The sequence below is a fragment of the Passer domesticus genome, chromosome 6 (assembly GCF_036417665.1).
Source record: "Passer domesticus isolate bPasDom1 chromosome 6, bPasDom1.hap1, whole genome shotgun sequence".
NCBI lineage: Eukaryota > Metazoa > Chordata > Aves > Passeriformes > Passeridae > Passer > Passer domesticus.
Genome location: NC_087479.1, coordinates 6,752,349 through 7,013,284, shown reverse-complemented (window position 1 = coordinate 7,013,284; position 260,936 = coordinate 6,752,349). Strand labels below are relative to the sequence as shown.

General features: G+C 44.9%; 5 protein-coding genes and 1 long non-coding RNA gene across 16 annotated transcripts; 3 read left to right on the top strand and 3 right to left on the bottom strand.

Moving 5' to 3' along the window:
- Positions 1 to 16,446: 16,446 nt before the first annotated feature.
- EXOC5 (exocyst complex component 5) lies at positions 16,447 to 42,889 on the bottom strand. Of its 2 annotated transcripts, XM_064423025.1 has the most exons (19): positions 42,732 to 42,889; positions 38,182 to 38,273; positions 35,756 to 35,903; positions 35,202 to 35,396; positions 31,033 to 31,097; positions 30,564 to 30,592; positions 30,308 to 30,417; positions 29,783 to 29,827; positions 29,534 to 29,674; positions 28,365 to 28,447; positions 27,707 to 27,916; positions 27,423 to 27,458; positions 26,393 to 26,540; positions 24,150 to 24,258; positions 23,353 to 23,473; positions 22,870 to 22,956; positions 20,639 to 20,747; positions 19,526 to 19,741; positions 16,447 to 18,823 (listed from the first exon to the last, which is right to left on the bottom strand). In XM_064423025.1, exons 1-19 carry the CDS (start codon positions 42,756 to 42,758, stop codon positions 18,635 to 18,637), a joined length of 2,160 nt encoding a protein of 719 aa, XP_064279095.1. In that variant the 5' UTR covers positions 42,759 to 42,889; the 3' UTR covers positions 16,447 to 18,634. The 2 variants fall into 2 exon arrangements, with proteins under 2 accessions (XP_064279095.1, XP_064279096.1); XM_064423026.1 differs by lacking the exon at positions 27,423 to 27,458.
- Positions 42,860 to 52,002, top strand: AP5M1 (adaptor related protein complex 5 subunit mu 1). Its single transcript, XM_064423027.1, is given in 13 exon segments — positions 42,860 to 43,057; positions 46,685 to 46,708; positions 46,710 to 46,842; positions 46,844 to 46,916; positions 46,919 to 47,331; positions 48,638 to 48,865; positions 49,335 to 49,411; positions 49,413 to 49,463; positions 50,174 to 50,259; positions 50,361 to 50,418; positions 50,420 to 50,474; positions 50,718 to 50,814; positions 51,832 to 52,002. Coding segments are annotated over 13 exon segments (1,446 nt in total). The 5' UTR covers positions 42,860 to 42,989; the 3' UTR covers positions 51,915 to 52,002.
- A 38,085-nt stretch (positions 52,003 to 90,087) lies between these two features.
- Positions 90,088 to 111,283, top strand: NAA30 (N-alpha-acetyltransferase 30, NatC catalytic subunit). The gene is made up of 5 exons (XM_064423024.1): positions 90,088 to 90,178; positions 90,475 to 91,407; positions 98,726 to 98,849; positions 100,858 to 100,913; positions 107,817 to 111,283. Exons 2-5 carry the CDS (start codon positions 90,478 to 90,480, stop codon positions 107,952 to 107,954), a joined length of 1,248 nt encoding a protein of 415 aa, XP_064279094.1. The 5' UTR covers positions 90,088 to 90,178; positions 90,475 to 90,477; the 3' UTR covers positions 107,955 to 111,283.
- A 15,901-nt stretch (positions 111,284 to 127,184) lies between these two features.
- CCDC198 (coiled-coil domain containing 198) lies at positions 127,185 to 136,952 on the bottom strand. Its single transcript, XM_064423022.1, has 6 exons — positions 136,775 to 136,952; positions 133,850 to 133,926; positions 130,341 to 130,427; positions 129,216 to 129,314; positions 128,667 to 128,832; positions 127,185 to 128,008 (listed from the first exon to the last, which is right to left on the bottom strand). Exons 1-6 carry the CDS (start codon positions 136,950 to 136,952, stop codon positions 127,776 to 127,778), a joined length of 840 nt encoding a protein of 279 aa, XP_064279092.1. The 3' UTR covers positions 127,185 to 127,775.
- A 5,847-nt stretch (positions 136,953 to 142,799) lies between these two features.
- SLC35F4 (solute carrier family 35 member F4) lies at positions 142,800 to 258,098 on the bottom strand. 9 transcript variants are annotated; one of them, XM_064423013.1, is made up of 8 exons: positions 257,644 to 258,098; positions 166,915 to 167,103; positions 162,128 to 162,425; positions 154,298 to 154,517; positions 147,409 to 147,534; positions 145,704 to 145,896; positions 144,272 to 144,361; positions 142,800 to 143,253 (listed from the first exon to the last, which is right to left on the bottom strand). In XM_064423013.1, the coding sequence occupies exons 1-8, from the start codon at positions 257,744 to 257,746 to the stop codon at positions 143,012 to 143,014; spliced, it is 1,461 nt and encodes a 486-aa protein (XP_064279083.1). In that variant the 5' UTR covers positions 257,747 to 258,098; the 3' UTR covers positions 142,800 to 143,011. The 9 variants fall into 9 exon arrangements, with proteins under 9 accessions (XP_064279083.1, XP_064279085.1, XP_064279084.1 ...); XM_064423015.1 differs by lacking the exon at positions 257,644 to 258,098 and adding an exon at positions 222,306 to 222,494; XM_064423014.1 differs by lacking the exon at positions 257,644 to 258,098 and adding an exon at positions 178,108 to 178,414.
- LOC135302044 (uncharacterized) lies at positions 225,766 to 230,142 on the top strand. 2 transcript variants are annotated; one of them, XR_010363728.1, is made up of 4 exons: positions 225,766 to 225,842; positions 227,714 to 227,823; positions 227,918 to 228,081; positions 229,935 to 230,142. It is a non-coding gene; the product is annotated as an uncharacterized LOC135302044 (long non-coding RNA). The 2 variants fall into 2 exon arrangements; XR_010363727.1 differs by lacking the exon at positions 229,935 to 230,142 and adding an exon at positions 228,526 to 228,654.
- Positions 258,099 to 260,936: the final 2,838 nt, after the last annotated feature.

Genomic DNA, 260,936 nt, shown 5'->3' with positions numbered 1-260,936 from the left:
GAGCAGCAGCACAGCACTAATAGAGTATCAGACACCAGATTATCATTTCAGGATGCAGCAGCCTGCTCTGAGCTTCCTATTCAATGTAGAAAACTATCAGGGAGGTGATCTTAGCATAAGAATGATTGGATGCCAGAAGACAACCTGTTTCATCACAGAGTGCCCTGTGCTGGCCCAAATCTGACACCACTAGCAGCTCTGTGAAAATAAAAGAAAAACAATTCTCAAAATCAGCAAAACCAATAAAAAAATGACAATATAGATAGGTTCCTCAAGGGTCCCAGACAATCAGGATCCCAGCCCTGTCCTCTTTGCTCGGACAAAACTACTGAAGGGAGGAATTTGCTCTGTGACAGAGTGTGCTGGAAGCATGCCCAGGCCCACCATGGCTCCATCCCAGTAGTTCAGCGTGGAGCCCCCGGTGCAATTCACGATCAAGAGAGTGAATTCTATAGCCCCCTGCTTCCCCCTGCCCCTCTGGCAGCCAAATTCCTACACTGGCCTTATGCAAATCCAGCCCAGCCCCCCCTGCTCCCCACTCCTGAGCCCTGTGCAATATTTTATTGAGCTATTGTTTCTCCAGGACAGTACAGAAAACATCACGTATTTTTCTCTGCTGACAGTCTCAGACCACAAAGGAAAATATCCCTGCCCTCACAGAGGAGGTCTGCAAGCACACAGCACGTGCAGCTCATGCTGTGCCAAGGGAAATACAGGCTGGATATTAGGAAGCAGTTTTTTACAGAAAGGGTGATAAAGTTCTGGAATTGTCTGCCCGGGGAGGTGGGGGAGTCACCATCCTTGGGTGTGTTTAACAAAGCCTGGATGTGCCAGGGTTTAGTTGAGGTGCTATGGGTTGGACTCGATGATCTTGAAGGTCTCTTCCAGCCCAGTGATTCTGTGAATTCTGTGAATTCTGAGGCCCCATTCCTGGTGCCACAGTCCCACAAGGTCTGGCACACCAGTCACCATCCAAGGCAGCCTGTTTACCCAGCTGGTGCTACCCCAGGCATTGTCCCAACAGGAGGATCCCCTTCCCAGCTGGCTATCGGCTTCTCCAGCACCCAAAGGACAAAACTTTTCACCCAGCCCCATCCAGCCATGGGCCTGTCATGGTTTCCAGGCAGCTGTGCTCTCTGCAGAGGGGTCCTGTCCCTGGGGTTCAGACAGTTCACGTGGGAAGGCTCTGCAGAGGGATCTGCACAGGCTGGACCCATGGGCTGAGCCCAGTGGTGTGAGGTTCAACAAGGCCCAGGGCTGGGTCCTGCCCATGGGTCACAACAACCCCTGCAGCTCCAGGCTGGGGGAAGAGTGGCTGAAAACTGCCCAGAGAGAAAGACCCTGTGGGTGCTGGTGACTGCAGCTGCTGTGCAGTGAGCCCAGCTGTGGCCAGATGGCCAAGAGGCCAATGGCATCTGGCCTGGACCAGGAACAGAGTGTCCAGCAGGACCAGGGCAGTGACCATTCCCTGTGCTGGGCACTGGCAAGGCCACACCTCCAATCCTGGGGTCAGTTTTTTGCTTCTCACAAGAAGAAAGATGCTGAGGAGATGTAGCTGTCCAGAGAAGGGAATGGAGCTGGGGAAGGGGCTGGAGCTGTGGGGGCTCAGCCTGGAGCAAAGGAGGCTCAGGGGGGACCTTGTGGCTCTGCACAGCTCCTGACAGGAGGGGACAGCTGGGGGTGGGTACTGGGCTCTGCTCCCAGGGAACAGGGACAGGACAAGATGAAATAGCTTCAAGTTGGACCAGAGGAGGTTTACATTCAATGGTAGGAAAAATTTCTTCACCAAAAGAGTTGTGCAGCCCTGGACAGGCTGCACAACATGGGGTCCCCATCCCTGGAGGGACTTCAAAACTTTGTAGGTGTGGCACCTGGGGACATGGGTTAGTGGTGGCTTGGCAGTGCTGGGCTAACAGTTGGATTCAATGACCCCAAAGGCCTTTTCCAATCTAAACGAATAAATGATTTCATGGCATCAGGCCCTTCTGGGATCTTCTGTCAACTCCAGGAGCTGGCAAGTGTGGCCAAAGCCACCTCAGAGCTGTGCCTGCCGAGGCAGTTCACTGGTCTAGCAACATTTTCTTTTCTCCCACATGGCAAAATAAAATGCAGGAGAGAATTATTCGCCAGCTCAATCCCTGTGTTAATCTAGTTGCAAGTATAATGTGATTTCCCTCCTGCCCCACTAGTAGGTATTGCAACACCTTACATATGGATCATTTTAATCTAATATAATCTGGCTGGCTAGAAAGAAGGTTTCCCTCCACCACAGCTGCTTTTGATTAATACTAAACATACATGCAAAGCTTCAATCAGCAAGAGTGTGCATCTTAGCTGCTCTGCATTTGGTAAATCAACAGTAAACCCTAGAAAATGCAGAAGATGTTGCAAAGCTTTACATGCTTAAGTTATATCCAGCTTTCCCCCACCCAGATGTTTCCTCTCTTTGCCATTTCTAATGTATCATTATTTATTACTACTTTTCTCTAAGCAAAATTGATTTAAAAGCTGCTGATCACAGGAGATAGGAAGTGTCAGCTCACTTTTACAAAAAAAAAAACCCTGGGCAAACACTCATTAACTGTTTTGTCCTCTTCATTTTACATTCACTTGCTGCAAACTTCAGCAAGAGGAGAAGCATTTCTGCTGGAGCTGAGATCAGGCACATATGTTACAATAAAAACACAAAGCCAATAAACGATAGCTTTTTTATCACTATTAAATACAAACATGTATTCTTATTTTACTATAATTATCAAACTAGGATTAATATAATCTTGTATATTGCTTCCCTTCACGGTGAATTAAATTATGTAAAAAGTCTCCCACCAGTATTCTTACCCAGCAAGAAACATTTTAATTGTAAATTTGCCTTTTGGAGTCTTTAAATGACACACACACACGCATTAAAAAGGGCCACGACTATGGAAGCTGTGTATCCACTAATCTGTAAATAGACTCCCAGTCCAGGACTCATCTCTGAAATGTGGCATCAATTGCACAGGCTCCCATTTAGTTTTAGTTGAATAAAGCCATACTAGATACGCAAATAACATCAAACTTGCCGGATTAGAAAGGGGCACCTCATACTCTAAATCATGATTGTCAATCATCACCCAGGATTAAGGGATATAGTTTAAAAACCTAAAAGCAAGCACTTCCTTTTAACTTCTGCCTACTGTGCATTTTGGATTATCGCCCAGAAGCAGCGTTACTTGAAACAAGGCTGCCTCCCTTCTGCCACCTCCGGGAAGTGCATCCCTGCCACCTCCTCACCTCTGCTTGGGGAAAAAAACCTCTCGGCAAAGCATGCAATTTAGATTTGAGATCTACTGCTGACTGTGATTATATTTATAACTCGCTTTTCACAGAAGAATGGGGGGTTATTTTTGGCTTAATAAGTGCTTTCTGAACACAGTCCCCATTCTTACCACAAAGATGTAAGGCAGTTAAAAACCAGAGCAGCTGCTCTGTTCTTCCACGGAGCTGGCAGCCTCCCTGAACCACCGACTTCCTGGTGAAGGGTTTTGAGGGAATTACCTGGAATGCATTTCATGGTGCTCCTGAAAGCAGAGCAGCATCCCTTAGGTAACTCACCTGTCCTGCTGCACTCAGCCTTCAGGCTCTGTCCCCCACCTCTCCCTCCAGCACTTTCCCCACCTTCCCCTGGTTGAGCTACAAGTTGTGCAAAGTGAGAGTTGCCCCTTGGGAAGTCTCTCCTTGGCTGTCAGAAATGGGGTAGGACAGGGAGATTTGGTCAATAAACATTAACACTGAGTGTGTATGTGAGCTCAGTGAGCTGAGCTCAGGATTGGGACATAAACCAGGAATAATTTGTGGGAGTAGTTAAGAGAAGTGGCTGCTGTTTAGGCCCCGACTCATAATTGATTACCTGATGTTCCAGGCTTGTGGTTTTCCTTATCTGATGTAAATTCAGGTCATTTTTGGGCGTTTGGTTGTTTCTGCCCAACAAGTGTGGTGCCAACTGATGTACCTGGACATGCAGGTTCTGTTGGAGAGCTGGACATGGATGAAGAAGAGAAAGCACACAAGGAATGGGGCAGAGAGGGAACCTGCCTGCACAAACAAGGATTTGTTTGCTCTATTTGAAGGCATTCCCAGCCAGCATTCTGTGTTTCCATTCCTTTGGCTGCTACCAGAGACAACACACATCCCATCCTGTTCCATAAAAATAGGATTAAGTCATCTTGCACAGCTAATAGAAGCCTTTTTCAAAACCAGTATTTTTGGAACACCTTTGAAACTGAGATGGTCACCAGAACCTGAGGACAAGGGCAACATCCTCACTGATGGAAATTCACAGCTGCACTGACTCCAACTTCACTTCCAAAACCTAAAGGAGTCAAAGATCTTGCCCCTAAGGTGCAGTTTATGGCTGCACACTGATTAAAGAAAATATACACTGGTTCTTTAAGCAAGAAGGGGAAAAAACTCAGCTAAGGCTAATCTTATCAACATATAACCTTTTAATCAGATTATTGAAACAACATGTTAATTTATGAAAAGTTCAGCATTCTATTAAATTGCAAACAACCTAGTGAATTGCAACCCAACAGGCTGCTTCATTGAATTCATGCAGCCACTCCTGGCAAAGGCATTCCAAATTTGAACTTAATTAATATTCCTACTCCTGGTTTCCATAGTTTCTTTTTAAACATGAGTACCAGCAGAAACTGGCAGTAACTTTACCCATATTCTCAATAATAACCCCCCTCTGGCTGTCAATATGTATGAAAGGAAAAATTTTTTGCATACCCCAAACAGCCTGTCATTTTCCTGTCTTTTGTCAAAAATATGTTGGCAACTTTTTTCCCCTCTTTTTTTTGCTTACACAGCTTAAGATGCTTAACTGTTTCTCTGCTTGGGTTGTGAGTGAGGCACCTTCCCTCCTTGGAGCACTGACCTCAAATGACAGCCACATTGCAAAACAAACACCCAAATTTCACAGAGGTATGTGGGGGTAAAAGCTTTCCTTGGAGAATCAAGACTGTCAGTGCTAAACTGCCTGGGGAAGTATTTAACATTTTCCATCCTTGCTTAGGAAGTTAAAGAATTACTTGTCTCCATCATGGAATGAGAACTCATTACTCTAAATGTGATTTAAAGCTATTTTTCTATTCCTATACAAGCTGAATGTCAGAGACACAAACCAAGAAAGCCTCACTCACCTTGTGGACAGAAAGCAGGAGAGAAGCAGAGCACTGAATCCCACCTGGGCATGGAAAAGGAGGGAGGAGACGCTCCCAGCAGTGCCCTGCTTCCACAGGATTCTTTCCAGAGGACAAAGCCCCTCTGCAGCTCCACAACACCTCCCTTTCTGCATGATGTGGTCCCCAAAACCATCTTCCACTGTTCAACAAAGGAACCCCTCGTTCATGGTTCCTGTGACTTTTAGGGAGTATTCTTTGTGTTTTGTGTTGGTACAAGAAGAACATAAATATCATTTGGGAGGGTACCCAGAGAGCAGAGGGCTCCCATGAAGAATTTCAGGCAAAAATCTGCACAGCAAATCCACCCTGAGCTCTGTGCTGCTGCAGGACACTGTAATAAAGATTAATCCCTCAAGCTTTGGGACCAGTGACTTCAGATTTATGCCTTTGGATTTCTGCACAGGAATAACCCTGGATTACTTTCCATGGGGAGATCAGTGTCTCTGTTTCATCTGGCCAAGAAAACCCCAAGTATCTCAGACAGTGTCTGACTCTCTTAGAAGCAGAGTTGTCCAGCTGAGCTTTAAACCAGGTGAGATGTCAGTGATGGCAGGTAGAAAGTTTTCAGACAGTTCCCTAAATTAGGGACTAAATCTAAGGCTTTTTCCTAAACTGAAACCAGTAGTGAGCTCAGGATCTTGCCATGGATATATCCAAACTGATTCTTCTCTCTAATTTACTAGGAGGGTGGTGAGGCCCTGGCACAGGTTGCTCAGGGAGGTTGTGGCTGCCCCAACTCTGGAAGAGTTCCAGACCAGGTTGGAATGAGGTTTGGAGCAGCCTGGGATGGTGGAAGGTGTCCCTGCCCATAGCAGGGGGCTGGGATGAGATGGTCCTCAAGGTCCCTTCCAACCCAAACCATTCTAGGTTTCTATTAATTTCTCAGGTTGGCACATTAGTTCCATTTTAAACAAAAGTGGCCAAGGCATAGATTAAAAAAAAAAAAATTGTCCAATAAATTTTGTGCAGAAAGTTCAATGCAAAGATCAGAAATCCAAATCAGTGCATCACCAAAAGCAGGCTGCAGAGTGAGCTCAGCAGCAGTTTGTTGTTTATCCCATCTGTTGACCAGCTGAAGTGTGTGAACTGGTGTCCAGTTAGAACATATGTTAATATACAGGAGATGTGCCAGATGCTGTGTGTCTCACAAGGATCCACAGCACACACAGCCACTCATCCACCTGTGGGACAGCACAGAGGGATTTAAAGGAGAGGGATTTTAAAGGAGAGCATCCAGAAGAGGGCAACGAGGCTGATGAGGGGCTTGGAACACAAACCCTGTGAGGAATGACTGAGGGAGCTGGGGGTGCTCACCTGGAGAAAAGGAGACTCAGGGGTGCCCTCCTCACTCTGCACAGCTCCTGAAAGGTGCCTGTGCTCAGCTGGGGCTGGGCTCTTTCTCCAGGCAGCACTGACACAACCAGAGCACACAGCCTCCAGCTGCACCAAGGGAAATACAGGTTGGATATCAGGAAAAAGTTTTTCACACAAAAGGTGATGAAGTTCTGGAATTGTCTGCCCAGGGAGGTGGTGGAGTCAGCATCCCTGAGTGTGTTTAACAAAGCCTGGATGTGACACTGGGGGCCAGGGTTTATTTGAGGTGTTTGGGCTGGGTTGGACTTGATGATCCTGAAGGTCACAACCTGGTGATTCTGTGATTCTGTGAGTTCAGCATCACAGAGTCATTTAGGGTGGCAAAGACCTCTTAGATCACTGAGCAGAGTAATGATGTTGGGCATCATTCCCCAGGAAACCAGGCTTGGTTTACTCCAGTGTTAAATACAATAAAAGTAATTAACACCTTCCCTGAAAATACAAGCTTTTGTAGATCAACAAAAAACAAGCCAGTGGATCAGGTTCTGCACCTCTTTTTAGGGTGTTGAATGTAGTGTTCTTCATGACCTGAATTTACTGCTGATCCTGCTCGAAAAGTGGAGGTGGGAGCACCAGGTGACTTCCTGAGGTGCCTTTCAACCTGATTTATCCCATGTCCATCCTACATCTGGGAACACAAGCAGCTCACTTCAGCCATAGGTGAATTTTCCACCTGCAAAGGCTACACGAAAGAAAAATCCACATGGGCAAAGATTAAACTCCCAGATTCCAAACTGACACAGTGGGTCTACATCACACCCTCAACAGGTACAGGAGCAGGCAGTGATGCCAAAACCCAACTAATCAAACACTGAATGCAACAAGGCAACCTTGGGCTGGTCGTGACACCTATTTCATTCCATCAAGGCTGATGTCAACCACAATTTCCAGGATTCTGCAGGATAAGAAGCTTGCCTTCAGGGTACCACAGTGCAAAACGGTGATCTCTCATGCTGTCATTCCAAATTCTGCTGTTACATTGAGTTCAGTCATCCAGGCTCTGCTAGCTGTTGCATCCTGTGTTGCCAGACGGGGAAACTCAAAGCCACCTGCAAATCAGGAGGGGACAAGATGACAAGCAACTGTTTGACTGGTGAAGGGCCTATTCTTGGAATAGTTCCTGCCTATCCTGCCAAAAATGCCTTGGCTGAGGAGTGTGTGGTGGCTTGGGAGGAGGGATGAAGAGAGGGGAGGGAGCACTGAGGATCAGGAGTGCCTCCAGGTAAGGTAGACCCAAGGCAGAGTTGAAAGAGAATGGCAGGTCAGATGGAAGCACCCTGGAGGAGATGGGCATCCAGGAGGATGTCCAGCCAAACCCAGGATTTTCTTCAGAAGGAGACAAATAATTTCTCCTTGATGTTCGTGCTGGCCTTCAGCTTTAGAGACTCTCCAACCCAGGGAACTGGTTTAAAAAAAAATAAACAGATCAGGAAGCCCAAGTGATCCTTTGATGGGGCAAAAAGATGTTTTGTGGTTCACAGCTCACATCACAGAGAAGGGCAAATAGGATGGCTGGAAATAACCTTCCATGGTGCACAGGGGAAAAAAAAAATCTCTTAATTCTTCAGCTGCACTGGGAAGGGCAACAGACATTATTTCTGTTATGGCCTGATAAGCCTTAGCTAGAAATGGATCCTGGAAAACAAAAGGGTGAAAGCAGTGAGGACATATGAGGGCAGGTCATAAGCAGAGCCCTGCAGGAAAGCAGGCAGGCATGAGGTGCACCCCAACATTCTGCCTGAGCAGCTCTGAAACACCAAAAATCCTGAGAAACCACTCAGACCCAGCATTGCAAAACTCCACCTGAAGGGAAGTTCACCGTGGAAAAAGAATCAGGATAGAGACTTGCAAGGAGAACAGGAGGAAGGCCATTGCTCCCAGCAGCCAGGGATGGAACAGATGGATGGCATCTGTAGATGGTCTGAGCTGCAGCACAGCTGAGGGAGCATCAGAGCAAACGGTCAGACAGCAGCTGTCTCCCAGGCAGGCAGGGCTGGGATGGGGGGGCACAGGGACAGGGCCCTGATCTGCTCTGCCAAGGACCAGCAGGTGTGCAGGCAGAGAGATGCCAAGCAGAAGGGGACCAAGCTAGAAGAAAACTCGTTTTGTTTGAAGTTAGCCAGTGTCAGATTAAAGAAATCAAAGGCTTGGTTAGAGTAAAGCAAGGAGAAATAAAGGAAGTGGTTTTCAGATTTCAGTCCAAGCCTTTTGTCCAGTTTAACCTCTTTTCTCTTACTCTTCCATTTGCTTGTTTTCTTCATCAGTCACAACGGAGGGGCTCCTCCAGAAGAGGCTCATCCCTTGGCTTTGTGATCACCAAAGAGACCAAGATCAAAGCAATTCAGGAAGCAGTTTTCATGCCTGCATCCCCCTAACGTGCTCCTTCACACAGCCCTGCCATGGGAGATAAACCCCTGAGCAGTGCCACAGCAGCCAGAGGGGCTCTGCAGTTTTCCTAAGGACAGCTCCTGCACACAGAAAGGAAGCATTTGCCTGCTAGCAAATTCTCTGCTCTCCAGGCTACCACCAGACTTAGCAGGGAAGCAAAGTCATCTCGAAGTTCTTCCTGTTAACAGGGAACGTGAAATCCAGTGAGCCACACGAGCTGAATTCATTACAGATAGTTTCCAGGGGTCAAATTAACAAGTAGCCATGGCTTTCTTGGCCTCTGCAAGTAGGTGAGGTTATCTTAGGCACTCATTTTACTCATTTACTCATTAGGCACCTCATTTTAGCTGGTTTAAACGAGTGGCTTGCATCCCCTCAGAAGTGATGAAGCAACTGAGACTCTTCTAGGAAGCAAATCATCTGTCCTATTTTAGTTCCATGCCAGGATGAATCAGACTTTGAAACAGATCCCTTCTCTCTCAGTCCATGACACAGAGAGCCTGCACAATGAGCACAGTGCCCATTTAAACCCACAGCATGGGAATTCGCTGATGTCCCCCACCATGCCTGGGGAACTGCTCCATTTTTGCTTCTTTTGGCTCCAGTTCTGTCTTGCATGGCCCTGCAGAGTAGCTGTGTTGTCTTCTTGTTCCATCACAGAACTGGCTCTGTTCCATTTCCCCTTGGAATCCACATGGTTCAAGATCCAAAAAATAACTACCCACTGAATTAAAACAAAAACTTTTAAAATGTTGTCACTCTCCCATAGCTTCCTCAGCACATCTAGTTCTTTCTGGGTCTATTTTGTACAGGGAATGCTCAAGAAAGAGAGCTATTCCTTGTCTTCTTTGGCATGAAGCAATTTTCTGGCACTGACAATTAAAAGCAAGTACACTCCAACTCAAAGCTGGAGACAAGTGTAAGAGTGTGTGTGACAGCACAATTGACACTCATGCCAATTTTTTAAAAAATCAAGTTGACAGACTCTTAGGAATTTCTAAGAGCACACATTTCCTGAGCCTGATTAGGACCTTAGTGACTCCTGGAAATAAAACCCCAGGATGAGCTCTCTTCTTTAGCTGACATTCCTGTTGATTTCTGCCCTCGCCACGTGACTGAACGCTCAGCGCTACCATTGAATCATTATTTCCTGCCTTCTCCTTTTCAGCTTGGCCCCTCGCGTTGCTAAATGTGCCATTTTTCCATGAAACAAAGCAGAAAACTGCCCACCTTCCTGTTTCTCACCTCACATGGTGGGTCTGAATGGAAAACACCAACATGGAGAGAATTACACGTTGCACAAAGAACGGCTCCGGCTTTCTCGACGGAAACAAACCCAGCTTTGGATCACAGCACTGCTGCACAAGCAATTGCCCCTCCAGTGGCCTGATCTGAAGGTCCCTTCTGGAATAATGTCCTAGAGGGAAGCTGACAGCTCTTTCTTGCCCTCTCTCTCCTCCCTTCACAGCATTATTTTTACAGGATTGCTGTTTGTAAAGACCAAATAAAGCCATTTCCTTTAAAGCAAAGCGCCTTCACAGTGTAAAGGCTTCAAAGAAATCTTTGCCCATCATTGCAGGGACTACTACAACCTTGAACCTATGTGGTTCTGTTTCCCCAAAGTCACTTTAACTTATCTTTCAATTTGCAGAAAAGAAGAGTCTTTTCTTGCTACCAAAAGCACCACCTTAGCACCCCTGTCACCAAGAAATTAAGTGCTATTAGCTAAAGACACTCTACTGTCTGCTCTGAGTTATACACCAGTCATGGTAGGTTTTAATTTGATTAGTGATTGGGCTAAAAGCAGCTAAATAAAAATTATAATGCCCAAGAGCCACTTAGACTTGTTCAGACTCCTTAAATACCAAATCCCTTCAGCAACATAACATTATCTTTACAGACAAAACTGAGTTTAAAAGTACAAATCTAATTGATCTCAAGTGCATTGGAATTACTATATTTAGGCATTGGATTATGTACTACAGAAAGCCTCATGCTATGCAGGCAACAAAACTAATTGTGGGAAGACAAAGGTATGTGTCTAACGTGCTTATGGACTTTTAAAAATTCATATTTCCATTGAAGCTGGCAAAATTACAGCTGCTCACACCAGCAGTGAATTTGGCACTATGCCCTATATGTTGGGCAAACACAAGTCAGCTATTTCTGGTCTCCTTCAGAAGACCTGGACTTCAAGCTCTGCCTCAAAATTACTATTAAAGGCTTTCACTGTTGCAGGAAGAAAAAAGTAAATAAAAAAGCAGCAAGTTGACTCTCAACAGCTAAGCAAGACTTTTTTTCTCTTTGGTCTCAACTGGGGGCGCAGTTCACACAGACATTTATGGCAGATGCTCTGACACTGAAGAAAGATGTCTTTCCACATTTAAAGAAGCTTTTCAAATGTAAGATGCTATTTCAGAATAAAGGAGTTGCCTAGACAAGAGGAAGGAGCAATCCATCCCAACAGCCACTTCTGAGATTGATATATATCAGCATATATACAAAAAACACCCCCACACATAAAAAACAAAGGGTACACAAATGGAAAGAATCACTAGCCCAGTTGAACTTGTGTCTGGCTGGTCAGGAACATTCTTTTAAAGTCTTCAGATGGATGCAGGGATTCTGGCTGCTTTGAACTGCTGCTGCTTGCAATTTAGTTGCCTCCCTGCAGACAGATTTCCCCAGGAGGAAAAAAAGCAGAAAAATCCATTTTTTTTCCCCCCATATACAACCCCAGACTGCATGTCAGAACAAAACAATTGTCAAGAAACACTGGCAGACAACACAATCCAAGATTACAGAATTATTTTAGTAGGGAGAGACTTTAAATATCATCTCATTTCACCCTCTGCCATAGCAGGGACACCTTCCACTGTCCCAGGTTGCTCCAAGCCCTGCCCAACCTGGCCTGGAACACTACCAGGGATCCAGGGGCAGCCACAACTTCTCTGGGCACCCTGTGCCAGGGCCTCTCCACCCTCGCAGGGGTGAATTTCTTCCTAATATTGAACGCAACCGTGCCCTCTGACAGTTTAAGATATTCCTCTAAATCTTAGTGGCTCATCACCGTGCAGAATTTCCTGCTTATCCCAGAACGTCTCCTCTTGATCCTCCTCTATAAAAGGAGATGCATTCACTGGTTAAACACACTAACTTTACCCTCAGAGGCTTCCAAAAATGCATTAAGAAGGGAAAACAACAAGCAGTATAGCAGAAGACAAAATAAGTCTTAAAAATAGGAAAAAAAATCCAAAACACCTGAGCTTCATACAATTCAGAAAAATCTACTGAAGGAATCCTCCTATTACGAGGGGCTGGGTCTTGGAGATCTTATTTCATGGAAAGGATTTGGAAAAGAAATTCCATGGAAGAGCAAGAGTCTTTCTAGGCTGAAAGGTATTTTGTTTTTTGGGGTTATTTTTCTTAATGAGAAATTAAAACCCCACATGCTGGGAAACAAAGTTAAGTTAAATCTAGCCCAGCTTTACACATTTTAACAATTCACTCTGCTGTCTGTAGAACACAGCAATATAAATATTGCTATCTCTGTTAAAATGAATTATTGACAATTTTAATACATGTTGCACAGTACATATTAATATAGAAAAATACATGTTATCAGCAGTGCAATGTTGACCATGTACTAATCCATTCCACCTGCTCAAATATTAGTGCAAATAATTATATATTTGTAATGCATCATTGCTGTCTAGTTTGAATCTCTGCCTCCAGAATAAATGTCTCTTCTCTGAAGTTGTTTGCTATTATGAGTAAAATGTTATATATTCATACTCAAATTGACTTTGGGTGGATAAGTAAAATGAGCAACCTTCAAAAATCCACTTGCCTAAGACTTAGCAAGTCATTTTAATGAATTGTTTACAGTAAAATGGATGTTACAAAAATGTTTCAAATGCAAGCTTGTGTTCACTGGCTTCTCCACAATGCTCAAACCTCAGTTAAATATCAGTGCAGGGCTCACAATGACCATGTGGAACCCAGGTGAACCTGAACTGTTTATCCTAACACCTGGAGCTTGGAATTAGTTCTGGACACATCTTCTCTCTGCAGTCTCTTCGGAAGCAGAGAGGGGCCCTTGATGAGGCTGAACCCCTGACAGAAGAACAGCTCCTGTGTCCCACAGAGTGATGGCCACCATGGAAAAGCAGCTGCACATCCAAGAACTGCCAGGGCTCCTTTGTGCCAGGATAAACCCTTGGGGTGGGACTGATCTGTCCCCTGAGGACAGATCAGCTGGGGTTCAGGTGAATCATTTCAAGGGAAGCCTCCTTGGGGAGGAGAAACAGCCCCAAAACTGACAGAGCCCCACTGTGCACACAAAGGGGACAAATGGAAAGGGCCAACACCTCTCAGTCTGTTCTCTCCTCTGTCCTTGCTAAATCCAGGTCTGAGAATAACAAAACACAGCGTGAGGGGCTTTCAGCAGCACCACTGCTGCAGTGCTGGGATCCTGAGCCAGCACTTCTCCCTTCACACTCTGGACTCAGCAGCCTTGCAGATCATTTTGGGGTTCAGTGAGAGAGAGGAGGTTTAACACTTCAAGAAGAAAAGTTTTAAAATTTCAAAGAATGCTGTGCATTGGAAGATCAGCAGAACGAGGCAGCACTGACAGCTGTGGCTCTCTCCAGATGCTCACACATGATCTAAAATTAAATCAGTGGGGTGGAACAACTCTGACCCACAGGGAGATTGGATGTGAGGAAAAAGTTTTTCACTGGAGGGATGACTGGTCAGAGAATATGGGGGCTGGCCCCTCCCAGCAGGGATGAGGACAGGTAAGGCATGGCAAGGGTGGGAATTGCCACAGCCTCAGCTCCAAGGTCTCCTCAATCCACAGAGGAAAAACAGCAGTGCAGATGAGCAGGATTTGGGGCTGCTACAAGCAAGCCTCAGATTTAGTTTCATCCCATATCAGGATGAACTGAAGTTACAAATAAATAAATTACTAAGAAAACTTCAATCAAGTACGGAAACAAGTCATTTTGATTTCAGCTGATACTCTTCAGAAATGGCTCAACTTTGCATTTCATGTTACTTTCCTGGCACATTAACTAAAGATTAAAGCTGAGTTTTCCCTCCATGGCCGGCCACTTACATGAAGTTTCAATATAATGTAGAGGTCAGGGGAAAAGAGATGGAAACAGAGACCTGCAGAGATGAGAGAATGTGGGGAAGGTAGGGGGATGAAGGGGAAGGGAGCTACACTTCTCTCACCAGGCTGCACATGGATGAAGAAGAACCAGATAATATGTAAAGGTCTCCAAGAAGCCACACTGCAAAGTTAAAGATTTTTCCCTCTGTGGCAAAGTGGAACAGAGGGGAAGGGATAGTGCAGTCCTGAGATCTGAAAGGAAAACAGGGCACAGGGACATAAAGCTAAGAGAATAAAAGTAGAAACCAAGGTTTCCACACACACTGAGGGCTGTATTGACACAGGACTGTGCCCCACACAAGAGAAAAGACGAGAGGCAAACACAGCTGCTTCCCCACTGCAAGATAAGTAGAAGATGTGGTAGAGAAATCTCCCACCACCAAAAGAAATTAGAATGGAGGAGAAAAAAGACAAGCAAAGCACTGAATGTAACTGGGCAGGAGATCTGCCTCCCTCCCCTCCTTAAAACAGGTGTAGAAACACCACGAAAGAAAAAAAATAAAAGCCTACAACATGCCAGACTTGATGCAGAAGCAAAACAGAAATCTGTCTCCATTTACAGCTACTACAGAGGAGGTGGTGGGGAGGAAAGAATGCCCAGAAGCCAAAATCCAGCAGAACACGAGGACAAGAAAGGTGCTCCTACCTTTCTGTTGTCCTCTAGAAGAGAGCTGGTGGCTGGCTTGTCCTCCCCGCTGCTCCTGGGACAAGAAGGGCAAAGGGTAAGGGCTGCTACCTGCATTTAAAGTTAGACAAGCAATTGTTCAGAGATCTGCTTCTTTTGTACAGGAAAAAAAAAATGATAGCCTCAAACAATGAGTGGCTCAACTCAAGTGCTAATCTGAATTAAGATAGTTACTGCTATGAAAACTTAATCCAAAGAGCCACCTCCTGCTCTGGAGTTTGTCATGGCATCCAGAACTGAGAATGTTTCATGCCATGCGGCTGCTGGACTGAGAAACCTGGAACTTTGTGGTTGGAAGGACAGGACAAGGGGTACCCAGCCCAGGAAGGGACCCAAGGGGCCTCACCATCACAAAGTACTTTGCAAGACACAAAATCTCCCACAGAAACAGAGCAGTCAATGCAGGCAACAGTCCATCATAACACCAATGAATTAAAATGACTTGGTGAACAGGAAAATAAAACCAAACCCCATACCCAACCCAAGTCCTCTCACCATAGCCAGGATAGCCTGAATTTCCCTCTGTCTACTCTTGCCACCCTCAAACCCAGCACTCACTCACCTTCCTCCAGCTCACTGTGGTCCTCAAAGAGAACACCAAGCTCAGCTCTGTGGTTCTGGACACAAAAGAAGACAAATTCTCCTGCCCTCCACAGAGGCTGCACCTTGCTGATGCATTTCCACTCCTTGCAGACTCCCACATCACCACCTGCCCTTCAGAGCAGACACACACTGGCTTTGGATTCTGCTCCTGTTGAATCCATCTCTCCAGATGAATGAACAGCTCCACAGCCAAGTCTTTCAGCCAGCCCCTCTCCTCTGGAGGCTGATTTCATTCCAGGGTGGGACACGCTGTGGAAATTCAATGCCAATCTTGCTTTTTCTCCCAGGTTGATGTGTGTGTCAGGTTTCCATAATTTCTATTTTAACCTCCTCCTTTATGTGCTTCTTCATTTAAAGCTGCTCCTTCTCCATATCCTTTTTTAGTTCACATCTTCTTCACTTCTTACCCTCTATCTTATATTTCCCAGCACTGCTGTTTCCCCATTTTTTGCATTATTTGTGAAGGATTGTTACAGAATTCCTTCCTGCCCTCTGTGCACACACAAACAGAACAAAATAGCAAGTGACCTTGATAAATTACAGGACTTGAAAAAAACCCACAGCTTCTTTTCCAGCCTACAACAGTTTACTGCAAAGCCATTTTCACCAATTGTAGACAACATAATTACACACACACACACTCTCCCCTCCCAGGTTTGGCTGCCAGCCTGATAAATAAATGCCTATGTTGTAGGAGGGAACATTACACAGGCAATACTTTAACTCATTATATGAACATTAAAAGGCATATTTATATTTTAGATAGTATTTTATTGCATTCATAAGCCACTGGAAATATTTTTCTAAATTATATGCTGTAAGAACTCTAAACTTAAAAATGTGTGAAAATTATAGTTCCCCCACCCCACCCCAATCCAACTTGTATTATAAAACAAACTTACTGACAATGCAGCCTTCTCCAGAAATAGAAACTTCCAGTGTGTGCATGGGGAGGTTTTTTAAAGGAAGGAGAAAGCTCACACCAGTGATAAATTTGGTCAGTAAAATTACTTTTATTCTTTTTTTTTTTCTTTTAAATAGAAGGGCTTATACAATTGAGTATAAATATCTTCGAGGAACATGGAAATGAAATGAAAAAAGTATCCAGAAGGAATTCTTTTTATTGAGGAAAAGTTTACATATCTAAGTGTTCACCTACTTTTTGCTGCCTCCTGTTAACAGGCATAATGGAAATATTGCACTGAGCATATGCATGGAAAACACAGCTAATAAAGCAAGGAATATGGTAAATACATTTCATACAACCTTAAAAAAATTCAAACAGTCATACAACAAATTCTGAAGCACTTCTGTGATCTGCAATCTCAAGATGATGTTCACTGTTCTGAAGTGTTAGCAAATTGACACTTTTTTTTTTTTGTAGAAAGATTTTGTATTGGTTCATAAAACCACAGCCTTAAAATTGTTGGCTTTCAGTTACAGAGGTAACAGAGAGGTATCATCTGAATTCACATCAGAGCTTTTGGAACAAAAATGGCAGCAGTACAAGCAGGTGCCTCCTCCAGTGTGCAAACCCCTCTGTGGCTTTGCCATGGCCAAGGAACAGAGCAGAGCAGCCCAGCAGAGCAGCCAGACTCCCTGGATGCTGTGAGCCAGGCTGGCATCCATTCCCTTGTTTACTGACAGAATGCTCCCCTAAATCCAAAATGAAGCAGGAGAACCCCAGCTAAGCAAGAGAAGTTCCAAGGAGTCTTGTCAATATTGACCCCACCTGGGAATTCTTTAACAGAAGAGGAAAATACAACTCTCTGACCAACCCATAAAGTGAATGGATAGAAATGCTGCTCTGGAGATGGGAGATAAAGAAGTTTCCATAATGTGCTGAGCCCACAGTAGAAAGAACGTGTTACAAAGGATTTGCTCCACTGTAGTTCCAACCTGGTTTCCACAAGAGCCCACTCTGAAAAAAAGGTCTATTTACAACAATTTCCAGCTGCTTGTGGAAAAGCCACCCCAGAGGTTTCAAACACCACTGCTGCTTCAGCTCACTGTGTGCACACTGCGGGTCCATGTCAGGAACTCCTGAATAAACCCTGGAGCACAACAGACACAGAGTGACCTCTGTCCAATATCAGTTTTGATCAGGGGAAGAGCAGCTTTCACACACTTCAACATTTTATATTGCTCAGGCACTGAGGATCAATTCTCTTCAGCACGAGAATTTGCCACTCTAGGTTTTTGCTGGAGCCATTCCTGCCATATAGCAAAAACTGGGCTACATTTTACCCTTTCACTTTGTTAGAATTTGAATTTATTTACATACAAAATAAGACAGGAGAAAAAGTTCTTTTATAGTAACCCAACAATGGGCACCTTCCCTTGTAGTAAGGATGCCTTAGGCAAGGCAGCTGCATTTACTTCAGGAGCATATATAAAATTCAGTGTGCTGGTATCAAACAGAAACAATAATGTCAGATCATACAATGCCAGTACATTCCAGTGGGCCCTTGACTACTAGGTAAAAAAAAACAAACAAACAAAACAAAGCCAAAGAACCAAAAATAAAATTAAAAAAAAAAAATCCAAAACTTTTCACCACTTTAGTTCTGTTTAGAATGCCACACAATGAATAAATTATGTCTTTCTGGGATAGTGTTTTACTCCTACATCTCAAAGAAATTCCAAGCTAATTAATTAGAGCAAGAAATTACATTGAGCAGGATAATGTTTTAAATGAAAGAAATGACTTAGAAACACCAATCAAAGATAATTTGATTATGATTAGCTGTGCTGAAGTCTAAGTCATTAAAATTGATGAAGAATGTTTTTACACTGGTCTATTCTATGTAATCCATTACCTACGCTATGCTCTGTAGTTCAAGTCTAACAAATGGTATCTGATAATTCAATATTGAAGACTAAAATACTTTCAATGCACCATTTGCTCTTCTACACCAACATGTTTCCAATTAAAAAAAAAAAATCAGTAGCAAGTAGATTTGTGAAATTCTTCACTGGGAGAACTTGAGCTAACATGAAACATCATCCAGATTTTTACCTGCTCGCCTTCCACATGGCCAGGTTTAAATATGGCTGCTGCTTTATCCTGAACAGTCACTGTCCCACAAAAGTTACACCCACGGTTGGTAAGAAATAATTCCCTGTGCTTTCTAAGAACTGAGGCTGCCCAAAGGTGCAAGGTTTCCTGCTATGCTCTCAGCTGAAGTGGCGAGCCAGACGAGCAGACCTGTAGTCGACACGCAGCTGGACAAAGGAGTGAAGGATGTTCTTGTCTAGGTTAGCAAGCTGCTCTCCTGAGCAAACCTGCTTCAAATTATCTGGGGCTACAACCAGAAGGTTGCAAAGTGCATGCAGAGTATCAAAGAGCTGTAAGACCAGCGCAATCTGTGGGCAAGAGGAAACAAAGGACAAAAACAGAAATTATTAAGAGTTGCTTGGAGTCTTATAACAGAACATCCATCCACATCTGTCACCGGCCGGGGGCTGTGTACAAATCACAAACAGGAACGTGTGTTGAGCTGTGTGTTTTCCAGCATCACTCTCATTACATGGTTTTGACAATGGGAAGATGCCAGCAGCTCACATCTCGGGCAGCAGATCAAGAACTTAATGTTACAATTTACTTTGTAAGTTTTTTGACCAATCACACAAAGCAAAAGCAAATTGACACTAGTTCCATCCAAGCACTATAAGCACACGTTCCTACATGTAAAACAATGTTGCTTATTTGGAGTACAATACCTGTTTGCAAGCCTTAAAACACAATGCACAGAGCTCCGTTATCAAGCTTAGAACTTCCCAATATCTCGCTAGATATACTTTTCTGCAGCTTAGGGAGTTATTCTAGACAAGCACTAATACACAGACCATTGTTCTATTTGTCCTTACTTTTCTACTTCTTACATAATTTTTCTGCTGACCAATCTTATGGCTACTGCTTAGCTCCAATCACAGTTCTGCTGTCTCTGAGGCCTGCCTTTTGCAGCTTTCCCAAAACCCTCTGATTTTAAGGATTCCAGCAATATCTTCAAAAGATGAGGAGAGAGAGGATTTACACCATCACTCCCTCCTGCTGGACAGGCTCACCTTGAAGTCTTTGGCACACTTCCTGTACTCAGCCACGTCACAAATGGCCAGCATTCCCCCCATGCAGCTGTAGGAATATTGCTGTAGGTGTTCATAGATGAGGCGATGGAAACGAACCCCGAGCTCCATCAAAACTGTGTCCACATTCTTGCCATCCATGGAGTTCCTGATCTTTTCCACCTGTTTCCTAACATACCCACACACTTTAACACAAGCCTAGATTCAAAAATAAAAAGAGATAAGTAAGAATTAGATAATCTACTTTCGTAAATTGAACATCAATTACTAACTCTGATTAATCTCAGTGAAGTGTTGTAAAAGTTTATTCTTCAATTAATTTTTCACATTTCTTTTTATTTGCCACACAAAGATGTAAAAATGCAAGTAGAAAAATGGATGCAAAAGTTATAGCTCATATCAGTTCAGAATAGAACATTTTAATCTGGAAGTGATCCACCAAAGGGGTGTGTGATTAAAAACCTCTTGTGAGTCACAATCATAAATCCAAATTAAGAGCCATACAGAGATTCCCACCTTCCCATACTCTATTACCTACTGCTGCACTTCTCCCATTCCCACCTGGCTGCAGGCACTCAGAAAATGCTCTCACTTCTTCCCACTGAGTTTTTTCCCTACTCCTCCCTGCCTCTTTCCCTATGTGAGCCACCCCAGCAGCCCCTAGGCTGGGATTCAGACACGCTCACTGGAGAGAAAACTGCAGTAAAATGTTCATGCTGTACCTGTGATGCTTTGCCATGTTCCTGCCATTCTGAAAGAAAAAAGCACCCAGCAACTGGAGAGTACCTGGTAATTGATTTTCTGAAACTGATAGCTTAAAGCTAATTATCAGCTGAAAGCTTTGTTCCAAATTTGGGCCTCTTGGGAGGGGAAAGAATGTTCCAGTTCTTCCAGCACCCATTGATTTGTGTCTGACACTAGATAAAAACTACTCTTGTTCCTTTTCAGCTTGAGAAGATAGTCCCCAACAGAGTTTGGAGGTGCTTGGTGCAAGATGGAAGTAAATTAAGTAAATACATATGTTTTCTAATGGGAGTTTGGTACGGAGCATCTTGTACCTGATAACACTCATGGGCTGAGACTTTGGTTACTTACATTTGTATATTGAATCAAAACATTGTTTTCATCTTCTGGTTTGAAATCTGTCTTCTTTTGCTCTGCAGCCAAGATGTGCTTCATCTGTCCAATCATACAATTCAGTGTCCTTTAAAGTTACAAATACAGATTGGGTTTTGAAGGGAACCTTTTCATTTCATTGACTTTTATATTTATATATATTGACATGATTCTGGACAAAACTAAGCAGCATGAAGCAATGAGGGAAAAAATCCAGCATCTAACATTTTTCTATAGAAAAGATTTAATGAAAGCAGTTAGAAAAAGGAGCATCAGCCAAAAAAAAGACTCTAAAAACTCTTTCCTCCAAGTTCAGTGTCTTGAAGCAGAGCATGCAGCCTGCTGCTTTTAAAAGGGACACATGAATTGTGAGGTAATCCATTCTCTTCAGAGAAACTGGACAGCATCCTTCAGAGAGAATCAGGAGGAAGCATTCCAAGGAGTTTAGCAGAATTAGATCACATTGCATATTAGTCAAAAGCAAGCCTCAGAAAACACTTGGAAAATGAAGGAAGGGTGAGGGGGGAAGAAGAAAATTCTTCCTTTGCCAGAGCTTGGTATTTCTCTTGCTCCCAGAAATCTAATAGAGTTTTACAGCATCAATTATTTCTCCTTTGTAGGATTTATCTGTTCAGAACATTATCTAAGGTCAAGGCTCTGCTTTCCTTCAAGGCCAAAGCAAAGGCCAAACAGCAAAGCAGGCGACAGAGGCTGCAAACCTGCCCCAGTAGCCACCTTGGCCAGGAACATCCCCTGGCTCTCTTCTCTTCCCCTCCTCCCTCCTTCACCCCCTCATCCCCCCAACCTTCCCAAACAAAACTGTCATTTTTTTCCTATGCATAGAGCTCAGGCTTGTATTTCAGATTTACTTTGTTCCAAGTCCACATAACAACAGAAATTTAAAGAAATAATATCTTGCATTGTCCTCAATTTCCATTTGGAATAAATACTCCCAGAAGGCTGTTTACACAAAATACATAATGAGAGAAAACCAGTTGAACTAATTCTGTTTGGCTGATAAATCACTTTTACTGAGATAGATAATTGCTGTGAATGGTTTTCAAGAAGCTGCACTTGGACCTTTCCATATTTGATAAAGCTGAAATCATCAACGTTTCAAAAATTTCCTTTATTTTTTAAACTCATTCCTTTAAGCAGGACAATCAATTCTCAACAGCATCAGTGGCACCACAAAGCAGCCCCACAAACACATTTGACATGTAATGTTCATCTCAAAACTAATCTCTCTTTTTCATGTGCTGAAGCACAATTTTTTTTCAATTCTTTATCCACACACATTTGAATGTTTTCTGACAAGAACTTTTCCTCCTAAGTCTTTAAGAAATTAATTACTTAACACAAACAGATACAAATCACTGTAATACTGATGACTGACCTGTATCTATCTACACCTGAGCTTATGGCCTCAGTGCTTCAAGTGCTTCCAGCTTCATGTTTAAACCTCTAAGGTCACCTGCAGCAGGAGCAGCTAAAATCTCAATTGCCACCTTACATCCCCTATTTCCACCTTCTCCTTGCACTTGCAGAAAATAAAACACCAAATCAGAAGCAGGGCATCACACAACAGCTCCATTTCCTAATATTAAGCTCGTTAGTTTATTATTTTCCTCTGCTGCAAAACAGCTGTGATTTTAATTTGCAATTTTTATAGCTATCCCCTCATTTTTATTCTGAGAAATAGAAAAAAGATTAAATTAGTCACAACCTCAAAGCAAGTCAATGTCAGAATCAAAATTATTCCAGGTCTCCAGACTTCCACGACTCGGTCTAATCCATAGCACTGCACAGATCCCAGCAAATCATTTAACCTATTTTTGTCAAACCTTGCTCCTAATGGAAATCCTGCAAGTGCTTAACCTATTTCAATCATCAGTTCTCCCTCTTTCAAAGTAGAAAAAGACCAGTTTGAGACAATCAGGTAACAGTGAATTATTGCACTCTTTCAACATAAGCAAAATCCTTTAACATCCTTCCAGAAGCATTTTTGGGTCAGAATCTGCCATGGCAAACATGACCCTCTAACCACACAAAATCTAAATTTCCTATGCACAATAATGGATGTTTATCTGTTTTTTAAAATATCAATTAAAATATCAATTTTGAGTTGAGGAATAATTCATGCTTAAAAGGCCAGTTAACATATATCACAAAGGTGTGGTTTAAAATATCAAGTTTTAATTTCTACTTGCCTATCAATGCCCATATCCAGCTTCACTTCCATTTGTTCTATGATATCCTTTTTCTTCTGAAGGCATTCAGATAATTTAGGAGAAGAACTGCAACAGTAAAGAAGATATGTGAAGTATTAAAACATAAAAATTAATTTGTCTCCTGGGTTTTCTGCTTCCAACAGGATCTAGTGAAGATTTCCCACCCCAGCAGGAAAAGAGCACAGCCACAAACCCCCTTGAGTCCCACCTGGAATGCAGCAGCAAAATCTCCATGGAGCAAGCTGTCTTTCCTTCCTATCAGTATTCCTGGAGCTCACCCTCTCCCATTTGTTTCCAAAGGAACCAATTTGTTTAAACTTCCCTTCTTCCCCCTCCCACAACATCAAGTTGAACTACTCCAAGCATAAACTCCTCTTGAAAGAGATGAGAAATGAACAAAAATTGCTTTCTTCACCAAAAAAAAAAAAAGACCAGAGGAAACGTTAATCAAAACAAAGGTACCTGATCAGTGGCATCAGATGATCATTGAACTGCTTGTCAAATAAATGGAAAATAGTATTGGCCTGGTGGACAACATCCAAGAAATAAAGATTTGCGTTCTTTGAATCAGAAGAGGGAATGCCTGAAGCAAAGGAGGTTTCATTAGACTTGTAACCATATACAGTTCTTATAATTAGCATGATGACTTTTTAAATATGCAGATTTTTTCCATGAATGCTTAAATCACAGGCTTAAAAAATTTACCACGGTGCCATATATAGAATTCTTCTCCTAGCTATATTGGTAACAAGTATAAGCACAGAAATACCCAACTGGTAATATTTCTGATGGCAAAACAGAGCAGTCCATTTAAAAACTCCTTCAGAATGTGAGTTTGATGTTGTCTTACAAGACAGACAGGTTCTCATTGTCAAGACTTTAACTGCTTTAGACAAACAGTTTTCTTATTCACTGTCACTCTAAGCACACAAATACACAAACAAGCATGGAATTCCTGTAAACATTAAGATTTAATACAAAAATATTCTGTTATGACACAGAACACAGAAGTAGGGAATGCTGATGTCCCAATTTCTATGATAAAAACGTTTCTAAAGACAGAAGCACGTTTTCATCTGTGCATCAATCCCCCGAATGAAAGTTACACTTTAGAAGCCATTAAATGTCAACCCCCAAACACACAAAACAGATTTAATTTAACCAAGACATCCTGAACAAGGCCAATCAATAAGGCACAGCAAAGATCATCTGCACAGAAAGGCCAGGGAGATGAAATGCTCAGGAAATACTGTACTCACCAGCAAGGCCTGTTTCTAATGCATAATCGATGTGCTCAGTACATAAGAACTCTACAAGCATAGAAAAAATTCTGAAAGCATTCTTGGGTAAGTCAGAGGGATCAGAGAGCTTTAAAGAAAAAGAAAAAAAAATGTCCTAAAGGTCAGTTCTACATAGATTTGAAAGTTTATTGGATATTGCATAGGGGATAAGCTTAAAATGTAACAAGTATTCCAGAATAATTGGAATTTTACTCAAAATTAAAAGTATCTATACAGAGAATTATTCAGGAACAGCCTATAATATCAACAAACCCTTCAGCATTTACAAGTAAACTCAAGCTGCCACAGGATGCTACAATAATAATAATGGTAAGACTGATAATAACTGTAAGAGTAATAATAAAAGAAGATATTAATTAATAGTCCTCACAACAGTTTTCCAGATGCAGTCTCAGGAACTGCCTAACCTGCACACCACTGGATACTGGGAAAATGCACTCAGAAGAGATTACTCTATGCAGGCCCTTTATTTTTATTCTTTTAACACTCTCCTGGCACTGGCCACAGTGAGAAGCAGGACACTGGGTTAGCTGGAGCTCCAGTTTGTGTTCTTTTAGCACTGCAGCAAAAATAATGCAGCTGAAGCTGGGCTACATTTAGCACAGTTCAGCTGGAGTCAATGGAGCATGAACACTTTTATTAAGTGCAGCAATGGCCACATTTACACTCAGCATCTGGACTTTGATGAGCTGTAAGCAACATGGGATTTTGGACAGCAACCTGTCAGTAAATCCCTTTTCTAAAGAAAAACGTGACAGGGCTTTTGTACCTAGGAAAAACAGCTTTGGTTCCTAAGGAATTAGGTGAAGACTTTCATAAAGCTTCAAGGAAGAAAGATTACTACTGCAACTGCAGGTAATTTACACAACACTCAAAATGTTCTGCTGTATTTCCCCCCAAAAAACTCAAAAACCCAACAACAGAAATTTCCAAACAGTGAAATGTTCAATATATGACTACATCAAAATTACCAATTTATTTTTCCTAAAGCAGTCACAGCTGGCAGAACCCTGCACACATCTGCTATGTGACATAAATACCACAATTAGTTAGCCAGAGACTAACTTATCTTTTGCACAGTGAGTTGCTTTGACCACAAACCCCTAAATTATAAAATCCTAATTCTGGAAATCTCCTTATGTGCCAAGATCCATTGGGGTTTCCACTCAAATACAGTTCTTCTAAAATAATTTATATTAAATCTGATCCAAACAGAAAGGCAGAATCAAAAGGTTGTGCACATGTGGAATAAAACCAGTTTATATCATGAATTTAACAACTGCTTCTAGCAACTATGATATTGAGAAAAATAATGATCCACCTGCTTGCCTTACAGGCACTGATTCTCACCCTGAGGAAGGTCGTGATCCCAAGGGTGTGCAGGTAAAAGTCCTGTGTCTTTATCCTGCTCTTTGGCCCCACTCAGTTTATAAAATATGAAAACATCTAAATATCTCAAGTTTTTCTGCCATAAGCTTATTGAGACTGTTAAAGGAATTAAAATTTCCTAGAAATCAGTGTGTTTAGCTAATAAAAAAAAATCACATTTAAGTCTGCAATTAGATTTCAAGGGTTTACATTTACACCAAAGACCAGGCAAATATGATTGATAGGCAGTAAAACCAGCAATTTAATCAGAAGTAAAATACCTTTTTCATGTTAGACTGAAGCATTTAAAAAACTGTAGAGGGTTACCAAGGTAAATAATGTTTTAAGACTATTCCTCTCAGCATTTTATTGGTGATCATTCACTAATGTAAGAAGAAATTACACTTGAGGCAGGAAAGCAACTGAACAGTGTATTTTTAAAGCAGGGAAAGAAAGCCACACTAAAGGTTTTTCAAGTTTTGGATCTAATTTAATAAGAAAAGCAATGCATCCAGTGGGTTTAACCATCCCCACTTCTTCCAAAAACAGCCAGCATTAATACTCACAAATTACAACTAGATCCACATGGAAAAACAAACCCTCAGCCTCCACTGTGGCTCCATTTCCATGAAAAACACAAGAGATAATTTGAAATGTCCTTTCCTTTCCAAATTTACAACAACCAAAAAATTACAATTTTTTACAAATTTATAAATTTTCCTTTCCAAATTTACAGCAACCTTCCTATCACACCTCAACAAAAACTTCAGCTCAAGACTTAATCTCACACACAAAATGATACCACTAAGGGAGGTCACAGGAAGCAAACTTACCCTGTGACATCTTTCAAAAGCTTGCTTGGTTTCTTGCAAAAGGTTAACCACCACTTCTTGTGACAGGAAAGTTTCCCCATGTGTGTCAATGCTTGGCCCCAGGGGTAAGTTTGTTCGTTGCCTTAGTCTCTCTTTGAGGTCTTGAATACTGGAACAAAGACAGACCCCAAAAAGATTTCAGCAGGTGGAAATTTTGGTACTCAACAACAATTTAGCATCTTTTAGTTGTTAACTCAAAACACAGGACCCAAGACTCAGTTTAGGATGTGCAAGCATTAAGACAAGTCTTGCAAGCTTTAAAAACAAAAATTGGCAGTAGATGCAAAACTACCACCTCTGATTCCATGGTCAGCTGTGTTCTGGAATGGCACATTCACACACAGGAGCAGCTATTCATTCCCCTTTGGGATGAGTGATCCTGGAATCCTGCAGCACTTCTGCTCTCTGGACAGATTCAGCCTCCATCCTCTCTGCCACACTGCTCTTTCCAAACACTAATGAGAGCTTCCTATCTCATCCACACCCACAAATCCTCTCATCCTCATCCATTATCTCAGCAGTTCTTTATTTAGTCAAGCATGCTTCAACACATTTCCATGCATAAAACAACCCATACAGTTACACACCACAATAAATTTAATTTTCCCCAAGAAAATTAAATTTTCATCTTTGCTTTTTTTAAAATTATTTCACTGCTGTTTTTTTTCCATATCATTCCTCATTCCTGACTCACTGAACCCAGCAGCTCTTTGAAAGGTGCAGTAGCCTTAGCACCTCTGCTTCACACAAGTTTTAGTACTTCCTATCCCACTTCTCAGTACTCCTTCATTACTTTTTCTACCCTGAGGATAATGAAGTCTTGTTTTACCTTTCTCTAAGTCCATTGCATCTTCTGGGCTCACTAAGAGCTTTCTCACTGACATTGCTATGGTCTTTTCCCCTTCCTAGGTCTTGGGAGGGGACCACAAGACCTGGGCAGGTGAAAAAAAATGTATGCTTTTAGATACACACATATACATGCTTTAGGTACCTTAGTTTTGCTTCAGTCCTTTTGTGGATCTGGATCCTAAGTTGAAACATAGGTTTAACTGGTATTTTTCATTTCCAGTATGTACAAATACCATGCACTGAGTACATGTCACATGTACTTAGAGCAACACACTTTTGAGCAGAACATAAAGTGAAAGAAAATTATCAAAAGCTGTAGGTCTTGGACAGTTCATCACTGTGCATCTGACATGGCAAATTCAGCCTTTCTCCCCTCACCACCTCCCTTCCACTTCAAAATTATCAAACTTCCCAAAAGGAACTTACCCTCCAGTGCCAATGGACCTCTTCTGGTGGTTTTTGGAATCATAATAGCGCTGCAGAATCATGGCACTCCTACTTTTCAAATAGCCAATTTCCACCTCAATGTAATTCTCCAAGTAGGAAATGAAAATGGCCTTGATAAGCTTAGACAAGAAAGTCTGCTTATCAGTACCCAAGTTAAATTCCATCAATTTGCTTGACAGATTAGTGGTTCTTTATGCAAAAGAAACAAAGAAGGGAAGGGGAGGAAAAGGTTGAATGTGGATGAATTACAGCATTACATGTTTGTAAAGTACACAGCACAACAGAACCCTGATGGTGATTAAGACTTGGAGCAGTTTCACACTTAAGCAAAGAATTTCACATAATTCATGTTTAATTACACACAGCACCACTGCAATCAAGTTGCCAGTGAGATGGGGAGGACTTGCTTTTGCACAGTTTTAAAATTACTCTTGAAGATCACAATAATACCCATTGAAAATAATAATGGCCATTTTAAATTTTCCTTAGGAAACCCATCATTGTAAAGGTTAATAGACAAAAAAAAATTTACAGCTTTTATGAGAAGTTTACATTTTTGGCTTCTTTTTCTTGACAATAAATCTGTTTATTTTCCAACAGCTTCAATCCAGTAATTTAATCATTGATATATACATACCTTGTATATAGATCATAGAGGTTTTTAAGATACTGTTCTGCATCTGATTTCCTGTGTTCTTCCAGCTGGTCCTTAACATAACTCTGCAAAATTTGGTACATCTGTTAGAAGATCAACTGACAACCACAGGTCACTCTCACTACTTCCTAGATTATAAGGAATTTCCTGCAAAGTGTAGATCTTACTTAAAGGAAATTCATCTCTCTTTTGGTTTTACATCTTTCATTTACACTTCCTGCATTATCCACAGAGGGGGTTAAACACACTTGTAGAAGAAAGTTATTTAATAACACAAAATAGTAATGTGTGAAGCAAAGACAAAAGACAGATGGTTTTGAAAATATGTCTGACCAACTAACACAAAGTCCCTTCACTTTAAGAATCAAAAGCATCAGAGGCCTCAGAGCATTTCTGCAGCTGACAAGGAAAAAAGATGGTTACATACTTGTTTATCATAAGACATACACAAAGCAGATACAAGCTTAGAGCCTTCTTATCATTGAATATTTGGACAAAAATATCATTTACCATAAAATACTAATTCAAAACTGACACAAAAAACTGGGGCTGAAACACAAGCTCAATCTCTACACTATGAGAACAACATCTACAGGGAAATTGCTTTTTGCAAGGAAAGTCATGCTGTTGATTTAAGAACTTAAGTGGGTATATTTGCAGGATGAAAAACTTAGTATTTTCAATCACTTTAGATTTTCATAAATATTGCATTAGTTGCAAGACAGTAATCACAACATAAATGATTTTCACTTATTCAATGCTAACCTCACACATGACACCCAAATCCAAGAATGAGCAAATTAAAGATATGAAATGTGGAAGTTCTTTTCCTGACATATTCTTGGTAGGGGGCATAGAGAAGAAATCAAACTCGTGTATGACATCTCATGAATTACCCAACGAACACAGCAATCCCCTAATAATTTTACATATTGAATTTGAGTATTTGTTCTGTATTCAGAGCACAAGGAGATTTATTTGCTGTGGGATTGATTATCTGTCCTAATTGTTACAGAGCAATGAGTTGATTCTACACCCTTACACAAAGATTACAAATACTGTAAATTCTCATTAATTGCTATTCCTAGATAAAATATTTTTTTTATTAAGAGGTTCGTCAATGAACTTCAACATGTTAAAATTTGTAATACCTGAAGTTTAACTTCAAAGATATTTTGAATGAGTTTGGCTAGCACAGTCTCTGGATTGCTAAAGATTTCTCCAACTTGCTTATTCACTCTCTGGCAGAGAATGGCTGCATCTTCAAACACATCATTCCTCAGGAATGCACCCTAGGGATTGAGAAACACATTTTAGAATATATTTCAAACAATCTATAGGACTAATTAAATCAACAGTGCAATGTAAATAAAGAAATTATGTAAAACAAACTGCATTACCTCTTGACACTGTTTTATGTACACATCAACACAGTGGGAATAGCCCTGTGGAAGGAGCAAAACAACTCCGTGTTAGAGCAGGGTGTTCATGTTTTCAGTACAAAACTAAATCAAGGAAATACAAAACTTGTAAAAAAAAAGTTAATTAAAAAAAACCAAAAAAAACAGAATTCATTCAAAGCACAGACTTTTCCAAACTCATTTTTGTTACATATCTACTTACCACCACTCTACAAGGATCTATACCTCAAGTTTCAACATTCTTTCTCAAGCATGAAAGTCAGGTCACACCCATGCAAGAAGAGATTATCTCAGAAAGTTCTCCACTGACGCTGCCCCCAATCCCCCTCATCTGCCTCCTTTATTCCCTTGCACTTGATTTCAGATTGAACCCCTCAGTCCTGAAGTTCCACATTATCTGACACCAGGGCTGTGCCCACACAAATACATTAACTCAAAACAGACACTGATTGTACTGTGGGCTGGTTTTATTCACATATTTAAATTAAGCCCCTTAGTTTTTACCTTAAAGTGAAGCAAAACTGCTGCTACTTCTCTCATCCTGGAGATTTCTCCTCTGCGCTGAGCACTGGTAAACTCTTGAATTAACTGGCACTCTAAATCGTGGTACTTACCTGGAGAGGAAAGGGGATAACAACAAAAACCCATCAGGCTACATAATTCAGGCAAAAACTGTAATACTGACAGTATTGCTTACTTCTTTAATCATCTTTAACAATTCAAATACAGCAATATGGATTGAACTGGATAGATAACTTACTTGCTATCTTTGATTTTACTTCAGAAAACCTGTTAACAACAAAAAAATAGCATGATTAAATTCAAATCCACATCACATGAGAAATCACAGGCATCCTGGATCATGAACAGCAGGCACTCTGCTTAAAAATGAAAACATGCAGCACAAAGACGACAGAAAAGTTCCCCGCTTTATATCCCCAAAAACCTACAAGCATCTAATTCAAATCTAGCATTAAGTCAGCAAAGCAAAATTATCCCATTAAAAGTCTGTTAAGCAGTTTAGGATGTGTATGTAAAGATGATCCTACAACATGAGCGCGTGAACACAAATTTGAGAATAGAGGAGAGAGAAATAAGCACACAATCCAGCTCAAAAGCTCCACGAATCCCTAAGCACAGCACCAAAAGGGGAGACAAGGGAAGCATCAGAAAAATCATAGCTGTGCGAAGATTTACTTTCTTAAAAAGATGTTCAGATAGATTTTTACCTGTCAAAAGGCAGTTCCTGTGCAATCAAATGCAGTTTCTGAATAATATCAGCTGCCTCTTTAATCTGGCGAGAAGAAAACATGACAGAATCATTAAAGAAGGTCTGATTTTGGGCTGTTCCTTTCCTCCCCCTGCACTGTCCAATTTTCATACACAAAGTTCCTATCTCTAAAGCTGGTTGAGTTGACATACCCATGGAAGAGATCAGCCCTTCCAAGTTCCCATATGTACTTTTAAGATGCTTAAGGTATTTTTCTTTAACATAGAGTAATATAGGTCAAAATATGATGAAAAGTCACATCACATGTTCCCATTGGGGATGTCTGTGGAGGTGTGGAACTGTCTGGACAAAGCTCATACCAAAAAAAAAGCCATAACCCTGCTTGGCACAGAGAGGGGAGAAAGGAGAAAAAAGGGATCAAAGCAGAACATTCTCCCAAAGAAAAAGAAATGGAAGATGTATTAGAAATTATAAACTCTGAGGTCCAAAGCAAAAATCAAGATGGAAGTCAGGTAATTACAGAGCTACAAAATAAGAATAGCTGCATGAATACAAAAGTTAATAAACAGGTAACACAGCATGCAAATCTCTGCTGTGGGCAGCAGAACCTTTTATCAATTATTCTTCCCCATCAGTCAACACAGGAAGTGCATCTCAGTGGTGCTGATGACTGCTTCATTATGCTGAATAAAATGATAGAAAACACAAATTTCAATGTGTGGGAAGGCAGCTGGTTGCAACTGAACTTGTGTGGATTTAAGCAGTGCTGACTGGGCCAAACCTGACAGAGCTGGAGCACATCTGATGAGGAGCTGGGGGGGCTCAGGAGGGACCTTTTCACTCTCCACAGCTCCCTGACAGGAGGGGACAGCCAGGGGGATTTGGCTCTGCTCCCAAAGAACAGGGACAGGACAAGAGGAAAAATACTCAACTTGTGCCATGGGAGGTTTAAATTCACAAGAAAAAAAATTCTTCATGGAAGGGGCTGTCACTGGCACAGCTGCCCAGGGCAGTGGTGGAGTGCCCATCCCTGGGGGATTTCAAAGCCATGTGGATGTGGCACTTGGGGACATGAGGCCTTGGCAGTGCTGGGGGAAAGGCTGAGCTCGAGGGTCTCAGAGGTCTTTTGCAACCTGAATTATTTGATGACTAAAAGCTTTATAAGCTGGCACAATGGGGAACATGCAGAATTTGCAGTTTATCTTGTTCTTCCAATTAGTGATGATCCAGGGAACTGAAGTGAGAGGGAAGGAAGTAATGAAATCCTATTCTGCCACCACTTAGAGCAGGCTGGATTAAAACTTTTCAAGAATAGAAGCAGACACACAGGTAAGAATAGAGAGCACAGGCATCACACCAGGCTGGTTGTTCAGCAAAAATAGGGGCACTCAAAGTGTATCCATTCTGACTATTAAGAGCAGCTTATGTTTTGAACTGTCAGCTTACAATAGCCTCTTAAGGCAGAAGCTGCTACACTCCTCAAATAAATCCAATGAAAGAGCAGTTATTTCTATTAGCTTGCAGCAACATTAATACCTAACAACTGGGATCTATACAATTGTCTATATATTAGCAGTTATTCACCAAAGCTGCAAAATCAAAACAAACAAGAAAACCAACCAAGAAATCCCACAAACACAACATTTTCTTTGTTTCCTCTTCACACAATAGTTGTTAACTAACTTAGATTTTATTGAATTCAGGACTTCTTCTATGCACAAGAGAAGCCATGACAAATCAATTCTCCACAGTTTCTGCTTAAACCCGGACATCTTTAATTTTTAGTTGAATCAGGCTTCTGTAAACCATTAAAACCAAAATAAATATTGATTTTGTAAAATACAACTTAAGGGCTATAATGTATCTGGGAAAAAGCAACTGAAAAATCATGGAGAAATAATGGCAAGGGAGAATTTTAACAGAAAACAGGCACAAGTGAAAAGGCACAATGAAATTAAGTACAGAACATAAACAGAGAAATGGACATGAGAATAACAGTAAACATATTAAGCAGGATGATTTTATTGCATGATAAACAAGTGATCTGCTGATCATTTTAATAGTTTAATTGTGTTGGAGTGATTTGCTCACTTCAAGAATCTTCAGTGCAGGAGAAAGATTGGTTAGCTAGCAGCACAAGGGAAATTATAAGGATGCAGAGGGTGAAGACACAATGCACAGAAAGGGACAAACCAGCAAGGAAAATCTTCACAGAGGTAAGTCAGAAATTGCTCAGTATGGCTGGGAGAAAGTGGGAAGCAACAAATGGAGTGTAGGGAAAGAAAAGAATCCAACAGATTTTAAGAACAGACACTACTGAGAAAAGTATCAATTAGAACATAACTGTACTATACTCTTTTTTTGTGCCTCTCACAGTGTCCCCTCAATGTCTCAAAGAAAAGTCCACATTTGTGAGGGCTGGCAGAGCACAAAACATCGTAACATGCTCTAAAACATTATCTAAAACCCCCACCAGATTGAAGATCAGAAGACACTGCAAAGCACTAAGGTTTCACATTTAAGAATATTTGTTACCATCTCATACTTTAGAAGTATTTTTAGTACAAAGATGCATTAAGATGTAACAGCTCCTGTCTGGGCAGGCTCTTTTACAAACACTTCTTCAAGTTATTGTTAAAATCGGGAGGGAAAAAGTTCAAGACTCCACCTGGCTGAAATTAGCCTCAGTAAGATAACTTGTATCCAGAAATGCTTGTTTGTGTTGCCACACCCTTCTCCTGCAGACTGGCACAGGAGTTAAGGCCTTTACATTTGTCTTCCTCCAGATTTGATGAGTATCTTACTATTCTTTGGGGTGTACAGAGATTAATTTGTTTACAAATTTCCAGGTTCACCCTATTTATCTACCAAATTTTTCTGGTTCTCCAACAGGATGTATCATGAAACTTTAATTTACAAATAAAGTGAAAGTTGAATTCTTTGAGCCTCTTGAGCAGACAACAATTCTCTAACTTATGTTTTGTTATTCATCATGCTGCTATTACATATTTGTAAAATGCATGTTTTATTACTCCTTAGGAAAAACGAAAATATTTATGCAGCTCTGGGAAAGGCTGTCATAGAAGAACTTCCCTTATGCTGAAACCTTTCTGTTTCCCCTGGAAATCGGGGAAGTTTTTCCTCTGGTCTCTCTGAATTAAGGCAAGCTATCAACTAGTAATTACCATATATCCACAGACCATGAATCAAAAGGCACTGTGCAAGTGACTCCTTGGGAATACAACTATATAAAATGATTAGCTTTTCATTTCCCCGAGAGACACCTCCAGCTCAGTGGGGAGGGGGTGACTATTAACCTGTTCTCAGGTCTTCCCTGAGCTGCATTTCAAGCACATATTTTTTTGCTGAATGTGCAAATCAAGTGTTTGCTGTTTCCACATATTATCATTTTTTTCCTGACTACAACCATACCATTGCACAGAATTTAAGAAGGGAAGGAAGATTCTTCAGGATACATCACATTAAAAAAAATCCCAACAAACCCAAACTAACAACTTTACTTAAACTGCATTGGGAAATCCAACGTGTCCTTTTGATTAGAGCTGGATTATTTTCCTTCAGTTTATTTCTGTTTGTCACACCACTCAGATTGTATTTGCTTCATGAACATACTCTTGAAGCACAAGAAAAACAAAATGCTTGAACATTTCTTTGAAGTTTTCCTGCCTGGTTCCTCTAAATTCCAAGGGTGGAGACATAACCACAGGACTACACAAAGCCCAAAGGCATGCTGTGACAAAAAGGTATCCAAGGCCAGTGGACTGACCCAACAGAGCAAAGTTGCACAAAGAAGTTGCATTCAGAAACGTTCTGCTTTACAGGATGGATCTGAGGCAAGGGGTTCAAAGGAAACAGGCAGATATTGTATTGCACTCCAAAGTTGCCCTCCCAGCGTTTCCCAAATCTCCGATAATTTCATAAAATGAAAAATGCCAACATTGCCACACTAAGCATCGCTGAATACAAATGCTTTATCAGCAATCTGCAGCCCAGTGTTGTTAATTTACATTTCAGAACAATGAAACTTTAACAAGTCAGTCACTCAGTGGTTTGAAGTCTGACCATGGTAAGTCATGGTAGCAGCTTGTAATTAGGGCAGTCCCGCTTATTGCTTTGAACTGCTTTCATCCCGCTGACAGCTCTTACCTTTTCAGAGTTTGTAAAAACATCAGACTTCAGCTCTCCATCCAGAAACTCATTAAAGTATTTCATCAGCTTCTGAGCCTCCACAGCCCGTTGCCGTGGCGTGTTTACCCCCTCCAGCTGGTCGCCAAGGTGACAGACCTTAGTTGCTACATAGCTGATGTGCTCATCCAGTTCTTGGAAATGTTGGAAGGCAACCTGGAGAACACAGACACTAAACTCATGATTTCCATTTCATGCACTTCAGGAAACACAAGATTTCCTTCAGGAAGAAGCCCAGTGAATGTAGGTGCTGCATCTCAGAACTGCTAATTAATTAATTACACACAACCCAAATAAAGTTTAGTGCATTCCTTAAATTATTGTGAAGACTCCCCACTTTCAGCATTGCTAACACTCCCTAATGGAACATGCAGATAAGCCTCCTCTGACAGGGTCACCAAACCCTCTTTATTCTTATCTCAGACAGCAACACCCTGTACCAAGAAAAGCTGAAGGAGCACAGGATGCTCTGAAAACTTGCACAGCTTCCCACTGACTCCAGCCCTTGGATTTACCTGGTTGCTTTTCTGCAGCTCTTGCACTTTCTTGGCAAATTCCTTTGCTTCCTTCTGGCACTGTTGTTCTAGTTTCTCCACCTTCCTCTGAATCCTTTCATCCATTACCTGTAATTCTTGGATATGATTTACAAATTCTTCCAGTAATCTGATTTAGAATAAAATACAGGAAAACAGACTTTAGTTTAAAAGACAGTGTCTTCTAAAGAGTTTAAAACACCTCAAAAAAAAGAAAAGCAACTTGCATACAAGATTGATCTAACCACATCCAATTTAGAAATATTTCTAGATTGAAGGTTTAAATAAATAAATTTAAATCGTAAATTTAAATATTTTATATATTATTATTATTTAATATTAAATATTTTAGAAAAATTCTGTTTCTCAAATTTTGATTTAAACTGCATCACCCTGGTTGTGTGTCATTCTATGACAACAGAAAAACTCTGTGCATGGTGGGCCAAAGGAGAGAGGAACACCAAAATATTAATCCCTCAAGAATGTGGCTCTGCCACAGATACAGAAATCCCTATATTCCCATCTTCCCTAAATAAGTCTCATATGGCAAATGAAAGCTTAGGCCACTACATTCCTTCAGTGTAAGGGATACAACAGAAGAATATTCTCTACTCTACATGTTACTGTAAAGTTGGCAATCAGCATTACAATGAGTAATTATTAATAAGGAACTGATACAGCCATAATTTCATAATGTTGTTCTCACTTCACTTCCTATACCCATTTTAGAGGTTTTTCCTGCCCTTTTCCATCATTAACCTTACTTTTAGACTCACATTTTACTCCTCCCAATCACAGTACATCTGAACGCATTCTTGAATTCCCTCTGCTCTTTTCATTCTGTTCTCAACATCTCTCTTTCTCATTCCTGTTTTTATTCATTCTGTCCTATTTCAGTCATATTTTCAGCTCTTTCTTTTCTAAATATCCCAGTCACTGGTCAAGGGATGGATTACTCCCAGATTCTCCACAGCCACAAAACTCATGCTAAGAACTGAAAATATCTGAAACATTTCAGAACTTTGCTATCCATGTTTAATGCCAGAAGAGGCTTTCAGTCCAGTCAGTTACTTGAGGGCACAACTTCTCAAAGAAAGCTGGACTGAGGCAGATGTTGGTGATTCCTCTCCTTCACTCCCTGCTTGCCAGAAGCCCAAGAGCAATCTGCACATTGCAGCAGATTTCACAGAAAACCAGAAGGAACACATCTAAGTTCACAGAAGTATATTGAAAATCAAATTTAAACAACAGTGACACAAAGCATTCTTTCAAACAAAAGCCAAAAGAAATTCAGCAATCACTATTGATTTTAACAAACGGATTCAGACTGAGATTTGTTTTTCAAACAGGTCTTGTGTCAACTCTGCACTCATTCAGCAGCACTGCTCAATATACTGAGAAAGGAAAAAAGTAGAAGAGGCAGCTGCTAGTCAGGTTTACAGATAAGAAATTCAGACTCCAATACTCTTTCTAGCAGAAAACAGAAAAGAAAAAAATAGACACCAAAAGATGTTTCTTTTTCAATATTAATTTTGGCTCCCTGCCCAATACTAGAAGATGCCACAAGAAAAATATTTATTGTTGCAGGTTTTGCCTGCTTGTCCTGAAAAATATGGAAGTGCCTCCCAGTTCACAGAAGCAAACCAGCAGAAATGCAGAAAATCTGTGAAACTAAGTAGGAATTTGTACAAATCATGAGCTACCCTAATGTATATACTGGGCACAAGCACACAGAAAGAGTTCCAGGGAACAATGTTGTGTATTTCCAGGCTTCTTCCTGCTTCAATCACACCTAAAGCTCTGCCTAGGATACAGGCCTCAGACTGAATGTCAAGAGTTCAGCATCTTGCTAGAAATTCCACAATATCCTTTCTCTTCTCAGATGCCTCCAAAGAGCCAGGTGCTGCAGAATTAACATCCTTTGACTGGGTCAGGTTAATTTTCTGACATTTTTAGTAAGTCAGATTAGTTTATCACGAGATCTCATCCCCAGAGCTGCCTCTCTTGCTGTTCTACCTTTTAATTGCAAACTGCTGTGTCTTAAAACAAGGCAGCTCAGGAAACTAAAGTAAGAAACTCATTAAATTGGCTTAGCTATCATAGCAGTGAAGCCTCATATTATGCTTGAATCCAGCAACTGTCTGACAAGCACAAACAATATCAATTCTCCTTCATTCAAAAGGTCTCAATCAGAAAGTGACTTTCCCTACTCATTACTGAATAATTAGCTCTGAATCATTGTCTCATGGTCACAAATGTTAGCAATTCTGCCACATGAAAACCTCCTTGAACACACAGCACCACTACACACAGGCTTGTGTGGAATAAATATACTGAATATATGTGGAATAAAACAGTACAATTAGAGATACATCCACTTTGACTACTGTGCAATTTGATTTTTTTACCTTTTGGGATCGAAAGCTTCTCCACCTCTGGAACCTCCCCCAGGTGTTCTCCATGCCAGTCGTTCAATGTATTCATCTGCCACAAAAGGCTCCTGGCCACAGAAGAAAAACCCTTTACAATGTGCCCCAGCAGGCTGTTCCTCCAGCAGGTGCTCACATCTCATTTTGAAAGTGTTTAGAAGCTTTGCTATAATCAAAAGTACAGTGTTGGCAATTGCTCCATCACCTCTTGGGCTTATACATTTATTGTTGAGAACACTGCTTTTAATGTGATGAGTTGGAACATCAAGTTTAGATATTATCAGACTGCTTGCAAAGAATGTGCTGCAGGTCTGTGAAGAGCTGGCTCTAAATGACATGATTTGCAGCTGAGTTTGTGGCTTGTCATTCCAAAGTGCCTGAGCCCTGCAGCTGATTTGAGAGGTTACCCCACCCAAGCCAGCCATCAGCAAAACACATCAGAGAATTCATCTGCCTACAAATATGATGTGGCAAAATAAGGGTTTTTACAGTTGTTCAACTCTCTGTCACACCATGGCATCACACACACAGAAGTGACCAAAAAACCCAGCCCAAAAAAACCCAGCATGAGACACCACTCGATGCAACCCAAGTGGAACTGCAGAAACAGAGCAGATAAAAATGAGGAAAAAAGGCATAAAAACAGAGGATGAATTTGATTTCCACAAGTAGAAAAAGCAGGGCATGAGTGATACTAAAACTCAAAGTTACACAAGTTTCTTCCATAATATTTGCTGGTTCTTCCATAAAAACCACTCAAGGGTAAAGAGCTAAGATTATTTCTCCACCCAACAATATTTTCTGAAGGCAGAGGCCACATTTATAAACCAAACACCTCCAATTTTAGCTGGCCACTACTTACAGCTCAAACATTTCATCACGTAGTTAATAACAAATTACTCCAAACACAGTCCAATTTCTATCATTAATAAAAACAGTATTTATCACTTCAGCAGCAGTGATTAGGTGCTAACATCAGCAAGAAAAGTATTTTCACAACCACCAGGATTTTATAGAAAGCTTTTGAATTATAAGCAGCAACAGTTCTAAAAGTGTGAAACAACCCAAAACAAGCTGGGAGTGGCTCTGGCTAATAGGGGCATTTGATGAAACAACTGAATATGCCACCAGTGCTTTTGATAAAACTTGGTTGGAAAAAAATGAAAATAGTAAAAAATAAGCAGATCTCAACAGGTATTACATTAGTTACTGTATCAATATGCCTGAAACTTTGTCACAAGGAATAAGGAGGGGAAAACCAGCATCACAGAGTTAGTTTTGAAAGCAAAACCAAGGGTTGAAAAGCAAATACTGCCTGTTCAAGGTCTGTTTCCTCAGAAACAAATTGTGCCCTATCCAGTCAGGCCCAGCCACTAACCAGGAAGATAAAAGGTTTTAAAATATACTTTGTTACATGCTGAATCCTGACAGACACGGCAGAAATTTTATCACTCAGCAACTCCTCATGCACAGACTGACTGAGTAACCATGTTGTGCTCAGCCCCCTTGGCTAAACTTCAAAAATAACTGGTTGATACCACACAAAAACAATTTCCCTACAAGTCACTCATCTCTTTAACCAAGTCCTTCCTGATACACAACGTGAAGTTTCCTTAACAAGAATCCTTTTCATCAAAAGCCACAATGCCACGTTTCCATGCCAAGTGTAAATTCCCTCCTTATGCCACCCTGGTATCTAAAAGTTTGGAACACTTTTGCAATTTAATTATAGGTGAAATGAGTCATTCAGGGCAGTAACATTCCCTTCAGGGGAGGCCTCCAGCTTCCCAATTACCTCAGAGCTCTTTGCAGGACTCCTCCTTTATATGAAAATCCACAATTTTTCCTCTGAAGATCCTGTAATTCAGCTGAGGCCCCACTCTGGTTACAAGGATACTAAAGCCAAGTATGGAAGAACCCTGAATAAAGGGTTTACTGACACTCTGTGTGTGCAGACAACATTTTCTACATTTCTCCCTTCTAAAAGATAATTCAGCTACACACATATAGTGGCTTTGAATATTTTTTCATTTTTGTCAAACAACATTTACAAAGTTTTTCTGCAAACCTCTTCTCCTAAGGAAATCTGATATGGATGCCTCAGAACCCCAAAAAATATTATAATGCCAATCTTTCTCCACCCATCACGCCTCTATAAACCTCTAAATATTCCTTGGGTGCACATGTACACAGACCACCTGCAGCTCCCTTCCTGGTAAATACCTGCTCTTCCAAGAACATTTACATTCAGTTTTTAAATCATATAAGTACTGTTCTATATTATTGAAGAAATATTAAGTGGAGTGGATATTATGTGCAGGATATTGATCAACAGAGAAATAAAATGAGCTTTTTCTTCCAATTTTCCACAGAGGATGTGCTAAAAATAATCTACTTGATTTATATGGAATAAATGAAGTTCAACAGTGTCTTTCTAACACATGATCTTCCAGGTTCCACTGCTGGGATCCAAAAGTTTTTACTTCAGTTTGTACCTTGCAAACACATTTCCTTTTTTAAATGCTATCTTGATAACAGGGTTACTCATAGCTGACAGCCTAGCTCCTATTTTAAGTCCCCTATCCTGTTCTGCAGAAATTGCTGAAAATCAGCTATTACAAATGTCATTTGCAAGTCCTTTGCCTGTTATCAGATGAGCCCCAACAGTCAATTTCTTCAGCTTTGAACTTCCCTCTGGCTCCAGATGAATTAACCTGATCCCACCCATTCAGCCAATACTCCTGATTTAATAAGAGATATGCCTGAAGTGGGTCATAACCTGGTTTGATCTGGTGTTTACAAATGAAACTACACTGGACACAGCCAGATTAAAAACCAGTTTAGAAGTATCCACTGTTAAATTATGCTTTAGGTTATGTGAGGGAGAATTCAGTCCACGTTGTGCACATTTTCAGCACAGATCCTGCTACACACTTTCCCATATCTGTACTGAAATTTACTTAAAACACACACTCATGAAAATATGGTAATCAAATTCCACCCTCAGCAGACAGCTAAGGGCTACTCCCATAACAAGCACATTTTTGTGTTCTTATATAAGGCAGAAATTTAAAACTCACCAAGCAGGCAACATTAAATTAGTGGACATGAACAAAAACTCTCTTGCCTTTGGAGTGAAAGAGAAGTGAAAGCAGGAGACACAGAAATACTGGATTCCGTGTTGGAAAAATATCATTTCTAGCCCCAAACTTCAGACAAAAGTCTCACCAAACTTGCAATTTCATCTTTATTGCTATTGCAAAATGGAAAAAGTTGTTGCACGACCCAAAGCAGCCAAAACACACAGTTTTCTTTCCATATTCAAATTACCTGACGCTCAACACCCCACAAAGAACAGAATGGCACTGTCATCATGTTGAGAAATCAAGGGGCTCCTAGAGTGGAGTAGGGAGGGTACAAAACCTGGCACCCAGCTACAGGAACACAGTATTTTAGTCTTGCTATTTTTTAAAGCTACACAAAGCAAAAGACGTGAGTCATAACACTCATGTGCCATCACAATGATTCATAAATTCAAATGCACACAATGCATTCACATAAACCCCAGATATAGGCTCTTCCAGAGAAACAGGAAGACCCTTTCCTGAGGGCTGGACAAAGTCCCAGTGATAACCCACCAGAAGAACAAGCAGCTCTTGAGTGGCTTGGGGAGCAAATATAGGACACCTGGGGATGTCACCATGTCCCTGTGAAGAGGAAGTGGGGATGCCACACACGTTCTGTTTGCCACAGGTCACATCACGAGAGATCATGGTCCAGGCCAGAAGCTGAAGCCACAGAACCACAGAAGGGTTTGGTTGGAAGAGACTTCAAAGATCATCTCATTCCAACACCTTCCACCATCCCAGGGTGCTCCAAGCCCCATCCCTGGCCTTGGACCCTGCCAGGGACGGGGCAGCCACAGCTGCTCTGTGCCAGGGCCTCATCGCCCTCACAGTCGAGAGGGTGATATCATCCTTCCTCGTGTCTAACCTAAACCTGCTCTCTGTCAGTTTGAAGCCATTCCCCCTGTCCTGTCACTACATTCCTGTAAATAGTCCCCTCTCCATCTGTCTTGCAAGCTCCCTTCAGGAGGGAGATGATCCTCCCCTTCCAACTTAGGGCATTCTGTAATGCCACGGGAAGAATCTGACAGACTCCTGCTATTCCTGCCCTGCTCCTGGCGTGGCTTTGGCCGAGCTGTTCTCCTTCCGTGCCTCGCCTCCACTGCGGGTACAGGGAGGGCAAAGTCATTTCTTTATTCCACCCCAGCCCCAGTGACACCAGCGGGGTCAGACGAGGGGGTGCGGGGCCGGGCCTGGCGTGGCCCCGTCACCGGGAGCCGGCCGGGAGGGAGGCCCTGCAGCGGGGCAAGGCGGGCACCGCACCCCGCGGGGCGGCACCGGGGCTCCGCCGCCTCCCCAGCCGCACGCACCGCCCGCCCTTCCCCGGCGAGAGGCCGCCGCATCCCCTCGGCGAGCCGGCCCGGCCGGCGCCGCCCGCACCCGGCCCGCGGGGCCCGCACCCACCTCGAAGAGCTCGGCCGTGGTGGCCATGGCCGCAGGGAGGGAGGGAAGGAGGGCGGCGGCCCCTCAGCGCCCCTTCGCCGCCGCCGCCCCGCCGCTGCCGCCCATTGTGTCCCCCGCCCCGGCAGCAGCAGCGGCGGCCGCGGCGCCGCCTCCGCCCGCCGGAAATGGGGCTGCGCCGGGCGGCCACGGCGCGGCCGCGGCTCCTCCCCGGCCGCCATCGGCACCGGCGGCATCTCCGCCGCCATCGCCGCCGTCGGCATGGCCCTGCGGGCGCTGTGGCTCCTCAGGCACGACCCCGCGGCCGGCGGCGCCGTGCTCTTCTCCAGGTAGCGACGGTACCGGGGAGGGGCGCGGGCACGGCGGGCTGGGCAGGTCCGAGCGTCCGGCTGGGTGCCCTGGGGGGTCCCGGTGATCTAGGGGGGATCCAGTGCTCTGAGGGATCCGAGTGCCCTGGAGGGACCGGGTGTTCTTGGCGGCAGCGGATGCTCTTGGGGGTCCGGGTGCTGTGGAGGGAACCGGGCGCCCTGCGGAGAGCGGATGCCCTCAGGGGGAGCGGCTGCTCTGGGGGTCTGAGTGATCTGGAGGAAATCCTCGTGCCCCGGGGAATTCGGATGCTCTGGGGGCCCGGAAGCCCTGAAGGAAATCCTGGTGACCTGGGGGGATCGGGGGTTCTGGGGGTCTGGATGTCCTGAAAGAAATCCTGATGCTCTGGGGGGATCGGGGGTTCTGGGTGTCCTGAAGGAAATCCTGGTGCCCTGGGGGGATCGGGGGGTCTGGGTGTCCTGGGGGCACACTGCTGCCCTGTGGGGCAGATGCAAAAACACCAAAACCATCTGATACTGAATAAATGCCTCGTCTCATCCCGGTGCTGCTGGATGCTGTGTGTTTCTGACTCCGATTTTCCAAAGTTCAGAATCAGAGTCACGTAATGTGCTTTTAACTAAATACGGGAGCTTTTTCACAGCTTCTGCATTTTGCACGTGAGTTTCCATGCTCTGTTCCTCTTTCTTGTTTGTCACTGTTAACATTTTGCCCAGCTCTTCCCCTTCCTAACATGGTATAAAGGAAGACTTTGGGCTAGGCAGGTTACTTTTGTTGGGCTGGCAAGATTTGTTGCTCTTTTTTTTTTTTTTTTCCTTCTGTGACTTCAGAGAAATCCAAATAATGAGAAGAAAAATAACTGGGGCTAGGGAAAGTTTGTGGAGAAAAAAAAAAGACCTGGATAAAGTGACCTATGGTTGCAGTCTGAATTCAGTAAAACCAAAGAGAGAATCTATGAGTAAAAAAAAAAATGACAACCAAGAAAAGAGTAAGTAGACTATCTTCCATCTTCAGGTGCAGACAGATCTCTCCATTGGACACTCCTGTGATTGTTTTAGGATTAGTATTATGGTCCTTGTATTACCTACAGGACTAGAGATGAGGCCTCCCCTCTACAAACACAGATAAAGAGAAAGCCTTGTCCCCAAAACCTCGGAGAGTGTAATCACCACGGAGCAGGGGGGGCTGGTGACAGGGCTGTCTGAAGTGACTTGTCACACAGGGAGCGGCAGAGACAAGGAGTAGCACTCCTTTGAAAAGGGCAAACTATCCTCGGTGCTTCAAGTGATTTCCAGACTTAGATCTTTCAAGTTCCCAGAGGAAATAATAGGGCTGTGGAAGCCCCAAGTTTATCCTCCTAACTGACCTTAAATTCAACAAAGCACGCAGACAATATAAAGAATGCCCGGATCACATGGAAACTGTTGGTTTCAGGACTTAGGCACTCAGCTGGAGATACGTGAGCCCTGATCTTTGACCTCAGGGAAGACATCGGGGACATCAAAGCATTCCCCCCCTCTTTTTTTTTTTTTTTTGAGCTGATCATAACTTAATTCAGGCAATGAGGATGGTCTCTCTCTTGAGTCACCAAAGTTCATTCATCCCTGGAAACTTTCATCTTTTTTTTTTGTTGTTGTTGTTGAGTTTGCATCACTTTTAGAAGGGAATACTGAAAAACTGGGATCTGAAGGGCTAACTAATGATCTAATGACTCAGGTGGTAAAATTCAGTGGGAGCAGGAAGAGGCTGCTGTGGTGTGGGGACAGCTTCAGCAAATGGAACAGAGAGACTGGGACTTGACTAAGACAAAACCAGACTGAAATATCTCCTCTTCCCTTGTTTTGGAAATGTTGGCCAAAAATAAGAGCTGCTCGCCAAGGTTACACATAGCTTCTTATCAACACCCTGGCTCTGCAAAGCCTCATAAATTTTAGAGCTGTAAACCCACTTTGTTTCTTTGCTCTTCAGAGTAAAATGTGAGACCACAGGGAGGTATTTTGTTCTCATCTGTATCCTGTTTACAAATTTTGTAGCTCTGGCTTTGCTCTATGTTTGCTTTTCCCTTACCAAAAAAAAAAAAAACAAACCAACCCCAAAAGCCCTTGATGCTTGATTTGGAATCAAAGAAAAAAAAAAAAAAAAGCACAGTCACTGAAAATAAGCCTGAGGAAATGTAGCTGCCTGCAGCTACTCAGTTAAGAGAAGATGATGTAGGTGGGACTTAGAGGCAACAGGATAAGATCCATGAAGTGCTCAGGAGCAGGAGGGAAGTGCTGCAGATGGAGGTCACAGATACAACAAAGTCCCATGTTGCTGAGGTTGCAAATTCCATGGCAATTTAGGAAGCAGACTGTCAATGTGTCCTTAAAAAGGTGGTAGAAAAGGACACCAGAAGAGGGCTTGGGAGGTTCTGCCCCTGGAAGCTCTGGTTTGGGGTGATATTTTGGGTGGCACAAAGGCACGTTAAGGGTTTTGTCCCTCTTGTTGGGTCCCACAGGGGGCTCCTCTGATGGGGGAACCCTCCTGTAACAATTCTGTGCCAGGGTAGAGAGATTAATGGGACTTTTTCGGTCTTCAGCTTGTTGTTTATTGTTATCTTACCAAAATTTCTGGCATGCCATCTACACCAGACTTAGCAGACAGGAAAGCACTGCAAAATGGCTACAGATGTACAGTGTCAAGGTCTTTTAAAGTTGTTTCGTCCAATTAACTCTTAAAACATACTTTATTTCCTCCTTTCTACCAATAACTCATCCTTTTTCTGTCCACATAACCTCTGCACTGTGGCTTTTCTCACCCAATTATTTTGCTGCCACCAACACTGCAGCAAACGGAGTAGATGAAGAAGCCCAAAATCCTCCATCTTGCTTCCTATCTACTTCCATACTATAAAACCCCAAAACCTAAATTTCTCACCCTGTGACAAACTACACTATTCTCTATTATCTTTCACACTCTGATAGACTACTTTATCCCAAAGTCTTGGAAGCCCTTTCCATGGGCAAAGGTGCTTCTCATGGGCAGTGTGCTTCTCTGGGAGTCAGGACCCCTCCTCAGAGCAGACACAGAAATATTCCCTGTGCCCTGGATTCCTGCATGTGGCACTGAGTAGCAGTGCTTCTCTGGGAGTCAGCATCCCTCAGAGCAGACACAGAAATACTCCCTGTGCCCTGGATTCCCACATGTGGCACTGAGAAGCAGTGCTTCTCTGGGAGTCGGGATCCCTCAGAGCACACAGAAATATTCCCTGTGCCCTGGATTCCCACATGTGGCACTGAGTAGCAGTGTTTCTCTGGGAGTCAGCACCCCTCAGAGCAGACACAGAAATACTCCCTGTGCCCTGGATTCCCACATGTGGCACTGAGAAGCAGTGCTTCTCTGGGAGTCGGGATCCCTCAGAGCACACAGAAATATTCCCTGTGCCCTGGATTCCCACATGTGGCACTGAGAAGCAGTGCTTCTCTGGGAGTCAGGATCGCTCAGAGCAGACACAGAAATACTCCCAGTGCCCTGGGTTCCTGCATGTGGCACTGAGAAGCAGGGAGTCAGGATCCCTCAGAGCACAGAGGAATATTCCCAGTGCCCTGGTTCCCCCAGCACGTGGCACGCAGCGCTCCCTTCCCTCCCTGCAGGCGCTACCCCACGGTCGGTGCTCGCCGAGACCTCCAATGGCTCCACGCACGTCCCCATCCCCTCGGACAGCGCCTTCCTCAAGGCCCTGCTCTTGGAGCTGAGGCTGGTGGACGAGCACGTTTTCGTGGAGCAGCGGGACACCTGCACCAGGATCAACCCACTCGTGCGTGCATTCCGTGAGCAGCGCCGCGGGGGAGCTGTGGCCCGTGCTGGCATTCCGCAAGAGCGGCCTCATTACGCCCGTGTGCCGCTGGTGGAGGGCAGCCTGGAGCCGCGGCCGCCCCTCCTCGCCGTCCGCGGGCTCTCGCAGGGCCTGGCTCTCTTGCTGGGCATCATGGACTACTACATCTCTCCCAGCCGCAAAAACCAGGCTGAGCTGAGCGCCAAGGTGGGGCAGCTCCGGAGTCTGCTGATCCAGGCCTGTCCCCTGGGCATCCCCCTGAACACCAACATCCGCAGCCTGAACAGCTCCTTCCAGGACATCCAGGAGATGCCTGCGGATAAGGAGCAGCCAGCCTGGAGATCCAGCAGCTACAAGGGCAGACCCCAGGTTTGCATCTGCATCACTGAGAAGGTCAAGTGTATGCAGTACGACCAGAGGGATGTGGTGGACACGTGGCAGGTTTATGGAGCTGTGAACTGCAAGGTGAGAGTGTTTGATGTGCAAAGTGAATACTTATTTGATGTCAAATGATATATTGAGTTTAAAATTTTCCTGATTTTTGTTGTCTGAGTCACATTCAGGAGTTACTGGTACCTTTGACTTGTTGGCTGCACTGTCCTTACTTTAAATGAACCACTAAAATGACTGAATTAGACAAAATATATCCAGGCTGAGGTATTTAAATGCCTTCTACAAGTGTCTTTACATGAGCATTTTAATTATTTTTCCTGCCAAATGAAAGTTTAATCTGTCCTTCCTTATACTACTACTACAACATTTTGATCCCACAAATGCTGGTGTTTCATAACATAAGAACAGTTGATAAGGAACCTGGTGAAAGAAACTGGTTGTATAATTATTCTGGATGGTTTGTATGTGACTGGTTTTCATTGTAGAATACCAGAATGGTCTGGGTTGGAAGGGACTTTAAAGAGCATCCAATTCCAATCCCCTGGCATGGGCAGGGATGCCTTCCACTCGACCAGGTTGCTCCAAATCCTGTCTAACCAGGTCTTGAACACTTCCAGGGATGGGCTTCCCTGAGCATTGTTTAATATTAAAATATCTCATTGTTTAATATTGCAAATTGGGGACTATTGACTAAATACATCCATAATAGTTATCAAATGTATTAAAATTTGTAACTATAATTCATACTATAATTCATTATTTGTTCTGAATTGTGCTTAGGAAGCACACAATATCATCTTGGCACACTGCATTTATAACTTCCAGTGTTTTACAAGGAGAGAGACCTGCTAATAAAGTGCTAATTAAATTATTTGCATGCAGTGGGAATCTCATCTCCAGAGGAGGCTGACCTAAATGCTGCACTTCCAAAGCTTGGGTCATTTCCCACCTGCCATGCTGGTAGGGATTGTGTGGGTGAGCAGCCTCCTGCTCCCACAGGGACAAATCCCAGGTCATTTTGCAGGGTGGGTGGATGGCCTTACACAAGAAGAAAGCCCAGGTATGATCATGGCCTGCTGGGGATGAGACAAGGGACACTCTGCAGTGATAGAGCTGGCATGGAACCAACAGAGGCCATCCAGAACATGCTGGAATCCATTAAGTGGATGTTGTGAAAACAACCTAATTAATTAAATTGTCAGCAAGGGTGTGAGACTGATGTCTTAGTTCCGGTGGTTAGTACTAATGATCCAAGCCAACTGAAAATTGGTAGGGATTTTATTTATTTTTAATGCTGAAAATGTGCTTTATTTTTGAACATCTCGTTGTGGCTTGATTCAGGTATTTTAGAATCATGTCTTGACTCCCTTTTGCCCAGTGTGACATAGAGGGATCTGCACCAAACGTGACCCTCAGCCTGACGCTCCCGACGAACGCGCCCCCGCTGCAGGACATCATGCTCCATCACTGTGTGACCTCCGTGGACCCTGCCATGCTCCTGTCCACCAGTGCTGAGCCCCTGCACGACTCTGTGTACAATGGACCTTACAAATTCCCTTTCATTCCTCCTTCGGACTCCTTCGACCTGTGTTACTACACTTCCCAGGTAACAGCACACTCCCAACCCTTGCTTTTTTCCAGTGTTCAAACAGAAATGAAAACACCTCTGTGGCCATCAGCCTACATGGGCATGCTGCAGTGAGTTTGAGTCCAATATAGACAGAAAAACATTATATAAAATGGTTTTTATGTAATAAACTGCTTGGAAGGCACTTAAGGACTTGAGTTGTCTGAGTCACCTTTAGGAGTTACTGATGTCTTTGCTTGGCAACGTTGCTCTTATTTTAAATCAGCCACTTAAATGCTTGAATTAGGGAAATGATATCCAAGCTGAGATGTCAAGTGCATGCCCCCCAAGTCTCTCTTATCACAAGCAGCCTGAAGAGTTTAGCACAGTGACTAATTAATAAGTGTTTGGGGTCTTTTTTAAAGTACTTTATCAATGAAAACAGTATATAACTAATCTTGTGATGATGGTGTTAATATATCTTGAGAATTAATATAGTTTTTTCCAGGTTCCTGTTCCACCAATTTTGGGATGTTACCAACTTGTTGAAGAGGGATCACAGATAAAAATAACAGTTAATTTAAAGCATAAAGAATTCTTTTGAGTACTGTGAAGCTCGTATACCTTTCTTCAACAGGTAAGAAGAAAGCCTAAATAAATTTCTTCCATTTCTCTGCTATCTTCCCAAAATAAATTTGTCAGAAGTCAGTATAACAGATTATGCTCCCTCAGGGAGCTACCAGTGAGCACCAACCTTGGTGAAATGAGGTGGAATACAGAATTATACCAGAATATTTGGTAACATTCCAAACACTTCTTAGTTGTTCATCCTGTTTCCCTGTGGCATCTTCTCACATGAAACACTGCCACAATCCCCCAGGTGGATTAAGCTGGAGATCACTTCCAACCCAGGGTTACCTGTTCCTTAAGACTGCTAATCCTAACCACAGATCAGCTTATCAAAAATATAGTTATTTCAAATTAAAACGATAGTTTTCATCTCAGCCTCTCTGACAGCTGCCACGACCGTGCCACCTAATTATCATGAAAATTCAAAGATGGAATGATACAAAGTTGCTGATGCTGATCATAGTGTTAGTAAAACACTATCAGTGAACTAAAACATCAACAGCTCCTTTATGATTACTGGGCTGAGAGCACAGTGATTTCCTCCTGCTCTGTAATTTCTTCTCATAAATTAGCAGTGTGCTCAGATAGGTGTGATTGGTCTGTATGCACATAAATAATGTCTGTCAGCCTTTCCTGGCTTTCTGTAACAAAACAGGCATTAACAAATGCTGAATGATAGTAATTGCAGTGGTTTTATTTCTCCTCTCTCCCATCTAGGGGCCCCATTGCTCAGTTAGAGTACAAGGTTAGTTATGGCCAGCTGGATTTGTCCCGGGAGAAGAGCCTCCTGGTCTGGGTCATTGGTAAGGACCTCCCCCCTGTGACTGCCCTTCCTTCCCCAGCCCCTTCTCTGCAGCCTGGGCACAGCTGTGTGACATCTAATGGATGCTGTCTCTGCCTTTAGGACAGAAGTTCCCCAAATCTTTGGAGGTTTCCCTGACTGGAGCTGTGTCTTTTGGCACCGCAGGCAGAGCACCCGACTGATTATGTGTGCACTGGGAACACTGCTTATGTCAAAGTAAGTCACAGGCTCTGGGAAAAGAGGCCTCACTAGTCACTTTTTTATTGTCTTCAGTTGGAGATACATTGATTTAAAATCTCATCTTCTCAGCATGGAGTTTTGTTTTCCTGCCTAGAGGATTTGACATCCTGTCACTTTGGAGTATCCTTGCACATGCAGAGCATGTGACACAGATTGCCAGGATTTGCACAGCAAGGGTGACAATGTGCCTCTGATTGTGTTTTTCCTCTCTTTTTGTAGCTGTACTTTAGGATCCCAGACTTTACACTCACTGGATGTTACGTGGACCAGCATTCTGTTCAGATCTTTGTTCCAGGGAAGCCCAAAATTACTGCATGTGAGTTGCTAAAATTGAATTGAAGTTATCAACTGGCTATCAGTGACTAAAATTACATAACTGAAGTTGGATTTTTGTTCCCTGCTTTTGAGTTGGGTTTTTTTTGGTGATGTGTAAAGCATCCTTGGAGTATAGGGGCAGGCCTCTCCCTTTGAAATGAGAGCTCTTACAAAGTCAGTCTCTCTCTGGGGCTCTCTTCCCTGTGCTGGATCCTATGCTCTCCATAGTGGCAGAACCTTTTTGGAGGACACAGGAAATGATCCTCCCTAATCTGGCCCCTTGTTTAGGACACCTTTGTCAGAGACATTTCGGGTGGGCTGGCAGTACCCAGGAACAGAACTCAGCTCCTGCACTCAAGGTGACACTGCTGATGTCTGTGTCACCACACCAGCACCTCTTGGTGGATGTGGCTCTACACAGAATGTGTGAAGCAGAGCCCAGATCTGCTTTTTGTTAACACATGAGCACTGCCAAGCCTGCACCAAAAACAGCCTAAATGGCACACAGAAAGCACTCATTAAACCTGAGCAGCTCTGCCTAATGAAAGCATTTTTATTTGTAGCTGTCTCTCTGTTGCAACTTCTGCCAGTCGTGGTAGCAGAACTCTGTAAATGCCTTTTGAAAAGCAAGGTCTACACTGTTAATTTTGTGACAGGTCACACTCAGCCCTAAATTGTAACACAGAAAAAGCAGCGTTTTCATGTTTTATATTGAGCGTGCAATTTATATTCATTGAACAAAATCCAAGCCATCCACCTGCTTTTGACTTAACCTCTGTTTGAATTTTAAGCTCATGACTGATACATTAGTAAAGGTAATTGAAGCTGAGACTTTAAATGTCTCATTATCAGAAACTATTTTCAAATAATAGTAAGAGTCTTACAGTTTAAAGAGGCCATTATACCTTTTCTGTAAACTGGTAAGGATGGATTAGTAGTCACTTAACTTGGATGAAGGAATGTCTGATTGTGAGGCACCCTGTAATGCTTATTTTTCTTGCCTGTTTTTTCCCTTTAGCCCGGGAATTGATTTCTTCTGATTACTACATCTGGAATTCCAAAGCACCAGCACCTATGGTGTACAGACCCTTACTTGACTAATGTACTTGGGAATAATTTTTATATTTAAACAAAGTACAGTGTTAATGAGATTTATGTTGTGATACAGTAAAATAAATATTCTTCAGCACTTTTGCTTTCTTTGTGTTCTTAAAAATTTCTGTTGATGGAAAACAAGAGGTCACTTGTCTTAAAAACATGAGTTGTGTTTAAATGGTTGAGTTCTGGCTGACAGCCTGGAGAGGACAATTTGAAATGCATTTACTGTGGCTGGTTTTACTTTCCCTTCTAACTTTAACTGGTACAAAATATATCCCTGATGTTACAGGTACAGACATTGAGATTCCCAGTTACTCCCAGTTACTTCACTGGTTTCCCATTGCAGGATGGGAAAGATTTCAGCATTCTTTTCCTGTCCTGAAGTCACAAGAATCTTATCAAACTCCAGGTTCAGAGAACAGTTCAAAGCAGAAGTTCTGTTATTTTTACAAGATGTGTGCAGAACACACACCAGTCAATAATTCACAAGGATTGTCAAGAGGAGGAATATGCCATGAGCAGCACTTCTGAAAGTGGAGGCAATTTTAATGAAGGAATCTTCATTGCCTCTGCCAGCAGGAGTGGTGAGTTCCCTTGCACACATGCCTGTGAGCTGCTTGCTCTGGAAGCAGAGGTGTGAACTGGGTTTTCCAGCTCACAAGACTGGTCCTGAGGAGGCAAAATCAGCTAAGTTTCCTGGAGATTCCAGAAAGCATCACTGAGCTGTTTTTCCTGGAAAAGAGGTGGAAAAAGTCTCAATTTACAGATGCAAACCTCTAATTTTGAGATCTGCAGGAACAGAGGAAGTGGACTTTAGCAGAGTTATCAGGAAATGTGCAGATTCTGAAGGGCTGGTGAGGAGGTGCCAGAAGCTGGAGAGCAGCAGAGCAGAGGATGCTGATTCCTAACAGAGCTGCTCCTGCCCTGTCTCATGTTTCACTGTGCTCTGTGGCATAACTCAGATCAGGGATTGTGCAAGGAGGGAAGTTGTAAGCTATAATGTGAAAAATACTTAGATTGATAGAGTAATCTGATGGGTTGGTTAAATGTTCTAGAGCGTGGATTCCTTTTTGTGAGACGCTGTGGAGCTGAAACTGCTGTGCAAACTTAGAGCTATGCCCTGTTTCACACAGGTGATGTCTCTGCTTTGTTTAGCAGCAAAGTGAGTTTGTGATTTTGCCCAGGACGCTGCTGGAGTTGTCCACGTGCCTGGACACCATGGTGTGAGTGGGAAGAGGAGCTCTCTGCTGGGAAGGTTTAGAGCCTGTTCTGGACACCAAGCCACAGGGTTTGGCTTCCACCTCCCCATGAGAAAGGTGGGAGCTCTGCTCTGCACAGCAGCACTCTGCAGGAATGGCTTTTCTTACTCAAACACCCCCCAGTAAATTCTGGGAAGCAATGGCACTGCCTAAATTAGTGGTATTTTAGGAGATCCTTTGCACTTAATAAAAAGGAATTCCTCTGAATCCTGATCTGTTGTGTTCGCGGGTCCCAGGACGAGGGAAGAAATTAATCTGACTCCATATTTCTTAGAAGTATGATTTATTATATTATTATATTATATTAAAAATGCTATACTAAAGCTATACTAAAAGAATAGGAGAAAATATTTCATCAGAAGGCTAGAAAGGAAAAGAATGAATAATAAAAACTCGTGACAGACGGAGAGTCCGACACAGCTGGACCATGATTGGTCACCAAGTAAAAACAACTCACAGGAGACCAATCCCAGATGCACCTGTGGGTAAACCATCTCCAGAGCACATTCCACAGCCATCAGATAGTTATTGTTTACATTTCTTCTCTGAGGCTTCTCAGCTTCTCTGGAGAAAATCCTGGCAAAAAATTATCATGGTGACACTGATCCTTTGTGTTTCCCTCTTGCTGACTCTCTCATGTCTAGAGGAGTTGAGGTGCTCAGGAATGGAGGGCTCTGGCTTTGGTAAGCTGAAAATGCCGTTGATTTTACAAAAGCTGAATGGAAATTATGAACTGGGTTTATGAACTTCTTTGCACACACTCAGGAGGGCAGGTTTGGAGGGAGGGAGGGGTCAGGTGATGTTTCCCTCCTAGCCCTGAGCAGTTTTTCACAACCTCACATCAGCCATCTCCTGTTTTGATTTATCAAGGTTTGCTCTATAATTGTTGCAGTGCTCTGCTCAGGGACAGCTCAGTAGTGAGAAAAGTGGGGGAAGGAGCCCTGCCTGCCTTTGTAAGAGTGGCAGAGATCTCTGTGCAGATGTGAGTGTGCAGCACACCCTGTTCTTTGGGAAGCACCAGGAATGGGGAAGGCAGAAAAACACAGCAGGTTAAAGGCACACGGCTGCACTCAGCATTGTGCAACCCCTGTGGGACACCCACGCTGGGGAGAAGCCAGAGGGGGAGCTTCTCCTGGCCTTTGGGAAGGGCCCAAATGGATCCTTCATACTCATGGATCCTTCCTAAATATTAATGAGGTAGGAAAGTAGTAAACTCAGCTTAGTGAACACACTGAGTTAGGAGACACTGGGTAGATAAGGTGGAAAGAGTTCAAGGAGTTACAAATTACTAAACCTTTCTGTGTTTCTCTGTTCCCTCTGTAGTTGCCCAGATAATTTCACTGTTTCTTTATGTGCTTTGACCACTTGTCCTGTTTTATGAAAGGAGAAAAGCCCTTCAAACCCTAAATCAGGAAGATGTGATGTAGAGCTCACACAAGCCTTATGACTCCCAGGGCAGAGCTGGTACCTAACAGAGGTTCTGGTGGGCTCTAAAGGCCATCAAGTTCAGGCATTCCTTTAGCTCTTTAATAAAATAAACAAGTTTTTAATACAACACATTTCCCTTTAACACATTTCCTTAAAAATGTGTTAAAGGGAAAACCCAAAAAATTTTATTTTGGTATGGAGTGCTGTTTCTTCTACCAGAGTCTTTGCTGCTTGAAGTGCTTCTATTTATAATTTTGTCACAGGCATAGATTATATGAGATCTTTGTGAAGGTAACTTTGCACAAAGACTTTCCAAAAGAAGTGGCTAAAGATTCTCCAGACTTTGTATTGTGTTTCAGAGAGCCAGAAGAAAGCTAAGATGCAAAGAACTGAAATCAGTAAATGTAAGGACTTAAACAATGGTTTGCCAACCTGACATTCCCCCCCCACACCAAAAAAAACCCCAAAACCGGGTATAAATATTAAGGATTAAACATGGAACTCACTTCATTAGTGAAATTAATTTGTTTCATTTCATTAAAATTTGGGAGTAGTGTAAGAAACAGTGATTAAAATTAATTTAAAGCAAACACACACTGTCAAAGCCTTTGAGGTGAGACTGAACATTAGTTGGCAATGAGAATTGATGTAACAGACCTCTCAGAAATTAACATAATGCAAAATCCATGTATTACCCACTAAACAGCTAAATGGCTGAGGTTTCCAAGTCCAGTGGTGTTGGGAAACCCTCATCAAACACGTTTTGTTTAACACTTGTGGAGGTGTGGAGGGAAATGGGGAATTTGCACTGAGGTTCCCAGAGGCTGAGAAGCTGCAATTCCTGTTCCTCCCACCACAGAGGGGAATGGGTCCCCTGACACAGTTCCATGTTGTCAAATCTGTCACTGATCACTACTGAGTAATTTGATGGTTTTCCAATTTTCTGGAAGCCCTTTCCTCCCCAAGGTATTTGGTGACAACTTCAAGGTGGTTTATTCCAGTTCCTCAAGAACTTTGGGGTAAATCCTGTTCCTTGAGATAATTTGGAAGTCATCACTTTTTTAATGTAATTCAGCCCTTCCCACCTCTGCATTTTTTACTGTTTTTACCAGCATTAACTGCTGTGGCCATTTGTTACAGTAAACACTGAAACAATGAGGCATTAAACATTCCATGGCTGTCCCCAGTTTATTCATGCTGTCCCAGGAATTGGCCACACTTTGTCCTATTTGTACAAGCCCTGCTGAGACTTAAGCCAGAAGAGAGTTTGCAAGTCCATGTTTGTCCCTCACTACTTTTGCTGACTCCCTCACCACCACCTGCCTGTTCTTTCATCCTTAGGGGGCAGACAAAAAAAAAGGTTTTTATTTTTAACACCTTTTCCACACCTTTTATTTCCCCACTTTTACAGTGGGGAAAACCAAGCCCACACAAAGCTGAATGCATCCTGAGAGCACCATGGTGGGAAATCCCTGCAGCCCTCGACCCCAAATGAGACATTAGATGAGAATTTTGTGCATCCCACTTTGGGAAGTGCAAGTTTCTCTGGAAAAGCTGCTGTAGCTCTGTATGGCTGTCAGTGGGAATCCCACAGGGGCATCATGGGATTTTTTCTAAATTTCATTCCCATGCCTGTATTCCCATCTTGCTAGCAAAATCTTGCCACACAAACCCAATACAACAATTCAGGTGCAGGGAACAGAGATTTAACTCTGACTGTGACTCCCCTGGACATCCTGGGGACCCCCAGCATGGGCACAGGTGCCACTCATTGACCATCTAAAATTCCTCTTCCTTATTTCCCCAAATCTCCCGCTGCCCTAAGATGCACCACCAGTCTGCTGATTTTTACAGGAATTGAGGTGATAACTCAATAAGGTGATAATTCAATGAGGTGGTAATTCATTAGGGTGGTAATTCATTAAGGTGGTAATTCTCCCTGCGAGCGAGTAGGACCTGAGAGAAAAAAAAAGGCTCTTTCCCCTAAAAATGGGGATTCTTCCTCTTGTGAGCAGGCTGGCATTAAAGCAGCGTCTCTCTCCACCCACACCCAGATCCAAAGCACTGTGGGGTCGTTACTGCAGCCCTGCAGCAGGCAGGACACCCAGCCAGTATTCCCAAGAGGCTTTCCCAGGAAAGCAGCATCCCTGGAACTGCAGTGCTGCACGTCAGGAGGACAGCAGTGCCACCACTCCATGCCAAGTCAAGGGTGCCAGGGAGGAGCTGGAAAAGAGAGGAGCTGTGCTTCTCCCAAGGACTGGGATGGCCCATTGCAGCCCCAACCAAACCTCACTGTCCTCAGAGGGGGCAGAGGGCTCTTCCAGAGGCTTCCCATTAAAGCTGCACCTGTCCCCCAGGATGCCACACCCTCAACAAATCAAGCCAAACACTACAGGGAGATCTCAACCCTCAGGGATGCTTTTTTCCTAAGGACTCCTGGCCCACAGTGCAACTGAAAATTAGATCTTTTAAACCACAGGCCTGCCTCCCTTTTGTCCTTCTTGCTTTTATGAGGCCTCCAAGAAACCTGGTTGAGCTCTAGATAATTTTTTGAAAGCCTGATGCCATTTGCAGAGACACGTAACAGCAGAGAACTAAACCCAACCCATTTTCTCCCCAATGAGATCAGCTGGTCACTCACTTTTGATTTTCTCTAGAAACCTATCTCTTCAGGACCTCTCTTTTTCCTTTTTCTTTATTTTTTTGAAGTCAAAGACTGTTTCCCGTTTGGTAGGTGACCTGTTTAATGTTTTCCCTGTGTCTGGGAACTCCTTAGTGTAATTAGCGACCTTTGAACTCCACAACTAATCCTGAGCTATTTTGTATTCCTTACTCATCTTTAAGGCTGGACCTTTCTTTTCTTTTGAGTCTGCTGCCACAATTAAAGAAGAAACAGCTGCATTTCAAAGGGATTCCAATTCCAGAAGCTTAATCGTGATTGACATGTTCTTATTCTAAGCTATAAGAAACTCTAAGAGTCCTTTCTTGGGTTAAAACTTCAATCATTTTCTAAAAAATTATCTCAATATGGATTTTATTCATTTTCTTTGATAACCATTCTTTGTGATTTTTTTAACTTGAAAGATGCTTTGAGTTTGTGATGAATATGAACTGCGCCCACCGAAAGAATGAATGGTGTCGGGCTCGGGCTGGATGCAGAAGTGCCTAAATTCCATTTATTGTCAAAATCTGATTATGAAACCTGACGTCCTCCATGTAGCTTGACATCATTCCACATGCCCCAAAGGAAGGAGAGGTGGAAGCTCTTGCAAATGAACCCCAGGAAGGCTGGGGAGGGAGATGGCACAAAGCATTCTCAAGAAATAGATATATTTTTTAACAGTTTTTCCCAATTTTTATAGCACAGATTAAGAAGCCTTCCAGTATTGGAAGGGCCCCTCTTCACTCTTGGAGAAATGAATTCCCAATGAAAAGTCACTGCCAAAAGCACCTGCCTTAAAAACAGGGATAATTCTTGAGGTTTAAAATTATTGCCACAACCCCACAACAAACCCTGAGCGAGGCTGTAGCGCTTAAATCTCCTGCAAGGGCTGATCTTAGAAAATGATGGGAGCCTATAGGGGCCTGTTATTTAATTATCTCACTCTCACTTACGTTGGAATTCAGCGTGACCTCAGAAAGCTGGGCTTAGAAACGGGAAAAAAAAAGAAAAAAGAAAAAAGTCTGAAAATCTGTTTGTGTGTTTGCCCAGATCTTGGGCACATGGATCCGTGGGCATCACTTTTGGTCTAGACCTGCCCCAAAATCATCCCAAAGAGCCCCAGGAATGGCAGCAGGCAAGACCTGGTGTTCCAAAGACAAAGGTCAAATAAAAAAAGGATGTTAATAAACAGCCCTCCATTTAAAGGGACTTTTTTTTTTTTCTTTTTTTTTTTTTTTTTAAGGATTACATCTTAAATTCCAACAAATCAGATTTAGGAGTTACTGAAAGTGAAATTGATCCATCCCTCAGCCAAACTTTGCAATACTTTCCTGTTCTGACATCATTTAGATAGTTAGCTGCATTATCAGATTAAAAACCATTGTACAGGGCCGCTGAAAGGAAAAGGAGCCAAAAAGCTAAACACTGCCTGAATTCTGAACCTTTTAACCTGGCTGAAGTACGGTGGGGTCCCTGTTATGCAAATACCTTCAATCCTCTGCTAAGTTCAGTGGAAATAATTTTCTTGAATGACAGGTTTATTCAGCAAGGATTCAGTTGGCGATTAATCCCCCTTTGATCTAAGGTATTTCACTTAACTACCAGTTACCTCGTCCTGACAAAGTGCAACCGAGATTAGGGAGATCACCAGAACACGGCCGGGCTGCCCGCTTATTCTCCCCAGCCGTTCAAAGGGAAGGGCCAGGAATGCAATCTATTCCCACTATTTGAAGATGGAAAGTCCTGTCTCCCGAGTTAGAAAGTCAATTGAATACCAAGCGGGGCTTGGTCCTGACCGAGCTCCCGACCCCAGATATTCCCACTCCTCGGGATGTTTTTGTTCTGACCCCGCTCTCAGCCAGGTTTGCTCTCTTCCAGAGCTGCCTGTTTATTTCAGATCAGCACGTGGCACTGTGGAAAAGACCTTTGCTTTTGGGAGAAGAGGATAGTTCCCAATTTGGAGCTATTTTTAAGCTATTTCTCTACTTTTGAGCTATTATTTCTTTATTTTTTGCTAAAAGAATCCCTTTTGCACTTCTCCGGCGAGTATATATATTTATTAATATATAATAGATACAATACATAAATGAATATTACATTGCATATTATAATTAAGCATTATAAGCATTATAGATAAACATAGAAACATTGTGTTTACATTAAACATATAAACATTACATATTATAAATGCATATATTTTCAAAACTGATTGTAGATCCGACCACCCAAATTACATCAGAACAAGAAAGTTTAGCTGAGGGATGGATCAACCTCACTTTCAGTAACTCCTAAATCTGATTTGCTGGAATTTGAGATGTAATTCTTAAAAAAACCTAAAAAATTTTTAACTGGAGGGCCGTTTATTTGCATCCTTTTTTTTTTTTTTTTTTTTATTTGACCTTTGTCTTAGGAACACCAGGTCTTGCCTGCTGCCATTGCTGTGGCTCTTTGGGGTCATTTTTAGGTTTACATGGCTGGATACATATTTATACCTCCAGCAGGCGTGGTGTAAAATTTTTGTGCCAAAACCTATTCATGAAGGAAAATACATCACTACAAATGACAGAATCATCCCTTAAAATAAAAAAAATTCTGGCAACTGCTCCGTGGCTGCCTGACATCTGAAATAAAGCATTTTTTTACTCTGCTCATGTGTGTTGAACCCTGATGTGTTTTCCCTTTTTGCTGAATTATGACATCATTTTGGAGCAGCATCAGCTCCAGAAATGCTGCAGCGAGCACGGGAGCACGGTCCTGATCTGGGGCTTAGCTGGGTCAGCCCGTGAGAAGCTGATTACAGGATTGGGCTCAAAGCTGCATTTCCCTGTCCCAGGGAAAGGCGGAACAAAATAATTTGCGGGATTCTCCCCATAGTGAAAGTGGCTGCTGGGATTTCCACTGAGAACTCGCTGATTTTAGGAGTTGTTTGTATGTAAATAGGGCTGGAGAGAGGAGGGAAATTATTTTATTCCACTTTTAGGACTTTACCCATCCTGAGATATCAGGCAGCTGCTTAGAAAATTCCTTGTCCACAGAATCTGTTAAAATCAACCTCCTAAAGCAGAACTGTGCTTGTAAGTCCTTGCAGAATTAGGGCTGTATTTGGGTATTTCTCCACTCCACGGGCAAACTGTAAATTGTCCTTCATCTGTTGTCATTTTTTTACTCCCTCATGTGAAATAATTGGAATTATTAAACAGCTGCTCTGCAGGGTGAGCTGTTCCAAGGGGCTGGAACCTGCCTTGGGGTCTCCCCATTCCAGCAGCATCCCCTCCTAATTTATTCCCATTTTACAGAATCACAGAATCCTGGAGTGGTTTGGGTTGGAAGAGACCTTAAAGATCATTCAGTTCCAACCCCCTGGCAGCCACGGGCAGGGAAATTTTAACTTCCAAGGAGAATTTCCTGGTGGGATTCCACAGCCTCAAAATCCCCCCCAAGGCTCATGGAAGGCCCCCATCACACTTGATCAGGTCAATAATACACAAACTAAGAAGGATTTGCACTCGAGACAGTAACAGCTTCTCAAGAGCCATTACAGTGTAGTGGCTTTAAGAAAGAAATCCCTTTTAAGAAATGCCAGACTCTGGAGTAACGTGATAGTCCGTGAGGCTTTGGGGTCTTTTTAGCAAATATAATGTTACACGTGCTTTCCAAGGGAAGTTTGCCCTCTTACAAGTCAGGAAAAATAATATGGGAGGGTTTTAAAATATTTTATCTATTTGCTTTATTGACTATATGAACTCTTCAATGAGCCAGTGAGGGAGAGAAATTTATATTTGAAAATAAGCCCAAATTGTTGTCTGCATAATAAATACAGAGGGACTGCAAGCAGTCGAAGCAAAGAGCCACAAACCCCATGCTGGTCTCTAAAGTGCCTCATCAGTGACAGATAATTGATGACTTGGTTTAGCTAAATAAGTTTATTTGGAAAATAATTTTAGCAAATTTTGATTTACATTAAATTATTTAGAAAACTGGGCTGTTTCTGTATGAGATTCAGAAAATGTTCGCTCCCGTTTTGAGCAAAAAGAAAAGTGGGGAGGGGGTGTTGCTGCTTTATGATATTTATGTGAGTCTGTGTTCATGTCTATACAATAAATACATATATAACGACACAAGATGGGAAATATAGCAAAACTGAATGGTTTTTATCAGTTTTGTTGGTTGTTTTTCCCAAATTGAGCAATAAAAAATTTTCATCAAATAAATAATAGAGGAGGATATTCTATGCTAATTACATTAAAAACTATTTGCTAATTGTTTATGGCAATCTGATGGTTAATTGCTTAATAAACAGGGTTTTGTTCAAAACCAGGAGGCATCTCCAACAACTCTGAAAGATGAATAATTTCTATTTTTCAGCCCTCAGCAGTATTTCTAACGGAGAAACACCCCAAACCACCTCTCAGAGCTCTGGTTTAAATGCAGTGTGCAGTAGGTCAAGCTCCCAATTTCAATAAAGGGCAGGGATATTTTAATAAAGGCAGAAGTTCCCTGGCTGCCGCCGATTTCCTGGGAAGGCTGATGCTCTCCAAAGGCCGTTCCTGCCCCCCTGTGGTGGCACCAAACCAGGAGCAAGGGATGGAGCCGGGTCTCATTTATTTCTGCGGGGTCTGGGCTGTGTGAGGGTCACTGGGACACTCGATTTTGGAGGGAAGGACATTTTACAAATGTAATTTTATATTTTACAGAGTGACAGGAATAGACGGGGTGGATTCAAACTGACAGAGGGAAGGTTAGATGGGATATTGGGAAGGAATTCCTCCCTGTGAGGGTGGGAGGCACAGGGTGCCCAGAGAAGCTGTGGTTGCCCCATCCCTGAAAAGTGTTCCAGGCCAGGTTGGACAGGGCTTGGAGCACCCTGGGATAGTGAAAGGTGTCCCAGCCATGGCAGGGGGTGGAACTGGATGAGCTTTAATGTCCCTTCCTATGATTCTCTGATCCATTGGTTTGCTGCAGCCTTCCTGGTGTGAGCACTGCAAACATCTTCACTCTGCTCCTTCAACGCAGCCACCCCTTTTTATTTTATTTTATTTTATTCTGACATGTATTTCTCATCCAGGCAGACATTTCCTCAGAGTCTGGCTTCATTTTGGGGACAGGAGAAAGCTGGGAATGACTTTGTTATCACAGCCTTTGCAAGCATTTAGGGTGATTCTCAGCCTCCTGCCACAGCAGCTCCTGTCCCCTCTGAGCCTGGAGCAGATCCAGCCTCATCCCAGGCCATGGCAGCTCCCTGGGATGGTCCAGGTCAGCAGAGGTGCCTCACTCTGGGAAAACCTCTGGTGGCTACAACAATCTGAACAAAGCTTAGAAATAGGATTATATTCACAATTTCTTCAGAATCACTTTGCCACTGGCAGGACTTCTCCAAGGTTTCTTCCCATTTTCAGAAGAATTTCCCCAATTTCAAGACCCAGGAGTTCAATATTATGCACCTTTCACCCCTAAACCTCACTAAAAATGCAATAGCAACATGAACTGATTTTTGCTTCCATTTTTCTACTTCCTGGCAGAAAAGGTGTGGCCACGCTTACCCCTGAGCTTTACTGAGTGCCAGTAGAATCATGGTCAGGCTGGTTGCATTTATTGACACCAGGGGCTGAGCTGGGATTGCAGACTGGGCAATTAGGAGAAATAACACTTTGCATTGCTAAAACAAACACATTTGGCTTGGGGCCACAGAGAGAGCAAGCAGAATGAAGGCAACATCAGCCCATTCCTACAAAACCACCGCTCTCCTCGGGGATTCACATTCTCTGAACCTGAGAGAAGCAGTGAGAGAAGCAGAGAAAAGAATGAGCAAAACAATTCTTATCTCATTTGCTGCTCCTGTGTTTGTGCCAAAGCAGAATGGAATATGGAGATTGTTTACCCAAAGTGATGGGGTTTTGTTTCTCTGTTCTGCCAGGCCCAAGCACGTGTCCAGACTGTCAGTCAGGACACAGTCACAAGATTCTGTGCAGTGGAGTTCAGTTGGGTGCTTGTGCAGATTCAGTTTAGATGTAATGTAACATAGTGTAATATGCTACAGAACAACATAGTATAATAAAGTCATTAATTAGCCTTCTGACATCCATGAGTCAGATGCATCCCTTTCTCCCCATCGTCGGGTGTGGTTGTGTTCGAGGATGTGGGAATGAGATGGGAATCTTGATTCCCTGTTTCAGAAGGCTGATTATATATATTATATTATATTATATTATATTATATTATATTATATTATATATCATATCATATCATATCATATCATATCATATCATATCATATCATATCGCTATACTAAAACTATACTAAAAGAATAGAGAGAAAGGATCCATCAGAAAGCTGGAATGGAATGGAATGGAATGGAATGGAATGGAATGGAATGGAATGGAATGGAATGGAATGGAATGGATAATAAAAACCTGTGACTCTCAGAGAGAGCACGCAACTGGACCATAGCTGGTCATTAAGTAGAAACAATCCACATGCACCAATCCCAGATGCACCTGTGGGTAAACCATCTCCAGAGCACATTCCACAGCCATCAGACAGTTATTGTTTACATTTCTTTTCTGAGGCTTCTCAGCTAGAATAAAAGAAAAATCCTAGCAAAGGATTTTCATAAAATATCCCAGTGACAGTCGGGGGCACCCTGCTTTCACTGTACTCTCCCAATCCCTGCTCCAGCACATCCACCCTGCTCCTCAGCCTCGCCTGTGCTCGCCCAGGGGTCTGGCTGGAGAAGGAAGAATGGAATGAAGGGAGCTGCATTGTCTGACCAGTCTGAGAGCAGCGCTGGGGGCTATTGCCTCGGGAATAACCCATCTCCAGACATTTCTTCACCTCCTCACCAGGTGCCCGTATCCGTTTCTGCGGCCGGCGGGAGCCGCTTTTCCGACATGAAACCGTAGCTCCGCCGGGCAGCGCCTGGTGGCACTTCCAATTCAATTAACTTACTCACTGGAACTCCCAGAGAAACTGAATATGACGAGAACAAGAGGGGAAGCTGGGCCAAATTAATAGGATGAGATCCTTTTACAGCCCCGGCCAGCAATCCTGAGCAGCAGCCCTGAAAAGCAAATTGGAACAAGCAAATTGCTGTTGAAAAATTCTTTCAGCACTCGGCTGTTGCTACTCAGCCGGTCACTGCTGGGAGTCAAAGGTTGAAAAATCCTGGGATGGTGCTGACAATGGAGGCATTCTTATGACAAACATTTACATTTTATTTATTGGAGTGTTGGAGGTAGATTAGTCTCATCTTCGGCCGCTCGGGATGGGCTGCACCGTTTGGAGAGGAGAGTAGTGGGAACAAGCATTTTATTGTGGGGGGAAAAAAACCAATAAAATCATATTTCCTGCTCCCAGCCTAAGGAAAGGGTAGTCAGATTTTGAAGATTACTCTCAGGAGAAAGCTTTTGTCCCCAAGGACAAAAAGGAAAGGAAAAAAAAAAAAGCACATTATGGGGGATTTTTTCTGATTCCAAATTAAGTTCTCTTCAAAAATAATGTCACTTTATATATATGTCTGACTTGCCATGTATTTCGTGCAAAAGTCCTGCTGCTTTCCTTCATGGAGACTAGGGCACACAGCAAATAATTCATTCAAAGTGTCCAATCAATGCTTTGTACAGATGCAGACTTGTGTGTGGGCATTGTTTAATTGTGTGTGGTTATGTAGCTCCATATTCATGGGAAACTCATTCGTTTGTAAAAATAATTCCAAGTTCACAGCTGCAATTTCACTGAAACTTTTTGACTTCCAACGAGCTGTGGAGAGGGAGTGGAATCTCTGCTGGGGGAGTGGACACAATCAGGAAATCATAAGCACATCATGAGACATCTTTCTTCTGAATTATTCCCCAGACTTTATTTTATAGATAATAAAGCACCAATGTACCTGTAGGATAAAATGCTGGGGAAAAGAAAAGGGAAAATGCCCAGCTGGGACCCAGGTGAATGGTTTGAACTGGAAGAACAATCACAGTGACCAAGTTCCTCTTGTGGCAGTGCTGGTCCCATGGGTCTGGGGATGTCTCAGTGGGGTGCCCCAAAAACCTTGGGACAGCTGCTACAAGGGGACAATCCCCTTTGGCACCCTGCTCCTTGGCACACAGCAGAGAGCAGGGCTGCTCTTGATGCTTTCTGAAGCAACAACCTCAAGTCCAGCTCTGTCCTTGTCAATTATTTGGGAAAGCTAAGCCCCAAATCCCTTCACTCTCTCCTGCTGCTCGTGCCTGCTGGCCCACAGACAAGAGCTGAGGGAGTGCTTGCTCACAGACAGAATTTGTCTGTTTTCCTGTGGTTTCCTTCCCTTCCCCTTGGTGTGGAAGGAAAGACCAGAGAGACCATCAGCAAGGAGGGTGTGGTCCCAGGGGCAGGATTTGTGTGCTGGCTGCTCTTGGCCACCTCTCTCTAGAAAGGCAAGATTATGATTTTTGGGGGTGATCTTTTGGGGATGATCTCTTGGGGGTGATCTTTTGGGAGTGATCTTTTGCCTGCAGATCCCACCCTGGAGCGTTCCATGGGCCACAAAATCTCTCCTGCCCCGCACTCCAGAAGCAGCAGGAGATTGAATCTCAAGGCAACGCAGCAAGGTGAGCCCTGCAGCAAACACTGGGTGTTCACTCTGGCTCTTCCCAGGAAGCAGAGAATGAGCCATAACAACTCCAGCCCGTTCTGGGGAGTTGCTGCCACACTCAGCTAGCCCTTGGATGATGACCAAGGTCCATTTGATCTCCAAAGCTGCACCAGTTTGAGTTGCAATGAGGCCACTCTGGCCAGCAAAGCCTCTGCTGCAAGACCCACATGACTACAAGGAGGTTTTGCTTTGTTTTCCTCCTTAAAGCCCAAAACTTCCATAAAACATCCTTTGTGTCATTTTCCTCCCACATTACCTCTTCCCCACCTTTGCTTTGTGTCTGGCACACTGCTGCTAACAAATTCCACAAAAGCCCCACCTTAAACAATTTGCTCAAGCAAAAATCAACTCCTGTCCCTGCCCAGCTACATTGGATTCTGCAGGAAAACTTGGAGCATCATCATGCACTAAGAAAGGATGGAGAGGAAAGGTGTCCTGGTTTTCTTTCATTCATGACTATGTATGGAACAAAATGAGCTCACTGGAGAGGGACTCTAGCCAGGAACTGTAGTGGTAGAACAAGGAGAAATGGTTAAGACTGAGAAAGGGGAAATTTAAGTCAGATGTACAGAAAAAATTGTTCCCTGTGAGGGTGGTGAGCCCTGGAACAGGGTGCCCAGAGCAGCTGTGACTGTCCCTGATCCCTGGAAGTGCCCAAAGCCAGGTTGGATGGGGCTTGGAGCAACCTGGGGTAGTGGAAGGTGTCCCTGCCCAAACCATTCTGTGATTCTACACCATTTCAATTCTAGGTGGGATTTGCAATAAATCTCCCTTTATCCCCAGAGAGGGGCTGTAGGATTCCTTTACACCCTTGTAAACCTAAAGCAACCCAGCACTCTGAGTAGCTGGACTACTGACACCTGATCCAAAGAGCAAGGCCACTGCATTAAATACTTTGCACCTTTTTAATTCCAGTGGCCTTATTTCAAGCATTAAATATTTTCTCTCATTTTTGACTCAACTTATTTTTAGCTTTTTTTTTTTTCCACTGTCAAATGTATTGAAGCTGACATAATTATCGCTCTGCCTCCCCCAAAGGCATGTATTTACCTACTTGTTAAAAGGCTTTTTCCATGCTGCCATGCTGTTGCTGTGACAAGATGACTTTGAAGGCACAGTAGGTAAAATAATATTGTATATTGCACAGCAACCCCAACAACGAAATGTTAATTTAACCAATAAAGTAACCACATCGTAATTATAATAATCACTGTTCCTTATCTCTTAACAGGGCTAAAAGTGGAATTCAGATTTGCCATGTAGTGCGTGTCAGCTCAGAAATTACTACACAAATCACTCAGAGCAGGGAAGTTTTTAGCCCCACCACCTCTAACTCATGGAAAGGATTCTCTAGAGAATCAACGTGGTCTCAGAGCCATCATCTTCCTCCCCCAGCTCCCTCCTGCCCCAGGATCACTCTGGCAACAAATCATCCAGGGGCTGTGCAGGGACACCCTCTCTGAGCAGGTAATTAGGATTTAGCCATCATCCCTTTGTGCTTCCAAACCTCTCTGCTGGCTTTGAGACTCCCACCCTGCTTCTCCTTCCCAATGTCACACACATAAATGGATGCCAAGTTCTCTTTGAGACTCAGAAACGAGTTACCAAAAATAAAGTAAATCTGTGGCAGTGATGGACACCTCAGAAGGCAGAGAGCTCACAGAGGGGAAGAAAGGCAAGGAGAGGCAAGGAAAGCCTTTTTGTGTTTGTAGGCACGGCAAAAAGCTGCTTTTTGCCCTTTTGCTGAGCAGCAAGTTAGGAAAAGTGTGGTGCAGTGCAGCTTGAGGGAGGATGATCCCAAGCTGTACAAGGGAATTAGCAGGGCTTAGTCCATGGCTGCTCCCCAAAATGGCAAGGCAGGAGCATCTCAGGCTGGGTACCTCAGCCCTGGAGAGGCTGGAGCTGCACATGCCAGTGCCTGGGTGGCACTGAAGGGACCCCAGCCTGTGCCCAGGGTCCTACAGGGATTCTCCAGGGATCCAGGACTGCTTGGGAACCATGCCAGCTCAAGAACAAGGGGCCCCAGGAGAATCCTGCCTTTACAACCCCTCCCATGGCAGAGGTGGGATAGTCCAGCTGGGATAACCCACCCAGCTTAAAAACCTCTGCTGGGAATGTGCCACAAACCCTCCTGGGATGTGGGGCACATAGTTCTGCACAGATGGAACAGGGACAGAAGACCCCATAACCCCATAACAACACCATGGGTTAATTCCTGCTCCTGCTCCAGGATGTGGCCTCCAGACCAAAGCTGCCTGGCCAGGAGCCCCTTGGCAAAGCAAGGTTGTTGTTCCCCTGAGGGAAGGATCTGTAAGTGATCCCAAGGAGCTTCTGACATCCCCTACATGGGAGCTTTTTGAGGATAATTCTGTTACAGCCCCAGCAGTGTTGAGATTCTCCAACACCACGAGTCTGTGTGAGGTCCGAAAACAGATTTTTCCCTTCTCAGATTTTATGGGGTGTGGAAATAAAGCCAATTCCCATCCCAGGCCAAATCCCCAGCCAGATGCCAATCTGGCTCATGACTGTGATCCTCAAGCTGATATTAACTTGACACAGAGGCAACAGCAGAAAAGAGGAATTTGAAGAGCAGGCCTGGCTCCATGCTAGTGTGGGTTTGGAATTTTAGTCCAGAACTTTTGATCTGAAAATTGATCTGTGGCTTTGCAACACACCTCAGGAGCCACCATTAAACACCAGAATACCTAATGCTTGCTCTGGGCAGATTTTCAAGATATCAGTCTTTCTCTTCCCTTAAAAAGTCCTGGAAACAGCAATATTTCAGGAAAGCTTGGTAAATACTGCACTGACCAAACTACCCCAGGAGAAATGAAGCAGCTCCTGGTGTGGCCACTGGGTGTTGTCAGCCAGGGCTCAGGTTTTCCTTTTGCCAATATCCATCCAGCAAGATATTTCTTATATTTCCCATTTCTACTCCCAAAGTGGATCTTTCTCCTTTTTTCTGCTCTGGGGCTACGGCAGGGGCTGGACACCAGAGGATTCCCCATGGTGACTCCATCCTTTCCTCGGGCTAATGAGGAAATGCAGCAGTAACTCTTTCCTCTGTGTTAAATAAAAGGGGTTTAAGCCATCCCCACATGGCTTCTCCTCACCCCAGCACTCCCAAGAGCATTTTAACACCAAATCCACAGTACCTGTGGCACTTCCCAGGCCTCAGTGGTGACAAACCTTCATTGTCACTTGCAAATGCCACTTTGTGCATTCTGGGGACTTACGGTGAGAAAATGTACCCGTGCCTCTTTTTAATTTTCTCATCAGATTAGAGGCATGCACGTGGCAGGGGTTAATTGCCAGCAACTTTAATTGTTACCCTATGACTCCTGCTTCCCTCGTGTGTTAGTGGCACACAGTCAGGGCTAATAGTGAGAAAATTTGACTGTAGCTCCAGCACTCTCTCTTCATTAGGCTAATGGAACATTTTCCTCTCATTTTCTCCCCGGGGTAGCTGTAGGAGTGCTACCTTATAATTGTTGCTCTTACTGTAATTGGCAGTAGTAGGAGGATGTATAATCTCATTGTCTTTCCTGTGCAGTGGTAGATTTATTTATGACCTATTGACAATTCCCAGCCAGCAGCTGTAGCACAGTGAGGGCTGCATTAGCCTTCCCCCCCCAGCAAAGGGGAGACTGCACAAAGGCTGTGATTAACCAGAAAGAGCAGGAGCCCAAGATGTCCCACAGCACCAAATGTTAACATCAGGAATGGCAAACAAAGGCACTGCTGACCCTGGAGGGACCTTGGTATCCAATTCCCAGGATTCACAACAACATTTGTGGGTTCTCTGGCACGTTCTCATCTCCCTGGCAAAGCACAAAGGGTTAAATTCATCTTCAGAGCTGCTTCAGCACATTGACACCAAAAGTGGTCCAGGCTGTCTTCCACACTGCCTTCCACCATAGCTGGGTGAGAAAATGAGGTTACTCACAGCCTGTAGGTGAGAGGGGATATTCCAGCCCCACTCAGCAAAGCGCTTAAACCTGGGCTTAATTTTCAAGCTCCTGCTTTGGGGTTTTGCTTCACAGGGCCCTAAACTGGTCTGGCAACTGGTTTGGATGACTTCACTTCTCCAGGCTGTAACAGTTTGTGCCATCATTGAACATAATCAGAGAGTCCCAGGATGGTTTGGGTTGGGAGGGACCTTAAAGCTCATCCAGTTCCAGACACCTTCCACAGGCCAGGCTGCTCTAAGCCCTGTCCAGCCTGGCTTTGAACAAACCTGATCCTTCCTCCCAAACCTGATCCTTCCTCCCAAACACGACTCTTGGATCCAGAAGCAGCTTGTAGGTCATGGCTGCTGCTGCCAGGAGGATGAAAAATAACAGTTTTTCCATGAATGACACCCTGCAAGCAGCTATTTCAATCAGAGGCTGGCAGAGAACTTATTTATGTCTCCATGCCTTTTCTACCTAGAAGTTGCTGCTCCTTTTGTCCCCTGCTCCAGAGGAAACTCTTTGCTTTTAGTCACAGACCAGTGTTTTCATAGCAGCAGCCTCAGACATTTAGAAAGTTGGGGTCAAGGGCAAGCCATGAATCTCTCCAGGGTGAGGGAACTGTGAACAGGCACTTATCCAGTGTTCCCAACAGAGCCAGGATCAGGCCCTGAGCCCCTGAAAACACTGGGTTATCCTCCTGTTCCTCAGGTGGGGAAAATAAGTAGAGGTAGGTCAGGGTCAGAGCTGGGATGAAGCTCATGCAGAAAGCTCCCATCATGTTTTTCCAGTGGATGAAATGATGATCTTTTTTCCACCTCTCATCCTCAAGGCTGAATCAATCAAAGCAATGCTTGGAAAATCCCTGTGTCTCCAAAACAGGGAGTACATTAAAAGAAAATCTCTGTCCTCCACACTGTTAGCCTTGTTTATTTGTTTTCCCATCTTCTCACTGTTAAAAAAAATAGAGAACAAATAAACAAATAAACAAATAAACAAATAAATAAATAAAGAGGGAATCAAAGATAAAAATACTGACCCAAATCCACTAGCAAAGCAAAAAAAAAAAAAAAAAAAAAAAAAGATGGAGGGCACCACAAGATACATCCTGGTCTGTGCTCATGCTCACGGGACAAGGGTCCTGCTCACCTCCCTGCTGCTCAGCCAGGTCTGTCTGTGCTCCCACCTCTTCCCAGCCCAGGAAAAGCAGGTTTAGGGCATTCCATAGCAGGCAGGATTTTTCCTCACAAAGGAATTTGCCAGCTAGGCCCCAGAATGTGACCCAGGTAATGAGCTTTGTCATTTGCCACGTCACGTGCAGGAGCTGTTCTGGGAGCCAAACCAGCTTTTGTGCTCTGCTGAAATGCTTTGAACTCAGAGGGGCTGTCTCAGGGATGCCTCTGGCAGTGAGAGCCATAACACCCACCCTGACATACCCAGCACAGTGCTGGGGGAAGCTTTCCCAGGAAAGGCTGGGATTTTCCAAGGGAACATCGATCGTTGGGTAGGAGGGGAGATCCAGGCTCTCCACAGAAGTGCTCCGGGCACCAAGGCAGCCAGAGCTCAAGGTGGATTTGGACAATGCTCTCAGGCACAGGGTGGGATTCTTGGGGCTGTGCAGGGCCAGGAGTTAGACCTGATGCTCCTTGTGGTTCCCTCCCAATCCAGGACATTCTGTGTTTCTCTGATCCTGCCCATCCAGAGGCAGAGATGCTGGAGATGGGGCTGCCCGTGCTCAGCCTGGTGGGAAACCCGAGCATGAAGATGCTCTGCAGGAGCAAGAGCCTGGATTTTCCCATGGGAGCAGCACCCTGGGAGGCCCCATGGTGGCCCTGGGAAAATAAAATGTTCAAAGAGAAGCACTCATGGTTTATCCAGAGGAGATGGACACAAACCCTCTTGAGTCCCATATATCCCAACACAGGGAACAACCTGACACAATTCCGGAATCCCACCACTGATCCCACTCCTTGCTCTCTGTCCATGTCCAGGCCCTGAGGCTGACTGCTTGTCCTTCCCAGCTCTGGGATCAAGCCACAGATTCCCAGAATGTTTTTGGTTGGAAGGAACCTTAAAGCTCATCCAGTTCCAGCCCCCTGCCATGGGAAGAGACACATTCCACTATCCCAGGTTGCTCCAAACCCCATCGAGCCTGGCCTTGGGCACTTCCAGGGATGGAGTTACCACAGCTTCCCTGGGTGACCCTCCAAGTCTGAGCCTCACTGGATGCCAGTGGAAGTTTTACTTCCATGAGAAGGAAAACCAGCCCTAATCAGCCCGGGATCAGCCCCTGCCCAGAGCAGCACACACGTGTTGATAGACAGGATGGATTTTCCTGTCAGAAGAGTGGTTTTGCTTATCTTCCCCTGCACACAGATGAGCTTATTAAAGCAAAGTAGGTCAGGCACATGATATAACAGTGTGATCTATGTGAAAGGCACTGGGAGGTGTTCATTGTGCTGAGACACTCCACTCCTGATGGATTTATTCCACTTCACACAAAAAGACTCGGCCAGAGCCAAATCCCCCCAACAAAGCCAGGAGCAAGCTCCCCACCAACTTCAGTGAGACCAAGATTTCAGCATCAGTCCCTGGTTTCTGCAGAGAATATTTAAAGGACTACACAGAAGGAATTACTGCCTCTGGATTCTATGGAAAGTAAAAAGAAGACTAATAAAATTAAAAATAAATGAAGGAGTACAGTGCTGACTTCAGAAGGAGGATGACTTTACTTCTCCAGGCTGTAACACTTTGTGTCATCATTGAACATAATCACAGTCCCAGGATGGTTTGGTTTGGGAGGGACCTTAAAGCTCACCCAGTTCCAGCCCCTGCCATGGGCAGGGACACCTTCCACGATCCCAGGGTGCCCTGAGCCCTGTCCAGCCTGGCTCTGAACACTCCCACCACACTTGCAGCTCTGCAGGAAATGAGCAGCCACATCTTTGCCTTCATCCAGCTGAAAATTAACCAGGTTTTGTCCTCCCTCATTCCCAGCTTCCTCCTCTCCCTGAGCTGCCTGGCCATAGGATGCTGATACAGGCCTGAAGGTTGGGCTCAGCCCAGGACTTCATTTCACCTCCTGGACAGAAGATTATTCTCATTTAGGCATTAGCAAGCCCTGACTCCCCACTGGTACCCCCTCCAGGAGGTGTCAGATCCAGCAGAAGATGCCTGCCCTGGGCTGGCAGAGATAATCTCTCCCTCCCTGGTGACAGACACCATCCAACGTTATCAAATCCAGCTCATGGCTCGTGCTCAATCAGCAGCTTATTTAGAAAAGTCAGTTTGCTAATTGAGAAAAGTTTAATGAATTTTTGGTGTACAGGAAAAAAAAAAAAAAAAGATTACTTTATATTACCGATGTGTTCATTTGAAAAATTCATTACATTTATGTATTGTGTTTTCATGTAAATACCTCAGACAAAATGTATTAGCAAAGAATACAATATTATGGTTCATGGTTCATGTGGTATCTGAAAGGAATAATTGTATAACTAATCAGTGAAAACAAAGTAAATGTTCCTCTTGAGCTTGTACAATAAAAAACTGAATTAAAACTATTCAGGCTCAAAAATGCAAATATGCCATGTTTCCCATCAGCAAGAAAATAAAAAAAAAATTAATATTTAGAAACCCACCTGCAGTACTGGGTTCAGGTCTGAGGGCCCCAGCTTGAGAAGGATGTGGAGATGCTGGAGTGAGTCCAGAGGAAGCCACAAACATTCTCCAAAGGCTGGAGCCCCTCTGCTCTGGAGCCAGGCTGGGAGAGCTGGGAATGTTCCCCTGGAGAGGAGAAGGCTCCAGGGAGAGCTCAGAGCCCCTGGCAGGGCCTGAAGGGGCTCCAGGAGAGCTGGAGAGGGACTGGGGACAAGGCATGGAGGGACAGGACACAGGGAATGGCTTCAAACTGACAAAGACAGGGCTAGATGGGATATTGGGAAGAAACTCTTCCCTGGGAAGGTGGGGAGGCCCTGGCACAGGGTGCCCAGAGCAGCTGTGGCTGCCCCTGGATCCCTGGAAGTGTCCAAGGCCAGGTTGGACAGGGCTTGCAGCAGCCTGGGATGGTGGAAGGTGTCCCTGCCCAAGACAGGGGGTTGGAACTTTATGAACTTTAAGGTCCCTTTCCAACCCAAACCATTCTGGGGTTCTGGAATTCAAAGATCCAGGGTCTCTGGGATTTTCTGAGTCTCATCACAAGGCACTGTCCCAGTGTTTGTTCAAACCACTTCCCTGTCCTACAGCCCCACCAAACAGTCCAGGCCTGGTCATGGGTAGCTCAGTTTGGGGGTGGTTTTTAAATGCAAAGTTTAAAAGCAACTTTCTCCAATGATCCCTGCAGTGTCAGGGCAGAATGGGAACAAGGTGATTAATACACAGGGACAGCCCCAGGGTCTCTCAGAGAACAGCCTGCTGTGTTTGAATGCATCCAAAGCAGACCACTGACGCTGGCATTTGTAATTCCACTTCAATCCCAGTGATTTCCCATCCATTCCTCTCTTTTCATGTACATGTGTAGCTCAGAGAGGCAGCATGAGACAGCTTTTCTCAGGGGTGCCTCAGGGATCCCTGTCCTTTCACAGCCTGCTCTGAAACCCACAGCTCAGAGCTGCACCGAGATGATTTTTGGGAAGCAGAGGGTCTGGATGAGCAGCACAGCCTGTGGAGCTGGTACAGCAGGGCCACAGCCTCTGTGTTTTCCAGTGGGCAGGGATATGCTGCAAGCAGGTGAGAAGGAGGGGAAAAAAACAAGGGCACTCCCAAAAATAGGGGAAAAGGAGGTTTTGCTCAGACTACTGAAGAACTCAGTGGGGTCACAGATGCTGTGTGTCTGTTGGACCCCAGGACCTCAGACAATGCACAGTGGAGCCTCCTGGATGGGATCTTCATGTCCTGACAGCAAAGGAAAAATTAAAAAAAAAAAAAAGAAGGGAAGGGAAAGGGGAAAAATCCACTTTCAGCACCACTTGGTGACATTGTGATTTTCACAGGCAGTTGCCAAGAGATTTTTCCTCACTCAGTACAAGCAAGGCTGGTGAGCTTTCACCTAGGCTGCCAGCAAGGAAGGGTTTTGTTGCTCCTCCAGCAAAACCCCAAGGAGCAGAGGCAGAGGAGATCCAGCACCCGCAGCAGAGGGTGGAGATGGAGGATGGAGAACATCCAAAGCTGCTCACCTGGGCAGCACGAGGAGGCATTCCCAGGATAAATAAAGCCACACAGGATGCCTGCGTGGGGTGACACGAACCCTGTAACTCTCAATGGATTGGGGACCCCAAACCCCAGCCCCAGCCCAGCAGCTGGGTGTCCCTTTTCCCAGAACCAGGCTCATTCCCGAGGCACAGCGTTAGCATCCGCAGTGCTCAATTATTCACCGCCTCAGGGCACACACCCTGCTCTGAGCAGAGCTGGATGAAAGCACTCAGGATGCTCTCACAGCATCCCTGGGGGCTGCCACAGGACCCTGGGTCATCGTGGCTGCAGGGAAGGAGCCGGAGCCCTCTGGGGGGACACGAGGAGCCGCCAAGTGCCCCGGGCTGCTGCGGGCACAGAGCTGGCCCCGAGCAGCGTGCACTGGCCCTGCGCAGCCACAAGAGTGTGCCTGCAGCACAGCTTTGGGAAAATCAGCCGCGATGATGCTGAAAAGGCTCCTCCTCTGCAAGAGAAGGGTTCTGGCTCTGCCCTCCCACCCGCACGGGATCCCCCTCTCTTTAAGGGCCGGCCACGACTCCTGGCTGGAGGGAAAGGTTGGGATTTTGGAGCAGGTCCTCAGCTGCTTCTTCTGCCTCTGTCAAGGTCGGGATTGAAGAGATCAAGACAATATTTTGTGCTCAGGTGTTTATTATTTCTTATCTATATTACAGTCTCACAAGCGGTGAGTTCTGCTATATTTCACTAACAAGGTGCAAAATGGCAAAATGGCTAACTATCTTTCTTTACAAGGTTTTTTTAAGGCTAAACTATTCAATGAAGAAATTATACCTAAATTATTTTCACTTTTAACCCAATAACTAATCACTCCAAGTCCGCAATGCAGACTTTTCAGTCCAGTTACAAAACAACACCCAAACCCATGGAGAAGAAGGAAAAAGAAGGTGAAGAACAACCTGCCTCTTCCCTAAAACCTCCATCTTGCTTTATATTTATTACTATATTCTAAAACCTTAAACTCTAAGTTTTCCACCCTATGATATTACACACTTCTAATCAAACTACACACCCATAATCCCAGTGCTATCAATCAATTTTGGAAGCCTTCTCCACAGCCTCAGGTCAAATATAGTTTTTTCTTGTGGGTCTGTGCCCTTCAGCAGAGAAAGTTTAAAATTCTCAGCATCCAGGGCTCCAACAGCAGTCTTTTGTTTCATGTCTGGGTAGGCATTTTCTGCCTCAAGGATTTTTTGGTTTTCAGGCTCCTTAAAGCTGTAAAAACCTGGGGATGGCTCCCTGCATCTGCAGGGTGAGGTTCTTCTTCCAGATCTTTAAAAGGTGTCCTAACTTCAGTGATTCCAAGGTGGCAGTGCTGCATTAATTGTTGAACTTGATGAACTTAGAGGTCTTTTTCAGCTTTAAGTATTTTTCAGCTTTAATGATTTTATATTTCCATGATCTGGTTACTCAGGTTCTTTATTATGAATATGAATTTCTAGGGCAAGACCATCTAAACTTCACTCAGTGACTGTAGGATAAACACAGACCTCAGGATTAAAAAGTGTCTTTCGGTGCATGTAAAGGGAGCCAAGGGTGTTTATTCCAGCTCTAGGGGTTGCTGCCTGTAGATATTGTGTTTGGCCAGCCAAACTGATCTAAAAATACAATCCTGTTGTCTGAGACCTGCTTTCACAGAATCACACAATCATTAAAGTTGGAAAAGACCAACAAGATCATTGAGTCCAGCCTTTGACTGATCCCCACTTTGAGCCCTGAGTGCCACATCCTGTCATTTCTGGAACACCTCCAGGGCTGGGGACTCCACCACTTCCCTGGGCAGCCCATTCCAATGCTTGACAACCCTTTTGTGAAGAAATTCCTCCTGATGTTTGACCTGGACCTCCTCTGATGCAGTTTGAGGCCGTTTCCTCTTTTCCTATTCCTTGTTCCCTGGGAGCAGAGCCCGATCCCCCCGGCTGTCCCCTCCTGGCAGGAGTTTTGCAGAGCCAGAAGATTCCCCTGGAGAATCCTTTTCTCCAGGCTGAGCCCCTTTCCAGCTCCCTCAGCTGTTCCTGGTGCTCCAGACCCTTCCTCAGCTCTGTTCCCTGCCCTGGACATACTCCAGCCCCTCAAGGTCCTTCTTGTCTTAAGGGGCCCAGACCTGGGAACAGCACTCAAGGTGTGGCCTCAGCAGTGCCCAGCACAGGGGGACAGTCACTGCCCTGGTCCTGTGGCCACACTATTCCCAACTCAAGCCAGGTGCCATTGGCCTCTTGCCCGCCTGGGCACATCTGGACTCATGTGCCAGCAGCCCCAGGTCCTTTCCTGCTGGGCATCTTTCCAGCCACTCTGCCCCAGCCTGGAGCACTCAATGGAGTTGTTGTGACCCAAGTGCAGGACCCAGCCCTTGGCCTTGTTGAACCTCACGCTGTTGGTCTTGGCCCATGGATGCAGCCCATGCAGATCCCTCTCAGAACCCTCCTGCAGCCCAGCAGATCAGCTCACTGAGGGTGCAGTGAGTCCCTGAGCCCACACAGTGATTCCATGAGTCCATGCAGGACCATGGACACCACTTAGCTACCTGGGAATGACTGCTCTGAGCATGGTTTGGTGTCACATCCCTTCAGCACCAACCCCCACCCCTCACTGCAAGTGCTCTGCTCTGCCAGGGCGCTCTGAGTCTGCTTGTGCCGGTTTCTGCCAAAAGGAGGAGGTGGTGGAGCAGTGACTCAGTGGCTTCTCCCTAGCACAGATGGGCAGCCTTCTGCAGCCAGCACCAGCTGCAAGGCCCAGCACCGAGGGGTTTGTGTGCAGGGGCTTGGGAGCAAAGCTCTGAGCCTTTAAATTCACATCCAGTATCAGTGACTGCTGACCTCCACAGGGCTGGGAATTCCCACCCAGCTCCATCTGGAGGGCTCCCAGTGAGGAACCGAGGAGCCGCATTTCTCTTCACAGAGAAAAGCAAGGCACAACTTCCCAAGGACTTTGTCCTGGATTGCCAAGGAAATTGTACTCTATTTGCCATCTGGATGGCAGTTTTCTTCTGTTCAGTGGGCAGTTTTCCTTATCTCCTCCACACCCACTCCTCCCTCTGGAGGGACACCTGCTGATAACAGGCTATGGAATGTCCCTGCATGGCTGATAAGAACCACAGCATCCACTGGGAGATGTGAGCCCAGAGGGAGGAGCCAAGCATTCCTAACTGGCTAGAATCTGGAGATTCTGGAACACCAGCATGGCTTTCTCCACTGGATTTCCCAGAGGAACAGCTGCCTCTTTCACTGGATCTTCAGAGGAAGACTCCACCCTTCTACAGGAACCCTGCTCCAGCAGAACCACACCTGGCACTCCAGGAGGGCTGCAGCCACAATTACAGTTGGGTTGCCATCACCCTGACCAACAGTGTGTCAGGTTGTGTTCTGACTCTGTCAGTGTTGTTTTAGTTTATTGCATTGTTTATTTTATCTTTTTATTTTCTTCCCAAATAAAGAACTGTTATTCCTGCTCCCATTTTTTTTTTTGTCTGAGAGCCCCTTAATTTAAAATTGATAGCAATTCAGAGGCAGGGGCTTTTTACATTTTCCATTTCAGGGGAGGCTTCTGCCTTCCCTAGCAGGCACCTGTCTTTCCAAACCAAGACAGACATTTTCTGGGAATCACAGCGAGGAACCTCAGAGAAAGAAGAAACAATTCTTATCTCATTTGCTGCTCCTGTGTTTGTGCCAAAGCAGAATGGAATATGGAGATTGTTTACCCAAAGTGATGGGGTTTTGTTCCCTTGGCCTGTCAGGGCCAAGCACTGTCAGTCAGCAGTCACCAGATTCTGTGCAGTGGAGTTGAGTGCTTGTGCAGTTTTTCAGTTTAGATGCAGTGTAAAATAGTATAGAAAATAAAGTAATTAATTAGCCTTCTGATATCCATGGAGCCAGATGCATCATTCCTCCCTTTGTTGGGGGTCAGTTTGAATCCTATAGAGCCAAGGTCTGGTTTGGAGCTGAGCGCTCCCACATCCCTGGGAATTTGGGTGGAGCTGTTTGGGAGCCACTGAAGGAATCAAGCCGAGCTGCCAAGTCTTGGGCTTGGTGTGAAGCTGATCTCCCTCCCAGCAAGGTGATGGGGAAGCTGGGTTGGGGCTGGCAGCAGCTCCTGCCACCTTCCATTTGTGAATGAAGACCTAACCCTGCCGGCAGCTGCCATCTGCACCAGCTTGGACACAGCCATGGCTCCACACGGCATCCAGGAAAAACAGGACAGCCAAGACAACACTTGGTTCCAAAAGTGCTCACAGCTGACATATTGCTCATCTGAAGGCCAAGGAACCTCCTGGTCACTGCTGACTGCTCCACAACAGGACCAGTGACCAGCCCTATCTCTCCATTGCTCATAACATCACATTTTCTTGCACAAATACATGAGAGGCTGGGACATGTGAATGTTCATGCTATGAGATTATGAGAGCAGAGAACATTTTGGAAGCTACTTGGCTACCTAAAGTCTATTAGTAATTCTGATGATATTAAAAAAAAATAATTATCAGGACACAGAATTTCTCTTCTCTGCCTAGTGGTTTATTTATCTTCTTGTATTTTGCAGGGAATGAAATTCTTGTCTCCGTGGAGTTATCAATACTCCCACCCAGATTTCTTTCCTGAGCAGGTAATACCCACCAGAGTCTATGATTACATATATATGGTTAATTAGTCTTTCCCATGTTTATTATTTGGAACTTACCAAGACAGAATTTACTTGGAGTTTACCCAGGAGTGGGGATCCATTCTCTTCCGTTGACTCAAATCTTTAGGTTAAACCATCCCATGTAATGGTGTGATCCCAGCAAGCTGTGGTACCTCAGAAATCCCCTTATTTTCTGGTCAGTTCCTGAAGAGTTTATCTAGACCTTTAGGGCATCCTGCTTGATAATCCCACTGCAGTTTCTGTATATTCTCTCCTTTCTTTAAACAATTAGAAATCCTTGACAGGGTTTTCGTCTTACACCACAATAAAGCAATTCCTTTTAAAAAATGATTGCAATAAAACTGCTAAAAATCTTTCTGCAGTGACTCGTCTTCCAGAGTCTCCAGTCCTAAGGGATCCCTGCCAGTTTGCCTCTATAGAAAGAAGAGCTGCCAGGCTGTGGTTTCCAGGGCACCTCGTGCCTCTCCCAGACCCACAACCATACTGATCCAGACTCGCCCAACCCACACTCGCTTTTTGTCTTGCCTCCAGCACGGGCCAAAGTGAACATCTAGGAAAAGTACAGGAGCAGGATGAGCATAAAGCAATGTTTCCTCTGATATTCTCTCAGACTCCATTAATTTTCCTCTTGGGAACTCCTTGAGCCAAGTACTTGCAGATAGTTGGAAACCCTCAGCTGCTGCTTCCCTCTGGTTCTCTTGCACACACATAAACAGTTGTCATTTCCAATTCCACCTTATCTTCAGCCTTTTGCCACCCCCCTGTATGTATATATGTATGTGTACACCCTCCACATCCATAAAGGAACCAGAACTGGGGTAGCCAAGAAGAATTTATGAGTTATGGATTTCCATCATGACACAACAGTGTTAAAATCTGGTGCCACATTTACCACTTTCCATTCCTCTGCTAAGTATCACCACATCCAGGAGATTTCTTGGTTACACTTCTGATGCTTATTTTTTCTCTTTAAAAGATTCAAATTCAAGCAGTTTGACATTTTCTACCCTGAACATTTCAGAGGATGCTGGAAAGCATCCAGTACTCATTTTATCACTTTACTTTTTGGCCAGATTTCAGTGTAGCCTTTTTTCTTTTGCACAGAATTAAAAGATCACACAACAGGTTAGTTTTCCATATGTTTCATTGTTTTAAATTATTAGCTTAATTTAGGCTCCTTTGGTGTTCTCCTTTCACAGACTTTGCAATCAACGTGTTTACTAGCAAGTGAAGACATCATGAATGTATGCGTGTATTAGAGGGTAAATGCAAAAATTACGTTCTGAATTCACTGACACGAGCAGTCACCCCTACAACACGGTTTTGAGAGTTTAATCAAGAAACAAAAACTTGTGAGCCCAAACAAAACATCTTGACTTTCTCATTTCAATTGCTAAACACTCACCCAGGCTGCGTGTGAATGAATTACCGACCCCGAAATTATGTGCATAAATTATTTGGCAAACAAGTCTGAGTAATGAACAAATGTGGGTGAATTGCTGTGTTGGGGAAGAGAAAGTGAGGCATGATTCATGCAATCACCCACTCGTTATGGCTGAGTCCCCAGGCTCAAATTAGGCAATAATCAAGGATCCTTCAGTGCAGGGGCTGGAGTGAGCTCAGCTGGGCTGTCAGCCTGCAGACACAGGATTTGGGAGTTCTGTGTGCTGGGGCCAGTGTCTGCAGCATCCAACACTCATCCATAGTGCTAAAGTGCCCAGCCAGTCCTGATGCAGCCACTTGGACACCCTTCATGCATCAGGAAATTGCAATTCTTGGTGTCACTGCAAAATCACACATCTCTGGGCCAAATAATGGGCAATCCATGGCCTAACCAGTCTGACTGTTCTCATGTAGTCTAAGCAGGGTTCACACTGGCAGAGAGTGGGATTAGATTGGATATTAGAAAAAATTCTTGGCTGTAAGGTTGTGAGGAGGCCCTGGCACAGGGCGCCCAGAAAAGCTGTGGCTGCCCCATCCCTGGCAGTGCTCCAGGCTGGGCTGGATGGGGTCTGGAACAACCTGGGGTAGTGGAAGGGGTCCCTGCTCATGACAGGGGGTTGGAACTGGATGGGCTTTAAGGTCCCTTCCAACCCAGGCCACTCTGTGGTTCACAGGAATGAGAAAAGCTCCCCTTGTGCCATCCCTGATTTTCAGTACTTACACTGGGTACCACCACCTGAAAGTGTGGAAATGATGCCGAGACCAAACTGGATCCAAACCTGCACTCCCATTTGTAATTGTAGGAGAGGTTTGAGTTCTCTGCCTCTCGAATTAGGCTGGCTTCTGACCATTTCCTCTTTTCCACTCACACTTATTACTCCTTTGGGTTTTGAGTTTTGCATGGGACATCTGGAAACCTTGTTCTTGATGAAGGATCTGACAAACTTGTGCCCAGTGTGACCGATATCCAACAGCTGCTGTCCATCCAAGCATGCCCTCAGCCCCACCTCCTGCCCTCTGAGCCAACAAAACACACAAAGTTCAGCTTCCCAACTCCCCAGCTGCCCTTTGCCCTCACCAGGCTCGTGTTCAGACCTCTGATGTTTTGGGCACAAGCATTGCACTGCCTGTGCTAGTGGTCACTCTGTGCATGCACAGAGCAAAACCAGCATCCAGAGATCATCCAGGATCCAAGGATCAACAAAACATCCTCTGTCCTGAAGCTTTGTGGTTAAAACCTCCCCAGTCAGACTTTTGAAAGAAAGAAAAGAGTAAAAGCACTCAGAGCAAAAAGTGCCTCGTTATTTTTCTTTGGCTTTGCTGAGCATCAAAACAAGTGCAAAGGTGACATTCCCAGGGAACTTTTATTCCAACCATCCTCCTTCAGCCACTCCTGATTTCCAGAGTATCACTAGCAGGTGGTGCAGAAGACACTGCCAAGGCTCACTTGGAGGATATTTTTGAAAGCATTAAAAAAATTCCCTTGAACTATTCTGAGCACTGCAGGCAGCTCTTCTCTGCCTCAGAAGGGAGTGTGGAAACTTGGGTTTCCTCCCCAAAAACAAAACACTTCTGCCTATCCCTGGCCCTCATGAGCCAGCTGAGCCTCAGTGTAGAATAATCACTATGAGCTGGATTCCTCCCCTGGGGAAACCAGAGCTGAGTTATTGTTCAGTGGCATCAGGAATTGATTCTGTGTGAATGGGAGAATAAAATATCCAGGCAAAACTCTATGAGATCCCAGCCAGCAATACACTTAAACCCACATCTAAGCTTAAGGTCATGAACAGTCCCAAGTAAAATACCAGGACTGGATGTACTGGCCTTAAGTGCATAAAAATGGGTTTATACACGCACAGTAATAAATTTTAGCAAGGATGGTGTTTTAAGTTGCCTAATTCCCTGCAGCACTTTGGAGTTTCTGTTTCTGGTTATCTCAAATATCTATGCCACGGTGAAGGGAGAGCGACAGGCCCAGCACTGGTGCAGGAGTTTCACTTCCCAGGCCAGCTATTTTCCCTCTGCTTCCTGAGGGAATCCTGTTGAAAGGGGAATTTGTCTATAAGAGAATAAAGCAACAGTTTTGTACACCACTTTACACTGGAGCACTGATTAATACTCACGTAATGGAACTTTTACTAAATTAGATCGGCAGTCACAAAATGCTTTGCTAATTCTGTTTTCAGTGACATTAATGTGAGTGATATGGCCTGAGCTTCCTGTTGCACACATGATTCTGTGGTGGAAAATCCACTTCAGACAATCAAAGATTATTTTATGGCTGGAGTTTTACTAGAAGCAGAGTACAAAAAGACCTCAAGAACTTTCTCTACTCTGTTCCTGTGTAACAGGGCAGGGATGAGCTGAGTGATTTTTGAGATGTTTCCATGATAACCTCTCTAGGAGTTTATTACAGTTTATTCACTGTTCAAACAGGTCACATTTTTCAGAATTCTCCTGGCCAGTACACATCTGTTACATCTTCCTGGCGAATCTGAAACACTTTGCACTCAGCTCTTTGTAACTCTGCATTTACAATATTTCCTTGTCCTGTTTATGTGTTTCCCAACAAAAGTCTAACTAATGTCAAGACTCACAACTTGAATGTTTTCCCCTCTGTCCCAAAGCCTGGTACTCTGCCATGGAAGGAAATGAAGTTGATTTGGATGATTTGTTCTTGACAAATCCATGTTGACTGTCTCTAATCTCCTTGTCTTCTCTTAAATGCTTACAAATAGTTTGATTATTTGTTCCAGGATTTCTCAGGAAATTGAAGGTAAACTGATGTGTCCATAATTCCCTAACTTCTTTCAACCCTCCTCTTATTTTCTAAATTTCCATCCTCACCTTCAGTTTTTTTAAGGTACTTACTCATCAAATATTTCATTCCTTAGAGAATCTATCAGCAAATCAGGAGCTAGCAGAGGAAATTCTAAAAAGATGATCATAGTTTAATGACCTAAATTGCTACATGGTATTTTAATCAGCTTTAGGCAGATTATTATGGGGGTTTGGGTTTGGTTTGCTTTTTTTCAAAAAAAAAAAAAGTTTTAAAAAAAAAAAATTTTCCAAAAACTACAGTTTGGGTCTGTCTCTATTGCACAGCTTTCAGCAAGCTCACTTAGAGCATCACATGATTTTTTAATATGCTGTAACTGTTCTCCTTGACAGCTATAAAGCAAAGCCAGCCAAGGAGATCAGACTGAGCCTGACACTGCTGCTGGCTGTCACTACAAGAAAGAAGGCCTGAATTTCCTGCCACTCTGCTCCTTGCACACCATGAGGTGGGGTGGGTCACAGTGTGTGGGTGAGCAGTTCATGCAAGGAGATCAACACATCGGCTTGCCCGAGTGCAAATCCCTCCTTGTGCAACGCTGGGAGCAGGGAGCAATGATGGATGAGAAAGGCAGACATGCCCAATTCTCACAGCACCATCCCTGCTGTGCCAGGGCTGCTCCCAGTGCAGCTGGGTCCAGCTGGGATCAGCTGCCAGCATCAGCTTTGCAGCACGGAGCTTTCCTGGAAGTCACACTTGCACCTTCCCCCAAACTCTTCCTTCTTTCCCCTTCTCAATTAAGGTTTGGGAAGAGGAGAGCTGTCTCCAGCCATCCACAGTGGAGTGCATCATTTGAAATTAATCATTCTCCATCAGCTTCCCAGGCCAGATGCCAGGCACAGTGGAGCCAATTCTCCTCCATGAAATCATCTCTGAAGCAGCATCTCTGCTCTTAAGTGCATTTTCACTGGGTTTCTAAGCACACATCAAATCTCAGAAAGACATTTTCTCTGCTCTTTGCATTGTTTTTTCCAGTACTACTGAAGGGCACTGTGTTCTCAGGAGACAGGGAGAAGTAAAAGGAGTCTTGTTAGGGTAGCAGACAGTAGGAAACTCTTCCTGAAAAGCTTAAGAGCATCTTATCAGAAGGAGAATGAGGTTATGGACACACCTTTTCCTCCTGCTGAGTCATGATTTCTTCCTGCCACTGACAGTAGACAGGGAAAAAGCAGCCAGCTCCCAGTCAGTGATCAAAGACTCTCATGATTTCACTTACAGGATGAAAAAAGAGGTAAGACCAAGAAATGAAATAAATATTGTCATGATTGACTCATCCTTCAGACATCTCTGGTTTGTGTTCCTTTTTTTAACCTGTCAAACCTCTCTCACTGTCGTTTCACACTTGGTTTCAACACAGCTACAGAGGTGGAGATGGCAATTCTCCTGCTTATTGATCTTGACATGACAAATCCTTGTCTCACACGGAGAAAAATGTTACTGCTGTCAAAAGAGATGCAGGCGGTGACTTTTGTATCTTCCTCTGGTAAAATAAACTTGGATTATGGCACGGGGTCAGCACTGTGGGAATTGCAGATGCTGGAGCGCTGTACAACACTCCCCTCTTGTGATTTCTCTCGTTACAACACTTCCCAAACCGCAGCCTTTCCCCATTAACCTCTTTTGCATGGCAGATTCCCTCCCAGCACCAGCCCTGCCCTCAAACAGCCACTTTCCTCAGTGGGAACTGAACAACACTATTTGAAACATACACACACATTCTGGTTTTCCTGATTTTCTCATTCCCTGTGCCTATTACCCCGTGTTGTTTTTTCTATTCTAAATTCTTAGAACTTAGAATAAATTAAATGTTATAATTTTAAATGATAAAAATTTCTGATTTTTTATATTTTAAATTCTCTATTTGCTGCTTCAGGAACTTGGACAGGTCTGGTATTCCCACCTCTGCCAGCACACGTTGCATTTCCTTTCCAAATGCAGAGTTCAGTGCAGACATTTCAAACCTGCAGGTACATCTTTGCTATTCTCTTGTATTTATTGGAGCTGCAGAGGATCAGAGCCAGGCTTCTTCAGTGGAATGACAGCATCTTTGCCCACACAGTGCCTGTCTCTAAATTTTGAAAGCATTAAAAAAAAAAAAAAGAAAAAAGAAAAAAAAGGAATCAGTGCAGGATTCCTGCTCACCATGGCAAGGTGGGGGCTCACTCTCAGGAAATGGCAGAGTTGGACACTGCTCCAGAAGGGAAGCTGGGGACTGAGGGTGGCAGTGAGGTGGGAGGGGTGGAACAGGTGAGGACATCGGGGTGGCCTGGCTGTCACAGGCACAGCCCAACACAGCTGAGCAAAGCAAGCAGAGACACCCTGGTGACAGTGACCAGGCTCAGCTGAGAGCCCAGATGGTCCAAAAAGTCCATGGGGAGCACAGGGTGAAGCAGGAATGTCATGCTGGACCTATCTTGATGCCCCAAGTTTTAGCTTTTGTATTTTTCAGATTCTGTGCTGCTTTAGTGTGGAGTTCTGAGCTTCATATTAGGGAATGGTGAGCTCTCTGCACAGAGCAGGGAGACAAAACAATTCCTGCTCCAGCTGGGCACCAAGGACAAATGATCCAAATCTCAGCCCAAGAGCACAAACCCCGTGGGCTGGAGAGAGAAAAACAAGCAGGATGGGACTGCAGGGGCTGCAGCTGGAATTGGACAATTAACTCCAATATGCACATGGAGCAGAGCTGATCCCAGGGAGAGACCCCGGGAGTGCTCGTGCATTTTGGGGCCATTTGGGTTCATCTTGGGTGCAGCCCTGGCTGGGCTCTTGTGCTGCCCAAGGTGGATCCATGGAGGAGATCCTTTGAATCAATCCCTGCTTTATTCTTTGACCCTGTCCAGACTCTGTTCTAGGTCAGCCTTCACAAGGCATCAATCTGAAAGCTGGCCTTGACCCCAAATGGGCAAACCCCAGGAAGGGGGACACCCTCAGCACTGACAAGTCCCACAAAAAAACTTTACTTGCACATGTGAAAAAGCAGATCCCAAAATATATAATTTATTTTTTATTTGGACAGGTGGAAAGAAAAAATAGACTTAATTACTGCTTTGTTGGTGTGCTCAGAGCTCAAGTAGTGCAGTCACCACTAGGAGTAACTTTTTAAAAGAATATTTGTTAATAAGTGAAGAACAACAGAGAACTTTTCAGTTCTATTTCCATGTCACACACTCATGTCAAACTACTTCCCCTACTCTGAGGAAAAGACCCAAGAACTTCTTTATTAAGCACTGACCTGCTCCTATACTCTATTGCCCAGCTCAATATTTTGCCCCCAGCATCCTTATTTCTGGTGCAGCTGGGATGTCACTTTGTTACCACGGGGAACAAAGGCAAGTTTAGATGTCCATTTCCTACTATAATAATACCTTGAGAGCAACTGTGAAACTAAATCAAACGTAAGTACTTGCCTTAAGCACTGAAGAGAAGAGGAAGGCCACCAGCAGCTCCCTTTCTTTTCACAGATACTGGAACTAAGTTTCCAAAGTTTGCTAAGTTGCTGTTTTCTTAACAAATTAACCATGGACACCTCCAAGGCCACAGAGTTACTGAACAAAGAATGACAAACAGCCAGGTCTGTGTCTGAGCCCATCCCTGCCTCAGAACATGTGGTCTGTGATGGGCAGTGTGCTCAGGGCTGAGGCATGTTCAGAAAGCAGTGAGAAGAAAACTATGGAGCAAAATGTACATAAAATTAAGGGGAAAAAATAAAAAAAGGTGTGGGTTCTGGTTGAGAACATGCATTTTCAAAGCAGCTGTTTTCATAAGAGAGAGGAGAATTCAGACAAGCTTAAGCATAGGTTATAATAGGTCATAAACTTAGACTGAACATAGCAGCAGCAATAAAATCATAGAACAGTGGAATGGTTTGGGTTGGAAGGGGCCCTAAAGATCTTCTCATTCCAACCCCCCTGCCAGGGACAGGAACACCTTCCAGCAGACCAGGCTTTCATGATCATTTACATCATCTTCACCCTCTCTAATGATGTTTCCTGGCCTGGGTTGTCTTCCTCACACAGACATCACCCCAACACATGGCTCTGAGTCTCCCATAGCAGCTACATGGCAAGTGAGAGCAGAATTTGGGCCAGTCCTGCACTGACATTTGTTTGCTCTTTCTGTTTAAACTCCCCCAGGCCACTGAACTTGTGCCAGAGCAATTCCAGCAGGCCCACAAGGGTCCTTTGGTGCCTGCAAACACACACACAAAAACAAAAGTGAACCCTCTGAGCACAGTTTTGTTTGTGAGCACCTCTGTGGAGCAGAGAGAAGTGGTTAAAAACAGATCTGCAGAGCACAAAGCCAACATGGATAGAGATAATATGAATTAACCCTTCTGAATCACAGAATAATCACTGAGTGGTTTGGGTTGGAAGGGACCTTAAAAATCATTTTATTCCAAACCCCCTGCCATTAACAGGGACATCTTCCACCAGAGCAGGCTGCTCCAAACCCCATCCAACCTGGCCTTGGACACTTCCAGGGATGGGGCAAAGGAGACTTGGAAAAGAATAAATAAATAGAAAAGGATTCAGATACCCACTTCTTTCTCAAAATTTCAGTATTTCCATAAGTAGTTACTTTGAATAAAAGCCTTTAATTCCCTCAATTTCCAACAGGTCTTTTACTCTTTTCCCACTTCACTCCAGCATTAAGCAGTTAATAAACAGGAGGCTGTAACCCCACACTATTTATTCTTCCTAATTAAAGATTCCAGTTAGGACATGTAGAGCAGTTCCTTGATTTTACTTTTAAGCCCAGACCTGTCATTTCCTTGAAAAATAACTGTAGCAAATGAAAATGAGCAAGTTTTATAAGGGCCCTGAAAAGCTCCATATGAGAAAAGGAAAACTTTTCTCTGAATTTTGAGGGGCCTTGTGTGCACATTGATATAATATTCACTTCTAAAGGATTTGTTTATTGTTGTGGTATCCAGTATAATTCTTAAAAGAATTTATTTGAGGCAGAAGAGCAGCAGAGATGGCTTGAGAGTCTTTCAGCCTTGCTGAATTTCCACTGTTACCAGTCACACAAAGCAGCCCAAGGCTTATCCAGGCAGGAATGACATCCCTTCTGCAGCTTTTGGAAGGAAAAGCCACAACTCCTGAGCTCTGGATCTGCAACAGAGTGTCACCAAAACACCCCTGGCACCTGTCCCCAGACTAAACACGGAATGTCCTTGTGGGCATCGCCTGTGCCTGCTCAGGCTTGGGCTGATAAACAAAACCCAGAGCAGACAGCGACTGTCCCTGGTGCTGGGCACTGCTGAGGCCACACTGCCAGCCCCGGCCCCTCCATCCAGGGTGACATTTAGGGACTGGAAGGGCATGGAGCTGGAGCTCGGGTTTGATGAGGAGCAGCTGAGGGAGCTCAGCCTGGAGAAAAGGAGGCTCAGGGGGGACCCTGTGGCTCTGCTCTGACAGGAGGGGACGGCCGGGGGGATCCAGGGAACAGGGACAGCACAGTGGGACACACTCTAAGATGTGCCAGGGGATGGCCAGGCTGGATGTCGGGAAGAGTTTCCTCACTGGAAGGGTGATCGGGCATTGGAATGGATGGAGCCACCATGCCCGGAGGTGATGAAAGCGAAAGACACGGAGCTGTTCCAGAGGAGGCCACAGGGGTGGGGAAGGGTCTGAGGGGCTCATGAGGACACTCGGTCCGTGCCGCTGGAGCGAGGTCGGAGCTCAGAGCAGCCAGAGCTCCCCGAGGAGGGGCAGGGCACGGGCAGGGCCGATCCGGCCGCTCTGGGTGACAGCAGCCGAGGGAGCAGCGGGAAGCTGAGACACGGCAGGTTTAGCTTGGATATCAGGAAAGGTTCTCCCCCCCCAGAGGGTGCTGGGCACTGAACAGGCTGAGCAGGGAATGGGCACAGCCGCAGCCCGGACAGAACTCAGAGCGCTCTCAGGCACAGGGCGGCATTCTCGGCGTGGGACTCCATGATCCCTGCCAGCTCAGGACACTCCGAGCCTGTGAAAGACTGGCTGTGTCCAGCCACCGGCTGGGCTCAAGGCCCTCAGAGCGCTTTTCCAGCCCAGCTTTTCCCTGCCACCCGCCCCGCTCCCCGTCCCCGTCTGAGGGCACGGCCCCGCCCCGCCGTCGCCAGGCGCCGCCGCCAAGGGAGGAAGTGTCGTAAGGGCCGACAGGAACTGGCCGCGGGTTTTACGGCCGCGGCGGCCGCGCTTGGCGGCGGCGGAGCGGGAGCTGCCCAGACGCGGCGGTGAGTGGCGGCGGCGGCGGGACCGCGGCCCCGAGCGCTCCGGGAACGGCCCCGCCCGCGGGGGCAGCGGGGCAGCCGCCACAGCGGCCGCCGGGGCGCCGAGGGGCGGCCCGGGCGCCGCGCGTGCCTTTGTTCGCGCCCCCCCCCCCCCCGCCCCGCTCCGCTCCCCGCCGAGCGCGGCCCGTGAGGCCGCCGCGCCTCCCCCCCCCCCGCCCCGCTCCTTCCCGGCGCCCCCGCTGGGTTCGGCGCCCTCCTCCTCCTCCTCCCCGGTGAGTTTGTGTCGGTCTCTCCCGTAGGATATGGCCGAGGTACCGCCGGGGCCTAGCAGCGTCCTGTCCCCGCAGGGGGACACGCTCTCCCCCTTCCCCGGAGGAGGAGGAGGGGGAGCTGCTTCCTCCTCCTCCTCCTCCTCCGCCGCCTCCTATGCCGCCGCCGCCGCTGCCTGCACCGGCGCCCAGGACGAGGAGGCCGAAGAGGAGGAGGAGGAGGAAGAGGAGGGACCCGCGGGCGGACGGGAGCAGCAGCAGCAGCGAGGAGGAGGAGGAGGAGGAGGCAGCGACGGCGGCAAGGGGGGCCCGCAGCACCGCCACCACCACCGCCACCACCGCCACCCGCCGCACCACAACCACCAGCTGAACGGCCTCATCAGCCCCGAGCTGCGGCACCTGCGGGCCTCCCTCAAGGGCAAGATCCTCGGCTCGGAGGCGGCCCCCGAGGGGCTGGAGAACAAGCGAGCCAGCAAAACAATGGGCTCCGGACAGCAGCAGCCGTCGCCCCCCAGCGCAGCGCCCTGCTCGTCCCCCCACGCCAACCACCTCCCTGCCCAGGGAAGGACTGCACCCTCTCCTCCTCCTCCTGCCCCGGCTCAAGGGGACAGGAGCCAGCCTGCTGCCACAACCACGACTGCTGCTGCTAAGACTGCAGCCCGCAATGGGCTGGCAGGAGAGACTGGCTTGGAGGAGGAAGAGCAGGAGGAGGGGGATGAAGGAGGGGAGGAGGAGGAGGAGTCCCTGCAGCTACTCTCCGGGTCCTTAGCGGCAGCGTGCAGTTTGAAAAGCTCGGGAACGGACTGTCAGCCCGAGGAGGACCTAACGATACGATACGTCCAGTATGAGTCAGAGCTGCAGATGCCCGATATCATGAGACTGATCACCAAAGATCTGTCTGAACCCTACTCCATTTACACTTATAGGTATTTTATCCACAACTGGCCACAACTTTGCTTTTTGGTAAGTGCCGGGGGGAGCAGGGAGGGCAGGAGTTGGGAGTGGTTTGGGGCTGGGGAGGAGAGGATGGAAGGGTTGGCGTTTGTGGAAGTACTTTTAATAATCTTTTCGTGGGTAAGGCCAAGGTTTTTTGGAAATGCCTGTCCCCCTGTGACCCGTGCAGGTACAAGTAATGCACGTGCCCGAAGTTCTGCATTTGTTAACACATGTTTTAAATGGTGGGGAAAGGGTTTGAGCACAGGGCTAGGATCCAGGAATTCAGGGCTTCTAATCTTGGTTTTGACATTGACTTTTGTGACCTTTGGTAGCTCATTTTATGATTCTCTCTCAGTTCCTGGGCTTGGATTTAAAAAAGAAAGTACTTAGTCCACTAATGCCTTGTAACTGCTTGCTAATTCTTGCACAATGGTTTTAAAAGTGACTGAAGCGGGGCTGGCACGTGAATGTTAAGTGATAGGTGGAGAGGCGCTGTGAAAGGTTTAGCAGACTTTTTGATCTCTGAGCTTACTTTGACAAAGACAAGTCCGACTGTGTTGCTTTTACAGGTGTGAGAGTGCTCGCAGCACGCAGGAATCCTCACGTTGGCTCCCCGCACTAACAGCATATTTAGCGTTGCGTTCTTCCCAATGCACTGTTGAAAGGCTGCTTTAGCTGCCCCCCTGCCTTCCTAAATGTTTGGCCCTTTTTGTGTGTCCTTTGCACGCTTTTAGGATGACAGTGCATCCACAGGTAAATGAAAGCGAGTAGGAGCTGGCCTGGGGAGTGTGTGTGCATGGCAAGAGCTTAGCTGTGCTTGATTTACTCACAGGAACACTCGCAGCTGCAAAACAGAACGTTTAGGGGAGTTTGTGGCACTTCCTTGCTAAGGAAAATGATGAATTCTTGTCTGTTGGTGTTTTAATTAAGGCTGGACGCCCCTCTGAAAGGTGTGATTTAGCCAGAGGCAAGACACCCTTCAGTTCAGGGGTAAATCTGAGATTTTGGTAGAATATGAGTACAAGAGGTGAGGCTAATGGAGCCCATCTGGCCTTCAACTTCCTGAATGTCCCTGGTTTAGGATCTGCTAGAATTTATAGCAGGATTGATATGGTTCATAGGAGGAGTTTGAGGGAATACAGCAGGATTGCAGGAAGTTGAGCAAAGCAAAATGTTGACCTTCTGGAACAAAACAGAATATGAAAATATTGGAGAGCATTGTTGGATGCAAAGTCATGTTTGCCATTACAAGGATGCTGATCAGAGCACAGTGATGTTCAAACACTGAGCTCTGCCTGTGACAGATTCACCTCACACTGAGAGTAAAATACTCCAGAACTGCAAAAGTCCATCCTTTGAGCATCAGGTGTAGCCCTGGTAATGCCAAGGAAATGTTGGATGCTCTTAGATCACAATGCATTTGTTGAGACTTTCACTCATTATGGTTTTTTTTGGTCAGGGAATAAGTGGAGAATTTTGTTGTGAGAAGAGCAGTGACAAGTTGTTTGACAGAAAACTAAAACAGATGATTTCTAATAAGTGTATTTAAAGAGTAAGATATCACTCAAGGGAAAGAAAGCTTATTTTGTAGTGACAGCTTCATTTTTTGATAGCCCTAAAGAATCAACAAAACTTTTCATGAACTCAGTGTATTTGCCATTTTTTTAGAAAGGTAAAACAATGCAAAGTACATAAAAGTGTAGAGAATAATATATGGCTGTGAATGTCTAAAGCCAGCAAATTGTTATCTGCTTAATAATTTGAAGGTCTTGCAGCATGCTGAGTCAAATTCATGTGTGGAGGGGTTGGGGTTTTTTGTGACTGGTTTTAATATTTTTGAGGTTTGTTTCTTAGAGCTTGTCTTGAAAATGTTCTGATCTATAAAATATAATTTGTTCCTGCAGTTAATGGACTCCTGAACTACTTCTCTCCAACAAATCACTTTAAAATATTTATCTTCAGTCAGGGACTACATATTTCAATTAGCAACAAGTGTCAGGATGGTGAACATGAAGCTTAGTGCCTGATCTCACAGAATCATTTGATTTAATGCATTGTGGCCCCACACCCTTCTGCTTTCAGGTTTTGGCTGGGTTTTGAGTGTTTTGGGAAGAGGGGTTAGCCTGTGATTTGACTGTATTTGGGAAAAGATCTGCAAGGGTTCAGCCAATTCCTTTGCTGAATTTCACCATCACCATTTGAAAACTCTTCCAGGGCACATTCACCTGTCTTCCCTGTGCTGTCATGGCACCTTTCCTTTCCTCTCCCCGTGAGGGGAAAAGACTGACACCACTGAAATTGAAGATGGGATGTGGATTTCCCCTAAATAAACAGCACTTGTCTCTTTCTGGTGGTTTATTTGATGAACCCTCTAAACCATAATTTCCCTGTTCTGACAATGCAAAGCTAATTTCTGAGGACATTATAAACTTTACTGCATAGATTTGAAACTTGCTGAATTTTGGTTTGGCCATCCCAAGCTGCCCAGTTGCTCTAAGGGCTGGTGCAGCCCAGGCTGGTGCTGGTTTTTCCTTCCTCTTCAACCTGCCTTGTGCCAGCCCCTGTGTTGCTGTGATTTTGGGAGCCAGGATACCCCTCTGACCAGCATATAACCGTAAATGTGTGTGTATTTAGCTGTTTTAGGGTGATGCTCTGTTGGTTTAGAGCTCCAGATCTGTTCCTGTAGGATGTCCCAGGCACTGGTGCAGGAGAAGAGGTGGGAGTGGAGGGAAGGCAGGGACCAACCCTGACTGGTCAGTAGTGAGCAGAGTTTTTCAGGCTCAGGGCACTTCCTAACTGTACACTCAAAGAAGAAGTTAATATTCCACTTTGAAAGGACCTGGAGATACTGGAAGTCTTAAAACCCTGTTAAATTTAATAGCTAATTTACCCACATAACTGTTATCCTGACTTTAGGGGTAGCAGCTTGGGAATACTGCTCAGTGCTGAGGTGTCCCACTGCAGCACTCTCTGGACTGTGGCAAGGTAATAACATTTTTCCTCCATAAACTTCCAGTGGAAGGTGTCCCTGTTCCTGGCAGGGAGTTGGAACTAGATGATCTTTAAGGTCTTTTCCAACCCAAACCATTCTGGGATGTAAAACTCCAGCTGTCTGGTTCAACTCATGTTTTGCCTGTCTTCAGAAGAGCAGGTTTGCCCTGTGTGTTAGGTGTGGGTGCCCAGGAAATGCCTGGTTTTTACTTATTCTCAGAAGCTCTGTCAGCCCAGTTTCTCCTCAGATGATACCCACTCCTCTGTCAATGACAGGGGCAAGGGGCATCTTGTGTTTCATGAGAAGTATTTTTAAGCAATGTTACCTCTTTGTCCCCAGATGGATTGTAAATGCATTTTCGACGTTTTAGCTTTCTTTTAAAGTGGTTTTGAAGCTTCTAGTCTTAGCAGTGCTAAAGTTCTGAAGCTTTCATTTCAGACTGATAAATTAAATATTTCAGAAAATTGTTTTCAAAATCCTTTAGCGTGGGAGAGGTGAGCTTAGGAAACCTTGCTCTGTGCCAGAGTTTGGATAAGACAGAACATAATAAAAGGCTGAGTGTTGTAACCTCTCCTGTAATTCTCTGTACCACTCAGCTGCCTTTTAAGAAAAATCTAGAAAATCTATGCTTTTATTGGGTTCTTAACTTTGCCACTAGCTATAGCAGCATTTATAATTTAAACTTTCACAAGTTTAAAAATAACCTATTAATTCCATGTAAGTGGTTTTAAATGTGTTGTAAATCCTAAATGACTGCAGTTAAGTCTTGTTTTATACTAATGCTTTGCATTTTTAAAAATTGGATTTGATTCAAGAGTCCTGGTGTGTTGAAATTAAGATTTGTAAGACATCATCCCTGTTCTTCAGCTGTGGAAAACCTGGGGCTTAAAGGAAGAACCAGAAAAGTCAGGAGTTGTCTGAGAAGTCTTCCTGGTCTCATGGCAGACATAGGAAGAAGAAGTTCTGTAGAAGAATTTGCAAACTTTGTATTCCAGTTTGTTTTTAGGAGTGATCGCACTTTCAGTCTCTCACTGCAGCCCCTGCAGCACCTGAGCAGGTGGCAGCAGCCAGGGCAGTTGTTCCAGGGGCTGTTCCTCACACAGCAGGGAATCGCTGCTGGCCAGGTTCATGGAGGGAAGCAGAGGGAGGTGGTGATTTGCCAGGAACTGGGAAGAGCTGTGGCTGAAGTGGCAGAGTGAGGTTAAAACCATTACCCTGAGTGATTCCTCTAATGGCACTCGGTAACACGATCCCTAAATGTGAGCCAGCTCCTACCCAGCTGTGCCTGGGACACTTTGGGATGGACTTTGGTGCAGGTGTGAAGGGAAAAATGCAGTGCAGCAGTGCAGGTTCTGCTGTGTTTGAATTGCAAAATATTTCCCTTTTGGGGCTAGTTGGTTGTTTTCATCTCCTTTAAACAAAATTCACAGGATCGGGATATTAAATGCATACTCAGAGTGTGGCTGACAGACATAATGCCATCTTTGATAATGAAATTAATACAAATTGATTAATTCTATGAAAAGTAATGTTCTTGCTGATTTACAGACATTTCTCCACCAGCTCTTGCACTATATTAAAATCTGGTTTGTTTTAAGCATTTAAACTTATTCATAGGAACAAAGATGATGCAAATACTGGATTTGGATTTATGTATGTTAATCCTGCTACTAAGAACCTACTATTGGAGTAAATCTTATAGTACTCTGTGGAGTTTATAATACATAATAGTGACTTAGGCTGAATTCTCTTTGTAGAAAATTGCATGTTTAGAAGTACTCTCACATACCTGAAAGGAAAATTTGGCCCATGATTCTTTTCCTAACTGATGTTGTGTGGGAGCTACTTTTCTTCCCTCCTCACAACTCTCCATATTTCAGTCTGGGTTTTGCTTTTTATTCACACAGTTTAACTTTCTCCAGGAAATTAAATTGTAAAGTTTCACATCATGGTTTAGGTTCATTTCCAGCTTTAGATAAGGTTGAAAAGAAGGAGAAAAGAGAGAAAAGGCAACAAAACCCCCCCTGAATGAGGTGGAAATGCAGCACTCCCTTTGTGAATGGAGCAGCTGTGGGTTCACTGCCAGACTTACCTGCCTTAAGACAGAGAAATAGATTTAAGGGTTTGGAGAACTGGTAACAGAGTCATTCTTTATTCAGCTCTCTGGCAGCAGTGGTAAAACCAGTGGGTATTTGCTTCTTTGATCACTGAAACAAAATTCTTTGCTGTTCATTTAGCATTTTAAATATATGATTCATGAATATAACTTTTCTGAAAAGTGCCCTGGAAAGAGCACAAGAAATGAAGAAAGAGCTCAGATATGAAGCATCTAGATTGTCACTACTCCTGAAACATGGGGAAAAAAAATATCTTAAAAATGCTCCAGATAACTGTTTGGATCAACAGTTTGCACATGTTCACTGCAGGGCAAAGCACAACTATAACATGCTAGTTTGTGGTGTGCTTTTTTTTTTTTTTAGTGAGGTATAAGATTACATCTAGGTACTCTGCATAATTATAGCAATGTTCTGAGCAGTTTGTCTGATGATACTCTTTATTTAACTCCCTGCTTTTCTCAGGTCTGAGCCGAGATACAGAACTTGCCTTGAGCTCAAACTTTGCATGCGCTGCTTGAGTATGGGCACAGCTCCTCTTTTCTGTGCAATAACCTGTGTTTTGGAACAAATAAAAGACTGCTTAGAGGCTCTGTGTTTCAGTCCAGTTAGATCATGCTAGAGTTTTTGTTTGTTATTTTAAAAACCACTCGTTAGATTGTTCAGGGTTGTTCTTGGATACTGCTGAAATGTGTTTTCCTGCCAAATAAAAACTTAGCAATAGTTATATTTGCTTCAGCTGCATTAGAAATGGGGTTATAATTATGCTGTATCATAGGGCTCTGGAACTGCAGCTTGTACTTTTTTTGGTTGCTTCATTTCACCTTTGCTGCAGCTCCTGGTTGACAGCTGACTTGGCTAATAACCCACATCCAGGTGGAGATGCTCAAAGACTTGATTCTTTTGGGGGTGAAGAGACCACAAGAGGAAATGACCTGCAGGAAGGAATCTCCTGTCCATGGAGCTTTACCCTCCAAGCTGTGCACGAGGGTTCAGGCGGTTGAGTTTATACCACAGGCTTTGGAGCAGTGAGCTCTGGCTTCACAGGTGGCTGCTCTGAGGCCTGGCAGTGCTGGCTCTAGCAAGTCCTTTTCATTTGACATGTCTTAGAGTTGTAAATTTGGATTATCCACAGCTCTCGTGGCAGCACATGCTTGTGCCAATCATGTGCTGTAGTCCTGGTTTAGCTGCTGCACTTGAGCCCAAGGCTGGTCCTCCCTGCAGGTCTGTCAGAGGCTGTGCATCCACTCACACAGCCATATGTAAAGTTAGGAGTTTCTTTTTATCTCTGCCCATCTTTCTTGGGTGCACAGGAATTTGTTTTCCCCTTGGATGCTGTCCCACTCTGCAGCATTACTCAGTTTTACTGCTGCAGGTTATAATGTCATTAATCCCTTGTGCTGCCTAATCCTTCAGTTAACATGACTTAGTTTTCCTTTCTCTCATGATAAAACTTTGGTGAACACGCTGGGTGTGCAAGTGGTTTGCCGAGTGTTTGAGGAGGAGTTGGGTCCTTTCCTTTTTGGGGTTTTTCTTGTTAATATTTCAGGATGCCTACGTCTCCTTGACCACAGTTACTGTGACAATGCCACTGGGATTAAGTGCCAGTGCATAGCTCTTAACAAACAAAATCCCCCAATAGTTAAAATGTGTGAAATTAACTGTGCTTTTTTGTTTGTTCTCCGGGTGTCATGTGACTGAAAACCACAGTGTCTAAAGATTAAATGCAGCAACACTTTTCTCTGATACTTTGTGGCCTTGACGTTAAAACCAGACAAAAATTAAGCATGTTATCTAGCACAGCCCTTACACAGGAAAATTCAGATCACTATAAAACAGGATTGGACATTTTTCCTCTGTAGAAGCTCATATGAAAGGGTAATTTATGCCTTAACCTGGTCTTCTATTTATTTTCCCTTTTATTTATTTATTTTCCCTTTTTAATCACACATGTTCTTGCCTGTAGACTTTGTGAAATGATAATGTGCTTCTCTCCAAGAATAATTCATTGGTTGTTAATTGTCCTGGAATTTTATTGGAATGTAATAAAGCAATTAAGTCTTTTAATCGTAGTAATACTTTTGGAGACGCTTTTAAAATTTATGTCATTACCTTTTCATGGCTTTATACAAACAAATTTTATGTGCCTCTTTCACTTGAAAAATGAAGTGGTTTGCTGCTTTTGGTAGCGCTGTGGATCCCAAACTGAGAATTCCATCCGTGTATGTTTGTCTTTAAGGCCATGGTAGGTGAGGAGTGTGTAGGTGCCATCGTCTGCAAGCTGGATATGCACAAAAAGATGTTCCGCAGAGGTTATATAGCCATGTTAGCAGTGGATTCCAAATACAGAAGAAAAGGAATTGGTAAGAATAGCCTTTTTTCTTCTTTCTTCTTTAAATCCTCTCTGGCTGGGATAACTGTAGCTGTCATAAAGATTTAAGCTGAGCTGAACTTCAGGATGTGGTGCTTGGTGTGTCATGCTCGCCTTACTCAACCACACGAGCTCCCCAGTGGCTTTTCTGATTTTGTTAAAATAACCTGAAATGCCCTGTGAGGTTCACACCTGGGATCTGATAAGGCTAAAAAGAAAGGCAGGCAGCAGCCCCTTACCTCTGCCACTGCCAAATAACAGTGGGAGCTGCTTTGTGGTTTTATGTGCACCCTCATCACTGTATTTTCATGTTGTGTTCAGGCTCCTTTTTTACAGTGAACTTATTTCCTGACTTCCCCCTATAAATTATGCATATATTACCCATCAGGGAGAATGTATGGAGCTCATTATTGTATTAATCAGGGAAGAAAAATAGCTGTGTATTGTTACTTGAATGATTGAAATGGAGATCTGTTTTGTTGGGAAGGGACGTGGTAAAGAAATCACTCTTGGCAGGGAGTTTGCCCTTTCTCATTAATCAGTTTTGCCCTGGTGAAGGGAATTTCATTCTAACTCCAGTTAGCCAAGTTGGCTTAATTAAATATCTCTTCTTATGGAACTTAATTTTTTCATGCTGGTTATTGTGAAATTACATTGTGTAAGGTATTTTTAACTGAATGTAGACGTCAGCTCCAAAGCTTAGAACTGTGCTTCACCACTCATCCACACTGAACAGCTCATGCTTCTGTGATTAAAGACAGAAAATTACTTGCAATCAAAAAATACAGTGATCCATTGCAAAATGTATCATTGTGTTTGCTTTCTTCCAGAAAAAAACCCTCCAAAAAAACACATTACCACGACTGTTCAAGCATGTGCAGATTTTTTCTTTCCCCAGTGCAATTCAAAAGCCATTGTTGGTTTCTGTAGTGGAGCAGAGGAAGAGGATACTGAGGAATCACTGTCTCTCCTTTCCTTTAGCTGAGTCATGAAGGAGTCTGCCATAATTTAATTGCAGGTGCTTGGATTCAGAAGTAAATAAGAGCTAGTGCTGTTACTATGAAGATCACTGCAAGACTTCTCCCTCACTTTAGTCAGTTTGTTAAATTAGAAATACATACACAGAATTTGTCTTTAAAAAGCCTTGCTTACTTTAGCATTACATACATTGACTTTTTCCTACATTTGCCACCTTGCTGTTTCTCAAAGTGTGCTGTTAGTCTGAAGATCTGCTGTAAATGTAGAACAGTTTTCTCATCACATTCAGTGAAAATGTTTATTGATTAAAGTTTTGAAAATGATTTAAAACATTCTGTAGATTCCTTGGGGTTTTTTTCCTTTTCCATAGCCTTCTTATGGAAGTGAGATTTATGCAATTTCACTGAGCAGCAGTTTTTTCCACTAATAAATTTGAAATCAACCTTCATTTTCACCCCAATTTTACAGACAGATAGGGATATTACATTTGCATAACCATTGTGAAATAGATGAAAAAATAATTATTTCAAAATTAAACTAATGCTTGACTGAGGGGCAGGGATGGGCTTCAAGAATATTATTAGATACTAGCAAACCCAAATGGGAGTGAGCCATAAAAACAGTGGTTTCATAAGTTCTGTTACTAATACAAGTATTTGTTTTAGTAAGAGGAAATTCCCATGGAAGATGAATGTCCTTCAAGCACATGCCAGCAGATTTTGACTTTAAATGCAACAAAAAGGAATGAATCACATCTTGGAAGGCTATATTTAACACCATGTTGAGCAGAGCAGCCAGTTTCTAATATCCTTGTGTTAGAAGAATCTTGCACTTGAGCTGAGTCTCTGGATAACTTCACAGATTATTTTAGTGTTCAAACTTGAGACTGCAACTCCTTGTTTTTCTTTCCTCCCTGCTTTCCCCAGGTGTCATGTCATGTAGGTAGCACACATTAGTCATATATAAACTGGCATTTTTGTTTTGGACTGCAACTCTGACACTTACTGAAATCTGTGTTTCAGGTACAAACTTGGTTAAGAAAGCTATTTATGCTATGGTTGAAGGAGATTGTGATGAGGTAAGATTTTATAATCAAAACTTTCATAATGTAAATGGTTTGCACTCTGTTGTATGTGGATTCATTTCACAGGTTTTTCTTCTACAGGACTTTTTATAGGTGGGAAATAAGTTGGTAAGAAGCTCCTTTATACTAAAAGGGAAAACAACCTCTAAAAAAAAGTATGGCACAAATAGGAGATGAACTTCTAAATTTATCCTAAGTGCTGAAATTCAACAATTTACATTGTGAAGCTGCCTCAGCCTTCACTCAGGCCCATTTTCCTGCGAGGGCCCCATTGAGGTGCAGCTGAGCAGTGGGATGAGCATGTCCTGTGTGGCCCTCCAGAGAACAGCCAGGCACAGAACAGTGTGTGCTGTGCTGCTGCAGAATGTGGATTTATCACAGCCACTCATCAGGCTCTTCTGACACTGCACAGAGCAGGGCTGCAGTGGCTTAGCACAGCAACACAGACATGCAGGGAGAGTGAGTGACTGGCAAACTTCCCTGCCCTACAAGTTGTTACTCTTTCACCAGATTACAGTTCCTGCTTTTTTCAAAATATAAATATATACATAAAGCAACTCGTGTTATATGCTTTGTTTAACTTGTGAGGAACTCTCCCTGCATCCATCCATCCATCCATCCATCCATCCATCCATCCATCCATCCATCCATCCATCCATCCATCCATCCATCCATCCATCCCCAGGTTATCTGTCCCTTTAACTTCCAGCTCCTTGGCACAGTGCAGTTGTTCCTGATACCGAGCGCTGTCATTTCAGTGTGTCACAGTCAATGAGCCTTTGATCTCTCTGTTATCTCACTTCAGCTGCTCCCTGCATTGTCCCACTGCTCCCTCCATTGTCTCACTGCCCCATGGGGAAGTTTCTTATGCAAAGCTGCAGTTGGTGTCACAGGACTTTTGGCACACACTCCAGTTTATTTTTCCACTTGTTGTGTTTCTCTTCCTGCAGCATCCCTGCCTGTTCTGTGGCTTCATTCATTGGGAGATTTGTTCTTCCTCTCAGATCCCTTCATGCTTCTGCTTGCTGCTGTCTTCTTCCCCCTCCCCTTCTGATTTATGTTGTAGTTGGGCAGTACAGTGCAGTCTGTAATTCTTTTAAGTTCTTTATTTTGGCTTCTTGCTTCTATCCTGGTTTCTAAAATGCTTTCCTCTAATCTCTTTTACTACTTGTCTACACTGAACTAATGAACAAGAGGTTGGTTTGTTTGTTTTCTCCATTGCTTTCCACTATGGTTTTGAGTTGATTTCCCATTTCTAGACTAGTCAAGATTTTTTTTTTTTAATTGCAAAATACTTGAGGATCAGGGTTACAGTGTTCACACCACAGCTGCAGAAGTGAGATGCAGAGAAGGGAAGTGAATTACCCACTGTCATTAGAGAGTCAGGAGTAGAACTGGATGTTTCTACTCAAGCTCTGAGTTGCAGTAATTACTGTATAATTTCTGAATGTCTGTGTGCTACTCCTCATGTAAATTCATTTCTAGATTGGACTATCTAACAGGTGACCTCTAACTGTAACCTCTTCTGTGTCTGTCTTTTTCCTCTACCACTGTCACATTAATCCAAGATCCCTTTTTGCTGTTTTTTTAATCTCCATAAACATGAAATAAATGTGATAAGGGTTGCAGGTCTGCAGTGAGGTCTCATTAAGTCTTAGTCACAGATTTTCCTCTCTGATGCTATATAAATGTTTTGGACAAGGGGCAGAGGGCATTTCTCAGATTCTCTTTATTCAAAGGCACTGCAATTCAGACTCCTTGAATTGTGTGCTAGATGGGGGCAGCCATGGTTTTGGAATTGCTGTTTCTAGAATGATTATTCCAAACTCATCCCCTGCTTTTTGGGGGCTTTTGCACCAGCTGAGTCTTGTGCTAGCACTAAATTTTAAACTGGGAGCTCTTTAGGGAGGATGGAATACAAGCAGAATATTTTACTGATTATTTTTTGCACCATCAACTGAGGCACACTCACATTTATTTGTATTTATGTTAGTTTTTTCCACATATAGGTTATCCACAACCAAGAAAACAGTGTTTACATACTTGTTTTTTCCTTTGCCACCAAGTAGGCTTCTTCCATATACCCAAAATGGTGTAAAATAAGGATGTTTGTTACTTGTGCTAGATGATGGAGCACTGAGCTTTCAGTCAGATCAGAATCTGAAAAATCTAACTAGGCACCCATGAAAAGCTCTGCCCAATTCTTGGGTCTCACCAGTTTTCACAACAGTTGTCAGGAGATCAGTTTCTGATTAATTGATGCTTAAAGCTCATAAAACACAAAGTAGTGCATCACAATAATTTGTCTGTGTGAGGCATAGAAATAGTTTAATCATCCCTGCAGCTTTTAAGGCATTTTTCTACATCTTTTAATAAAATGAGAATCCTGATGAAAATAAAAAGATACTGCTTTTTGAGATAAGATGGAGTGCAATTAAAAACAAAATGCTATTTTCTGAAACTTGCTTGGAATGGGATTAAAAACATGAATATGCAGCTGTGGGTGTTGTGAAAAATTTCCAAAGGCTGCTTGGAAACTCTTCCCTTCAATCTAATTATGGCATAGATGCAGTAAATAGACTTAATTTTAATAATTTGTGACATATAATCTGATAAATGCCTCACTCAGTGTGTTGCTTTTCAAAGTATCACAGATTTGGCTTTGGAGGTACCAGCACTGAGTCCTGAAAAACAAAGGATTTATACAATACCACAGATGAAAATCTTGACAAATCACAGCTGATAGGTGGCATTTCAAAGCCTGCTGCAGTGTTCTGGTGTTTAAGGACATTTTTTTTTCCCCCCCTGTGGGCTGTGTTAGTGGGAATAAACCAAGGCAGGCCTATGGAATGAGTGGTTTACAGTGCTCAGCACCCTGCCTGAGAGGCAGAGTCTTCCTCAGGGCTGTGGAAGCTTTTCCCTGGGAAAGCTGTGGAGTGAGTGAGTGAGGAGGTGAATTGGCTGGAATGGAATCTGTGTGCAGGGGAGGAGCTGGCCGTGGAGCTGGCCATGGCCTACATTGGAATAGAAACCAGGGAAGTGATCTGCTGGTGGGGGTGGGTGCTTGAGCCAGAAATAACCTTCAGGCCTGGAGAAAGCACTCACACTGCAGCTTCCAGCTGGACTGTCTGCAGATAACATTACAAAACTTAGGCATCTCCGATTTGGATTTTTTGGTTTTTACCTTTGTGACTTTCTCAAGTATTTGATGTTCATGAATTCTGATATTTGGGGTAGTGAACTGTACTGGGCTGAGTTTCCAGTGGATCACAGTGATTTAGGATAACTCTGGGCTGGTTGCATAGAAAAGGGGAACTGTGAAAATAAATCAGGTGAAGGTGAATAGTTATTCTTTCAGCTCCAAAGTTTTGGAAGTATTTTTCTTCCAGTTTGAAAAAAGAAAAGCATGTGCTGACTGCAGCAAGGTGGGTGTCTGGCTGCTTTTTGTGCTGTTTTTGCTGGCAAGCAGTTTCCCAAACCTCCACAGCTGAAGACCATCCTGTGGAACTGTTACATCCCTTAATTACAATTAGAAAGGAGGAGTTGTTCATATGCAGGTTTTCCATCTGTAACAAATGACTGAAAAATCTGCATCCATAATATAGATATAATAAATATTTTATATATATACATTATATAAAATATATTATAAATAATATAGTATTTCAGTAATATGAAGTGAATGGTTTGGTAACTAATGAAAATAAGACTCCAGTAAGTGGGACTTCAAAAACCTTTTTTAAACAAAAATGTAGAACATGATAGGGAAGATTCTCATGGGACTTCCCATTGGAACTTCAGGGTGATTTAGAGTGTCATTCTAATTCAGCACCACACTAGTAAAAATGAAATGTGTGTTTTTATGGAATCCTATTTGAAATCATTACATTACTGATATTTTTAGTTTCTCCTTAATCTACAAAACATAAAAAGTCTGAACTTTAGATTTTGGGTAGTGCCTGTCTTTAAAAGTTGAGGCAGTTAAATTGATTAAGGACATTGGACAAGCCCTCATAACTTGAGTCTGATGACCTGTCAGACTTAAAAGTAAGAATAGCAACGTCCTCTGAGTGCTGAGAGAACTTTCTTCATTTGGCTGTATCCATTCCATGACTTGGGTTTTAAACTTGAGTTCCTTCCGAGTTTTAGCTGAAGAAGCAAGAAGGCTTGACCACTCCAGTTGGCTTCAGTTCAGGAATAAATGTGTGAAAATGTAGCAATAAGGAACATTGCACTCCACTCTTAATATAGAAATCTTTTTTGCTTCTAAAGCCAGTTAATATTAGAGTCGAGCTAAAATTTTTGGTTTATAAAATTTAAGATAAAAGAGAATGTCACAACCTTCAGAAATTTGCAACTTGAGCAGAAAATGCTGTTAAATCTAATCAGAGCTTTGCTGCCCTTCAGGGGGGTGTTGCTGTGTTATCTGAGGATTTAACAGGCATATGTGTACAACAAAATCGACCCACAAGAGCAGAAATAAATGTAACAATTGAAAGTTTGGAGCTTGATTGAAAAGCTCACACAGGAAGAGATGTGTTCTTCACCCAAGGAAGCTAATGAAATCTGAATAAAATATGCCTGTGTTTCCTTTTCAGATAACAGGAGCATGTCTTCAGCTGCAGTATATTGAGATCAGGGAATTACTTTTCATTGTGCTGAGACTTCCTTAGAAATACCAGAGCAAATCTCTTGCATTTGCTTTCAAGATGAGCATTTACTCAGGTAGTGGGATTCCAACAAACCTGTATTTCAACATTTAACCACTCCCTTCAGCTCAATCACCTGCAGTGCTGGAAGTGTTCTAGCATTGCCAGGTGTTGGTGCTTGCAGTTGAATAGAGAGTTGTTACATCACTCTGCCAGGTTACTGAACCTTTGAGAGAGTGAATGCCCTTGGTAGCTGAGAGTTCAAATAAATAATCCTCTGCACAGGTCACATTCCTTCTTTGGCTCCAATGTTTTGTTTAAATTGGAATTAAGGAGTTGTACAATGTGTAGAAAATAGCCTTCTCCAGCAAAATGATGATGCTCCCATAATTTCTTACAGATGAGTAGTTACCCATTTTAATGGGTGAAGGATGTTAGGAGTACTCCATCAGCCCACAGGACTTGCTGGTAATGTTCTGGGAAGTGCCAAACACAGAAATCCAATCTCTCATTCTTGTCACAAAACTAAGAATTGAGTTAGGTTGTCGTAAGTGTTCAGCTACAGCACTGCCCTGCTGTAATTTAAGAACTCTGATGATCAATATTTCAATGTGGGACTCTTAGTTCCTTTTTGTAAAACTAACTGTTTCCAAGTCTTATATTGTTCATTGGGTTGTTATCCCCAGCTTTATTGTTCTTTCAACATCCTTACACTGAGAAACACGGGTGGAATTGCCCATTGGAATGTGGCAGCCAGTGGTTAGACTGGTCACCTCCAATAGGATTTTAAAATCCTTTTAATGTAAGATATATTTGACTCAAGTTTCAGGCCACTCTAACCACTGGCTGCCTCCCCCTTTCACATTGGCCTAGCCACTCCTCAGACTGCAGGAAACAAACGCTGTGGAGAGAAAAAGGAAAGGTTTTCTGCCAGGTGGCTTTGGAAGGAGCTCAGAGACAAGCTTTGAGAGCTGGCAGGAGAGGCCAGGGGGAAAGGAAGTGGGAATGTGTGCCTGAAGGAAGGGAGGCCACAGAAGCCATAGAGTAGATGGACTGTAACTGCTCTACAAATCCAGGCTGATATTTTGGTCCTGTATTTTCATTCTATGGTCTTTCTACAGTGACCATCAGCTCCTGTTTAATATGTGGATGTTCACTGCCAGGGGTGTATGGAGCCCAGGCCTCGTTAGTTCAGCCTCTGTTCTTGCTAATGGCAGAGCCTTAAATTATTGAGTTGGACACCAGAGTTAGTTTTTATTACATGGAGGCAATGCAGGGCTTGTCAGTTGTGGCAGAACTCTGTCCAGTGCATGTGGAGAAAAGAGAGAGAGAAACAAGTCTGAAAAATTCTGAAGTTTTGTGATTAATGTCTTGTTAAGGCCAGTGTAGTTTTTTGCCTGTGCTTGAGAATTCTGAGACAATTTTGAGTCTTACTTTGGACTACCCTTGGACTTGGGTTTGGTCTGAGTTATTTCTCACAGGTCTTTCTGCAACTGGGATCTTACCAACAGAGGGGGAAAAATATGGAAAACTCTGCTTATTCTTCTGGTGTGCGCTGTGATTTGGGTTCAGGGTATTTGCTGGTACCAAGTTGGATCAGGCTTGGAGCAACCTGGAATAGTGGAAGGTGTCCCTTCCCATGGCAGGGGGTTGGATCTGGATGATCTTGAAGGTGCCTTCCAACCCAGAGCACTCTGTGATTCTTGTGCTGAGCACAAATATTCACTGCAAATGTTGGTCCCACAGCTGGTGTCAATTCAGAGCTTTTATCCACATCTGACTCCAAGGAGTCAGGGGTCAAAGATATTAAATCATTTAATCCTCAAGTGCCAAGTTCTTGTGACATGTAGAAGTTCAGTTACTCACTCAAAATATGTTTTGGATCCTAACCTGTTTGGTAGCTTGGGTTTTGGGGGAGGATGTTTGGGATTTGTTTGTTGATGTGTTTTTTACCTTTGTTATGAGGTGGTGAACTGAAAGACTGTTCACAGCCAAGAACTAAAATCTTGAATGTTGTTTACAATTACAGTTGTGGATGAACTGCTATATTATATTTTTTTATGTGGAAATGGACACTTAATATGGAAATATTGCTTAATTAAGTAAAGAAGAAGTTAATTCCATTCACTGCTAACAGACATACCTTTAAATAAAACCTTTGAATTGGTTCAGCAATCGTGTACCTGCAACTGCCAACTAACGCGACACGCTTTTTTTTCTTTCTTTTTATTTCTTTTCTCCCTTAAAGGTTGTATTGGAAACAGAAATCACAAATAAGTCTGCTTTGAAACTTTATGAAAACCTTGGTTTTGTGCGAGACAAGAGGCTGTTCAGATACTATTTAAATGGAGTGGATGCCCTGCGTCTGAAACTGTGGCTGCGTTAGGAGACCCCATCCCAGCCAGCAAGCGACGTCCCAGCAGCGCAGAGTTGTCCTTTGCATGCAATGCAATTTGTCCCAAATTGCTTTGCAAGGTGGACTTTTAGTACTTTCCATGCAGCTCTTAAACCTGTCAGTGTCCCATTGAGTGTCGCACACATTCGTTGCACTTTGGCATGGCGCATTTGTTCCGAATTAAAGCCGATTGTCTCAGACTCCGAGTCCTTTTGGTACCAGCCAGATGTGCCAGGTGGTAGCCAAGATCTGTTCATTCATTTGCAAGTCTGCTGACTCTTTAGGACATCCACACAGTGAACGTTTTAGCAGAGAAAACCTGGATGGGAACGCCGCTTTTGGTTCCCGAAAATTCAAAATAAAGCCAATGTAGATTGTAAAATTCTATAAGTATACTAACATTTCATACAAAAATTGCCATAGTTTTCTGGGGAAGAAGAAGAAAAAGGAAAAAAAAGGCTTCAATTTTAGGTTTTATTTTTCAATATTGAATTTTTCCATTCTTAAATATTGGTACCTCAGTGATTAGTGAATGAAAAAATGTATTGTAGGGTGGGGTGTGTGTTACAACAAGTAACCATTAAATTGCGTCTGCCAGTGCCTGTATAGATAAGTATATTTGTCTTCACCTCTAAGTTTGGAGTGCATGCTTTTATTCTTTTACTTTCTTCAGTTGTCTTTGCAAGTCAAAAAACAAACTGCTTTTATTTAAATTCTGGATTTGATAATAAATTATTTCAGCTTTTTATAATTCGGATACTTCTCCCAAACAAGGGTTTGGAAGGCCCTTCTTATAGCAAGAAGTGTAAGCTATTTTGAAAACCTTGAGTAGCTGCTAAAAGAACCTGGTGGCACCAGTGAATCTCTGCTGGGTTTGGATGCACTTTTGTCATTAAAAGAGTGAGGGACTTCTTTTAAAAGAAGATACAGAAAATTAATGTAAATTGGTATGATTTTTATTTAATCAAAATTATTGCTAGAAGCTCTGAGAAACAGCTATTTTAAGATAGTTGGAACAATTTTTTTTCACATTCAGATTGCTTTGCTTCAGTGTTCTAAAATGCTTCAATCTTTGGTTCTTGATCTTGGAAGTGAATTTCAAGGTGTATCATATTCATTTTCAGCTGCTCTCATTTTCTCAACTTACATGAGCTAAATTATTGGGGGAATTTTCCCCCTCTAAAATCAAAGCAGCGGGGAAGGAATTCTGTCTCTCTTTCTTGCATTCACTCTTGCTTTGTTTTTTCTTTCTTTTTTTTTCCCTTTCTTTATTTGGGCTTACATAGGTTTTACCAATACCCATCAATTTTTTCAGTAATGACAGCGTCGAGGCTTTCTTGTTCCATGTGATTCCATAGCCCAGGTCTATGAATCAGTTGGATTGGGGTTTTTTTTTTGTTTGTTTTGTTTTGTGGGGGTGTTTTTTATTTTGGTTTTTTTTTGTTTTTTTGTTTGTTTGTTTTGGGGTTTTTTTGGTTTTTTTTAAAGACAAGAAGAAAGGTATTAGATGACTTGTGGAAGCACCTCTGTAATCAGAGATCTCAGAATATTCAGAGTTGGAAGGGACCCACCAGGATCAAGTCCAGCTCTGAGGTGAATGGTCCTTACAGGGATCAAAAGGATGAACTCTCAGTGAATCCACTCTCATGGAACCGAGCGAATTCTCCAGATTTGCCTTACTACACTTCTTTTTTTCCTTTTTAAACTTTGGTTTGAGTCATGGGGTTGGTTTGGGGGTTTTTTTTATTTGTTTTCATTTTTGCTAATTACTGTACACTAAAAACAAAACCAACAAAACCCCTACCTCCAGTATCATTTGGAAAAGAGCCCTGTGCAGGAAAACTGGATTTGAGCAAAGCCGCCTTTTGCACAGACCAATCGCACATGGTGATGGACGTTTCTTGCCATGTACAAATCATGAGTTGTATTTGAAAATAAAGATTTTTAATGGAAGCTGGCCCTGCTGAGTTTTCTGCTTGTAGAGACACCATCTGTGCTGTCGAGGGGCTCTGTTCCCCTCAGTAAAGAAAACTCATCTTTAAAAGGGTGCCCAAGACAAAGTGTTGGAAGTGGGGTCTGTTACTCCCAGGACATGCTGGAGCTCATCCTAAAGCCACTGCTGCCTTGTGACACCATTAAACCTCTTGTTACCCTGCTCCCTCAGGGCTGCCAGTTTTTCTGGGTGGCTTTTCAGCAGTTTTGATCAAGACTTCAATGTTGGTATCCAATCCCTTGAGTCAGGTTTCCCTCAGCTGTGGTCCAGGATGTAGGGACTGCCCTGGAGTTGGATCAGGGAGGTTTCAGACCTTGCAAGCAGCTCTTGGGCTTGATTCACAAATTGCAAACTGGGCTGCCTTGTGTGTCTTGCTGGGGTTTCAGTCTGCAAAGCCAGACAGGCAAGTTTTCTGTTGGTTAATATTTAAGCCGTGGGTGTCTTCAGATTCAAAAGCCGACTGGCAAGTGAGCTGAAATCCCTCCTCCCTGCCAAAAAACATCCCTCTGGAGCAAACTTCAAATACAGTTCTGGTTGGTTATTGTAAGAAGTGGTCGCTGCCATGTCTGTGTTGAAAATACTGAGCAAAATAGGTGTGGATCTCTCTTTTTTTGTTTTTCAAAAAGCATGTGGCCTGAAAGGTTCTGCCATGGCTGCTGTGTCACAGTTCACTGCAGGAGACACTGAGCTGCATGTGCTGGGTCCTGTCAAACAGATTTGTTCTCTGTGCTGCTTGGGATTAGGAAATCAAGTGGGAAGCCTTGAATTTGCATAGGTTTTCAAAAGGAGTCTAGCAAGGAAAAGTTGGTTATTTTTCCTGTCTGTTGCTAAACACAGTTCTCTCCCCCTTGCCTTTTTGCATTGACAAATCTAACTAAGGAGTTGATTGCTTTTATATTTAAATTTGCCCAAATGTTGCTACTGGCTGACATGTCGGTCTGGATGTTTGCATTCATTATGTTGTTTTTTTAAGAAATGATCAGGTTCATCACCTTCAAGGCATCATCAGATTGGTGTTGCAGAGTATGTCACAAACTATTTTTCAGGGCACTGCAAGACATTGCTACAACTCAGTGCTGTGTTGAAAAAACTTCAGGTCTTGTATAAACATTACAACCTATGTTGGAGTTCAGGTATCAGGTGGGCATCTATGAAAATAGCAAGTGTATCTCAAAATACTGGACTGCTGTTTTGAGTGGATTATATTCTTCTGTCCCTTTATCCTTTTTGATGAGAACAAAACCAGTGGGGTTACAAAATGTACAAGTTGTCTGAATACAATGCAGTCAAAATAAATGGTTACGTTGTTTATCTATTTCCTTTTCAACGGGAATGTTCTAATGCTTGTTTTGCTTTGTCTACAAAATACAAACACACACAGTTGCTCAAGGCCAGGCTGGATGGGGCTTGGAGCAGTCTGGGATAGTGGAAGGTGTCCCTGCCATGGCAGGGGCTGGAAAGAGATGGTCCCTTCCAACCCAAATATGCCATGATTCTGTTATTCCAGCTGCTCAGCCCCGGCAGGTGGCTGCAGTATGTAACCTCCAGGTGGGAGACACAGATTGAAATTCCAGCTCTGCATCCACCACAAGTTCCACCCTGGATTTAAGAAATTATCTATCACAGTCAAAACTGAACTCTGAGAGCATCAGCAAAAAATGTCCTAAACAGCTTCTTAGCTTCTCTGAGAGGTGTTTTTTCCTATTTTCTGCACCAGCTATTGCCTTGATTTGGGGCATTTTCTTTTTTTAAAAACAGAAAGTAAAAGCAGGAAAGGAAAATTACTTTCTGCTGAAGTGAATGCTTCTCTCCAGGTGTCAAAGACTAAGAGAAGGTGACAAAGAGGAGGTGGTGGCCAAAGATTGAATACAGGAACTTGATAACAACTGGTTTTCTACTTTCTGTCTGTAACAAGATGCCACCTGCTGCTCTTCTTTTTTTTTTTTTTGTTTGTAAAATACCAGTTAAGAAGAAGGTTGAAAAAGCAGGTGACCAAACAGCTTTGCTAAAGCAAGAAAGATTTATGCAAAGCTGAAGTTATATTACTCATATATGATAATAATTTTATAGACTTGTTGAATAACCTGAGTTGGAAGGGACCCATAAAGATTATTGTACTCCAACTCCTGGGAAAAGATATTATATTATATTATATTATATTATATTATATTATATTATATTATATTATATTATATTATATTATATTATATTATATTATATTATATTATATTATATTATATTATATTATATTACATTACATTACATTACATTACATTACATTACATTACATTACATTACATTACATTATATTATATTATATTATATTATATTATATTATAGTGTAGTATATTATAGTATAGTATATTTATTATTACATTACATTATAATACATTATAATATTATATTTCTTTATTATATTTATTATATTAATTTTATTATATTAATTCTATTTATTATATTAGCTATTCAACCCCCTTCCAGACACTACCCTTACAGTCCCTGCCCTGTCCACATGAGCACTCTCCATGAGTAATTTAGAGCACACAGTTAATTGAATACTCTGGTGCTGCCACAGCTCCCTCCCAAGGGATGGAAGAGGCTCTTAGTCTAAATCAAAATTAGTCTTTAATATCAGCAAGAGCAAACAAAGGAGCCCTTGGAGTGATGAAAGGAGTTGATGTGTCACTCCTGAGCTGGGCTGAGTGTGCTCCAGCCCCATTGACTCCGAGCAGGAGGCTTTGCTGGAGGAGATAATTACAGGAAGAAGAGACCCAGCTGCTCTTCAGACAAATTAAGGATGTCCTTGTCCCTCATCTCCCTCTCCACGCTGATCTGGGAGTCCTGCAGCTCTCCAGGAATGAAAAGCAGTTTCAGGCTCAGCCCTAATGAAGGGCTTGCACCATCCGTGGCTCCTGCTGCAGGTCAGTGAGAGAATTCACCACAAAATGGGATTTTTTTTTTTCTTTTCCACCCATTTTTTTTTTACTCAGGTGACTTGATCCAAAAGCCTTTTGGTGTCCCCAGGTCTGAAGTCTCTCCTGTGGCTGGCACAGGGCTGTGTTTCTTGCGGCAATAAACTGAGCTTGTTAGGGATGAGTGAGCCTGAAAATGTAAACAGCTGAGAAAGTAAATAAATGGGAAGTGGTTCAAGCCACAAATGGCAGTCAGAGCCTTTTCCTGCAAATAGCAGAGATTTTTATCTCACTATCTGAAAGTGACATTCAAAGAATTGTTCTCTTGGGATTGGAAAAGGAGTTCTTCATTACAGGAAACAGGTCTGGATATGATTAAAAAGCTAAAGTGTTCTCCTTGGGGGTTTTTTTAGTTTTGTTTTATTGAAGGGAAATTGAAAATCTGGTGATCTCAGTGAAGCAGAGATTACTCCAGTGGCTCCATTTATGAACTGACAAATGGAATATGGAGCAGACATTTACAGAGGTGCTGCCTTGCATTGGGCTCTACAATCTCAGTATTCTCAGTCCCTCCTGCTGTGTCAAAACAGGCCAAAAAATACATTTATTGAAATGTCAAACTTCAGTGTTTTGGCTCTGTTCATGTGGATAGAAAATAACTTTTCTATCTCTGCAACAGGAATTTTGTAGTTCTCTGTGAGATTGTTCTGCAGTTTACTGTGTGTTCTTGGAAAGTCCTTTGGAAGAAGTGCTCCCAGAAAACTCTCAGCCTCAAAATCCCAGGAACATTTTGAACCTACAGAAAGAGACCTTTTTTTTTTTCTCACAGATCCTGAGAGTGACTTCTCCTGTTTTTTTCCTCAGCAGCTGAAAAGCTTAATCCAAGTGTGGAAATAAAAATCAAATTCCAGAAAAACATTTTAAAATATCTTCTTAATGATCTTTTGCCAGCTTCATCCCTCTTCCCCTCCTGTAAACTTTTAGTTTCAAGCTGTTCTAACACTCAAAGGACGGATTACTGTGGGTAAGTTTTCCTTGGTAAATAGTTTCCAGGGAGATTTAGATTTCTTTAAGCTGCGAATTTCTGCTCCTTGAAATGCAGAGAGAATTTTCTGGGGTTTCTTTTGGTTGTATCCAGCCCCAAAACTCCTTTCTGTCAGAGTGCATTGGATGCACTGCCAGTCAGCACTGGGCAAACTGGCTCAGGACAGGGGAGGAAAAAGGGGAAACTGAGGCAGGAGAGGCTGGGTGTGCTGGAATCCTTTGGATTAATGAATTCTGGAAATGAGAACTGCTGCTTCTTCATGCCTTGGGGTACATGGATTATCCAAACCCTGTACAGATGGGAGCCTTGGGATGTGCTGGAGGGGTGTCCTCAGGAAATCTGCTCATCCTCCTTTTTTCTTCTCTCTGTGCAGACAAGAATGGCCTGAGCAAGCATTATCCTGCTCAAAACACCGGATCACACGGCAGGGAAAGGCACAGGAAAGGGCAAAGCAAGGATTTGGTGTGGGAGTTACCATGTGTCAGCACTGGGTTGTTACAGGAGCCCGAAATCATGAGCCAGAGCAGGTTTTGCTGGGGACTTTCTGCAGCCACAGGATTAATCCTTAAAGCTGGGCCTGACACAGGATGGGGCCTCTGACTCTGTGACTCAGATGGGGCTCCAGGTTTAGACTGCCTCGCTTCACCAAACAGAAACTGATTTTTTCCTTAAAATTAGGACTTGAGTTTGGTATTTGTGGGGTTCTTAGATGAAGGAAGGAAATTATGAATTTGACTTTATGTTCTTAGAAGGTTAATTTATTATTTTATGATTTATACTGTATTAAAGAATACTAAGGAATACAGAAAGGATACAGACAGAAGGTTAGAAGACACTAATGAAAAACTCGTGACTCTTTCTAGAGCCTCGACACAGCTTGGCTGTAATTGGCCAATAAGTCAAAGCAATTCACATGAAACTAATGCAACAAGCAGCTGTTGGTAAACAATTTCCAGCCACATTCCAAAGCAGCAAAACACCAGAGAAACCAATGAGATAATATTGTTTTCCTTTTTCTCTGAGGTTTCTCAGCTTCTCAAGAGGGAAATCCTAAGCAAGGGGATTTTTCCAGAAAATATGATGGTAACAATGAGGGGGAAATGGTGAACCACAGTAGGTTACAGCTAACAAAGCAATAATAAAGCAAACCACCTCCTGAAACAGCAGCTACACCAGAAGCTGTCTCAGCTGGGGCAGCTCTCTGAAACCTCTCTGCAACAGGCAATAGCTTTTAATTGGCACCTCCAAATCCCTGCTGTCCATCACAGCCATCCTGGCTGTCACCCTGCCTTGGGACACAGCTCCCCTTCTCCAGCAGCAAGAGCAGAACGATCCCCTGGCCATGGAGCTACAGCCACACTCATATCCCCATGTGTCCTGGGCTTTTCCCACATTTCTGCTTGTTTGGCAGAAAGAATTCCACCCGTTTGCCTGCAGGCAGTGAAGGCATTGGTGGGGCTGGCGTCAGCTTGGCTGTGAACTCGTGGCTGGGGGCTTTGACTCCTCCTGGTCTCATCTCCCAGGTCACAAGGGACAGGAGGAAACAGCCCCAAGTTGTACCAGGGGAGGTTGGGATTGGATACAGGTGAAAAGTTCTTCACTGAAAAGATTGTCAAGCCCAGGGAAGGGATGGAGTCCCCATCCCTGGAGGGATTTCAAAGCCACTTGGGGACATGGGTTTGTGGTGGCTTTGGCAGTGCTGGGGGAATTGGATGACCTTAGAGACATTTTCCAACCTAAATGATTCCATAATTCTCCACATTGTTGCTCTGAGTACATGGTATTCACTCAAAAATCTCAAGATACAGACTCTGCACAAAGGATTAGTATTGTGTTTGTGGGGACCCTTGTGGCAGGAAGGAATGATGAATCTGACTCCATGTTTTCAGATGGTTAATTTATTATTTTATGATACTATATTATATTAAAGAATATTATACTATACTCTACTAAAGAATACAGGAAGGATACTTACAGAATGCTAAAAAGATAATAATGGAACTTCTGACTGTCTCCAGAGTCCTGACACAGCTTGGCACTGACTGGCCAAAGTGTGAAAACAACTCACAGCAAAATCCAGTGAAACAATCACCTGTGGGTAAACAATGTCCAACCACATTCCAAAGGAACAAAACACAGGAGAAGCAAATGAGATAAGAATTGTTTTCCTTTTTCTCTGAGGCTTCTCAGCTTCCCAGGAGAAACATCCTCAGCAAAGGGATTTTTCAGAGAATGTGAATGTGACAGATTAGTCTTTTCAAGAGAAACCTTGCATCCAGAGCAAGGTGAGGCCACAAAAAGTGGAGCCACTTTTTGCTCCATGTGACCACTGGGCACCTTTGGAAGTCAAAATTTACAGCAAGACTTTTCTCCTTCTGAAGGGTTCTGTAAAGCTTCCAGCTGCTTCTCCAGTCCTCTGGCTCCTACAGCTGTGCCCCCCAGTGCTCTTCATGTGGCTCAACAAGTACCACCAGGCTGCTTCCTGAAGATCTGGAGCAGCTGCATCCCATCTGGATTCTGCTGGGAGCCTGCTCCACCACTGCCTGGGTGATCCCACTCGTCTGTGCTGGGAGAATTATCTGCAGCAGCAGCAGCAGCTTGGGCCTGCTGATAAGAGCTTTACACAGAAATGAGGCAAGAGAAAGTTGGGATGCACAGGTCTGATCTCTGCACTTGGTTTTTAATAGGAAATGTTGGGGGGAAGCAGGGAGGCAAGGCTGTGCTGATGGATGAAGCTGGGCAGAGGGCACAGAACTCCCATATTTTTATATTTTATTGTTATATTCTTTATATTTGCTTTACACACTTGAGGCAAACCAAGCCTGGTGAAACAGATTCTTCCTTGATAGTAACTGCCTCAAATAGGGTGGGGTAACACAGGTGTGGAGAAAAGGGGTGAGGGATAGGAGGAGAGGGAAGTGCCAGGGATGGGAAATCTGAGGTGTGAAGCTCATGGACTGTCCCCAGTGTCTCCTGCATGCACAGAGTTGGGCACCCTGGGGGGCTGGGAGAGGGATTTCACAGATAATTTGGGGCTGCAAAACATGCCAACAAGGTGATGCCTCTTGCAGAGGGATCAGGAGGGTCTGCTCTGAAAGGGCAGCACCTCATTGAGCTGAGCAGTTCTGCGTGGCCAGGAGGAGACACCTGAACAGCTTGAGAGGAGGTGAAAAGAATGAGCTCCTGGTGCAGGATGGGCTAGCAGAGCCCACAGAGAGACAGGAGCAGAGCAGCCCTGTCTGCAGGCAGTGTGTGCCCTCCCCTGAGAAGATTGTGTCCCTCAGCAGCAATACACCCCTGGTGATGTGTTTCTGGGGTGATAAACTCAGGCAGCTCCCAGAAAGGTTCAGCTGGCAGAGGAAAAGCTGGGAACAAGGGCAGGGAGAGGGAGGACTTTGGTGTTTTGGCTGTGAGAGCAGCTCAGCCACCATAAGTGACCTCTTCCAGCTCCCAGCTGAGCCCTGGCAGCGCTGGCTGCCCTCCCTGGGTGTTCCCCCAAGGAGCAGCTTCCATCTCAGTTATAAAATAACCCAGACTGAGCCCTGCTCTTGTGTCCATCTCCCCCAGGAACACAATCACCTGCCCTTCAGCCTCTGCCTTTCCACTCCCTCTGATTATTTTTCTTCCTCCAGGCTGGTGTGGCAGCGAGGGCTCCCCCAGAGGAGCAGGAAAGCAGAGGGAATTCTCCAGAAGCTGCTCCCAACTTCTGTGTCCACCAAACCCCTCATGCCTTAAGTTTTGGCTTTCATATATTTCAGATTCTCTACTGCCTTAGTGTGTGACTCTGAACTTCATATGGAGTGTTAGCAAGTTCTCCTGACAGTTCAGTCACACAAAACAATCCTTTTCCAGCCCAGAACCAAGGACACCATTGCAGCTTCAGCCCCAAAAAGTGCAAACAACAGAGACTTGAGGAGAGCAAACTGGGAGGATGGGACTGCACAACCTGGAGCTGTAATTGGACAATTAACCCAAATATGGATATAGACCAAAACTTATAAAAGTGTGAAAACTCATGACTTGGGGTCCATGTTGGATAAAACCGTGGATGGGCTCTTGTACTGCCCAAGGTGAATCCTTTGAAGGCCTTTTAATAAATTTATTTATTCCTTTATTCCTCCTTTATTCCTTTAACTCTGCCCAGCCTCTGTTCCAGGTGTCCCTCAAGGCATCACCCCTGACGTGCTTGTGGCCAGGGAAGGATCTCCTCCTCATCCAGGGCTCTCAGCAGCATGTCAGGATGCCCTCAGAGAGCTGAGCCTCCCCTGGGATGGTGTAAGCAGGCAGATAAATGTTCTCCTGCTTAGGAGCAGGGAATTAATCACATCTCCCAAATCCATCTTGGTAAACAAGCTTTAGCTGGGAAACCTGAAATGATAAATCCTACTTTTCCATTTGGGAACTCAGTTGTTTTCTTTCAGTTAAGCTTCCTGTGTCCTTAGAACACTTTTGGGGTTATTGTCTATTTCTGGCCAGGCACTGAGAGGGAACAAACTGAAAATTTGGGCAAAAGCCTTTTTTTCTGGAGGCTGGAGGGGTGGGCTGCATCCCTCTGAGCCAGCTATGTCCACTCTGGAGGACACCAGGGAGATGGATGCTCAGGGAGATGGATGCTCAGGGATCCCTCAGAGCCTTCACCATGGCCACAGCTTCACCTCATCAGCTTCATGCTGGGGTTGAACCCCAATCCATGCACTTCTCTGACAAAACACTGTGGGGAGAGATGCTCCAAGGACCAAGGGGCTACAATCCACGAACCTTTGGGAAAAGTTTCACTGCAGCAGGAGGTATGGCAGGTTAGGACCCTGCTCAGGGCTGATAAGGACACCTCAGGGGATGGGAAGAGCTCTCTCAGGCTCTGCTCTCCCCATCTCCCAGAGCATTTAACCCCAGATCTGTGTCTGGCATGAGAGGCTGGGTTTCATGTTAACAGCCTTTAATTGTGTGGGCAATGTGCTGCTTCTCCAGGTGTTGGGTTACTGCCTGTCCTCTGAAAGCAGGGACGTTTCCTCAAGGTCAGGGGCTTCGTGTGCATTTATTTGGTCACCAAAGTAACACCTTTCTTCTCCAGAAGGTGGTGGTGAGGAAAACCACCAGCAGAAAGCCTGAGCTGATGTTGCTCGCACATTTGGGGGCTGTTGTTTGATTTGTTTTAATATTTGAGGTCTTTCTTTGTAATTTTTTTTTAAAATCATCTTTCTCGGGCTCTTTGAAACGTGCCAAGAGGATGATTAATTGCAGGAAGCATCCAGGCTCCGGGCGTGATTTGTGTGTTAATCAGTGCAATCAGCACCGCTGAGTCCTGTTACACCTGGCAGCAGAGCAGGGAAGGGATGGAAGGTGATATCCATGGGTCTGGAGCTGGGGGGGCTGCAGGGCAGGGAGCCCCAAGGGGAAAGCTCGATTTTACACCTGACTCATGGCTCTGCTCCATCAGGGATTCTGCTTATGGCTGGCAAAATCCGACACTGAACGAGGTGACTTCAGGGAAAACGCTGCCCTAAAAGCATTTCATTATTTCTCTCCTGTCTGATGGAAAGTGCTTTGGGGCATTGAGCCAAAATTTATGGTGCTCTCACAGATTTTGTGAAACCTTTGCTGCAGAAGAGCCACAATTCAAAAGCAGCTCTTAGTGACCATCAGCCACCAAAGGGTCACAGGATGGTTTGGGTTGGAAAGGACATTAAAGATCACCTCATTCCAACCCCTGCCATGGCAGGGACACCTTCCTCCATCCCAGGCTGCTCCAAGCCCTGTCCAGGCTGGCCTGGAGCACTTCCAGGGATCCAGGGGCAGCCACAGCTGCTCTGGGCACCCTGTGCCAGGGCCTGCCCACCCTCACAGCCAGGAATTCCCAATTCCCAATATCCCATCCATCGCTGCCCTCTGGCAGTGGGAGCCATTCCCTGTGTCCTGTCCCTCCATGCCTTGTCCCCAGTCCCTCTCCAGCTCTCCTGGAGTCCCTTCAGGCCCTGCCAGGGGCTCTGAGCTCTCCCTGGAGCCTTCTCCTCTCCAGGGGAACATTCCCAGCTCTCCCAGCCTGGCTCCAGTGGCTTCACTCAGCACGCCAGACAGGCAGGGTGGCCCAGGCAGGAGTGATTTTCCTGAAGCTGGACACATCTGGGCTAAGAGCAGAGATTTTCTCTGGAGGTGTCTCTGCTCACAGGTTCACTCCGTGCTCCAGATCCCAGTGCCCCTCACCAGTTCCTGCTGTGAGCACAAAGCCTGGTCTCATTGTGCTTAGCTAGAACATCAGCTACAGAATCTGAGTGCTCAAGAGCTGGGAAATGAAGAGGTAAGAACTCACTCATTTTAACTATTTCCACAGTATAACCACTTACATGACTTTTCTTGCTGAGGAGAAAAAAAAAAAAAAAAAAGAAAAGCCTTTTCCATCTCTGCAGCTGTCTAATTCCAACTCAGATATTTCTCTGTATTTTTGTTGGGGTTTTAAAAATCTTTTTAATGTTTTGTAATTATTTTTTTTCTTTCTTACACAGATGAAGACTGGACTCCTGTCATTTTAACACCTGGATCAGAAAACTCTTCAGTGTGTTGCATCCAAAGAGGAAAAAATTAGGGTTACCCTTGTAAAATGTGCAGCTTAATATCTGTGTTCCCATGGCAGGAGAAGATTCCAGGGATGGGGCAGCCACAGCTTCTCTGAGCACCCTGTGCCAGGGCCTCCCCATCCTCCCAGGGAAGAATTCCTTCCCCAGATCCCATCTAAACCTGCCCCATGTCATTTTAATGCCATTTCCCCTGTCAAAAGTTCCCCTCTAACTCTTCTGGGTGCCCCTTTAGGTTCTGGGAGGTGCTTTAGCCCAGCTGTGGATTCACTCCTGGATTTCTCCTGTCAGCTGAGAGGGAGGAAAACCTCCATTTCTAAACACCAAAGGTTGGGATCTCAGACAGGAGCTCTTGCCATGGGATGGAAGAAAGGAAGAGAACAGGACAGAGCTGGGACAATAATTCAGAGCAGTGACCTTTGGCTGCTGAGGCAAACTGGCACTGACTCCAGCCCCAAAAACCCCAATTTTTGTCCCATCTGGCTGTGCAAGACTCCAGCACCAGCAGGACCAGGACTTGAACTCCCCAGCACCCTCTTCCTCTAGGAGATGGTTTTGTTTATGCCTGGAGCCACCCCTGGATAAAAATGGGGCTTAGCCAGGCTGGGGTGGTTTCCTCTCCCAGGAACAAGTGAAGGACAAGAGGAAATCACCTGAAGTTGCACCAGGGGAGGTGTATTAGGAGGAAATTAGGACAAATTGAAATAAAAATTGAAAGCAAAAGCTGCTGCAGAGAATAGGCCTTCTCTCTCTCTAATTTTTTCCCCCCTGCTTTAGCTTTAGCATTTTCTGCCACATTTTTGTGATTACTTTCAGTAATATCTTGCCAGGTCATTGTTACAAATCATCTTTTCAAAAATAGCAGCAGTAACTTCTTGTGGCTGAAAAGTGGGGATTTCAATAAATGAAAACCAGAGGAAAAAAAATCCCAACCCAAACCCCTGCTCTTGACCTCAGTGGCTTTCTGTTTATTTGGTTTTTAAGAGTGGGAGATTCTCAGGGAAAAGCAGAATTTCTAAAATACATTTTGCAATGACCTATAGGCACATTTTGCAGATAATTAAGTGTTTTATTTTATCAATCCCCACCCCAGGGCAGCAGCAATGGCCTCACAGTCCCTGTGTACTGCAGTGTAGCCAAATGAAGCTTCAGAAGCTTTTTCCTAAGAACATTGGGGGGAAAAAAAAAATCAGCTCCAGCAGCTCTCAAAGGCATCTTTGTGTGGCAAAAAGCTGTATTTTTAGGTCAACTTGGCTAAGCTGAAGGAGGTGGTTTGTGTGTTAAGTAGAAGTAATGCCTGGTTTTTAAGCTCAGCCTGAATATGTGGAAGTCAAAGCTGTGCTGGTTGCTTTGGGTGCTGCTTGGAGCTGGGGGCAAGTGGCCACCAGTGAGAGACAACTGCTTGGTCCTCAGTTTTAATTAGAAATGTGTAACTGCAAGGGGTGACTGCAAAACTGCTCAGTTTGGTCCCTCTTTTCTCACTGAACAGTGGTCATTTAATATTTTAATGGAGTAAAATGGATTATTTTGGGTGTTAAGTCGCAGCTCCATGGACCAGCAGTTAATGCCAGGGTGGGTGTCAGCTGTGTGCCAGGAGGAACAGGGAAATTTGGGGCTGGATCAGGAGCACAGCAGGGTTTGCTCTGCCCCATCCCCGAGGGGGAGCATCAGCAGTGATGGGAGTGAACAAAAGTGTGGAATAAACCATGGGAGAAGCTCTGGGCAGATGGGGGATCCCCCACATTTACAGATTTAGGATCCCCAGCTTCCCTGGACTGGCACCGAGATCTCCTGTGGGGACACTTTGTAAAGGCTCATGCCACAGAATCCCAGAATGGTTTGGGTTGGAAGGGACCTTAAAATCATCTTTAATTCCAATTGCACAGGCAGGGACACCTCCCATCAAACCAGATTGCTCCAAGCCCCATCCAACCTAGCCAGAAAGGGAATTTAGGGTGAGAGAAAGGGGAAAAAAAAATAAATGAACTGAGGCAAGATAGAAGGGGAAGAAAGCAAGGCTTGGTTTTGCCAGCAGGAAAAATGATTTCTCACATGTTCCTCTTCTCTGGAATGATGAAATGAGGCACTCAAAGGCTGGGACAAAGAGGGAATTACAGCTAGGACCAAGCAAATATTGGGCCCAAGGACTGGAAGCTGTGTCAGTGGGGGTCAGGTTGGATATTAGGAAAAAATTCTTTCCCCAGAGGGTGCTGGCACTGCCCGGGCTCCCCAGGGAATGGGCACAGCCCAAGGCTGCCAGAGCTCCAGGGGGGTTTGGAACACGCTCCCAGGCATGGAGTGGGATTGTTGGGTGTGTGTGCAGGGCCAGGAGCTGGATTTGATGATGCTGGAGAGTCCCAGCCTGGATGATGTAGGATTCTGTGGGGTAAGTGTGGCTCACACCAAGTTCACTCCTGGTTTTATTGTGTGTCCCTCTCAGCCGGGGCAGGACTGAGGGATTCTCTGGGTGAGCTGTTCCCACAACGTGTCAGTAGGTGGCAAAAAGCTCCAATCCTTGTGCTGTGCAAGAAATAAATATTTTTTTTCCCTGCCTCTTTCAAGTGCAGGAGGGATTTGTGGCATCAGTGGAGGTGGATTGTGTTCCCACTGGGACAGAGATCCCTGCAGCAGCACTGCCAGCTCAGAGTCCAGGACCAGAGCAGGTGAAGAGGCTCAGAGACAAACAGGAGCTGCCTCCTTCCTCTGAATTCACCAGAGGACTTGTGCCATGGCTTGGCCTTACCCAGGAATTGTTTAAAGGAAGCTGGGAGCTGTGACTGTGGGAAAGCAGCAGCTTTGGGGCTGTGCTGTGGTACCTGATGAGGCAAACAAAAACCTGCCGAGCTCGGTATTTTTTCAAGCTGGTGATAAAGCTTTAATCTTGGTGTACAGGCGGGACAGGAGCTGCTCCTGGGGGCTTTTCCCTGCAGCTTTGTGTAAGCACATTGCAGCACTCCCAGGCTCCTGTCGCACACCCTGCAGGGAGGCAGGGCACATGAAGGCTTTAACGGGGCTGCTGGGGTATCCCAGTGGCTCAGAGGGTGGGGTTTTCCCTGCTCTGGAATGCCTGTGTGCACCGGGGAAGGAGGATGGGATGTGGTGCTGGAGACATTCCTGAGGAGGCCAAATGCTCTGAGCACCAGGTGGGACTGAGCCCAGGGAGGTTAAAAAATCCCATTAATCCAGGCTAGTCAGTGAGATCCACTTACAGTGTGGCTTTGTTCAGCTTTATTTACCTAACACCTCTCTTTGCTGAGTGTAATTAATTTTTTTTTTCCTCAAGAACAGTAACAGAGGTGTTACAGCAACCCCAGCTCCTTTTTCAAATACAGAAGTGCAGTCCATTGACACTTCCTCTTAGAAATTGTACATTTAATTGCTACTGATTTTGCCAGGCTGAGCATTATCATTTTGATTTAACATTTCAGCAAAACCAGTTCAGCTAACCCTGGGCTGGAAGAACTTGGCTTGCTTTGGCCATGTGTGACAAAAACATCCTGTAACCATTTCCCTGGGGGGATCCAATGTCCTTTGGGGCAGGGATCTGTCTGACTTACACCTCCTGTAGGGGCTGTGCCATTTGCTGCTGTCCATACCCACATCACTAACAGTGTTAAAATCTCCATTCTTTGCTGTTTTGGTGAACAATTATAATCTGAATTCTCGGAAGGTGCTGGATCTGGGCTGAGCAGGTGCCCCAGCACACTCCTATGTGGAGACTCCTCTGAGCTCCAGGAAGGGTCCAGCCTTGCCTTAAAGCTTTGGGTGGTGTGGGATATCCACAAAAGCACATTTTCAGCCTGGGGAGGCACAGGGGGGTGAGGGGCTCTGCTGAACACAGACTCTGGTTCCTGGGGGTGTGTGTGCTCAGGTGTGGTGAGTGGTGAGCTGTGCCCTCTGCAGAGCTGCCTGAACTGGCTCAGCCTTCAGATGATTCCAGCATTTGGATCTGGGAGCTGAGAGCCTCTCCCTGAAGTCTCCACTGCTGAGTTGCAGAACACACATTGTGGGAGCTTGGTTGTTTTTTGGGGTTTTTTTCCCTTCTTCTGCAGTTTGTAGAAAAGTCTGTGTTTCACCTTTAGTCAAGAAGAAAATGTTTTCACTTCCAGTGCCTGGAAGGATGTTAGAAAACATGAGCAGAGGATGAGATGCCACCTGTCTCTCTACAGGTTGTGAGGGATTAATGCAATCAAGAACAGCACAATCAAACAGTTTTGAGCACCAGAAATATTCCACAGACTCACAGAACATTTTGGGTTGGAAGGGACCCTAAAGCTCATCCAGTTCCAACCCCTGCCATGGCAGGGACACTTTCCACCATCCCAGGTTGCTCCAAGGCCCATCCAAGCTGGCCTTGGACACTCCCAGGGATCCAGGGGCAGCCACAGCTGCTCTGGGCACCCTGTACCAGGCTCTGCCCACGCTCAGAGTCAGGAATTCTTCCCAAATCCCATCTCCCCCCCTCTCTGCCAATGGGAAGCCATTCCCCCTGCGATGGGAGCAGCTTTGCTGATTTTATCCCTTCTGTAAGAGCAGGTTTTGCACGCTGCAGATTGATGAATTAATGCTCAGAGAGTCTCTCTGCACAGGCTCTGATGTGGATGGAGTGCTCCACAGACACTTCTCTGTGGGCAGCACTCTTCCCCAAGGCTGGCAGCACCATTATTGGAAAACTAATCAGCTCTATCTGAGATAAATTGCATTTCCACCAATTATAGCTTAATTGTTGACAGATGGGAACACAGAAGGACGATGTGTCACATCATTAAGAGAACAGGTGTATAGACAAGTGCCAGATTAATTGTTCCAGCCCATTAAATCATTGACCTTTTCAGCACACCCTCAACACTGAGTTTGAAGCTCTCACGGTATTTCCAGCTCACACAGACTGCCTGTGTTTGTCAGCAAAGTTCTCAGGGCATTTTTAAAACACACAGACTCCAGACATGGACTCATTAGCCATGAGCAGCTCTCCTTCTCATTAAAATGATTCCTCTTCTTCTTCCTTCCCTGTGCTGGGGTTTGTTTTTGTGTCTTTCTGGTGAAATCCCACGTGGTGTGTGGGCTTTCTCCAAAGTGCAGTTTTCCCCACGGAGCAGGCAGACATTCTGTAATGGGCCATACATTTGGGGATGTCAAAAGGAGGTGAAGTCAGGACACAGCAGCTCAGTCCTGGCCAGCTCGGCTGGAGGCTCCAGCTTGATTTAGGGCTTTGTGATTTCCAGCTCCTGCTCTGCCTGGGATTTTCAATAAAGATAAATCCTGGTGAAAGTGAGTCAGCCATGGGTGTCTCGTTCCCTTCAATAAGTGTAAAAATGCTCTTTTCCTGGCTGTGGAAATCAGGAATCTGATGTTGCAGTGCAGACACACCACAGCAGCTCTGTGGGAGGGAGCACAGGTTTGGGACAGGGATGCAGGACAAGTTTCATCTGTCCTGAGCTGCCCAAGCCCTGCGTGTGCTGGGTAACCCAGAACTGACTCCAGATCGCATTCTTCTGCCTTGGAAAATGAAAGGATCAGCTTTCCAGCTGGAAGTGCTGTGATGGTAATGGCATTTGTTACACCTGGAGCCCCTGCCCTGCAGCCAGGAGCTGATCTGGAGATGCTTTTCCCCCCTGGTAGTTCTATAAAAGCAGGTGGGATGGGAGGGGACAAGCAGGAGGCACAAGGAGGAGCTGGTGCCCTTTGTCAGCTCTGCAGCTGCACACAGAGGCAAAACTGGGGCTGGCAATCAGGGCTCTGCTGCCCAGGGCCAGGGCTGGGGGTGAAATCTCTCCCATCGTGGTGTTCCATCAATCCTCTGCTTATCCAGTTTGCCACATTAAAAATAACTGTGATATTTAACCGAAATCTCCTTTTATATAAATTATGTGAATCCACAAACTTGGTGGCCTTTATGAACCTCCAGGGACAACCAGAGAGGATACAGGAGAACTGGGCAAAGTTCCCTCTCAGATAACAAATTATCTTGTAAGGAAAATGAGATCATTTAATAAAATAATTCCATTTATGTGAGATGGAAACTGCAAGAGCGTTTTTGATAAATCAGACACCTTCATACAATCATATTTTTCAATATGGTTGGGAATGTCAGATTGCAACAGGGCAGCTTGTTAAAATCCCTGTGAGGTGCTGCAGCCTTGATCAGCATCCCTGGGAGAGTGTCTGCAGGAAAAGATGGAGATTTCTCCATTTCCATCAGTCACTCCCCAGCACTGAACCCTGGACAGGGAAAAAAATGAACCAAAGCCAGATTTTTCAGATTATATATACATCTGGAGGTTAGTTCTGAAGCAAGTACATGTATTTCTGTGTGCAGGACAGGGGAAGAGAGGAAATTTTTTTAAAACCCCCCAAAATAGGGAAAAAACCCAACTACAAACAAAAAAACCCCACCCCAAACAAACAAAAAATTAAAAAAAAAAACTAAACAAATCAAATAAAAAAAACAAAAAAAAAAAAACAAAAAAAAAAAAACAAAAAAACCCCCACAAAACTAGCAACCAAAAATTCAACCCCCCCACCAAAAAAAAAGAGCAAACCCAAAAGTCAAAGAGGAATTTTTAAAATGAGAAAAAATGTAATTTAAAGACTTTTTAAATGAATCATTCTACCTTGCATTTTGAACTGGGGTTTGTGATTTAGAAAAGGTTAACCTCAATTTAAACAGGAAGATTGAGTAACTCAAAGGCAAGAGAAACATTTCATTTCAGCTGAAATTTAATATCTGGGGTTAACCCAGAACTTTCCCCAGCTTCTGCTCAGTTGTTTTGTTTGGGGTTTTTTTTGCCAGCTCCTTCCTCCTCTCTCTACCCCCCTTTCACTGTTGCTCCACCCAAAGCTTTCTTCCCCAGATATTCTGATTTAACCACACAGCCCAGAGGGTTTTTGTTCACCCCACATCAGGGAGCTCCTCATTTCCAGATGTCCTTTCCACTGGCCCACACTCACAGAAATTCCACTTCCAACACTTACAGAGTTGGAATTAGATGATATTTAAGGTCCTTTCCAATGCAAACCATTCTATGATTCTATAATAAAATAGAAGCCACAATCACATCCCTGGTTTAGAAGTCAGGGCACTGTGGTCTAGAACAAGGATGGCATCTGGGACAGGTACAGAACTTAATTGCAATGTCCCCTTTAGCTCTAAATTGTATTTTTTAACTAGAAATATCTGCCTTTTCCTATCTTCCCCTCACTCCTCCACACTCTCTGTCTCCACCCCCAGCCCATCCATCTGGGGCATTCCAGCCCCTCCAGAGCTGGGGCTTGTTTCTTTGGCACATGCCACTAGAAATCCCTGTCAAAGAAGTCATCAAAGAGGGAAAATCTCTCTGTCTTGGTCCTCACAAGCGTGGGTTTGTGGTGCATCCTCTTTTCTCTCTCCCACTCCTCTGAGCTGGTGCTGGAGGAGTCCCAGAACGGATCCCTGGTCCGTGGCTCCCTGCAGAGCCACAGGTCAACCTTCCCCCTCCTGTCTGGAGAGGCTTCAGCCCTGCAGAGTCCTCCACCCCACGTGTTTCCTGGGGGAGAGAAAAAAAAAAATTAAATATCATGGCTTTGCAGAGGTGCTCAGTCTGGGAATGGCTGTGGACACCTGGAGGCAGGTAAGGAAAATGCTGAGAGCTCCCTGTAAGACCAGACCCCGTGTGTCTGGGGCAGGTCTTACACACTCAGGATCATGCTTGGTGAAATTATAGTCTGGCAATATGGCTTTATCCCCAAGGGGAAGAGAGATGGGGTGGAGAACCACAAGGGAATAGGAAGCCAGGTTTGTTCCCCTTCCTCCTGGTGGAAGTTCACCGTCAGGAGAGTTTTTCACTGATTTAAGCACTTTCAGCCTCGGTGGAACGTTCCCAGCCTGTGCCAAAAGTTGTCATGTGCAGGCAAAGCAGGACAGGGCTCATTCCTTGGTCAGGATGAACAGGTGGCTGAGATTTCTGTAGGACAGTGGGAAAAACCCTGAGCCTAAAAAGTGATCAGCCTCAGTGAGTGTCACATTTACCCCAGAGAGATCTCTGAGGCATTCTAATGCTATGTCCTACAAACACAGCCTTTCCCACCCTGAACCTGCTTCTCATCACTGCAGGAAGTGGAAGAATCTTTCACAGGGAAGCTTCTCTGATGACATTTAGGAGGGCTGGTGAGTTTTACAGCACCTTGGAAAACCATTCCACTCACCAGGGTCGTCTTCAGGAAAACGCTGATTGTGCTCAGCAGGGATGGGGTCTGGGCTTCTGGTGCTGCCACCTCTCTGGGGAGTGTCAAGGACATCCTTGGGGCTGAATTCCTTGATGTTTTGCTTATTGATTTTCACCTCCCTGTGGAGATTCCTCTTCAGCTCTGCCTGGGTTTGCAAATGAGTTGTCAACACAGGCAGCAGAGGCTCGAATGTGTTTTAATAGCACAGCATTAGGGGGTTGGCCCTGGAAATAATTGCACAGTCGAGTAGTTTAACCCAGGCAAATGGAATCTGCCAGACTGGGTACATGACAGAACACGACTGGGACAGGGATTTTTGGTTTCTCCATGAGTCATGGCCAAATGAGGGCAAAGCGTTGGGAAAACCACAGGAAATTGCTGATCACAGGGGCCCTGGGGATGCTCCCCACCAGCCCTCTGCCTAAGCCTCAGGAAAAGCTTCCTTTCACCTTCCCAGCACCACGTCTGAAGGCTCCTGGTCTGGGGAGAGCCGCCCCCATCCCCTCCCCAAACCCACCTTGGCATTACCTCTCGCCGCTTGCGGGTCAAGTCCAGCATCTGGAGCTTGTGCAAGTGCTGCCTCCTGCCAGGGAGGGGATTCAGGCCTTGCCCCCTCTTCTCCAGCACCTACCAGGTATTTAAAGATGCAAATAAATACACCTGCACTTTCTGAAAGAGAAAGGAAGAGCCACCAGCTCACAAACCCCTCGGGCACTCCCGGATAAAGGCAGGGAGCATCTCTGGGTGTAGCCAGCTTGCAGGAATTCAGCAGAGATTTCCACTGTGCTTGCAGTTTATCCCACAGCTCAGGGGCAGGAGGGGAAAAAACTTCATTTAAACAATGTATTTGTGCTTCTGTCCCCCGAGGTGTTACTGCCTTGAGTCAGTGCTGCAAGATAATCTCATGATCCAAAGGGAGAACGGTTTTTGCATGTCTGGGGCTGCAGGGGCTGTTTGTGGCACACAGTGTTTGCAGCCTTTACATCAGACTTATGGAATTGTTAAGGTTGGAAAAGGTATCTAAGATCATGGAGTCCAGCTGTCCCCCCAGCAGTGCCAAGGCCACCACTGCCCCATGTCCCCAAGTGCCACATGGCTTTGAAACCCCTCCAGGGATGGAGCTCCATCACTGCCTTGGGCAGCCTGTTCTAATGCCTGACAATGCTTTCAGTGAAGGAAATTTCCCTGAAATCCACTCTAAACCTCTCCTGGCACAAGTTGAGGCCACTCCCTCTCTTCCTGTCCCTTGTTCCCTGCGAGCAGAGCCTGAGCCCCACCTGGCTCCAAATTCCTGTCGGAGAGAGCGAGGAGGTCTCTCACTTCTCCCCACCAACTGCAAGTGATGGGTGCTCAAATAGGTCATTTAAAAACGTGCCTCTCACACTTTCAGCCTCTAAAATATTAAATATCCTGGCTCAGCAGGTCCATCTCATCCAGGGAACTGTCAGACTGGAAATCAGGAAGCTTTCTCCTTACTTTGGATCCTCTCACCCACACGCCAGTGTTTCAGCTCAGTGTCCTGGGCTCAGCCAGGGACAGGAGCACAGCCCGTGGTTAAACACCAACTTCTGCCCTTCAGGGTGCCCAGAGGGTGAGGGAAAGGAGCCTGCAGCCAGGAATGGCTTGGGGAAGGGCACAAACTCACGCACTTACCTTTGGTTTTGGGCTTGCAGCCACTTCTGGCTGACTCCAGGGCTTCACAGGCGTGATTGCTTGTGGAGGGATGGCAGGTTCAAGCCTCTGCAAGTCCAGCATTTATAATATTTAGCATTGCTCATTCCACAGGATCATAGAACTGGATATGAAACTACCTTGACATTTTTCCAGCTCCAATTCTGGCCCAGCTGCTTGGGATACAGGAAGGAGTTTGGCATCTCAGGGAGATGAGCAGCATTTCCCCATTTTTGCTGCTTCAGGAGTGGCAAAAGTGGGGAAATCTTTGCCTTACAGCACAGGCAGCAAAGCCCCAGTTTGGCAGTAATTCCATCCCTGCAGGTGTTTCTCTTTGAGCCCCAACAGTGCCCAAAGCTCCATCCAAGACCAGAGTGAAGCCAAACCACAGCCCAGATTGCTTCATGACAAAACTGGGTCATGCAGAGGTGTCGTGATTTAATCTCAAGAATCCTGTCAGGTCACCAAAGGGCAGATCCCAATTAGAGGAGCACCATTCCCTCTGTCCAGCCAGTCTTTAATTGGCCTAAATAAGACATCTCTCTGCAAAACTGTGCATGGTACAAAGTTCCTTTTCTGGTGGCTGGTGGAAACAGGCAGAGAGTTGCTGTAGGCTGCTCTGAGCATGGATTTTATCTTAAGGAGACTCCTTAAATCATGCCAGGCTCTGAGGTGTTGCTGGGTCATTCCATGGCTTGATATCCATGGAATCACAGGTTGGAAAAGACCTCTCAGACCATGAAGTCCAACCATTATCCCAGCACTAGACTGTGTCCCCAGGTGCCAAATCCACACAATTTTGGAACACTTCCAGGGGTGCTGATTCCACCTGGAGCCCCCTTCCAGGAGGGAAGCTCAGTTCAGCTTAATAAAAATTAAAGGGGACATAGTGAAGGACTTTGTAACACCTGACTTATATTTCATTTGGGGCACCATTAACTCCTTGATTATGAGCAAGTGCCCAATAAATGGGGACATGTTTGAACCCTGATTACTGAGAGTTTTGGACTTTCTGTGCTGACAGGCACTGACCCCCAAAAGAACACTGCATTTGACCAGAGGCCATAGAGAAGATTTCCAAAATTAAATAATAGAACTAGGATTATGAGTATATAGTTTAAATAAAAGTGTATCATATCATATAGTAGAAAACTTAAGAGTTTAAAGTTTTAATATATATATTTAAATATTTATTTAAACATAATCTTTATATTATTTAATATTCTTATATTAAATTTCTTATTTAATTTATTATTAATAGATTATATACTATTTCTATTATTCTGTATATATATTTCTATATTTATCTATGTTTCTATAAAAAGATATTATTTAAAATATATATAAAACAAGATAAAAATTTTATAACAAAAACTAGTCCTTCGTCTTCACCTAATTCTTCATAAGTTTAAGTAATATTATATAATTAAATAAAAAGTCCATATTACAAACCAGAAATAATTAGTTAAGTTAAAAATAAAAATAACTTGTGCCATTTCTTAATTAAACAATTTTTCCTTAAAAAAAACTTATAAAAAGAGATACAACTTCATTTTTTAATTGATTAAAATACAATACTATGAAACTCAAAATTTATAAAACTGTAATATAAATAAAAATGAATAAACATATAAATCCAAACAAAAAAATACCATCTCACATGTTTAATCCCAACCCTAACAAAAAAAAATTTAAGACTCAACAGGGACATGTCTGCACTGAACTGCTGCTGAATCCTGAGCTGTCATTTTCGATCCGTGTGAAAATGCAGGAGAAAAAATCAGCATCGTGTAAAGAATTACCCACTAGTCCCCAACACCAAGTACACATCTTTTAGCATAAAAAACCCCACAAAGCCAAATATGGAACTGGAAAATGGCACTAGATGGCAGCATGTGCCACCACAAGCTGTGGTCCAGGCTGGCATGGCCCCAGGAAGGCACCGAGGCCACCGGCACGGGGTGGGTGAAGGCAGAAATGCCCCCACAGCCCCCAGCTCCTCACGCTGCCCTGCTGGGCAAGCCAAGCTCCAGGCTTTTGGGTACAGCTCTGTCCCAGCCTGGAAAATTGACTTTTCCCTTTAGTGTTTGTGAACTTTGCAGGTTTTTGTCTGGAAATATTCTCTGACCAAGATGCTCAAAGTCCTTGAGAAGGCCACGCCATCCTGCTCCTCTGCCTTTGAGAGTATTCCCACAGGGAAAAGGCTTTTCTGGAGCTGTGAGCACTCCCAAGAGCAGCAGCAGCAGAACGGGGTAGGATTGGCAGAGTCTGTGTCCTGAGGTGAGTGTTAACAGTGAGTGTCTCAATAACACACGATGGATGGAAATAAAAGCAATAATTAAGAATTCCATGCTGGGCAGAGGTTCCTGAAGGAAACTGTGATTCCATGTGACAGTTTGCAGGGTGTAGGTGGGCTCAATTCAGATGCCACTGTTGCAGCATGCCACCAAACCCAGGGACAGGTTATTCCACAGCTGGTGGCCACCTCTGAAGCCACCAGTGTCACCCAGAGCCACAGCTCTGAGGGGAGCAAATTTAAGTGACCCCATTTGGTGGCTCTTCTGTTCTTTATTATATTTTAAAGATCATCATCACAGCAAGGAGGTCTCAAGCAGAGAATCCTTGCTCCAGTGGGTTTATTGTTCACAGAATCATGGAAACCTGACATTTTTGGGTTGGGGAGGGACTTTAAGGACCAACCCCCTGTCATAAGCAGGGACACATTTCACTAGACCAGGCTGCTCCAAGCAGATTCAAGTTGGATATTAGGAAGAAATGCCCATGATGAGCACTGGCTACGAGCTGTGGCCTCACTAGTAAGTACAAGGGGGAGAAATAAAGATTTGGGGATATTTCTGAGCTTTAGCTGTGTCAGGGTAGCCCTTGTGTGGAGGCAAATCTTGGCTGCTGGGCCAGGTAGAGCCATGGGGTTTGGGATTTGGGGAGGAATGGATCTGGGAAGTGCAGGATGGGGAAACTGAGGGAAGTTTGGGCAGGTACAGAGCACGCACAGCAATTCCTGAAACCCAGAATAATTGCTGTGTGTTTCACCACGCCCTGGTGCACAGTGTCTGTCTGCCTCACCACCTCTGCTCCGGAGCCAGTGCCTTTCCCTGAGAGCCAAACCCAGCCCCACATGATGCAAGACACCTCATAGGACCTGGGGGACTTCAAACTGAAGGATAGCAAATTAGACAAGACCCAAAAAGTCCTGCCTGAGCAATTGAATAAAAAAAAAGAACCAAGAAACTAATGGCTTTTGTGAGGTGTTTTACCAAGAGCAAGAACCTCTCGCACCTAGCTCAGTTTTTCCCTGTAAAGAGTTTTGTTATTTTGCCTGTTATTAAAACTTTTTTATTTCCAGCACTACCACAGAATCCATCCTGCTGATTTTATGCCTTCTAAGGTAGCTGAGCTATCTTGGGTGTGAAATAGATCTCCAAGAGCTTTGAGACCTGGCTTGAGGAGCCTCAAATTCCAACTCTCCTTACTTGAGGCCTTCGAGGTGGGTGCTGCTTGATGATGCTGGTCCCATCCTGTCCTGGCAAGGGGTTCCAAGAGAGGGGCCCTTAAAGGTTGAAGAAATGGATGAGGTTACTTTTGGGTCATCAGGTGTACTCTGCAATAGCTTTGTGCCCCATTTTTTGGCTGGCATGTCCCACTGAAGTCCCTGGCTGTGTGTTCCAGTAGCACGTGGAATGTTTTATTGGGCTGCAGGAGTAAAGTGGGTGCGCCTGTGATTTCTAACAAATACCTCTCCAGCTTCCCTCTAAAGCCACTCATGCTTCTAAATATGACCACCACCATCCTTGTGTCTCCTGTGGCCTCTCCCAGGCCTGGGGATTTGGGTGGGTGAGGGATTCTTCTCATCCCATGCCCTGTAACCACCAGCTGGCCAAGGAATCCCTGATCTCTGCTGCCTGCCCTGCTAAAGTCAGGCCCAGGCAGCAGTTTGGATCTTTCCCTGCTGCTCAGCCCCTGAAACTTGATTATTGTTATTTTTTGGTGGGGCTGAGCAATACCTCTGCTGATTTACTGCCTGTGGCAGAGCTGGGCTGCAGCAGCAGCAGGAGTAGAAGGACTGGGTGCACTCCCAGACCCTGGAAATCAGCCCAAAAAACCTGTCACACACCAGTGATCCCCTGTGAGTTATTAGGGCAGAGCTTTCTCTGGGGCCTGGACAGGATCTGGGCTCAGGTCTGTTCTGTGCTGGTGCTCTCAGCTCGACACCACGGCCCCCTTTGTTCTTTTCCTGCACAAATAAATCCTTGCATGTGCAGAAAGTATGTCTTTCACACGACAATTTATCTGTTTATCCCATTTTTCACCCCAACAGATGCCCTTATGCATTCAAATGACATTTCACACATGGAGCTCAGTGAGGTGTGGCTGAGCAGCTCCTGAGCAGGTAACAGGGGAGGAGAGCTGAGGATAAAGTGCAGGAAGAACATTGGCTGATGTCAAATTTAATAGTCATATTTAACAAGAAAAGCAGTATTTTGGAGGTCAGTTTATGGGGGAAACTTCCTTGAATCTCCTGGAAGATCACCAGGCTGGGCACTTGGGGAAGAGAGAGAAGACAATCACAGATTCATGGAATGGTTTGGGTTGGAAGTGACCCTAAAGATCTTTTTTTTTCCACTCCCTGCCATGGGTAGGATCATTTTCCACTATCCCAGGTTTCTCCAAGCCCCATCCTTGGAACACTTGGGCACTTCCAGGGATCCAGGGGCAGCCACAGCTTCTCTGGGCACCCTGTGCCAGTGTCCCACCACCCCCCCAGGGAGGAATTCCCTCCTCCTCTGAGGGTGCTGGGCTGTGGGAGATGGCGACTCCTCCATCAGGTGAATGTTTTGCTGAGCCCTGGCAATGTTTAACCTCGGAATGAAGCTCTGGCTGCTCCACACATGTAGGAATGGGAGCCTAAGGGGAAAATTTCCAGCACAGGAGGCTCCTCTGGAGACAAAGCTCATCTGCAGGGAACCCGTGGTGGAATAGGAGCTTGTTAGAGAAAAAAGGGGGTTATTGCTTCTATCTGCAGGCAATTCAGGGAATTTCTGAGGGGAAAGGAAAAGGGAAGGAGGTGACCCACAGAAATGGGAGCAGGGACGCGACACAGGGAAGTGGCTGTGACTCAGGAGAAGCTTGTCCTGCTGAAGGGTAGGGCTTTGAGGAAGTTATTTCTCCCTTATGAGGTTTGATGGTTTGTGTTTGGGGGTGTTTTGGGTTTTTCCCTCCCATCCTATCCATGCATGGGGCATTTGCCCTCATCCCCTGCAGATACAGAGCTGGGGGCTGAGGGCTGTTCCCACATCACCAAGCCCCACCTCAAGGCATCCTTGAGACTCCTGTTCTCCTGTTTTTCACCCCTGCACTTCAGCAGCAGCAGATCCTCCCCTCTGGGGGAATCTGTATTAAAAAAAGCCAAGCTGAACCCTCATAAACCAAATAAAACCTATTCTCTGGGAGGCTCTGCTTATTTAGACAGCAGCTTGAGCTAATACTTCACTCAAGTCCTCCTGAGCATACTCATCTTGTTTCTGAAAATGGGAAGTAATGGGAGATTGCATTTATTAATTTTTTAAAAATAAAATACAGTTTTTTAAACAAGTATTTGTTAAATGCCCAGTGATAATTTCCCAGAACAGGAACATTTGGTTGTTCTTGCGCTTGTGGAGTAAATAAAACCTGCTTTTCTACAGCAAGACCTGATTTGCATTCTCCCCAAAACCTCCGTTCTGGGAATGTCACTGCTATCACTCCAGAGCTTTATTTGCTTTCACTGCTTCCTGATGCCACCTGAGGAATGATCCAGGAGGAAATACCCAGCCTCTGGTGAAGCACCAGTGCTTAACACTGCTTGGAGTGGGTCAGAAACTGACTTTTGGGAATGGAAAAGCAGGGAGGGGGGTGCTGGGGGTGCAGATCCTGCTCCCTCTACCTCGCCCTTCCTCACACCCCCCTGGTTTTCATGGATATTCCTCCCCACGCTCCCCTGAGAGCTGTGGGAAGCATTTGTCAGCATCCAGCTCGTTGTGGAGAGCTGGGGAAGGATTGGGCAGGGATGGAGTTCAGAGGCTGCTCGCAGGGAAGCACAACCCAGCCAGGCTGCCTGCCTTCCTGTGCCCCTGGAAATCCGTCAGTGCTTCCAGGGCTGGGCTTTGCCCGGCCGGGATCTGACTGTGCTGGGGCAGGGATGGGCCTGGCAGGGCAGGACAGGCTGTGGTGGGGACAGGGGCTGATCCCAGAGCCAGGAGCTCGGCTCTGGAGAGCGAGACGCTTCCCAAAACAGCGCAAGGGGAAAAAGGAGTTTGGCCAAAGCTGAAACACCCTGGAAAAGGCAGAAAAAATGGCAGAAAGCTGCTGGGGCGGGACAGCAAACCCCGGGGCTGACAAATCCAGCAGGGCCCCCTCACCTGCAGAGGCTCTCCCGTACCAGGTCTCCCGCAGAGGAGGCAGCTCCAGCTGGAATTTGGGCTTTCCCCAGGCTGGGGGCTGGCCTGGCAGGGCAGGCAGAGGGGACACGTCCCCCCGGGTGGGCACCGGGGCCACCCTGGTCACCCTGGGCCGCGCCGTGGAGGAGCTCAGGCCCATCCCGCGGAGCCAGAGCAGGAAAAGCCCTCACGCACCATCCCTGGGCATGGAGAGGGATCTCTGGGAGCCACCCGGAGCCCGGCCAGCTCCCACAGATGTCCTGCCCAGCTCCCAGATGTCCTGCCCAGCTCCCACAGATGTCCTGCCCAGCTTGGTTAAACATTGACCCGTCCCCAGCCATTCCCCTGCAGGGAGGACAGAGGGGAAAGCAGCTCAGGAGCCGCTGCCAAGCCCTGGAGAAACTTTGGTTTTTAAGTGATTTTCAACCAGGGCCACCGCCTCAGCTGGCCTGCGGGTATTTCTTCAAGCAGCTCTTTTGCTAGATCTTCGGGTTTTGGAAGGAAATTTAATCCCTGGAGCTTCAGAAGGGTTAAAGTGTCTCCCATCCTGCATGGGAGAAGCAGGATTAAATAAATGGGAATAAAGCCTGGCTTGGGAATAAAGCCTAGCCCAGGAGCTTCCCCCACCTTTGCTGCTGCTGCCTAAGAGCACTGCTGGAAAAAAGTGCAGCTCTTGGATAAAACTAACTGAGAATATTGGTAAAAATGAGTAATATTTGATAGTTCATAAAAGCATAGGATTGTAGAAGGGTTTGGGTTGGAAAGGACCTTAAAGATCTAGTTCCACCCCCCTGCCATGGACAGGGACACTTTCCACTAGACCAGGTTGCCCCCAGAAGAAAATACTCATCCCTGGAACAACCCAACCAGCTCATGTTTTCAGCCACAAAGCACCAACACCTCTCATGACTCTGCTTTTCCCAGGTCACACAGGGCATGAGGGAGCAGAGCAGCCTGGCCTGTATTTTTTTTCCTTCTTCTTTTCAAACAAAAATGTAAAATCAACACCCTGCTCCCCTCCTGAATTTCTCAATGCTTACTGTCTCTTTTTCCTTTTTTTTAAAAATTATCTTCCCCCAGCTGAGAACAGGTCACTCCTGTTAAGCAGCTTGGGAAAATCCTGAATTAAATGCAGTGATGGATGTGTGGGAGCAGTGAAAACCCACATGGATGTTCAAACCCATGGTGCTTTATCTGTTTTACCCAGGAGCTGCCAAAATCCTGACAGGCTCCCCACACTTCCCAGTCCCCTCTCCTGTCCATGTTCCTCTCTCAGAGGGTTTTCCTCTGTAAAGCCAAGAGGCCCAAGGGCAGCAGCTGAAAGTTTGGGGCGAGGGGAGCTGCAGGAGGATGCCCTTGCTGCAGGTCACTGGGGCCAGCTGAGACCCTGGTCAGGGATGCTCACCCTGCTCTTGAGCTGGAGGTTATTTCATGCAATAAGGTTATTTTATTTTATATGTGAAGTTCAGTGAAATTCCTGAGTAGTGTGCTGCAGAATCATGGGGCTGGAGGAGCTTTGGTCCCATACAGTGCCTTTAGGGACAGCCCCTGCCAGGAGAGCTGGAAGAATTTTATCCCTTTCTCCCATTTCATTTAGGGCTTTAAATCTCTCCCAAACTCAGCTGGAATTTGTAAGTGATGATGATCCCACCAGAACTGGATTTTTAAGCAAATTTATTGCAGTCAATATGAAGTAATTGACTGCTAAGTGCTCTGGTGCCCTTGCTTTTAGGAAGATACTGGGAAAGCTCAAGGGCAGGGCAGTGCCACAACTCAGGGCAGAGTTTGTTACTCACCTTCACACAGGGCAAAGAGGAACCAAGGGGAACTGCAGCATTCACATCCTCTGAAAGAATCCCTTCTCCCAGGATTTTTCTCCTGGGAAGCTGAGAAGCCTCAGAGAAAAGGAAAAAAATTCTTATTTCATTTGCTTCTCCTCTGTTGTGCTCATGTGGAACGTGTGTAGAGATTGTTTACCCACAGGTGATTGTTTCATTGGATTCTGCTCTGAGTTGTTTTCACTCTTTGGCCAGTTGGGACCAAGGTGTGTCCGGACTCTGGAAAAAGTAATGAGTTTTCATTATTAGCTTTTTAGCATTTTAGTAAGTATCCTTTCTGTGTTCTTTAGTATAGTATAGTATTCTTTAATATAATATAGTATTATAAAATAATAAATTAGCCTTCTGAGAACATGGAGTCAGATTCATCACTCCTGCCTTTGTCAGGACATTCCCAGCAAATACAACAGGGAAGCACTCAAACACCCAGCTGCAGCAGGCATCATGCCTTAAAGCTTCTCCTCAAAAATGAACTTTAAATTCCACATAAAAAGAAAAAAACGTGGGCAAAGGAGGAGATGGAAAGTGGGAGAGATGGATTTTTGCCAAAATAACGCCTGGGCTTTTCTGCCAATCCCCAGTGAGTAAAGCAGAAACAACCCCAGCAATGCAGGCTGTTGTTTATCCTGCTGCAGCACGTTCAGGCAGCAACAGTGTGAGCAAATGGATCAGCAGAGGGAGGAAAACATCCCCTGGCTGGGACACAGACTGCTGGGGCTGATAGAGCTCGTTGTTACACATCTGTGAGCTCAAGAAACACTCCTGGTTCCTCCCCCTGCTGCTTTTGATAGGGGACATTGATCATAGCTCAGCCCAGGCTGGGGACTGATAACACTGCCCAGAGGGGGCAGGCACTGCTGGGGATGCTCCAGAATAGAAAAACAGAAGGGTCAGCCCCAAAGGATGTTGATAATGATGGTTTGTGTCGTTACCTTTCATGTTTGCATAAGATTTTACAGCAGAGAAATAGCAAATATTTTGTTTCATATTTTAGAGCATGTTCTTCACTTGCAGGATTCCTAGAGGAAGGAAATGCAAGAGCAGATAAATGAACAATGACCACTGAGAGTGCTTTGCCAAACACCTTTGAACAAGCAAAACTGAGTCATGCACTTTTCCATCAGAAGCAATCACAGATGCTTGCCCTGACTGTCAGCTTGTCAGGGAGGGATTCCAAAGTGTGATGTGTTCCCTCAATGATCACTTGGCTTGTGGGAGACTATGGGATGCCAAAGGTGTGACAAACACCCCAATCCATTAAAAATGTGGCTCCTTTATTCCCTGTGCAGGCTGGACCATTGTTTTTATTTCTTGAGGCCCACCTAGTGAAGCAAATGCTTGCAAAAAGTGATGACAAACTTGCTTGGCTGTTTCTCCTGTATGCAAGGAGGCAAAAACTGCACCTGAAAAGGTGTCTAGTGATCCATGGACATGTCTGAATTTCCCAGAGGATGGGTATTTTGTGATATCTGTTTGCCATAACTGCAGGCTCTGCAATCCTCATGGATTGGTAGCCCCTGTGGATACAGGAGGCTGGACAAGCTGACACATTCTGTTCTCCTTCCAGAGATAAGGAGAATCTGGTAATGCAGCTGCCTGATCAAAAGTGGCATTTTCCTTGGGAAAATGCCACAGAAATGGAGCCTGCCCTTGCTGGGGAGGGCAGAAGGGGCTGCCAGAGACACCCACAGCAGTGGAGGTGGTGATGTCTGACCCCCTGGCAGGGATGATTATTGCTTTGCTGTTCCTCTGATGGATCACCAACAGCATCAAGCCAAAGAGCCTCTGCTTGCTGTCTGATTGCTTGGGTTTGGTGGGGTTTTCTCCAGCTGAAAAGCTGGAGCTGCACTCCAGGGAAAATCATTATGTCCATGCTTAATGAGGAATTTGACCTGGAGAGGCAGAGGGAGAAGGAGGGGGTTTGAGGCACTGCTGAGGTGGATGAGCACCCTGGAAAGCATCTGGGAAGGTGCCCAGAGAAGCTGTGGCTGCCCTTGGATCCCTAGAAGTGTTCCAGGCCAGGTTGGATGGAGCTTAGAGCAACCTGGAATAGTGGAAGGTGTCCCTGCCCATGGCAGGGGAATGGGACTGGAAGATCTTTAAGAACCATTCTGCTGGAACCCAGGTCACTGAGAGTTTCAGACTTTCTGTGCTGACAGGCTCCGACCCCCAAGAGAACACTGCATTGACCTGAGGCTGTGGAGAAGCTTCCAAAATAGAGTGACAGAACTGGGATTGTGGCTGTGGAGTTTGAATGGAAGTGTGTAATATCACAGGGTGGAAAACTTAAGAGTTTTAGAATATACTAATATATATAAAGCAATAATGAGGTTTTAGGGTGGAGGCTGCTCCTTCTTCTTCACTTTCTTCTCCATGGGTTTGGGTGGTTTTGTGTAATTGGACAAAAAAGTCCCCATTTCAGCCACGGGTGGTTGGTTATTGGGTTAAAAGTAAAAATAATTTAGGTGTCATTTCTTAATTGGACAGTTTATCCCTAAAAGACCTTGTAGAGAGAGAGATGGGGCTCCATTTTTAGCTTGTTAAAGTGAAGTGCTGTAGAACTCAGAACTGTGACAGAGATAAGAACGAATAAACATCTGAGTCCCAACACAAAATTCTGTCTTGCCATTTAATCCCGACCCTGGCAAAAAGGAGCAAAGAATTCACACACCTGAATATTGCAACCTGAATCATTCTGTGAACATCAAGCCAAAGCAGGGGTGCTCTGCCCAAGCCTTCCTTGCTGGGATCAGACTCTTTTTAACACCCTGTGCCCCTGGCCATGGAATGTGTCAAGCAGGGGAAAGCTGACTCAGACAATGGGATTTCACACAATTTTCCCTGCAGAATTCTCAATGAGTTCTTTGAAGGATCCAGTCTGAAGATGCTGCCATGAGGCTGCTTGCCAAAAAGTACTCATCAATGCATGCTGAAAGTTTTGTTTTCCCCATGTGTTCAGTTTGGCAGGAGCTACAATTTCAGTAAAACACATCCCCAAAACCATCTAGCAATGCAAATTAATGTATCAGCTCCAAAACTGTGGGGAGAGGCCAAGCTGCCATGTGCTGGGTGCTTTCAGCCTATCAGGAACTTTATAATTAACTTTTTGCAATATTTTTTGTCTGTCTCCTCTCAAAAGCAGCAGACCTGGAGCTGTAAGAGGCTTCTGTGTTCATGCAAACCTTACACCTCTCTGGGTTTAGGGCACAGGGGACACTTGGGTCGGTTTTTGCAGCCCTAATTCTGCAGCCATCTGATGAAAGAGCCCCAGTTTGTGGGGTTTTTTAATACACACAAGTGTTTTTTTCTGCTCTGCTGGCTGCAAGGAACAGCTTAGACATGAACATTAAAAAAAATTTAAAACATCCAAGAGAAGAGTAATATAAAAAGAGTCAAATTATTATTTACATTCTTTTTTCCCCTGGAAGAAATACCATTAAAAAACACTCCTAACTACTTTTCAGTTGGTGTTATTCTTCCTTTAAAAAAAAAAAAAAAGTTTGTCTGCCTATCAAGTGCTCTCAGATAAAGACAGTCTTGAGTGGTCAATCCCAGGAATGTTGTAAACCAGCCTAAATTACACAGCAGCAGGCCTAGGGAAGGGATTGGGAGGCTGGTTAGTTTGATTTGGCTTCTGAAAGACTTTTCCACAGTAGAGGTTAAGAAAAATATTCATTTGTCCCAACGCTCTAGAAAATAGGAAATGGCATTTCCCAGGGACAGCAGTGATCCAGGGGATTCCATCTCTCCTGAAACTCTTGTAGTGCAGCTTTTCTGGGAAAAAAACAAGGTAAATAAAGCTATGTTTTGCTTTACTAAAGGCACTCAAATTCCAGCACCACTTCTAGAAAGGTGGTTTTGGAAGGAGACACAGCCCAGTGGGGCTGGGAGGAGAGGCCTCATGCTCTGGAATGGAATATTTATTCTGATAATAATTGGGAATATCGATGTGAACATCAGAAATGAATTCTCCAAGATGCCAGGAGAGGTTTGAAGAAAGGGCACTTCATTGAAAGTAAGTCAAGATGTTAAATTTTGAGATTTAGCTGGAAATATCCAAGATTTGTATCCTCCAAAATGGCTCTACCTCTGCCAGCAAAGAGAGATAAACGATGTAAACTTGATCCACATTTTAAACTCCCCAGCCCAGAAAGACACAAACTTAAACATTTGTTTATTACAAAAGATTTTATTGCAGTTATTTACACCCGTTCCTCGTTAAGTGTATAAATGTAAACATTTATTATAGATGTACTTCTCTTATCTTACAGTTCATCCCCTGCTCAGGTTAGATGACATTTTTTTGAAGCATACAGGTGGTGAGGAAAGTTAAGCTATATTCACAGAATATACATCTGCCTGCAGGGAGGCTCCTCCAGCCCTACGCCAGCGGGATGGACACGGCCCCGTTGGCTCTGCTCCTGCTCCTCGTGTGCACGCTGGACTCCGTGATGTCCTCGGAGTGATCCTCGCTCTTCTTCTCCTTCAGGCTGTTGATGAACCTCAGGGTGATCTCGTCCCACTCCTCGGGCAGCAGCATCAGCAGGAACCCGATGCAGATGATGATGGTGGCCCCCAGCCGCACCACGCTGAAGATCATTTTGTGCTTCAGCAGGTCCACGGCTGGGAGGAGAGGGAACAACAGCAGAATCAGAACAGCAGCAGGGTGGGTGATGGCACCAGGAGCAGCCTGGCACGTCCCTGTGACCCTGTGTCACACTCTGGGTGTGACAGTGGCTGTGGGGCTCGCAGATCTCCCTGAGCTTTGATCTGACAGTGCAGCCCTGGAGGTGCCACAGCTCCTCTGTCCCTCACTGCCTTGTGCAGGGGCTGAGGAAAGGGAGGGGCTGGATTAAACCTCAGATTTCCATGGGGAAGGGTCTGTGAGGGAGCTGAGGGGGCTCAGCCTGGAGAAAAGGAGGCTCAGGGGGGACCTTCTCACTCTCTGCAAGGAGAGGGTGCAGCCAGGTGGGGCTCAGGCTCTGCTCCCAGGGAACAAGGGACAGGACAAAGGGAAAAGACCCCACTTTAGGACAGATTGGATATTTGGAAAAAATTCTTCTCTGAAAGACTGGTAAGGCACAGGCACAGGCTGCCCAGGGCAGTGGTGGAGTCACCATCCCTCAAAGTGTCCAAAAAATGAGTGGACATGGCACTTCATGGTTTAGTAAGCACTGGGATATTTGGTTGAAGGTTGGACTTGATCATATTGGAGCTCTTTTCCAGCCTTGATGACCCTGTGATTCTGTGATTGCTGAGACAGAAGGCACTTTATGGTAACTCTTTGTCCACAACAGGCTGCATCAGCAGAGAGCTCCCTCAGGCTGCAGGAACCAGGGATGGGGAGAGAGCTCCAGGTGCCCCCAGGCCCAGCAGCCCCCACAGCACACCTGAGCCCCCAGGCAGCCTCCCACAAGCATTCCTTCACAGCTGCATTCCCCAAAATCCAGATCCTTCCTGTGCTCAAACCCCCAAAAGTGATGAGGCTGAGACTGAAGAGCAGAGAGCTGTTCAAGAACAGGGGTTGTTCAAGACAGGACTCTGGAGGAAATTTCCACCCAACAAATTATTTAAGCAATAAACTGCTTTCTGAGTTCCCTTGGGCTCATTTTGGCAGCTGCAGCAGCTGTGGCACTGGTACCTGCATTTCCAGGGACGCTGAGCACAGTGCCAATGGAGATCAGGATGGGGTAGGTCAGCACCACCCCAACGTTAACCAGGATGTTGAAAGCTAAGGAAAAACAGAGAAAATAACACATGAAAATGGGGGAAAACACCAGAGTGAGACATTTCTCCTCCACCTAGACCCTAAAGGTGCAATACGTGACATTAAGTATCCACACATAAGGAGGGAGGTGTCACGAAGTGATTGATTTTTGGTTTTTTCTATATGAATGTGAAATTAGGGGAAATTCTTCACAGGGGAAAGGGGAGGGCTGAATGCCCTTTCACAAACCATAATACTGAGGTTATATTCCATGGCTTTGCACAGGCAAATGGGCAAAATGTACATTTGTACAAAAATGTACAAATGTACAAATTTTCTACAATAATGTACACAAAACCTGGTCTTTTGTTGTTTTGGGGTTTTTTTTGTTACATGACAGCACTCCCAGAGAGCTCCAATTTCTTTGAAAGATTAAAAAACGCCTTAAAGATTGCTTAAGTTTAACTTTTCCTTGAAAGATTAAAAACAAACTTAAGTTTTTGATCACTCACCACCAGTCCTGCTGCTGACTGCCCTGCATTAGGTTGGGTTTATACACTTAGTGACAAATTATCCCTAATTTTGGTCCCCTAGGAGCTCACAGGGCAGCTGCAGCTGTGGTTGGAGCAGCTCAAGGTGCTCACAGCAGCTCAGCTGCCAGGCTGGCCACATCTCAGGATGGGATAGGCAATGACATTTTCTTTGCTTCCATTTAATAAACACGTAGTGAGACAAAAACCTCTTCAATTATGGAATAAAAGAGACTTTACCAAAGGAAAGGATGCTGTTATAAGTGGAAATTAAAATGCCCCTGGGCTGAATCCAGCAGATAATTTGCTGGCAATCCTGGCTCAGAAAGAGGGAGCCTTATGTGAGCCCTGCCCAGAGCCTGCAGCAGCCCCAGGAAGGTGCCCCAGCACTGGGGGTGCCCCTGTCAGGGCACAAACATCCCCCAGGATGGGGACATGAAGCCTTTTGAAATGGGATTTACAGCAGTCAAGCTGTGCCAGAGACAGGGGCATTGCTGTGGAACTGTGGTGGGGATGAAAAAATGGGCAATTAGTAGTGCTGCTTCATGTTTACACCCTGCTATTACTGTTAATTATTAATTATTATTAATTATAACTATGCTTATCTATCAATTATTAATTGTATCTCAATTAATAGTAATGTTTCATGAAGTGTAATGAAAAATATGAATCATTTCTAAGGAGCACCAGTTTGCACTGGGACCAGAATTAATGTGGGAGAGAGCTCTGCTGCTTAAGGGGACAGGGGAAATTGTTTGTGCCCAAGGCCAATTTTATAAAGGGCTGGAGGAGTGAAGTCCTAGAAAAATAAATAAATCAATTGTTTAATCACTTACCTAACCAGAGGCCAGCTACTCCACACAGGTAACCCCACGGCACAGCAGAGAAGGGGTACCAGTACTCCACCTTTGTGAAGTAGAGGATGATGGGGGTGATGGAGATGAAGATGAAGTTGAAGAAGCCCAGGGTGGACACGAAATGAGCTGCTTCCCCGAAGTTTGCACTCCCAAGAAACATTTTGAACAAAACCTGGAGAGGAGAGGAGAGGAGAGTGGAGGGGTTTAGATTCCATGCCTGTCATGAGAGCACTCCCTTCCCTTTGGGAGAGTGCAGCAAAGGCCAGCTTGCCACAGCCCAGCCCTTTTCCTTCACTGGAGTCTTGCAAGGGCATCTTTGGTGGGATTTCTGCCCTTTCCTGGGTTTTAGCTCCATGCCTTTGCCACGGGGATGGCTGAGTCTGTGTAACAAAGCTTTACATAAAATGCCACGAGGAGCAAGTGTAGAAAAACCCAGGAAAAACCAAGAGTAAAGCAAGAACTCAAGAACACACCATTCATGCAGTAAGTGTAGAGGATTTGGGCTGAGTGTGGCAACACTGGGGTTTGGGAGGAGGCTCCAGTGACTTCCACAGCATCACCCTGCTGTGAGAGGAAACCAGCCTGGAAGAGCTCACTCTGTGAGAACTTGTCCTCTATCAGCCTCAATTCATGAGCTTTGAGATAGTTTTGAGAGGCCACAACAAATTTTTGAGTGAGATGAGCAAAGCCTAAAGCTGCAAGAGCAGCTTCTGATCCCACCACAACCCACTCCAAACCTGACACATGCAGCTGAAAACAAACCCAGCCACGCTCAGCCCAAACTGTTCCGTCACCATGATATTTTATGGAAAGTCCTTTGCTAGGTTTTTTCTCCTATTCTAGCTGAGAAGACTCAGAAAAGAAATGAAAACAATAACTGTCTGATGGCTGTGGAACGTGGTCTGGACATTGTTTACCAACAAGTGCATCTTTGATTGGTCCATGTAAGATGTTTCTACTTAATGACCAATCATGGTCCAGCTGTGTAGACTCTCTGAGAGTCACAAGCTTTTGTTATTCATTCCTTTGCCTTTCTTTCTAGCTTTTTTTGGATCCTTTCTCTCTATTCGTTTTAGTATAGTTTTAGTATAATATTTTAATATAATATAATAATATAATAAATCAGCCTTCTGAAACATAGAGTCAAGATTCTCCTCTCTTCCCTTGTCCTGAGACCCTCGAACACAACCATACTGTTCCTGAGACAGAATCCCTGCCTTTCCCAGCCCTCACCTTCCAGAGCAGCCATTTCTTCCAAGCAGAAGTGTCTCTAATGAGCAGCCTGTGCCAGGCTCACAGCAGGGCTCTGAGCCCAGCCTGTGCCAGGCGGCTGCAGGGCACACCTGGGATGAGCTGTCCTCCCTGGCTCTCCTCCCTGCTGCACATGGAGAGCCCCTTTGAGAAGTGTTGATAAACTCTTGTTGTCACGATTTAAAAACGATCTTAAACTCCTCCTGGCGTGGCAGTGGAGATTTCATTAAAGGCTCATCAAGAAAAGCCATTCTGGGTAATTGGCAGATGACAACTAATTACCCTCACGGCAGATTTCCTGACATTGTCACAACACGAGTGACGCAGGAGTGAGGAACAGAACACAACATTTATTTTACAGCCATTCTCTTTGTGTCTTTTTAACAGCCAATGTGAATGAATTCAGGAGTGCCAACAAACACTTGTGACCTACCTTATAGAGTGCAGAGGTGGAGGCTGATCCCACGGCGTAGGCCACCCCGATAATTGAGTCACCCTGGAAACCATCTGCATATGCCATCATTACAATTCCTGTGATTGCCATGATTGCTGCCACTATCTGCACAGACAAAGCAAAGCAGTGTAAAGCTGAGATCATCGCTGGGAGGGGCTTCTCACGAGCGTCACTACCCACTTGCTCTGACCTGGAGCTTTCTTGTTTCCCCTTAAGTAGGAAAGATCGTGGGAGAGATGTAAAGCACAATGGAAATGTGTGCACTGACAGGGATGTGGATCTACAGCACTGCAAATTCTGCTGGGACCTACTGACAGAACATCCATCATTATGGATTTTGTCAGCTAAGCATCCACCTTGGAGAGGCAACTGCAAGATCAAGAAATTTTAAGGCATCACGCTCTACTGTACAACAAAACAAATATTTAGCAAAGCCATCAGTTTGACTTGAAATGCAAACATTAGATGGCCAAACAGCCTGGAAATTAGTCCAGGGGAATGAGCCCTGTATTTTGGAATACCAGGATACCACAGGGAGCTCTTCCAGCTGTTTTGGCTGTGCCCTGACAGCTTTTTTGGACAGATGTGATCAAATTTCTTCATGAAGCTTTACATCTGTACTTAGGCTTTTGGCCTCATTTGAAAATCCCAGAGAGAGTCTCTAAGGAGCTTCAAAGAAAAAGAGCAGGAATCATTAACTACACCAAATCTGAAATCCGGGGTCTTGATTCCAAGAACCTTAAGGAAGTGGTAAGGAGACCAAAGTGTTTTATTCTTTAAAAACTCCCCCTCTCCACCTAATTGCCCTCAGCAGGTAAATGTGGAGTGTGAATTTCAAAGATACTGAATACCCAACTTCCAGTGAGTGTTTCCCAAGCCAGTGCACGTCTCCTGAGCCAACACCAGTGTGACACTGGCACTTTGCCTGTTTAAAACCTCACTGAACTTCATCTAGGAAATATTTAGTCCTGGATAAAACTAAGCTTCAGCCCACAGACTTCAAAGACTTCATCTTGATCCAAACATGTGCCCTGCTGTAAAACAGCCTTTCAGAGCTCACAGTTTTGCCAGGAGTCCCAGAAAATCACTGACACTCATCCCAGGCAGGTGTGAGCCAGACTGAGGCAACAAGCACAAAAAACCCCACAAAATAACTTCAGCAGAGCAAAACCATGTTTCAAGGGACACACAGGACAGGGACACAAAACTGACTCAGGTGAAGCTGTTCCCACACAGGGGACAATGGGGAACCCAGAATCACCTCCCAGGGCAGGGCCAATCCCTGAAACTCCAGGTAAAAATGTCAGTGCCCCTAAATCCCATAGGCATCCAGGCCAACATCTTCCCAGGAAAACTCATCTCCTGGGTGCATCTTGGAGTCCTTCCCCCTCACCATCAGCCCAATTTCACCAGTCCTTGAGGCACACAGGGGCCCCCTCACATGGCAGTGGCTGTGCCAAAGCCACAAACCCCACTGCAAGTCTGTGTCCCACCTTACTTCCATGTAAAAAACCCCAACTCCAGGACACAGGTCAGCAAAACCTGAGGGTATCACTGATACTCCAAATTCACCATGAAATGGAGCTGAAATCCAGATCCCCCAGTGCCATGGTGTCTCAGGTTGGAAATAGGGGTATTCTACTGCCAGCTGCCAGAGTGGGGCAGTTCTCTCTGTTCATGGAGCAGTTTTTTCTTTGTCTCTCCCACAGCCAATCCTCCCTCCAGGAGATCTCTGCTGTCCATGGCCAGGGAGTGTCCCTGCATGGCTGATCAAATTCCAGCATCCCATGGGGAGATGCTCCGCCCAGGGCAGGAGCCAAGCATTCCTACCTGGATACAATCTGAGCCTGGGACAGCACAGCAGCCTTTGCCCCCTGCATTCCCAGGGGAGCAGCTTTCTGCTGCCCTGCATTCCCAGAGGAGCAGCTTTCTCCTGCCCTGCATTCCCAGGGGAGCAGCTTTCTGCTGCCCTGCATTCCCAGGGGAGCAGCTTTCTGCTGCCCTGCATTCCCAGAGGAGCAGCTTTCTCCTGCCCTGCATTCCCAGAGGAACACCAGGCCCATCTGCAGCAGCCCTGGAGCTCCAGAGGAAAACTCCCCCCTTGTGCAGGATCCCTGCTCCAGCAGAACCACAGCTGGCACTGCAGGAGGGCTGAGCCCCCATGGGATGGGACTGTGCCACCACCCTGACACACAGGGGGACAGGGCCTGGTCTGACTCTGACAGTAGTTTTTTTGGGATTTTTGTACAATTATATTTGTTTGGGTTTGGTTTTTGTGTTTTTTGGGTTTTTTTCCTAGTAAAGAACTGTTATTCCTATTCCCATATCTCTGCCTGAGAGCCTTTAAATTTCAAAATCATAATAATTTGGAGGGAGGGGTTTACATTTTCCATTTCAGGGGAGGCTCCTGCCTTCCTTAAGCAGACACCTGGCTTTTCAAACCAAGACACCTGGGCTGGAGTCCCTCCAGTCTCTCAGTGGTGTGATGACATCTGGGAAGGTTTCAGCAAGAGGGCACCAGGAAGTTTCCCCCCTTTCCTCCCCAGGATAACCCATTCCAGCAGTAGGGCCATCCTGGGAGACACCATGGAAATCCCAGCCTGGAAGCAATGCCCAGGGACAGCCAGGACCCCTCAGACATCCACGGCCTCTCCCCTGGGAGGGCAGAACCCTCCTGCCCTGCCTGGACTCACCTCAGGCTGCCCTTCACATCCTGCCCTGCACAGAAATTCAGGATTTCAGCTGTCAGCTGGAGGATTTCCAGCAATGTGTCAGTCTCAGGAGAGTCCAATGCAGTAATGCCCTCCTGCCAAGGGCAAGGATGGAGATTTAACTCTTGGTGCCCTCACTGCTCAGCCCTTTCCTTGTGTCAGTGAAAATGAGTAGATCCATCATTCCCTTTCTTCCTATCGTGAAAAACTCATTCCCAGTCTGTCTAAACCAAATTTAGAGAATCAGATCCCTAATTTAATCAATTATTTATAAAGCCAAGCATATTTTTCCCCCCTGAAACAACTAAAATGATGGACACATGTGGAGCATGAACACCTCCCGAGACTAAAAACAGCAAAAACATTATTTAAATTTCATGCTCCAGGCTCCTCCTGCATGTTACACACCAGGGCATCAGCACAGCTGACCTGTGCCTGCCTCAGGTGCTGGCTTTAGAAACCTGAGCTCACATCTGCAGGCTGCTCTGCAAGGTCACTGGGAAGCAAAGGTGGCTGTCAGCTCATTAAACGAGGCTTTTAATTAATGGAAGAGCTTAGTAACTTTCTTTTGGAGCCTCCTAGGTAAGGAATGAAATTAGCTTGCCTCTTTTTTTTCTTTTTTCCCTGAAAGAGAGCAAGGCCAACCAACAGTTTATCAGAAACATTTTTTTTTCCTGTGTGGAACACAGCAGAAAATGGGGTGTAAAGAATCACAGAATGGTTTGGGTTGGAAGGGAATTTAAAACATATTCCAGTTCCAACCCCCTGCCATGGCAGGGACACCTTCCACTAGACCAGGTTGCTCCAAGCTCCTCCAAACTGGCACTGAATACCTTCAGGGATGGAGAACAAACCTCTCTCCAGGATGAAGTCAACATTTTTAGGGGAGAAAGATGTCCCCAAACTACTCTGCACCTACCTAAAAAACACTGATTCAAGTCCACACATGAAGCCCAACCAAGGGCTTAAACATGCAAACATACAAGCATGTGTCTAAATCCAAGCAGCACAAGCCAGCAGAACTACTCAAATGTCTGAAGTCTTTGAAATATTTGTGCTTGCTTTGAGCCAAAGCTGTCTGGACTTCCCAAGGTGTAACATGGATGTAGTATTAACTTGAGAGAAAGATGTTCACAAGTGTCCAAGCAAAGGCCAGGGTGCAGGCAGGGATGGTTCAGGGTGTCCTTGCCCAGGGCAGGAGGTACTCCAAGGTACCTGAGCTCTACCTGCACCACTTTTGTAGGTAAATAGAACCAGAGAATTGTTAAGGTTGGAGAAGACCTCACTGAGTCCAACCCTTCACCTAACACTGCCAGATCCACACTCAACAATATCCCAAAGCACCACAGCTATACATTTCATGAGCACTTCCAGGAATGGTGACTCCTCCACTCCCCTGGGCAGCCTGTTCACCACCTGACCACCCTTTCTGTGAAGAAATCTCTCCTAATACCCAACCTAAACCTCCCCTGGTGTTTTTCTCTCTCAGGTGGGTGCTACAGCTTCACCACTGATGGCACGAGGCTCTCCCTGCAGAGCACACACTCTGGTGCCTCAAACACAGCCACAGCAGCTGAAACTTTGTGTGCAGCCTTTTGCAGGGCTCCCACAGGTGGGACTGTGCCATTCCACAGGATGGGCAGCAAGACAGGTTTGTCTTTGGACGTGGCATCCAAAAATCCAGCCCTGCAGCCTGGCTGGCAGCTGCTTTCAGGCGTGCAGGAATCCAGGTGCCAGGGGATCCCAGGGACGTCAGGCAGGTCCAACATGCCCATGGGCATCCATGGCTGGGGACTGCTGCAGCCACACTGGGCAGACAGGGAGCTGGGAATGTGCTGCAGAGCCACTGCTGTCCCAAGCACTTGGAACACAAACCCTGTGAGGAACCACTGAGGGAGCTGGAGAAAAGGAGACTCAGGGGTGCCCTCCTCACTCTGCACAGCTCCCGAAAGGTGCCTGTGCTCAGCTGGGGCTGGGCTCTCTCTCCAGGCAGCTCTGACACAACCAGAGCACACAGCCTCCAGCTGCATCAAGGGAAATACAGGTTGGATATCAGGAAAAAGTTTTTTACAGAAAGAATGATGAAGTTCTGGAATTGTCTGCCCAGGGAGGTGGTGGAGTCACCATCCCTGGTGTGTTTAACAAAGCCTGGATGTGGCACTGGGTGCCAGGGTTGCATTGAGGTGCTGGGGCTGGGTTGGACTCGATGATCCTGAAGGTCTCTTCCAACCCAGTGATTCTGTGATTCTGTGAATTCTGTGAATCCCCACCTCGATGCCACCCGGATGTGCCCGACAGCCCCCGAGCTCTGGGGCTGAGTTGAGCTCCTTGGAAAAGCTGGCTGAGCTCCTGGGTGCAGAGTTTTTCCACAAAAACATGGCTCAGGGTATAGGATTAGACCTTCATTTCTTTTCATGTCCTCAGTGTCCAAATAACCCAATTCCTGCTGCTCTCCGAGGGGCTGCGGGCGAGAGCAGCTGAAGCATTCAGGCACAAAAAGCTGGCTCTGTGCTGCTCTGTTGTACTTTAGCTCTCAAACACTCTCCTGCATGGTTATTAACATAATTAAGTGTTATTCTATCAGGAGAGCTGCTGAAAAACACTGTGAATTACCTCTCCAGCACTGGGCATCCAGGCTCTGCCAGTGAGCAGCGAAATCCAGTTTATGTGCAGGATTTGCTGCTCACTTTTCCCTACAGGTTTTTCCTATGTGAACCCCATGGTGTTTACAGAATTCATACTAATGCATATTCATGGCAACCTTTTTTTAGTCAGTGAAAAATAAATAATAACTGAAAACAGCTTTTATTTCTAGGTTTCTTTAACAGAGCAGGCTAGAACAAGAGCTATGCTTGCTCTGCCAAAAAGATGCTGCTTTGAGATGAAAATTAGCTTAAAGGGTACAAAATGTTCAATTTCTTCAGATGATCAAGGGGCAGAGGGGATTAGTTATTTTTCCTGTTATTTCTGTAGAGAACTGAGGGTTTTACACCCTGTTTATTCTCTGAGTCAGTCAGTGGGCTGAGGGTGGGTAACATTCACCTGACCTTTCTGTATTTTCAGCTGTGTAGGAAATAGATATCCAAGTGTCTGGATTTACCTTCAAGCACTGGCTCACCTCCTCAGCCTGGCAAGCACAGTGCTCTGCTCAGTGTCCTGGTGGCTGCTCCAAAAGCCAGATGAGATATCTGTACAACAGGATGCCTTTCATTTCAGAACCTTTCTACCGCACTATTAATAAAAAAAAAGGAAAAAGCTGCGCCCATTTTCAAAAACCAAACTGACTTGGATGAGTGTCCTGATCCACCATGCTTTCCATGGAACTTAAATCAAGCTGTTCTGGTCCCTTCTGGTCACAGCCACCACACCTGGCCCCAGCCATGAAGTTCAAGGTTTTCAGTAATTAAGTCAGGACTGTGCCCAACATGACCTTGAGTCATTTCAGAGGGGAATCTGCATCAATGAACTAGCAGAAATCCTCACTACTCCTCATCCAAGGTGTGAAGCCAAGAGTTTAAACTGCTGCATGTTGGGAGATGTGTGCATGGAAAATTAGACAATGAGTTTGCTTTCCCCAGATCCAGGGGCACAACATTTTGTTCAAGCTCTGTTTTAAATTTTTGCAGGGTCCATTTTACTGCCAGTGAGTCCTTAAACACTTCAGTGCAAAATTCATCTCCACACAAGAGAGCTGTGTTAATTTTAAAGCAATTCTGACACACGCACATGTAAATGTGTGTGTGAAAAGTGACAGGGCAGCACATGGAATATACATCACACATTGCAAACACCTGTCTATGCAAACAAGGAATAAAACTGCTTTGGTTAGAACCTAAGCATTCATCACTAAGTTTAAAACAAAATTAACCAAACTTCAGCACAATAAGCCAAGACAGAATAGGTTTCTACGAGACTGGAAGTTCTTCTATTGTAATTCATCAAGTTACACTTGGCTGTAATGGCTCCTTGAAATTCCCACACTGAATTCCCTCTGAAGTTCTGAGGTCTCTAACTGATCCTGAGGCTGCATCATAAAACTCAATGAGAAAGGTTTCCATGGTGTCCCAGTGCAGCAGTGCTGTGGCAGCACCACGGCTGATGGGTTAAAGTGCAATTATGAGAACATGAGAGAGTGGAAAAGGAGGCACGTTCATTACCCTTGCTCCCATGAACCTGTCTTTGAGCACAATCCAAGAAAGCAAGAAGACAAAAGCTTTGTTACAACAGAACAGGGCAGAGACGTCTGTGGCTGTGAGCTTCTTTAAAGCCAGTAAATACAGGTAGTTAGTCAAAGTCCACAGAATAGAAAAGGGAGCAGTCCTTTTAAGAAAGAGTTTCAGCGTCAGACCATCTTCACCAAAAATCCGACTGCATTCCCTATGGAAAGAAAAGAGTTTCAGTCTCAGCCAGGGTTTTTCCTCAGCATTCACTCCAGCACAACAAACATTCACTAGGCTTTTATCCTGCTTTTCCTAACTACTCCACACGCCCAAGAGAATCCATTATTTAATTCACATAGGGAAAACAACACACAATCTTCTTAAAGCAGCAATTTTGCAAGAAGAAAAGACGTAACTTACCTGGAATAATCACACTCTGTGCAACAATAATCCCAGGGACTCACACACAGAAATGAAGGTTATCTATAATGTTCTGACAGCTCCCAGACTCTGCCTTCAAGGCCATGAGCACAGGGATTAGAATCACCATTTTTTCTCTGCAGCTTGCCAATTTTCTTCTTTTTTTTTTCGCATGGCTCGAAGCCCTGTATTCGTTCCTGCTGAAATATATTTTTATGTATGGCCAAGGAAGCTTTAAGAATTGCCTACAGATACTTAAAAAGACTGCCAGACACAGCGTGGTGGGGAAGGGAGCCACCAGGCAGTGGGAGTGAGCCAGGCAAACAGGAGTGTGAGAGAAGGAAGGGAAAGGGAGGGGAAGGTATTTAACAGCTTCATTTTATTGTACAGTGAAAAAAAAGCTGTGTTTTCTAGGAGACATCTCCTTGAGAATTACATTGCAAACAAAACCCCCAGATTCCCAAACACTGTGTCCCACACAGCTCAAGTGAGCTGTTTGCTTCTTGGGATTTCAGGAATCTCTGCCATTCCCAGACTGGGAAGGATGTTTTTTAGCAACTCCACTGTCCGCACTCTTGGTTGAAGGCATTCCTGAAGATATTCCCAGTGTGCTTCACTTCTTGGCATGGCAGGCACCCTGGCACTGCTTAAAACACAGGAGGTCCCACAAGTGACCCCAAAAAGCAGTGGGGTGAACCAAGGCATCCTCAACCTGCAGCACATCCTTCCAAGGAAAGGAAGAAAGGGACATGGAGGGAATAATCCAAATGCCCTGAGGCTCCAAAGTGCTCACAGCCAAACGTGGTTGTGCTTGGAAGATTGCTAAAACACTCATTATGCAGAACTAATTAGCAACTTCAAAGATTGAGCTGCAATGTGATGTCAAAAATGTTTGTTATTTGGGGGTGGTGGGGGTGGTCTGATAATTATCCTGATTTGGAAGACAAAAATGTTTTCAGGGGCCCTTAACCATTTTTACTAATTCTTGGGAATTTTGCTGTTAAAGACATTGCAGTTTTTCCTCTTAAGATTGAAAACCATCACGCTCATTTTGAGGAAATCAGAATAATAACATCTCTGTAATAACTGAGATCAGCTACATCTTAACTTAAATGGTTTTATGATTCAGCTTAATAACCCCTCATTTCTTGATGCCACTAAGACAGCCTGGTGTACAAAGCAGTCATTTCTGATAAAAATAAATTCCATTCTCAAACTCTGTGTACTCAGGCTGGTGGAACTGCCAATTATCTCCTTCACTCTAGCTGACCTCAACGCTCTCAGGAGTCCTGTTCACCAAAGATGAGGATAAAAATGTTTAAAATACCAAAAAGAACAGCTACTGGTGTGCATCATTTATCTGAGATGAAAAGCAGACACCCGGTGAAGCAAATAAATGAATGCCCAACTTTGCAGGCTTTTGTAACTGATTTCAAGAGGAGTTAGAGGTGACAAGTTTCCTTGTGTGACAAGGGACTCGCTGGCAGCACTTCAGTGTTCCTTGACATGCAGATATAGCAGTTTACCTTCATTTTATATACGTATATAAATAAATATTTTATAAATATATAATCTGTAAAATACATTATGCATTGTAATAGATATTAATATAATATATTACGTTAATGTATAATATTTCATTATACTATATATTATTATAATTATTATATATGTATAAATAAATATATATATATATAGTGATATAGCAGTTTACCTTTAAAAAATTTATCCCCTTGAGACTTAGGTGGGTGCAGAGGGTGATTCTGGGCTCAGACCACATCTCACCTCAAGACAGGTGGGTGCACTGTGGCTGTGTCCCCATTCCATGACACCACAGCCGGGGTGCTCCATGTCCTGGCACCAACAGACCTGCACTGTGAGCTCCACACCTGCGTGTGGGAACTCTGCCATCACTTCTGGGGCACAACTGCATCATTTCAAGTCCAAGCTGCCCCAGAAGCTGTCAGGATCTTAGAGGAAAGAAGCCTGAGCTGTGTTGAAACCAGGCAGAAAGGTGCCTGGGCTGCCTCCAGAAATGCAGGGCACAGCTGGACCCAGATGCCAGAAGGGGCCAGGGTTTGCTGTCCTGCAGATCCCTGGGATGTCTGCACACAGACAAACCTGGAGCAGAGTCAGGAGCATGGATCCAAGTCCCCTGAGAGTGTGAATCCTCGGAGTCTCAGTGGTTATCCCATCATTCTGGGTCAGTGGTTTGGGAGAGGCAGGTGTGGCTGCCCCAGCAGTGTCACCTGTCTCTGAGCTCCCACAAGCAGGGGGGGCGATGAGCAGAGATGCACAGCCAGGAAAAGAATCTGGGAATGCTTCCCTGGCCCCAGGCAATGGGCTGTTTAAGCAGGTGGAAGGATCTCCATCACACACAGCAGTGACCAGACAAAACAGGGGCTGGAGCTTCCTCAACTCTCAGTGAAGAAAATACAGCAAAGTCTCTGACAGGGTCGGGCTGAGTGAGGCAGAGACTTGATGAATTCACCCCTGTGCCTAGGAAAGCTCCATGAATAATGCTCAGTCAGTGAGGAGATGGGGAGAATACTTTATTTTCCCAGTCAGATTGCCTGAGGCTTTGTGAGGGCTGGTGGCTCAGTGGTTAACTCAGCCTCTTTGACATGCAACTCAAATTAAACTTGCAGGAGTCTTCAGACATGACAGTGATTAAAACCTTGGGCTCAGGAGAGGGGGCTGCTGGAACCCTCCCCACACAAACAATGCTGCAGGCTGCTGCCTTAGAGGCACAGACACATCCAGGGACAGCTGACCCTGGAACTACGACACAGACTATTTCCAACTGCACAAGAAGTCTATTTAAAACCTGCCCTCTAACACAAATAACTCTTTTTACTTGCAGGTAGTCCTCAGCTCTGGGCAGGGTGCCATGCTCTCAGGAATTACAGCACCTCAGGCAGTCGTGCAGCTTTGCCTCTGGCACCCACTAAATAGCTTGTGTGCCCTTTCAGATATTCTGATGCCAGGCCCTGCATAGGGATGGGTTTGTTCCCTCCTCTGAAATCCAGCAGCTGGTTTTAAGCAGCTGACAGAAGAAAAAAAACCAGCAAACAGGCAGAGACCTGGGGCACAGGAACACAGGGAATGCAGTGACATCACCTGGATTAGAACTTGGCACGGCCACAGTGACATTAGGGCAGCAAATGACACAGCAGCACCTTCTGGGAGCACAAATTCACTGCTTCTGCCTAAATGATGGCATCTGCAGCAATAAAATATCTCCCAGCTCCACTGTAGGGGTGTCCTGGATTGCCAAGGAAATTGTACTCTATTTGCCATCTGGATGGCAGTTTTCTTCTGTTCAGTGGGCAGTTTTCCTTATCTCTTCCACACCCACTCCTCCCTCTGGAGGGACACCTGCTGATAACAGGCTATGGAATGTCCCTGCATGGCTGATAAGAACCACAGCATCCACTGGGAGATGTGAGCCCAGAGGGAGGAGCCAAGCATTCCTACCTGGATAGAATCTGGAGATTCTGGAACACCAGCATGGCTTTCTCCACTGGATTTCCCAGAGGAGCAGCTGCCTCTTCCACTGGATCTTCAGAAGAAGACTCCACCCTTATACAGGATCCCTGCTCCAGCAGAACCACACCTGACACTCCAGGAGGACTGCAGCCATAATTCCAATTGGATTGCTATCACCCCGACCAACAGTGTGTCAGGTTGTGTTCTGACTCAGTCAGTGTTGTTTTAGTTTACTGCATTGTTTATCTTTTTATTTTCTTCTCTAATAAAGAACTGTTATTTCCTGCTCCCATATCTTTTTGTCTGAGAGCCCCTTAATTTCAAATTTATAGGAATTTGGAGGTGGGGGGAATTACATTTTCCATTTCAGGGGAGGCTCCTGCCTTCCTTAGCAGACACCTGGCTTTCCAAACCAAGGCAGGGGGGCAGGCATCAAAGTGAGTGAGGCTGAGCACGCTGGTGAGTTGTGTCCCCAGCACTGGCTGAATCTGAGCTGGCAGGAAGGGCCTGAGCAGCTCAGTGTGTCTGCTGGAGAGCTGCAGCAAAAGGAAAGGGATCCTGCAGTGCCTGGCTCAGGAGCAGCACCAAGGGAGGCTGTGTCCCACAGGAAGGGTCCATGGGAAGGCCAGCTCTGTGCTGATGGTGTTCCTGATGTTTTCCCTGAAAATATTCTGCAGAGCAGGTCTGGGTTTGCTGTTCCACGGGTGGCTGAGGGAGCTGGACTGAGCTACTGCTGCCACAGAGGGACAGGACTGTGGGTGAGAAACCTGCAGTGACAGGTTTCGTACACAAATACCAACTCATGGCTCAGTCTGCACTTCAGGTGATGCTCCCTTCTCCTTATCCAAGGAGTCCAACCCTTCCCACTGTGTTTTGTTCACATTGAACCTGCACCTACCAATGCTTCCCCTGGCCAGTGCCCCAGGCTGGGAAGAGCTGCAGGTCCAATCTCAGCTCTCACACCGTGGGTGGATCCTGGCAGGAAGCTGCTCAGTGTCACAGTGCTTGTCCTTGAGAAGCCAAGGTGCCAGATGGGGAGGCAAAATGTACTGACATTGAAAATTTCACCCACCTATTCCACACCACAACTGCATCAGGCTCCAAAGTCGAGTCTGTGCAGTGTCTTCTGCTGTGGTAAATGCTGGCAGGGTTAGATTTCCTATTTCTGAGCTTCCTGAACTTCAGATCATCTCATCCAGCACTGATGGAAGGAGTTTCAAGCTCTTTATGAGGGACATAAAGCTTTTATTTACAATACTGAGGGGACACCAAGAGCTGTCTTCTGCCTCAAGACAACCGAGACACTGCAACTAAATGCAGCAGTGAGTACATAACTATGAGTTATTTTCTCAGACCACAAGATTGAATCTCTAAGGTAAAGAAACACACAATTTATAATCTCAAATGTTATAATAATAGAATGCTAGAGTGGTTTGGGGTGGAAGAGACCTTAAAGCCCATTCAGTTCCAACCCCTGCCATAGGCTGGGACACCTTCCACTATCCCAGGTTGCTCCAAGCTCCATCCAGCCTGGCCTGGAACACTTCAGGGATCCAAGGGCAGCCACAGTTTCTGTGGGCACCCTGTGCCAGGGCTCACAACCTCACAGTCAAGAATTTATTTCCAATATTTAATTTCAACCTCCCTCTCTCAGTCTGAAACCATTCCCCTTCCCTGTCCTTGTCAAAAATCCATCTCTCTTGCAGCTCCTTTAGGTGCTGAGCAGCCTAAACTTTCCAGAAAGCCAATCTAAAGTTGAGGATTGAGACTCCTGTCATTTCAAGCGGGATTTATTAAAGGAGCAGTGGCTCTCTGCAGTTTTGCCAGCCTGGGGCAGCACTCTGCAAGTCACTTCCAGGATCACTGATCTCTGCCAAGATGTCACAGATATTGTTTGTTCAGATCCACTGGGAATATCTGCTGGACAAAAGGCCTGATTGTCTTTAAAGCTCCTGGAGAGTAAGTACATCTTCCAGAAACATAAAGATAAATCACCTCTGGTCTCTGAGGAAAGCCTGGAACTGCTGCAAATGGGTTTATTGACAAGAATTAGCTACTGCACGGGAATAAAACAGGCAAATGAAGCAGCAAGAAATCTTACCAAATGTAATAAAAAGCCTCATAACAGGAGCAATATCAAGAGTGCAAATCAAGAAAATACACAAACAATGAATGCAGGTTTGAAAACAGCCCTGTTCTGGGGAAGGGGCTGGTGAAACGACCTCCAAAGGTCCTTTACAAATTCAATCTGTCTACAAGTTAAACCTACAGATTTTCAATCCTTTAAGTCACCAGAAAATGGAGAGCTCATCCTGAGGAGATGCCCATCCCTATCCAATCTGTAAGAGTTTGGATACTCAAGTTGTAACACAGCACTGACCAAGTAGGTGCTCCCCCTGATCAAATCATTATTTACCAGCAGTTACTTCCTCTTTGGGATGTGAGTTCCTGACATATCTGGAATAAGAAATACTCTGGGAAGATTCCCATCACCTCTAACACTATTCCTGAGTCCACACATTCACTATTCCTGACCCACTGCAGAAATTCCTGTGGCATTTAAGACAGCATCCTCAACTTTAAAATCTCAATTCTTAACAGCTGGGGAAATATAAAAATTATTTAAGCACAGGAATTTTTAATGCATTGCCTCAAAATGTTGCTCTGATAGAGATATAATCAATGAACCAACTGCAGAGGATTTATCTGCAGGATTTCTTCTCACCTTCCTTATCTGCAGTGCAATTGTTATTACTTCACCCCACATGCAGAAGCCAAGCTGACACTGTTCATGTTCTCACAAACACTCCAGCAGAAATCTGAATGAAGCATCATTAACAGACAAAGCACCAGGGTTTGCAGAGAAGCACTTAATTAAGTGCAACTGTTCAATTTCAGTCACACTGATTTGACAGAAATGATAATTTAAGGCCAAATTACATCCCAGATCCTGGCAAAAAGGAGCTGAGGGAAGAGTTTGGCCCTGCTGCATTCCAGCCAGCCAGGCACAAATGGGATTCCCTGTGTGCTTAGGGATAGCAGGAGCCAGGGATGGGCCCCACGCTGGGTAATTCCTTCTGGAACAGACAATTCTGATGGAGTCAGGCAGGTTCTTTTCCAAGCAAGACTGCACTGGAACAACAGAATTGGATCCCAGCCCAGAATGACCCTGTGAGTCTCTTCCCTCCCTGGGCAAGGTGTGGTGTCTCTTGGTGAGCTCAGTTTTGTCCTGTCCTTTCAAGCAGCTCCCATGTCACTGTCAGATCAGTGGAATAACAAAAGTGGAGGAGGAACTGTGAAATCAATTGTCACAGAATGTGAGGTACTTCCAAGCCCTGCAGGAACTGGCTAAGGTGAAGCTAAGCTGCAGCACTGGTGGTTGGACTGGATGATTTCTTTGGGTTCCCCCTTAACTTTGTATTTCTCTGGTTTCTCAGGGGCTACTGAAAAAGGATTTATACATTTCCAGCAGGAGGAAAGGGCAGTTTGCATCCTGCTGTACTTGCTCAGCACTGAGAGCAAGCCATGGTCTTCCATATAGAAAGCACCACCTCAGCTCTGAGCATCTTTCTTCTAGGAGCTGGTTTGGTTGTACCCAACACTTCTATCATTAATGGACCAGGACAGATTCACCTGATCCAGGCAAGAACACAAAATATAGAGATATCAGACAACATAACAGCAAGATTATAAGCAGATTATTGACCTTTTCAACTCATTAGAAAAGCCCTTTAACAATCAAGTACCCGTTTATTCAGCACACATCACTCATCTGTCAGCCTCCTGTGAGCTATTTATGAATGAGGTTTTCTGCAGCATGACCTTTATTCTGACACCAGGGGTGGAACTGAGCCCAGCAGTGATCTCAGCCCTCAGGAATTGGGGTTTTTAAAGGGGCACTGCCACAATAAAGCCTACCTGAATTTTTTGATTGGAGACTGCTTTTCCTGTGCAGTTGCAAGGTGCCCGGAATAATAAATGGGAAAAATCATAATGTTCCAGTTTGTTGAGAACCAAGTCATGAAAAAGGGACAGTCAAAGGTCTCAAAAGTGATTTTGACAAACTGCGTGGTCCCAACCCAGGAGGAAGAGACGGACAAAATGATCAGGAATCTCCAGATTAGCTTGAGAAACGTGGATGTGCAAGACTGGCATCGTGTCTGTCCTTCAGCTTCTTGGCTGCTGCTCTCTGTGTGCGTTTGTGTTCCTTCTTCTCCTGAAAGAGAAAAAAAAGGAAGAATAGAAAAAGAGTTGTACATGTAATGACTGCATTCAAAACAATTCTTGGCAAAACCTCCCATTCTGGTCCAAGTCACAAATCATCTCTTGCCTTCTCCCTATAACACCTCTATGTCCCATAAATACTGAAATCCTGCAAAAAAGTATTTAATAATACCATCTCTGTCATTTCAAGGAGGCAGGAACAAACACAAACACAACACTGAGGGCTGAGGTAACAGCATTACAAATAAGCTGTTGTCACTATTTGCTTTATCAGCCCTTCAATCTCTCTGCCCGCAAATGTCCAGAATAAAAATACATCCCTTGGAACCAAGAATGTTACAGAGGCAATCACTGTGCATGTGTGCAACAGAAGAGCTCTCTGAGCCTGCAGGTCTGGAGACAGCACCAAGTTCTTATGTCTCAACACTTTAATTCCACAATCACTTCTATTTACAAGCTGGGATGGGGAGGAAGGAGATAGTTTGGTTTTATGTACCCAAGCAGAAAAAGGCTTTTTGCAGTCAGGTTGGTGTACTTACGTTTCTGGAGTTAACAAAGGAAACTGGACAGAAGTGAAGCTTGGCATGCCCAGAAATAAACCTCTGCACATCAACAAGGAGCAACAGGAGAGCTGGCATTTCCCATTCCAGCACAGTGGTTTTCAGACCTAAGTGCACATTTCCCAACACAGGTGGGGAGAATTTAATCTCACTGACTGGTGACTTACTCTCCAGTCAGATCCCCAGAGATGCAACCCATGATCCCTGCTTTGCTTTCCTAGATCCCTGCTGAAAACAAGGAGCACTAACACTGCTGGTCCTGGGAGCTCACAGGGCAGCACTGAGCTCCAGCCATTCACCCTGGCTGAGCACATGTCCTGGACTGCCAAGGAAATTGTACTCTATTTGCCATCTGGATGGCAGTTTTCTTCTGTTCAGTGGGCAGTTTTCCTTATCTCCTCCACACCCACTCCTCCCTCTGGAGGGACACCTGCTGATAACAGGCTATGGAATGTCCCTGCATGGCTGATAAGAACCACAGCATCCACTGGGAGATGTGAGCCCAGAGGGAGGAGCCAAGCATTCCTACCTGGATAGAATCTGAGATCCTGGGACAGCAAGACAGCTTCTCCACTGGATTTCCCAGAGGAGCAACTGCCTCTTCTTCCACTGGACCTTCAGAGGAAGACTCCACCCTTCTACAGGATCCCTGCTCCAGCAAACCACACCTGACACTCCAGGAGGACTGCAGCCACAATTCCAATTGGATTGCTACAACCACCCTGACCAACAGGGTGTCAGGTTGTGTTCTGACTCAGTGTTATTTTGGGTTACTGCATTGTTTATTTTATCTTTTTACTTTTTTCCCTATTAAAGAACTGTTATTTCCTGCTGCCATATTTTTGCCTGAGAGCCCCTTAATTTAATATTTATAACAATTCAGAGGGAGGTGTTTACATTTTCCATTTCAGGGGAGGCTCCTGCCTTCCTTAGCAGACACCTGTCTTTCCAAACCAAAACACCACCTCACACCAGTTTGGTAAAAGAAACAGGAAAATCTTATAAAAATCATGGTCTGAAGCTATTCAGCCACATTAATACATGATGCGATGTAGAGAAAAACCAATATGATTTTGAAAGAATTTCTAGATGCACTGAGTGAGAGCATACACTGTCCCATAGCCAACTTTTATGTGACAGAGGTATCCTCTCACAGTCAGGTATAATTTCCTTTTATATTATTGGTTTTGCTAGATTAACCATAAAGAAATGTCAAACTGGGGTTCCAAGCTATTACTGTAAACCAACATTACACATAAAAAAAGATTTATCACAGCATTTGGAATCAAGAACTTTCCTAATTAGGACATGGAGCTTTTTGCAGTTGTAATTGTGTGATGTGGTTTTTTCCTAAAAATAATCTGTATTCAGTGGCTCCATTGTTTAGTGGTGAATCAAGAATTTAAATAAAATTACAGGTTTATTAAAAACATGCAGAGGATAATCAGCCAGGGGTCTGAAAAGGCAAGCATCCTTTTAGCATTCTCCTTGGCTGCTGAGAGAAAGTAGATATTTTTATGGTACTAATAATGACTGACATCTATTGAAAGATAAATTACAGTTTATTTGCAAGTTAGAATGGCTTAAAAAGAATATATTATAGTAGCATCAACTTGCAGGTCTTCCTGCCAAGTAAAACTACCATGCAATTAGTCCTTTTTCAGCTACCACTTAAAATAATCACACAATGATAGAAGAATAAAGCACTTTTAGTCATGCTTTCTATTTTCCAATTACACAATAATGATGCAATTGGTGTCATTATGCACGACACCACCATCAGCATTTGATTTGGATGTTACAGTCCCAGGTCTGAATGTCAGGGAAAGGCAGAGAAACACACACTTGTTGCAAGACCTACCTTGGGTTTAAAGACCTGTGTAAGCTTTAGCCTGAATAAATGCACAGTGGGGAGTTGCTGTGAGTTTTTAATCAGTGGGATTCATCCCGTGTGATGTAGTTAGCAAATAAGTGTGTATTCAGGATGAACATGTTGTCTGGGGCCCCTTTATATTTAATGATAATGGAAAGGCATGGTGAGAGGGGAGCTGATTCCACCCTCATATATCTACATCTATCTACATCTAAGCTCACTGGAGGCACTTAACTCTAGACCAGACATTTGCAATTAATTTAAGTGAAATCGTGATTGATCCCCATGACAGAGTAGCTTGACAGCTGCTTTCAAAATCCATGGGATGTGCACACCTAATTCCTGGCCAAAGAATCAAAACAGCAAGATAAGAAATAGATTTAAAAATAATGACAGGGAGCGAGCCACCTATTAAAGAGGTTTAGGGATTTCCAAGTCATGGAGCAAGCACTTGTGCTTAGACACCAAATGATAATGAGGAGAAAACAAACTGATCAGCCAAAGTGGCTGGAAGACAGTATTTTACAACTGGCAAGGTAGCAGAAATCCTTGGGGTCTGCATTTGGATGGGACTGGAACAAACCAAGAGAATTATCCTGGGAAGAGCACAGGAACAAGGCTGAAAGCACAGGTAAGAGTGCAGATCACACTGCAGGTGACACAGAGAGATGGCACTGGCCAATGGAAAACTGTGTGGAAAGCAGAGGACAAACAGCCCTGCATGGTCCTTTTGTCCACAGTGCAGTTCTTACTGACAAAATGGTTACAGAAGAGCCTTTTGCTCTTCAGGAGTGAGATGAGGAAAATCAAAATCTACAAGTTTTCATTGGAACTCTTGGCTATTTTGCAACTAGACCCTAGAAAATTATATTTTTTGTATTTGTTTACCTATTGGTCAGTCCTAGTAAGACTTCTCTGATGAAGATGGAAAGATCAGGATCAAAAGGGAAATTAATGAATGCAAAGTAAGTGTTTAGAAGAGTATGATGTCCAGACACTACTCAAGTGGCCTAGAGCTCTTGGAGAAGATGGATTCTGATTTTGGACGTTCCTTAGTGCCACCATACACAGTTATTTCTGCCTGATATCTGGAAAAATTAGGTTTGGTTTTCAGATTTCTTAGCTATGATCTTAACTGCAAGATGATGCATAGCTCCTGGCAGCAGTGATCATCTCCAATACTCTTCTAAGGCTTTCCATCAAGAGAGTACTCCTGGAGCACGAGATCCCTCTGTTTTCCAACACAAGGAGGAAATGGGTGACTCTTGCTGCAACTGGTGGTCAAGTGACAAGAGGAAGGTTCAGCTCCCCCAGGTCCATTGTGCAAGGGAGATCCAACCTGTTCTTCCTCCCCTTTTTGCTCACAGTATCTACCCAGGCAGTCTTCCAAAGAACTTGGGCAATTAAGTAATTTCCTTCCAGAAAGCTTGGACAGTTAAATTATTTCACTCATTTAAAGTCTCTCCTCCTCAAAAGCGTGGTTTAGCAGACTCACAAGCCTGTGGCTGCACATTGTAACTGCTCCCATCCCATCCCTGCAGCTGCTGGATGGACACCATGGTGAAGAGGTCAGTGTTCACCACACCTACAGGTTCATTTGAGCTAAACTGCTGCAGTGAAGCTGACGATGATCTGAGCTGTGACTGTCTTCCCTAGAAATCCTTCCACCTGCTGCTCCTTCTCTTCCTCTTCATCACACCACCCATGGCACGAGCTGAGGTCATCACTGCCTTTGAGAAGGAACTCCTAAGGGCCCTGGAGTGTGGCCAGGCTGAAGCTGAGGAGACACAACCACTCTGTGAAACGTAATTGTGTGCTGGGGTTAACCAGCTCCGAGGATCTTCCGTGCCTCGCGCTGTGCCGGGCACCTAGCGCACGTCATGTACCTGCGAATCCCAGCCTTCTCCTCCCGTCCGTGCCACCTTCCCGCTCACCCCCGGGCTCGGGAAGGACCTGCACGTGGCAAACCAAACCTCAGCATGCTCGGGCCCTGCCCCATCTCTGCAGAGACAGAGGGGAGAGCCGGGAGTGCGGCTGTGGGTTCCTACCTGATCTGCTCTGCCTCTCGACTCTGCTGTGCCGACAGATTCCCGAGGGACTTCGATTCTGCAGCTCAAGAATGGGAGCAGCAGAATCTTCAGCAACAGATAGAGGGGAGAGCTGCCTAGTCATGCCTCTGTGTCTGCTGGGGCAGTTGCCTCCTGGCTTGCATTGGATGACAGATGATCGTGAGGCACCTGAGAAGAAAGAGTTTTGCATCAGTTTTGTCTGGAAAGTCCCCGGAGGAACGCGGGGCTTTCAAACAGGCTGGCAGTGAAATGCACACAAAAGGAAGCGCATGGCAAAAAATGCAGGTTTCAGCTCTGCTCAGGATAAAGCAAATAGGTGAGTAAATAAAGGCTTAACTCTCTCCCCCCTTAAAGATAAAAAGGTGCTGCATAAAAACCAGTCTTCCCCCTGAAGAAATGAGAGCCCCATGCTGCAGTGTATCCTCAGCCCCACGGCTCCGTGTCCACAGGGCTGCACAGTCAAAGGAATTTGTACTCACGTGGGGCCCTTCCTGAGCACTGACACTGAATCAGGCCAGAGGAGAGCTCACCATTCCCCCTCAGGGTGGGAAGGAGGGCTGAGGAACCACTGCCTCCCTCAGTGCTGGGAGCCTCTCTAGAGGACAGCTTCCTCTTTCCATCCTCAGATCCCTGAGACTCTTGTATGGAATGAAGCCATGGTCACTCACAGGTCTTTTGGATGAAGATTTCTGCTACAGGATTGAAGATGCCAATTTTAAGTGTTTACAAACACCAAATCAGAATCTCCACATCTTCAGAGAAGTTGCTTTCTCTTCCTCTGCTACGTGCAGACAACTCCAAGATGAGACGGAGGCATGAGATGACAGAGAAGCCCCAGGTCCCAGAAATATCAGTGGTAACAGATGCAAAATTTTCCAGTGAGTAGGACACCATATTTAATGAGTAAGAGCATGAAGGGCTGGATTAAGAATTGGGAATCAACAGCAAGGAGCGCAGTGCTGGAATCCATCAGTGTGGCTGGTGATCGATCGTGCAGGGACTTCCAAATTTATTGAAGGTGTCTCTGTAAGAGATCAGCTCATGAGCAGCACAAGAGAATCTTCTTCTCCAACAGAAAGTCAGGATGACAGGCCATTCTGACAGATATAAATGTGTGTTCAGGGCCAGCTGAGATCACCCACTGCTTGTTTTGCAGCTGCTACTCCAACTGGTGACCATCTCATCTAAACTTCTGAAAGATACCCATACCTGAGCAGCCACTGTCCTTGCTGTGACTTGGAAGGATTTAACATGATAATCCTAACTACTTCATACTGAAAAGAATACAAAAATAGACACAAACCCCATATGTGAGGTGCCACAGGTGTAACAGCTGTGGCAGAAATCCCAGAAGGGAACATTCTTTGTTCCAACACGAGCCATTCCAGTGCACTTTGAGCAAATCACATCAAACTCAACTACTCCTTGAAAGTATATTCCAAAGCAAGGGCTGTATCCAAGACTCAAGAATTGGGATAGGACTCTTGTCAGTGGGACCATGCAATCTTCCATGGACTTAAAGGTGTGTTGGGTTCACCACGTCTAACAAAGACCAATATGTAAAATACAGAATTATACAGAAAAAAAAAAATTCTCAGCCTATTTAGAGCCTGCAAGGTTAATTTTTACCTACCAAGTAGACAAGTGACTGAACCAGGAGCTGACCCCCTCCAGATGATCTTTCTCAAGATGCTCTTCTCTTTCTTCTCTGTTCCTTGTGAGGGAACTCTGACTCAAGGGGGGCACCCAAGTTTAGATTCCTACTGATGATAAAGTCCTACAAATCCAATCAATGCACTAAACAACCCACACTCTAGGACAGCATACCCACAAACCAACTTTGAAAAATTAAGACCTACATGATGAGAAGCAAACTAAGCACTGTGTTCCTCTCCCCAATTTTTGATGAGCATTACTTTCTAAAGAGCTTTCTAGAGCTATCAGATGTTTTCAGACCTTTAAAAAGCCATTCATCTTCACAAATTTACTTTTTAATGGAGAAAATAATGATCTAGCAGCCACACAACTCCCCGCATGACTTTGTTCCACTTATTTCAAAACTCCAGGAGCTACCTCTCCCACTGGGCAAACAAGAATAACATCACCTACTTTGTAAGACTTAGTAAACATTTTGCAAGTTTCTCTTGCAAGTTACACCTTCATTTATCATCTGAAAATTAGTCCCAGCCTCCATGAGGTTAAGCCAATCACTGCTTTGGGGGTGAAATGTCCAAAAAGGCATTTCTGATTTTTCAAGTCCACAACTTTGAGAGGTTTTATTTTCAGTAAGTGTTTGTCCTTGGAGAAGAGGCCACCGAGGTGGCTGGTTCCACATCACTCCTCATTTTGATATTCATCATTTAAAGAGATTTCATTATGCTGAAAGACACATGTTATGTCTCAATTCAGATTAATTTCAGAACAAGATTCACATTATACTCAGCAGAAGTCTAGCAGGTGACATGCAACCAAAATTTGATAGATGTCTATTCTTCCTCACATTCACTCTGAGTTATTTGTATCTGGTACAACAGAGAGGCATGAATCTTCTCCTGTGCGTTGACAAACCCAGCAGGTGAGACCAAAACTATAATTCAAGAGATTGCATTAAATCCAAAGTCACTGCTTGATTTACTGAATTCTTCTTCCCTTACACCTGAAGCAATCAGACAGCACAGCCATTTATCAATATTTCATTGTTACAGCCAGAAAGCCTGGGACACCTAATGCTGCTCAATCTGAACATATTTTAAGGGTAGCTGTTGCTAGGAGAGGTGAAGAGATAAATGCTGGGCTCACTTTCCAAACCTGGAGCCAGCAGCAGGGACAACAAATCACCAGTGAAACCCCCCAGGTGGGCAGTGCTGTCCCATGGGAGAGGAAGGGCAGGCAGAGCTCATGGAACTCTGGTTCTATGTCCCACTCCACAACTCCCAGCTGTGGAGCAGGGATCTGCCAAGTCCCTCCAAACTTGGAGGGATCAAGAGCAGCATTCTCCACTGAACTTCCATAAAGGGAATAACAGAATCATGGAATCGTCTGGGTTGGAAAGGAACTTAAAAACATCCAGTTCCAACCCCCTGTCATGGACAGGAACATCTTCCACCTCACCAGGATGCTCAAAGCTTCATCCAGCCTGGCCCTGAACAACCACCCTGAGCAGAGATGTCAGCATGGGGTGGGAATTCTTACACAGTTTGTGGCTTTAGCAGGGATGAATCACTGAGAGTGAAACCACATTTTGGGCATCATTTGCTATCTTAAGAGAATGCTACTGGAAGACATTGGGGAAAAAACAAGTAAGAAAAACCTTGCCAGACTGTCAGATCTTGCTGCTGGAAGTGTTCCTTGGAGGTTGTAACTGAGTGTCAAAGCAAGACTCCGCCAATAAGATTGACCAAAGAGGAAAGAGAGAAATGGAAAGTGCCTCACACTATTGTATCCAGCACATCTTAATGCACCAAATCCACCTGGATTATTTTTCATTATTGGATAAAAACAAAGCCATGCTCTTTCCCTTTTTTTTTTTTTTTACAATTACTTGTAAATTTTTTTTACAATTACTTTTTTTTTTTACAGTTACTTAGTTTCTTAATCTGTTTCAGCAATTCTATTTCCTCACCCTGCAAATGTAGATGCTTTACAGCTTAAGAAGTAAGGCCATTTCTCTACAAATGGCGACCAAAGGGAAACCAGCAAGGGGAACACATGGCTTCCCACATGACTCTAACAAATTCTGTCCCCATCTTGCATTAATTATTATACATATATCCCAGTGTACTTTGATTTAGCAAGGTAGTGATGCTTGTGACTAACCTAAACCACGTGATTAATATCACTCAAGTCCAGCCTTTCCATGTTCTTTAACACTATTCATTCTGAGTCCCATCTGGGGGAGCAGGTGGCTCCATCTGCTGCTGCCATCATGTGCACTCAAGCCAGGAAGAAGCAGCACATGCTGGTCCTCAGAAGCATTTTCACCACCACCTGTAAACAGTGCACAGCTCCCTAGCCCCTCTGGAAGATGCAATACAGAACTTGTGGCTCTCTGCTCGTGTACAGGTTTCCAGATGCAGCTCACACAGTGAGAAACTGTTTCCTTGTCTCATCTAGAAAAATCCCTTTGCTGTTTTCCAGGGGGATTGGAGAGAAGGATTACACCTTGAGGTTCAAAACCAACTCTCTTCAGATCATCTTCAAGTATTTGACATCTTTAGCATGTGACAGCAGTGCTTGGAATAATAAGAACCAATCCATGCAATTGCATTTGGACGATGTTTCTGGTCTCACAGCTGCTACTGAAAGTGGATCATGGAATATCCTGAGCTGGAAGGGACCTGCAAGGATCATGGAGTCCAAGTCCTGGCATTGCACAGGACAGCCCCAGGAATCCCACCACGTGCCTGAGAGCATTGTCCCAGTACTCCTTGAGCTCTGTCAGGCTTGGTGCTGTGACCACTTCTCAACCACGGTCTGTGTGAAGAACCTTTTAAAATATCCAACCTGAACCTCCCCTGGCACAGCTTCACGCTGCTCCCTCTGGTCCTGCACCAAATAGACTGCCAATGAAATAATCAATGCAACACTGAAATGCAGTCTTGGACCTAAATTCTATGGCCAGATCATCTTAGGATTGATTGTGTCCTTTTCTTTTCTTTTCAATCCAACTGCCCTGATGGAAATTTAGAACCTCTCAAACAGGTAACTGAATTCCCTTCCAAAAGCCATCTGTGCATTCACAACACTGGATTACTGACACAAAGTGCTGGCTCATTTAGAGACAGGAACATCTGGCTTGATGGGATGTGCCAAAACACATTCTCTTTATTTGATTACACAATGAAATTGATGGTTAAATAGGTGATGGAAATGAGCTGAACAATTTCTGGGTGTTATATTCCCAAAGCCCTGCAGAGCACTCGTCACCTCTGGCTACCACTACAGTCAGGAGAGAGAGCAGCTTTGCCAAAAGGCCACTCAAGGCACCTACAATCTTCCTTTTACTCATTCAGTATTAAAATAGTCTTATTTTACTGTGTCCTCAAAATCTCAGCTCCTGATTTCTCATTGTCTCTGTGCTGACAAAAGGATGGCTCAGAAAGCATTGCTGAGCTTTGACAGATGGATGGAGGCAGGAGTGGGTCTGCTGTGGTGTGGAAAACACGTCACTTGAATGCTCCTGCTGAACTGGGCCCTGGAGAAAGAATTGCCAACATTCCTCTTACCCTGCAGTGGTCCCTGCAGGAGCAGCACCCACCCCAGTGATGGTCCAGTGCTCCCACAGCCCGTGCACAAGCTCCCCTGGAGCAGGGCAGGGCAGGAAGCTCTCCCAGTGAAATTCTGCTCTCACTGAAGCACAACAAGGAGAAGATGACATGAGTTTTGCAGCCAGGGAAATATTGGATGCACATGGAAAAGGTGTTGAGTGGTGCTGCTGTTGGGAGAGGTGAAGAGAGCTGCTTCTGCCTATTTTACAACAAAACCTCATTAGGTTGGATTAGCCACAGCTTTAATTGGATTGTTTGCTACTGTTAGCACACAGCTGGTAGCAGGGTATGCAACACCATCAATCCTCAGTGACTTAGGTCCATAGCTTATTCTATACCAGCCACTGCCTTTAAAATCAAATTATGCACTCCACTGCACTGGTGTAAACCCCAGCACACCAGTAAAACCAGCCCAGTGGTCTGGGAACACACACTGACAAATTCCCCAACTTTTAATGTGTTCAGAAGCAGCAATTTGACCAGGAATGTGAAGTCATGATTAAATTTTACTAAAGCCAAGCAAAATCAAGAAAACAAGCACACATGCTTTGCTGGCAGCATGTTACATAGGTTTGAGGAATAAGCATTTCTTGTTCAGTGAAGGAAATTCCTTTCAGCATGTCTCAGGCATTTGGAGATAATGTTCTCCATTTAAACACTGCAATGGTCTCTGTGTATTAGTAACACACAGATGTCTGTTCAGAGTGATGCCTTGTTCATTTATTATTTGCTTGTTCTGGAAGTTTTCATGTTTGAAGGGGATGAGAAGGTTACAGGGTTTTTGGTTTTTGGTTGGTTTTTTTTATCCTAGGGGAAAAGATTTTCAGATTACAATGAAAAACAAATGACTCAGTGATGGCGTACAGCATTTTTCTTGTACTATGATTAACTATTGTCAAGAACAGAAAGCAGAAAAAGAAGATATTTTTGTTGTGGTTTACTAGTGACATCCATCAGCAATCTCTGCCAATTATCTCTTCAGTGTCTGTACACAGCCCTCACTCCAGATCAGCAGACAGCAACTTTGCTTACAACCAGGAATCTCAACAACTCCCACGTGTCCTCCCATCCTTGCAATAAAATTAACAAAGAGAACTTAAATTCCACATCCTGTACTTCACTTAGTGCCTGATCAAGGAAAGTGCCACTCTACATCCTTGCACCTCATAACCCTTCCAGAGGAGCAGTTCCAGCCTATTTGTAAGGGGAGGGAATCCAAGTTAGACAGACAAAAAAATCCCACCCAGACCTGCATCTCCTTGGCTTTTATAAGTGGGAAATATAAGTGGGAAATATTTATAAATAGGAAATAGCTAAATAAGTTGTACAAAGGCATCTCCTCACAAACTCCCAGACCCCCACAGTCGACAGCTCATCTCTGAGATGGGGCTTCCAATTAATTGCTCCAAATTTGATGCCTTTACATGCACCCCTGCTAAATGCAAGCCTCTAAATGCATTTTTCTCCACATCAGCCACGTGTTCTTACGCTGAAGAACCTGCCCTGAGGTGGAAGCTCTTGTGCCAACCAGCCAGTGTGCTGTGCATGGTCTGCACCCAGTGCTGTGTCCTAAAGCCCCTGACCAAGGACAGCAGCACCAAGTGGATCCAGGCTGCAAATAACCCCGGTATGCAATACCTGCAGCTATTAGAAAACAATAAAAACAGGAAAAATACCTTAGCAGGAAGGATGTGAACATGCTGCAGGCTGTAGGCAAGCTGTGGACTGCCTTTTCCAAAGCCCTGGAGCCCATAGGCCACTCTAGAGGACTTCTCAAATTCTCTTTTTCTGAAGTAATTGGCTCCTGTTTCTATTGCTCTGCATCAAGGCCTTTCCTCAAAACATAAAACCAATTACTAGAAAAACCCCAAATTCCTGTTCAAATCTTTGTTCCATCTACATTTTATTGAAAATATAGTTAAAAACATGGAAAATTTTTCTCATTTTAGCCTAATTCGAACAAACGTATCACTGCCTTTTTTAAAGCATGGACAAGGAATTTCATTGATTTGACACCAAAAACAATACACCAGCACCAGTGTGAGAGTGTCAGAGCAGATCCTGGGATAGAGGCTTATTTGAGAACATCTGTATGGAACTGGCAGCTGGAATATGCATTTTGAAACACAGTGGCCACTCATATTTGAAAGTTACTGGGCATGACAGCATACTTAGAGTTTGAAGGAAGGTAGAAGGGAGTGCTGCAAATGAAGAATGATTTTTATATGTTGAAATCAAAACTTCTACAATACGCAATGACCTACAAAAAATATTTAGAATACCTATTTGGAGTGGAATGTTTTGGACTGAATTCTGAATTTGGACAAAAAAACATTGATAAACAATGAAAAACATTGAAAAACAAATGCTGTGTTGAAATCTCAGAATTAACCATGGCAGAACACACTGACCTCCCCTGGGGAGGGGATGGATATCTCCTCCTTCAGCACAGAACTTCTCCCAGGCAAAGAGGGGAACAACACCAGAACTTAAGACCCTTTGTCTCCTTCCAGGACTTTAAGTTTTTGCTTACATAAACACTCCTCTGAGGCCATCTCAGTGACAACTTCTGGGTGAGACCTTGGGGACTCACACATTCAAAGGGATATCCTTTGCTGCATCAGACTACAAGACTTTTTTTCTCCCCCCAGATATACCTGATCCAGCATTAATTCAAGCCAATCTCAGGATCAGACCATCTTCCCACCACTCCAGCACTGACTGAGCAAGATAAACACAAATAATTTGACTCAAAGCTGCACACCATCCCATATAAAACCCTTCTGCTATAAATTTTGTGATGAATTATATCAGATGTGCTTCTAATAATTTTTCAATTTATACACTCTACTCCAAACCAAAAGGTTAACAATCTATTTTTAAAAAATCCTCTGAAAATTAATCTTGTCATTGGTAGAATTTGGTGACATTTCCAAAAATAAACAGACACTCCCAGTTAAACTCCTACTTTTACCTTCACTGCTGTAACTCAAGAGCAGCTTCAATGAAAGCCACAAGGCTGCTTTGGTGTGAAGTTGTTGTGAAAGGAATTTACACCCACCACAGTCCAGATATCACTCATATGTACCTCATTAATAAATAATCACAATACAGCTTCTACTTTCAAGAAACACTGCAATAAATCCAGGGTGGCTCATGGATGTCCCAAGACCCAAAAAAGCAGCTGTGACACTGATGGACAGCCCAGCAACGCTTTGGATTTGGGGCTGTATTTATTTCCTACACAAACTGTTGCCTCTGCTGGGTGCCTCCAGGGAGTGATTCATCCCAGCTCCCTCAGATACCAATCTGGGAGGTGAATCACCTGCTGCAGGTGCCCGGCTCTCCCAGATCTCTCAGTACTTACCAAGGCTTACATTTAGATGGATGTGGATGAGTCTGAGTCTCAGACTCGGGCCATGGCAGCACTGCAGTGCACTGAGCACATGTTTCAATTTCCTTGCCTGCCTTAGAGCATTAGAGCCTGGAAAAGAACATTTTCCAGGTAAGCAGCTGGGGCAAAAGCAGGGATTTATCACTGTATTGCTGCATTTTGCAATCCCAGGAGATACTTCCATCTGTTTTCTCCACTGCCCTTGAGGTAATAGCTCTGACAGGTCTCATCCCTGCCTTTCCATGATGGCATTTTTGGGATAGGTCTCCTCCAGGCAGTGTCCATGCCACACACCTGGCTGATGCTGGCTGGGGCTGGCCAGGCTGAGGTGCAGACATGTTCTCAAAAGGATTTGGTGCCTGTGGTGCCAGCTTGGCACACATCTCACATCCTCCCACTCACCCGCGTCCCACCGCCCTGGGCAGCTCTCTGCTCCATTTCCCTCCACATGAGCAGCACTTCTGACCTCTTATCTCCAAGCACCGAGTGTTCCTTCCCTACCAAAAGAGTATTTTTGCCTGGATTTCACTCTCCAGGAGTTAGCAGTTCTGTGGTTTTATCAGGAGGGATCCAGGGAGCCACGAAGCTGAACTGTGTGAAAACTGCCCAGCCAGAGCACACTGCTCCCCTGCTCTCCTCCCAGCACACAGCCCCACAGCCCAAGCTGCTCTGGAATCTCTTCCATGTGCCCCCCACCATTCTTGGGAAATAAAGGGGGGGACAGATGCAGTGCTTTTGGGATGCTGGCTGCCCTATCCCATTAGGATTCTTTGGGAATTCATGCTAAAATCCTTGCTGATCTGTAAAAACTGGCTGCACAGACATTTAATGTATGGGTTCAGTATTAATTCAGCTTGGCCAGGTCCATCCTGAGCAACAGCCTTTCCATTTGCAGCCTGTTGGATATGACAAGTGCTGTCATGTAGTCATTTCCAGTCTACTGCCCTTTCTTCCTATGAAGACTGGATTTTCCCTCCCTCAGGAACCAGGCAGTGCAGTTTTGGCACTGCAGTTGCAGCCTGGTCCAACAGAGGCACCTGGACTGCTGAAGCTGAAGGCAACCACAGCTTGTCTTGGAGCCCTGTGAGGCAGGGACAACCTTTAATGCTCTGCATTCCCCACCAGGCGTGACACTAGCCTGGTCTGAGCCCTCAGGAAATAAAGAGCAACAAATCACCCCATTTCACCAGCTCACCTGGCCGTAACACTGCTCCTAAAAAAGCAGGTGAGGGTATGAATCACAATATCACACATCCTAAAGCCTGCTGCTGTGCACCAGCAATAAGCACTCGGCTCCTCCAACTTTCCTTGAGGCATTTTCCCCTCAAGGAAGAAACACTAGGTAACCACCAAGCCTGCAGAATTCTAAATATCACACGCACATTTCTGAGAAAAACAACACAAACTACTGCCTGGTCTATCAAACCCCAGCCCTGTTTGTAAGGGAAGGCAGCCCGAGCCAGGTAGATCGAAGAACTGCAGGTCACGCTCTGCTGACCAGCGCTGGACCGCGGCTCTTGCTCTGTTTTGCTCCTGGATGAATTCAACTCACAAAAAAGAATTACATTTTCATTGCTGGTTGGCTCAAAACAGAGACAGCACACGCACCTTGCAGTTTTACAGCTCCAGTGTCCTCACCACACACACCTGGTGGGAAAACAGCTCATTTCTGGCACAACAAGCAAGTTGGGGAAGTACCACGCAGCTCTTCAGAACATCTGACACTGAGGATTATAAACTCAAATGGTGCAGTTAAACCATGAGATTTCTACAGACAATTAAGTCAAAAACTCAAACCTGAACATCAGGAATGTTTTTAAGAAAGCTTTCCTTTTGACCTCTGATTTATACAGCATGTACACCTATTGTAAATTTTCAACACACTGACTGGACAACATCACCACATTCCCAGTGACTCTGAGGCGTGATGTGAAGTTGATGGGCACTCTTTAAGGAACAAGGTTCTCATGTCTGATAAAGAGCATAAAAGAGAATTTCCAATTTCTATTTTGTGTTTTTTCTGTATTAAAGAATTGCTTAAGAGCTGACACTTCTGAAAATGAGGGGGAAAAAGCAGATTAAGGGGACAACTGCTATACTGAGCTGAGGGAAAGCAAGCACAAAAAAAGTTGGTGCCTCTGTCTTCACAGGAAAACTAATAAATCTAGAGCACCACCGTAAAATACTCCAGAAAAGCCAATAACATTACATAGACATAAATTCACATAATTTTAAAAGACAGAATTGAAGTACAACAACTTTATCATCAGTTTCTTCACCAGGAATCATTCACACAGCAGTTGAACCCAAGCAACAGAAATTTAACTGCCACTTATCCCAGATGATATTAAAGTGCAAAAAACGCTATCTGAGCATTACTTTAAAATTACACACACACACAAACACACACACAACATTCCTGTTACACTGCACGGAACAGAGCAGGAGAAGCATGCAGAGTGAACTCCTGCCTAGGATGAGATTTACAGGGGGGAAAAAAAAGGCATTTACCGTCTGGCACAGGCAAATTTAATTCAGAAACATTGTAAGATGGTAGCGGTGCCACTCTTGCCGAATGTTTCTTCATCCTCTGGAATTGCTCTCCTGCTCAGGTGCTCACTCTGGCTCACTCTGCATCGCCCTTGGTCCCGAGTACTACAGCAAACACGGGGCTATGGCTGGTGGCTGGATGTTGTTCTGGAGATGCTGCAGGAGCCTACGAGTACCGATTTGCTGTTTCCCTGGGAAACCATTTGCAACACGTTCAAACAATGCTTGACCTCTGCCAACACTTCTCTTTCATTCAATTGTGGAGCGCGGCAGATAAAATATAAATATATCGGCGGCGGTGCCTCGCGGACTTGAAACCGTGGCAGCCCCTTTGCAGGAAATTGGGATTTCACATCAAATCTCTGCGCCGTGCTGGCAACGCAGACGGGCGATTTCTCAGACAACTGCGAGGGAATTATGCAATGCAATTTTCTGGTTCCTTACACTGTGACAATATAAGGATGATTATAGTTATTATTTTAAGTAAACTTTGAATAATGGGACTCCTATAGAGCTGCTAAATCAGGAATGCCTTGGGCAAAGGAACAGGTGACATCCAGGTCTGTGTCTGATAATAAAGCAGTGGTATTGCAGGAGGCTCTTATAACACCCTACAAAAATTGTCACAACCAAGACAGATACAGAAATATATATATATATATATATATATATATATATATATATATATATATAGGCTATGTCTGGTCTACATTTCTTCCTCACTTCCCTTGAGACAGCCAGGACATGTTTTGTCCCTCTTTCCCTGACATCTTCTCTCTCTTCTACTTCCTTATTACTACTATTAATATTTTTGGAAGTTGTTCACTTGGAGCAATGGAAAAGTTTCACTGAGCGAACCGGTGTCAACCCACACAACTTCTGGAACTCTCAGAAGGTCTCATCCCCTTGTGCAACCAGCACTGTGCCGGGAGCTTCCTTTGCCAGGAAGTGGTTACTGACACCTCTAAAGAGCCCTGGCTCCAGAGCTCTTCACCAAGAGATCAACTGTCAAGTCTTATCCAAGAATTCGTAGGGAGAAACCTTTATCATTTACATTCAAGGTGTTTGCTATAGGAACAATGGGAAATAAAAAGGGAATGACCAGAAAGGCAGCTTAGCTCTCCCAGAATCTGCTGGCAAAGTTGCTGAATTTTTAAGGGCACTAGTATAGACCTTTCATCTACAGTCCTTGTGCTTTTGACAGCAGCTGAGAGTGGAGATTCTTGGCCCAGGGCTTGGTCCTCCTTTCCCCACTATCCCACCAAAAAGGGAGAAGCCACTGGCTCTAGGGAAGACCAAAGTGGTTTGAAAAGGATGAAGAACAGCTGGTTTAGAATTCTCCATCTTGGGCTTCCTCAAGCACGGTGCTGGAATCTCACAGGATTTACACAACAACGTGTTGTGATTGGCGTGTGTGTGCAAGGACTGGTCCCCTCCCTAACCCTCAGGGAAGAAAGGGAAGGAAGCAGAGCCCCAGCTGGATCGTCCTCTGGATGCAGCCACAGCAGAGGATGGCACATGGGGAGAACTGTCCTGTGGCATCCTCACGGAAGAGGCAGCCTGTGACTCCACTGTACCCAGAGGGGTAGGAGGGGATTCTTGGGCCCTTGGAACAACCCACCAGGACATGATCACTTGGTCTTGCCCTGCACACTCCTGTGAGGCTGCTCTCTTGTCCCTCTTTGGGGACTGAGTGGCCTCACTTTTCTCCTGGGGCACAGTGACACAGCAGGGAAGAGACAGTGATTAACCCTAGGGAAAGGAGGAACAAAGCACCTCATCCCACTCCCACAGCCATCCCACCCAGTGGGACACATCATGGAAGGAAAACAGGGAAGAGAAATGGTTAAAGCTGCCTGGTTTTCCACCCAGCACATCCTGTCCTGAAAGGCTTGGAGATCTCCTTTAGCATCTTCATTACATCCCTGGTGACTCACAAGGCTCTCCACCATGACAGTCTATTCCAGAGTATCAACTGCACTGCCTTGAGCTAACTGGCTTTTACTGCTTATCTGCATTCAGAGGATTTCCAGCTCAGTGAAACAACCACTATTCCAAAGGAAATTATCTTCCCAATTTGCAGAAGGAATTTTATTCTCCTGTCCGAAGTGCTGAGAGTCAGCAGAGTTTGTGATAGAGTAATCACCAGTCAAGTAATTGCTGGCTCCACAATCACAAGGCTCCCTATTAATACATGTCTAGTCCTTGAGCATTTATAGAACATAAACAACATAATAATATAACACAGAGATTGCTTTTAGAAAACCATTTCTGCAAATAGGGGTTTATAATGGAATCATTAATGAACCTTAACAATGGTGAGGATGAAACGCATGAGACAATGTCAGGCAATTCCAGACATTTCTTCCAGACAATTTCAGCACTAACAACAGAACGTGACTGAATCTAAGAGTTGCTGCCTTTTTTTTATTCAAAGGAGAATCAGCCATTGTTTCAACACTAAGTCAGAAGCCAAATTTGAATCTTCAAAGCAATCTTTCAGATCTTCCCCCCAGCCATCTCTGCTTCCTAAAACAGTTACACAAGAAATGAAGAAGAAACAAAACTGCTTAAAACTATGTGGAATTGGTACTTAGAACTTCCATCAACGATTACAGTTTGATAAGCATCAGCTTCTCTGGCTACACAAGAGTGAGCTTTGGCCATCCATTTCTGCTCCTGCATTTCTGCTCCTTCTCTGTGCTTTCTATCTCTGCTCTATGTGTGCTGAAAAAAAAGAGCAAAATAATATGGAGTGGAAGAGACAGGAGGAAGCTCTGTCCCTCTCTTCAATCCATCCACAAGTGCAATGTGGTGATTGACTTACCAGGATGGCAAAACAGTTACTCCAAGTAACTACTGAAAGACTACAAGTCCATGTAAAATCCGCAGGCCTGTGCCACCTTACTCACCTCGAGTTCATGCAAGGCACCAGAGTGGGAAAATATGGGGGTTTCCCTCCAAAATTCAAGACTAAACTAAGTTTCCAGGTACCTATACAACAGCTCTTCATATGTTGCTGTTTAGTTCAAGTTCTGTGCTTTCAGCCTGGAAAATGTTTTAAGTTTTCTTGTTCTCAGGGTGATGCTCCTCATAATAACCAATAAATAATAACAGGCTCTGGAGTACAAGTTGAGGAGGAGCAGCTGAAGGAGCTGGGGGGGAACAGTCTGGAGAAAAGGAGGCTCAGGGGGACCTTCTGGCTCTGCACCATTTCCTGACAGGAGGGGACAGCCAGGGGAGGTTGGGCTTTGTTCCCAGGGAACAGGGACAGGACAAGAGGAGATGACCTCAAGTTAAGCCAGGGGAAGTTTAGATTGGATATTAGGAAGATTTCTTCATGTCAAGCCCTGGACCAGGCTGCCCAGGACAATGATTGAGTCCCCATCCCTGGAAGGATTTGAAAGATGTGTGGCTCTGACACCTGGGGACATGGGTTAGTGATGAGCTTGGCAGTACTGGGGGAATGGTTGGACTCAATGATCTCAGAAGTGTTTTCCAATCTAAATTATTCTATCATCAATCTACATATCCAATTATTCTCCCTCAGGAGCCCCTGTTTGTCAAGGAAGCCTGCAGTGTGAATCACAATCACAGCAGTGTAACTACACTGTGTGAACGATAACCCAGGCTGCAGGCTTGCACCCTCCACACCTGCTCCCAGTTAAAGCAAAAAACTGATGGGGCACTCACCAAAGCTCTGGAGACAGACCAGCACCAGCATTACCAGGAAAGGAAATCAGTGAATAAGGCGCGAATTGGCCAACACTGAACCCACCACAGCGTGTCTCAGCACACATTCCTCATGCCAGTCCCCGTTTGCTTCTCCCCACCCTCCCTGCAGCACTCTGAGTCCCTGGGCTCAGTAAATATTCATCCAGACGAGGGCAGGGTGAAGCTGCAAGCTTGCTGACTCACTAACCAGACAGCAAACCAGCCCTGGCAGCAGAGTCAGGACTGGGGAGTGCTGAATCACATCCACTAACAAGCCTTGCACGCTCCCAGCACAGAGGGGCTGATGCTATCAAAACACACTCTGCTCCTTGGCTTACCCCAGCTCTGCTGGCACTGCTTACTCATACATATTTCAGGGACCTACTGCACAAGTAAAAGTTATTTACTCTTCTCACTGAAGCTGCAATCACAGCTGGAGTTGAAGTGCAGGCAATCACAGGTTTTTCTGATCCAGAGAGGATGAGAGGTGTGGTGTCACACGCCCAAGGAGGGCAGATCATCACAGCTGAAGGAAAACAGATGCATAGGTACATGGAACAATTAATTTCCACGTTGATAATGGGATCCATCTCATTGGACTTGGGATGACAAAGTTTGAACCGGCCACACCAACATCTTTATAAAGTGAGTGGTGAGAGAGTGCTAACATTAGGAGACAACTCACCTCTCTTACAGGTGTATTACAACCTGGTATTAGTAACTCTGGAGGCACTCACTTCTTCCCCTGACTTGCTCCCACCTGCTCATATGGCTTTTAGATACCCTGGATAGGGCAGATGCTCCCAACGGGAAGCACAGTGTGGGAATGCCTGATAAAGACATAAAAGTGTTTCTTTGACTTTAACTGATTTTAGAACAGTGCTCGGATCCAAAACTGTGCTGTTTGCTAGTTTTGAACATCACTAGCTACACGATCCATCTAAAATCCACTTTGCATATGTCCCTGCAGCCAGCAGGTCAATCCATTCCCAATCACTAGACTGAAAGACTCTCATAAACATGACTTTCACTGGCTCTTCCAGGCTGAGCCTGTGTTTTCAGATGACAAGCTAAAAAGCCATTATCAAGTTCATTTCATCCCACTGGAATACAAATTAGACGCAAGAGGCAGAAGAGACAAACAGTCAAACTGAGATCAAAACAGATGTATCCTACAAAGGAATTTTTATGTCCAGTTTGAACTTTTACTTGCTTCTAACAAAATCAGAAACATGCAGCAAATGCTACCTGAACAACTCAATCCAAAACAACTTCCAAGGCTTGCAGAGAAAAGAACCTTTCACCTCACTGCTGTGCCCAGTCATGTCATATGGATTTTAAAGACTCAAATTCTGAAGTCCTTACTCCATCTGAACTCTCACTGGCTTAAAAACTCTTGGATATCTCTGCTCAGCATTGAGAATATCAGCAAAGCATTTGATTGCCAGGCAGGGGAGAGTCCTCCAGGCCCACCACAATCACATGGGGTGGGCAGGGCTGCTCACACCTTGGCCCTCAATCCCACTGTCCATGTCACCAAAGATGCTAAATCAGATCCAAAAGTGACCCCTCATAAGGGTGATTTAATTGAGAATGTTCACATTGAAGGCACTCCACAGTCCATATGTTTTCTTCACTGAGGCAAAAGCTGGACTTTGACCAGAATCTCCTGTATTTTGCAAATGCCAAGAAGTAGAGTAACTCTCTAAAAGCTCACCTAATGACTGCAAGAAATACCTACTAAACCTGAAACAATTTTAATGCCCTTGGGGGTTGCATGTTTGTACACTGATCTCTGGTTGACATTAACATGAGTTGCTATTTTCAGTGAATCAGCCCAAGAACTCACTCTTTAATACCCTGATTTTGTAACAGAAAAACACAATGTGATCTATTTTTAGCCTCCCCTAGCAGGCAAGTCCTGGAAATAAGATAAACAGCACCAGCTAAACATCCACTCCAAGATGACAATGTGAAGATGTGCAGGGGGGCTGCAGGACAGCAGCTCCCACACCACTGAAACCAGTCCAAAACACTCAGACCACCTCTGGGGATTTCTGAAGGAATTTTGAATGAGTTAGAGACAGGACCTCTAAGTTTTTAGATAATACTGTTTATTTTCTTATCTTCTACACAGGCAGGAAGGGAGAGTTCTGCTCACATCTTCACTGCACAGCTCAGAAGGTCACAAGTTACAAGACCTCTTAAGGATTTATTCACCAATAAAACACTGCCCCAACAAGGATATTTATGTCTTTGACCCAATCCTTAAATATTTTGTTTTATGGATTGATGCTACAGTGGAAGCTTTCTTAGCCAATCCTGTTATGACACAAAAACCCACACTGCTGCATTCTAAATGCTTTATCTGTGTAATTGCTTTTATTTTTCCTATATCTTAAACTTGAAAACTCTAAACTTTCCTCCACTTAATGTGTCTCTGCTTTAAACTATAAATCCACATTCTCACTTCTAGCACCTAAGTCTGGAAGCACCTAAGTCTAAGACCTCTTCCAAGGTCTCAGATCAAATCCTGTGTTTAATTCTGAGCTTTGGCTTACAGGCCCAAAGTTCTGGGAATTCCCTGCATTTTGGATTCCAACAACCACCCACAGGCAGTGGTCTCTTGGCTACTGATGCCTTGGAGTGGCTACCTAGAAAGGAGGCGAGACAAGATTAAGAGAATAAGAGTAGGCATTTATTAAAGGCCTTCAATCTTGGGCAGTCAAAGCCTCTGAGGGGCTACACCCAAGCTGCACAACAGTCACAAAGTTTTTCAGACAATTTTAAGTTTGGTCTGTTTACATACCAGGGGTTAATCTTCCAATTACAGCTTCAGGTAATGAAGTCATACACCCCCAGTTTGCTTCTGCCCCAAATTCACTTTTATTTACACTTTTGGGGTCTGAAGCTGGAGGGTATCCTTGGATTTCAGGCCTAGAGGGATTGTTTTGTCGGACCAAAATGTGAAGACAGTTAACTAACACTTCATGTGGAGTTTAGAGTAATGCAGTACAGAATTTGAAAAATATAAAAGCTAAAATCCTAAAGCAGGTCCTCTGTCACAGAATGGTTTGGGCTGGGAAGGACCTTTAAATCTCATTTAATTCAGCCCTCTGCAACGAGCAGAGTCATCTTCAACTGCATCAACCACATCACATGTTGGTGTCTCAGCCTAATGGAAGTCCCACCTCGACCCTGCTTTGTCCAGCTCCTTCCCCTCTGCCTCTGGGCCTAAGAACATGGACCTGAAACCCAAAAATATCTGAAGATTTCCCCATCCCCTCCCTCCACAAGCACTCAGCTGACTTGTACATCTTCTGCTACAGTGCTTTTGGGAAGATTTTTGTTTACTAAGTGATTTTATAGACCTGACTACCAGGGTGTCCCTGGGAAGCACAAGGATTAAATTTTCAATTAAAATAAACCTCAGGTTTTCCTTAATCACTCAAATTTTGAAACATAAACCACCCACCCACAAGGATGAGGAAGTACATGATGATGTCTCCAGAGCTGGAAAAGCAGCTTCTTAGGATTTTTATTCTGCTGGAATATGAAAATATCATACAGCAAGAAATATTAAACTCTTAATGCAATTAAAGATGGAATGAAAAAATATTAATTGTGGACATGGAGAGCAATTCCTCAATTTTAATAAAAGTCATGCAGTGTTTCATGGAAACAGCAAATGTATCAACTTTGATGCATCTTCAATATTTTGCATCAAAGAAGGAAAAAAAAAAAGTAAGAAAAAAATATGGATGGACCCCAAGCAACGTGAGATAGTGCAAGGTGTCCCAGCCCATGGCAGGGGGTTGGAATGAGGTGAGCTTTAATGTCCCTTCCAACCCAAACCATTCTGTGATTCTGTAATTTCAGGTTGACAAAAGTATTAAAAAGTTACCTCCAGCATTAGAAACTCATTCATATTTACAGAAGAATCAGAAGGAAAGGAAAATTGCTCATTGAAAAACCAAAAAGGAAATTCTTCCTTCAAGAGGAACTTTATGCACACACTGTTACTGGCCTCAGAGCCTCTGCCAGGCTGGATGGATCCTAATCCTGAAACACCAAGACAAAATGTGTTTAGTACCCCATCATGAACTTCAGCTATGGGGCTTTACCCACAGCCAGGCATGGTGAAGAGCAAGGAGCTCATGGGGAACACACAGAAATCTCACCTGGAGCATGCACAGAGCTCGTGTGAGAAAGCAGAGCTCACCAGACTCCCTACAACCCACCCCTCCTGCTGGAGGTGGGAGCATTTAGGTGACCTTAAGATCCCTCCCAATCTAATCCATTCTCTGGTTCTGTGACCTGATCATTTGAGAAGCAGTGCTGGCAACATGGCAAGGCCACGAGCTTCTGGAAAACTCAAAATCCAGGCATTCCCCAACCTGCATTTCAAACTCTTTCCATGTTTAAGAGTTTAGGAGAAAGGTTCCTACTTCACCCTGACCACTCTGAAACTCCCTGGCAGTAAAACACAGCCCAAGCAGACAACCAGCACTCAGTTTGCTCAATAACAAAGCATAAATCGAGTATCCATTCCAAATATCCAATACAGCCTTTCCAGACAGGATAATAAAATCAGACGCCCAACACTTCTATTGTGTTTTTTTTTTTTCCCAAGGAAAACAGCTTGGATGTAATTGCATGTCAGGTAATTATTTGCCTTCCCAATGTTTTATTAACAAAGCTGCCAGGAGTGAAATAAGCTGTCTCCATTTTCTGGTTCTGCAATTATGAAGTGCCTCTTCTTTACCACAAGAGAGCATTTGAGTTGAGAAAACTTCCATTTTGTGCTTGTCATTGTGACTGTAGAGCATGTCAGTGTGGCAGTAAATCACTCCTCATATTTGCTGTGTTTTGGGTAGCCAGCAGTTAATGAGATGGCTTAGGGCTTCTTTCAATGCCATAAATCAGAATTGCATAGTAAGCTAGAAACCCACGGCTGGCCAGTCCCAAAATTTAGCCACCAGCATGTTCCTGTCTAGGCAGGTTCTGTGGTAGGGATGGGAACTTGCATCATCCAACTCTGCAACCCCTACCACTCCAGACAGCATCAAAAACTTCCTTTGATTAAGAAATATAAATAATTCTCAGGGAAAATTACAACATAAGATAAAGTTTGTTGCCATGTTAGTGGTGCTGTGTTACATTTCCCAGCCCTTCTGATTTAAAGGCTGGGGGCAGAATTCCCAGAGCTTTTGAAGCCAGACGTGAAGCTTCAGCAAAGATGTAAAAATGGATGAGAGCAATCAGAAGTGTTTAAAAAAAACCCAAACACATCTCTGTGTGGGGTCAAACAACTTCAACAAGACAGAGGGGAGACAAAAAATCAGAGAACAGCTCGGGTTGAAAGGGACTTTAAAGATCATCTGGTTCCAGCCATCCTCATATCCATTTTCCTGCCTAAAAGAAAGGATTCATTAGGCATGTCCATGCAGACAAGGCCAAGACCAAGAGGCTTTAATTGCATTAATGGGAAGTTCAGTGGGACAGTAGGTTAACTTCCACAAGGAGCACAGTGAAGCACTAAATGAGATGATGTCAGGCAGAAAATTACCAGTGCTGGAAGATTTTCAGACCAGGTGCATTTTCCATAAGTCAGCCATGGCAACAGGCTGCTCAGGGAATTGGTGGAGTCCCCATCCCTGGAGGGATTTCAAAGCCATGTGGATGTGGCACTTGGGGACATGGGTTGGTGGTGGGTTGGCAGTGTTGGGGGAGCAGCTGGACTGGAGGATCCTGGAGGTATTTTCCAACCTAAATCACTCAGTGACTCTGTGACTCAACCTCTATTCACTGAGCTAATAACAAAGAGGTGCTAATAATAAACACCAGCTATTATTAGCTGGGCTGACAAGGAAAACTAGGGTGAAGGGAGCCTGCTGAGAGCTCAGAATGGGTGTCAGAAGTAGAATGTTCTGTAGAATTCCCAGAGAAGCATCCTACCACTGCATTCAAATCACTGCAGGTGGTGTTTTCCAATCTCTGCAGAACAGGGAATGTAAGACCACTGCTAAGGAAATGTTAGAAAAGCTGTCAGCAAGAACCATTTATTATTCATTATTTGTATCTCTTCTTTGGAAGGAATGGATACCTGAAAGTGAAAACAGCCTCACACCCACCAGCACCAGACACTCAATTACAGAATATTCCTGAGGGAAATGTGAAGTCCTGGGAAAGGCTCTTATGGGAGAGCACCAGGGATTCACAGGATAGGACACAAGCTCTGTGTCCCATCCTGACACTGATCACACACAGTTGTAGCTTTTGAAGGAAAAGTGACCAAATCCTGATTCAGTGGCTGGTTCTGTTTAAGACCCTAAAGTAAGATTAATTTTCAGTAGCTCTTGAGAGTTAAACATAAAATCTACCTCCCCTTGGTTTCTGCTATTTTATTTAAAAGTGTTTTAATTTTCCACTTTAAGTGCTGATCTAATTGAAAGGTGCCTTTGCTCCTGCAAAATTCCAGCTACATCAATTCACTCATGGTGAAATAACAGCCCAAAATCTCAGCTGCAAGACATCAGCACTCCTACTCCACAGCCAGGCCTTGGAGTTGGAGGTTAAATAATTATGGTTATAAAGGCTCAGCACAAAATATTTTCCAGCACCCACAGAGCCCTCTGAAATCTGTGATCTGAGTGTCACAGTCCACCTGCACTCATCAGCAGGGAGGATGCTCACGTGTACCTGGTCCAGCAGAGAGAGATCCCATGTGAGTTTAATTCCCCCTTTTTTTTTTTTTTTGCCCCTCATAATTTGGGTCCACTTTTTGGAAAAAAAATAAAATAAAATCAGATGAAAAATATAGCCAGTAGCAGCCTGAACATAACCAGTGCTGCAGCACAAGAGAATTCTTTTGACCAGTAGCAACTTTTTGAGTTTTCTAGGAGAAATTCTCTATGAATTATTGGAAAAACCAGTAAAATCCTTGCACTACAGAAATTAAAAATTTGGGTACTCAGAAATCTCCAACCAATTGTGAATGTTTCTTGTCTAATCTTCACATAATCCTCCTTAATACCTTTCAGTGTAAATCTCTGCTACGTGCAACATCTTATTAGCAAGACAATAAAGATAACACAAGAAAAGTCACTGAGCAGCATTAGGGGATTAAGGCAGGATTAAACAGTCGTGACACAAAGAAAATGTTGAAGCTGAGTATTCACCATAATTAGTCTGGCTCCTCATACTCTCCCTGGGTCAATTACCCAGGTGTCTGGATTGTCCTGTGGGACTGTGATGGGAGCAGACAGGACTCAGACATTGCCTCATGACTGGTGATGGTTTGCCAGCGTGAGAGAGGGACGTGGACTCTGTTCCAAACATACACAACAAGCTGAGTGAAGAGGGGACACTTAAACTGGATTTTAAGAAGAAATTCCTCCCTGTGAGGAGGGCGAGGCCCTGGCACAGGTTAACCAAAGGAGCTGTGGCTGCCCCTGGATCCCTGGAAGTGTCCAAGGCCAGGCTGGATGGGGCTTGGAGCAACCTGGGATAGTAGAAGGCGTCCCTGCCCATGGCAGGGATTTGGAATTGGATGATCTTAAAAAGTTAATTCCAACCCATTCTGTGATATATATCAGAAAATGTGTGATAAAAGTGAAACAGGCTTTTCCTGGAGAGATCCTGTATTTCTTGAGGATGATTACACCTCTTAGTAATGTGGTTTCATGGGTACCTGAAATGTCTCTTTCCCAGAGAGGAACTTGCAGCTCCATGCACAACAAAACTCTTCCAGGGGTACTTGGACAGCTCACCCTGCCCACAGCCATCCCCACCCTGGGCTGGGGAAGCAAGGATACCTCCAGAGCAACAGTGCAGGCCTGGTCAGACCAGATTTACCTGGTGGATTTGGGAAGTATTTGTATGAAAAGTCTCCCCAGGTCCTCAGGCCACTCACAGAACTGAGTGGTGCTTCCAAACAAGGTGGCTCCAAGTGAAACTGCTCCCAGTAAGGAGCTCCTTGCTGCCTCCCAGCTCCCAGGGGAGATGCCCTGTGAAGGCTGACCTAGAACAGAGACTGGACACAGCTCAAGAATAAAGCAGGGATTTATTAGGAGGCCTCAATGGATCCACCTTGGGCAGCACAAGAGCCCAGCCAGGGCTGCACCCAAGATGAACCAAAATGGTCCCAAAATGCACGACCAGTCACAGGGTCTCACACTTTTATAAGTTTTGGTCTATTACCATATTGGAGTTAATTGTCCAATTCCAGCTTTAGCCCCTGCAGTCCCATCCTTCCTGTTTTTCTCTCTCCAGCCCACGTTGTTTCTGCTCTTGGGGCTGAGATTTGGATCATTTGTCCTTTGTCCCCAGCTAGAGCAAGAATTGTTTTGTCTCCCTGCTCTGTGCACAGAGCTCACCATCCCCTCATATGAAGCTCAGAAGTACACAGTAAAGCAGCAGAGAATCTGAAAAATAGAAAAGCTAAAACCTGAGGCATCAGGGGGAGTGATGTACCCCTGCTTTCACTGGCTCCCCCTGCAAGGCTTTGCAGGAGCTGAGATCTGCACCAGCAAGATCCAGCGGCCATCCACAGCCTTGAAATGCCAGTGCACTCTACCCGTTTAAAAATCCACCCTGAATCTGAAATAAATTCTTACTCAGTACTTAAAATCAAGCCTAGTTACTGCCACAGAGCACAGTATTGATCTGGCCCTGGTTGAACTTGTCAGAGGTAAATCAGAGTCTGTGGCAGGATTCTGTGGAGTTGTTGAAAAGCCTATCTCTCGTTAGGGAACGAGCTGTGCTATCAGGAATCAGTCCCCAACAATTAATGTGACACCCAGGTGTTCCCTTACATCCCCTGCTCCTCTGCTCTCAGTACTTGATTGTCATGGATGATCAGAGATTATTTGGCCAGAGCAGGCCAAATACACATTCCCTGAGAGATTCCGCAGGGGAAACACAACTTTCCACAGCCTGTGGGACAGAGCTGCCCACTCAGCTCTTATTTCTAAACACCTAAGGAGGGGTTGCCCCTCTTTTCCAAAATCTTTCAGCACCTGAAATCCATGTCAGTGAAAAGACAGGGTTTTCAAAGACCTTTTTTCTTTCCCCTGATGACTGCGTGGCAATGTTTTACCCCAGCCTTGCAACAGGTCAGAGCACAACATTTGATAGAATTGCAGAATAAACATCACCTCCTGCTCTCTGCACCAGTGCACAAAAGGGTAAGTGCTCTCTGGGGGATATGGGGACCATGATTAATTCTAGAATAACAGAATCATAAAGCCATTAAGGTTGCAAAAGAACTCTCATGGAGTCCAACCATTAACCCAGAACCACTGTGCTCACCTGTTTTGAACATTTTCAGGGATGGTGATTCCACTGCTGCTCTGGGCAGCCCATTCCAAATTCTGACCACCCTTTTAGTGAAGACTTTTTTCCTGATACCCAATCTAAACATCCCTTGGCACAACCTGAGGCCATTTCCTCTGGTCCTGCCACTTGTTACATGGGAGAAGGAACCAACCCCAGCTGGCTATGCCCTTGTGTCAGGAAGCAGCACCCCAGGGATAATGGGAATGCAGGAACATGGTGCAGAGGCCCTGGAAGAGCACACAGACTCCTCTGCTTCCTACAGATGTGTCTTCACAGCAGGAGAACCTTGCATTAGTTTTTTCCATGCACGTAAAATGCCTGTAGGCCTCTCTCTGCAGGAGCTTGGTACAAATGCAGCTTGGTACAAATTCCTGGCAGGCTCAGTCAGACTGAACACACTTTTTATTCTCTCCAGCAAAACTTCAAGAGCATGAAATAAGAAAAAAAAAAGGAAAAAGGAAAAAACAGATCTCCATGTGTCATGCTCACCTGAGCCTCCCCAGCTTGCAGCTCACCCAGCAACTCAGGTCTGTATTCAGTGGGCACAAATACTGCTCTAATGATTCAGAGTACCCAGTGGACTTACCCTGAGCACCTCCAAGTCACCCTGTTCTGCTCCATTACAAGTGGAGCTGGCTGACCTCCCTCACACCATGCTCTCATTTGAACAGCAGCTCTTCCCTCGGGGATTGTCCCACCAGTGGTATTTTGAGCTGGTTGTGCTCCATGATATGCCACCCAGGATGGTTTTCCCTGCTCCCAGGAACCCTGTTCCAGAAGAGCTCCTCTCCTGGGGTTTGAAGCAACTCAGCATTACCTCACCCAATTACTGCAAAAGGACATTGCAGAGGGTTTAATTTCATTTGTTCTTTCACCAATCCTTTCTCTGTTACATGGGTTCCCGTGTCCCCTGCCCTTTCCATTGTGGGATCTGGGGTGTTTAACATGATTCTCCTGGATGACAAAAGCAATATATAAAAGTATGGAAGAATCTGGGCATTGCTCTGACCCAGGTGCAGCATCTTGCACTTGGTCTTGTTAAACTGTGTGAGATTTCCCGGCCTGGATCAGGTAACCCCAGAGCTGAGGAGTGGTGCTGAGCTGGGCTCTGATATAGGGAAAAGGAAAGTTGTTCTGAAATTGATCCCCAAAAGACCTTGTGATGGCTTTGTTGGGGTAAGAGGGGAGCTGAAAAACAGGAGAAGAACAAATGGCTGAGCATGCTCAGCCCAGCCTTTTAGCATCAAGGACTAAGCTTGGAAACTGGTCATGAAACACAGCCCTCATTCCTTCCAGAGGAGCACAAGCTCCTGAGTTCCAGGCTCAGGAACTCCTGGTCCTCACCAGACCAGATCCACCCTGAAGGATCCCAGAAGGAGCAGCAGGAGGAGGCTGGCAACAGAGGAAGCTTTCAGAAACCCCATAAGCCAAATTCAGCTTTAACCTCCTCTTTCTGTAATCTCTGCTTGCTTAAAGTAGCTGTGTAAACACTCTTCCCAAAGAGGGAAAAGCTGTGTTGGGAGAGGGCTTGGGAAATGCAGACTGAGGCAGCTGCTCTTCCTCCAGCAGAGCTCAGAGCAGAGGAACAGGATGCCAAGTACTCCTCTTGGCACAGGAGCACACAGGAGGCTTGGAAGGAGAAGTTGGAGGCTCTTGAGCTAACAAAAAAAAAACCTGTTTTGGATACTCTTTCTGCATGATACTCTGTATGTTCAGGTTTTGTAGAGCAGAGCCCTGGGTTACACAGCTGTAAACAGAGAAATGCAGCAACCACATCCTCTGAGGCTTTTAATCATCCCCTACCTGTGCCTTCCTAACCAGGGGCACAATTTAATTACAAAAGCACAGCTGCCAAAAACACAGTCAAAAGCCCAGAACTATTTTTCGTGGTGGCAGGTAAAGAAAGTATTTCTCTTTACAGTGTCAACAAGCATCTATCAAACTGGCCCCTCTTCTGTCATTCCTTCCCTTCCAGCTCCAGCTGCACTCCCTCTTATTCTGCTCCCAGGCAATCCACACACGGGGTCTTTTCCCTAAAGCACAAAGCAGATTGAAAGACAAAAGTGATGTCAGCACTCTGGTAAGATTTGGCCACTCCTTCCACTTGCAGAGCCATTTTTCCTAACTTTTTCCAGAGCAAGATGAACCCATAAGGAGACTCCAGCAGAACAAATCCATCACCTCCCTTGCTGATGCTCTGTTGCATGAGCTGCCAGAGCATGGGTAAAGTTGCCACAAGGGTCACTCCTTGATAATCATCCTTCTGTGTTTCTAGAAATTCCTGAACTAGAGCAGATTAATTGTTTCCTGGCCCATTTCCCAATGCCTGCCTGGCTCAGCAGCCTTGGAAGCATGAAGGTGAGGGCAGGCTGCAGAGCTGCTGAGCAATCCATCCTTTGGTGCTCAACAGCGTGTGCCGAGGGCTCAAAACATGCTCCCTGTGTCCCCAGCTAGGCCAGCAGCAGTGGTTTAGATGGAATTCATGAATTCCCCCACCCCAGGAAGGAAAATGACAGAGCTGCTGCTTCCCCCAGCATGTCCAGCTGTATTTTGGTTGTTTTGCAGCACGGAGCAGCTCCCTGGAACAGGAAGCAATCCATCTGAAAATCTGCACTTCTAAAGTATTTCCCTTTGCACTGGTGCAGTGCTGGCTGGAAATTGTGATTTCAATCAGCTTAATCACTGGGGTAATGCCCAGGTGTTGCACACTCTTAAAACACAAACACCAGCACTGTCCCTGCTCTGATGTGCATAATCTCATTGCTTGTCAAAAATCAAAGACCAGGAATTCTCTCTGTGGGCATTTCTAGTTGTGCTCATTAGTGTGGTAACTCAGTGCTACACACTCACCTGGACAATTTGATTTGAGCTGAAGACTAACCCAGGAGCCACCACGATACACCCACAGCTGTGTTTTTCCATTTGCCCAAATTCCAGATTCTTATTTTAAAAAATCTCAGGCTTCTGACTGAATCCTTGCTGTACTCCCATGGACAGCAACACCTGCAATGACTGCAGGGGAATGGAGCTGGCACCACTTCAGGAGCATTACTGGGAGACAGAGTTCTTGGTTACCTCCAGCCATAACTCGCCAGGAACATTCCTGCAGCAGATCTGCCGATGATTCCCCTCAGCAATGTTCAGATCAGGGTAACAATTCCAGCCCATAACCACATTTCAAAGTGAAATGATGGATTTTGTGATTTTTGAATTCAAGAACTTGCAATTTGTCACCAGAGGTACGTAAGTGACTCCACAGTCACCCATTGAGCATTTCATGTCACCCTTTACATTCAGGAACCTCCCTCCCCAAATCCCCCACCTCACTCTGCTGCTTCGTAAGGCTCTGACCTGGAACAAACTTCCAGCCTGTCCATGCCTTGATCTCTCCACTGACAAGACACTTGTGGAAATCAGGCTCTTCCATCCATGCCCAGGACCCAAATATGAAAGTGACCTGATTTCCAGGAGTCCTGAGCATCACCAATCCCCACTGAAATCAAGGATACCAACAGGATCCAGCACCTCAGGAAACGAGGACAGGCACACTCTGAGGTGCCTGGGCACAGATTTAGAAGCGTGCTTGAAAATCTGGCCTGCTAATTTTACTTTCCAACAAACTGCTTCTTATTTATAGCTCAGACTGTATCAAGTATAGCACGTAGTATCCACCCAGGAACTGGGGTGAAAGGCAAGAATGAGGACAAAAATGCAAGAGGTGTTTAAAAAAGCTTTAAAGAAGAGAGGGGGAGGGAAAGCAGCAATTTTGTTCAAGTGAAAATACACTGGATATTGGAGAAGAAGCACAGTCAAACATACAGAGCAGGGAATGGACCAATGGTTAAAGGATGCAGAGCTCCAGACCACCTGATAATGTGAGCAATGCTATTATCCAGAAAATGAGGCTGAGACAGGGAATATGGAAACTGGATATCTGCAGAGTTCCAAGCACTGGTGATAGCCCTGGACTCACCCAGCAGCTGATCTGAAGCCTCCAGGAAGCTCTGCTGATGGAGATGATGCTTACAGAGATTCACATAATGCAAAATTTAAAGGATTGTCTATTTATGACATGGAATTACAGCCAGGTGTAACTCAAAATAAACAAGAAGGAATAAGCAGTGAAGCTCAACACTAGAATAACAGGTGTAATTCCTAATGATTCATCTAACTATTATCTCCACAATGGCATCAGACTCAGGAACAACCACAGAATCATTTAGTTTGGAAAAAAAAAACCTCTAAATCATCAAGTCCTGGTGTTAACCATCTATTATTTTTAATCTGTATTCTCTGGGGAAGATGTTTTCACTTCCAACTTCCTCTGCAGATCCCTGAGGGTTAACCAGTAGCAAAACCACCCTGGAAGTGCAAGCACAGCAGATTCCTGGTCTGCCTCTCCAGAGGCTCCTGTGATCCCAGGTTCCTTCTCCTGCCCATCCACATGGGTTTCCATGCCTGGGGTAACCCTGCAGCATCTCAGCAGAGTCCATAGCTCCCTCTTGTGTCACTCGGGCTGGCTCTTCTGTGCACCTGGACACCTCACCTCAGAGCACAAACACCCCTCCTGCACCACAAATTCCCTGGAAACCTGCAGTGCCTCTTAGCTGCACTCTTCTGTTTTTCTTGCCTCCTGCTTGCACAAGGTGCTCTCCAGGCTGCAGGTGAAGCTTTGTGAAGGCTGACCTAGAACAGAGACTACACAGAGTTAAAGAATAAAGCAGGGATTTGTTAGGAGGTCTCAATGGATCCACCTTGGGCAGCACAAGAGCCCAGCCAGGGCTGCACTCAAGATGAACCAAAATGGTCACAAAATGCACGACCAGTCACAAGGTCTCTCACTTTTATAAGTTTTGGTCTATTAGTATATTTGAGTTAATTTTTTCATTACAGCTTTAGCTCATGCAGTCCCATCCTGCTTGTTTTTCTCTCCTCAATCCACGTTGTTTGTGCTCTTGGGCCTGAGATTTGGATCATTTGTCCTTGGTCCCCAGCTAGAGAAGGAATTGCTTTGTCTCCCTGCTCTGTGAAAAGAACTTACTACCCCTAATATGAAGCTCAGAAATACACACTAAAAAAATATAGAATCTGAGAAATATAAAAGCTAAAACTTGAGACATCACAAGGTCATGGATCAGCATCTCCAGGCAGTGCCAAATGGAGCTGGGATGAAGTCAGCTTCCCACAGCTTGCTCTGGGGCAGACACTGGATATATTTGAATCTGGATATATTTGCAGGAAGACAGGAAGAGTCTGCAGTGACATATTGCTGTAATTCAGCACCTGATGAAGTGGCTGGGTTTGGGTTTGCAAAGTACATTTGAAACCAGTCTGGGAGAATAGTGTTTCTTGAATGTTATGAGCCTAAATTATTCATTATTCCAAAGAAAAGAGCAATTAAAAACAATATTTTAAGAGCTAGGAACAAATTCAGAGAGAGAGAGAAATCAAAGGCGCCCAAAACACCCTTATTTGAAGGGAAAAGTGCTAATTATCCTGCTTTTTTGCAGCACAAAGCTGTCAGATTGCCTGACCACAGCTACACAACAACAGTGTATTTTCACTGGCTCTCCTTCAGTGAGGCTTTTCACACACACATACACTGTCCCTTTCTAATATTCCTCTTCAGATCCAGGTGAATCATTGCCAAGATGCATTTGTATCCATTTTTGCCCATCTCTTCTCAGTTTAGAGCACTAACCAAGTGTTAGAATGTATTAAATGGAATTATGTTGTCGTTGAAAGGCAGCAACAGAAAGAAAAGAGATTTATAGGCGGAGCTGTTCTTCACTGAGCAGACTGACTCTGATGGATATTAACCAGACATGAGTCACCCTCCAATGAAGCTCTTTGAATCACCTGGCCACACAGGTAAGGAACGTGCAGCAGGAACTCCTTGGAGCATCCTGGTCTAGAGGAAGGTGTCCCTGCCCATGGCAGGGGTTTGGAATGGGATGGTGTTTAAGGACCCTTTGAACACAAACTATTCTATGACTCCATGGAAGAACTGACTTCACTAAGAAGGCCAGACTTTAAACTGATATTAAGTGACTTTATTTTGCTCCATCCTCCAGAATCTCTTCTCAAACAGGGATTATCCTTGCCAACTCTTTATTACCACAAGCTGTTTGTTATAGCTCTGGAGCATTTGGAAATTTCATCCTATTTCCAGGGCTTTATCACCTTCCAAAACTGCTCCTTTTTAAGCCAATATTTCTCATGCTGGCATTCAGCCTGGAAGTGAATTTCTTTAGAGAGTTAGAGTAAATCTGTTCAGTATTTTCTTTATGATCATCAGCATGCACAGCAGTACAATCTCCTAGTGACGTACTTAATGCAGAACTGTGCTTTTTGTTTTGCTTTAAAAGGAACTCGAGCACAGAAGACAAGTAGGAGTTCTGGTGAGAGCAAAATCAAGACGTGAATCATACAAATTCAGGAGGCAAAGATGGAAAGCTGCAGCACCAGCTCCAACTCTCTCCCTTCCAGTGTATCTATTTCATCTCTATGGCACAACAGAAGCAAGTGATGCATGCTCAGAAAAATACTAGAATGGGACAACACTCCTCCTCCAGGAAAGCTGAATATGACTTTCAGCTTTTAAATGAAATTTTTAAACTGTGATTTCACTTTTAAGCCAGATTTTTTTAGGCACACGTGCAACATGTTGGGCCACTGCCTTTAAAATATGTAATCATGAAAGGACATGAGGAGCACAAGCAGAGGGACACAGCCACAATTTGCTCTGGGAATTGTAACTGAATTCCATGATTTTGTGGCAATTAAAATATTAAACTATTGACAGAGCAATTTAAATGGAAGTTTCAGACTTGACCAGAGTCTCAGGAGATTAAGTGATTATTTACCTTTCCTTTTCCCTTTAGGAAATTTTAAAGGGTGTTTTCATTTTACTTCCTTTGCATAGTGCTTAGTCTTAGCAAGAAAGCTGCTTTAAACTGCTAGTGTTAATTATTCATACATCATGTTGAAATTCCCTCGAGTATTCAGCTGACATTGAAAATTAAAGTAGAAGTTTAATTATTTCCAGATTTAGGGTTTTTCACTGGTCACTTAACCACTAAAAATACTGCATGGAAGTTGTCTGGCTCTGAGGCTGATCACAGACACAGATTGTGTGAGCCAGAACTTGTAAGAAATATTAGATCTGCACCTAAAACGTGGAACAACACAACCACAACTCACCTAGACCAGCCTTGCTGAAGGCAGAGAGACAGCCCTGGGGAAATATTTACTGGGATGACTTGAGCAAAACTATGTGACAGATAAATTCAGCCCACTGAGTGTGGATGTGTGGCCAAAACCCCAAAGTAAGTGAGTGTTTTAGGGATATGAAATTTTTCAGTGGTGATGATACCAGTGTGACAGATTTAGCTTCAAAAGGAGATCTCAAATCCTACAAATCACCATAAAAGTGAGATAAAACACAATTCACCTCATCTCTGCTGCCTGCCAGCTCTCCAAGACATCCCTGGTGGTGGCCACCAGTGCTGAGGGTGTGGAGCTAAAAGGCTCAGCCACTGAACCACCTTGGTCATTCTCTGCTCTGACCCACCCCTGCTGCAGTCCACAACCACACTAAGCCTGTAAGGCCCTGAGGGCAATGCCTGCAATCTGATTTCATGTAACTGGACCCCTCCCACAAAGAAAAAAAAAGTTATTCTTCAAAGGTACAACTCTGAATGATGGAACAGGGCTAACAAGACACCTCCAGAGGTCACTCAATCCATTTCTCTGGCAGAGCATCCACTCAGTCTTGCAGGAGGATGACGTGAGCTTGACCTGCAATTTAAACCCTCCAAAAATGACTTCACAACGTGCTTGAGAGATTGACTGCCCTGCAGAGATAACCTGACTCTGCCTTGACTGCAGTTCAAGCCTTTTGCTTCCTGTCCTGCTCCCAGTGGCACCACAACCAGTGCAAAATCTGCCACCAAGCAGGATTTCCAGGCTTTGCTGACTGCTCCAGCATCCCTGTGTGCTCCAAGCTACACTCCAGGTGTGCATGATGAACTCAGAGCAATTCTCTCCCACCCACAGGCAGGATGTAGCTGCTCCCAACAGCAGCAGGGCAGGGATTTCCAGCTGTGCTGCCAGGAGCACTGAAATGGATGCATGCAATGGGCACAGCGTGGATTTTGGGGGCAAAATCCAGGTGGGAAACTGGTGCCCCTACATGAACAAACAGGCTGGTAAAGTTTGACAAATGTAGCTCAGCTGAGCCCAAAATGTGTTTCCATGTGAATTAATTGGTGAGGGAGGGACACACACTGAGCAACATTTACACACCCTGAAGACAGATTTTCCTGCTTGTAAGACATCCCTGCAAGCAGTGCTCAGTCTGCTCTGGCAGCCAGACTCTTCCCAGTGGCTCTCCTGCCAGCTGGCTATGCCCATCCAAACTTCTCTGGACAGAGAATGCCTGTGGAAAGGGTCACACAGGACAGCTCACACTGTGCTGCTGAGGCACCCTCAGCCTGTGGGCCATGGAGGGAGCTGGGCTCCTCTAGACAGCCCCTTTGGGATCAGGTCTGCAAGGGAATGCTGCCCTCACTCATTTTTATGTGCCTGATTACCAGACTGCCCTTCCATGCACAGCCAGCTCCCAGAGACACCGTATTTCCCACCCACTGTGCTTTCCAAAAAGCCATTAGATTATCCTAACAGTCCCCAGCAGAGAATCACAGAATATCCTGGGATGGAAGAGACCCTCAAAGATCACTGAACCCAAATCCAGGCCTTGCACAGACACCCCAACAATCCCACCCTGTGCCAGGGAGCATTGTCCAAACACTCCTGGAGCTCTGGCAGCCTTGAGGCTGTGCCCATTCCCTGGGGAGCCTGGGCAGTGCCCAGCACCCTCTGGGGGAAGAACCTTTTCCTGATATCCAACCTAAACCTCCCCCTGTCCCCACACCCACGATATCTGTGTGCTTATATCAGAGCAAAGCCACCTTCCCATTTGATTTCTTCACAGAAAACATCAAAGTGCAGTGCTCTGCTCGTTACCAGAGGCTGGAGCTTCACTCTGCCTTTCATCATCAAGGATTGAAGGAACCTTGTGATGCTGCAGCACTGACAGGGATGTCTCACTATGGGAAGACTCTCCTCTGTCCTCACAGGAAACCAGATCTGGGTAGGACATGGCTCAAACCACTCATTGTCTCGTGCACAGACCCTGTGACAGCCACACCACTGGGACAGTTCAGCTGGCAGAGGGACATATGGCTTTTATCTGCTTCACAAGGGTCTAAAAAAATCAGGTAACTGATTCCTGAGAACTGCTCTGAGATCCACCAGTGCACAAAGCCAAAACCAGTCCAGCACCGTCACAGCTCAATGCCTTGGGAAGGAATTGAACATCAGCACACTCCTGGAGATCAAGGTACCAGTGAAGTTCTAAAGCATCACAGAGATGCTGTTTTTTGAAAATACAGCTCCTGAACGATGTTAACCACCTACACCAATCCACTAATGTGCACACTCACCCTCTATTTATCACTGCTCTAAGCAATCTAAACTGAAGTCAAAGTGAACAGTTTCTTGCTGACTTTTTGGCATTTGGGAAACCAAAGTTTATTGTTTCCTTCCAGTCCTCCAGAGTAAGCAGCTCTGGTGCTTACAAGCCCTCTAAAAGCCACCATCTCTGGCAGTCCTGACCTGCTCTGCTCCAGGGGCCTGGCTCAAAAGCCTTTCAGCTTCTGGATTCATTTGCTTCACTGATCTCTAAGCCAGGCAAGCATCAGGAGTTCATGAAACAGTGCCAGGTTAGGAAACTGTGATGCTTCACATGTTTTTTAAACAGGCAACAGAAATAGCAGCTAACAGAGAATGGAAAATGAGACCACAGCCTGAGATACTTTAAATTATTTAGGTTTTCTCCCCATGGAAAAAGAAAAAATCAATAAAACATTTCCCCACTGAAAACAATGGCTGTTCTAATATTCATCTTGCTGGTTTTAGAACTTGGCCCCAAATATCTGGGTTTAATGCCAGCCAATGTACCACAGCAGGCAACCAGAACTGAACTGAGGCCTCAGCTGCTGCCCAGTGACTTCATCACAAGCCTCTTCTCTCTTCCTCCTCCTGCCCTGATGTCTGAAATGGAAAATAAATTAAAAAAAAAACAAAACAAACCACACCAAAACCACCCCCAGAACTATTCTAGTCAGTCCCAAAAAGATACTTAGAGTTTAAAGATCAGTGTGAAACTTAAAACAGAAGGACAAGGCAATTGCAGCAACACCCAAGTGAACTCTGTAAAGGCTTAAAAAATCCCATCCTGACCCTCAGCACTGCTCTCAGTGTGTCGAGACAAACTGCCTCTCTCTTGGCCATACACCCTTTATTAAAGCAAGAGGGAGTGCACTGCACCAGAAAACTCCAGAAACTCTACTCACAACTTCCAATTCCAAAGAAAATCCAAATGCAAACACCCTGTATGTGAAAAGGTAAGATAAAATCCTCTGTACTGGAGGCATCATTGAAATAATGTGATTGCAGTAATTAGGAGCACATCAGTAGGTAGCTTTGCAAGCAAGAATCTTTCACAGATGTCTCAAGGGACATTTCCTAAGCTAGGCTTTGTAAAAAAAAAAGAAAAAGAACAGCTGATATGGAAGCTGTGCATTGTGAGAGATGAAATGGGGCTGATAGTCAGAAGATAATGGAACTTTAACTCTGAAAAAGGAACAGTCTTTAAAGTGCAAAACCCCAGAACCACCAGGCAGTTTGAAAACTTGCCCATGTCCAGTCCTCTGCTCCTGTAAAGCCACGATGAGGATGTTCCAGTCATGGAAAATAAACCCATCTGTGGCCCAGCTCCACATTCCAAGTGCAGAGCACTCAGACCACCACTCATCCATCCCTTCCTGAGACTCACAGCTCTGGGCACCACAGCCAGGCCAGGGAGAAGCAGCACAGAGCTCTGAGCTATTCCCTGTTCCACCTCAGGCCAGATGCCTGCAGCCAGAACTGGATGCATTTTTAAATCAACTTACACAGCGCTCGACTCAAAACTTTATGGATCAGTGCTCCCACAAGGAAAAAGCACTGCAGCTGGGGGGGTGTCTATTCAAAGCCTCCTGTTTATTAATTTCAGTGCTTAACTACCTTCAGTGTAGACTGAAGGATGAGAGCAGCTCCCCACACGCCATTCCCACGGTTTTTGGCTCCTCGTGCTGGGGTGGATGGGAACCAGAAGGGAGGAGCTCCACGTTTGGCTTTTTGCAGATATTTCGAGTTGACATGAACAACAGCTGAAATCCTGCAGGAGGATTTCAGGTTTCAAGTGCTTGGAGGGAGGAGGGGCAGGGAGAGGAGGATCCCCCGGCTGGAAGGGTTTGGGAAGGAAGGGATGGAGCAGGCAGGTCAGAGAGAGGTGACTGCCAGGAGCAGTCCCAGGACAGCCACGCTGCAGAGTCACAGCTCATTTCCCCATCTTCCTCCTCTCCTTTTCCCCTCCTCTTCATTTCACAAAGTTTCCTCCCTGGCAGGATTTGATGCCAGTGTTTTCAAAGTCTGCACAGCTTTGAGCCCTGCTCTTCCAGCAGTCCAAGGGCACTGGCCAGAGCCCCTCACAGGAGGAAAATACCAACAAGACTCTGGCTTTGACCTATTTATCAGTCCCACAGACTCAAATGAGGTATCTGGGCTCAGCAAACATGAAATATTTCCAGTTGTTTTGATACTTTCCTCCCTGTTTTTGGATCTGTGGAAGCACAGCTAAGAATATGCAGAGCAGGCTGACAAACAGCACCAGGCAGTCCTCTCCCTGCTGTGGCATCTACCACAACATTCACTCTAGCAGGAAAAAGAAGGAAGATTTTAGGGTGATTCTCCTGGAAACAAGGGCCAGCCTGCACAGGTTATCCAGCTGAGAGATGTGTGAGTTTGCATTTAGCAAGGCTTAGACCTGTCTTGGCTCCACGTGGGTGTCCCTGTGCTGTACAGGCCTTGTTCTTGTGCATCCTGGCCAAAAATGCAGCTTCAGTTTGAAAAAGAGAAAAGAAAAAGACTCCCTAGTGTGGTTTTTATTTTTTTTTTTTCATCATGGCCATAAGTTCCATAGGATTTGTATCTAAGACAACAACTGAACAAGGCCACCAGGTCTCTGCTTCAACACCTTTCATGTACAGCACAGTCAAGAGCATCCCAGGACAGGACTTCTGTGCAGCTCCAGATGAAGTCCAGACTCCAAAGCAAACAGACTGTATGATCACATACCATGTGTCTGACAAGCACCCCACTGTGATAGCCATGGTCAAAAAAACCCCAACTGGAAACACTTTTTCTTTCTGATTCAAAGTGTTTTGCATCAAAGAAGAAGGAATAGTTCATAGCAAGGCTTCCCCAGGGTGCCTGATGAAAAGCAGGAGTTTCAGGTCACTTCTGATGAAATAGAATGAAAATAGAGAGTGAAAACATTCAGGAAAAATATTTTTTTTTTTTAACATTGCTGCTTGCTGTGGAAGTCACCCAGCGTAGCACTTCTTTTCCCACAGACAGTAAGAACAGAGGCACAAAGCAGAGCATCAGCTCAGCCCTGAGAAACAGTCTCAAGAATCTGGGTATTAAGACGTGCTGTGGAGGTCTGGAGGCTCAACAGGAGATGAGGTTTTTGAGCAGAGATCTGAGAAATGAGCAGAAAGGATGTGGCTGCTCAGAGCAGCGGAGGTGACACTGTGAAGGGACTTTGTGACAAGTTGTCTTAAGCAGGCAATGAAGAGCAGAGACAGCCAGGGTCACATGGAGAGGTCAGCAGAGCACTTACAAAGGCTGAGGCAGAGGGAAAAAAGGAGCTAAAAAGAACAAAAATACAGCACCTGCACCATGCCAGGGCACTGAGCCTTGCTGCTGCAACTGGATTTTCTTATTCATAAAGTTGTTAGGTTCCCTCTATCTCTCTCTGTCCTCTTGCAGAGCTGTAAGTGATGGATTTCAGCTTTAGGCACACCAAGGTTAGCCATGCTCTCTACTACAATTTTTCCCTTCCCCTGTGCTGCTCACACTGACAGAACATGACCTTTCTGCACCACAGTCCTACACTCCTCCCTGTGTATCCTCCAGCTTCTTGTTCATGATGGACAAAACACTATCCTATTTGGCAGGGCATTATGAGCTTCCAAACGTTTTTCCCTGACAAATCTGAAGCTGAAGCCAGCTCTCGGGGCTGACACAATGTGCCTCTTGTCTGTGCAGAGGTTAAAGCTTGTTGTGCTCTCTGGCTGTGACTCTGAGGAGGAAACAGTGACAACTCTGGCCGTGCTGAGCAGAGCCCCTGTGCAGGCTCTGGCTGCTTGGTGCATCTCTGCTGTCACACAGCAGCCACAGAGTGGCAGACAAGGCACCTGGAGAGCACATCACAACACCCTCAGACAGCTGAGAGCCTCCTGCAGCACAAACCTCCCTGCCCTCAGCACGGGCAGGCAGTGTCCCAGCCCTGCCCTGCTGCCCAGGGGTAAAAGGGGCAGTGAAGTTGTCTTAAAAGGGATCATCAGCAGGCCTGGGACAGCTCTGGGTTTTGCAAAAAGCCCCTATTTGATGGGCCAGCTTTGTGCAAGCCAGCCCTAGAGATGGTGGCGTTCCCCCAGCCTGCACACAGCTTTGTAAAGCCAAGGCTGTACAGCTCCACTGTAATTAAACAGCAGTGAATTACCACAGAGTTGTTGGCAGCAAACCCCAAACCTCCATTTAGCTGAGATCCAGGGACTGTGTTCTTCAGAGACCAAAAGACAAGGTGACCTCCATATCACACAATCGTAAAATCATGGAATGGCTTAGCTGGAAGGGAGTTAAAAGACCATCCAGTTCCAAGCCCCCAGCCAAGGGCAGGGACATCTTCACCTAAATCAGGCTGCTCCAAGCTCCATCTAACCTGGAGCACATCCAGGGATGGGGCAGCCACAGCTTCTCTGGGTACCCTGTGTCAGGGCCTCACCATCCTCCCTCACAGTGAGGAATTTCTTCCTTACATCTAATCTAAACCTCTCCTCTTCTAGTTTAAAACCATTCCCTGATTACAGCATTCAGCCTTCCACAAAGCCCAGGGAAAGGTTCTCCTGCAGAGAACCAGCACAGCCCAGGCTCCCCAGGGAATGGGCACAGCTCTGAGGCTGTCAGATCTCCAGGAGTGTTTGGACAATGCTCCCAGGCACAGGGTGGGATTGCTGGGCTGTCTGTGCAGGGCCAGGAGCTGGATTTGATGATCCTTGTGGGTCCCTTTCAGTTCAGGATATTTTGTGGCTCCGTGGACCGAGCCCCCTTTCCCTACCACGCTGAACATGATGTGCACATATAGGCCATAACCCAAATACCCTGCCTTTCCACCTGGAGTCAGCAGAAAGAGCTGCCTTCAAATAAAAGCCACATCATCTTCTGGGAAATATCTGTGCCATAATGTGCATGAGCCAGAAATAGACACTTCAGTACTGTCAGTCCCCTGCTCCATCTCCTCTGCACTCCTCTGCTCACCCACCAGTGCTTCCCTCCTTGGCTGTCCCGTGGCAAAAGGAATGGGCTGGAATGTGTTTCTCACCCAACAAACTTGATTATATGCTTTAAATCACTGAGCTATAAATATTAGGAAGGATGCAGGAAACCTTAGGCAGCTCACACTTCAGCACTTGTCTCTCAATGGGAATTTAATAGATGCCTGAACTTCTCTTTTCCAGTCACGTAAGGAGAAGGAGGGAATGCAGGCTGCTCGTTTCCACGCCAGCACCATGAAAACACCAGGGAAGAGCCAGATTGTGAATGTCAAAACAAGAGATTGGTTTTGAAATATGGGGAGAAGTTCGTTCTAATGATCCTAGCAGCTTACGTACTTATGTAATGTGAAAAAAAATATGTAAGAAAGCAACAAAAGCCTTCTCCAACTTTCCCTTCCTTTGGTGGGGCGATGGCAGACGTGGTTTGCCTACAAAACACATCCCTGTCAGGCCAGGCTGAGGAGCTGGCAGCCTGCTCACAGCACAAACCACGGGCTGCAGCCAAAGGGAGCTCATCAGGCTTTTGTTTAGTGTCTGCCTCTGCCCTCATGACTTTTTCCTAAATACATTCAACCCCCTGCGTCCTCCTTGTCTGCTGGAATGGAATGCTCTTGGGGCAGGAACTGTGTCTAAAATTCAAGCAGAAGGAACGGTGCTCCAGCACAACACACCTCACATTTCAGAGTCGGCCTCCCCCAACAGAAAGGAAATATTTGCTGTAATTCTTTGGCACCCTGGGATTTGAGCCTGTCAGATACTGATGCAATAGCAAGTAAAAAATAAAACTGGAAGCCCCACAGGCTGTTCAGCTGATGGGCTCCCAGATTTGATCTCCTGTCCCTGTGGGAAGCCACTGAGCTGGCACTTCCTAAAGGCATTCAAACCTAGAGGGGGCCTGTTGATGTGTTTGCGAGTCCCAGGACAAGAGAAGAGATTAATCTAACTCCATATTTCTTAGAAGGCTGATTTATTATATTATGATATTATATTAAAAATACTATGCTAAAACTATACTAAACTATAGAGAGAAAGGAATACATCAGAAGGCTAGGAAAGGAATGAATAATAAAAACTCTACAGACCAGATTCCCGACACAGTTGGACTGGGATTGGTCATTAAGTCAACACAATTCACATGGAACCAACCAAAGATGCACCTGTCACATTCCAAAGCAATCAGATAATTATTGTTTACATTTCTTTTCTGAAGCTTCTCAGGAGAAGAATCCTGGAGAAGGGATTTTTCAGAAAAAATATCATGGTGTCAGGGCCCAGGCAGCTGGAAACAGCTCTGGCAGCAGGGATGGGCCAAGCAGGAGAAGCCAGGGCTGGGTTTGGTTCAGGAGCTGAGTGTGAGCTCTGGGGAGCTAAACTGGGAGCTGACCAGTGCTTCCAGTGAGGAGGATCTGGCACCTGCTGAAGGGTCACACCATGCTGCTGCCACAGGACGGGTGGGGATGATCACTCCTGAAAAGCAGCTTGTGCCTGCTCAGTCACCTGCCCAGGAAGAAAAAAACCATCCTGAGAGCCAGGGAGAGCAGAGGGACTCAGAGATAACACAAATCCAGGGTTTTGAGAAGGAGCCACTCAGCAGTGACTGCTGACAAGGTCATTCACATACTCAGGACCAGATAATGTCCAGATGGCCAAGGCACTCCTTGCACAGCTGATTTGGGGGTCAGCGTCTCACCCAAGACAGGTTGTGAACTTGAGGGCCTGGAAATCAAAGCCAAGAAGGGCAAGAAGCTTTTTGAGCCCATGCTAAGGATGGGGGAATCTGAAAAAGTGATGCCTTGACTACACTGGGGCAGTCAAGAGGGTCCTCAGTCACAGACCACAGCAGAGCCATGAGACAAGAGGAAAGGGAGAGATCACAGGCTGTGAACAGGACCTGCCCTACAGCCCATTCTCATTGTTTCCTGCAAGCCCAGTCAGGAACTGACCTGGGCTCAAAGGACTCTGCAGAAAGATTTGTTTTCCAAAATTATTTAAAGTGTGAAGTGTAATTTATTTTTCTGTTTAAATTATTTTATGTAATTCCTTCATTTTCCACCTAAGCAGTGCCTTCCTTTTGAAAGCAGAACTTCAAAATATATTTAATTCATTGATTAATAACAGAGTTAATTTGTCTTTACTTAGTTTTTTGCTTAATGACCTAGCAAAGGCCTCGGAATTTGGCTTAATAACAGTGCTGCAAGATCCTTCAGCTGATGAATTATAGCATAATAATTAACATCCTTGCAGTTGTCAGGCACAAAGCCTAGTGATGTACAAAGCCTCTGCACACACAGCATACCAATGATGGCAGTAGCCCACAGTTTGATGTGCTTATTGCTGTCATATCATAGCTGATATTCAGCATATCTGTAAAGTACCCAGAAACTATTTTTTTTCACTTTTAGAAACATATTTAAGCTCCAGAACATCAACAACAGATTTAATACAAACTGTTAGGAAGTGAGCCCTCACATAGACGTTTCTGTCTCAGAAATCCATTAAAAATATAAATTTTGCTTCCAGAAGAATCTTCTTAAAATAAATCAGAGAGCTGTTCTCAGCTCCACCATTCTCTAGTCATAGTTGATCTCAGCCTGACCCAAGTCAGAGCAATTAACAGCAGTTAAATGGCTGCTCTAACTTATGTGACCTGGTGTGGCTCTTCAGGGAGCATCCACCAGCCCAACAGAGACATCCAGTCCCTGCAGGTCCTGCCCAAGCAGCCCTGAGTGTTTCACCTCCTCCAGCTTTCAACCAAACAGCCTGTGATAGTGTGGAAAACTCAATTTTTAGAAAGAAATAATAGTTCCATCTGGAAAGAGAGAAATACAACACACTTGGACCAATCCACCTGAAAACCTGGAATCTAATTCCTTACACATGGCAAAGCAAACTGTGGAAGCAGAGGGAAAGCTGCTGATCTCCCTGGGCATCAGTAAATAACAGGAGATTCCAGAGACTCCCAGTGCTCCAGTACTTTCTGGGGAGCTCTTGGGAGCTGTGGACAGCTGATGATGCCCAGAGCTGTAATTTACCTGGCAGAGTAAAGGGACTTCCCTGACCAGCTTCTCCATTCCATTTGTGACAAGGATTGCAGGAAAATCCACTGGGACCAGCAGCTCCTCAGCTGCCACAGCAAAGATGCACCTGGGTGGTTTTATCCCTTCACTGAACAGCACAAGTAAAGCCAAATGTGGCCCAAGTTCCACCTAAATTGCTAAAAGACCACAAGACCTATTCAGTTAATAAGAAAAACTATCACACCAGTGCAGCCTAAGCTGTCTGGATGTCTGGATACAGCCATAAATATTAGAGCAGGAGCCTCTCCAAAGCCCTTCAGTTTCAAACACGGAGCCTTCACTCAGATGCCAACACATCAATCAAGTCTGTTTGAAAATCTGCCCTTAAACAATAGATGAATGTGTCCATCTTCAATAAAAGAGCAGGACATAAAGCCCATCTGGGCTGGAAAACAGCTGGATATGTGCCCTGGCTGGGGGCCCTCATCAGGTGTGCACCTCTGAGACCCCTGAACACTGCTCTGAGGAGGGGGCAAGGACAAGGGGCTTTTGCAGGGCTCTGACAACTGCCTGAGGTCTTCTGATCACTCATCTACCTCCTCTGAGACAAAGAATCCGTGAAAGTGTCTGTGGGAAGGCAGAATCTAGAGCAAATGCTTTACCACAGAGACACTGAAATCCATCTGTTTTGCTGAAAGCAGCAAAAAACGAGGAAGGCAGCAACACACTTCCTAGAAACCAATTCTGCTGGTGTGTTAAGATAGCAGTCAAAGCTTCAAGACATGGCTAAAAGAAGTGAAGGCTTGTGCTGTGACTACAAAACATATTTTTTGGGCCAGGTTTTCAATCACCAGGTTAATGGAGTTCTCCATGGCACTGGTGTAAGTGCCTACCTTGGCTCAGTAGAGCAGAACCCATTCCCTGGAGCTGCAGTGCCTGCAGCCACCTTCTCCTGAAGAGAGGTTTCAATTCCAGAGTACAATTTCTGGAAAAAAACAATTACACAGGAGCTCTGCAGCAGCTCGAGCTGCTGGTGAAGCTGTCAGCCTTCATGACACCCAAGCACAAGCAATCTCTCCAGCTGCCAGCATGGAAACAGCTGCCCAGTTCTTGCCTTGCCTACCAACAGGGCTGCTTGGTGTCAGCAGGAATCACAAACCTTCAAGGGCAGGATAAACTTGCTGCACAGGCTCCACCTGATGACACTTTGGTTTAGCTACTACTAAATTTATGGAACACTGGAAGGCAAATGGAAGATTTGTGAAAAGGCTCAAATTTGTAAAAATTCAGATGGTTTTGAATGTTCAAGACTGAGATAAAGTATCATATCACAAAATCACAGAATCACAGAATGCCTTGGTTTGAAAGAGACCTCAAAGATCATCCGGTTCCAATCCCCTGCCATGGGCAGGGACACCTTCCACTATCCCAGGTTTGCTCAGAGCCCTGTCCAGCCTGGCCTGGAACACTTCAGGGATCCAGGAGCAGCCACAGCTTCTCTGAGCAACCTGTGCCAGGGCCTCACCACCCTCAGAGGGAATAATTTCATCCTAATACCTAATCTAAAACTTCTCTCAGTTTGAAACCATTCCCCCTTGTTCTATCACTCCAGGCCCTTGTAAAAAGTCTCTCTCCATCTTTCTTGCCAACACCCTTCAGGTACTGCAAGGCCACAGTCAGGTCACCCCAAACCCTTCTCACCTCCACAAGCCCTCTGATTTTTTAACAGAAGTCTCAGGCATGAAAAAAATGTTCCAGCAGAGAAGGTGATGCAGTTTTGGTAGCCTTTGCTTCACTTCAGCAGAATATTTAATCAGTCCATTAATGCCAAGTGATGGTTTGCCTGCACATGCAGAATTGAAAGGACTTTGGTTTTAGGCTGGAGTGGTAGAACTTCAACCTGACAATGAGAAACATCTCAGTGATTTAATGACCACATCATTTTGGCCAACACAGCAGTCTGCCTACAGTTCATCTGTAAAAACAGAGCAGATGGTCCTAAGCTTTCCTGCAATGATTTTGTAAAGTTTTAAGTGTGCCACATGGCAGACTTCAGGCCCAGGAATGGCTTTAAGGAAAAGACAGCTTTACAAATACTACCTCAGTGACTGTGGATTGTAGTCAGCACAAAGACTTCACAGTACTTGGTAAGGATGGGAGAAAATACCAGAGTTTAAAAGGAGGAAAAAGTAGAGAGACCACAAAAAGTCACTCAAAGGCAAGTGAGAAACAGTGGAAATTGGCATGGAAGAATACACAATAAAAGAGGGAAATTGGAAAGGAGCAAAAATGCCAGAAGGGTGATCAGGCACTGGAATAGGCTGCCCAGAGAAGTGGTGGGGCTGCCACGCCTGGAAGTGCTCAAAAGCCACATGGAGCTTTATATATGGCTTAAAAGCCATATGGGACAAGGCTCAAAAGCCTTGACCCCCACTTGGGGACAAGGGTCAGTGGTGGCCTTGGCAGTGCTGGACTCCATTTTAGAAGTCTTTTCCAACCTAAACAATTATATTATTCTATTACTGCAAGAGAAGGGCAGGACAAAAAGATGAATGACAGTGAACAGGGACCCCCTTGCTGCCAGGATGGAGGGCCAAGATGTAAATCCACAGAGGAAAATCTCTGCATTCTCTAATGAGGCCTCAGAGGAGATTAACTGTGATTGTCTTTTGGGAAATGCATGAGATTATTCTGCAGGTACAGAAATGCCACAGTTTGAAGGTTTTTAGAAGCTCTAAGCCCTCAAGAGGCTTTCAATGAAAGGGCTCAGTGTCTTTGAAGGACATTATTTTGGCAGGATGCTTTGTAAGAAGGGACAAATTGAAGACCCAAAAAGAATGTCCTAAAAAACCGACAGGTGATCAGAAACCTCACAGCTCTATCAGGTGCACTGCAAGAAGTCCATGGAGAATTCTGTGACCATGAAGTTCCTGTAAACCTCTTAGCAACAGCTCTGCCTCAGGTGTATGTTGGGTTCAAAGAGGAAGCAATCACCAAGCAGCAGACACAGGATAGTTAAAACTCCTCAGAGAAAAATGCAAAATGTTTCCATGCTGCAGCACAACAAATGACAGGAGTCGTTTCTCAAGAAGAAAATGCTACTCTGCAGACAACAGGCTTATCATGTGCTATTAAGTGTAAAAATTAGTGTAAGATAGGCTGCTAACATCATCACTCAAATCCTTCCTTGGAGATATGCTGCAGCATAATAGAATTTCCCCAGCCCCAGATAGGAAGAGCAGGCAGTCTCCTCTGCATGAAGATTAGCTAAAACCATGGCTTAATCTTTCATTTTGGACTGCTTAAATCTATGCTTGTCTTCAAGAATCCAGAAGGCAAAGCTAAATGTAGATAAGGTCACTGTCAGCACAGGAAGGACCTGGGAAGAAAAGCCACAAACCCTTGAAAGTATCTCTGTTTATCATAAATCACTGAAAAGTGTTCAGCCAGTTAAGGTGGCACAGACTACAGCTGGGACAGAGAAACAGCAGAGCCCTTTCCTGGCTGCCAGCAGAGTTGAGTTCATATGGAGAAGTTATAGAAAGGGACAAGCAGGGACATTGTTGATTCTTTCCTTCTTTTCTCTGCCAAAGTCGGGATTAAATGTGCAAGATGGTATTTCTTGTTGGGACTCAGATGTTTGTTAGTTCTTATCTATGTCACAGTCTCACAAACCCTGAGTTCTCCAGCACTTCATTCTAACAAACCAAAAATGGAGCCCCATCTCTCTCTCTGCAAGGCCTTTTAAGGATAAACTGTCCAATTAAGAAATGACACCTAAATTATTTTTACTTTTAACCCAATAACCAACCACCCGTGGCCATAATGGGGACTTTTTTATCCAATTACACAAAACTACCCAAACTCACAGAGGAGAAGGTGAAGAAGAAGGACCAGCCTCCACCCTAAAACCTCCATCTTGCTTTATATCTATTACTATATTCTAAACCCTTAAACTCTAAGTTTTCCACCCTGTGATATTACACACTTCTAATCAAACTCCACACCCAAATCCCAGTTCTACTGGTCAATTCTGGAAGCCTTCTTCACAGCCTCAGGTCAAATGCAGTGTTCTCTTGGGGGTCTGTGCCTGACAGCACAGAAAGTCTGAAATACCCAGTGACCAGGGTTCCAACAGGACACCTTGGCCATGAGCAGACAGAGCCACAAAAGGGTTTTCCCAGTTAACCTGTGGGAATAAACAGTGGCAAGCACATAGAGCAGCTCCAGTCACTGAAGGAGGAGACAGCATCCTCCAAACAGAGCTGAGAAAGATCCCAGCCCACCAGCAACCAAAGGAGACACAGTCAGCTCAACGTGGCCACCAACAAAGCTGCCAGCTCACAATCACTCCCCATCTAAAGGAGGGAGGAGAAATGTTTTCTAATATTTGCAAAAAGGTTAAGAATATTCCCAAGGTCACACGAGGAGTTTGTGGAACAGCAGAGAACTGAAATCAAACCTCGGGCCCCTTTTCAGCCTTAACCCCCAATCACCCCTTGTCTCCCCTGCAAAGGCTTGGCTGGATGGACTCGAGATCATTCTCAAGCCCTAAATAGAGTACAGAGAATGGAAAATAACTTCCAGCGTTGACAATATTGTCCCTATTTAGCTAACAAGTATTGATTTCTTCCCCAGCCACTCCAATGCAGATGAAAGCAGCACAGATTTGGTTCTTTTGTTTAATTCCCTGGATCCAATCAGTTTTACTGATGCTATCACCAGACTCTGAGGAATGATTACCCATGTGCTATTTAAAGTCAGAGAGGTGCTTACATCTCATTTTATTTGGGGCCAGTGGGAATTGTAGGTTATGCAGGAAGTTTTAACTTTTCTACCCTTTGTTTGTTGTTGACAAAGCTCTCCCATGTGAAGGGGCAGATCTCTGTCAAAACAAGCTGTTCTCACAGCAAGAGAACAGATGACGCCTTGTTCTGCTAAAGATTTATCCCTTTTCTACACAAGTGCAGAAACACTGCTTCCACTTCTGCCACAGTTCCATCTCTCCAGGAAAGAGAGACCTGGAGGGTTGGGCACTGCCCAGGCTCCACAAGGAATGGGCACAGCCCCGAGGCTGCCAGAGCTCCAGGAGTGTTTGAACAATGCCCTCAGGCACAGGATGGGATTGTTGGGGTGTCTGTGCAGGACCAACAGCTGGACTCAGTAATCCCTGTGGTCCCTTGCAACTAAGGATACTCTGGGATTCTACAATTCTACGAGGGTTCTATGATTCCTCTTGTAAAGCTCTTTCCCTGTCCTTTCAAGCTGAAGGAGCTCAAGTGGTCATACACAAGCTGCAGCTGAAGTTATCCACCTGTGGCTGAGAATAACAGAGAGCAGTGGGGTAACAATTAATCCATGTATCATGGATGTATTCCTTCTCCATAGGTAGATATTCCCTCTCAATTCAGATGCAATGAGCACGGAGCATTTGCCTGCAGTCTCACCAGTTGTCCACATCTGTTGTGAAGATGAGCTGTCCCAATCGAGATGACAAGGAAATATGACAATTTATGAATTGCCAATATTTCTGCAAGCTTTGCATTAAGCAAAAGGCCCCAGAGCCAGCAGGCAGGAGGGTCATGAGGCATCACTCCAAGCCTCACAGCTGAAGAGCAGAAATAAACTTCTGAGATTTTTTACAGTGTTTACAATCCTCTGCATTTAAAGCCATTCCAATGGAAAATCCACTCTGCAGAGTGGATTTTCACACAAAGCAGAATCTCATTCAGGACCTTCTGCTTTAGTCCAGCTTTGGTTTTGTGCTGCCAAACTGAGGACCCACAGCCCTGATATCACGATTGCAAGTGATAGAGCATTGCAAACCAGGCAGCAATGTCTGTGTGACTGCAACATCCAGATCCAGCTGGTATACCCATATCCTATACAGCCTTATCTACTGCCACACTCACTGTCCCTCTACAAAAACCCTCCCCAAAAATCTCTTCAAATGACTGCTAGCCCATTCCTCAGCTCCAGGGTCACCCTGGAAGTAAAGGCATGGAGCCCCCAGGCACAGCTCTCACTGCTGCTGCAGCACCTCTGCAATTTCCACAGCATCCTTAAGGAAGAGGGATCTGGACCACAGCACAGCAGAGGCAGAGCCATCAGCATTCCGTGCCCATCGCCACACTTCTTTCCAGCAATTGTAAATCCATTATCAAATACGCTCTCAGACACAATCTGGGACACGTGTCTGGCACACATGGCGCCAGGCTATAAATAGGCAGATATAGACAATCATACTAGATATAACAAAGATTATTTGATTAAGCTGAGGCTCTGCCCTGCTGAACAGCCTGTGATCAGTACAGAAACCTTGTAGGAGCTGGCTCAGCGCAGCACAGCCATGTCCCAGGAGCAGGAGGATGCTGGAGGGCTGCAGTTACACTCCATGCCTTTGTAGTCTCATGTTCTTTTAGCCCACATGACCAGGGTATTTCTAGGGTTCCAGTAAAGACTATATGAATTTTCAGTGGTGTTTTTCACTGGTCCCCAGCAGTTTTATTTGGGTAGTCAAGAGTAAGTCACTGCTCACTGCTACACTCAAAAAATACTTGGCTGGCAAGCACCAGTAGGGAGCACTTGAGCATTTGCAGCTGGACTTCCTAGAAGGAAGGCAGTATAAGGTCAAACCACTCTAAATACACATTATTTTCACTTTATCCAGTCTCTCTGCAGATGTTTAGCATCAGGGGAGCTGCATTACTCTTTTAGAGCTGTCACAGCCCACACACTGGGCATGAAATTGGAGCACATTCCCATAGCAGGAAGGCAGCAGGTCCTGCACTGCTGAGGTGACATGCAAAGCACTTCAGAGCACAGCAGCCCCAGCCTCAGCAGGGCAACAGGGCACAGGGCAGCAGACAGTGTTTAAATGCAGATAAATCTAAGCACATGTGATGAACCAACTCTTTCTATCACACCTGTGTGTGCTCACCTCCTCAGAAACACTGACAGACAGCAAGCTCCCGGCTTTGGAATTGCCATGGTCACCCACACCCTCACAAAGCCACATTGCACTTTTCTTCCAAATTAAGATTCTCCACATTTGAATCCTGCTTTGGTCAGGTGGAGCAAGTTTTGTGAACCACATGTATCAATCACACCCAAAGGTTCAAGAAACTAGTTTGGATTCTGTGCAGAAGAGGAGTATTTGGAGCCTCTGGACTGTGTGTGGGGAGTCCAGAACAGAACTTCCACCACAGAGCTGTTCCCTGCTGCAGCTGAGAACAAAATAAATTTTATATAAACCAAACTACCTGCTGGGAACATCTGAGAACTATGGTGCTGCTGTTTCCTCTGAGTCACCAAAATCCATTTCTGAGGCGCTGAGTGATGTTCACACAGATACTGTCTACTATCCAGTCATGACAGAAGTTCCACCTCTTGGTTCCCAGCTGGGAGGAGACCTATTTTGAGTGCCTGCACCCTCAGCCATCCCAGTGGCTCTGCAATACAAAACTCCTGAGTTCCAGCCCTCAGCAGCCCCAGGCTGAGCTGTTCTCCAGGTCACAAACAGCTCTTGCAAAGCTACTTGATCCAGATGACCACATGCAACCTTGAAAGTACAAAACATAGCTGAGGAGGTAAAGAAAGAATTAAAAGAATGCTTGGTCTACTTAGGCATTTTATGGGTTTACAGGGGGAGGGGGAGGAAAGCAGAATATGATCCATCTGATTTTCCATATTTCCTCTGTACACATGCATACAGCCCACAACAAGCTGAAGCACAGGACTGACAGGGAAATAACTTTTGACAGAATAAAACAATTTGGGAAAACCAGAGATGATTCCATTAGAAATCTTGGTTTCCTCAATGTTGTCTCCTGCAATGACTTGGCTTTGGTATCCAAGATGATGCAAACTCAGACTTCAGAATTTTAGCAGTGGATAAGGTGGCTGTTGTTGTTGTTCTCTTTCTCCTCCTTCTTCTTCTTCTCCTCCTTCTCCTTCTTCTCCTTCTTCTTTGCTTGTTCTGATTCTTCTTATTTTTCTTTTTTTTTTCTTCTTCTACTTCTTCTGATGTCTAGGAAGGGTTGAGCTCATACTACACTTTCCCAGAGTTTCTGAGGAATTATTTCCTTACCCTGCCTGCTACATGCCCAGAAGTAGCAAAAATGTTACCTTTCAATTTTAATTCAAATGAGATTGCAAGAGTTTGGATCTCTTTAACCTTCTGGATGGTCCACAAGGTTCAAAACTCAGAAGAAGATGAGATGAACATCACACACACAAAATGACAGCAAACCTCACTGACTGCCTGGTATCCTGAGAAAATGAGTTCTAAAGGAGGAATATAGGAACTTGTCTCTGAAATCTGTGCATGAACAGCCAGCAATGTACAGAACAAGATGGAAGGGTGAAAGGCCAAACCACTACTTATTAACTACAAAATGGACTTGTTTTGAACTTGTCAGAAACGAACAAGAAAATGAATCAACACCAAGTGGATTCCACCACCTGTAATCCCTGCAGGAATGTGTCAGAACTGACCTCCACCTTCTTATCCAGCAGCAGTGAAATCAGAGAAGGGAAAGGGATCGACACAACTGAAGCCACATCACTGATCCTGTAGTAAAAACATCCATTATTCTCAGCAGAGAAGCTGAAGCTGGCAAGTGAAACAGGATTTTCTGTCCTCTGGAGAATCCCAAAGAAGCCAACAACATCACACTCATTCCACAGCATTCCTCACTGGAGATAAATTCATTTTGTAAGAAGCTGCAAATCTTCTGCAGGCAAAGCTTGCTTTTAGGGAGAGCTACTGGCTTTCATTAGCCAAACTGATATATCATCATTAAATCTGACACTTAAGCAATTCCAGCTACGAAGGGCCAGGGTTATTTTTAAAAAGTAGTATTAATCCAGAAGTAGAAGTTTCTCCAGCAAACCACAAATGTCTTCAGTTAAAGTAGCTCAACTGCAAAGACCAAATTCAGCTGGAGAAGTTTCTGTGTTTCAGAGTAGGAGTCTTCCTTAGTGACTAATTAGTTTATTGAAGGCTTAGTGAATTTTTTTTTAAACTGTATGCAAAGAATTATCTGGCTTTATTGTGTTCATAATATGTTTCTACAGCTTAACAAAATCTATGTCCTGTTTCCTAAAATAATAGGTTGTATGCTTTCTTTCTAAGGACAACAAATTGAATTAAACTGTCTGGGGAGCTGAATTCCCTTAAGAATTTTTATTGGGGATTTAATTTGAAATATTGACTTTTTGCAAGTAGCTCTCAATGCTTTTGTTAGAAATTGAGGAGAGAAGCAACATTCTCCAGATGGAAATTCATCTGTAGACAGCCACCGGCTAATTTGAGTACAATTCTGAAAACCAACTTTTTAAAGAATATTTTGGAAAAAAGCTCTGGTGACAGTATTTGGTAGGGGAGCCCCCCTAGGCCAAGCTGTGTGGTCTGGGTGACATTGGTCACTGGAGGTGATGCCTCCTCCAGTTTAAAATCGCCAGGACAGATCGCAAGGAGCAGCTGAGGGAGTTGGGAAGGGGCTCAGCCTGGAGCAAAGGAGGCTCAGGGGGGACCTTGTGGCTCTGCACAGCTCCTGACAGGAGGGGAGAGCTGGAGGGGTCAGGCTCTGCTCCCAGGGAACAGGGACAGGACGTCAAATTTCACCAGGAGTGGGTTACACTGGATATTAGGGAAAATGTCTTCACTGAAAGGACACTGAAACAGGCTGCCCAGGGCAGTGGTGGCATCACCATCCCTGGAGGGAGTTCAAAGCCATGTGGATGTGGCACCTGGGGACAGGGGTCAGTGGTGGCCTTGGCAGTGCTGGGGGAAAGGTTGGATTGGAAGATCTTGGAGGGATTTTCCAACCTAACTGATTCCATGATCATTATTAGTGCTAGTATAAAAACTATTAATAAGCAAGTATCTGTTGTAAGAATGTGGTGGGAATCCCTCCACAGTGAAGATAACAAGTGCAATTCTTGGAATATTAACACAGACTTGGAGTGCTAAGAGAGCATCAGTAAAACCTGCTCTTTATTAGCACAACAGAAAGCACACAGGTCGCACCTCACCGTGGGGTTTGCTTGCTCCACCAAACAATTAGTGAAGTTTTACACCAAAACCAGGCTGACTCACACTAGATATTAGCAATAAATTTTCTGTACAATGAGGCCAGTGAGGCACTGGCACAGGCTGCCCGGAAAAGCTGTGGCTGCCACATCCCTGGAATGTTTAAGGCCAGGTTGAACAGGACTTGGAGCAACCTGGGATAGTGGAAGGTGTCCCTGCTTATGGGAGAGGGTAGGACTGGATGGCCTTTAAGGTCCCTTCCAGCCCAAACCAGTCTGGGATTCTGTGATTCTATGTCTGACAGCACAAAGACCATTTCTTCCACCAGACACTTGAGGCCCTGTGTCAACCCCTGCCCTTGAGAGCTGAGCACAATTGGAAACCAAGTTAAAGATTAAAATCCCATTAAAGTCTAATACAAGGCAGAGGATAAACCCCAACCTCCAGCCCTACACAGTAACAGCCCTTACACAAATCCAGTCTTGTGCAACCACCACAGACATTCCTCTGCAATGGATTCACTGCGTTCTCCTAATCCAGAACTGGCCTCTTTAGCAGCTGGCAGTAAAAAGAAAGTGCCAAGTCATCTATTTCCACATTTGGGGATGATGAAAAGCACTTGAAAATGCTCAGCACTTCTGCAATAATTATAACAAGCACTGTACTTGTTTTGGGAAAGTATAATGTATTCTGGGGAGCAGAATCACATCAAAGAGGAAGCTTTCAGACACTTCAAGGAGCAGAATATGAAGACATATATAGAGAGATATAATTATCACCACGGTCACAAGTCCCTCTTAGGCAAGGATCACAGGAAGGAGAAGCAGATAAGTGAAGCATTGTGGACACAGAGCTAAGGCTGTAAGGTGATGTAACATCAGTTCTCTCTACCTGGATATGGCACAAGCTGGGCTGCAGCACTGCATTTGCAAGATTTTCCAAGGTTTTCCAAGATCTGCAAGATTTTTCAAGATTTGCAAGATTTTTCAAGACTTTCCTACCTGAGGATGAGCTGTGGTTATTCAAAACCCCCCCCTCATTCTGGTGGAACAGTGTCCCACACCCATCTGAGTACCCCACAGGGCCCAGGGCTGGTCAGCAGCTCCAACACAACTAATCACATCCTTTTCAAAGGTGGAAATCCCTGTCCCCGACTGCCCAGACTTCTTGCTACACCTGTTTGGGTGTCTGTGTATGTCTGTCTGACAGATGCCTCCTCCCCAGCACCTGATGGGTGTCGGGGCATGTGAAATAAAGATCCATGTCTGCAGTTTTGTCTGTAGCCCCAGGGTGGCCCATTGCAAAGGAAAGTCTGGCCAAGTCCTCATTTGTTTAGTTGTCAACCAAACTAGGGTCTTGCTTTAATCAGCGTCAAAAACTGCTCAGAAATCTCATGTGGGACAGGCAGCATGATGCACATGTGGAATTGCATGAAAAATTACTTTTCTTTCAGTTTTGGCAGAATCTAAGAAATAGGAGGATATGGCCTCATTTGAATGTAAAAGGAAGAAAAATTCTGGTGCACCCAAAAAAAAAAAAAAGGTGACACAAAACCAAAATCCACTTGAAAACCTTCCTTGATTTTTTTTCTTTTTGTTTTTGATTTCCAGTCACTGCTGGGCATGCTGGAGTCCCCCTAGCTCTGTCTCACATGGAAATAAACAAATCCAGAACAACAGAGTCAGCAAAGCCTGGCTCTTCAGGATTTCCCATTCTACATTGAGCACTTGCATCAGTTCTCTGAATTTCAGTACTAAATAATAGAATTAGTTAGTATTGACATGGAAATTAGTCAGTATTGTAATGGAATTTATAGGATCTTAATACTAATAATTAACTGTTACTCCAATTTGAATATTTGTGAATTCAAATAACCCAAAGATCTGTGTAATTTGCTTCAAATGGAGCAACGGGGTTCAAAAGTTACTAAAAAAAAAAAAACAGACCTTCACCAACACAATATCAACTGCCTCCCAAGAAATCATGCTAATATACAGCAAGGAGAGAAATTCTTACAGTTTTCATGCACCTGAACTCATAGTCTACTGAGAACATGGTGCAGTTTCTCAGATGCATTTTCTCTGTAACATTTCCTACAGCAACCTGGCATTTTCAGGAAAGAAGATTAAGAACTGAGGTCATTTGCTGAGCACCCAGGCTGGCAGCTTTGTCTTGTTAGTCAGCCACAGAAATCCTTTGCCTGGCAGGGTGCAAGCAAAGAAGTGCCAAAAATGTACAGCAAAGATGGGGCAGTGTGATCTTACCAGAACAAGAGGAAGGGGAAAGTAAGCACAGAACAGCTACTGGCATATTTCCATAAACAAAGAGCTCAAACCACCCCAGCCCCTTCCCCCAGATGCTCAAGGGGTTTCTTTAGGATTTTAACTCTTTTTTTTTTTTTTGCCATCGAACCTTGGTTGTAGAGAGGTTGAGATGATGATGGCACCATCCCAGGCTGAGTGCAGCAGAGACACATCCCTCCCTCCTGCCTGCCCAGCAGCTCTGCTGTTCCCGAAGAATTTATGGTGACCAGCTCCAGGATGAATCACACCTCCCACCCTCCCCTGATGGCTCTCCTTAAGGGCAGGAAGGTAAATCCTGCTCCCCACACTGCTACCAGCACTCTTATTAAAACTTTTTAACTTTCATGTTTCTAGAAGGCTGAAATTCTGTGAGACCCCCTTGACTTGCACAGTTAGAGGTGAATTTTGCACTGTGCCCTTTACTGGGAAAGGTCTCTCCATGCCCCTGCTCCTGCTCTTACTTCCACAGCAATCCAGGTTTTGCCTCCAGTCACCCAAACTCGACTCCCTTGCACAGCTCAGCGTGTTTAAAATTGCAACTTTGGAAAGCTGAAAGAAATGAGAATATTTGTGGTGCCTTCCCCCCGCCCCCTCTTTCTGTGTTTGTTTTCTGCCGTCTGAGGGAGTTAAATCAGCACGAGGCACCCAGAGCCTGTGCGGGGTGAAGTGGGAGCACAAAGCTCAGTTCCTGCAGCCTGACTCACAGCGTTTCAGTGCCACAGACTGATAATGCAGCAAAAGTCATCTCAGGAGTTTTAATTTTGGGGTTTTTTTTTCCCACAAGAACCTTCTCACAATGCGAACTATTCCTTTAAGCCCAGATGTTGAGTTCAGGGTCTCTCTGAGCACCCTGCACACCAAATCCATTGAAATTTACCTGGAGACAGCACTGCCATTCCATCCTCTGCCATCCAAGAGCCTCTCAATGCTTCACCATCAAACACGGGCACTGCAGAGCCCAGCCTGGCTGCTACCACATGCACCACAACATTCCCTTCCCTCTCTGCCTTCCCATAAAGCAGGATTCATCCTGTTCACCAGCACTGGGTACTCTCCTCAGTCAGTCCCACTGCTTCACATGTTTCCCCACCAAGTCATGGGAAAGTAGATAAAAAGCCAAACTCCCTTTTGTCAGCTTGAGGCAAAATACCTCTTGCCCTATCCACAATGGCCCCAGAGAACAATCTGTCCTGTCTTTCTTTCACACGTTTGAAAGCTCAGGTGTTCCTCAGTGCTGACTCACCAGGACTTAAAAACCCTGAACTCTTGAACTCCTTGATACTCCTGGACACTGATGCCAAAAAATTAGCCTGGTGCTTCCCTCTACAGCATTCCACCACAGGGCTGATGTGGGGTACTCATGACATTTTTTGCTGCACAGATTCACCCAATTAACCTTATGGGAAGTGTCTGTAAAGGGGATACATGGAAAAGGAAGAAGAGAAGTTTAGTGTAGTTCCTCATCTGTGATGTCAGAAAGAGACAACTTGCTCCATGGCACATCCTCAGAACATTCCAGAAGGAAAATGAGTCACTGAAGGAGCAGAGGCCAGTTTTGATAGATGGTATATCCACAGCAGTGAAACATCCACAATGATCAGCAGTGCCATGGCATTCCTGAGATAAACAAGGACCTCATCAGAGGAGAAATGACCACTCTGACAGCAAACCAGCTTTTCCAGGAGGAAAAATACATCAAGAATTTTCACTTCCTCACCTCAGCCATCCATCAATAAATAAGTCTTCTAATTGGGAAGCAGCAGAAGCAACTGCCTTTGACCTGATGCCATAAATGGGCTTTCAAATCAACCAAGCAACAATATTCCCTTCCAAAGCAGAAAATTCCTCAGCATTTCTCTGCCACATACTTTGTAATGGCTTAGTCATCAAATCAGACAGACCCTGGGTGAAGCCAGGTGCTTCATGAGCATCTCAGCTGCAGCTGGGCATGGATAGAAGGAGCTGCTCACTGGCAGTGCCACTTTGGGCCTGTCACCAGCAGAGACACTGTCCCTCTGTGCACCACCAGCATCCCCCCAACCTTTCCCCCACCCCTTCCCCCCTATGCCAGTGAGATCCAAGGAGCACATTTCTCATCAAGACACAGATCTGGAACCAGTCCAGCCCAGCTGGAGCATCTGCTCTGTATTTGCATCACTTCACAGGATCTTTCCACTGTTTTTTTAGCTGCAGAGATGAGAGCAATTAAAAAACCTCAAGCTCATGTCTGCTGTTCTCTCTGTCTTATCTCGGCTCTCTGATTGTCATTGAAATAACCACAACAAAAACTGGAGCAGAGACCCAAAATCTGCTCTCAGTGAAATCATCTGCAGGCTCAGAATAAACTATGGGCTTAAGAGCTTTGCTGTTCCAAGCCCTAAATAATAGAGGTGGGAAGGGAACAGAGCCCACAGCTCCTACAGCACTGGGAGAAACTAAGGGAGACTTTGCATGAACAGAGAAAAGACAGAGAATCCAAATGTAACCACCTTGACACATTCCTAATCAAATCACTAAAACCACTGCAGAGCAGGACAATGCTGAGCAAAACAGGCAAGACATGGGATCAGGAGTGCTGGGAGCACAGCACACCAGCCCTGCCAGGGGGATTCACCTGCATCATAAAAGCACCCTGCAGGAGACCCTCCCTCTGCCTACTGAGAAGCAAGGACAGAACAAGTGAGAGAAGCCAGATGTTTTCTAGACTCAGGTCCCAGTCCTTGCTGATATGTTCATCAACGGTGGAGAGAAAAAAGAGAACAAGTTGCTCTTGTTCATGTCATCCATATCCTGGATGACAAAGTCACAAGCTAAAAAAATGAGGACACCTACATTCTAGCTCTCAAAGAACAGCAGAACTGCAGCATTGCTTTTCCTGCCTTCATCTTTCAAGAACTTCCAAGGTATTTTCACCCCTGCTTCCAATCCACCACTGACCAGCAGCTGCTTCACTCCTCTGATGGAATGCACGTCATCCTTGAGAGTCCTGGGGCACGTCAGATTTGAGGATTGCTCATCCACATCCCACATTCCTGAGGTGAAGCCCATCAGCCCCAGAAAGGTGACTCCAAGATCCAAAGCAGAGGAGGTTTTCCATGGATTCAACTACAAGAGGGCCTTCAGGCAGGTAGGTTGCAACTATCTAGTGAGGAGTATTATACAGGACAAGGACTTCAGAGGTGACATTGGCATCCATTAGGATGAAACCACACAGGGAAATCATGGGATGGGAAAGCAAATCCTCCTGAAGCATTAACATCTGCAAGGGACATCTCTACCAGACCCTGTGGAATGACTTTGCTCTGGAACCAGAAGTCAGGTGGTGGTTCCAGGCTACAGCTCTTCCAACCATGAACACTTGCTGCAGGGTTTTCAGGGTAGCACTGGGCCAGAATTTCAATAGGGATTCACAGCCAGCCATTCCTAGCAGGAATTTGCCAGGCTCCAACATCAAAAGAACAGTGAAGACAGGTGGCTCCTGTCTCCGAGGACACCTCACTGAGCCAACTCTGACATCACCTGGGCCAAGGCTGCCATGGACAAATTATCCCAGCATTTATAACAAAAACACCCCAGGGAACAATCACAGGGCTCAGTTCATCCAAACACACGAGAATAAGGAAAAATGGAAATAAATTTCAAAGTAGAACACACCATACCTTTAAAAAAAAAATCCTGTGAAATTTCCTTCCAGTCTGTCCAAAATACTTTAACGACAGTTCCTCAGTGAGGCCCTTGCAGCTACAAATCCAACAGACACAAAGCCCTGAGCAGAGAGGCTGCAGGAACGAGGATGCACAACAGATGCAATGCAATCCCAGCTGCATTGTATGGAAGCAAACGGAGCTCAGCTTTATTTCCAGGTACAGAGAGGGTTATAGTATTATTTTTCCTTTTCCTTAGCAATGTGGGATGAGTGTAAAAAGGGCTCCTGTTCTGGTGTGAGCCGTGCACGTCGCAGGGGACACCAGCACGAAGGCAAGAAGCCAAGTGACAGCTTTGGAGCCAGGAGGTGACAGAGATGACTTCAGCCCTTCCCGTGAATACAAGCTGGAGCTAATTAACTGAGGGAGGAGTGTGGGCCAGGGCACAAAATTGGCCAAACTGCCCTTGGGATCTCTTGCTGGCTGGCCTGTGCAGAGGAGGCAAACCCTTTTATTTGTCCTTGTGCCTCCCTGCCCCTTCCCACGTGGGACAGAGGCTGAGCAGCTCCCTTGCTTTTCCACGGGAAGCACTGAAGTCATGTCCCCAGCCTCTGTAAGAGCAAAGAAATAATTAAGTAAGATAATAAAGCATCAAGCCCTAAATATAGAGAAAACCTCACCAGGAAAGCACCTCCTCCAGCCCCATCATTTAAACATCCACAGCAGCAGAGAGTGGTTATGAAGCACTTAAAAGACCAAACACCCTGGTGGGCTGAGATCAGGATGAGAAACCTCATCTCCACAGGTAATTTTTCACTAAGTTATAAAGCAGGCAGAACTGCGACTTTGAATGAAAGAGCCAGCTCAGCTTCCACTGGAGCTCCAGTGCTGCTGTGCCAGCATAAATTTTAATAAAATACCAATATAAATTTAGTCTTTTTACCCCTTGAAATGTTGCTCTATATAGAATGAGACTCACGGGCCTTTAAATAACAGTCTATTCAAGCATCACAATGAGCTCTTTTGCCCACGTAAGTAGATACTTTATTCCAGCAACTTGACAACGATTCAGAGAGCTGCCTTGCCCTGCTCTGAGCCATAAAGCCACTCCACATCTCCACAAATTGATTTGTAAGGTATGCTGCTGCTACAATTTCTTCTTTGGCCTGTTGGTCAGTGCCCTTTCCACCAAACTACTCACAAAATCAAAGAACACATTTTTATTCTAAAGCAACCTCTCTGACACAGCACCGACTTCAACTGAGATCAGCCTGAGAGATGTGTATATTCCTTCATTATTCAATGTGTGTGCCCAGTGAATTCAGCTCCAGAGCAGAGCCAAAGGCTCCACAAAGACCCTCCGTTGCTTGCTGTAGCTGCAAGCAAGGTTTGTGCTACAGAGATGCACCTTTATAAGCCTATTTAATTTTAATACCTTTAAATTATGGCACTGGCTTTACAGCTGAGGTAGGAGCTGCCATTACCATTTGTAGGACATTTATTTCTAACCTGCTCCAAAAGGCTGCTTTCCCCACGAATTTCCACTGCATGCCTTTATAACCCATGTAGAGCTTGGCTTGCAAACTCAACCATAAATCAGTCCCAGCAAACCAGAGGTGAGATACATGAACACATCACCCTCTGAGTGCTGTACCTCAAAGAGGCAGAGCCTAGAAAACCCAGAGCTGCCTTATTTACTGCTCCTAGGAGAGGGACAGTATTTCAGAATTCAAATTCTGGGTGGTTAAAGGAAAGAAATAGCAGCTTCCAAACAAAAGTATCAGCTGGTTTTGCTTCCTGCTGACATTAATTCATCTGTGGGGTTTGCATGTTATGTGAGGCAGTAAAATGGTGCTGAAGGACACAAGACAAGCTGGCATCACCCCCGTGGGGAATGTGCTGTAAATACAGAGTAAAGGAAAAGGGGAGAGAGCATCACTGAGCAGAACATGCACAACCTCTCCCCCTCAGATCAGGCACACCAGTGATCTCCTCTCAAAAAGGGAAAGGGGGGTATGTTACATAAAGGTGCAGGATTTTTATATCCTGTCTCATTTTTCTCAGCATCCCCTGGGCTCCTCACAGTACCAGCATCAACTGTAAGGGAAGCAGGGAAAAAGCTTCTCCTGACTTCACCCCAAACGTGGCAGGGAGGGGAAATGATGTAAAGGCAAACAACACTATAAAGGACAGTCCTCAGACAGAAAACCAAAACTATTCAATGCTACAAGCAGGGCTCACCAGCAGAAAAAGGGACAGGGCCTCCTGGTCAGGAAGGCCACCTGGATCAACCACTGCTCAGGGCAGACAAGGAACAGCTGTCCTGAACATCCCTGTGGCAGAAGGCAGCCCTGGCACCTCCCCTTGCTGAGAAGCAGCAGATTGTTTCCAGGACAGAGCTGGCTTTTGTGCCGACATCACAAACCCACTTCAGAGACCTGAAGTGGAACAGCTTGTTCTCCTGTCCATGGATTTTCACAACCCTGCAGCCTCAGGAGCTGCCAGGCTGTGCTGTGATGGATGGCCTGGTGTCCAACACGGCCTCTCTGGAGGACAGCCACGCTGCTTTCACCAGCACAGCTGCTAACCTGGAGAAGGGATGATGCAAGGAGGAGTGGCTGTGCCTACTGCCCACTTCCAGCTTGTGCCAGGTGCCATAAAGGCAGGAGCACTTGGACATCCCTTCTGAGCCTTTATGGCTCTGAAATGAAGAGTCCTCCAAGCAGGTGAATCAGCTCCATGGATTTTAGGGAACACTGCTGATGTGTGGTAGCAGTAATCACTGCTGTCAGTGTATTCTGCTCCCACATATGTGAAATAACCAAAACATGCACAGAAATGGTGTCAGTTTACCCTCTCTTGGTGTAAGACATATCTCATACTTGGCTCAGCCACAAAGAACATCTTCAATCTCCTCTCAGCCAAAGGCATTGGAGTGACCTTGACAGAACACAGAAATTGATACTGTCTTTGGACTGGTCCAAAGTGTTGGAATTTTACTCTGCAGCAGCTGGGATGTGATTCTCACGTGCTGAACCAGAAACAGACTGCAGCATTTGCTGAAGACAAGCCCTGCCAAAGGCTGCCAGGCTGGGAAGGACACTCCATCCCCTCCAGGTCACTGTGCTTTCCCACAACAAAATAGTTCTTGGAAAGATTTTTCACAATTTTAGGCCCAGTGTGAACATCAAATTTATTCCTTTTAACTCAGAGAATGTCTCAGAGCATCACAACTTTATGATGAAGCTTCTGCCTTCCCCTCTGGGCCCTCCAAGCTGTCCAGGTGATGGAGTGTGGCAATGACAGAGTAACTGAGGCTGGAGATGACCTCCACGTGCTTGTCCACCCTGCTCAGGCCAGGGCCCCACATCACAGGTAGCCCAGGACCTCACCCAGTTGAGGTTTTAATGTCTCCAAAGATGGAGTCTCCTCAAGTCCAGCGATCCCCATTTTAACCCTTACCTGCTCTCGTGGTGTATTCTACCCACCCTGATATCCTAAATTCCTAAAAATGACAAGTTTTGAGCTCCAGCAGGCCTAGCACCATGGTACTGGTTATTCCCTTTGGTCAGAATTTCTTCTTTGATCTGAAAGATGTCCCTCATTTGCCAGTTCAGATGGAGCATTCCCACAGGAATGCCATCCCTCCTATAAACTGCCACCATCTCCTGGCATCTGTCAGCTGAACAATTCCCAGCTGTGTTTTATGTGACAAATCCACTGCTCCCATCAGAGCTCTGCCCTGCCTCAGCTGGCTGCCCTTCACACTGCACTGCTTGCTGCCCAGGACACGTTGATAAAAATGCATGTCTGATACAGGCTGGGAAAGGAGGGAAAGTTGTAGCACTCAGTCAACAACATGGACACCTTCCAGCAGCAAAGCAGTGCCTTCAAACAGTGATGGATCATAAGCAAGTAGAGCCAGCTTCTGATTGCTCTTGCACTAAGGAAACATTACCAATAAAAATACAAAGGAAAATAAAGGTAATAATTTGAACTTGGCTTAGGCCATGTGTCTTATATGGGCATGCAGGAAAAAAAAAAAAAGGAAGACACATCCAGGTAATTTGAGATTGCACAGCTATAATTTAAGGCTGAAAGAAGAAGTCCAGTTTTAACTTTTTTTTGCCACCTAAAAGCAGGGTGTGACCACTATAAGCAGCTCATCTAAAACACGTTCCTGAGTTTCACAGCAAAGTTCACTGTACCCTCACATTCACTATGGGACCAGGCACAAAGAAAACAGGGATTTTGAGTTAAGATTGCCAATCCAAACAACAACAGGAGCTGCAATCCTCTGTGTGATGAGTTTTCCATATGGTTTTGCACAACCATATACCCAAAATCTGAAACTGAAGTATTTCATTCTCAAGATCAGCTGAAGAACTCTGAAGCATTGAGGTGGTGTAGGAAGAAGAAGCCTACCACGAGCACAACCATTTCTAAATCCCCTTGGGCTGACTCCAAGTACTCAGATAAAGAAGCATGGAGAGATGCCAAACCCCTCCCATGGGCTCTGCTATTTGGGCAAAACTATCCCACAGCATCAGAGGTGAAGGATGCACTGGTTTGCTGGCAGGGAACTTTCAAAGAGAATCATTAAGCTCCATCTCATTCATCCCTGGCAGCGGATGCCCCATCCCAGGAAGTGTCCAAGGCCAGGCTGGATGGGGCTTGGGCAATCTGGGATGGTGGGAGGTGTCCCTGCCTGTGACAGGGGGGTGGAATGAGACGGGCTTTAAGGTCCCTTCCAGACTAAACCATTCCATGCTGATTCTCTGATTTCACTCCACAGAGTTGGACACTGCCCCACTCAAAGGGGGTAAATGTGAGCATTCATCAGTCTGCACCTTTAGCTATCCCTCCTGCCTGGAGGGTAGACACATCTGGAATCTCTGTCTGACACTTCTTTCTCCTTGAATTATGCAAGGTGGTGGAACCTGTGCTCCTTCCTCCTCAACGCAGAGGCTGGGAAGGGCTAATAAGTTAGTGTTGGCTTCAAGGTGAGATGCTCTGATTTGCTCTAGAAAAACCCCAAGAGCAGACCTGGACTTGAGTAGCCACTGGAGGAAATTTTCTCAGAGACTGAGCTGGTCCAGAAGAGCATCAGGTCTGCAGGACACAAGAATGACTCCTGATTATGGAATGGTCCTGAAGTCACCTCAGACATTTTGGAGTGCACCAGAACCCTTCAGTGCATTAAAACCAGCACATCTCTGTCTCCACAGGCAGCAGCATTGGGCCCTTGATCATACAACAAAAAAGATCCCAAGCAAAATGGGATGTGCATCTGGTTTATTACCAGTTAAGAGCAGGAAGATACAAATCATGCTTCAGAGCAGCAAGAGCAGAGCAAAGCCTGCTGAATGCATCCCTGTGAAACACTGGTACCCTCTGCAAAATTAGCCATGCTTCAGCAATACATTTAGTGGAATTACCTGAGGATCCAAATTACTAAATGGTCCATGAAAACCCTGGATTATTGTGTTATGTCAACAAGACAGAGAAATAAAGTGTGAGAAAAAATACCCTTCTTAGAGTGAAAGGAGGTTTGTGCTCTCACCTGCCCCATTACTACAGCTCCAAGTAATCAAACATGGATATAATTTTGCTGTTCCTTAACATGAAACATTTCAGCACTGAACAAAGAATGGCTTCTGCTCCAACCCAATGTGACAAATCCAGCGATGCACAAACCAGGCAATCTACTTTGTTACTGTTTCAATAAAAATGATTTCATGGGTTCTTTTTTTCTTTCTCCCCTGAGACACCAGCATACTGGTGATTACTTAGGATTTTAGCAGTGCTTATTCCATTAAGCAATCCAATTCACCAGGCTTTGCTGATTTAGACGTGCAGTTCCACAAAAGGCTTGGTACTGCTCTGTGTTTCCTAGGAAATGTGAGGCCCAAAGAATTGGATGCAGAGACTGGGAAGCTCCCATGAACTGGAATGCCTACACAGCCTGAGGACTGGGATCCTGGAGAAATTCTCTGCTGGCACTGACAGGAAAAATCTGATCTGACAAAGTCCATGGAACGGAGCAAGAGGAAATTGTTTTCAGCTTGTGCTATTGCTATCCAACAGAACAGCACAGCAGGTCTGAGGAAGGCAGTGAGAAAGTGGTCCCTGAAATAAATGCCAGGACATGAAGGTGTGTTTATCACCACTGTTCACTGCTGCTCAGATCCTCTTCCCATTTTTCAAATGTTCAACACCAAACCAAACTCGATGGAAGAAGTCTTCTTGGATCAACACACGTTACTGCACATCCAAGTCATCTCCTTCTGGAGAGAACCGCAAAGCTCCCACTAAAAGGTAAAGCAAAGCAATGCTTTTATACCGTCTTTTATTTCATTAATCACAAGACAAGAACAGCTTCTCCAAATGTGCTTTGTCTAGAAAATGTGCCTGTTTTTTACCAGCCAGGGCAAATCACAGCGCTTTGTGCTGACCTCAGTATCTCTTCTACAGCCTACAGGAGATTATCTGCTCCAGCAGTTAAAGAATCTTCCTAAAGACAGAAAAAGCTCATCTTTGATAAACAAACACTCTGTTAGCATTCCAGCCAAAGCATAAGAAGTTCACTGCAGAAGCTGGATTGATTATGTAAGGCATTGATTCCTGCCTCACACATTTTTTTTGCTCTGTAATAAAGATGTTTGAGAGCCAGAAATTCAGCAGCTGCAGTAATAGATGCAAGAGAACTTACTATAACTAGCAGACAATCTGATCCCAAATTTGAATTTTCCTTTCTTTCAAAAGCATAATTAAATACTAGGAGCTGAAATAAATCTACTTAATACACCCTGAATCATTTCACGCCAGTATAAAGCAAAATTCAAGGGACTGAGGAGACATCAAAACAGAACCTTTGCCTGCATCAACCAAAACTGACAGCAGCACTATTAAGAAAAGCACCACAGTAAAGCAAAGTAATAGTCTTAATTTACTGCTGAATCTTTCAGTTCTGTTTCCTTCCCTTGCCTTCCTTGGAAAGCACATGTTTTATTTATGATTAGAGCAACTTATCCCTGAAGGGCACATCTCACCAAGCTGGTCTTTTAGGGGACAAAGTAAATTTAAGATGAACTTGGTCTGCTTCAAATTGCCAGAATGTTATTTGAGCCCATGAATTTCTATCAGGTTCTCAGAGTCAGTTGCTGTGTCTGGGTTATCGAGGAAGGAGCAGGCTCTGCTGCTGGGATTAAGAATGGTTTACTTTCACTCAATACTTCCTTTCACCATCAAAGACTCCTTGCAAACCTAATAACAGACTCCAGAGAGACAGGAAAAGCTCCCTTTACTGATAAACTAAGCCAAAGCTCTGCAAAAAAATAAGCTGAGCAAAAAGAGTTAAAAATCCATCCACTTCTCTTTTTGTCCCATTTCATCCTACCCAGGATTTCAAGGGACAGATCATTATCAAAGGTACCAAACACTTCAGAACAACAAAGGAAAAATAACACAGCACCACACACGCCCCTAACTCCAGCACTCCTCGTTCCTTATTCAGCTGACCTAAAACCCTTTCTAGGTTATCCTAGACTCCTTGGAACTGGACAGCTTAGGAATGTCAGCCTTGAATTATCCACCCACACACGGCACATTCCTGCTCCACCCCTGGAGATCAAACAGGATCCTTCTCCTCACCCCAGCTTGTTTCCAACGGGAGCAGCAGACACGGTCTCTTGAGCAAGCTCAGCTTATATTTAGCTCCAAAGTACAGACTTGACAAGTGTTTATATTTAGATGGAGAGTCAATAAGCTCCACTGGAGGCTGGACATTTGATTTGAATTGGCACCCTTTGCACCTATTGTAGCAGGATTCTTCATCAGCACAGGCCAGACCTGAATGAATGTTTTAACTTTTGCTCCACAGCAAAGAGATGGATATGGAAGGAAGGATGACAGTGTATTGCTCAGGACATCAGTTTGTTTGTCTCCTGCCTCCAGCAGATGAAAGGAATCTTATCCTTGCCTGACGAATAAGTAGTTCAAGGGAGGAAAAAAAAATAAAGAAAAGCCAAGGATTAGTCCTATGAAACTGCCCTTTCTGGAGCTAATCAAATCTTATTTGCACTAATTTGATCCTTATTAGACTTCTCAAGGAAGATTTTCCCCGGGCCATCTAAAAAAATTTCTTTTTTCATTCCCATGCTGTTTGGAGGATGAGAACACATTTACATACAAAAAGCAAATGATCTCCAGATTTTGCAGCAACCCTGAGATGCTGTTTGCACAGAAAATCCTCTGAAAGCAGAGACCAGGACTGAGAACCTGATGTTGCCTTAACCGCAAATTTTTGTTTAGCTCTCCCTTTGAGTGTTTGTTCATCCCATTAGAAAACTCTTACCACTTGCAAATAATTGAAGTCCCTGCCAGGACAATGCTGAGTCAAATGCTTCACTATACAAGGCAATTCTCTAAGTACTCTTCCAGATATTTGCATCAGACTTTACCTCTAGCTTTCTCAGCTTTATCACACCAGCTTTAATTTCTGCTAGCTCTATCAGACTTAAATTAACATTCGAGTATGAAAGAACAGCCTGGAATGACAAAATGGAAATGCCCATCAAAAGCTACAAGAAGTTTGTTGTGGTTTGTTATGAGAGCCCAAATTTTCCCACGTTACACAGCTCTGAGAGATCTGATCTGTGACGCCGAAAGATGACAGCACATCCTAGCTCCAACTTCTCCTCTCAGATCAGGGCACAAATACTTGTGGAATAAGGAATAACACAAGTAAATAAAATATTCCAAGCATGAAGAATCAACTGAAGCTCAGCTCTCTGTGTTTGAAGGATGAACAGAGGAAAAAGTGCTTCAGATCCTGGAATATCTTCTGGATAAAGTAACATCCCTCCTGCCCTGCTGCCCAACTCCCTGTGTGGAGAGAAGCAGGTGAAAATTAGAAAAGAAAAAACATCACAACACAATAACACTGTTTCTCAAGAGCAGAGATATTGTTGGAAACCCACAGAGTGCTGGCCATTAATTAAACACTGCTCATTAATCAAGCATGGATAAAAAGCAGCTGCTCTGCAATAAGGGCATAGAAATGTTGGAGACATTTCCTCCCTTCCCACCAACCTCTTCCTCAAAGTGGTACCAAGGCCAGCATCAGATCAGGTGAGCCAGGGCTTTATCCAGCTGAACCCTGAAAGCCAAGGATGGAGTTTCTGCCATTCCCAGGGACAGCCTGCTTCAAGAGAAAACACCAAAAATTCCCCAAACAAACCTCCCAAGCAGCAACTTGAAGGACAAGGGTGTTGACCTTTTTCACCCTTTTAAATCAGCTGCAGGGGTGCACTGTTATTTTCACTTCCAGCAACAACTTCAGGGGCTCTCAGGAGATGTAATTGTGGCTTGTAGCTGCTGCAAAGGTTAATGCCAATGCAACAAGCAGAGCAAGCCCACAGAGCACTGAGTTTCTTCAGGTTCCTCAGCTCTGAGTGACTGCTAGGAGACAGAGGAGAGGTTTGAAAGCTCTCAGCAGCATTTTGTATCGTGCACAGGAGGACAATTCAGAGATTTACAGGCAATTTACAGAGATTTCTACAGACAGAATTCAAGCATCCCACTAGTACTGGCTTGCACACACACACAGTGAATGGTGGAGGCAGATCAGCCCAAAACGGGCCAAAGCAAACACCTGGATGGACCCACAGAGACCCTAAACCACCCTCTCTAAAATGAAAAAGTCACAGTTCAGGGCAGACTCAGTGCAATTCTTGTAGCTCTCTCTTAGCCATCACATCTGAGGCAGGGAAACATAATTTAGTTACTGAAGATGGACTGAGGAAAACAGACACTAGAGCTGCTCCTGTTCCTGTCCCTGCTGAAGGCAGGTTTGGGAGTGTGCCCCATCCTCCTTGCTGCTCTCACCCCCCAGTAGACGGGATGTTTCCTGTAGCCACACATTGTCTCCCACTCCCCAACTGCAATCTCCAGGCATTTCCATAAAACAACTCCAACAAGAAAACATCCCCACAATTCTATGAAAAAAGCACCATTCCATGAAAAGCACTGGGTATTTTTTCCTTCAAGAAGTTACTGGTACCGCACAGAGTGCAAACAACTTTTTTTTTTTCCCTCTCCTAAAACGAACATTTCTTAGGCTTTGAAGCATGAAATAAGCAAGCCCCATAGAGAATGGTATTTTTAGCCTCCAGGATCACATGATGTGCCAATGGATTCTGTCAGGATCATCAGTCTTGCAAATTTAAATTGATTGAAGTAATAAGAGTGCTTGGCAAACATACCAAGCTGAAATATATGAAAGGCCAAAACTTCTAATCAGACAGCATGAAGTAAATGCAGTTCTCTTTATAACACTTCTAAACAATTCATATTTGCTGGGGAAAAAAGCTTGCTGTGTTGCAAAATTATAAAGATTTTTTTGGTCTTGTTTTTTCAATTCTTTCATAACCAGTTAATGTTTTTTGTCATCACTCTGCCCTTTCTTTCCAAGTGTTTATATAAATCAGTCTGATCCGCATTAAGAACTAATTAATTCAATATCAAAGAATAATTCCTACTACAAACAAACAGCTGGATCCTTGCAGTTATCCTTGCATTATTCTTACCCTGGATGGATGCGCAACGCAGTATGCAAAACAGACAAAAATATATGATGAAATACTCTTACAAGGCTGGATTTAGACTGATCAAAGGCAGAACAGCCAAAGAAAAACCTCAAAAATTCTCATCTTTGGTGTGGTTTTATTGTTTTGGGTTTTTTTATTCACCGTGATCAGACTTTAGTATAAACCCCAATGGACAGACATTTTCCATTCCCATGGCCAGACATCCATCACCATTCCAACTTCAGCTGAAGGCTCACACCTTGTGAGTATCCCCAAGCATCCCTCCTACAAACACTGGAGAGGATTAAGGGCAAGAAAAGCTGAAGTGAACAAGGAAAACAGAAAAACTTTTATTGGTCAAGGTCAATGAAGGTAAAAATGAAAATTAGCCAACCTGCATTGTCTTGCAGGATTTTAAGTTTCTGGTTTAATGATTTTGTGCTCTGGGATGAGATGCATTGACTGAAACACAAGATGTGTTTAGGAAGAAACAAGCAACACACAGGCCAAGTTCTCTCAATTGCACCAGGACAAATCCCCAACAATTCCATTAAAATCTGTGGGTTTTCACTGGGTAAAAACAAGGGAAAGATCTCCAATAATTGCCACTGTTATTCATGAATTACAGTGCAAACATAACCATAATTTCCCACGAAGGCTGGTACCTTTTTATATTTAGAATATGAAATCAAAACTTCATTGAGAGATAGACTCTCAACTAAATCACATAACTACAGTCAAAAGTAAGTGCTAAAAGAAGGTGAGTTATGGGCAAGCTCTGCTTGACTTCAGGAACACACCAAGGATGAGGTGCTGGAACAAGCCTGGACACTAGGAAACAGTTTGCATTTAATCACACGACTAAAAATAATTGTCCTCCCTTTCCCATTGATTACTATCTGCAAATATTCACTTTGAGCTTGCAATGACTTTCCCCAGAGCAGGAACTGACCAATTTCTGTCCAAGCATGGGAGGCTGGGAGTTAAGCATGGTGTCAAGCTCACAGCAAGCTTCAGGCATAAAATTTCATGTTCCCTCACTAAGATCCAGAGACTGAGTCCAACTACACCCAGAGATTCTCCAGTGATTTCTCACAGCTTTCAGAAAAATTGGCTGCTGTACTGTGGTTTTAATACATTTGCATTAAAATTATATTACAATGTGTGTCTTGGTTTATCTAGCAAATATTGGACTTTATAATAATGGGTATTTGTATAAAAGGTAATACAAAAATAAAAGGAGGTCAGATTAACCTTAATTGTTCCTTCTGGCCTTAAAAACATCTATCAGTCATGAGGCTTTAAGAACACTTACACAGACTCAGCTGATCCAGCTGCCACACAAACACAGACAAGGAATCCTGACCAGGTAAGAGCTCCCTGGATCAAACATCACTGGAATTTAAGTATAGCACTGGCAGCAGAACCCAGCAGCTCTGGAGGTTCTTCACAGCTTGCTAGGAAAATTCCAGTCCAGGTAGGATTCTTGTTCACTGGTGCAAGTGAGCACCAAAAGTGGTAAATGTTGAGCAGAACTTACACCAAAGGCATTTTAAACTTTTACTTTCCTCATCTTGGCACATTACAAAGCTCAGATGTGAAGGAGACAGCTGGAACCAAACTACCGAGAAGATAATTACCTGAGAAGTGGTTCCAAGGTAGAGCTGTCCTCATGAAAATTCAGAAAGATCTCAGTGATAGCTACAAGGCTCATTTCAGGAGTTATCAAAACTTCTTTTCCCATGTGCTTTCCAAGCAGACACACTTGGAAATTTGGATGCATTAGACCTGCATGAATTAGATCAGCTAGATAAGCAGGGAAATTTCATGGAGGACAAAATGTAGAGCTTGCTTGTATTTAGATATTTATCATGTTTTCTTTAATGTGTGTCAGATTAACGAGGAGTAAAATCATTAACAGAAGATTCCACAGAGCTGGAAGAATGCAGATTACATTTCATTTCTCCTACTGGCCACCCCAGGAGATTCATCTGCAAGTCCTCAAGAATTCAAGAATTCACAGAATGGTTTGGGTTGGAAGGGACTTTAAAGATGGTCTTGCTCCAGTCCCCCTGCCATGGGCAGGGACACCTTTCACTGACCCAGGTTGATCCAAGCCCCATCCAAGCTGGCCTGGAACACTGCCAGGGATGGGGCAGCCACAGCTTCCGTGGACCAGGGCTTCAGCACTCTCTTAATAAAGAATTTCTTCCTAAAATCTAATCCAAATCTTTCCCGTCTTAGTTTAAAACCATTCCCTCTTGTCCTGCATGGATAGCAGACAATATTTTTGTTCAAAGCCACTTTAAATTCCGAGTTACCGCAAAGCACTCTGAAAGTGATCTCTGTTTCTGAAGTGTTTGTGTATCCCAAGGCTCTGATCCCAGTTACATCAGTGTGAACCTGAAATAAATTCCCATGCTGTAAAGGAGTTATTCATAAGCAGCTACTTCAGACTGATCCCAAGCTCACAAATGGCCACATTTCCCAGCCTGGAGGAGAAGGTGACAGCTTAACAAGGCAATATTAAAAAAAGCATTTTCAACTTGGGCAAACTCTGTGTATTCTGCATCTAAAAACTAACCTGACTGTCCACAGGAGCTTATGTGTCAGATGCTCAAAATCTGTGCTATAAATAGACTCCAGCAGTCTTCTGAAAAGCACCGAGACATGAGAATTGTCAAACACAGACAGAGCACCTAAATATTCAGTGATCTAATTTTGATCTCACAGAAGGTATACACTGGTGTAACGCTGGGTTTTTTTTACAATTGAGAGAGGATTCATCTAGACACAAGATTACTAACCTATATTTATTTCTATTTTTAATCCTTGTGGTTAATTATTTATGTTACATGGCATGTTTAAGATAAGAACATATTGCTGCTCTAGAAAAAAAACTAATAGAATAGGCTTTCCTGCTTTCTCAGATAAAAGAAAATAACAAAGGTACAATCCTCTCTAATTTCACACAACAGTCCTGTCTTCCTGTGATCACTAAATTAACAGTGCTGCAATCACTTTGAAATAGCATAACATTTAAAGTTATTAGTCAGCTGTTTGCTTTTCTACAAAGAACTCACACTCCACAAAGCAGCAGACAAAACCTGAGCACGCCCAAGTGATCTGCTCTCCCAGCTTGAGTCCTTCTACTCTGCATGCCAGATCTGCAGAAATGGCGATTCAACAGGGCAAAAGAAACAAACACAGGCTGCAAATAAATACCGGCCAAGATCAAAATTAACTCACTTTATGCACTGGTAAGTGCAGTCTATTTGCAAGCAGATTCAAACAAGATAAAATGCATCAGAGGGGAAAAAATAGACCAAGGGCTACTTCTGCAGCCCTGACACCAGGCAACATTCCCATTCCTTTCAGGGGTTCTGCCTGAGTCAGAAACCCAGCTCTAGAACCTGACTAACAGCTGAATATCCAACCCACAGATAAGTCTGCCAGAATCAGAGCCTCTCTCTAACCATGTAGCAGACAGCAGGACTCTGCTTTTCATCAGCTTCTTCTCCATCTCCCAAGACACTAAAGTCACAAAGGGTTTGTCACCAAAATGCAAAACTCAAGCTTTGGGACTCAATGAAAAAAAAAATAGATGGTTCTAGGGAAGACAGAAGTCAGCAGGAAGCTTATTTGAGGCAGCTTCTCCACACCATGCAAAATGAGAGTGGGGCACAGAGGAGTCATGATCCCTCTTTGAGTTGGGCAAGGATTTTGAAGCTTAAACCAAAGTTAGGCCACCAAGAATGCGGCACTTCAGTTACAAAGAACTAGGAAGGGGAAACAATCCTTAAAATATTAGTGAGTCACATTAACAAGAGACACACTGATGATTATGAGCTTAAAAAATAATCCTCATGAATTTCAGAAAGGAATGTGATGATGGCCTATCCAGCTGGGGCTTGGAATGTGGCAAAGGATGAAGAGCTCAGCTTGTTGAGAGCTTTCCCTGGGTGGCCACAGGGAGACATTTCCTTCTAGAAATCATTTCTAGGTAGATCTACCATCAGCCTGATCTAACCCAACCCCAGAAGTCACTGCTCCCTGTTCTTGTCCTTTACAGCCTAATCACAGACCATTCCGAATTTTCAGCCATGGGCTAGCGCTTAGTTTTGAATTCCAGCTCCTTCATCATTCAGACATTCCATGGACACAGCTGAAGCTCTTGGTCCAACATGCAGAGATGAAGTGGGAGATGTTTGGCTGGTGGGCCAATCTGGTATTTAAGGGATATTCTTGAATCCCCAAGGCTACTGGCCAAAAGGGAGTAGACAAGATGGCCTGGATTCGACAATCTCCAACAATCTCCTGAGCACTCACATTGCTACACAGTACTTCTTTATCAGGACCATTAAATACATTTCTTCTGGTATTTAAACAGCTTCTCCTTCCTGATTCCTTTTGTCTCCTGTAATTTGTTGTGCAGGTGAATTTCTCAACCTGTGCCAAGGTCGGGGTAGTGTTTACAACACATTTAAATCTAACTCCAAACAGTACCTGAGCCTTTGCTTGCCATATACCACATCTAACAATGTCACCATCTGTGAGCAATATGCTGACATGACTTCACTTCCCAAGCGCTGGCAAAATGCTGGGAAGAAAGATAACAAAGTTGCAAAGATCATTTCAAAGTCACTGATAACTTGGCCAAAAATTTTGTCTCATTATCTGCCCAGCTCTTGCCTTGATCTCCTCATAGACGCAAGGGAAAAGCACAACTTTATCTTAACATATATGTTTTTAATTCTTAATGGAGCAATGAAATATTGGATCTTTAATGTGCCTCTGCAGCCACTGTTCTGTGGTGTAGTAAATCCTGAAGAGTAATGAGGTGGCACCAAACCAAGGCCTGTCTGGAGCTCCGGGATGCATTTCACATCAACAGCTTGGTCTGGTACAAAAACACCCATCTCAGTTTTGGGAAATCAGTGGAATTTTTAAGCTTAGCTTTAAAATGTTACAGGGAGCTTCACAAAAATAAAGTTGTTTGGAAGGGACGTGAGAGACCATTTTGTTCCAGCCTCCCACCATGGGCAGGGACACCTTCCACTAGAGCAGGTTGCCAAAATAGCTTAGACAATGCTAGGTTGGAGAAAGAAATTGAAAAAGAGGGTAAAAATACAGACTTGAATAGAAAATAAATAGGAGCAGTCAGATGTAACCGGCAGCCCATGTCCTCTGCTCCCATCAAAATACCAGACCAAATAATCAAACAGGATAGATGAAAAGGAAACCAGGAAAATGCCAGTCAGAGCTTCCTTGGGACTAAATCCCATCAGAGTAATGCCATTTCTTTCCATGACAGAGTAACAGGTTGGTGAATAGTGAAGGACAGGAGATATTACAGATCTTGATGCCAGGACAGCTCCTGATGCTGCCCAGCCTGACAAGACAGGGAAACAACTTAACCAGGAGGAAAAGTGCTCAAGAGCCTGCCCTGGGCTTGCCATCAGTGGGTTCCTGTCAGGCAAAAGGATTTTAAGGCAGGGTACTTGTTATTTGTTATTTCCATAATAGGGAGCTTAATCATTATGCTTAAAGTTAAATTAAACAAGAAGGCTCCAAGTACACTGAAGAAAGAACTGGAATGATTTTAACAACATGGAGAAATCACCTGGATAAAGAACTATTTGCAAAAGTGAAAGGTTATTCCTATCTAAGTGAAGAATCAGCTGTACAGACACAGTTCAGGGAACAACTGCAGTTTTCTAGAAGAGCACTGGGAGTTTAGAGGAAACCCCAAGCTGAAGCTGCATCAACTTTTAAACAGTTGCCAAAAATTCAGATACAAAAATGAGGTGAACAATCCATTTTATGTCAAGGGTATGAAGTAATTCTTCTCTGCAAGGCTGCACAGGTGAGATCTCAACTGAAGGAAGACCTGGGTCCAATTTGAGGAATGAAATTTTTACAAATGGCTACTGCAGAGACTTCAGAAGATAAAGACAAGAAGCAAATTTCCAGAAAGAATGACTACACAGAATGAGTGGAACAATTTGGTTTGTTTAGTAAAGATGAAGGAAAACAAGAAAAAAGGGTTGTGAGACCTATAAGATATTGCTGCAGAGGAGCAGACCAGTCATAAGGTACTAGGACAAGAACTGGGTGTGAACTAGGGCAAAAAAGATTTCGTAATGAGAAAACCACAATGAATGAAGCACTGCAACAGAATGCCTGGAAGGTGGGCAATCCTCACCAGGGATGTTTTCAGGATGGATTAGACATGTATCCACTGAGAATGATCCAGGTGACTCCACCAAGACACAAGTTATTCCCTCCACACCTCTGCCAGCTCTGCAATCTGCTTACCCGATGATCACTGCTCAAATCACAGACCTCACCAATGAGCACCAATTTTTGTGGAAGTGGCCAAATCCCAAACACTGTAGACAGTCAAAACTCCTGATTCTGGAACCTGCATTGATGGCAACAATATCAAAGAACCAAGTCAGGTTCTGCCACTTTTCACCATGTAACTTCACTGGAGGGACAAATCATTATTCAGCCTGGGTAACATCCCACTTGAGAAGGAAGATCAGGGCAGACTGACTCACAATTTGGATGCCTGTTCATGATTTTGCCAAGTTTCAGGACAGCCTTTGTGGCTTCACACTTGCATCCGATCTCTCCAATTACTTTAAAATGTTCTGCTGTAATAGAATAATCCACAATAATTATGGAAGGTCAGGGAACAAGCAGGCATAAATATTCTGTTAGCTCCTCCTGATACTTCATGATGGGGAGCTCTATTAATGTGTCTGGGCCACATCCCCCAGCCCACTCCAGAAATGCCAAGGCTCTCTGGGGGATGGCACTGAAGGGAGTCACAGCTTTCCAATGTCTCTTCAAAAAGATAAAAGATGATCACTGTCCAAGAAGTCACAGGGAATTAGAAAACTTTCTTCCAAAATCAAATGGAGGCACACATAGCATTAAAAACATGTGCTGAGGCAGTAGGATTAAGGCATCCTTTCACCAGCCTTGAGGCAAAGGTTAAACTTGGTCTGGATTTGCACCAAAGGCTGCATTCCAAATTATTCCAGCTCTGAGCAGCTCCTTGCTCACACAGCTCCAAGCTGCTGGATATAATATCAGCCACTCCTTCTACTACTCCTGATGTAGTGAAGACTATGGGCTCTGCTCTGCTTTAACTTCACTCATCCAGTGGGGATAAAGTTTGAGTGAAATCTCCCCATGGCCAAAATCCCCAAAATTGAAGAGGAAAATTTCAGAACTTTCTCTGCTCATCTCACAAGTCCACGCCAGCCAAGTGCAAGCTCAAAGTCATGGGCTGGTTTCCCTTTTCCTTTGATCCACTCCAGGCACATGACATTTTACTTCCTCTGTTGCTTCCACTTTCATGTTCTGATGGAGCAGATGCCTTCACATCTCCACCCCCTGAAGATCTTTCAGAGGGCAAAAGGGATCAACTTCTGGTACTTTATCTGGTACTTCCCATTATCAGCACATTTATAAAGAATATACGGAGTGTGAATAAGTTGCCAGTTATACCTGTAGCCATCAAACTCAAAAGATCATCAAGTAATTCATGAAAATTTATGAAGTCATCTAGTGATATGCTCCCCATCGTCTGTTTATATTTCCATGTTTATATTAAGGTTAATCAATCAGACTAATTTTACATTAAATTACTGCTTTGCTCAGAAATGGAGGGATGAAACATTTCTCTCTTGGACAATTAATTCCCCTGTTTTGACACCCTTCTCTGCCACATTACAACTGATACACTACATATGATCCCAATTAACATCCAACCTTCAGCACTTTAACATCATTTCAATAGCAGCCACTTCTTTGCACCTATGCTTATGAAAGCCAAACTGAATTTTGGATTTCATCTCCAGAGCTGTCCCATCCAGCAGCATTACATAAACGAGTTCACACCAGTGGGAAGAGCCTAATAGATTTTGTAGGTCAGTGCTTCTGGCAGATGTTTCTCTAAAGACTCCTTGGAGTTCAAGGGAAAAAGACTTTCAACTAGATTTTCGAAGGCACAGTCCAGTAAAATTAATAAGAGTGGGGAAAACACAGAAGAGGCAAAGACCTCGATTGATTTGAAAATGTTTCGAAAATTCAGGGCACGCGAGGACAAAATAAAAAATATTCCACAGAGAACAACTCAAAAATAAAAATAGCAGCAGTGGCTAAGAACAGCTCTTCAAAGGGATGTCAGACTTCACAATACTTTGTGCAGCAGCAGTGACTAAAAAGGCTTCGCGTTGTCGCCACATGGTGATATTAGAAACTTGCATTCATTTTGGGGGAAAATAAATAAATAACAAAAGCACATACGGCAGAATAATAAAATGCAGTCATGGGATGGGTGCTTTAAATCCTATTTTTAAACCCCTAGGACATATTTCCTTGCTCAGTGCAGTCACCACAATGTCAAACTCTAATTTGCAACACAGGTCACAAATGTCACAACTAGCAACACGATGGATGGCACCGAGTGTTAAAAACAATTCTTAAGGACTTACCCTTTAAAATAAACAGAACTGGTGGCATTTCTTTATTGCCTGCTTTAAACCTCATCATTACACTGAACATTAAATTAATCAACAAACTTTTACACCTTATATGAGCTCTCTTGAGCATAATGTTTTCTTTCCCTGGGCTCTAAAATGTCTGCAGAAGCCTTTCCCTAACCTACAGGAAAAAGAGGGAGAAGCTTACTTTTCCTTCCTCCATACTTGTGAGCCTAATAACATCCTTGCAAAGTAGATAAAATATTAAATATTATCATTGCATTACACCAGCGAAGAAATAAGGGGCCAATAGTCAGCCACCAGTTTTCTACAAGTACAAAACTGACCTTGGATTTATTATTTCAAATAAGAGGAGATGATCATCATGAATATTTGATAACATTTTCTGTAGCCATAATAAAACAACTCCATTCTCTCCATTTTTTAAAACTGCCAAGTGTTCACAACCGTCGCCTGCATTGCACTGCAGATCTTTACCAATAGCTGTGGTTCTGCCAAGTAATATTTCATTCATTGAATTTCAGAGCAAAACCTGAAACTGTCCTGTGGCATCATTTTATGTTTTTGCACTGCATCACCTCAAAGTCCCAAACAAAGGCAGGTGTACCCTGTGAGGCTCCTGGCATCCCACTACAGCCTGAGGAAGCAGCCAAAGAGTCCAAAGCAAATTTCTCTCCTCCCAGGACAGTATCTTATCTCAGTGCTGGAAGGAATTATGAAATAAAACATATGTTAGCTCCACAGGATGTTTATTCACAGTTAACATTTTGTTCTCTTGCCCCTCCCCTCTCTCCACAAAATCAGGGGGTGGGAAGGAGCTGCCTCCAAGATTTCACGGGAATCACCCTCATTCCTCAGCAGAAGAGCCACACCCAAAGAGCCAGCAGCAACAGAGAAAGGAAATCCTACAACAGCAAAATGGAAAAGCCAAATCCCTACAAATTCATGGAAAAAATAGCCATCAAAAGCTACTAAAATAGACTAACACCAGGAACTTCCCAAAGCACAGATCAATGAAGGATGGAAACCCACCAGGAACCTCCATTTTTCTCTTTCCTGCACATCTCATGTTTGTCACTGCCTGAAGCTGGATGTTAACTAGATGTGTCTTTGATAAGATCCCCGAAAACTGTATCCAGCACATCTCATCTCCAGGAGTGAGGTAATCCTACAGCTTTCCCACTGTGGGAAAGCCAAGAGCTCCTTATTTCTAGCTGTGTTTTTATAAGGTCCATCAGGGCTTCATGCCTTTTGTGCTCTCTAATTCCTGCTAATTTTAATTGGATTTGGCCATCAGATTTAAAAGTTACACAGGGAGGGAGTAGTGGGGGAGAGAGGGTGTTCTCATAAGCCTTGTTTCCTTAAGAAACCAGGTTAAAAAAGCCAACAGCTGAGGAGTTACAAGACGTTCTGTAATCTGCTTTTAAAACACCCCAGAACGAGGCGCCAAGTCCTAACGGGGCATACAAGGATGTGTTTGACAAGGAGCAAGTGCTTGCATTAAGGAAAACAACATCATCCTTAAAAAAATGATCCTGTGATAAAACAGAGACCCAGTAGCAACTCCAAAGAGAAGGAAAGATTATTCCATGATAAAAGAGACCCAGTAACAAGTCCAAAGAGCAGGAGCCTGCTCGGTCACAGACCTACCAGAAGGCACAGGACAATTCCTGCCTTTCTAAATCATCCCTTTCACTCTCCTGCAGACCTTAACAGACTGCTAGAAAAATACCATGAATTATAGAGTATGAATGATGTCAAAGCCTGTTCTCAGAGGAAGGCTGGAACAGCAATCATGTATTCTTCAGTTTGGGAATACACTGACACAATTTTTGTTCATAACCTATAAAGAAAAAAAAAAGGCTCTGCACATCAAAGGCACCAAATACATTTCCTTTCAGATCACCCCTTCAACCAGCCCAGTCTAACACCACAGACAGGGAGAGAAGGGAGGCTGATAGGAGGAAAGGGAAATCAGGACCATGGAGAGTGGCTTAAGTCACCAAAATACACAGGGAAAGCATAAATACAGCAGAAGACCCAGTGTCTACACAACCAGTTCACACTTCATTGTGCAATTTCAGCTGGCTTTCAGAGACACCTGAATGTGACAGAGGATGGCTGTAACCCTCAAATGAAGTCCTATGAATCTTGTCTTTGTGTGCAAGAAGGATATTTGGCGACTCAAGCTGCTCTAAACTACAGCTTCTGATCACAGTACCAAGTGGAGAAACAGAAAAACTTGGGGATCATGAACAGAATGAGATTACTTGCTTTAGGCAGCCCCAGACATCAGTCATCCACAGGGAGGACATGAAGGGCAACAGTCATTAAAGCACCAGAGGATTCTCCTGCCCTAAGGTGTTCATTTTCCAGGTATCACACTGCTTCACCATGGAGAGGACGAAAAAAGACACTGAAAATTATCAGAACCTTGATGTTGTTCTCCAAAGCCAGACAATCATGCTTAAAAGGGCTTAAGTTTTTTCTGCAACTAAACCAAAAACACCCTCAGCTGTGAATATCCCATTTCTGGGAGCAGCCTTGGAACTAAAGTAAATCTGAACCCAGCCAACTGAGTTCCTGTTCCTACAGAAAATTTGAGATTCCTGATAAAATAAGAGACCAAAGCCAACTTCTGCTAATAATGTGCAAAACAAGAGTGACAGGTTTCTTCTACCCTCCATTCCCCTGCACAGGGCAAATCTGGGAGCTGCACCACTCACTTTTTGCCTTTTTAAAGCAATAAACTATAATGAATCTCTTATCTCCACGAAGTGCTACAAAACTTCGCTGAACTGCACAGATATTTTATACCAATAATAATTAAGGTGCACGTTTTCAAGGCAGTGCCTCTAAAAGTCAGGCACACGCAATCTGACAGCACTGCAGCTTCACATTCACTCTCCAGTGATATTTCCAGGTCTGCCCAAGAGCCTTTGGCTCTCAGAGGAGTCACTGCTGTACCTGTGCAAGGTGTGAATATGTAAGTTTAAGGAAATTCTCTTGATTCTGCCCAAATGCAGACAACTTTTCTTTTGGCTGCCTTCTCTAAAACCACAGCTGGGGTTGCCTGTCTCCACCAGGATGCTCAAAACAGTCTCTCTGAGTTCACTTCAAAGCAGAAGTGCACAAAAACACTGCACAAACCCCAGCCAGAAATAGAGTTGCCCTAATTTGATCTAATTAACCTCCTTTCCATCACTGAAACAAACAGGATGCCTTGGAAAACCCAGTTAAGCAGCCTCCTCACCACTTTCCCCTGCTGCAGAACATTTATGAAGGGTGAAGGACAACTCCTGACTGTTTGAACAATCAGTCAGGGCTGCATCCCAGAGCAGATGGACACGGGAATTTGCATTCCTGGGCACAGAGCTCCATGAGGAGGTCAGAGGACAGCTGTGCACTCCCCTGCACACTGAGATCAGCCCAGTGCTCCCTGCTTTGTGGAGCACGAGCACAGCCAAACCCGTGCCCGCTGCCACAGGGCCCCCCAAGAAGAGGGACAGAAGGCAGGGCTTGTAGGCATGAATCACCTCGACAGGACACATATGGCTTGGCACACCAGCAACAGCTCAGCTCAGTCTTTCAGCTGAAAAATGCCTTTTGTTCCTTCCTCCAAGGCTTGTTTTCCAATGCATGGGAAATGTGGCACTTCTTTAGTTACATTTCAGACCTCAATTCTTTTTCCTCAGCAGAAATGTTCTTGAAATATTTTGTTTTCTTTTTATATAATTCCTCACTTCCCCGTCCCCTCCATTACATCCCACCCTGGAAAGAAGAAAACATTGATATGAAATTGGAAAAATTAATCAAATATGTCCCTGGCAAATGCTAAGTTCAATCATTTTCCACCTGGTCTTTGTGTTGGCAGCCCCACTGAGTACTGAGCATGGAGCAAAAGCTTCCTCACACACAGAACCAACATTCCTCAGGTAGAAGTCCAAACCATGGTACAGAAACACCATGGAAAGTTCACCTTCCTGCTATCCATGCTGTCACACTGAAGAATTTCCTCTGGTGAAGCACTTTGAAGCATCCCACTTGCATACAAGCTGCTACAAATCCCAGCCCCTGTAACGTATCACACAACAGGTTATTTCTGGCACTGCAGAGAAAAACCCCAATCTGCACCCACACAATTCCAGGGCTGCACACTCCACATGCCAAGCTTCATCTAAGAAAGGATTCTGAAGTTCCAGGACTCAGATATGTAAAAGAAAAAAGTTGCAATGACTGCACTTGTCCATTGCTTTATAACAACTCTGCCATCTCACTTCAAGATGCAGAATATAAATCACACCATGAGGACTAATTTTCTCTCCCCTGACAGAGAACATGTGTTCCAGCCCTGTTTCATGCTTATCTTACACAGGCACAGGTAATTCCAGCGCTGTCCTTCAGGTGTATGATGCCCATTAGCTGGAAAGGGTCTGCAGAGTTGTGTTCCCAGGAATCCTAGGAAAAATCAGTCCCCAGCAGGAAAGTGTATTTTCTCATTAAGTTGCCAACTACCCCATTAATAACAGAGCTGTGTTAGGCCTAGAAGTGCCCCAGAAGACTCAGCCTCCACAGGAAGAGGGGAATATTGCTTCAGCAGGAAATTGCTCAAGCAGTTCAGTGCCATAAGCAGCAAAAAGGAATAAAACTGGAAGAGTCTTCTCTGGCCTCAAGCTACAGCGTCTTTGTCATTCTGGATGGAGATGTCACTGCCAGGACTAAAACTGGTCTGAAAGTGGATCTGAGAGACCTGTTTTAGTGGAGTTTTACTGACTCATGAGCTGCCCTGCTGGTGTTTGCCTCTCCCTTCCTCCCCGCTCTGAAAAGTTGGAAACTTAAGAATCAAAACAGGCATGGGAGCTCTTCTTGCATCAGACAAAAGAGACTGGACAGCTTTGAGACAAGGAACAGATTTCAGATTGCCATAAACAGCAGGAAACATCATGTTCCACCCTGGAGCCAAAACCTCCTCCTTTGCCCCAGAACAGGAGCAAATCATCTTCTTCTTCCTTGCCTCCACAAAAAGCACAGCAGAGGCACCTTTCTCACTCTCACTTTGCTACCCCTGATCCAGCCCAGCTGGATGCAGGAAAGGGCAAGTCCATTTTACCAAAAGTATTTGCAAGGGAGGTCTAGGAAGAATCAATATGTTTTTAAAGGACTAACAGGAATGTCTCTGCGTGGCAGACACACCAAATCCTGTCACCTGAGCACATCCTGCATGTCTCGGAATAAATTCACTGCTGGCACTGGAAGGGCTGGGCTGCTCTCACTTACAGCTCTGTGAAAGCCATACCCTGGGCATTAGCTCAGCATAACCTTGCAGCTTCTACCTCCCTGCAGTGAAATCTGCCACTCTGCACAGGGCCAGCCCAAACCTTTGGCCACCAGGGAGTCTCACTTCACCTCACCACAAGAAAAAAACAATTTTCAGTCTCACTAAGTAAGAGCTGGTCCACTTGGTAAATAATTTAACCACTCAGTTAAGCACTTTACTTTTTGTTCCCCTCACCCTATTCTCACATTTGCCACAAAGAGACACTGACTTTTTTTTTGCAGGCATTTTCATTATTCATTGCTGTGATCATTCAGCAGGTTTATGGGAAAAAATTCCTGCCACCAATCCTTCCACAAACAGTAAGTTCACTTTCATGGGTGAATTCCCATGCAGGCAGTTGAGCAAAAGCCCATCAATTTCCAAATGTGCAGAAGAAATAATTGCAAACCTTTAGAGCCACTATTAAAAAACAGGAATGCAAGCACTGGGGGGATAAAAGTCTGCCAGAGCCATCTGCCACTTGGCAATATCATTTTACCACATTCAACCAGGACCAAACATGCTGCTGCCTGCCTGAGTAGATGGGGAAGGCAATGTCAAGGAGACAAAGCTGGAAGGACAACCAAAATGAGGAGTATCCCTTCTGTGCACTGCAGGAGAGCACAGAGGAGCTCATGGCAGGTCCAGGTCACGTCCCCATGGACTGTGTGCTGCAGCCACACTTTTAGGCAAAGCAAGAAAAGGAAGTGCAGCTCCATGCAGCCACGATGATGTCGCGTTGAGCAAGGTTAAAGCCACCTCAGGTGAACAGGGGAGGCAGGAGGGGCCAGGAGCTGTGCCACCATCCCAGACAGCACCCAGAGGGCCAGGCAGCCAGGAAGACTTTCTGTGGCAATCACAGAATCATTGAGGTTCGAAGAGACATCTGAGATCAAGTCCAGCCTGTGAGCAATCACCATCTTGTCAACCAGACCAGAGCACTGAGTGCCACATCCAGCAGATCCTTGAACGCACAGCGTCACTGCTCCATGGGCAGCCCACCCCATTGCTCAACAACCCTTTCCAGGAAGAAATTCCTCCTGATGTCCAACCTGGACCTCCCTTGGTGCAGCTTCAGGCCATTTCCTCTCATCCTGTTCCTTGTTCCCTGGGAGCAGAGTCTGACCCTCCTTAGCTGCATCCTCTTGTCAGGGAGTTCTGAGAATGAGAAGTTTCCCCCGAGCCTCCTGTTATCCAGGCCAAGTTTCCCAATCTTTGTATGACTGACTCTTCATACCCTTTCCTGGACACACTCCAGCCCCTCAATGTCATTCTTGTCATGAGAGGCCCAGGACTGGACACAGCACTCGAGTTGTGGCCTCAGCAGTGCCCAGCACAGGGAATTGTCACTGTCCTGGTCCTGCTGGACGCTCTACTGCTGACCAGGTGCCTTTGGCCTCTTGTCCTCCTGGGCACACGTGGGTTCATGTCCAGCCTTTGTTATCAGCACCAGTTCCTCTTCCAGCTTTCCAAACACTCTGCCCCAGCCTGCAGCTCTGGATGGGGTTATTATGGCCAAAGTGCATGACCTGGCAGCTGGTCTTCCTGGAACTCACACAACTGTCCTCAGCCCATGGATCCAGCCTGTCCAGATCCCCCTGCAGAGCCCTCCTGCCCTCCAGCACTTCCACGCTCCCACACAACTCGGTGTCATCCACACATTTACTGAAGGGACACTGGACCCCTCAATTAGATCATCAATAAAGTTATTAAACAGGAGTGGGCCCAACACTGAGCCCTGGGATCACCACTGGTGACCCCAGCATGAGCACACAAGGGCAGAGGAACTCAAAAGCAGGCAGAGAGCACATGTAGAAAGGCACCAAGTTATAGAGAGCACATCCTCCACCTTTAGCACCAGGCCAGCTACAGCACCAGAATTGCTGTGCAGTCACCAGTGGAGGCAGAGATCACTCCATCAAACTTATAGCTTGTTCTGAACAACCTCTGGCAAATTAGCATCACTCCCCTCATCTTACTGTCTCAATTTTCCCTGCCAAACTGGGGTAATTTTTCTCTAAATCTTGGCAGACGTCTTTATGAGGCATCTTTAGAGCTTGGGAAATAATTCTTATTTAAATACGTAAGACTGTGCAAGATTTTTGGCCATTACTCTCAACCTTCTGCTAATTCCCAGTCTTAATTTATTCATGGCCTGTTCCTACCCATTTGCCTGTGTGCCAACATGCAATTTCAGTTTAAATAACTCTTCTTTCCTACATTTCCTTGTTCATCCTCCCAGGATGTGTTTGGAGCAGCAGCCCTGCTCCCATCGTGGCGTGGGAAGGCCCAGCTCTATCAGCCCCTCTTGCAAGGATATGATCTTCACTGCCCTGCTCATCATGGTGTCCTTCCCAATTTGGCTCCATCCCTCCTGCCCACAGATGTCCAGAACTGTGTCCTGTGGTGGTGTTCGAGGGTGCCAGGATGAGGGAAGAGAGGAGAAGCTTGACTCCGTGTTTCAGAAGGCTGATTTATTATATTATGATATATATTACATTAAAATGCTATATTAAAACTATACTAAAAAGAATAGAGAGAAAAGGTTCATCAGAAGGCTAGGAAGAACCGGAGAGGAGTGATAACAAAAGCTTGTGACTCTCAGAGAGCCCGAGCCATTAACTGGCCATTAATTAGAAACAACCAACATGCTCCAATCACAGATGCACCTGTTGCATTCCACAGCAGCAGATAGTTATTGTTTACATTTCTTTCCTGAGACTCCTCAAGAGAAAATCCTGGCAAAAAGATTTTCCAGAAAATATCACAGCGACAGTGTCCATGCCCAGACTCACAGCTGAGCTCCTCAGGGATTTGCCCCCAGGGGGATGAATCAGCCCCTGAGGGAAGGCCAAGGGCTGCAGCAGTTTTCTCTCCTCCCAGGTGATGAGAACCCTCAACTTCCACAACAACTGATGTCCCCAGGGGAGGGGAAGGTCCCATATTCCAGTGCAAGGCTGCCAGGCCATCCCCTTCCAGCACAAACAGAAACCCACACAAAGCCTGGCCCCATTCCACTGAAGAAAACAAACCTGGTCTTGCCAATATTAGTCAGCAAAGGAGTATTCATAAAATCTGTTCTGCTGAAAGAAATTACTTCATAAGTTGCTGCTACCAGTGCTGACATACAGCCATACTTTTTTTTTTTTAACCCAAACAGAGACAAGTCTGTGAGAAAAAGCAACTATGACAGGTCTGTATCCTATGCCATGATACCCACTTGTGCCGCAGAGATGGGGAGGGGAAATTTTTGAATTGGAAGTTTGCAATCCAGCCCTCAGTGCTGCACACCCCCACAGGGCACAGCCCTTCTATGGAAAGGAGGGAAAGAGAAGGCTTTGAAATAAAGCTCATTCCAGGCTAGCCTTGCATCTGAGTCCCTGCAACCCAAATGCTGCCAGGTGGCACAGGGACACTGCCACAAGTGGTACAAACCAACACAGCCCTGAGGCTCCAACTCACACAGAGATTCAGACACTGCTTCCTCCCTCCCAGACCCCTCAAACACAGCTCAACAAAACCAACCTCATCCAGCAGAAATTTCAAAGCACCCTTCCTCCACTGCCCCCTTCCCAGCCTCCACTGTGCCTGACCAAGGGCTCTGGGAACTGCTGGAGGAGCAGCTGGGTGCCTCCAGTGAACACGGGGAGACTTTGTTCCTCTGGCTGGAAGTGACAAGGCACCGGCAGGGCAGGGTGCTCAGTAAGCACAGAGATGATCTGGGTTTGCCATGTGATTTGTACTGCAGCAGAGCTGCTGGCACAGCTGCTGTGATAACCAGGAGAAAATTCTCTCCATTGTTTCAGGGGTAGCTTTTCCCTCCACAGCCTTTTCCTCCACACAGGGAGCAAGAGCTGAATTGTCAAGCCACTGATGCTGGCTCAGCATGCCTTAATCCCAGCCTTATTAAGGCAAAGCAATTAAGCACAGACTTAACTTTGACTGCATTCTCAAAGCCCCGTGGCTTAGAGCAAGCTCAGACTTAAGTAGGTGCTTAAACTCAGATTGCTGACTTGAGGCTGAACTTGCCAAATTAAACCACAGCCCTTTGCTAGAGCTGTTCTGCAGGGGAGTAGGAAAACACACAGCTTGCTCCTGACAGCCACCGTGCTCATGGCAAGGACAGGTTCAGCACTCCCCCAGGCACTGCTAAGGTCACACGCTGCTGGAAGGGCTCTCCAGCTCCCTGGCAGACACCACCAGAGGCATGGTCACCCAGTGTCCCACTGTGAGCCCAATGTCACAGCCCTGCTGCTGCACAGCCATGTGACAGCACCTTCTGCTCCCAGCAGCTTACACAACTCCATGGCTCCAGGTCAGCCTGAAGGGGAGGAAAAGGGGAGATCCAATCAGCAGGGGATAATGTCCAGAAGAACTTGTTTAAAAGTCCAGCAAGTGCCTGAAGGAGATGGATGTTCACATCCTGCAGGGGTGGGAATCAAAGCCTCCAGCCACAAGTGCATGTTAAGAGAAGCTCTCCAAGCAGGATGAAAATGAGAAGGTGATGGCCCACGTGAGGAACCACTGCATTCTCAGTAAAGTGCTTGTCCAGGCCTGAGAAAGCAGCATTAGAGAAATGCAGAGCATCCTGCAAGACACGAGGCTTTGTGGATAGTGGGAAGGGCTCCATCAGAAAGACAACACAGGCAGAATTTGGTGAAGCTTGATTTGGTGAAGCTGATGAAGATCAGAGATGAGAAACTTTGACTGGAGCAGTTTTAATTCAGCGGAAGGCACAGAAGAGGTGTTAGGACAGACTTGAAGGAGAGGAACTTTGTAGTGTGAAAGTAAAAAAGGTTTCAGTACTGAGATGAAGGGCAGATGGGGTGGCAGTTGGAAAGAATGGGGGAAAAAAGGACAGAAAAACAAAAAAAAAACACCAAAAATCAAAACCCATGAAAAAACAAACCCGATACATACTCTTGACCCTGGAGACACTAAATGTGATTGTATTGCCAGCAGAAAAGTCAGAGAAGAATGAGAAGTCACAGCAAAGGTCAGGAGAGGGAACAGAGTTTCCCACTGTTTGTGTAGATGATAAAGTTGCATCAGACCAAATGAAATTGCACACATGGAAACGTGGAGACAAGGGGAGCTTACATGGGAGCACCATCTGCAGCCCCAGGTCAGAGGATGGAGCATCTGACCTACAACAGCACCGTGTCCTGAAAATTATGAATTCCAAAGGGATTGGCTGGAAGAGAGACACAGCCCCCCTCCATTCCCACAAAAGCCAGATACCTCATACAGAGTCTGCCCATTTAAAATGCAAGAAGTGAGGGATCAAGCCATGAATCCCAAGGCATAAAGGAAGAGCCCTTTCCATCTCAGCACAAAGTGGAGAGTGAAAAAAATCACATCTTTCTCTTGTTAGGCAGGATACAGGATTTTTGCAATAGGCATGGATGTAAATACCAGACCAAAAGATATTTTTCTGCTCATTCAGATGATTTACAGAGAAATAAAATAGGTACTTTCCTTCTCTAGCAACTTTTTAAAGGATAAATAAAAGGATAAGAGTGCCTGACTTAAAATTAATAAAAGAATCATCACATGCACACCCCAAGTCTGAAGTAGGTTAATGCACACAAATATGGATGATGAGGCACAAGTCCCTAGAAAATACTGCAGTTCTTTGTGATAGCAGCTCTTGAACACCACAGTGCTTTAACTTTAGATTTCAAGGCTATTTGTGAGCAGTCCTCAGCCTTCCCACACAGAACCCATGGCATGATCTCCTGTTAGACCACGGAACACAAGCCAACGCACTGAAGGAGGGATGCAAATCACCAGCACATTTCACAGAGCCTTGGGCTTTCCCTGTCATCATCCAGGTACCCCCCAAGAGTGAGCAGAACAGAGTCACCCACCGCTGCCTTCAGCTTCCCTCCGTGCAGCTTTCTGTCCCCGGCTGGGGACAAAGAGGAGACTCAAGGAAGGTGGTGACCATCAGCAGGCTGTTCCCAAATCCTGTCCCCCTGTCCAGATGGTGCCTGGGCAGCTCTCTGCTTCAGAAGCAGAGAGCACAAAGCCATCCTGGGGAGAACAGCTCATCCTCAGGCAGGCTCCAAGCCAGGCAGCAGCAAGGTGACACACGTGCAGTGACAGGAAAAGGGCCCCTCTGGCACTGGGGAGGGTAAGGACAGAGCCTGACTGGAATTCTGAGCATGCTGAGTGCCACCAGCATTGTCCACCTCAACTAAAAGTGAGTTTGGATAGTGGTGACAAAAACTGTGCCCTCACCGAAATAAACTGAGATATCAAATCCATTAATAATTAGGGCTACAGAGTGCCCACCTTGCATGTTTACAGTGCTGCATCTGTGTGAATTAGCCACCATAAGAGCTGTCAGTCAACAAAACTTTCAAGGAGCACCTCTTAAAGGCAGTAAGTTGGCCAAGACACAGGAACAGAGTAAGAACTGCAAGTCAGGACTTCCAAGAGTGACTCTTGCTGAGTGCCAGGGGATGTATGTTCATGATGCCTGAAGGATGCCTGGTTTTACCTTGGGTAAGGCCAGAACGTCTTTGTAGAAGCATTCATAAACACAAACCACACAGCCATGAGGATAAAGCAGTCATCTGCCAACTGCAAGCACTCCAAAAATTATGATGGTTCCAAAACTTAGGGTATTGCTTTAAAAAGCGTTCACAACTTAGAAGGGGTTTATGATTTCATTTACCCAAAGGCATTGAAGTATTGGAATACCTCAATTTACACACTTGCAGTTTTCCTGTTTAAACATGACAACCACAAATTTGGCTTATTTTCTTTGAAGAGCAAAACATGAGCTACTGACCATTTTGTTTTGCCTCAGGACCCAGCCAGAAAGGCATAAAAGGCCAAGAGACCTGCAGTAAAATCCCAAGAGTCAGCACTTCTGAAAGCCTTGGCCTCTCCTGGCATGCTTTTTCTAGTTTTTAAGCAGATGCAGTTTGTAGCATCTGCAGAACCTGGTCTAAGAGAGCTGTTCTCTGTCCAGGCAGCGCTCTCCTGCCATTCCCACTGCACCACACAGAGCCCTTGGATTGACAACACTGGATTCAGATCTATAACTTGATACAGAGTGGGAGTGTTGCTGCAGACTGAAAAATTGCATTCTGCCACCCAAGCAAACTTGCAAAAAACTATTAAGCCAGAATCCTCACCCTTCTCTGGCAAGTCACACTGTAGAGATACTCTGGAGCCACTACAGAATTTGGGACACAGGTCCCACCAGGCTCAGACTTAACTAGTCCCTGGACTGACATTTAGCCAGACCTCCAGATTGTTCAGAGCTTCCTCCCCACTCCTCTGACTGCAGAGAAACCAAGTGACCTCACCAAATAAATGCCCATAACACCTGTCATGCTGATAGCATGCCACAAATAACAGATGGATGAAACCACTGGGCTTGACTTGGATTTTTCAGCTGACTATTGCACAGAGGATTTTTTTATTTATTAAGTGGCTCCAATGCATGGCTTTCCTCCACCATAAAAAGCCCACAGATGTGTGTTTTTCTGATATTAGCAGTTTATTAATAGTGTTTTGGTTTATTATTGTACTGGAGCTGGAGAATACTGCACTGGCTGTTCTGACAAGCAGAATATTCCAAGGGGAATATGCAGAAGAAAGTCTGCTCCTTAGTGCTCACCCAAGTGAGCTCCTTGTCTTTCCTTTATTTTACCCCTCACTTCGCCTCAATTCCTCTTCTGTTCATTAAGCCACGGCATGTCATAGTTTTGCCAACTGCAAAGCAACTACTCATACAATAAAACCTGATTGCACACATTTCCTTGGTGGTAAAAATGAATAATTTCTTTCATTAGCAAAACTTTCCCCATCAAACAGAGTGCTGGGACTGCCAGAATTCCAGAGAAACCCACTCAGGCTCTCCCAGCTCCTACAAACCTGCTGCTCCCAATTAAAAACTTCAAAAGAGAAAAAAATAAGGAATTTCTGCAAGGACCACCTGCTTTATTTTCTGCGTCTTCGTTGAAGGGAAATGAATAAACAGAACGCACTCCAAAGAAAGGAAAGATCCCGAACCAACACCAAGCCCCAAAACCACAAGTGTCTGATATTAAAAAGAAGGAACACCCCATGGTCGGTAACTCCCCACTTTTCTGGAAAAATCTCCCTCGTTTCGAGAGGAAGATGAATAATTCAGGAGCTGAAGCGCCCGCCCGGGGGGACCCACCGGGACCGAAACTTTCCCGGTGCGGCGGGCGCGGGGCAGGCGGAGAGCGAACAGCCCCCCGCACCCCGGCGGGGATGGGGGTTGGAAATGAAAAACAAACCCTAAAACGCCAGCCCTGAGAGGCTGCGAGCCGCGAAGTTCCGCGGCCAAGCGCCGCCGCCCGCGTCTCCAGCCGCAGAGCCGCCGCGTCCCCTCGGGGGACAGCGGGCACCCCGCGCCCCGCACTCACCCCGAGGGACGGGGCAGCACTTGGGGGGGCACGGCACCCTCAGGGCTCTGCCGACACACACACCCCCCTGCAGGGCCGGGAGAGGCTGGAGGGAGCCTTACTTTTCTGGCTGGAGTATCCCGGGTAATATCCATAGTAGCCGGTGATGCGCAGGATCCTGTCCTCGATGGTGGCCACGCCGTTGGGTGCTGCCTTCCCATCCATAGAGGGAAGGAGCCGCGCGGGGCGGCCGGGCGGGACGGCGAGCGCAGCCGGGAGGGCAGGAGCAGCGGCAGGAGCAGGAGGAGGGGGAGGAAGGAGAGGAGGAGAGCAGCAGCAGGAGGAGGAGGAGGAGGGGGAGGAGGAGCGCGGCCGCCGCAGCTCGCGGTGCCGGCGGGGCGCTCGCTCTGCCTCCGCCGCCTGGTGCAGGACGGGCTCCGCAGCGCGGCCCCCGCCCTCCGCTGAGGGCAAGGAAGGCAGCGAGCGGCTCCGCCGGGCCTCAGGTGAGGCGGGATGCGGGCCGGAGGGTCGGATCCTGCCCGCGGCGCGCTCAGCGGTCCCTGGTGCCCCGGTTGGGTCGCTGTGGCTGTGTGAGCGCCGCCGTCACCCCGCCATTGCCCGGAGCCCGGGGGGCTGAGCGGGGTTACCCCGGCGCTCTGGGAGCTGCGGGTTCCGGGCGGCGGGAGGGTGTCCTGAAGTGCTCCTGCAGGTTCAGGCCCTCAGATCTGACCCCTCAGGGGCTGCACACAGGTGTCAGAGGAAGGAGAGAGTCCCTTCATTCGGACCCTGAGGGGACATTCACCACTCCATGCTGTGCGTGTCCCAGAATGGTTGGGGTTGGGAAGGACCTCAAAGCTCATCCAGTCCCACCCCCTGCCATGGCAGGGACACCTTCCACTACCCCAGGGTGCTCCAAGACCTATCCCAGCTAGCATCCATTCCAGGGATGGAGCAGCCACAGCTTCTCTGGGCACCCTGTGCCAGGGCCTCCCCACCCTCACAGGGAGGAATTCCTTCCCAATATCCCATCTAACCCTGCCCTCTGGCAGTTTGAAGCCATTCCCCCTTGTCCTGCCACTCCATGCCCTTGTCCAAAGTCCGCCAAGCGCTCTTGAGTCCCTTTATCCCTGGAAGGGGGTCTGAGGTCTTTCCAGAGGCTTCTCTTCCCCAGGCTGGACAGCTCCGGCTCTCCCAGCCTGTCCCGTGGCAGAGGAGCTCCAGCCCTGTGATCTGGCACCTTTGTCACATCCCTCCGGAGGAGCCCACCTCTCTCTGTGTCACTTGGAAACGCTGCCTCAGTGGTGGCAGCTCTGCTATCCCACACTGGGAGAGCTCAGGAAGAAAAGGGAAATCTGCCCTCAGCTGCCCAGACAGGCTGTACATCTGCTTTAACATCTCTCCATACAATGTCCACAAAATCCTTGCCTGCATTTGAAAAAAAAAAAGAAAAGACAAATTCACCATTTGGGTTTGGTACTCATTCCAGAAGCTAATTCTGTCTCTGGCAACATTTAGGCTTTGAATTACTTGACTTTTCGTGCTGCTGGTCCTTGCCACACTTCTCTCTGCTAGACTGAAAGGACCATTAGCAACTAGCTTTTTTTCCTTTAAAATGTTTTTCTATCCAGAAATCAACTCTCTTTTTTTTTCTTTTGTTTTTTTTTTTTGGTGGCTGTGTCATACTTACCTTCACTTACTCCTTTTCCATCCAGTCATTTTCATTAACTGGTACATGGGGAACCCAGTCAAGACATTCCATATCCTTTGCTTCCTCCTCTGCTCACATTTGTTTTTCTCTGTTCTGTGCTTGGCTAAATAAGCTGATGGCACAAAACTGCCTTTTATGAGCACAAACAAATAATAGATGTATTAAAAATAGCCGTTGCTGTGGCTTTGCTCAGGGAGTCATTAGCTGGTTAGTGTTTGTACAGTGCTTTGAAGATCAAGGTTTTCTGGTGTGTGGATGCAGAGATGAAAATATCTGAAATATGAAAATGCACTTGCAATATTTTAATACCCTTTTGATCTTGATGTCTTGTCTTTTGCCCTGATGCTGGGTAATACTAAGGGCAGTTACAAATCAGCCATAAGTCAAACCACCAAAATAACTCAGGAATTCAAGGCACAGCTCATTTCACAGTTTTCCCATCCCCTTTTAAGCTATCTATGAAACAAGATCAGTGACTTTTCATGCTTTTCAATGTATAGATTTTTTTTGTATTTGTCCAACAGAAGCACAGACCCCTGCATGGCAAATTTACACCAACTGATATTTGATTTTTACTTCTAATCTGTGGAGTGCCACAAGCAGCCCTTACCCCTCCAGGATTTTCCAGCTGAGACCCAGACCAGATATTGGCTTTGAGGGGTGCTGGGTCAGTAGGAGCTGGTGAGGCTCTAAGCTCTTCTGCAGGATTAAAATTCCCTGTCCTACTTAGGGAAGCACAGTTGATGCAAAAATCACTTGCCTGGTGTGTTGTGTGGAATCTCTGAACAAACCACAAGGCCCCCCCTTCCCAATTTCACCTCCAGTGGGAGTTGGTGTTATGAGAACATTACCAGCATTGATCTCAGCTTCAAAGTCAAATTTTGGGACTTAAAAGTGTTACTTTGAAGAGAAGGAAAGAAATGGCTGGTTCATTTGAAGGTTAAACTGATGTACCCAGAAACAACTCTAAGCTTCAAGCTTTCCAAACACCTTAGTTCAGGCTTAATTTTTCATCTCCTCTCCTCCTCTTATCCCTAGGCTTTCAAGGACATGCTGTGCATGTTTAAACATCACTAGATGATAATACAAGCAAAGCCATTCTTGAAATTGCTCCTGCCTGTGGTTTCCTTCCAAAATCTCTCTGTGCCGTGGATGCACAGTGATATCTTCTGTCTGGATGAAAGCTTATAATGAATTGCAGCTCTCTATTGTTTCTGAATTCATACTATGCTGACTATTTTTCTTTTCAGAAAGATCAAGCAAATTACTTTCTCTGCAATTGGGCTTTCTGCAAGTTACAGTTAAAGGTGTGCAGACGAAACCTTGCTGAGCAAGATGTATTAACTACATTTATTACCAAGAAAAAGACACATGGTGAGGGGCACATGGGGATTTGTTTCCTCTATTCAAGTTAACAGGGCCATCAAAGTCACTATTTGCATAAATATGCTGAAGTGATTTTGCAGAGAGATTTGTGTATTTCCCATTTCGTGACTTAAATTTGAGGGTTGATCCAGAAAGGAGCTTTAAAAGCATCAATTTAACCTGTAGCTCATTGTACAGGGTGAATTTCCCCCAGATTTCACAAATAGGTGTATTTCTCTATAAGAAAAAAAAAAAGCCTTATACCATTACTGGCCACAGTGTTTTCAAAAAAAAAAAAAAAAAACCCAAAAACCACACACTTAACTCTAGGCCATATGTTTG

Coding starts and splice junctions, on each gene's coding strand:
- EXOC5 (XM_064423025.1), bottom strand. CDS start 42,758: ATGGCCACCACGGCCGAGCTCTTCGAG. Junction 29,828..30,307: donor CAGTTTTGCTTCACTTTAAG/GTAAAAACTAAG, acceptor CTCCTTCCACAG/GGCTATTCCCACTGTGTTGA. Junction 18,824..19,525: donor AGTGTGCCAAAGACTTCAAG/GTGAGCCTGTCC, acceptor TCTTGCCCACAG/ATTGCGCTGGTCTTACAGCT.
- NAA30 (XM_064423024.1), top strand. CDS start 90,478: ATGGCCGAGGTACCGCCGGGGCCTAGCAGCGTCCTGTCCCCGCAGGGG. Junction 91,408..98,725: donor GGCCACAACTTTGCTTTTTG/GTAAGTGCCGGG, acceptor TTTGTCTTTAAG/GCCATGGTAGGTGAGGAGTG. Junction 100,914..107,816: donor TTGAAGGAGATTGTGATGAG/GTAAGATTTTAT, acceptor TCTCCCTTAAAG/GTTGTATTGGAAACAGAAAT.
- CCDC198 (XM_064423022.1), bottom strand. CDS start 136,952: ATGGGCCTGAGCTCCTCCACGGCGCGGCCCAGGGTGACCAGGGTGGCC. Junction 133,927..136,774: donor GTACGGGAGAGCCTCTGCAG/GTGAGGGGGCCC, acceptor TCAACCTTTAAG/GGCCCCTCTCTTGGAACCCC. Junction 129,315..130,340: donor CTGCAAGCCCAAAACCAAAG/GTAAGTGCGTGA, acceptor AATACCTGGTAG/GTGCTGGAGAAGAGGGGGCA.
- SLC35F4 (XM_064423013.1), bottom strand. CDS start 257,746: ATGGATGGGAAGGCAGCACCCAACGGCGTGGCCACCATCGAGGACAGG. Junction 167,104..257,643: donor GGGATACTCCAGCCAGAAAA/GTAAGGCTCCCT, acceptor CTTTCTTCTCAG/GTGCCTCACGATCATCTGTC. Junction 147,535..154,297: donor ACAGGTTCATGGGAGCAAGG/GTAATGAACGTG, acceptor TTGTCTGTGCAG/ATAGTGGCAGCAATCATGGC.